At 55.0% G+C, this 214977-nt stretch overlaps 3 protein-coding genes and 2 long non-coding RNA genes across 25 annotated transcripts; 2 read left to right on the top strand and 3 right to left on the bottom strand.

The window, feature by feature from the left end:
• The first annotated feature begins 578 nt into the window (after positions 1 to 578).
• Positions 579 to 140979, top strand: COL27A1 (collagen type XXVII alpha 1 chain). 6 transcript variants are annotated; one of them, XM_047829183.1, is made up of 62 exons: positions 1867 to 2391; positions 8821 to 8891; positions 12199 to 13931; positions 21429 to 21482; positions 25535 to 25588; positions 35513 to 35566; positions 36995 to 37048; positions 45517 to 45561; positions 46192 to 46245; positions 46708 to 46752; positions 49614 to 49667; positions 50557 to 50593; positions 58857 to 58910; positions 61351 to 61395; positions 68814 to 68867; positions 69600 to 69636; positions 71906 to 71930; positions 72975 to 73028; positions 74287 to 74340; positions 74922 to 74975; positions 78178 to 78231; positions 78384 to 78437; positions 80082 to 80126; positions 81578 to 81631; positions 83306 to 83350; positions 87899 to 87952; positions 89773 to 89826; positions 90065 to 90118; positions 94193 to 94246; positions 99600 to 99653; positions 100168 to 100212; positions 100296 to 100340; positions 100602 to 100655; positions 101727 to 101780; positions 102680 to 102733; positions 104011 to 104064; positions 105970 to 106023; positions 110202 to 110309; positions 115343 to 115396; positions 115527 to 115634; positions 116399 to 116452; positions 116999 to 117052; positions 120468 to 120524; positions 120715 to 120768; positions 121283 to 121336; positions 121599 to 121652; positions 122302 to 122355; positions 122678 to 122785; positions 123254 to 123361; positions 124234 to 124341; positions 128070 to 128123; positions 128534 to 128596; positions 128984 to 129037; positions 129180 to 129215; positions 129335 to 129352; positions 129584 to 129619; positions 129907 to 129933; positions 132295 to 132357; positions 132706 to 132874; positions 133791 to 133900; positions 135562 to 135780; positions 138979 to 140979. In XM_047829183.1, the coding sequence occupies exons 1-62, from the start codon at positions 2321 to 2323 to the stop codon at positions 139123 to 139125; spliced, it is 5556 nt and encodes a 1851-aa protein (XP_047685139.1). In that variant the 5' UTR covers positions 1867 to 2320; the 3' UTR covers positions 139126 to 140979. The 6 variants fall into 6 exon arrangements, with proteins under 6 accessions (XP_047685141.1, XP_047685139.1, XP_047685138.1 ...); XM_047829182.1 differs by having other exon boundaries at positions 132292 to 132357; XM_047829185.1 differs by lacking the exons at positions 1867 to 2391; positions 71906 to 71930 and adding an exon at positions 579 to 634 and having other exon boundaries at positions 50557 to 50601; positions 69600 to 69644; positions 132292 to 132357.
• LOC125149965 (uncharacterized) lies at positions 122692 to 138515 on the bottom strand. 8 transcript variants are annotated; one of them, XR_007146120.1, is made up of 6 exons: positions 137419 to 137441; positions 136060 to 136167; positions 135538 to 135773; positions 134933 to 135060; positions 132585 to 132732; positions 130543 to 132393 (listed from the first exon to the last, which is right to left on the bottom strand). It is a non-coding gene; the product is annotated as an uncharacterized LOC125149965 (long non-coding RNA). The 8 variants fall into 8 exon arrangements; XR_007146119.1 differs by lacking the exon at positions 137419 to 137441 and adding an exon at positions 137128 to 137302; XR_007146118.1 differs by lacking the exons at positions 130543 to 132393; positions 132585 to 132732; positions 137419 to 137441 and adding exons at positions 122692 to 123212; positions 126574 to 126726 and having other exon boundaries at positions 136060 to 136621.
• LOC125149966 (uncharacterized) lies at positions 138748 to 153473 on the bottom strand. Of its 4 annotated transcripts, XR_007146128.1 has the most exons (6): positions 153175 to 153473; positions 147338 to 147417; positions 145944 to 146052; positions 142190 to 142403; positions 141348 to 141526; positions 139028 to 139151 (listed from the first exon to the last, which is right to left on the bottom strand). It is a non-coding gene; the product is annotated as an uncharacterized LOC125149966 (long non-coding RNA). The 4 variants fall into 4 exon arrangements; XR_007146126.1 differs by lacking the exons at positions 139028 to 139151; positions 153175 to 153473 and adding an exon at positions 138748 to 138787 and having other exon boundaries at positions 147338 to 149043; XR_007146127.1 differs by lacking the exon at positions 153175 to 153473 and having other exon boundaries at positions 142190 to 142408; positions 147338 to 149043.
• Positions 151201 to 154487, top strand: ORM1 (orosomucoid 1). The gene is made up of 6 exons (XM_047829188.1): positions 151201 to 151328; positions 151726 to 151868; positions 152092 to 152162; positions 152956 to 153063; positions 153202 to 153305; positions 154354 to 154487. The coding sequence occupies exons 1-6, from the start codon at positions 151215 to 151217 to the stop codon at positions 154417 to 154419; spliced, it is 606 nt and encodes a 201-aa protein (XP_047685144.1). The 5' UTR covers positions 151201 to 151214; the 3' UTR covers positions 154420 to 154487.
• A 2270-nt stretch (positions 154488 to 156757) lies between these two features.
• AKNA (AT-hook transcription factor) lies at positions 156758 to 211786 on the bottom strand. Of its 6 annotated transcripts, none has more exons than XM_047828990.1 (22): positions 211712 to 211786; positions 195945 to 196319; positions 191625 to 192685; positions 189543 to 189617; positions 184355 to 184511; positions 183449 to 183591; positions 180627 to 180686; positions 178509 to 178636; positions 177823 to 178030; positions 175893 to 176047; positions 175605 to 175799; positions 174522 to 174771; positions 173411 to 173517; positions 172517 to 172728; positions 170368 to 170530; positions 167170 to 167346; positions 166493 to 166608; positions 165712 to 165858; positions 164397 to 164492; positions 162942 to 163058; positions 162464 to 162662; positions 156758 to 157952 (listed from the first exon to the last, which is right to left on the bottom strand). In XM_047828990.1, exons 2-22 carry the CDS (start codon positions 196204 to 196206, stop codon positions 157688 to 157690), a joined length of 4293 nt encoding a protein of 1430 aa, XP_047684946.1. In that variant the 5' UTR covers positions 196207 to 196319; positions 211712 to 211786; the 3' UTR covers positions 156758 to 157687. The 6 variants fall into 6 exon arrangements, with proteins under 6 accessions (XP_047684946.1, XP_047684947.1, XP_047684945.1 ...); XM_047828991.1 differs by lacking the exon at positions 211712 to 211786 and adding an exon at positions 211159 to 211271; XM_047828989.1 differs by lacking the exon at positions 211712 to 211786 and adding an exon at positions 201893 to 202059 and having other exon boundaries at positions 195945 to 196383.
• Between the last annotated feature and the right edge of the window lie 3191 nt (positions 211787 to 214977).

Raw genomic sequence — 214977 nt, 5'->3', positions numbered from 1 at the left:
GTTAAGAACGCCGGGTCAACTTGGGGGTACAGGGGTGGGGGGGTGGTTCCACGCGCCGGCCAGCTGTCTGCGGGTTCCCCAGCACCCGGCTAGGCCGCCCTCCTGGCAGCCGTGGGTGCTCTGCCCCCTGCAGGAAGCAGCGCACAGCACGCCGCTTCTTTTTCTTTCTTGCTTGGCTCCCCCCCCTCCACCCTCCTCCCTTGCTTCGGCTTGGGACTTTTCCTAAAGTTTGCTGAAACCAGACACCTTGCTCCACCAAGCCCGCGTGCAGCCACGGTTTAAAAGGCCGCCTTCAGCGCCCCCTCCCCGCCCCCAGCGGAGACTTCAAAAGGCCCGGCGGGCGCCGCGGCCCCAGCACCTATGAGCCGCCCCCCGCGCCCGGAGCCCGCGCCGGAGTCCGAGGACGCAGAGCGGCCGAAGTTCGAGCGCAGGCGGACCGGGCCGGCGGCGCAGCCCCGCGCGCCCATGCCCCTCCCGGTGCCGCTGCGCTCCGAGCGCCCGCGCCCAGTTTAGGGAAGGGGAGCCCGCACCCCCGCCCCCGCGCCCGCGCCCGGGGCTGCGGGGACCCATGAATACAAATGCCGTTAGGCGCCCGAGGAAGGACCGACCGTCCAGCCTCGCAGCTAGGGACCCAGTAAGTGCCCCGGGGCTCCTGGAGCTCTGGGGGTAGCGGTGTGTGTTCGTAAAGGTGCGCGCGTACGGGGAGGGGGGGGGTGCACGTGTGGGGAGTGAGTGCGTTCGTGCACGCTTGCGGTGGGCACTAGCGGAGAGCAGTGTGCAAGCGGGGGTGCGCGCGCGCGCATGTGCACTTGGGGTGTGTATGTGGGATGTGTGCACGTGAAGTTGTGTGAATCGTGTGTGCGGGTGTGTACGTTGGGGGGGGGGGTGGATCCCGGGAGGCTAGCGTGCATTTGTGTGCGTGTAAGTACCAGTGTGCATTCGTCTGCGTGTGTGGAGTCCGGGTGGCGTTCGAGTGCAATAACCCCAGGGTGTGTTTGTGTGAGCCCGGGGGGAGTGTGACTGAGCTTGCGTGTGAATGAGTGTGAGTTTGTGTCTGAGTTTGGGGTGAGCGTGGATGTGTGTGGGAGTGTGTGTGCGCACTGGTGAACAAGTGGTGGAAGTGGAGGTGGAGGGGGAGGTGGAAGGGGCTTCTCACGCCTGGGTTCGGACGGGGGTGGTGGTTGTGCGAATTTGCTGGGCTTTTGCGGCGGGTTCAAGGTGTGCAGTTGTGCGCTCCAGTGTGGGATCTCAGGAGTCTTTGGTCGCCTCCTGGGGGGGGGGGGTGTCGGGGCAGGGGTTGTTAAGCTCCCTTTTCTTACCGAACGGACAGGGAGGGGAAGAGGGTGACCAACATTGAACAAGCCCACCCACCAAGTAAGTGTCCAGGGAAGTCAGTTCTCCAGGGCGCTCTGAATCTGAGAAGAGGGGTGTGTATGTGTGTGTGTGTCTGTGGTAGGACACTGGTTGTCGCTGTTGTGGCAGTCTGGACACTGAGTGGTGGTCCCAGCTCTGTCCCTGAAACACCAGGTTCCTTTCAGCAGTAGTGTCTGTCCCCTTTCTCCCTCTATCTCCACCCCCCCCCCCCAGCTCGGAGGGACCTTCCCCCCACCCCCACCCCCAGTCTCACAAGCCAGAAGTGCCACATCTCCGAACTGTGCCCGTCCTGCGGTGCAGCTTTGGCCATCTCTTTCCTCTTTGTGAATCTCAGTTTCCCCATTTTTCCTGGGGGAGGGGCGGAGGTGGGGGTGTCTCTGCGGGGCGGTCGTGGGCCGGCCGAGGCCGTGTACTCGGCTACGGCCGGCAGGGGGCAGCATGGGGCAGCAGAGGGCGGCTCGGCGCGGGGAGGAGAGAAGGTGGAGAGCCACCGCGGGCCGAGACTTTAAATCGCCTTCATTTCCCCCAAATCCTTCCTTTTCCTCTCCTCCCCCAGGCCGGCAGGGAGGCAGCTTCCACCGCCCTCCGCGCGCCCTCGCCCGGCCTCGCTCTGCCTCCGGGGACCGCCAGCAGCCCGCCTCCAAAAGTTTGATCATCTCTCTTTTCCCCCCTGCTTCTTCTTCCTTTTCGGTAGAAGCAGAAAAAGAGCGAGGCAGGGGCGAGCGCGGCGCCGGGACTCCTGGGACCATGGGCCTGGCGCGGGCGCCCGCGGGGCCCCGGCCGCGCTGCCTGCCTGCTCGGGCGCCCCTGGGCGCGGGGCTGCGCTGGGGGCGCGGGGGCCGCGCGCTCTGAGCCGGCCTGGCGCGGCGGGGCGGGGGGCTGGCGGCCCCATGGGGCGCGCCCACACTTGCCCCCCGGGCTCGGGAGCATGAAGTAGGGGCCCGCCATGGGAGCGGGATCGGCGCGGGGGGCCCGAGGCACAGCGGCGGCGGCGGCGGCGGCGGCGGCGCGCGGGGGGTGAGTATGAGCTCGGGGACGCCCCCTCCCCAGCTTCCTGCTGCCCCAGCCCCGGGGAGGGCTGGGGATCCCCGCCGCGCCGGACGCTTCCCCGGAACGTCGGCTTCCTGCCCCTTCCCGAGCCCTTATGAAGCGGGCCACCAAGGGTTAACGAGCGGGCTGCGCCCCCGGCCCGGCGAGGGTTGGCGAGCGCTGCCTGCCCTGCCCCGCTGGCCGGGCTCTGCGATCGCGTTGGGGCGGGGGCCGCGCTGGGGAGGGTCCGTGCAGAGCCAGCCCTGGGGTCGGGGTTCGGGGTGGGTGGTGGCGCCTGGAACGGCGAGTTGGGGGCGGAGGGGGGCTTTTTGGGTGCTCGGGGGAGGAAGGGTCTCCGTGTTGGGCTGTCTCCGTGTGTTCCGGTGGCGGTGTCCACAGGTCCCGGGCTTGTAAGTCAGTCTGTTCTTGTGAAACTACCCGCAAGCTTCTCGGTCTCCGGGTCTCCGCTTCTGCTCCCGTCTCAGCGTCTGTGTGGCTTTGCACGTCCCCTGCTTCTGGAAGTCTCCGCGTGTGTGTCACTATGTTTGGGTCTGTGCGCCTCAGTGTTTCCCTGCTTCTCTGGGGGTTGGGGGGAGGGTGTCTCGGTTCCTGTCACTTTGCGTGTGTGAGAGAGAAAAAGGGAGAGCCTGCATGTCAGAGTAGAAAGGGGCCCTGGAGATGAGCAAGTCATTTCACAGAGGCAGAGACTGGGGGGGCCAGGGAGGGGCAGGGAATCTCCTGTGGCAGAGCTGGGACCCGGGGGCTGGCGGAGTAGTTGTAAAGAGTGAGCGTGTGCAAGAGTGAATCCCTGAGTGTGGGTGTGTGTGGGAGTGAACGAGGATGGGAGCAGCCCTCAGGGCCCTAGGGACTGTGGCTCATGCTCACTGCCTAGAGAAGCACAGAACTTGCTCCCTTTCTGTCCTGCCCCCAGGATCAGAGGACATTCCCAAGAGGCTGGTCAGGGCTGTTGCCTCCAGACCCCACCATGCCCCGCCCCCTCTGAGCTGGAATCAGGGGGATGATCCCCCCCCTTCTTTCCCATGTCTTGGAAAAAGCTGGCTGGCTGAGATTCCACCACCCCCCACCCCACCCCACCACACACACACACACACACACACACACACACACACACAGCACCAGTAAGCACACTGCTGACTCATTTTCTCCAGAAGACCCTGTGCCAAAGCAGATGCCAGCGGTTGGGCAGAAAAGTGGTGCCAGGCGAGCACCCCATGGTGGGGCCCAAGCTTTGGGCAAATGGGCAGTCAAGTTGCTCAGAGGCCCAGCCTCTGCCTTGCCTCCCTCACCACAGGGTGCCCCAGATCCTGTGCCCTCTGGTTCTGGCATGCCCTCCAGCTTTGTTCTTCTTTGCCTCTCCCAGACCAGGCTCCATGACCCTATGGAGCACATCCCTGGCCCCGTCTCTCCTTCCCTTTCCTCCCTGTCCTTGGAACAGTCCCCTTCTTGGTGCTTGTGTGTCTTCTGCTGTCCCTCAAACCGTAGTTCAACAGCCATCAGCTCCCCTCGTAGTGCGCTGCATGGGGAGTGGGGGGGGGGGCTGCCCTCCCCATGTAACCCACTGTTCGTCTCTCTCGGAGCCCATTCTGCCTGCTACTTTGTTGGCATATTCTCCTTCCCCGTTTCTGGGTGCAGGGACCTGCTTGGTACCCTTACAACCCGGCCCGGTGCACTGACATGCCGTATCAGTGGTGCTGGAGGACTGACCGCCTCTGTGGGGGCAAAACACTCACAGACTCACACTAGTGGGTAGCAGGTTGCAGGGCAGAGGGAGCGCTGCAATCGGCCAGTGTGAGTCCTGACTGCCCCGTGAGCTCGGGCAAGCCCCTGGCCTCTGTGCTTCTCTTCTTTCTTACCCGCCCCACGGGCATCTTAATTCTCAGCTAGCAAGGTTTTGTGAGGATTGATGGGGGGCCATGCTTGTCAAGGGCTTAGAACAGCGCCTGGCATGTAATAAGTGCTCAATAAATGGCAGCTGTTATTTGTATCATTATTCACTTCACCTTGAATGGATGTGTGAGTCAACCGGAAAATTCTGGGCCGCCTCCTGTCCAGACAGATGACCTGTCTGTGTTCCCATGGAAGAGGTATCAGGTGTGAAGAGAGGGGCCTGGGTGCGGCTGTCTGGGCACGTGGGGCCTGGCTGGTCCACGGAGGCAGGTGGGACGGGTCCATCCCCCTTTGCTGTTCTGTGGTCCTCAGGCCAGCTTCCGGCCCAGCTGAGCCCACGAGAGCACAGCCGAGCCTGGAGTCCACAGGCTGCTTTCCTTGTGTGTCTTTTTAGTGCCCTCGGTCTCAGCTCTGAGCTCTTAGCGGATGTGCAAGTTGGTACGGGTCTGTAAGATTCTGTGTGTTCCCAGGTAACAAGGATGGAGACAACACCATGCAAACCAGCTGTAGGTTCTGGCAGCCTCGTGGTCCAGGAGTAGCCACATGTGGTGTGCTGGCAGAGGGCCTTTTCTGGGGGTAGGAGCACCTGGGTTCCCTTCTTGGAGGGCTGTGTGGCCAGGCTGTGCCTCCAAGGTCAGGTTCCCTAACCCCCGGCTGCTGTTTCAGTTGCCTCCTACCCACTCTGGCCCCTGGGCCCTGGTCTTCCCGACATTCTGGAGCCCTGGGTTCACCGAGCCAAGGACCACAAGTCAGTGGTGAAAACAGAAGTTGGGAAGAACAAAGCTCTGAGCCAGCACAGGCACGAAACATTATTAGCAGTAGCCTAAACAGCATTGGAACGGGAGCAAAAGGATCGGCAGGGCCTCCCTCCGGGAGCCAACTTTCCAAGCCTGGAGCTTACTTAGATGGCTTGTTGGCTTCCGAGGCTGCATCTCTGTTCCTGTTGGTAAAGTCTGGGACTCTGGTCTCTGGCAAGTAGGAAGTCCCTGTAAGTCTCCCATTTCTTCTCCATGAGAGACAAGTCAAGTGAGACGGACTGTCTGCTAAGCAGCGGGGTCGGATGATGTGGGTCACTGACATGCTGTGTGGTTTTAGACAAATCGCTTCCCCTCTCTGGGCCTCGGTTGCCCATCTTCACAATGAGGGGGAGGGACTAGAATCTGGCCTCTAGATGATCTCAGAGGACCTTCTCCCACTGTATTATTCCCACTCTTTGCTTTGGCAGTGTATGAGTCAAGTGTGCACAGAATCCAGCTCTGGGAGGTCAGCTGCATTTGTCAAGGTGACCGGATGGAGGGGCAAATACTTTCATAACAGGCCTTCAGGGTTGAACTTCTTGAATGGGAAACCATGGTGTTGGGAAGCTTAATTAAAGAACAGGTTCTGATCCCATCGCCCTTGTGAGTCTTCTCTCTCGTGACCTTCAGGGATTAAAAATATTTCCCCCACGTGTATTCTCAGTCTCTCCAAAGTGGTCACCTTGGCATAACCACAGCCATAAAAATTGACTAAGGGCATGTGTGGTTCTTGCACCTTGTCCCCTCCACCCAGCCTCTCCCTATCAGCTTGGGAAGCATCTTGAGCAGGGTGGATATGACACGATACGGCGAGGGACTCCGGGAGTGAGGGCTCGTGCCTGGAAAGCTCTGGGAAGAGAGGGTGGGAGAAAATGGGGGCAGAAGTGAGCTCGTCGGCACACTGGAAAACGAGGGGCAGTGTCCTCTGAGGAGTCATTCTCAGGAAAAATGAGTTCACTGGTCCCCTAAGTCTGGGAACTGCTGCTGGACAGAAAGCACGGTCAATGTCTTCATTGTGGGACGTCTCAGACCCTTTGGTATGCAGTTAGTTGTGCCCCGGGAGTCGGCAGGACTGGGATGCAGCTCTTCCCCAGGGAATCTGGCCCCGGTTTCCTCTAGTGTCTACCTGGCCAAGTGGGAAACAATACTGAAGAATTATGACCCCAGAGCCTTCCCAGGTGGCCTTGAAGAGGTACCTGCCCTCCCTGAGCCTCCGTTTGTGGCACGTCAAACAAAGCCTCCTGTCATTTCTTTTCAGGCCCGACGAGGCTGCCATTGGCTTCAAGCGGACAGGTCGTGTCGGCAGGGCCAGCCTCTGTCCTTCCTCCAGATGACGTCAGGGCAGCTAGGCACTCTGACCTTTAGTCATGGCTAGCGGTGAGCTGGAGGCGAGGTCCGCGGTGGACTGGCCCTGTGAGAAAGGCATTTTCACAGCAATGGCAGCAGATTGGAGAAGATGAGGGGGAACAGAAGCTTATCCAGGACCGACCCTGGAAGAAGGCAGAGGTGGGGAGGGCCTTTGGAGGGGATGCTTTTAAAGTCCAGAGTCCTGGAATGCCAGGTACTATGTATTCCTTCTACAAAGATACGCTGAACGTTTATGACGTGCTTACCAGGTGCTGGGAATACAAAAGTGAACAAGACAGATGTGGTTCCTACCCTTCGGGGGCTTTTTCTGGAAAGGGAAGCAGGAAAATAGGCAATTAGCACACGTGGGATACCTGCTGTGGTGAGGTGCGTGCACCGGGCTGTGGGAGGTGAGGCCCAAGCTGGAATCGAATGCCTGTGTGGGAACTGGCCAGGCTAAAGAGCGGCGTCGGGAGCGCTTGGTAGGGCATGCGAAAGGCCCGGAGGCTGGAGAAGGCTTTCAAGGGACCACCGTCAGCATCTGAGGGCTACCGCAGCCAGCTTGCTTTACGCTGCAACTCACTGAAGACCCAAGCCAGCCTGGCTTACGGAAAGGGAGTTATTACCTCTGGTATCGAGAGATCTGAAGCAAAAGCAGCGACAGGCTTGGCTACTTCAGCATCTCAAGTGTCATGAAACGTCTCCTATTTTTCCATTCTGTCATCCTCAAATGCTCACGGAGCTTGTTAAGCTCATGTGCCCAAAATGGCTGCAGCAGCACATCCCCACTCGATAACGTACAAAGGCTAGAAGGAACCCTCTCTGTCCCTTTGCAACACTTTTCCAGGGGCCCTAAGAGGCATCCCTCACATCTTACTGGCCACATTTGGGTCACGTATGCGTGCCTAAACCGGTCACTGGTATGGCAGAAGAAATTCCCAAGATTGGCTTAGACTTACCCGGATTCATCCAGTACCCTCTGAAGTCCGTGCCTCCCTGAACAAGAAGGGAAGGGTAGGTGACCGCCACTGTCCTTCACAGTGCCAGTCAGGATTACTATTGATCATAATTGCAATCAAATTGGAGCAATTGCTATTAAATCCGAGGGTGTAAACTTGTTTTCCAAGGAAGCCCGGGGAGCTGGGAAGAACGTGGGGCTCCAGACATCAGTTCCGGCAGATGGGTTTCCTGGATTACGTGGTTCCCCAGAAACACAGCATCCTAGCTTTCCTCTTGGAAACGGATCCCGGGCCTGTGCATCCCAGCCTTAGCCCTCAGCACCCGCCTGTCTCGGCTCTCTCTGCCTGCATCCCGGCCGGCCGTCTTTGGCCACGTGCTGCCTTCCCCTTGGCCTGTTCAGGGATCAGATGCCCCAGGTGGCTTCGGGTGTCGCCGGTGGCTGCTCCCACAGGAAGGTGAAATCGGATCACTGCCTCTGCCCATCTTGGCAGGAGCCACCGAGCAGAGCATTAACCCTTCCGGGCCCCAGACTTCAGGGGCAGCAATGACTGTCTAAGGAGCACTTCTGTGGCTGGCACCAGGCCGAGCCCTTGACATGCATGAGCTCACTTAATCCTCATGCCTGGCCTGCACCATCGGGAATGTCGGCCGTGTTGCAAAGCGGGAGGCGGGCTCAGGGAGGCTGAGTGACTCATCCAGGGTCACACAGCTGGTAAGCAACGGGGCCAGGTTTGCACCTGGGTCTGCCTGACTCCCCGCTGTGTCCTCTGTCCCTCTGTTTTCTCTCCCCGCCTTTTTCCGTCGGCATGAAGCCAGGTAGGCGGCTTCCTTAGCACGCGTTGTTCCTGGTTCAGGGGTCTTCTCCTCCTCCACCTTGAGTCTAGAGAGGAGTTCTCATCTCTTTTGTCCTTTGAGATGTCAGTCATCCAAGTGCATCAATTCGGTCTTCCCACTGAACTTTCAGTCCTGGTTCTGCTGCCCAGTGGGCCTCAAGATCCTGAGGCCACAGTACAGATGGGGAGACTGAGCCCCAGAGATGGGGAGGGGCGGGCCCCTGGCGGCCCGGTGAGTCAGTGGCAGATTTGAAGCCGGGCCCTGGGTCTCCTGACGCCCAGGGCAGGGCTTCCTGCCCACTCTTTCCTGCCCTGTGACCTTGGGTTATCGATCTGTAAAAAGCCAGGTTGTATTTGGGCTGCGTAGGCAGGTCTGGCCCGCAGGGGTTGCGCCTGGAAACCCGGGAGCGTGGGCTACACCGTGGGGTCCTAGAGCCTGTATCTTGCCTCCACCTTCCATGGGCGAGACTGGGGGACACTGGGCCTGGGTGGTTCCCTCCCATCTCTCCAGCCGGATCCGGGCCTGAGGGTGGAAGCTGATGCCGCATCTGCTTGTGTCTTCCGGTCTCTAGGGGGTTTCTCTTCACCTGGATCTTAGTGTCATTTGTCTGTCACCTGGCCTCCACCCAAGGAGCTCCTGAAGGTAATCTTCTCTTCTCTTTGTGCAGGGGGAGACAAGGGAGGGCAGAAGGGACCTGAGAACACAGGGCTAGGAGATGGCTAGGCCCCTCCCTGGAACTCACTGCCTCAGTTTTCCCATCAGTAAAATGGAGCCCATCGTTGGCAAATTCTCTCTGGGCTTGAAAGAATCACATTTAGGGTTTTGTAAGGGGCAGGAAGGACTCAGTGCAGAAATGTGGAAAGCTGACCCTTTCTTTCCTATCCAAGGGTCGGGGGGTCGGGGAACGGGCAGAATTGGAATAAATCACGTTGGTTCAGTCAGCCTCAGTCATCCTGATTTGTCCAGTGGTTGTACCAAGAACTGCTGAGAGGAGGCACGAAGGCCACAACTTCCTGCCCTTCCCGTGAGATCCTGCTCTTCCCTGCCATCCCTGAGGAGCCGGCCAGGGGGCCAGAGCGGCCGTGGGCAGGCTGCACAGCTGCCCGTGGAAACTGAAACCTCTCCCACATCTGTTTGTCAAACAGCCACGACGCCTCCTAAAATAGCGGCCCTTCCCCTCCTCCACGCCCGCCTGTGTGCCGGGACAGGCAGCCGGGCACTCTCAGAGCCCCTGTGGCCTGACCTGGCCGCCGGCAGGGATTGGGTCCCCGGGAGGGGAGGGCCGTGCCCGGAAGAGGCTTCTGCTGCCCGGCAACATTTTGTGCAAATGTCATATTTTCCGAGCTTGCTGTTTCCCCCACAAAGTAGGTGAACAGCTGTCCAGAGTCCTGAGTCAGGCGATGGGGGGCGGGGGGTGTTGGGGAGAGGCCGGAGCTATGTGGAGCCAGGTTTATGTAATAAAGGGATCTTGCTGCGGCCAGCTGGCTGGGTCCTTCCAGCATGGCGTTGGGCCGTATTCATTCTCCTGTCCCCTAGCGCCTCGCCCGTGGGTCCTGGATATGCCTCCACCCCACGTTCTCACTTGTCTGAGGGGCTCTAGCTCAGTATAGCACTGTGTTAAGAACAGAGACCCTGGAGCCAGGTGGCCTGGGTTCAGATTCCAGCTGTGCCTTTTATTATAGGCTGTGTGACCTTGGGCTAGTTATTATAGCAAACTTTTCTGAACTTTGTCTGTGAAGGGGGGATAATAAACAGTACCTTCATCATAGATGATTGAGAGGCTCAAGAGAGATAGTACATGTAAAGCACTTGGCTCATAGTAAGTGCTCAACAAATCCTGGCATTTATTATTGTTGTTGACTATATCATTTACCTGAAAACTTGGCTAAGAACAGTCCTTCTCTATTCCCTGTGGAGCCCGCAGTGGTCAGTCTTCCCTAAGATGACCACCTCTGCCAGCTCCAGGTGTCAGAGTTCGGGGCTTTGCCCTTGACCTACAGACAGTCTGTAGGGGTGGCCTGGAGACTAGCCAGTGTGGGTTTTGAAAGGACGCTAAGGGAAAGCTCATTGGTGTCTCCTGGCCTGGCCAACTGTCATTTCCCCTGGGTGAGCGCAAGCAGCCATAAGCTTCGGTGTTTGAGGACATGTTGTGCAGGCCTGGGGTCCTCCGGGGGCTGCCAAGATGGGACAAGGGGCGGGGGTGGGGGGTGGCTTCCTGCCCTCACCTCTTCCCTAGCAAGCACCTGCTCGCTTTTAAGCTGTTCGTAGTGAGTAATATTTTGTGATAATAAGAGCGTTTCAGTGATTAAAAGGTGTGAAATACACTACTACCAAGAGAATCTTTGAGCGGTGGTGTATTTCAGATTAGGGTCTGAGGGCAGACGGAGATGGGAGAGAGGGGGAATTTGCAGCGAAGTGAAGGCCCGCAGGCCCTACGGACGAATAAGGGTCTTCAAGTCAAGCCAACCCGAAGAAGCAGCCTACCCCTCTAGAGTTCTGAGAACACCGTTAGCACGTCGTGGCCGCTTCCAGGTCTGGTTTCCCTTGTCTTACAGGCAGGGAAACTGAGGCCCAGGGGTCAGGAAGAGACTTGCCCAGAGGTGCTGGTGCAGGCCGTGTGTGAGGATTGGCGAGGAAGACCAAGAACCCTGTGATGCAGGCGTTCTCCTCTGCCTCGTTTTACAGCGGAGGGAACTGAGGCCCAGAGTCCAGACTCACAGGTGGCTTTGTCTGGCTCCAAAGCCCGGCCTTCTGACCCCAGCCCATCTATTTGTCCCTCCGTCCATCCGTCCATCCACGTCACAGTTGTTAGCTCAGGACTAGGGGCCGAGCGCCGCATTCAGCCTGATGGGCACCCCCTGGACCACACTCGGGGTTTAGGTTGCTGAGCTCGGGGGGGGGGGGGGGGGGGGCGGGGGCGGGGGCGGGGGGAGGGGAGCTGAGCACCCGAGCCAGGCCCCAGCTCCAGAGGCAGCCTCTCCTTTCTGGGTCGGGGCTCCGGAGCCGGCTTCTGCAGACGCTCGCAGCACAGCCGGCTGAGGGAGGTCGAGTGACCCGGCAAGATGCAAGGTCAGGAAGCCTTTCCATAAACACCCTGGACGCCCTCCTTTTGCTCTGGCGAGCCCCACCGATGTAATTACTGGGCGGATGTGACCTGGCCAGGCCACAGTAGATGTCCAAACGCTTCGCCAGAGGACAGAGCTTGCAGGGACGCCTTGATTGCTTCCTCTGCTCTGTCCAAAGCCGCACAGGGAGGAGGGGAGTCATTGGAAATATCCTCTTCCCTCCGTGCAGATAGCGGCTCCCCCCACCCTGCTCTGGCCAGAGAGAGACCTAGGGGGTGGGCAGGGGGCCGGGGAGGTTCCTAAAGGTGGTGAGACCAGTCAGGCCCACTGGACATCCTTACCAAACTCCTGTGACACCTTCTGCGTTTGACTCTACTATCCCATTTAACAGGCGAGAAAACTGAGGCAGTGAGTCACAAGTGAATTCAGGAAGTTTGGCTCCAGGGTCTGTGTCTTTTTTTTTTAATGTTTTATTTATTTTTGAGAGAGAGAGAGAGATAGACAGAGAGACAGAGTATGAGTGGGGGAGGGGCAGAGAGAGACAGAGGCAGAATCCGAAGCGGGCTCCAGGCCCCGAGCTGTCAGCACAGAGCCCAACGCGGGGCTTGAACTTGGGAACCGCAAGATCGTGAGCTGAGCCGATGTCAGGCGCTTAACCAACCGAGCCGCCCCTGATGCCCGGGGTCTGTGTCTTAAACTAGTATATGCATCATCGTCCAGCCAGATAGGGAACGGGTTCCGGCTGTGTACTCCCAGCCACAGGCACGGGCCACAGTGTAGCAATGGGTGATCTGTCCTCACTGTGTCTGTGTGCCTGCAGGGGTCTGGGGCTGGAGCAGGCTCTGACTGTGCCCTCTCCTGCCTCTGCCCCCCCCCCTCTGCAGATGTGGATGTCCTCCAGCGGCTCGGCCTCAGCTGGACAAAGGCAGGGGGTGGCTGGAGCCCCCCGCCCCCGGGGGTCATTCCATTCCAATCAGGCTTCATCTTCACACAGCGGACCCGGCTCCAGACCCCCACAGCCGCCGTCATTCCCGCCTCCCTGGGCACAGAGCTGGCTCTGGTGCTGAGCCTCTGCTCCCACCGGGTGAACCATGCCTTCCTCTTCGCCGTCCGCAGCCGGAAACACAAGCTGCAGCTGGGCCTGCAGTTTCTCCCCGGCAAGACGGTCCTCCACCTGGGGCCCCGGCGCTCGGTGGCCTTTGACCTCGACGTGCATGATGGGCGCTGGCATCACCTAGCTCTGGAGCTCCGCGGCCGCACCGTCACCCTGGTGACGGCCTGCGGGCAGCACCGGGTGCCTGTCCCGCTGCCTTTCCACAAGGACCCAGCACTCGACCCCGAGGGCTCCTTCCTCTTTGGGAAGATGAACCCACACGCGGTCCAGTTTGAAGGTGCCCTGTGCCAGTTCAGTATCTACCCTGTGACGCAGGTCGCTCACAATTACTGTACCCACCTGAGAAAGCAGTGTGGACAGGCCGACACATACCGGCCCCAGCTGGGACCCCTCCTTCCCCGAGACCCTGGCACAACCTTCAGCTTCCAGACCGACCTTGCCCTGCGAGGCCTGGAGAACCTGACCACTGCCGCACCAGCCCTGGGGTCGAGGCCAGCAAGCAGGGATCCCAGGGGGACTGTGGTGCCTGCCACACCCACCAAGCCCCTAAGGACTAGCATCACAGACCCTCACCAGCATGCTGCAGCCAGGGGCCCAGCATGGACCCCGCTGCCACCTGCCAAGCTGTCAGCCGGTGAAGTGCTTCCTCCCGTGCCCCCAGCCCCTCGTGCCACCTCCGCCACACCTGTCCAGCCATTGCAGAAGAGCACGGCCACCGGGAGCCCCAGACGTCATCCGGCTAGGCTTTCAGCCACTCCTCCTTCCACAGGCCCTGTCAAAAACCCCCACCCCACGCAGAAGGCAGCTCGGCCTTCCTTCACAAAGTCAGCCCCCCCCACCAAGAAGCCTGTGCCATCCACTTCCCACCCACTTCCTGCCAAAGCCTCCCGACCCTCCGTGAGGCCGATCCAGAGGACCCCTGTAACGCCCAGACCTCCGCTACCCGACGCTCAGACCCTACTTCTGGCCACTGGATCCTCCAAAACGCCTTTCTCCCCAGTGGGCCAGAATGAGGCCAAGGTGAGCCGTCATGCCAGTGAGCCAGCCACTGCCCACACCAGCACCCTCAGACCGCCTCAACCCACTGTTCTGTCCCTGTCACCTGTCCCCCGTCCTGACTCTACCGGGACCACTCCACCACCAGCCACATCGTTGCCGCCCACCCTTGCTCCTGGCTCAGGCCCCACCAGAACCAAGAAACCCTCTGGATCAGAAGCCACAAGGAAAGCCAGACCCAAGAGCAACCCCCGGAAGCCGGTCCCCCTCAGACCTGGGAAGGCAGCCAGGGATGTCCCGTTGAATGATCCGACAACCCGGCCTAGCCCCAGACAGTCCCGGCCCAGCCGGCCGACCACCTCAGCCCCGGCATTTGCCCCAGCGCGATTCCTGTCCTCCAGTCCTTGGCCTACAAGTCACAGCTATTCGTTCTTCCACCTGGCGGGACCCACGCCTTTCCCGTTGCTGATGGGACCTCCAGGGCCCAAGGGAGACTGCGGTTTGCCGGTAAGACTGGGAAGGGTGTGCATGTTGTTCGGAGCTCAAGTGGGTGGCAGGGGGCGGTTAGGGCGAGTGGCTACTCCCGGCAAGGGCTGACCAGGAGAAGCAACGTCGAGCCGGGAGGTGGTCATCGGCAGACTCTCAACTCGAACGCGAGTCCCCTGCTCGTCTACCTCTGCTGTGCTCGTGATTACACATCCTGCTGTGATTCATGATCCACTGGGGCAGACTTGGGTTTGGTGGCCACCACCAGGTAAAGAGCCCCCCTGGGCTTTGCTTGGCTCAGGCCCCAGGTCATTCTTTGCTAACCCAGCTGTCAAGGTCAAGTGGCTTAAGGAAAACCACTAGCCGACTAGCCCCCAGGTCACACGCTCTCCGAAGTTCAGCTGTCCCGACTCCTAGAGCAGAGCTCCTCCAGCCCACCAGCTTGTCTGGGCGTTTTGGACAAAGGTCGCACATGGGTAGTCCTGAATGTGTTTTGTTTGGCACGTGCGGCATTGTTTAAAAATATTTAACGAGTTACTAACATTTTAAAAATGTGAGAGATTTCTTATAAAAGACCTGACGACTGGCTTCTCCTGGAAGGGGGAGAGACGCAGTGGCCCATGGGCTGTGGCTCCGTGAGAGCTGCCCCTTTCGACAGGACAGGCCTGCTCCTGTGTGCCCCCGTCCCCACGTCTCCCGATCAGGTCTTCCAATCCAGTCCTTTCCCCTGTTTCTTTCACCTGCCTGGATCCTATAGATGCTGGATTTGTGGCCCCTGTAGGCGAGTTTGGGGTGGGGAGGGGGAGGGTGGGCCTGAACAGTCAAGGAAAGGAGAAAGAACATTCCACGTGCAGGAGATGTTCTCAGGGCCGATGCCTGCAGCATGCCTGGGACTGTCTCCAGGGGCAACGACCTTTCTGCAGCTGGAGGCCAATTCCTCTGGGCGGGGAATGGTGGGATGGAGTTTCCAGAAGGCTCAGGCCTCAGCTCTGTTCTCCTGCCTTGGAGATGACCACTGTGTGGTTTCCTCCTTCCTAAGGCCGGGTTTCCCACCAGGCTCTAGTGTTTGAGGTTAGGCTCCCTACAATGTGGAGACAGTGGCAGATGCTGGGAATTCCCAGGCCTTACAAACACACTTAATGAGTTTTAATAATGATTAGGAATAATATTTATTCAGCCTGTCTCCAAGGGGACTGAGAGCGCGATTTTATTATAACCATATTGTAGAACTTATGGAAATTGTATGCATTGCTTTGCAATTATGTCAACGCTCTGCTTAAGTCCTATGCTCTGAAATTGTCAGGGCAGGAAGTTGGGAGCCAAGAAAAGAAGGGGGGACCCCTTTTCAGCCCTTCAGGCTGCTCAGCCTGACTCAGGCACCAGGTGCCTTTGAGGCCTGATAGTTCAGCTTCCCAAGCTGTGGGGGTGCTCGGTTCACCGGCCACGAGGTCAAATGGGGGTGAATTGTCCCCCTCTGAGAGAGGGTGTGAGGCTCAGGGTCTCCACTCCATCCAGTGGAGAAGGCCAACCCTGTCTCCAAGGCCACGTGTGGTGTAGAGAAAGGACAGCCGTGTCCAAGCCTACACTGGAGCAGGGAATAGTTTTTTAGGGTGCAGAATCTGCCTTTGGGCCTGCCAGATGCCCAGGCTGCATACATTCCCCCGGGGTTTGGTGATGTGGATCCGCAGGGGTGAAGCCTCACTCCAGATCTCCTGGAACTTCCCCGCGATCAAAGAATGTGTGTCCTGAGTGTCCACACTGAGACTCTAAGGCTTAGGGCCAGGAGGCTGGGGGGCTTCAAAGATATGTCAGGCCCTGTCCTTGGCCTCAAAGGAAGATCTCACTGTCTGAACAAATCTTCTGTTTCTATACCCACCAAATGTGTGAGTTACGTGAGTGGCATCTTCCTTTAGGACATCCTAGGAACTGGTTCAGGAGGGCGGGACGTGTATGCGAATCCCTGCTCGCCTCCTGCCGCGCCCTATCCCTGAATCCCACCCTTCCTCCGCTTGGAACCTAGCCTCACCCCAATAGGAGCCACGAAGCTTCGAGAAGCTTTGTCCAGCCCCCTGTGCGGCAGGTGGCAAACCGGTCATTTATATGTCACCGGATACCAGCATTATATGACTGAAGGGGCATCTTTGAGCAGCAGTGGTAACAACTTCTTTTCCTGTCCTCTCTTGTCTGCCTCCCACCCCCATATACATTCAGAAGCCGTGCTGCCCTGGGCAGGGGGCTTAATTGTCCCCATACTGGGGACATGCAGACCTGGGTTCAAATTCTGACTCCGCCCCTTACTAGCTCTGATCCACACTAAGTCTTGATTTCCGCAGAACGTAGGTTAAGAATAGCTCCCATCTCCTATGAGGAAGCAAGTTGGGTGATCTCCAAGGCCCCTTGGAGATCTGTTTTTGCTGGGTGACTTTGGGGGAACTTCTCTCCTCTCCCTAGGGCTGTCTCCCCTCCATGACAGCTTCGGAAGAGCTCCCTTCTTAGAAATAAGTGGCCGTGGGAACTTCAAGGGCCAGAGAGGGGTGGCCGGGTCTGCCTGGTTCTGCGTGGTTCTGGAGGGGCATGAGCCACACTGGTGGAGGCGGAGACTGCTCTGGGCCCCGGGCCTGCCAGCAGTTGTAGCCACTGAGTGAGGGAGCTCTGTGGGAGCCCCAGCAGCGGGGGGAGCATGGAAAAGCTGAGCTGGGCTCCGGGTGAGTAGGGGCGGGGAGGCTGCGGTTCACAGAGACTGCACAGAAGCTGCACAGAAGCCCCACGCCTGGGAGGAGGCGAGTCAAGGCCTTATTTATTCATGATCAGGCCGCTGGCATTTGCACTGGCTTGCACTTTTTTGCAAGCGTCACCTCAGGGAGACCCGGATGAGGGCCTGGCCCGCAGCAAATGCTCCATGACTATCTGTAAAATGAAGGGATGTGGTCTTTATGGGAAAAAAAAGGTTGTCCCAACTCCCAGGCCGGGCTCCTTGAAGTTACACAGATCTCTGCTGCTGGTGGGTCAGGAGGCCACATGGAGGAAGGCACAGAGCACAGACTTTGGATCTGGAGCGACCTGGGTTTCAACCACTGCCTTACCCAGCTATCCTTTGCTCCTTTCAACAAATGTTGATTGAGTGCCTCCTAGGTGCCAGCTGCTGTGTGACCTTCGGCAAGTCACTTAACCTCTCTGAGCCTCAGTTTCTGCCTCTGCAAAATGGGGACATGGTGCTACCTACCTTTCCAGAGTTGTTGTGTGGATGGAGATGAGGGATGTAAAGCCACCCAGTACCTAGCAACCCGGTCCCAGCGGGTTGTCGTGGCTGTTTACTGACGTGCTGATGGTTGAGATGGGGGCATCGCTGCACCAAGGGAACCAGGGACGTCTGGACCCAGGACGGCCTTCATACCGTTGGTGGTTAGAAATTGGGGCTAGATCTTGAGAAATTCACCCATTCCCCTAGTATCACGTAGAGCCCAGGAGAATGAGGGGTGTCTCGCTTTCTCTTTGGCATTTTGCTCTTGAGCTCCTACTCTGCGCCAGGCTCTGTGCTAAGCAGTGCGCATGCCGTGTCCTGCAGCTCCAGGTGGGGAGCAGGTAATTGAGGAGAGGTCAAGGAAGGGGCTACTGACAGAGGTGTGGGCGGCATCAGAGGAACCCACAGGGGCTGGCGAAGCACACAGGTCTAGCCTGAAGGTACCAGGGGAGGGGAAGGTGTAACCAGAACCCGGTGAAAGTTCAAGTGTGAACAGCGGTCTCCGGTCCCCACGGGAGCAGGGAGAGAAATAGCCGAGCCCACTCACTCTTCCTACTTCTCAGTCTCTTGCTGGGGCTTCCCGTTGGCCAGACCCGGCCAAAGGCACATAGCAAGAAAGCCTAAGGGTGCAGCCTGTGAAAGCCAGCTTCCTGGGGCACACAGTAGATCTGGGGAGCAAGTGGAGAGTAACCAGCACCCACATACGTTGTATGTTGGAAGATGGGTGTTATATCCCCATTTTACAGCTGGACAAACTGAGGCCCGGAGGCACGGCGCAGAACCACACTGAGAAGCCCCGGCCCGGAAGGCCCTTCCCTCGGACAGAGACTGGGGGAAAAGGCTCAGAGCCCTGAGCGCTATTCCTGGGAATAACGGTGCGCTCAGATGGCCAGAAATGGGAGGCCCCTTTGGGGTCCCCTGCCTCTCCCTGTCCGGCTACAGGCACTGAGTAGAGGCGCAGAGACTGAAGAGTCCTCACGCAGAGTCACCAGCAGTTAGCAGCACACGAGAGACCGGACTCGGGTCTCCCAGATCCTCGGCCTCTGGAACCTCTCTGCTCGCTGCCAGGGGCCCTGCCAGCCAGGGCGGACTTCTTTCTGCAAGGCTTGGCAGGAGGGCGGTTGCAGCTGGACATCAGAGTGGACTTGTTCTGTGGGATGGGGTTCCCCTAGGTCTGGCTGTTGGAGGCCACGACCCTCAGGGGAAGCCCAGAGCGGCTGCTTGTTTGTTTCCATGGCTCTGTTTGTGCGAGCCCCCAAGCCCAGGCCTCGCTCACCTCCCCCAGGCAGGCCTGTGGCCCCTGCTCCCCTCCCCCTCGGCTCTGGGCCCTCTCAGAGGCCCCGTTGTTTGCGGCGTGGAGTGGAAAATCCCACCCCGGCCCTCGTGAATCATCCCAGAGTCACCCGCTCAGGCTTCAGGCCCTGGAAAGAAATGGCAGCGTTTTTCCACTGCGTGGAGAACAGGCAGGGTCTCGGATCAGGCGAGAGGGGGCAGGGGGTGCCCACCCTCGCTTGCCCACTAACAAACTAACAAAGTAAGCACTGAGCGGGGAAGGGTTAGGCCTGTGGCCGCGGCTGGGCCCGGGTTGGTAGAGGAGAGCCAGGCCAGGCCCGTGGCCGGGGGCTGGGCTGCCATGACACGGAGCTGGGCTGTGGACTGACATCACCAGGCTGGGCTGTGGGTCCCAACTGGCACTTAGAGTCTGCTCTGCAGATGTGTGGGTGAGGTCAGACTCCCAGCCTGGATGCCCCTGTTTCTGGGGCAGAAGAAATGCCAAGAGGGAGTGTCCGGGCCTCCACAGCAGCGGCCCTACCAGGGTCCCTGAGGGAGAATCTCCCTCCCTGGAGCCCTGCAGGAGCCCTGCCTCGCTGGGCCTTGACCTTCTTCTCTGTGAGATGGGCATGGTCTCCTCCTTTCCTCTCCTGCCAGATAACTGGAGAAGGAAGTCACTACCACCCTGCAACTCAGGAAGTACCCCATGCTGGGAAGGTTCTGGGATGCTCATTCCACGGCTGCCCATAGAGGGGCAAGCCCTTACCCAAGTTTGCACACCTAGTCAGAATATACCCAGCCGAGATTCTCTGCGTGGAAGCTCCCAGGAGAGGAGAACAGAGCCAATGTCCTGGGCTGAGTCCCTGCTCCGCCTGTTAGCTGTGTGGCCTTGGGCAAGCATTTTGCCACCCTGAGGCTCTTTTTGGTGTCTCATCTATGAAGAGGGCTCTGCAGTGATAAGGATGCCTGGAGCAGTGCTTCACTGAGCCCCTGCATTTCCCTTTAATTCCGGGTCACCTGGAAGAACAGGGCCAAGCAGGGCCTTCTGGAAAGGGAAATCTTTGCTCTTCCTGAAAAACAGATGCCAAGGAGGGTGGTTTAAAATTCGGAGTTGGAGAGCATCCAGCAGCTCGCTTAACAGAAACAACAGCTAACTTTTTGGGCCTTAGCTGTGTGCCAGGCACCAGGATTAGCACTTTTTATAGATTATCTGTCAGCAAGGTGCCGTCATATCCTCAGGGGGCCCTGAAAGCCACACAGCTCGTAAGCAGGGGTGCCTGGTGTGAACCCAGGTCCCCAGTCTTACAACGTTCTCTACTGTTCCCCTGGCGCGGGTGGCCAGGGCGGGGAGGGGGGGAGCGGTGGGCGGGGTTGTGGAGCGGAGCCTGGCCCTGAAATCCCAAACCTGCAGAACTACATAGAAGGGCTCTGGATGGAAGGAAGACAAGGAAGACGGCTGCCAACTTGGTCAGAGGTCCCGGAGGCTCCGAGGTGTCCGGGACTTGCCTGAGGCCACGCAGCCACCCGCTCCTCCCTCCCCCCGGGGCTCTTTCCAGTGCCTCTGGGGCCTTGGTGCCCATATCTGCCCGTCTGGATCTCTCTTCTGATTTTTATTCATGGACGAGCAAGCACGTGGCGTTCACAGGCCAGAACTGTGAACCGAGCCTGCCCAGCGTGAGATCTGGATTAATTACCAGCCAAACCGTACTGGGTTTTCAACGCTGATTTTAACTCCGGGCAGGAAACCTGGAATCTCGTTGATGGTTATTTGAAACAAATGAATTCCCCAGGCCTCACACATCCTCGAAAGCCAGGCTTCCTTCGAAGGTTCTGTGTTCAGTTCTTCACATCAGGCACTCAGTTAATCCTCATTTATCCCTTCAGGGTAGACAGAGCCGTAGCTATTGAGCCCATGGTGGATGGGAGCAGGTGGAGACCTCAGGAGTCTCCAGCTAATAAGTAGCAAAACCAGGATTTGAACAAAGGTCAGCCCTCTGTTTAGTAAGTCTGCTCAGCTGCCTTCTTTCTGTGCTACAGAGTTAGGCCTTTCTCTTGTGGGAAATAGGGAGCCATTGAATGTTGTTGAGCCGCGGAGCGCCTTGGGAAGATGAACAAGGCTGTGTAGAGGAGGACAGGAGTAGAGAGAGGGTGGAGGTGGGGAGACAAATGAGGGCATGGTTGCAGGTTCTCGGGGAGCAGTGATGAAGGCTGGACCAGGCTGTGACCACTGGAATAGAGAGAACGTTTCAGTGATGATTATATGCCAGTCACCGTGTTAAATGTTCACCATCTCTCATTTCATCCCTGTGACGATCCTATGAAGAGGCTCTTATTGCCCCCTTTTATAGGCCATAGGCTGGTTAAAGAACTTGCCCAAACCCAGCTGGTGAGGGGCAGCATGAGGTTTGAACCCAGGCCTGTCTGATGCAAAAGCCTTTGCCTATACCATTTATGCTGCACTGCCGCTCCATGGTGCAAAGAGGCTTTGTGTGACCTTGGACAAGTCCCTTCTCTGCTCTGGCTCTGCAGAGAACTTGGCTGAGCTCTGAGGTCCCTTGCTGTTTTATCTTATCAAACATTTAGCTGAACCCTAGGGGGGGAGAGAGAGAGAAATAGTTCCTCTGAGGAGACCATGGTCTAACGGGAGTGATAGGCTTCTGGGCAGATAATTCCCCAAACAGTATGAAGCCTTTACAATAGAGGGAAAGAGGGGACGTGACTCAACCTGGGGGAGGGATCAGGGAAGGCTTCCTGGAAGAGGTGACAGCCTGGATAAGTTAGCTAGGCAATAAAAGACGAAAACTTCAAAGACCTAGAAACAGCAGCTGCAAAGGCCTGAAAGCCTCAAAGAGCATGAGTTCCTTAGGTAGGGACCTCAGAGGACCCCTCTTCTCAGCCGCTGGGTTTCCATGCCCAGAGCTCTGGACAGGCTTGTTGAATGACTGCTTGAACTCATTCTCCGCTGCCACTTTGCACTGATGCCATCTTCTTGCTTTTTTCCTCAGGGTCCCCCTGGGCTGCCTGGGCTCCCTGGACCCCCTGGTGCACGGGGGCCTCGGGTAAGTGATCACACACTGTCCTTGGGAGCTCTGGTTGGCTCTTTGGCCTGTATCCCACAACCCCCAAGTTCCAGCCTCGCTGTGTGTCCTCAGGCTGTTCCCCGTCCCACGTGAGGACCCATTTTCCATTTTGCCCATTGGAGTGTACTTAGGGCTCTTAGGGGGCACCGTGTGGACGGGCGTGGTGTGGGAGAGCAACGACCTCTTACAGGCTCTCAGTTGTTCATTGTGGGTATCACCCGTGGCAGCCTGGAGTGGAGAAGGGGTTTCTGCAGACCACACGTCCTGAGCTGATGGGTTTCAGCATCCGTCCAGGACAAAAGCTGGCTTGGGAGGACATGACCCTCACATCCATCTCTGCAGGCACCTCTGCAGGGCCTGGGGTGGGGATACCGACATAGGCAAGGTCGGGGGGGGGGGGAGCTCCCCATGCTGAGAGGTCTCATCAGAGGCTGGAGGATGGCTTGGCTGGGCTGCAGTGGCTGAGATGAGCTAGCCTGAGCCTTGGTGTGAAAAACCGCTCCTATGTGTCATACCTCCTATGTCACTTAATGCTGCCTTGTTTGAGCCCCTCTCCCCTAGGACCCCCATGGGCCAGTACAATCGTTCTCCTCTTAGGGACGAGGAAACTGAGCATGTAGGAAATGGAAGAGCCCAGGATGGGAGCCCAGGCTCTTAACCATATGCTGGGACCCTTCGGGGTTTCTCTTGTTGAAAAATCTGTCCTTTTCCCAAGAGGGCTCAGACCCATGACGCCTGGCACCTGTGCCTAGGCTGAATCAGCCTTTCCCACGCTGGGTGCCTGGCAAGGCTCTGGCAGAGACAGCTGCCTGGGGCATATTTTTAGCTCTGAACCCAGCGGATGGTTCTGGTTATGCAATTACTCGAGCCCTAGTTCCCTCCAGACCTGGCCCTGTGCTCTCTGGGCCCAGGGCTCTGGAATCTGCTGTCTAAAGCAGCATTTCCTCCTGGCTCCAGAGTCTCCATGGAGCATCTACCCAGAGCTGGGGACCACAGAGGTACCAGGGATACTGCTGGCCACAGGGCCTTGCAGCCTGGGACCAGGAGGAGGCCCTCTGACTTAGCAGGCACCTTACCTATCCAAACCGCTCCTCTGCACCTTCGCTCGGGCTGTTCTCTCCACCTGGCCCCGGCGACCTGGTGTGCCCTTCTTTGCAAGCTCCTCCTCCATCCCCTGCAGAGATCCAACGCCCCCACGTTTTCTGATGACTGTCCCCTTCTCGGAATTCCTGCAGCAATTTATCTGCCTTTCTGGATGGCACAGATCACTTCCGAAAAGCTCACAGAGACTGCTGAACTCTGTTGACCGAGCTACATGTGCATGACCTCACCCTCCTAGTCATCCCGAGAAATAGGTTCCAACAGTGTCCCCATTTTACACGTGAGGAAAACTGAGCCTCAGAAAAGTTGTCACTTTGGACAAAGTCAACCATAGGGTAAATGTCAGAGCTAGGACTGAAGCCGGGCAGTGTGACCCCAGAGCCTATGATGGTAACAATTTATTGCACTGATTTTTCTCTCTACTCAGTCGGGCCCTTGTGGGCCAGAGGCAGGCCCTGTTTTTCTCTTTCTTACACAATGCCTCTCAGAGTGCCCTGCATATAGCAGGTGCTGGCCAAATGTTTGCTGAAGAGTTCTAGGCCGAGAGTTAACACTTCACCCCAGAAGCTGTGTGATCTTAGGTAAATCTCTTCCCTTCTCTGGGCCTCAGTTTTCCCATCTCTAAAGCACGGGGTCCTTCCAGGATTTTCCAAGGCATTTCCTTAGAAAGGTATTTCCAAGGTTCCTCCCAGCTCTGAAATTCCATGAGTGAGTGAATGGCTCTCCTGACATCCTTCTTGGGCTCTCTGTGTGCTCCCCTCCCCATCATCCTGTTTCTAGACTGGAAATTCCATAGATCATAAAATTCCAGAGATAATAGAATGTGAAGATTAGACAACCCCAGCTCCTCTCTCCACAGATGGTGGCTCTGGGGCTCAGGGAGGGGCAAGGCCTTACCTGAGGTCATCCAAAGCTCAGTGGCATGCCCCTTCCCAGCTCCGCATACTCCCCCGGCCCGCGGAAGGATGTTGGGGAATCCCTGGGCCCTCCCCACACCCGGCTTTCTGGGCTGCGGCATTTATAGAATTGGTCTGCTTGGCTCCCAGTCAACTATGTGCTGCTTCGTTTCGCTGCAAGGCAGTGGCTGGAGAGGGGAGGAGAGGTGGGGGCGGGGAAACAGGAAGAAGCCCCCACCTTCATAAACTTCAGATGGGGTAGCCGAGTGTTCCAGGCCACCGTCTTTGGGGTAGCTGGGGGGCACAACTGGGGAGAAGTGGCCACTGTTGGCCTCCCACAGCCCATGCCTGGTTCTGGAGTGCTGGTCGGGGGCCCCTCCTGAAACGCCTTTATGCAACTTAGGCCCAATTCAGGCTGAGCCCTGAGGTTAGACCTCAGAAGCCTGGGCAGCGGTGAACATCTGAGGTCCTCCACGTCCCTTGGAGACCACTGGGCCCTAGTTACTCCTAGGACTTTTGGGGAGAGCAAGGCTGGGGAGGGGGAGGGCTGCTCACAGCTAGTTCCAGGTCCTGTCACTGCCAGGTCACATCCATATGCCAGGAGGCGGTGCTCGGGGGCATGCTTACGAGGGCTGGAGAGCTGCTTAGTTTAGAGAGAGGGTCGCCCGTGACACCCTTATCAATTCCTCAGGCTGAGTGAGCTTCTGAACACTGTTCCTTCTCAACGTGTTCAGAGAAGGGGAGGGTCCCCGTTCAGGCGTCGAGGAAGAGGGAGGTGCCGTGGTTGGAATGTGACAGGCTGCAGCTGGAAAGTTGGCCTCCGAGAGGGAGGAAGGAAGCAAGTTCATACACAGCTAGCCAGATGAGTCAAGAGGGGCCAGGGACAAGGGCAGTGTGTCTAGAAGCTGGTGTGGTGGGGCACCACTGGGCCTCTCGAGGCGCCTCTCCCCACCCCCTCTGCCCCCAGATTATTCCTGCTAGACAGAGACTCTCGGGAATTACCTGACTCTTAGGGCTCTGTTTCTATTACTGGCTGCAAGACTCTAACCCAGGGCCCTTGCTGGAGAAAGTAGACATAACAGGTTCCAGCTGTTATATGGGATTCAGATATGACCTGGGAAAATCCAGTGCCATGAATAAGCCTTAGACCTGAAGCCAACAGGCCTGGGTCCCAGTCCTGGCTCGGCCATCGCTCTGCTGTGTGACTTGGCCAAGACTCTTTGACTCTCTGGTCCCGGTCTTCCTAGCTGCTCCAAGGCCCCCAGAGGACCCGTAAGCTCAGAGCGTGTAGGAATCTAAGGGAGAGCTCTCTGGCTGGGCTGTGGCTCCGGAGGGATGCACCTTTGCTCGGGAAATGCCACATACTCCCTTCACTGAGTTCTCTACTCCAAAGGCTCACACAACAGCACGGTTGGAGCCGAAAGGGAGCAGCTCGTTTAGGCAGAAGTCCTAGACGATCCCCGGGAGGAAGTAGCATTTGAGCCAGGCCTTGAAGGATGGGGTAGGTGTCAGCTGGGGATGGATGGGAAACGCATGCCAGGTGATGGGAACAGCACAGGCAAACGTGATGAGGCATGGGGGAGGGAAGCAAATAGAGAAATGGGTTTTGAGCCCCGGAAGCCAGCCTGGGAAGGGCTGCGGGGCCAGGTGGAGAGAAGGGGGAGGCGGCAAAACTCCGAGGTTGAGGGCTTGAGCTCTGAAGCCGGACATCTGAGGTTGAGCTCTGGCCCTGCCTCTTAGCGGCTGAGTGACCTGAGAAAGTTCTACACCTCTCTGAGCGCCGTCTTCAAAATAGGAATAATGATAGCTTCTACCTCGCAGGTTAGTAGAGTAAAACGAGATGATGCATGGAAAGTGCTTAGTGCAGGGGCAGGCACTGAGGGGGCCCTCCCTAAGAGCAGACCGCCATGATAGTCCGCTGAGGCTTGGCTCAGTGAGAAGACCAAGAAGGGGAGGGGGAATGTGCCGGGCATTGCTGTGGGAGGTGCGTGACACCCATTTTCCTCTCACTTCTTTGTTTCTTTCCCCTTTCAGGGTCCTCCTGGGCCTTATGGAAACCCGGGCCTCCCCGGCCCTCCTGGAGCCAAAGTGAGTGTTTGCAGTGGGGTCTGCAGGTCGGGCCAGGGAGTGGGTGCTGGGGTTGGGGCCACGTTTGGGGTGCTTCTTAGGGGCTCCTGGTGGGAGGGCCTCAGTGCCACAGGCAGTCCCGGAGCGCCTCCCAAGTGCCGGGATGGTGACACAGTGGGGACTTGGGAGTAGAGCTTCTGGCTGGGGGCGGGGGGCTAGGGAGAAGAGGACAGCTGCCACCTACAGTCCTCAAAGGAGAGCAGGAAGAAGGGTCATTTGCTGCTTAATAGGGCGGACCCGGAATGTCGGACTAGGGATATAAGTTTTATGGGTCGTAAGACTTACCCTGTCCGTCTTTCAAGCTGGGGAGGGACATGGTCATGTTTGAGGACGATCAGTGTCGTATGGACGTTGACTGGAGGAGGGGACCAGAGCAGAGGCAGGGAGACCTGGGGTGGTACAGGGGAGGGATGAGGCTAGCCCAGCCAGCCTAGGGATGTGTGAGGAGGGGAAGCGGCTGCAGTCACGTTGTGGGGAGGAGGTAGAGACGACGCGGCCATAGGCGACAGAGAAGAGACCAGTGACTCCCAGGGGGTAACCCGGGGGACCAGACCCGGGAACCCAATGAGGATGTCATTTGGGACCCTGGAGCCCCGCCAGGTGGAGAGCATTTGTGGACAGACATTTTGAAACTCTGCAGAAGGCTGAGCCGGAGATAGAGCCTTGGTGGGGGGGGGGGGGGGGGGGTGCGGTGGCCACCTCCCCCAGGGAACCTTTCTGGAATGCTCCAGTCCACTTTAAGATGAGCCCTCAGAGACCAGAGTGACCGGTACTCTGATGCCGGCTGGGAACCGCAGCCCCGCAGCTCCTCGGTCTATTCCTGCAGCTGCAGCAGTGAACAGGGCTGTCCAGGGCTGTGCTTGGAGTGAGCAGCCTGAGCACCAGAAGGTGTGCCAGGCCAGCAACATTTAGGTCACGGGGAGAAGTCTCCAGGAGTGGCCGGAGACACAGGAGGAGGGGAAGGAAATTGCAAGGTCAGGGAAGCCAAGAACGCAGAGACCGTGTGAAAAGAGTGTGAAGCAGGCTGGAAAGGCAGAGGGGCTCCCGTTCAGGACAGAGCCCAGCCCAGCCTGCCCTCCTCGGGTCATGAGGATGGCCAGGCCCAAGGTGATACTTTGCTAAGCCTGTCGTGCAGGTCGGGTGGCTTAAAGAAAGTTGTTATTGTCGGCAATAATCACCATATATTGGACCTTACTGTGGGCGCTATGCATGCACTTTATGTAACTTGTCTTCATTGGATCCCCACAAAGACCTAAGGAGATGGGTGGAGATACCGTACCCATTTACAGATGGGGAAACCAAGGCTCAGGCACCTTAAACCAGTGTCTGGGAAATGGTAGCAGGTACCTGCTCCAGTGGGCCGGGCAGAACGAGGCAGCTCCCGTGGAGACTTCTGCTTTGCACAGGGCTCAGGTCTCCCAGGCCATGGGCTACATCGCGATGTCGAGGACCCACAGCTGTTCCAAATCACCAGGTCTGCTCAGGAACACGCTTTTCTTGGTCTGGCTGGGACCATCCGGTCCTCCCCACTCCCTCCAGCTTCCAGATTGATCCCTGGCTTCTATGGGAGCAGAGGCTCCTTCTCCGGCCCATGCTGACCCCACACTGCAGGGCCTCAGCCCCAGGCCCACGGCAGCCCTGGTCTGGCCTGCAGCCCACTCCCTGCTGAGGCAGGAGGGGGCCCCTCGGCTGCTTCTCCCTCCATTTTGAGAAGCAGCTCTGGGTGTGGTGAGTGAGGCTCGTATCTAGCAGGTGACTCTGCCTCCTGCCACATAGAGCTGGGATGAATGGACTCAGGGTCTCCTGGACAGGATTCCAGCCTGCTTCTGTACGTAACTAAGGGTGTGGGTTACAGAAAATACACTGGAGTAAGAGGCTGCTTCTTCCACGAGTGCTTGCGTAAAACTCCAAGGGGGAGTCATGCGCTTTGCCTGCTACCTGGCCTGGAGCCCAGGGGTGAGCAGAGGTGGCCCCAGGACAGGCCAGTTGGGTGGGAGCTCCCAGTTCGCTGGGCTTGGATCCTGGGCTGTGCTTGATCTGTGGTGTGGCCAGGACAAGGTTAGAGGCCCTCCCTGGATGGAATTCCCGACTCAGCTGAAGACAATGCTATGGATCTGCACCAAGGGTGTGATTCTGGGGAGAGGGTCCTCACTGTGTCCCAGATCCCCCTTGGGCCTAGGAGGTGACCTGATGGGATTGTAGGGCCGGCCTCCTGCAGGCCCTGGGCCGGCTCCTCCTCTTCCATATGATGTTGGCTTCTAGAGCTGCCCCTGGGGCCACCCATCCATTCGTCTTCCTTCGGTCAACAAACGTTTATTGAGCACCTACTATGTGCTCAATAATTGATAGAAAAATCAGGAAGGTCTGCCCAAGTGACAGGGAGCCTCCACTTTGTCTGGATGGGTCACTGTGCATACATTGTTTCAGTGGGTTGATGGGGCCCTCAGGAGTTTATGGTCTTGTAGGATGAAGACTGAGGGGTGGGAGAGTCAGGTGGATTGAGCGGAATCAAGAAAGGGAAGAAGAGCAAAGGAAGGACTTCATGTCTCTTGAGGTCACAAAGGGCCAAGGTGACTTTCCCGAGTTACTGGCAATGACCAGCAGGGACAGGACTATATTTTGGATCCTTGGGTTTGCCCGCTGGAAGACACTTGTCAGGGCCGCTGCAAGCCAGAGCCAAGGTTCAGCCCAACCCGCCTGCCCTAGGCCCCAAGGCTTACCCATGTGCCCATATACCCATATACCCCACGCTCAAATCTACCAAGAAGACGGAGGGTCAACCCCCACATGGAGTCGAGATCAAGGGCTTTGGGAATGAGGCAGAGAGGCCAGCACCCTGGGAGGATGGCATTGGCTGACGTTTAGAGGCCCAGTGTTGAGTCATGGGATTGATTCGTGGAGCCAACCAACCCACAGTTGTTGCTGCAGGGAAGGGCAGTGATTAAGAGCACAGACTCTGGAGCCAGATGATCGAAGTTCACATCCCAGCTCTGTCCTCTCCTAGTTCTGTGACTCTGGGTACATCATTTCTGCTTCCCGTGCCTCAGTTTCCTCCTCTAGCAAATGGATGATAAGAGTAGCTGCCCCCTTGAGTTGTCATGAGGAGTAACTGAGTCACTTAGAGCAGTGCTGGCCTGTGGCAATGCTATGGGAGGGTCAGCTGTCAGCACGTGCAAGGTGTGGGGCCAATGTTGGGGCAACAGCAAGTGCGGTCCCTGCCCTTGCGGAAACAAGCTAATCGCACTGGTAAATGCAGAATTATACCATGATCAGGGTTCCCCATGAGAAACACGGGCTGCTCCGATGCCTAGCCCAGTGGGGATTGGTCTGGTCTGGGAGGGGAGGTGTGCCTTTCCGGAGGGCAGACGGGCTGAACTAAGGTCTGAGGTGCAGCGGGTGACAAGACACAGAGGCAGGGGGTGGCTGGGGAGGGTAGCAGGCCTGGTAGGCGGTGGTAAGACTTTTGGACTTTAGCCAAGGAGCGATAGGAATCCGTGAGCAGGGTTTTGGCAGAGGTGACATGATCAGATGAGGTCTGTAAAGGCCACTCAGGCAGCCTGAGAAGCAGGGCTGAGAAGCCGGTGGGGAGGTCTGGAGCTGGGGATGCTGATGGGCCGTGGTGCAGTCAGGTGGGATGCAGGGCGGGGGGCAGGTGAGGGGCTCTGGGACAAAAGCAGGTGGGGCTCCAGCCATGAAGAAAACTAGAGCTGTCCATGCCAGAGGCTCAGGCCCCCGGCCCACTCTTCCGGGTATGTGGTGGCTTCATCCCTCTTGTGGATTACCTGGGATTATTATGGGCCCTCTGGCACTGGGGGAGGAGAGGCGGGCAGGAAGGAGCAGACCTGGTGACCCAGGCAGCTGCTGGTGGAGCTGGCGGGAACCGGGGTGGAAGCAACCCTACAGCGTTCTCAGGCCCCAGCTCCCGCCTTTCCCCCTTCCCCTGATGATGGAGTTGGGCATGCTCAGTAAGGAAAATGTGGAATAGTCTAGAAAGTGTCGAGAAGAAAGTAAGCTCCCTGCAATGGCCCTGCCCAGTGATAAGCGCTGAGTTCATTTTGAGGACTGGGCCAGGGACTGGCCGAGAGCTTCACATACTTTGTAGGGCACGTGTTATTACCCCCGTTTTCCAGATGAAAAAACTAAGGTCCAAGTGGCTAAGTAACTTGCCCAGAGTCACATTTCTGAAAAGTGGCAGAGACGGGATTTGGACCCTCTACTGCCTAAGTCCAAAGCCTGCATGTACTTTTAGCTACGAGGCAATTTTGCTCCACAGCTAGCTCTGTGTCCTTCCTTTGTGGATTAACGTATATTATGTATGTTAACATATACATATATAACACATACATTTTTTATTTACTTTATTTTTTAGTGTTTATTTATTTTTGAGAGAGAGAGGGAGACAGAGCGTGAGAGGGGTAGGAGCAGAGAGAGAGGGAGACACAGAATCTGAAGCAGGCTCCAGGCTCTGAGCTGTCAGCACAGAACCCGACGCAGGGCTCAAACTCATGAACTGTGAGATCGTGACCTGAGCTGAAGTCGGACGCTTAATTGACTAAGCCACCCAGGAGCCCCACATATATAACATATACTAATCGAACTGCATACATACACACACAAAGATATAGATGTACATACACATACATGCACACATACATATAGGTGAATAATTTAAAATATGCCCTGTACCCAAGAGCTTTATGTGTTCCCCTGTTATTTTGCTAGCAATTGCCTTCTAGAAAGATTGAACCAATTCATGCTGCTGCTAGCATCAGAGGAGGGTATTTTAAAAAGATAATTTATTCTTGTTTTCACTTCACTTCATTGATCGTTGAGAAGAATGTGTTTCTTACATCTGTTTTCTGTTTGTATTTTATCATTTACAAAGTGGTTTATCTGGAGGGTTGGGATGCTGTCCTTTGTTATGGATTTGTAAAATTATTTCTATTTACATACTAAGATTAGGAAGGCTTCATCTACCTTACAAATATTTTCCAGTTTGGCTGCTTGCCTCTTCAGAGTATTCATGATGATATTCACGAAGAAAAGTTTTATCTATTTTTTTTGGACCGACGATCACAGCTCACACTTACTAGGAACTTATGTCAGATAGTTGGAGAGGGTTCCACCCATATATAAAATTTATTGTTCTTTATTTAAAAAAAATTTTTTTAATGTTTATTTATTTCTGAGACAGAGAGAGAGAGCATGAGTCAGGGAGGGGCAGAGAGAGAGGGAGACACAGAATCAGAAGCAGGCTCCAGGCTCTGAGCTGTCAGCACAGAGCCTGACGCGGGGCTCGAACTCACAGACGGCGAGATCACGACCTGAGCCGAAGTCGGACGCTCAACCGACTGAGCCACCCAGGCACCCCATATTGTTCTTTACTTTTATACGCAGACATTTCTTTCCTACCACATGATCAGATAGGTATTCATTTATATTCCTAGTCATGTTATGGTATCATTTGTATCTTTAAAAAAATTTTAAACCATCTGGTATTAATCTTCATGGGGGCTGGTATGAGGTGGGGTTGTAACTTTATTTCCCCCCCAATATTAACCATTTATTAAGTAACCTTGACTCTACTGATTATTATATGACAGACCAGGGTCTATCCCTGGCCATTCAAGTATGTGTCATTGCTCTGCTTGTATATGTTTTGGTTAAATACTATTTTATGTGACATCTACAATCTTTACTCTATGTGCCTTCCTCCCTGTCTCCCCATTCTTTGAAAATATTTCTGGCTATTTATTCTGTCAGATGAACTTTATGCTCATCTTAATCATTTCCTTAAAAACACCCTGGGGGTTTTATTGGAATTGCCTTAAATGTGTCTATTAATTTGTGAGGAATTGACATCTTTAAAATATCATGTTTTCCTGTCTAAAACCATGACATGCCTTCTCATTTGGTTGCATTTTTTAACCATCTCTTAATAAACTATTATAGCTTTTATTGCATAAGACCTGCACAGCTCTGGTTTATGCATAGAAATTCTGTATTTTCGTTGCTGCTATGAATGAAATATTTTCCCCATTCTATTTTCTAGCTGGCTGTCAGCTTTGGAATAGGACTGTTGACTTTTGTATTTTTGTCCTTTTTGTGTTTATTTTATAACCATGCCCTGTACTGAATAATCTTATTGATTTTAATAGTATTTCTGTTAGTTCTCCTGGATTTTTTTAGACAGGCACTCATACCATTTGCAAAAAAGGGACATACTTTTGTCTCCTTTTCCTCAAAGGCGAGTTGTCTCATTTGTTTTTCTTGCCCTATTGCATTGGCCTGAACTTCTAAATGCATGATGCCCACGTTATTTTTAGAGGAAGCCAGCCTGAGCCAACCCTAGCCCTAGAGTTGTCTCTTGGGATTCTAATCACTCATGTGCTCATTTGTGAAATATTTTATGATGCCTCCTCTGGGCCAGGCCCTGTGCTGGGTACTTGGATTAGAGATGACTTACATGGGGCATTTCTGGCCCAGAATTTCCCAGTCCTTCGTGATGTGTCCCTTCTTTGTGTCAGCCCCTCTCTAGACCTCAGCCACTCAGAGCCCTCTGTTCTCTCTACTTCCCAACCCTACCTGCAGAAAAGGAGCTCAACATAGTTACCACCCCCACTATATTTGTAGCATTTATGGGTGAGGATATACCTTTCCATCTGTCTTCTAGTTCTCAGAGGTTCTGTTAACTAGTCCAGATGGAGTACTATTCCCCACACAGAGAGGGAAACGGGCTTGCCCAAGGTCACACAGGCTCGTTGGCTGGAGAGCTGGGTTGGCAACAAGGCTCTCATCCTCACTAATGGCTAAGCAATTGATTAGACTTTATAGATTCCTTCTATTTCTCACTGGGGAATCTGCATGAGTCTGGCTGGGAAGCCATAGTCTTCTCTATCCCAGAAGTCACACATGCACCTGACTAGGGACGCCTCGAGCATCCCTGCAGCTAAAACTTCATCTGTCTCCCTCCTTGTCTCCCTCCAGCCTGAGCTTAGCTGGAACTCCCTTTAGGAATTTCCTGTCAGTCTGGGTCAAGTTCTCCCTGACTTCCTCCTGTACTCCACTTAGCACTGGGTGGTAGTGTTTTCATCTGCAGTGAAGTGAAATGTAAAGAGCTTGGGCTCAAGAACCAGACTGCCCGAGTCTAAATCCCATCTACAAATTGTCTGACTTTGGACAAGTTCTTATCCTCTGCGCCTTAGTTTCCTCATCTGTGAAATGGGGATGGTGATTGTTGCTACCTCACAGATTTATGTGTCCGGGGCTCAGAAGAGCACCCAGAAAATGCTAGTGCCTGTTATCATTACTCGTCTCTGGTTTCTCCCTCGAGAGTCCCTCATGGACATGAACTGGGTCTTGTTCCCCACTGCGGTTTTCCCTGTCTTTACCCCAAGACTTGGCCCAGAGTAGGTGTTCAGTATGTATCTATATTTGTAGCTATTGTACTGGGGCAAGGATTATGTCCCAAGCGCTGCGCTAGCTGCTCATGATGCAGAGAGAAATCTATAAAATGGCCCAGGTGAGGAACCCGGACAAGGGAGCAGGTCTGTCACCTCGTGGGGTCTCAGTTCCACCTTTTATGAAGTGACAGAACAGGACACACGAAGACCCACCCCTGACTGCATTTCAAGCCCAGCTCCTCTCCCAGCTACAGACTGAGGTGGGCAAGGGCGGGGTGGGGGAAGCTGCTGTCCTTTTTTGGTCATTGGAATCCTTGGTAGCCCTGAGCCTGGCCTTGCACTTGCACCATGGACATAAAAGGCATCGGAGCAGGGCTCGTGAGGAGCCAAGGCTGGGAGACTGTGTGTGAGGGGTGGCCCGTGTGGGGTGGGGGATCCCGGAGGGTGGGATCTGTAGAAGTGACCTGCAGGGACCCAGGTGGGCAGAGAGCTGGCATTCCAACGGGAGGGGCCAGTCTCCCGCCTGGGGCAGCTGCCATTTGGTCAGAGGGAGTGCGGGAGAGTCATCCGGGCTTCTTATTCATAACCGAGTAAGTGAGTGCTTTGAAGTCAGACAGACCGGGCGCTAGCTGAACCTGGGAAGACCTTGCCTCTTACCTGTGTGTCACCGCAGGCTGTGACCCAGCCCCTCCGAACCTGTGTCTCGATCCTGAATTGCAGCAAGTGGGTGTTAAGAGGTCTAATGGACACAGTACCGGGCACGGAGTAGGTGTGCTGTGAATGACCTTCTCTTCCCTCTTTAAGGCTCTGTCCAGTTCAAATGTGGCAATGTCTTGTGGAGAGTGGCTGAGTCAGGATTTGGAAGGCCTGAGTTCTGATGAAGACAGGAGCCAAGTGGGAATTAATTAAAGTTGGCCAAACCACCCCTCCCATGTGTCACATCCATTATCTCACTGGCTCCTTGCCAGGAAACCTAGGACGCTGGTGGATATGTGTATGTGTGTGCGTGTGTGTGAGCACCTGTGCACGAGAGAGTGTGTATGCATATGCCTGTGCACGGAAGCGTGCACGTATGTGCGTGCACCCATGTGCATGTCTGAGTGCGGGTGCATGTGCCCTCCCGCACGTGTGTGTCTGTGTCTGTGTGTGCGTGTGTCCTGGGAAGCCCCCATTTTAAGGCTCAGAGCAGTGAAGTGACTTGCCCGAGGGGCCTCTGGGATTCCGTGCCTTCGTCCCAGGACTTCTGACTCAGGGCCCAGCCTGGGGAGGGAGCGTGGGAGTGAGCGTGAGGGACAGGGATCAGGGGTTCTTGGAAGGTGACATCAGGGTGGACTAACTCTCCAAAGGACTGTTTTCTGAGTAATTTAGCCATGTTGGGCCAAAGGAGCAGGCTGGCAGCCAGGAGCCCTGTAGGAGATGCAGCTGGAGAACTCCACGGGCCCTTTCCCTCAGCCCCAGGCTCTTGGGAGCCAGGATCCTCATGATGGGGACGCTTCCATATGCTAGACATAAAGGGTGCTTGTCTCTGACCGGGCACCCTCTGCTCACTGGCCTCTCCCCAGTTTACCGTCTTTTCTAACTCATCAGGTCCCAGGACATCCCAGAACACAGACCTGGGAATGACGACTTCAGGGGTCTTAGCTCCACCAGTGCCTCATCTTGGGGCCTCAGACAGTCCCTTTCCTTCTCCTAGTCTCAGTTTCCCCAAATGTATCGGGGGGTGATAGCGCTTCCCTCGCCCGCTTCCTCAGGCTATTGTGAGGATCTCATGAGATGAGGGCTTTGCAAACGGTAGAGGGTAATGCACAGATGTAAGTGGGTGTTACTGCACTGACCCTCGGTAATTGGAGAATAGCAAGGTGAGTGTACTGGAAATTCAAGGAGAATCGGTCATGTGTCTTAGATGTGTCTCTCAGAAGCGGTCTGAGAGCTCAGGGGAGCAAGCCCGGAGGCGGTCTTAGCAATACACACATGCAAGGACTCGGCACCCAGAGATCTACCGGTTGGTTGGGGAGGACGCGTTCAGGCTGCGTCTTGAAGAATGTCTATGGCTTGGTGAATGAGGGTCGAGGACTGGCCTTCTAGGTGGGGGTAACTGCCTGAGCAATGACCGGGCAGCGGGGAAGCACAGGGCATGGCTGAGGGTGGGCTGTGGTCTGGCGAGGAGAAGAGGGACCCTGTCTGTGGGTTTGGCTGCTGGAAAGAGCCAGGTCTGCAGAGGAGGGGTGGGACCAGATGACAGAAGATGTGGGACACACAAGGAGGAGTTTGGATGTGTCATCATGCAGTCAGTAGGGAGCTACGGAAGGTGTTAGCACAGGGAGGAATTGAACTGGAGAAGACCCCACTGGAGGTGTGTGAGCCGCGGTGGGGGGACGGATGGGAGGGCATTTTAGTAGGAGGCAAGGCTTTGAGCAGAGCTTGTGGGGAGCTGGCCTCTCTAGATGACTTCGTGGCCAAAGTGGAATTGTTTTTGTTTCAGGGACAGAAAGGGGACCCAGGGCTCTCACCAGGAAAGGCCCACGATGGGGCAAAGGTAGGTTTCCAGGGACCCCAGCATTGAGGGAAGCGGGGGAGAGGACAGTAGGGAAACTGCCACGCCCTGGCAGAGACCGCCGTGTGACAGAGGCAGGGGTGGGAAGTGGCGAGGGAAGAGTGTGGTTTGGTGTTTGCGTTGAAGTCCTTCAGCTGTCCCCATGCCAAACCCAAGGTCTTTCCCTGCACCTTCTTTGGGGCTGCAGCCAATAAAGCCAACAAAAGATTTGGCCTATGGACAAACCCTTGGTGAGTGACCTTTTGTGTAATGCCCTGCATTTCTGCGGGGCCCTCCAGGTGACCCTTGGCATCCAGAAGCTTCTTGGGAGCATACAGCCAGGAAGCTTCCAACAGACATTCAGAATCCCCTCTGAGGTTAATTCGGGTGGACAGGTCTGTGGATTTCTAGGAGGTGGGCCAGAAATTCAGGGCTCCCTAGCTCTGAGGGGCCATGAGACCAGAGTTTCTCGGGGAAGAGAGAACACTTAGGCCAGAGGACTTCATCTATCCCTGAAGCACTCCCCTCCATAAACTGATTAAGGAGCTTGAAGGAGCACAGGACAGGTAGGAACAGGGGAACCCAGACTTTAAGGACCCCCCGCACTCAGACATACGTATCTTGGAAGGAACACGCGAGTCTGTCTGGCTTCCTTCTGGACACAGCCCAGGAGCCCTCCTGATGCTTCTCAACCCAGCCTCCTGTGCTCGGCCACACAGAAGAGGCAACTCCCTTTGATTTCCCCAAGAGAACAGTGGCTCATTCCTTCACACCCTCCCTGATAATTGTTTTATTCAGCAAACATTTACTAGGTACAGACATCCACATCCATGCCCATTTGCTCCTCATTGAAACCTTGTCATACAGAATGGATGGGCCCAGCTTGCAGATGAGAAAACAGAGGCCTCAGAGGCCTTTGCTGGAGGTCACACAGCTGGTCAGGTGCAGAGCAGGATTTGTAGCCGGGTCTGACAAAGTCCAGGGGCCCAGGCTTCTCTCTTGCTCCTGGGTTGTCTGTTCTCTGGTCTCATGGCAGAAGTGTCCCCTACTGGGTGACTACCTTGCCCAGCATGGATGAGGAATGGGCAGAAGGGAAGGTGTCTCAGGAATGCAGAGAGGGCAGATCGGAACGGGACAGACAAGTTGTGTGTCCCCTGGGGCAGTGGTTTTCAAACACGGTTTTAGCAGCACGCCTTTCCCTAAATGCTAGCTTGTGCCAAAGTCCAGTGTATGAAGTAGGTCAAGTGGAGTGACTGGGTTGGTGGGGAGGGGCTGGGGATCTGCCCACTCGGCCGCCCTCACGCCCCTCAGAGGCCTCTGGGCCTCCAGGAATCCTGTTCACAGACAGCTGGCCATACGAGGGCACACCTACAATTTCACGAGGGTCTCTGCTCCCGTCCCCTGCCTCACCCCTTTGTCTGTGTTTTGCAGGGCGACGTGGGCTTGCCTGGGCTCTCTGGGAATCCAGGACCTCTTGGACGAAAGGTACACCTTGGTTTCAATGCTTTGCTTTGTCCAGTGGGTTTTCTCTCTAGCTTCCCAGCTTCTCTCATCTTCTGGGACTGACAATGCTAGTGCCTATTCCAGAAAGTCCTCCTGGAGCCCCAGCCTGTAGGCCAGGAGCCTCCACTCTGCTCCAGGACCCTTGGCCCATCTTAGTTATTTTCCGCCTCTCCAAGTCTAGCCTCACCGACCAGGGTGTACGAATCTGGTTTGTCACTCTCCCTGATGAGCCGAGCACAGGGCCTGCGCGTAGTAGGTGTTCAGGAAACTGGGGTGGTGGGGGTGGATGATGTAGGTCAAGGGTCCATTACTGTTTGCAAGATCGCTGATGGGGTTCCCAGTAGGCACATCGGCCTATAGCCGTGTCTTCAGCTTCCGCCCTGGCTCCCAGCTGTGGCTGCAGCCACCCTCTCTCTGGGCCATCTGGTTCTCACCTGGACAGACGTGGTATCTCCTGGCTCCGTCTTGTCCTTGCTCTGAGGGTCCCTGTGGCACAGGGGGACTTGGAGTATCACGTCCCCTGCATCCCCTTCACCCTCCGCGGCCAGAGCAGGCCACGCCATAAATCTGAAGAGGCCAGACCCAGACAGGAGTCCGTGGCTGTCTGTGAGCTGGGGAAACATGGTATTTTCTGGCTCAGAGAACACAGAGGGACTCCCTCTCCCCACTCGCTTCCCCTCCATGCTCCAGTACTTTCTGATGGATGAGGTGTGAGTGGAAAAGTCTCTTTCCAGCACCGGCTCATAAAGCAGCCAGTGGTGGTCTCGCTCTGCGTGGGGGTGGGAGTCCAGCAGAGGTGGCAGGAGATGGGAAAAGCAGACTAGACCAGCTCCTGCCTGGGTTCCAGGGCTCCCTGCTCTCGGCAGATGTCTGAGGGGGCCCAGAGCCCCCATCCGAGGGGGACCAGCTTACCCGAGAAGGGAGAGGCGTCTTTTCTAAGCTGAGGACGAGCCTCCGTGCGGTTGGAAAACTGGCAAAGCCATTTACGCCGAGCCCCTCAGGCCCCCGGCTGAGGCTGACACACAGGAGTTTGGTCTGTGGCTGACCAGGGTCACCTGCTTGTGGAGGGAGGTGGGCAGAGCATGGGGCAGCACGGGTCCCAAGGCAGGGACCCCTGACCAAGTGGTGGGAGCCGGAGAGGAGGACTGATGGGCTAGAATAGCACCTAGAAACATCACTGTTGGTGAGCACTCTCTCCTCCCAGGAGCGTCTTTGGTGACAACAGCAGCCACTTCGTCCTGATCCTCTTGCGTGGCTTTCCTGCATCATCTCGAGTGGGGAGCCTTGGGGAGAGGGGACATCAGTGGGTGAGGGGTGAAGTCAGCGTTCTGTTTGCTCACCAGCACATTAAATGTGGTTGTCACCTCAGTGTGACGCCAGTTATCCTATTTATTCATTTATTTAACAGCATTGGTAGAATGCTTATTCCGTGGCAGGCAGGATGCAAGGCATGGGGCGGCGGGGGGGGGGGGGGGGGGGCGCTGAACAAATAGACAAAAATCCCTGTCCTCCCCAGAGCTTGCGTCCCTGTGTGTGTGACAGGGAGACAGATAATAAAAAGAAAAACAGTAAAAATAGAAGGACAAATGACGAATGGGCAAAAATCGGCAGGAGAAAGGGAGTTTGGGTTGGGGGGTTCCCATATTCAATAGCGTGACAAATTAGAGGGTGTGCAAAGAGGGACTGTCCTTGGTCATATTGATGTCTCACAATAGCTTCCAAGAGTTAAAGCCGTATTATGCCTATTTACAGCTGAGAAAACTGAGGCTCAAATAGACATTCATTCATTCATTCATTCATTCATTCATTCATTCATTCTTCCAATTGGTTAGCAAATATAGACGTAGGTACCGGGCCCCATACTGACCCTGGGAATGAACTCATCGAGGGCCTCATGGAGAATGAAGTCTATAACGGTGCTTCTCAGCCCCACTGTGCCTTAGAACCAGTGGGGGGGCTGTGGACCCCACCGCACGGATTCTGGTTCATTTGGTGTGAATGCGACCCAGGTACAAGATTCCTAGCTGCAGCTGAGATCAAGGGCCACTGATTTAATGGAAATACCTTCTAGGGTCGCTAAGCGGCAGAACTGGGATTTGAACCCAGGTCTCTGACCTTCAAGCTCTTTCTGTCTGCACAACGCTGATTGAAATAGTTTCTCAAATAAGAGTGGGACCATCAAGTGACAAAGAACCTCCCCACCTGAGAAGGGTCATTTGCCTGCCGTCCAGCTTGCTGAAGGCCTTTGCTGGGCCAATTCCCACGGGCTGGGCAGGCCCGCAGACCAGGCCAGAGAGACCCGGACAGAACCCAGCTCTGTCCCCTCTCCTGCTGTGCGAGCTTGGGCAAGTAGCTTCACGTATCTGGGCCTCAGCTGCGTCAGGGAGTGGTCGGGATTCAGGAAGAGAGGCTGGATGAAACGAGATGTCACATCTGGCATGGGGCCAGTGCTCAGTAGGCACCACACACCAATTTGTTGAATGAACAAATGATCGTGATGACCACGAAGGATAAACACCGAGGGTCTTGCCCCTCTGGTCCCATCCATCATCTAGCCTGGTTACCAGGTAACCCCCCTCCGCTAGTCAAGAAGGCTACCAGACCCCCATTTGCACCTTGGGAGGGCGGAGTCCTGTGCCGTCCCTTGTCTGACCCTCCTGCTTTCTTCCCTTAGAGCAGCGCTTCCCAGCTGGGGTGATGTGGTCCCCCGCCCCGGAGAACAGGTAGCGATGTCTGGAGACAGTTTTGGTCATCAGAGCTGGGAGGGGGAGGCTACTAGCTTCTCACGGGTAGAAGCCAGGGAGGCTGTTGAATATCCTACGATGCACAGGACAGCCTCACAGCCTCCACGGCAGAGACTCACAGCCCACAGTGGCTGCGGAGCCGAGGCCGAGAGCAACTCTGCGGCGTAGAAGCCCTCTTCCTGATCTGATGTGCCCTGGACCTCCCTGCCTCCCTGCCCTTGGCACGCTCTCTCTTCCACACTCGTCTTTACGCCTCTGTCCCTCGACCCTGTTCTCAACCACTGACTTCTCCAAGAGCGCCTCCCCAGCACCCCCAGGCAGAAATCACGCCTCCGCCCTCTGACCATCCAGCCCATCTTCTCAGCCCCTTTGGGACTCCGGCAGGAGACTCACTGGTGTCCTTGGCACATTGTCAGCTGGAGCAAGTGCACAGAGGACCTGTTCACCCTTGTTTCCTTGTGTGGGGCTTAGCACAGTGCCGGACACACGCATCTGCAGGCCTCGGGATCTTTCTTAACACACGGCCCCACGTAGACGTGACTCATGCAAAATTGGTACTCAGTTGAAACTTCCTCCTGGCTCCCTCTTGCAGCCGTCACCCTGCCCACGGGCCTTCCTGATGCCCCCTGACTTGGCCACTTCCATGCAGAGCCCCTGCCAAGAACCTTCTCCAGGCTCCCCTGCTGCTGGGCTGCCCTGGGCTTCTGGGGCCCCTGCCCACTGCTCTACTCCTGTTCTGCTGTCCAATCCAGTGCCTCCTTCAAGCCCGTTTACAATGCCACTCCTTTCATTTGGCCGTCTACACTGTCCTAGCACGTGGTGCTTCTCCCTCATTCCACTTAATATCTGTTACCTTCTAGAAGGTAGGGAATGAGGTTGTTTTGCTCGCCAGTGTATTCTTAGTGTGTAACACAGGGTCATCCTTGGGGCTCAGCAAACCTTAGCTGAATGAATGAACCAGTGGATGAATGCGTGAGCCATACAGAAATTGTGTCTTCCTGCCCGACCTGTCTCAGGTACCCCCTGAGCAGACTTTGCTGTCAGATGCCTGGCTGTGTCATGAGGGACTGTGCTTTTAGGCAGACCACACATTTTTGAATCTTACAACTTCTGAGCCAACACAATGCTTTATGGTTTTTTTTTAATGTGTATTTATTTTTGAGGGACAGAGTGCGAGTGGGGGAGGGGCAGAGAGAGAAGGAGACGGAATCCGAAGCAGGCTCCGGGCTCCGAGCTGTCAGCACAGAGCCCGATGCGGGGCTTGAACCCACAGACCGTGAGATCATGACCTGAGCCGAAGTCAGATGCTAAACCGCCTGAGCCACCTAGGCACCCTAACGCAATGCTTTAAGAGGCCAGCTGGGGAAACTGAGGTTCAGAGAGGAGCAAGGACTTGGCCAGTACCGTGTAATGAGTCGCTCTGCCTCCTGGCATGTTTCTTCCTCGCTGATCCTTTCTGTTAAATGGGGCTGTGTCTGCTGAGGCGATAGAGAAGTTTCGTGAGGAGTTTGCCGGAGCGCTAAGCAAGTATGGTGAGTTCCATTTTACTGCAGGAGAAGTTGGGACCTTGCACACACTGAGGTGGAGCCCGGAGGAATGGCTGAGGTCTAGGCACGCGTTGCTCCCCAGGACCCCCAGGCAAAAGCAGGACCCCCCGCCTCCACCCTCCCTGCCCAAAGCCCAAATAGCATCCCGGCCGACGGGGAGACTGTCTGCAGCAACAGTGAGGTGATGTCTGGTTTCTCCTTGTGCGTTGTAAGCAATGATTAATCTGGCTCCCCAACCAAAATATAGACCGAGTTCTATTATAAACACGGGTCCTGTGGAGACCCGCCTGCTGGGCAGCCAGAGGCCCCTTACAGATTCCGTGGTCCCTGGAGCTCCCCCGAAGCATCTGCTCTCCCCTAGTACCAGCCACGCACCTATCGCACACGGGGAAATCACTGCCCGTGGGTCCACCTTGCGGTTACTGCCCACCCCGTAATTGCTGGGGCCCAGGAGAAGATAATGGCTTAGATTCTTCCAGGTCCTGGGGCCCTGTCATTTGAAGCTATTTGGCTGGCCCCAGCTTGGTAAACAGTGTCAAGGTACTTCCAGGGAGCATAGGAACCTCCCCCACCCTCACCCCATGCCTTGGCTGTGCTCAGTCTCTGCTGCTCTCAGCCAGACAGGAGAAATGGGTGTTCACGACAATGTTCAAGGCCCTTTAGGGTGCGATGATTGGGACAGACCTAGGAATTGTGGCCTTTTGGACAAAGCACAGCCCAGTGGGTCTCGAGTCCTAGGGAACAGTCTGGGCTTGGCCATAACTTGCTAAGTAACCTTGGCCAAGTCCCTTCCCTCTGGGAAGTTTCTCAGGCCTGTCCAATGACAAAGGTGGTCAAATTGATGGCTTAGGTCCCTTTCACCTCAGATATTCCAGGGTTCCACGACCATCTTCTGTCCTAGTAATGCTGCAATGATCCATATGCTCTATCCCGGGGATGAGGGTCTGTAAGGGGGTCTTTCCTTCTGTAGCCCTGTGGCTCTTCTAGGTGGGCCTTGGGCCTCGGTAAGTATGTCTTATCCCATGATTGGGTGGTTAGGATATAGAGATTGGAGTCACAGCCTGGCATTGCCCCTGGGAAGCTGTGTAGCCTCAGGAAAGTCTCTTCACCTCTCTGAGTCTGTTTATTCATCTGGCAAGTGTGCCTTGTAATTCTTACTTGCTAGGGGGTGATTGCAAGGAGTTGATGAACGGATGTATTTATTTAAGGCTTTAGTACCAGGCCAGGCAAAGGGCAGGTCACTGCCCACGTCCCTGAAGATCATTCATTTCCTTTTTTCTGTGTCCTGAGTAAAGGGTTTACTTGAAATCTTCTGAGATTTCACTAGTGGTCCTTCTCTGCCGAAGTGTTGCTTTCTGGCAATTTCTTTCTGGCTGCAGGGGAAGCCAAAAGAGCTGGTGATGCTCAGGGACTCCCTGGTTCCCTTTCATGGTTCTCTTGGGATCTTTGCCCTGTGATTGCATTGGCTCTTTGCAGCAACCCGAGGCCGGCTGAGAATGGCAGAGTGAGGCTCAGAGAAGGCAGTTGCCTGAGTGGAATCACACAGCCTGAGCTCAAGACTCGATTCCGCTCTTCGTGAGCAGGGCTTTGCTTGCTCTTCCTCATGTGCAAGTTCCAAGTGGAGAGAGGCTAATAAAGGCGACTACATGTGTCATATTATGACACGTCCCTGCTCCAAATCCCCCTGTGAGTTGCTGCCATCCTAATGCATTCTGCGCTCTGGCTTCTGGCCTCTTCTTAACCACCACCTTCCAGCCTCACCCCTCACCCGTTCTGCTCCAGTCACATAGATCTTGTTCTTCCTCAAACCCACTGGAGAGCATTCTTGCCTCAGGTCTTTAGCACCTGCTGTTCCCTCTGCTTGGAACACCTTTCCGCCCAGAGCTAGCTCAGCTCATTTACCTCTTCGAGCAGCCTGCCCTGCTGCCCACCTGCTGTCCCACTCTGTCCCCAACACAGCCTCTCTCTGTCGTCTGACTCTGCTCACTTTTCTTCATAGTGCTCGTCATGAGCATGGGTGCACCATTTTTAAAATTTTTATTTTTAATCATGGTAAAAACCATACCACATAAAATTTACCACCTTAACCATGTTTAATGGTGCAGTTCAGTAGTTCTAAGTACATTCACATCACGGTGGAACCCAACTCCAGACCTTTCCGTCTTGCAAAACTGAAACTCTCCGCCCACGGACACAACAACTCCTTATTTGCCCCTCCTGCAGACATTATCTTTTATATTTATTTGTTTTTATATCACCTTAATTAGACCATAAACTCCATTAAGGCAAAGGATGTTGTCTTCTCACTCACCCCATGCCTACAGTGGTACCAGTGCATGGAAGTTCAGTGTTCGTCGAATAAATGAATGAAATAGGAAGGTCATGATGGTAACAGCAGCTGGTCTTTACAGGGCCCTTGAATTCAACCCCAGACACGGTGCTGGGTACTTTCCACACGTGTCATGTGACCCATAGGCCAACCCTTATATTTCCATTTCCAAAAGAGGAAAGCAAAGCTCAGAGAGGTGACCTCAGTGGCTCCAGCTCGTAGGGCCATCCAGTAGCGAGGCAAGATGGTTCCAGATCAGCCCGAAACGAGAGATCTTAGCCACTCTGCATGCGAGCCACCGGCTGCAGCCTATGCTTCTGTTTGCTCAATGGGAGAAAGACCATGTGCCCAGGGTAGAAAACTCTCCCATGTTGCATCAACCTCATGGGCCCCAAATGAGATGTAATCATATCGCTGAGCAGTCCTGAGGTATGAGTAGGTGCAGGAGGAATGCTTGTAAACTCCCCAAACGTCTTGGATCAAACCAACTCTGCTGTTTGTAATTAAGAGTCCTGCTTCCCGGGGGCTTGCGGGTGGTGCTGAGTGTGTGTGTGTGTGTGTGTGCGTGTGTGTGTACATGCATGAACTGTACATGCCCGAGGTGGCCTCGGGTGTCAGAAGGAGCCCGCGGTGAGTGTGAACCCTCTGCTTCTTAGCAGTGGGACTCAGAGCAAGTTCTTGGGGCTTAGTTTTCTCCTCTGTAAAATGGAGATGGGAATCCCTGCCTTCCCCTGCCCCACACCTCGTCTGGCTGTCATAAGGGCCAGAGGAGGTCATGGAGGTGTAGTCTTGGGTGAACAGGAGTGCACAGAGGGGGTCCACAGGCTTCATCTCGTTTATCACCCTCTGGGGGAGCCGCAGAACGTTGGAGTTCTCAAACACCAGAGCTAACACCCTTGGCTAAGGTCCAGAGAAGGCTAGAAACCCACCAGGGTTGCACAGCAGATGAGGGCTAGTGTCTGCACCAAGCCCTGGGCTCTCTGTGTAAGGGGGCCTAATGGAGATCTGTGTGGCTGCCCTCTCTGAAATGGAAACCCTTGCTTCGTCTTATTTTACAGCTGCTCTAAGGCGATGGAAGCTTGAAGTCTGGGGTTTCCCTTCAGAGAGCCCCTAAGTCTTAGGACATGGCTCGAGTGGTTCATCCCTAGGGCCACGTGAAAGCACACACTTGTTTGATTCTCGATCTAGACACCTGGCCGTGGACCACGGGGACAGAGGGTCAGGGTTAGTACTCGCTCGTTGCCGGAGTCCTTCAGGCATTTGGGTGGCCTCTTCCTCCCCGGAATGAGAGCTGGGACCAGCGGGTTAATGTATTTTGGTTAATGTATTTGGTCGGTATGTGTGAGATCTTTTCTGATAGGGGGCTTGTGAGGAGGGGCAGGTCTTGACCCAGATCCCAGCATTACATGGTGGTTGAGCATATCCCAGACCTGAAGGTCCTAATTGGCCCACCCTTCCCTTGAGAAATCACTCCACCCTGGCTTTGGACGGGCTCACCCCTGTGCAGATTTGGAAAGGATGGTTGGGATACAGCATCACTCCACTACACGTGCCGTATCCCAGTTCTGCTCCCAAAGCCCGCCCAAAGGGTGAACAACTCTACTGATGGCTCCTGGTCTGAGAGCAATTGGTGGCAGAGGAAACCGCAGCAACCTACCAACCTTGATGGACATATGTCCATTCGCTGGTCGCTGAACCCACACTGCACCCCTGCTGACGTCCACGAGCAGGCAGTGCTGAAAAGGCAGGCAGGGAGGCTGGGCCTCTGCCATCCGGTCCACAGGCCCAGGGGTGCCTTCCCCAGGCTGATGTCATTTCTTCCCCCCACAGGGACACAAGGGCTATCCTGGACCGGCGGGGCACCCTGGAGAACAGGTGAGGGCCGCGGCCTCAGCTCTGCCCTGTTTGCTCTCCACCCGCTCCAGCCCCTGCCTGCCCCTGGCCTCCTCCCCGGCCCCGTTCCATGAGTGAGCCCCAGAGCCAGGCAGCTCTGCCTCCCATCCTGCTGGGGCCCCAACCCTACCCCACCTCTCCCCCAGCCACAGCTGCCTGAAGGGGCTGGAGTCCACGCCGGCCTGGCGTTGGCATGAGCCACTCGACTCCAGTTAGAGCCATGAATAGCTGGCCTGTTCCGGGCGATGTTAGGGGATATTATACATGTCGCCACGGGGTTTGCAGGAATTTCGGCTGTGCTGGCCCAAGTCAAACAGCAGCCCCTGCCAGCGTGGGAGAGCCAGCCAGGGCTCCTCAGAGCTTTCTCAGTCCTGGGCTGCTAGCACAGGGGGTTTTGTCCTTCTGAGCTGGTCTGACCGGTTTCACAGAGGGGTGGGCTGGGGGGGGGGTGCGGGTTGTGCAGCAGGCTGGTGGCTTCCCCTTCCTCCTGATTCATCTCACATTCCTGCCCTTCTCTTTGTCCATTGTAAGCCTCAGTCTCCCACAGCCCCCCAGACTCAGAGCTGGGCAAGGTCCTCTCCTTTCCTTATGTTTCTCTTCGTTCCTTTACAGGGGCAGCCAGGACCTGAGGGCAGCCCAGGGGCCAAAGGTTACCCTGGCAGGCAGGTGCAGTATATGGCTTCTGGAAGCTCGGTGGCCATGGTGGTGTGGAGATGGCCACGGGCGCCCCCCCCAGGCAGAGGGAGGCGGCAGGCTGGGGGCTGAGGAGCTGCGCCCGCCGGGTGGGCACTGAAGAAAGGGCTGTTCAGGGGGCTGGACCAAGGAACCCTCTCTTTGAAGGCAGTAGGGCACAGGTTGCTCAAAGAGAACAGAAGAAAGGCCTCTGGTGCTGTGGGGGTGGGGCTCCAGAGGCTCCTCCTACTCAGTCCCCCTCCCCCCCACCTCCGGCCACTCCCTGGGACTCTGGCGAAGAGGTGGGGGCCTCAGGGTGAAGACCGCAGGTCTAAGCCCACTCTCCTTCTACAGAGGGGGCAGCTGAGGCCCAGAGGAGACAGGATTTGCCCTGGGTTGTTGGCAGCAGGTAGGACGTTTCCATATGTCCTTGCCCCTCTGTGTTTTATGTTACAGGGGTTACCCGGACCGGTAGGAGACCCTGGCCCCAAAGGCAGCCGGGTAAGTGGGCTTTGGCAAGTGCCACTCAGGTGGGGCCCTGGGAGGTCAGTACCCGCCCCCCTAGCAGTCCTGATGGGAGGTCAGGGCTGTGGGGTCTCTACACAGTGTCTGCCAGGGGGGCTGGGGCTCTGTCCTCGCACCTGAGTGCTCTCTGGAGAGCAGAGGGCGGCAGGGCGGGCAGGTGATGGGGGATCCTTGAGCCAGGTAAGCCGCTTGGCTCTCGTGCCAGGCAGACTGGGCAGCAAAGGTTCTGCTGGGTGCTCGGCCAGGGCCCGGCTGCCACAACAAGGCCCGGGCTGGCCATGCCCCCCAGCATATCCCAAGTGCTAGGTGACCTAAGTTAGGGCTACTTCGTCGCCATTAGAATCCTCAGAGGCCTCTCTCCCGCTCCCCTCCTGACTGAGGTCTGGGGAGACCACCCTCTTTTAGAGAGCAGGGGTGGCTGATGGGTGATGCTGCTCAGGCCCGGAGGCTAATGGAACATCTGCTCTCCCTCTTCTGGAGCAAACCCGGAGTAGCCAGCAGCCTCACTTTGCCCATCTTTACAATGGGAGCGACATCCGTTCCTACCTCGAGCATAGTTATGGAGATACCAGGAATTTGGAAGCAAGTACTACTGAAGAGGGGCAGCGGGTGGGGGCTCCCAAGTGGGCTGTGGGCCATGGAGAGAAGGTTCTGGGTGCACTGAATGAGGGCAAATGGAGTTTGAAAGATGAAGAGATGATATGGTGGAATCCCATTGTCTACATACAAGGAAACTGGGTTCATGGTCAGGACGTGGCGCCCCCATTTACTCTGCATGCCTACAGCGGGGCTGGGATGGGGACCCGGTGTCCTGAGGGCTAGACTTGCTGCCTCTCAAAGAATGCTCAGCAGATGGGTCACACAACCCTCGGTCAGGCCGGGTCAGGTGTGATGTGGCCTCCACTCCTGAGCCAAAGCTGTTTATGGCCACAGTCTGGACCTTAATCCGCGGGGCTGACATGTGGCTGTTAGAGCATCTGGGAGGTGGGCAAGGTCCTCGTTGTGTGATGATATCGGTGACGATGTTGATGGTGCTGGTGACAGCGGGGGCCGCGGAGGCTCCTGTCCTGGGATGCTGGGCCTCCTTTCCTTCATCCAGCTGTTCCCATGCACCGTGGCCCCAGGGGCAAGCTGATGACATCTGGGGCTGCTTGCTGTTGGCCATGCTGATGGCATCTTGAGACCACATGTGGGGAGAGAGCTGATCTGGCCCCAGCACCCCGCTCTCTGGGTCACAGGGCGCTGGGCAGCCTGGATCAGCCGGGGCCACTCAAGCCACCCTCCCAACCCTGCCACCACCGGCCCCATATTTATAAAATAGAACGCAGGCTTTGGAATCCAGGCGGCTGGCTTTGAGACCTGCTGTGGCCCTCAGCAGCTGTGGGGTGCTGGGCAAGTTGCTGGACGTCTCTGAGCTCATTTTCTCATCTGTAAACCTGGGATATAGGCCCTGGTCGGCAGGATCAATAAGTGTCCCTCATTACAGTGATGGATATTTACCAGAATGCCAGGAAGGAGGCTCAGTGACCTCCTGACCTACTTGGGAAGAAGGGATGGGTGTGAGCCTGTGTGGGCTGCTCATTTGTGGGAGGCAGTGTAGCCGAGGGGTTAGGAGGCCTGCCCAGGAGGAGTCAGTTGACTCGAATTCAAATACTGGTTCTATCATAGTCCAGCCGTGTGACCCTGGGTGAGTCATTTCACTTCTGGGTCTAACTGTTCACACCTTTACAGGGGGCTGACTGGTAATGCCTGCTTCCGGGAAGCGGGCGTAGTGAGGACACGGTAGATGCTTCATTGCGTGCAAAGCCCCGAGAACTGGGCCTGGCACGTAGTTTGTGTTCAGCAAACGTTAGCTTTTGTTAGCGTTATCATTAAATCATTCCACAAACATCTAGAGAGTGCAGATAATGATAGGAGCTCTGGGCTGGGTCCCCTGCCCTTGAGAAGTTCCCAAGCTAATGAGGACATGAAACATGGACACAGATAATGAAGATACATCGGAGAAAGTGGTAAATCCTATTGACTGAGGAGCAAATGCGGTGTGTGGGTGGAGGGAAGAGATGGTTTCTGGCGTGGGGCAGCAGGGGTTGCTTGCTGGAGGAGAGAGAGCATTGGAGCTGGGCTTGGAAGGGATTGCTCTGCCGTCCCTGGGGTGGGCAGGGCAGGTGGAAGGTGCCTGGAATAGAGGCCGGAAGGTAGAAAATCAGGTGCATGCCAGGGCAGTGGGCTCCCGGCTCCACTGTGTGGCTACTTGTGTGGCTTCCTTGTCCGTCCACTGGGGGAGCAGACAGCCCGTGTGCGGTGTCCTTGGGTGCGTTGAATGCCGCGGCATACGTGTGCCGGGCGGGACATCGGCGTGCCGGAGTGGCAGCCGCTGGGACTGCTGGCGTTCAGGCAGCCATGGCTGGGTGTGAGCCCCGTGTCCAGGGCCTTTGAGGCCTGGGAGGAGGCATCGCAGGAGCCACCGGCAGACGGCAGGGTCCCTCAGAGCGGTGGAACCTGCTACCGCTCTAGCCTCTAACCCAGCCAAGAGCTTCCTTTCTGCAGGTCCGGGAGCCCCGGTGCGGGGCGGGCCTCCCCGCCGCGAGCGCCCGCGCCCTTCCCTGGCGTGAGGGTATGTGCCTTTGGACTACATCGTGGAAGCCAGCACCATGCAGTCCATGGGCATATACACTTGCCTCAAGGCCTGTGTCATCGAGGAGCCACGGGAGCCGCCGCTGCCACCAGCGAGGAAGAGGAGCCTGGGCGTGGGAGGGCAGTGAGGGGCTGCGGGGACGGGTCGGGCCAGCCACACCCCACCGCTCGGTCCCTCTGACCCCCTACCTGCTCTTTCCTAGGGCTACATTGGACTCCCAGGGCTCTTCGGCCTGCCGGGGTCTGATGGAGAGAGAGTGAGTATGCCTTCTCTGTTTACCTCCCACCCACCTACCGGCTCCCTCTTCCGGGAGAAGTCCTGGAGTCCCTCCTGGAGGAGATGCCCTTGAGTTGAATAGGAGTCTGCCAAGGGGTCAAGTCAGGGCAGACACCTTCCATACATAAAGGGATGGTGTGTGCAAAGTCCGGGGAGGTATGATAACTTGGCAAGTTTAACGGTCCACACAGTCGAAGCTCTGAGCGCGAGGCCGGAGTGGTAGGAGACAGGTTGGATGGAGCACCTGGGCAAAGTTGTACGGGCGGTCAGGGCCGAGGTCAGGAAGGAGGCTCGATTCTGAGAGCCTGGAGAGCTTCTGAAGGGCTTTCAGCAAACGAGAAATGGGCCCACTTTATATTTCAGACCAAGTGTCTGCAAACTGGGGCATGTGGGCCAGATCCTGCCAGCCGTCTGCTTTTATAAAGTGTTCTTGGACACGGCCATACTCCTATGGTTACCCGTCGTCTACAGTTACGTGTACTCGTGGTGCAATGGCAGAGACCCCATGGCCCGCAGGCCTCGGCACCTTCCTCCCCGTCCCTCCCAGCCTCAGCCCGTATTTGGGATCCCACTTGTAACCTCACCAGCCACCAAGACCTCGGGAGGGCAGCGGGAGCACCTGCTCAATACCAGGAACGCTGGGTGTTCTCCTAGGCATCTCCCCAGCCCGGGCCCATGCAGCCCCCAACCCCGTAGAGCGTAAGGACCATCCCTCTGACCTGCACGTAACTGGCACCTGCCGTGTGCGGCCTTGTGCACGAGGTCGTCCGCGACTTCCTCTCGTGGGTGGCTCTGGGGCCAGTTTGGGGCAACACTGGTTGTCCCCTGTGGAATTCTGCTCTGATCTCTTCCCTGTCTCTCCCCTACAGGGCCTGCCTGGCGTTCCTGGCAAGAGGGGCAAGATGGGTAGGCCGGTAAAGATTTTCCGTGTCTATTATGCAGACTCTATGGGTGAATCTGACTTCCCGTCCACCTGCAGCGTGGGCGCTCTCTGCTTCTGTCTGCCCCGCCACTGCTCTGCTTTGAGTGTGTGGGCCAGCATGTGGGGCTGTCTGGGCCTTGTGTCCCCACTGCCAGAACACTGGCCAGCTGCTGCCTGGCTGGAGCTGGGGGGTGCCATGGCTCTGGGCCCCTCCCGGATGGTGCATCTGTGTGTATGTGTGTAACCGTTGCTGTGCAGTGTGGTCCTGGGTCTGGGGGCTTCTTTTGTGTGGCTTACTAGTGTCCATGGGCCTGCTCAGACTGGGGGATCATGGCTAGACCAGCGTCTGCGCCCCTGTCAAGGAAAACCCTCAGTCTCCAAGCTGTCTTGGGGTGGCCAGTGTTACTCGTGTGCACACAAGGCCAGAGGGCGGTGGGGTGTGTGGGTAGGCTCGCAACAGGTGTGACCCCAAGAGGGGCTGGCAGTAACCTCCAGTTCACCGGCTTTGCCCAGGATTCTCCACTGTGGCAGGAAATTGTCTTCCCCTTCGTAGGGCATCTGCGGGGCAGGAAGAGAAAGCCAAGGCCCAGAGAGGTTAAGTAACTTGCCCACAGTTTCACAGTCAACAACAGAACCGGGATTCTAACAATTCCATTAGTCTCCAGGGCTTCTGATCTCAATGGTGGATCAAGACAGCTTCTCAGATTCACTGGCTGGTAGTAATGGTGTAAAAAGTGAATGCCCTAGAATCTTCACCAGATGGGCAAGACGTTAATTCCAATGATCCCCATTACTCACAAGGGTAAACTGAGGCTCCCCCGTGAGGTGGAGTGATATATCCGGTGTCCTTGCTGCCAACTAAGGGAGACCCTGGACTATAATTGAGGCATATTTCTTTCAGGCTAACCTCTGTTGGCGGCTTAAGGCCCTTTGTGGCCGCCTACAGTGTAATCCCTAGACTCGGAAGCATTGTCAGCTTGGGGTCTGGGCTTCCTTCTGCTGGTGGTTGATGGAGAAGGGACTGTGGAAGAGGTTAGAACTTGACAGGTGGCTGGAAGGGGGCCAGGAGCACTCAGTGGTGCCCAGAAAGGGCACATCTGTGATCCTGGGGTTGACGTGCATGTTCATGGGCAACTTACCTGTTGTAGTATATGGATCTGGACACTCTGGGGCCAAGTGAGGTATATAAAGGGAAGCAAGATCCAGGTCCTGTCTCTAGGACTAGAGGGAAATCTCACCCTCAGACCTAGACCTCCCTATGGCCAACAGCCCCTCCGTGCCCTGAGGTCTCACACCTGACACCTGGATCTGGGCAAAGGAGTAGCACATGATGCTTCTGGCTTCAGGACAAGGACCTGATGTCTGTGAGGGTTGGGCTGGCGTCTGGATCTGCTCCTCAAGCTAGGTGACCTTGGGCAAGGAGACCAATCCATCCATCCATTCATCCAGCCATCCATCCATCCATCCATCCATCCACCCAGTGAATATTAAGTATATACTGTGGGCCAGGCACTGTAGTTAGTGCTGAGCAGTGAGCAAGACAAAGTTCCCATTTTCATGGGCAGACAGACAGACAACGATTGAACAAGAGAATGAACAATGAAAGAATGAATGTCAGATGGTGCCTAGTGTTAAGACAAAGTAGGGTAGGGAGACGGGGGTACAGACTAGTAGATAATTTGATCTAGGAATCCTTACTTCCTGAGAAACCTGAATAAAGTGAGAATGGGAGCCCTGTGGCTACCTGGGGAAGAGCTTTCCAGGTTTACAGAACAGTAGGTGCAAAGGCCCTGGGGCATTGTTGGCTCAAAGCCTCTGCACTACAGTTTTCCCAGGTGAGAAATAGGGAAAATAGCTTTTAGCTCATGAGGTCTTTATGCTATGCTCCTCACATAGTAAATGCTCCGTCAGAGTGGCAGCCATTGTTCCTGTTTGGAGTTTCATGGGTGGCTGAGGCTCTCCGCGCCTTGTCCCTTTGAACCAATGGCTTTACCTCTCTGGGCCTGTTTTCCCAGAGTTTAAGTTGCAGGGTAGGGCCAGTTTACTTACTTCGATTATCTCAGCTGGGCCCTGTCCCATCACCCAGGCCTGCCTCCAGAGCCATCCATGAGGAGTTTGCTCAGATTCTCTCCCGGGAGCCTGACAGAGGACCAGGCATTGCCACTTCCTAGATACGGAGCTCGAAGCTCAGGGGGTGGATGATGTGGCCAAGGTCTGGGGCTTTGGAGAGTCATTGCTGGGCTGGGATGGGGCAACCAGAGCCTTCCCCTCTTGCCCCAAGTGTTGCTATCGAGTGAATGGATTCCGGAGTCCCCTGAGCATAGAGGAGGCAAGACCCTTGAAAACCCCGGGCATGCTGTGGCTTCTTCTCCACCCCGCCCACCCTACGACGACAGGGACTGCCAGCAGGGCCATGCCTCAGCTGCCCCTTCCACCTCCCCCTTTTTCCTCCTTCTAGTGGCCCCTTCTCCCTGCCACGTACCTGTTTGCTCCTTGGAGCTGAAAGCCGGGCAGCGCGTGGCCGAGAAGGCAGCACCGGGTCTGAGGTGCTCAGTGCCGTTTTCCTACGTGCGTGTGAGACAAGGCCGCTCATTCATTTCTCGGTCAACAAAACTTTATTGGACACCTACCATGCGCCAGGTGCTGGCGACAGAACATATAGTGAGAATGGTCCCCCCGAAAGCAACATTTTTTGAGGCCCTTTTACTTGCATGGTAGCTGAACTACATAGGATTCTCCCACCGATTCTTTGAGGTTAGATGGACTACACCCATTTTCCAGACTCGGAAACCAAGACTCAGTCAAAGCCGTTTGCTCAGAGACCCTCTGAGGCCTCGAGCTCCCGTAACAGACAATTCATTTCTTCTTCCTTGCTCCTCACCTTTCGCTTCCTAGGATTCTGCCCCGTCCTTCATGATGGGGGTGTTTCCTTGCACGGCAGTGTTGGGCATGGGTGGGAGGGACCCCCCCCTTCCTTCAGCAAAATAGTGCTATGGCCACACAGTCCCCCTGAGGGCCGTGAAAGGCCCCTTGGTCCTGGTCCAGCCACCATGACCGGCAAATCAGATCTGCATCAGATCTGACTTGATACGTATGCGATAGGACTTCATGTCACAGAGTCCCTTGGGCTTTGTCTCTGCTCGTGCCGGGCCTCTGAGTCTGCCATGCCCTCGGCCCATATGCTCCTTAAGTGGTCTTTAGGGACATCCCCCTGTGCTCCTGAGCCCTTGATCTGGCTGGTGGGCTGGGGGTCGGGGGAACTCCTTCTGCAAATTTCCTCCTGTCAAAGCTTTGGGCCGAGCGATTCCTCGGTATTTATTAGCAAGAGGAAATGTCAGGAGAATGAGCCGAAGTCCCTCATGCCAGATCGCAGCTGGCCTCATTTCTGGCAGGGCCGGTGATGATTTTGCTGCAGTTCATCTCTCTCCAGCAAGCAGAACAGCAGGCTTCATGCACACGGCCTCCTCGGCATCAGGTCAGGAAGGAGGGTGCGTGGCAATCTTTTGCTGATGGGGGCCGAGAAAGAGACAGTAGAGGTCAGAGCAGACCGGGGCCACAGGCACCTTAGTGATGAGCTGGCCCAACCTCTTTGTCAGACAGACATCGCTCAGAGAGGCCAGTGAGTTGCCCGAAGTCACACAGCAAGGTGAGTGGCAGAGTCAGGATTCAACCCCAGGACCCTTGCTTGCTCTTCACCTCATACTTCTCTCTGTGCTTGCATCTTTAACTCCAGAGGAAAGCTTAGTCTAAAGCTCTCGTCTCCTCACCTCTGCTAGAATGAAAAATGTGTTGTGGTTTTTCTGAGGAGGGGTCCGGATATTAAGATGTTACAAACTCGGCTGGAGCTGAAGGGGTTTCTCCTGGGCTGTCCCGTCTGGCACAGGGACCTTCACAGGTGGGACAAGGGTCTCTCACAGGAATTAGGAAGACACTGCAAGTGAGTCCTCTTGTCGGGCAGGCGCTCTGAATTCACCGTCAAGCCTGCTGGAGCGCCTGGCAAGGCCGGCCGCTGTTCATAGCGTGCCTCGTGGCCTCTGGCCGGGCCTGCAAGCCTGGTCGTATGTAGTGAGTCAGGCCGGCAGACCCCCAAGCTTACAGCTGGAAAGGCCCAAGCCTGGTTCCATCTCCTTGGCGTGTGGCTCAGGGACAACTGGGACTTGCCCAAGGCCACACGCCCATCTGGGGTGGGAAGGGCTTCTCCTGGGGTGAACTTTGGCTTCAGGGTCTTCTCAGTTCTCAGACTGTGGGGAGCAGGGAGCAAAGTGACTGAGGACTCATGTTTCCAGCTGGGGAAACTGAGGCCAAAACAGATGAAAGTTTTTAGCTGCGGTGGTGCTATGAGCTGGGGGGGTGTGGTCCCCAGGGTCCCATACTTGAGCTAGGGCCCCCTGGGGCTGTTGGTGACCCTGGAATCCTGGCGAGACCTTGACTCCCTTATCCCCTCCTTTGTTCCCTGGGGTGACCCTTCCTGGATGGGTTCCCTAGCGGATTCCAAAAGGGCAGGGTGAAAACATGCTCAGCATCGTGACCTCAAGGGGTCTAAGTCAGCACCCTTGAGGTGCACACGTGTTCTAGAAAAGACTACAGGCTGCTCAAAGTGTGGCAGGAAGGATGCAGGTTAGGCTCATACAGGAATTTCCCGACTGTGAAGAATCTCCACGTTGTAAAGAGGTCCCCGAGATCCTTCTGTGGGCTCTTCCGAGAGGTTATTCTGTATTCCCACTGTTGATGCAAACCCTAACTGCACGTGCTGGTGCAGTAGAGGTACGGGGACTGCATGACAGCATCTCAGCTCTTCAGGCCGGCTACGCCAGGTGAGTTGACAGAACTGACCATTTTGTAGGTCAGGGAGCTGAACCTTCGAGACATTAGCAGGACTTCAGATCCTGGAGGCTTCAGGCTTCCCTCTGCCCCTACAGCCCACCTCCTGGAGCAGACAGTTGGGCTAGACAGTGCCTGGAGACAGGGGAGTGGCTGAGGTGGCTCTCAGAGGCCTCCTGAGACCTTGGCATCCTGCCGCGGAGGTGGTGACAAGGACCACAGCCCCTTTGTTCACATCTATTCCTCCGAGTTGCTGTAGCTAAGACAGAATTTGGAGTCTCACCCCGGAGCCTGATTCTGTCTCCTCCTGGGCCTTGTTCTGCTCAAAGTACAAGGCGTCCAGTTCCCCGGGGGCCCCGACCTGGGGAAGTGGAGACACCACGTGGCTGGGGCCCCGGCAGGGCGCCGAGCTCATTCCTTGGGCCTCGGGCCAGGCTGCTGCAGCCAGCAGCTCAGGCCTGCGGAGGAAGGTCCCACTGCTGGCGGGCCGGGACTGCGTGCACTCCATGCACAAGGAGGCGCGGCCAGACAGAGGAAAGCAGAGGGGGAGGGAGGTGGGGCCACACGTCCAGCTTGGCGGCCGCCTCTCTGAGATCCAGAGGGGCCGGGCCCTGGGGCAAGTGCCAGAAATGGGGCATGTCTCCAGTAGTGGAGGGGTGAGGCAGGCTCGAGGGTGATGCGCCCTTGGGCACGCTCTGGGCCTTAGTTGCCCAGTGGTGCAGTGAGGTGTGAAAGTCAAGAACGGCTAGGCTCTTTCCATCTTGGATTTGTTGAAGCACCTCTAAAGCTCCCATCTTTCTTTTCTGACCATTATGCTCTTCGTTGCCTGTCTCAATGGGCGGCTGGAGTTTGCTCTTACTGCCACTGTTATGACCCTGCTGTCATCCCCCACTGGCTGTCCTCGGGCTGCTTTTTGTCTGCAGAAGTGCTTAACTTCGGGAGTTTGACCTTTCTGATGGTCTCTCCCTTGCTTATACTCCAGAGCTGTGCCACTGCCAGCAAGGGTCACCCTCCAGGAGACACCTCAGCTTCTCCTGTTTATCATCCCCATTGTACAGCAGAGAAAACTGAGGCTTGGGGAGACCTGTGGGTGGTGGAGCCAAGACTGGCATCCGATTGCTCTGCTTCCAAAGCCTCACGGGGGAGGCTACCCGGCAACTCGGTCCGAGGGGAGTTGTCGAGCCAGCCTCAAGTGGCCTCTAAATGCAGACCCGGGAGATTGACCCCTGCCTGGTGGCTGCTGGGTGTGACTATATTGGGCATTATAGCCACGATGTGTGCCCAGGGGATGCTGTCGATGTCCCCAGGCTGGGTGGCATTCCTGTGTATAGGGGGAGAGGCTCCTTCCTTTCGGGCTTCATCTAGGGGTTGGGACAAGTGTGCTTAGAGATCACATCCCCGCAGTCTAAGCAGGACAGTGGGTCAAGTGAGGGTCTGCCCAAGGTCACACAGCCAGCCTGGACGCAAGCCAGTGCTAGTCTCCAGACACTGGGCTTGGCAAGCAGAGCATGAACTTCCCGAGGCTGCCTGTCATGGGCCATGTGGAGTCGGCCAGGGACCTGGCTGGACAGCATTGCCCTTGTCCCTTGATGGACGGTCCTCCTCTCCTGCCAGGCCCCTAACCTCTGCCTCCAGAGGTGGAGGGAGAAACTCAATGCCTCCTGAAGGCTCCTCTTACCACAGCCCACTCAGCTGATGTCTCCTCTTCCAGGAGAGGAGAGGGATCTCCCTTACAGCATAACAAAGACGAGCTGGATTGAGGTGAGGGTAGAATTTGCCAGGGGGACCCCAAGGAGAGGAATCTTAGGTAGGATCAGATGTACCCCCACAAAGCCTTGACCTGGACGTGGGCCCGTAGACATGCACACAACCCCACCACTCTGTGAAACCAGATGAACACACATTCGAGCACCTTCTGTGCGTCGTGATCTGCCCGTGGCCAACTCCTACAAATGTAACATGACGGAGTTCAGAGAGGGGGGACCTGGGCTCCGTTGTGCCACAAACTTGCTTTCCTTTTCTGCTTTGCCTTCGCCACTTCCTCTCTGAGCCTGTTTCCCCATCTGTTAAATGGGACTGCTAACCTTTTCCTCAAGGGCAGATGTCAAAGGCAGAGGAAGTCTTGCATGTAAGGTGACTGGCTGGGCTGCAATCTCATGGTTATATCCCCGTGTCCTCCTTTGGGTGTCTGAAGGAAGCCGCACCTCCTGCAGGATGAATGCCAACTCTCTCTCACCCTTCTGATCCAAGAGGGCTCCCTGACAGAGGAGGGATCTGAGGGGGCATAGGACAGCTGGACAGGGCAAGGACAAAGACGTGGATACACACGCATTTCAAGGTCTCTTTGCTTGGCCAGGACAGACGTTGTCATTGGGTTTGGGGTTTGTCCTCAGGTTTAATCTACTCACTGGATTCCCTCAGTTGTGTTAGAAGCCAGACACAGATTACCCTCTGTGAGGAATCTTCACTGAACAGCTCAGGCATCCATTTGGTCAGAAAAAAAAAACAAAACAAAACATGTGCTGTGTTTTTTATTAAATTTCCCTGGAAAAACAATGATTTGAATTCAAGCAGGGGAGAAGAACAGGTTTCCCTAAATTCCAAGCTTGAGGACTTTCTTTTCCTTTTGAAGTAAAATGGAATTACGCACACCCCCCACCCCCGGGTCCCTAGAGGTGTCCCCACAGCTGATGTTTTTCCAGCTGCCTGTATCCCCAGAGAGTACGGAGTGGGGTCAGGGATGGGATGAGAGGGCCACTCATGCCTGGGCCAGGTGGCTTGGCCTCTCTCGGGGCTGCTGAAACTCACCTTTGGCAGGGGGGCTGACACTCACCAACAGTGTGACCTTGTGTGACTTTGCCACTTAGCCATCCGGAACCTCAGTTTCTTTATCTGTAAAATGGGGAAAGGCAACCACAGAAGGTCTGAGCTGGAAAATGCCGAGGAGGCCTTCCCTTCCTTCACTAGGGGGGAAACTGAGGCTCACAGGGGCAATGGATGTTCTTGAAACTCTCAGCAAGGCCTGTAGGTTCAGGCCTAGACTCAGCTTCCTGACCTCCGTTCTTGTCTCTCCTTCCTCATCGGTCCAGGTTTCAGATTTGGTCGGGGCCGGGGTGGGGATGGGGGGAGGGAGTGCATTTTCATGCTGCAGAAACACGTAGTAGCTTCTTCCCAGGCTCTAAGTAGATAAGAAAGTTCCCTAGCCCTGGGCCCCTCCCCATTAGCCAGTCTTTGAGTTCTTCACGTGGGGGTGTTCGTTGAAGGCACAGGGTGGCTGGAGACCCCACTGTCTGCCCAGATCCCAGAACCAATGGGCGAGAGGCTTCGTGGACGCATCCTCGTGTGCCCCCAGGGGTTTGGATGAAAGCCTCTCCCCACAGGTAGAAACGCTGATCTGCAGATGTTTGCTCTCTCTCCTGCCTTCAGGGGTTTCCTGGAGACTTTGGGGAAAGAGGCCCTCCTGGACTGGATGGAAACCCTGTAAGTATTTCAAGTCTTTGGGAACAGGAAAGAGATTCCAGAGCAAACACACAGCAGGTTTGAAGAATCCAAGCTTTAGGGTCAGACAGACTGGGTCGAATCCCAGCCCCGCCACCTCTGTACCCCAGGCTCCTGTGCACTGTGGGTGCCCTGTGCCCCGCCCCCAGGAAAGCCCTCCAGGTCACGGGAGCCCCTGGTCCCAGATCCCCGGACCGTGCCCATCCCCAAGGACTTAGGAAAGTTCATGGGTCACTCCCCACTGGGGAAGCCAGGGTTACTGCCATGTTAGAAAGCATCCAAAATGTTTATGGGACAGCAGCGGCCTAGGGGAGCAGATGGTTTGCAGGCCCTGTATGGAGAGAAGAGCCAAGCTCTAAAGAAATCTCCAACGTAGGCATGTTTATAGAGTTTGTAAATAATCGGAGGCCGTCGAGGAGCTAGGTCAGCCTGCCCTGAGTTGCTGAACCCGCCTTTCCCTTCCCATCCCAGGCGCAGGCTCAGGCGGGAGAGGAGGCTCGTTCTCTGCCTGGGGGAGCAGACCAAGTCCAAAGCTCTTTGGAACACCTGCCACGTTCCCCCATCTCTCTTTGGGGCTTCCCACCTAAACAGCTGTGCCCAGCTGTGCTTTCTGTAGAGGTGGCTGCTGGATCCACCATCCGTCCCTGATCACGTACTAATTTCAATTCCACAAATGCTCCCTGAGGCTGACCCAGCCGGGGCTAACCCCTGACTCCCCACCGGGTGCTAAAGCCCTGGTCTCAGAGGGACTCGTTTGAATCCTGCTTCACCACTTGCCAGCCACAGAAGCCTGGATGCATCGGTTCATCTCTCTGAATCTCAGTTTCCCTCCCTGTAAATCTGGGGATCAGATGCCAGCGTCCGAGGGCTGCTGTCAGATTGAAATGACAGAGCGCGGGAAGGTGGATGGCCCACAGTAAGAGTTCCCTGGATGGAGTGGTTGTAAGCAGTAGGTGACAGCGGGCACATGGCCTGCCCTGGCAGAGCTTACGGCTGTCTATCCGGTCCATCATACCAGGCAGAGCAAGATGGGCAGGGTCAAGAGTCCCAGGTGCTGTGGAGGAGGGAAGACTCCTGGGGAGGTGACATGGGATTGGGATGAGGAAAGAGGTGAGGAGACATTCCACATGGAGGAAAGCTCACCAGCAAAGGCACAGAGGTGAGATATCAGAGCCTCTGCTTCAGTATATAAGTTATTGGATCAGGTGTTATAATCCAGGATGCGATGCCATCCTGGAAGCCTCCCTGGGGAGGGACAGTGGTGTTTTTACACTCCTGGCCTGGGGGAGCAGAAAGAGGACCTGATGCGTGGTCCTGGCTTTGGCCATCCAGTTGTTGAGTGACCTTGGACAAGTCACTTCCCTTCCCTGGGCCTCCCTTCCCCCATTGTAAAGCCAAGGCTGCTTGTCCCCTCCCCTTCTTGGTGGCTGTAGTGATGACCTCCCGTCTGGGCACAGTTGAAGTGAGACAAACACTCTGGAGGATGCTGGCAATTCTCATTGATAATCAGCATCTCTAGAACCTCCCCCCACCCCGCCCTTTTTTTTAAAGCTTATTTCTTTTGAGAGAGAGAGTGGGGGAGGGGTGGAGACAGAGGATCCCAAGCAGTCTCTCTGCTGTTAGCACGGAGCCCGATGTGGGGCTTGAACTCACAAACCCTGAGATCATGACCTGAGCCCCAAACCAAGAATTGGACGCTTAGCCAACTGAGCCACCCAGGTGCCCTAGGACCTCTTATTTTTATTCATATCTCTGCATCTTGAACTTGAGCCTAACCCATCTACCTGTCTTTTCTGGGCAATTGAAGGTCCATTTTTAGAGATGAGGAAACAAACTCGCCCCTGCCACACACAGCCACATCCCCTGGCCCCTAAGTAAGAGCCCTCTGCAGCATCTCGGAGGCCCCGGGGAGCAGGCACTGGAGAGTCTCCTTCCGGTGGTGGTGGCCTTCTCTAAGGGCCCCGCACCCCCTGGTTGAGAGAGACAGAGAGGCCGGCCTGGTAGCTCTCAGCTTGGAGCCCTCACCACTTGACCTCGCACTTGACCTTGGGCACGTCCCATAGCTCTTGAGACTCAGTTTCGCCCGCTATAAAGGGCAGGTGGAATGAGATCTGGGCCAGGCACCCAGCACATCTTCATTGCCGCGATCAGGATTCCACCTCTTCTTTCGCACTTACAAGTGGAAAATACCGGATTTGGAAATCCGACCTCCTCACTTTACAGATGTGGAAAGCGGATGGCAGAAGGGGAAAGGGTCTTGTCCAAACTTCAGGCCAGGCTCCGAGAGTCACTAATTAGGCACAAGGAATGGTCAGCTCCAAGGGATCCATCCCACTAGGTGCCCACAGGGGGATGGTGTGGCGGGAGTGGCCCGGGGAGGGCGACAGGGCAACTAACCACTTTGGTCTCTTTCTATTTGCAGGGAGAGCTGGGCCTGCCAGGGCCCCGAGGAGTCCCCGGCCTCATTGTAAGTACACAGATGCCTGGTTGGTGGGGGCAAGAGGCAGGGTGTGGGGAGCAAGCGACAAGTCCCAATGAAAAGGTCCCTCTCTCATCAAACCCCAGGAGGAGCTGGGGGAGCAGGACATATCAGTCTGGCCAAGGGGGCTGAGGGAGGAGAGCCCTGCTGTGTGTCCTCAGGTGGATCACCTACCTTCTCTGAGCCCCTTTCTTCATTAGTTAAATGAAGATAGGTGCTTGGAGCATGAGAGTGCTGATGTACTTTCACACCCGCTGCCTGTCCCTCGCTCTGCAAGGAGGTCTAGGCAGGTGAGAGCATGCTCATTCGCAGGTGAGATGCTTCCGGTCTGGAGGAAGGAAGTGGCTGGCAGAGGGGCTGAGGCTCTGGGCCATGTTGGGCGGTCTTCCTCATCCTTTTCTTCACAGCACTGACTTTGGAGCCAGAGCACCTGAGCTCAAGTCACGGCTCTGCCACATCCTGATGGTGTGACCTGGGAGATATTACTTACCTCCTTTGAGCCTTAGTTCCTCATCTGTAAAATGGGGATGATGATCGAGTACTCTTGGGGTGGTCGTGAGGATGGAATGAGGCATTACATGTACAGTCCTTGGCACAGGGTCTAGCATTTCGTAAGTGTGCAACTAGAGAAAAATATTGTTCTATTAATCGTTGCTGTTACCTCCTGAAATGCCTGGGATGGAGAGAGGCCTGAGGACAGGGACATGGGAGGCAGCCTGACCTCTGACTCCATTCAGGTCGGGGTAAACCTTGTGGAGTGGTTCTATTAGCCCAAACCAGGGCCTCCTGCGGGGCCCTCGGAGGGTGACCTTGACCTTGGGTCTGGCTACAACGGCCAGTGAGAGATCCCAGAAATGACTCTAGGAGCTTTCCCCATGGTCTCTTGCCCCCTTTGCTCTGTCCTCTGGGTCATCCCTCATGGAATTTGAGTCTGGGGGGCCATGAAGGGACATAAGTCGGCTGCTCCCTGGTTTGGCAAATGGGCTGCCGGCTTTGGCTACTCCAGCAACTGTGCCAAGAAATTCTGTTCAGAGGGAGGCTGGAGGAGGCCGTGGGGGAGTTCAGGGGCCCCATTGTTCAGGGGAGGCCGGTCCTGGCAAGAAGGTCCGGAGGTCCCCCTCCCTGCCCCCCGCCCCCCGCCCCCGGTGGCAATGTGCTCCTGCTCAGGTGGCTGAGAGCAGAACCCAGGTAGGGTAGCGGTGGGGGCAGAGGGTCCAATTAACCGGTGTCGGCATCCTAGCCTCCCCTCACCCTGCTTCTTTGGTCTTCAGCTGCGGCCTCGCTCACCTGAGCCTCAGACACCCCCTTCATAAGATGAGCTCATGGTGCCCACTCTTGTTAGGACCACAGATCTGCACGGTCCGGTGCAGTCGGTGGCTAAGACAGCAGTTCCTGGAACCGGGTCGCCTGGGTTCGGATCCTAGCTTTACCACTTGTCTAGTTCGGATCCTGAGCAAGGTTCTTAAGCTCTTAACCTGTCTCAGTTTCTTCACTTAGAAATGGGGATAATATTAGCATCTAACTTCGAGTTTCTGTTGTGAAGATTTAAAGAAACGAGTACATATAAAGTGCTTAGCATGTAGTAAGTACTCAAGAAGTGCTAGCAATAATGATGATTATTATTATTTCACACACCCACATGCATTACAGGTGGTCACAGCCCTCTGGATTGCTGCATGGAACGATATTTTGATGTCACATTGGAGCTTAGTGGGAGAGGGGGGCTGTGATTGGTTGAGCGATCGATGAGTGACGTCTCCTTGGTCCGGATAGCAAAGTGTCCACACATGAGTCGTGCATTTGTCATCCCTGTCAAATGTCCATTCAGCAGGACTTGGCTGAGCGTCTTCTTTGGCACAAGGCACTGACCTAGATGTTTTGGGAAAGAAATCTCTGCAATGAGAGTTAGAGAGGACCCCCAAAGTCTTGTAGCCCAGTCTTCTCTAAGCTCACAGGAGCACCCTCTGGAGCATCCTGGTCCCGTAGTCATTAAACTCCCAATCTGAACAGCCTGGTGTTGGACACGCTTTCCTGTGGGAGCCCAGGCCAAATCTCCAGCGTTCTAGCAGTGTGTGGTGTTCCTGCGAATGGAGCCCCACTCATTCCCCTGCCCCTGGGAGAGGCTGTTTGAGACGAAAAGATGGTTGCAATCAGTTCTTGCCGAGGCTCCTTCTTGGGGCTAAATGCTCTCAGTTCCCAAAGCTCTTTGGAAGGGATGTTTACATATCCTGGCTTCCATCACTGGCACGCCCTCCTGTTTGTCATTGTCCTGGTGTCCACTAGTTGGGCCCCGAAAGGGGCAAGGATATCATTTGGCCAAATGAATGCGGACTCTGGAGACTCAGACCATGCCCGGACTTATTACAAAGCTCTTTCCCACCTATGCTCCCCTTTGCTTTCGACGGTCAGGGTTGCCAGACAAGATGCAACATGCCTGGTGAAATTTGAATTTCAGATGCAATATTTAGAACACATTTATACTAAAATGTCATTTGGTGTTTATCTGACATTTGAATTTAGCTGGGCAGTCTGTGTTTTCGTTTGCTCCATCTGGCAACCCTATTCACGGTATCTCTTTGGAGAACCCCATTTGGCAGATGGGAAAGCTGAGGCCTCTGGTCAAGCTCTTTCACAAGGCAAGGGAAGATGGAAGCATGCCCGAAAGGCAAAAGGCATGCTTTCCAAATCCTCCTCCAGGGCGTTCCTCCCCTGGGCTTGTTCCTGCATTCCTCAGGCCACGCCCCCACCGCAGGCCACGCCCCACCTCAGGACGTCCCTTTCCCAATTGCTCTTCAAGGTTCCCTCTTGCCCTGTGTCTTTCTCTGCCACTTTCAGCCTCGCTCCCTCTGTTTGAAAGCTCCCTCTGCTGCCAAGGTGATGATCCCTTCCTCCTTGCGGTGGGGGGAGGAGGGGGCATCCACAGGCATGGACCTGACCCTGCTGAGTCACCACTGCTCCCGAACTAGTGCCCTCTCTCACCCAAGGACCCCCTCCCACCCTGGATTTTTGGGAACAGCATCTTCTGTGCCCTGGGGGGGGGGGGGGGGGAGTAGTCGGGAGAGGGGGGAGGAATAATAGCCTCCCCAAAGAGTTGGAGAGGAAAGGAATTTTCTAACCAGGAGTTAGAAAGGGGAAGAGGGACCATGAGTCACCTATGGTTTTCCAGAGGATGTGGGTTTTTCGCTGAGCGAATGGGATTCCACATATTGATAATCATTTTAGTGGCGATTCAGGTTTATTCAATGTCTTCTGTCTGGTCAGCTAAAGCAATTCACATGCAGGCTGAAGCCAAAACTTCCCCCTGTCCTCCTCCCCTCCCCCCTGCCACCGGGTCCTTGCAGGAGGGAGGCAGGGTGTGAGGAGACAGGCTGACATTTATGGAGCATCTGTCTCTTCTGTGTGCTTGACACGCATCAGGCCGGGGAAGCCTTGAGGGACTTGAGCTGGGTGTCAGCAGCCTGGTCACCCAAACAGGGAGGCTGGGGCCTGAGGTCACCAGCTAGGACTTGCAACCCAGGTCTGTGTGACCCGGATCCCAATAGGTTGCCGGTTGCCCCACTGCAGTCTCTGAGGTGAGGCTGCCTCAGAACAGCCCCCTTTGAGTAACTGAAACCGTTTGGCCGGCCCTCAAGAAAAGTGTGCCTGATTCCAGAATCTGCCCAACAAAGAAGATTTCTGTCTTTTTTATTCTGAGCGACAGACAGGGAATTTTGGCTCCTCATTTAATGAGACCCAAAGAATATGCAGTCTGGCCAAAACCCAGCATGCGGGCTAGAGTGGACGGGCCCACCGTATCCTGTCACTAAATGAGCATCTAGCTTTGTTTCCTTGTTATAAAGCGAGATCGGGAGCCTCACTGGTGGACACGTACCAAACCCTTGTGTGCCAGGCCTTGTGCTAAGGATTTAACGATCACAGCAAGCCTCTGAAGGCAGGAAGTGGGGTTACCATTGTCCACTTCAGGGGACCGAGGCACAGAGAGGCTGAGACACCGGCTCAGGGTCACACAGCCGAAAGCTGGACGTGGGCCTGTGTCCTAGCTCGCTGAGCATTACACACTCAGTTCTGTGTGACTTCTGTGCTGAATGGAGACAGCAGGAGTGTAAGCGTGCGGACTGGGCAGTCCCGGGTGCTGCTCTGTGTGAGAGATGGTGCTTATTAAGACCACACAGGAGTCAGGATTGGCCACAGCCCCCAGATCCCTGTCCCCAAGCTACTGACCCCTATCAGAGTTTCTAAAAAGAGGCCTTGTTACCTTCCAAGGCAGTTCCAGGACCAGGGAGGCAAGCTTTTCCCCTAGAGGTTTGTCGGTGAGAGCGTGATTAGGGTTCTTTTTCACCTAGTCCTTAACCCACTTTGAGTGAGCACCTCCTCTGAGGCAGGGGGCAGGCGATGGCCAGAGAGGCGCACACATGAATGGTCACCAGTGTGGCAAGGGCTCTGAGACCTGACACCAGGGGCCTGACCTGGCCCGTGGGGTTGGGGAAGTGGTGCTTCAGCCGAAGGATGAATGCGCGTTAACAACGTGAGCTCAGGACAGAACATTCTGGGTACGGGAACCAGTGGCCAAGGGTGCTGGAAACACCCCACGTTTTCTTTCAGGCGACTCTGGCAACCCCCCACCTGGCCACCTGCGGGCATGTACTCATGCCTACTTTAAAAAAAATTTTTTTTTAGCGTTTATTTATTTTTGAGAGAGAGAGACAGAATGCAAGTGGGAGAGAGGCAGAGAAAGAGGGAGACACAGAATCCAAAGCAGGCTCCGGGCTCTGAGCTGTCAGCCCAGAGCCCGACGCAGGGCCCAGACCCATGAACCGTGAGATCATGACCTGAGCCAAAGTCGGATGCCTAACTGACTGAACCACCCAGGCACCCCTGCCTATTTTTGAATCAAGTGTGTCCTCATTCCTCGTCACTGAATGACATCAACGAGGAAAGGCATCCTAGGGTCTTTTATTGGAGTAAACAGAGTCAGTCCAGGGCTCATGAGCACTGAACGTGGGGCCAGACAGACAGACAGACAGACCTGGATTCTGGTCCTGCCTGTGTCCCCTGCTTGTTGCTTCGTTTCGGGTGAGTGATTCCACCTCTCTCTAAGCCTCGGCTTTCTCATTTGTAAAATGGAACGGGCCCAACGGGGTCACCGTGACCTGCCAGCCTGGGCCTGGCAGCGAGTCCCAGCCCGGGGCCCGGCACAGGCTCCCACCAACAGCATCTGACGGGACCTTGAAGTCTCGAGTGTGGCATCTGGGGCACAGGAGGAGTGCTGTGAATGGTTGCTGACGTGGATGGTTGTGTTTTGGTGGAAGCCAGCGAGATGAAGGGCGAACGTGTAGGGCGCCGTCTGGGAGCTCAGGCAAAAGTGGGAAGAGGACCCAAACTCAGGGCATTACCCATTGTTCTTTCTCATGAGGATACGACAGGGGTGTCTGGTGCAAACCAATGCTCTGTGGGCTGGCCTAGGGAGAAAGTGGCCTGGAACTTTCTTTGCTCCTCTCCCAAGGGCTTTTAGAGCCCAGCATTGGGGTCCGGCCAACATGGGAATGGCCTGCCCTAAGCAAGGCACCCCCTTCTCCCCGTATGCCCTGCAGCCAGAGTCCCTTTTCCACGGATCCCTTGCCCCTTCGGGTTGGGCGCCTGTGCAAGTCCCTGCCCCCCCCCCCCCCCCCACCACACACAGGCCTTTTTGCAGGGGCCTGCAGAGGCCCGGCGTGTGGTGCTGCTGTGGCTCCCCAGGGCCCCACGCAGGTGTCAGTCAGGCTCGTATTGCATTCAGTCCCCACACAAGCCACCTTCAGGCCTGCAGCGAGAAGAAGGGGCCTGTGTTCCTGGAGCTGCCGGCTGGTCCCCTGCCCACAGTCCGGGCCCCAGTTGGAGCCAACTACGCGAGCAGAGCCGATTCTGTTTATTTGTGCACCATGGGGAACTCTAGGCGGCCACCCCTGCTCCCTTCATCCAGGAAAAGACAGGGAGAGAAGCGGCTGCCAGCACGGCCTGGGGAAAGTGCTCTGCTCTGAAGGCCTGGCTTTTCCTCGGACCCCAGCCTCTCCCCTGAGCCAGCGATCCTGGCCTTTTAGCTCCCTGCTCTCCCTCCTCTCCCAAGATGACTTCAGAATTCTCTAGAAGCTCTGGAGACAGACTGCCGGGTGTGAATCCCAGCTTTACCCAGTCCTAACCTTGCAGAGGAAACCTTAGTTTCCCCATCTGTAAAATGGGGATGGTCGTAGGGTGGATCTTCAAGGGCTGGTGTGAGGAGTCCTTGGGTGGAGGCCTAGCAGTCGGGGTTGTTCGTATTAGTATCGTCACCCGTGAAACTGAGACCTCCCTTCCTTCACGAGACGATATCACTTGACCGAGCTGAAAGCACAATTTCTTGGCAGAGGCTCAGGTAGAAGGTTTGGTTTGACCTGCTCAGGTGGGGATCCTGAGGTCCAGAGAGGGCCAGTGTTTTGCTCAAGGTCACATAGCCAGCCCCTGGCAGGCCATGGCCAGACTCCAGCCTCTGCCTCAGTGGATCTAAACCGGTGCAAGGGGTGGGGGGGGGGGGGTGGGGGAGCTCAGCTGTGCCTCAGCGGACCACACCATTCTCTGTGAACTCTGCAGGTTCCCTTGTCTCTGTCCTCGGGGTGTTCCAACTGCCCAGCCCGCCGGCCCTTCTGCGGGAGTCAGGCAAGAATGTGACAGACACATCTCCGGGAAGTCCCCACAGGAAGCCTGGGGCAGCTTTTGTTCGCTCTGGTGCTTGAGAGCACTCATGAGGGGCCTTCAAGGAGCCTGATGTAGGGATGCGGGAAAGCAAGGCCCAGAGAGGTCAAGCACATTGTGTGAGCTTGCACAGCAGATGGAAAAGGGAGAGGAGAGCCGTTTCAGGGGCTCCCTTTTCTCTGGGTGTGGGCTGCATGTTATGGCCGTGGCTGGAGGTACTCACGACAGGGGTGGGCAGGTGACAACGTGTGAGGGAAAGAGGGTGGGCCTGTTCTGAGGAAATCCAGCCACGCCTTCACTGTAAACCATGGTTTCTCACCTCAACACTTACGGGCATTTGGGGCCAGAGCATTCTTTGCTGTGGGGCCTTCACCCACTGGATGCCAACAGAGCCTCTTCAATTGTGTCAACCCAAAACGCCTCCAGACTGTGCCAGGCACTTTGTACACGGAAGTCAGTTCTTCCTGAAACATTGTACTGACCCCTGTTTTTGATAGGGAAACTGAGGCACAGAGAGGCTAACCACCCAGAATCATGCAATGATGAGCCAGTGGCAGAGGAGAGAGGAGACCGGGTGGTCTGACTGAGCCAGTGGGGTTGTGTCCTCAGAAGCACAGCCCGAGGGACCTTGGGAATCATCTGTCCCAGGCCAGCCCCTGGGAGCCTCCTCTCACGATGCCCTCTTCTCTTTCTCTTGTCAGGGCGACATGGGAGCACTGGGTCCGACTGGCTATCCAGGACCCAAGGGCCTGAAGGTGAACAAGAGCCATCCGTCAATCCGGGTCTCGTCCCAGCCAGGCACCCCCTGACCCATTTCAGCCCAGAAGGGAGCGTGCCTGGGCACGGTGTCAGGGGAGGGGAGGAAGGGGGCCCCGACGGGGTGGAGGCTGCAGGTCAGGAGCTCAGTGCTTCCCAGACCTGAGAGCCAGTCAGCATGTGTATGTCGTTAATGGCTCACGCATTTCTCGGACACCAATCCTTGAGCTGAGCAGGAGTCTCATGTGGTTCCAGACCTCAGGGCACTGAAAGTCCAATGGGGGCATCACCAGGGGCAAAGACATTATACTGGCAGGCCAGCGAACTTAGTCCGTCCCTCAGTGGGATGGGCGTGCAGGAAAGAGATGGGCCAAAGTGGCTAGGGCCTCCTTCCGGGGACGATCCCGTTTGGCCCACATGCATGTGACAGTGCTCGAGGAACCCGTCTCCCCGCATTTAGCAGCCTTGTCCCCTGGATTTGTCCAGAGTGCCGTGGTTCACGAGTCACATGCCCCTTCTCGTGCTCCTTCCATCCACACCATTGGCCTTTGCGCTGAGGGTCATTGTCCCCTTTCACAGATGAGGAAACTGAGTGTTGGGTGGGGCATCTAGCACTGGGTAGAGGCAGCAAGGGGGGAGGCGGTGGGGGGATGTCCATCCGGGTCAAAGGCAGGGCTCTTCCTTGGCTTTGAGCCCCACCCCTCACAGCTGGACTGGTCTTTGTCTTCCAGGGACTGATGGGGAACATGGGGGAGCCTGGACTGAAAGGTGATAAGGTGATCTGAATACTCCCTTGTTGCACTGTGTTTTATCTGCATGCCAACTCCCCCCACCCCCTCGCTGCGGCTGGCTTCTTACCAGGTCCACCCCCCCCCCCCGCACTCCTGCCTCCCCTCTGGCTCCCCTAAATCTGTGCTCCCCAGCTTCTTCCTTGTAACTCAGGTGGAGCTCAGGCAGGTGGTTTGGGGCATGGAGACCCTGGAAGGGGGCGTGGGGGCTGTGAAGGCATAGGTTGGGGTCAGGTAAGGCGGGTCTCCGAATTAGGACAGCAAAGCTGAGGCCAGCATCTGGGCTTGGAGGCCAAAGCCAGGAAAGGCAGACGGTGGGGTGGAGGGTGGAGGGGGAGTATTATTGCTGAGATGACAGGCCCCAGGGCAGGTATGGTGTGAGGTCCAGAGGCCTCTCCCAGCCACAGGAGGAAATGAACCCACACAAACCACCCCAGTTAGAACCGGGCACCCGACCCCAGAGAGCACGGGGTTTCAAAGTACAGCAGAAAAGCGGGGACGGGCCTCTGAGCCCCTGACCCGCTTTCTTCCCAGTTGCCATGGGGAGGCCACTCCTGCCACATGTCCTCCCCGCACAGTCCTGCTGCCAAACTCACCCTGTGCCAGACCACGGTTGGAGGCCGGTAGGTGGGACCCCGGGGCCCAGGCACGCGGCATCTGAGGCACAGAGACAAGGAGCACTTGGGGCAGTGTCTCATGCACTCTGCCCTCTGGCCGTCCTCCTGCCCTGTCCTCTCAGCCTTTCAGCAAAACAGGCACCCCAAAGGGGGTGTGGGAGGGCTTTCGGGCCCTATCCAAGCTTCCACAAGTGTGAGTAGACGACAGCCGCTCCCGTGGCCGGGCTCCCTCTGCACCTGTCTTCAGATAACGCCACTCCCCGTACACCTGAGAGGCAGCAGCAGAAGTCCGTGCTGGGCCGTCTGCCTGCTCTGCGGGGATGGACCCCCGGCTTCCGAGCCTCGGTGAGTTAGGAAGCCTGCCTGAGCACACGCAGCTCGTAGTAACGTCAGGATTCGAATCCAGGCACGTGCCTCCAGAGACCTCTACCACGAAGCAGAACTGAGGGCAGAAGGGGAGAGCTGATGAGGCCCTTGGAGGTCACCTCCTCCAGCTCCTCCGAGTCTGTGCTGGGCAAACAGCCCCAGAGAATTAGAAGAGATGCAGTAAAGGAAACTCAGCCCTGGGACTTAGAAAATGCAAAGCTCTGGGCAGAAATGGACACACCCAGACTGTCCTACCCACCCCAACCCTAGGTAGCCAGGGGGTGCAGTGCTCACCCCAGGCCTCTCTCCATCTGTCTCCACCTCTTCCATCCCCTGCAGTCCCACCCAAGCCCCTGGCTGTAGTCCCGTCCCCCACCCGACCTCAGCTCCACCTCTGCCCTGCTGGCTGCTAAGCTCCCCCCTCTTCTGTGACCTTCCCCTTGAGATGGAGGGGCTTTCTGTTGGAGGCAGGGGCTTCCCCACGGCTACCTCTTTACTCTGGGGTTTGAGACACCAGTACTCTGGAAATGTTGAAGTCATGGATAAGGGAGAAAGGAGGCAGGGGGAGCGAGGGTGTAAGCACTGAGCTTTTTATAGGCCCTTCTGCAGACCTGGCCTCCAGCTCACTGTTCCTCCAGGAACATGGAAATAAACGTGTTACATGGAACTCGGCTGGCTTGCTGACTGCTGGTGCCTGGGACATTTCGGGATGTGAAAGCTCTGGAAAAAAAAAAAAGAAAGAAAGAAAGAAAAGAAGTGGAAGAAATTGTTTTCCTGCCCATAGTTTAAAAAAAAAAAATTAAATACGACTTTGGGGTTGACAAAAAGAAAAAAGAGCTCTCTTTGTTGCCCCTTTAGCTGGGGAGGGATTTTAATGTGGCTGAGAGAGAGGTTCCGATCAGCCCCCTGCCCCCACCCCCCAGGGATGACGGGGCCATCCCTTCATGCTCCCTGGTCATGCTGCCTAGAATCCCAGATTTTCCATGACCCGGTCTGGCCTCGGTCCCACTTACAACCACTTGGCTCTGTCTTCCTGCGTGGAGGCACGTTCTGGAACCAAGACTCCCGCTCCAGCCCCAGCTTTCTCCGAATCCATTGTCCTGGTTTCTTAGGTGTCTTTTTAAACTTTTTTTTTTTTTAAACCCCTCTGCTCCTCTTTTAGATATTAAAACAAAACAAAACAACAAAACAAAACAAAACAAAACAAAACAAAACAAACAAAAAAAAAAACTTCCTTGGCTTTCAAACCTCTGGGATATTTTACAGGGTTTTCCAAACTGGAAAAACCAAAGTAAGTGGTTTTTTTAAAGATTTTTTTTTTCTTTCTTTCTTTCTTTCTTTCTTTCTTTCTTTTCTTTCTTTCCTTCTTTCTTTCTTTTTTTTTTTTTTTTTTTTTTTAAATTTTGGCTTTTGTTTTACCGAGGAAGTTTTTCTGCCGGTTTGTGGCCTTAGCTGCATGATGTGGATTCTCCACATCCTCCTGGGTTTTCTCCCCATTCTCCCAACTGTTCCTGGGGCTGGGAATGTTCTCTGAGCCCTGGGGCCAGGGTATTGCTGGGAATGTCCCACATGGAAGGCTGGAAATGATAAGGACTGCGTGATGTGACTCCCGCGGTAAGAAGAAACATCTTCCGATGTGGTTCTCTGACCGTTCGTTTACCAGGATGTGGCTGCAAATAGGGAGGGACCAGAAGAGACCACTGTCACCGAGCCTGTGCCCTATGTCACCTTAGGAAAGAAATGCCAGAACTAACTCGAGACCCATTTACTCGCTGTTGGCACATAGTCTCAGCAAGACTATGTTTCTCGTGCTATAGCTAATTAAAAGCAACTAATCAGACGCGGGCCTAAGCTGATGGCTGGCATCGAGGCTCGCACAGAAGGGAGAGTGACGGCTCCCAGCCTGGTGGTGAAAAATATCAAGCCATAGATGCAGACACTTAGAAACCCCAGTGATGGGGGGTGGGGCACTATACAGGCTACACTTGCCCCTGTGTGACATCAGCTGAGGAAGGACTTGATGGATCAAGAAACCATTCCTCTGATCTGTAAGTGCTGCTTCTCCTGGAAAGGCCAGGCAGCTGAGCTTGTTAGCGGAGTTGTCAGCCACCTGAGCAACCCCAGGCAGACGTGCAGACAGGTCGACGTGGTGCCCCCCAGGCCCTGGCTCTCCCGGGGGGCCTCTGCCCTTTACTTTGACAAGGCTGCCGCTGGTGAGATCCACTTTGGGGACAGCCTCGGCAAAGCCGTACCTTGCCAGTGGGTCTGGAAGCGGGGAGGCGCCCGGAACCCCGCACGGTCTCCGTCGTAACGTTCTTTGCTGGTGTATATTTAGGGTGAACAAGGGGTTCCCGGTGTGTCAGGAGATACCGGATTCCAAGGAGACAAGGTAATTGCGGCACATTTTCCCCCTGCCTCCTGCCCCCTGCCCTGCTCTTCTCTGGTCCTGGCTTTCTTCTCGGGGTCCCTGATGGGCCAGGATCCCCCTGCAACATGGCTTCCTTTCACATAATCGTACCTTCTCCAGCCTCAGTACCCCCATCACCATCTCTTCTCTGGACTTTACAACAGCCTCCCGACTTATTTCCAGGCCCCCAGCTTCCTCCCTCCCAGTCTGTCTTCCTCACTGCCACAAAGCTCTGCTCGTTGCTCACAAACCACCCATGGCTCCCTACTGCTCCCCGAGTGCTGTCCTGACTCCCCAGCACCCGGGACCCTAGTGAGCAAGTTTCTCAGACCCATTCCTGCCCCTTGCTCTTAACATCCCTGTGCTCCACGGAAGTGCCCTCTGCACCCCCGCCCCCCACGGTTTTGCACACATGGCTGCCTTGCCTGGCACCCCTCCACTCAGCCTCTGCATGGCCCAACCTACCCATCATTTAGAACCCCGCTCAGATACCATTTATTCCACCTGCTCGGATGGTGGCCATTTCCCTCTCTGCATGCCCCGAGCAGCCTATCCGTTACCTGTGCAGCACTTGGTAGATGGAAACTTGTGCTCACCCCCCTGCCAGACAGCAGGCTCCCTCAGGACACTGCCCCAGACCGCTCTGGTGTAGCTGAGCTCAGAGTCCTGCACAGAACATTTAGGACACGTTTGAGTAAGTGAGTAACTGGCCTTACTGACTGATGGATGAACCGGGGCAGCCTGCCGAGGCCGGCTCCTCTTTGCCTGTGTCCGGCACCATGTGGCCACATCTGGCCCTCACCCAGCCAGTCAACGAGGCCCAGATGTTGGCCAGCTCTCCCTCTTCCTCTTCCCTCCCTCCTGGCCGGCCTGTCCTGACCCAGCCTCGGTGTCTCCGGATTTCGAGCCATCCGGGCCTCGCCGCTTCCCCTGCCGGGCCCCCGTCTGCAGAGTTCCTCACGCATAAGGGCACTGACAGTGCTTTTGCTTGGAGCCCTGGGGTCCCGGGTGCCAGGACAGTTTGGTGAGGAATAGGGGCTACTGTTTCTCCTTTGTGTCCCTGAGGCCCAGCCCCCAGGGGTGCCCAGCTGGAGCTTACAAGCAGGGAAAGTGAGGGGGGAGCTCGTCTCCCCCAAGGTTGGTGTTCTCTGGGCCTCAGCTGGGCAAGGATGACTGAGCAGCTGTTCACCTGGCCGTTTCTGTTCCTTACTAACCCCAGCTTGCTCTTGACCTTTTCCAGGGGAGCCAGGGGTTGCCAGGGTTCCCAGGCGCACGGGGGAAGCCAGGGCCTCTGGTAAGTACCTTTTGTTCTGACACCCCCAAACCTCACCCTCTCCAAACAGTCATGCAACATGGCCAGGGGTGGTCACATCCTGGACCTCGTTTCCTCCTGCAGCAGCTCTGGGAGACGAGCAGAGCAAGACAGCAATGAGATTCACCCATTTTACAGATGAGGACGCTGAAGCCCAGAGAGGCAGGAACTCACCCAGCGTCGTACATAGGCCGCAGTCAATGTCGAGTTCTGGGGAGAATCAGAATCTGGGGCTCCCAAGCCTTGAAAACAGTAGTAGCATGAATATCAGCAGTGGGTGTCATGTGTTTGTTGAATGTTACTATGTATCAGACCCTTCCCATACAATAGTTCTTTAAAGAGTGAAACTGAGGTTCTGCAAGATGAAGTGTCTTGCCCAGGGTCCCATGTCTGTAAGTGTAGGAGGCGGGGCTTCAACACTAGCTCCTATCAGTCTAGGCAGATTTCATTCATATGCTCCTGAGCTTTTCCAACTACCCACAGCCTGGGGGGTAACACAAGGGATGGTGGCAAGTGGGCCCTCACTTACCCCTGCGTCCCCCGCCATCTCTTCTCTTCCACAGGGCAAAGTTGGAGACAAGGGATCCCTTGGGTTTCCTGGGCCTCCTGGCCCCGAGGTATGTGATGCCATATTGCTGTGTCTGGCTACAGCTGGGACTGAGTGTTGTCCTTGGGAAACTGAGATACGGAAATCAGGGGGTGGGTGGAGCTAACCTGAGGACACACAGCAAACGGGAGATGGGGGCTGAGAATAGAAGTTCTGAGATCAGAGATCTTTCCTTTTCTGACTCTGTGCCCCTGGCAGCTCTCGCTGGCAGTGGGACGGAAGCTGGCCTCAGAGACTCTGCCTAGCTCTGTGGCCACCTTTAGAGTTTCCAGAAAAAACATCAGGAAAGCCCTCTGAACTCGGTCCTGCACCTTTAACAGGAGCTCCTGCATTCTCGAGCCTGAGCCCTGGAACCCTTCCAACCACCCACACTCCCCCTGGAAATGGTTCAAGGCTCAGCACTTCCAGGAATGGGGAGCAAGAAGCAATGATAAAATTCTGGGGTTTGAATGGAGAATGAGAAATCATGAAGGATCATCTAGCAATTAATATAACTTGCCTTAGGTAGGTAGAGCCCCGAGAGGTTCTGGCACATGTGAAAATCCACACGAGTCCGCTAACCGTCTATCAGCTAGCGCCCACATGTCACGTATGACAGGCTGAGGCATATAATGGCTGAGCTTTTCCACTGGCCCCTCCGACTGGGACCATCTCTGGAGAATGGGGTGCTCTGTGCCAGGGCTGCTGTCTGTCTGGGGTCCTCAGCACCCAGGTCCTTCAGGGAGTCTAGGGGGCAACCCCAGCCAGCCCCCACCCCCCCCCCCCGCCATGTATACACACACACACACACACACACACACACACACTCCCTGGCCTCTGACCTTGCTCGTTCACAAGATCTCAGAGGCAAAACTCTCTGTCTGCTGAGCTCCCCAGACCCTTCCAAAGATCACTCCTGGTATCGCCCAGATAGATGAGGGATGGTTTCCTGAAAGTTCTGACTTCCCACTGTGTTGACTTTGGCTGTGACACAGTCCCAGCTCTAGACGAATGGAGTTGGCCTGTCCTCCGTGGCCTCGATTCCTTACCCTGGCCACTGAGGAAGAAGACTGTGCTAGCGGTCTGGCTTTGCCAGCAGGCTGGCCGCTGGGGGTGGGGCGCATGTCGCCTCGTGTGCTTTGGGCACCTCCTCATGCCAGCAGGCTGCGTAGTGTCTTTGGGATAAGAACATGCTGAATTGCCACCACAACCATGTGAGGGAGGCATTACCTGCCACCATGTCCCAGATAAGGAAACTGAATCACTGGGTAGTGGAGTGACTTCCTCAGGGTCACTGCTACTTGTAGCCAATAAGGTCTGCTTTGGTTCTCTCCTGGGTCCCCGGGCAGATCCGGGGTCCGCCTCTCCCATCTTTGGGTCCTGTTTGGATTGGCTAACTCGGTGTCCAGAAGATGGCTCTGCACAGCTGGAGACAGAAGCTGATGAGCGTGTCAGCGCCTTCCTGGGTCTCTGCTCCTTCTGAGACCATGGGCAGGAGGGGGGGGCGGTGCCCTTTGACTCTGCAGCCCTCGCTGAATTCGCTTGTTCACTCATCAGTGTGTCTGATCTGTGTGAGTGCCAGAATTTGATCAGCATCCTGACATCCGGGTTCTCCCTAGAGATAGGCCCACTCCAGGCAGGACACGGGACCCCAAATCCTTTTAGATACGGATTTTTATTGAGTGCTCAGCGGGTGGCCAGGCACTGGAGTAAGTGCTTTGTGCTATCCACTTCAAGCCTCAGAATGGCCCTGTAAGGTGATGTAGTCACCACTTTACAGATGAGCAAGCCAAGGCCCAGAGGTGCTCAGGAACCAGCCTGGGATCACACAGTCAGTCGGTGGCAAAACAAGTTTTTGAGGCTCTCAGTTTATTTTTTTTTTTTTAATTTTTTTTAACGTTTGTTTACTTTTGAGACAGAGAGAGACAGAGCATGAACGGGGGAGGGTCAGAGAGAGAGAGGGAGATGCAGAATGTGAAGCAGGCTCCAGGCTCTGAGCTGTCAGCACAGAGCCCAACGCGGGGCTTGAACTCATGAGCCGTGAGATCATGACCTGAGCCGAAGTCGGACGCTTAACCGACTGAGCCACCCAGGTGCCCCGAGGCTCTCAGTTTAAAGAAAAAGATGTGGTGCTTTGACTTCCTGTGACCAAAAGTCAGAGAAGAAGAAGAAGAAGAAAAAAAAAAAACACTTATGAAGACAACATGGGAGGAGGCATTTTGATCCCAGGGATTTATACAAGAAGCTTTTGGTTTCTAGTTGTCAGGAAACTTAGGGGGTAGTTGGGGCTGCCCTAAAAGTGAATGCGGTGCTAGGATGAATTAGCAGAGGTATTACACTGAAAACAAGGAAGGGGATTTCCCATGCTGGCCTCTGCTGGTCTATTCATACCCAGAGAAGCATCGGCATCCTAGTGATTGCCAACAATGGAAGCTGACCACTTGGAGGTGGCAAGACTGAGGGGCCCAGGGCCCCTGACTAGAAACCATCGAGGGAGCAGCAAAGGGTAGGCCTGTGAGGAGGGAATAACTGGTCTCTGAATTGTGCGAAGACCACTGTGGGGAGAAGAACTCCCTTGTGCTTTGTGGGGTCCTAAGGGGCGGTATGACGTTGTCAAGGGGAAAAGGAGGGGGTTCTGCTCCATATCAGGAAGAAGCCTCCATTGCACGGTGATCCATTCATTGGGAACCGGCTTGGTCTGGGAGCAGTGAGCCCTCATTGGTGACAGGGAGCAGAGCCCAACACAGCTGGCCAGGACGGAGGGGGGATTTCAGCTCTGGATAGGAGGAGATGAGCTTATTTAGATCAGCATTTCCCAGTCCCTTCAAAGTCGCCGCAAACCCAGAACATAATCGTGTCTGCAGGATCACCGCGAAGGATGACGTTTGTCAAAGCTGAGGGTGGCTAGCTAAGGCACTCTGGCTGCCGCGGGCCCAGGACTTGGGAAATTCTGGCTCAGACAACCTTGTGGGCTCTGGGAGCTTTTTCCAGTGCTAAGTATTCTCTTGCATTGTCTTATTTAATTTTCTCAGCAACTACCTGAGATGTATGGGCTGTTCCCGAGATACCTGTGTGAGAAGAGAGGACCGCAGGGTCAAGGTGGTTAACTGAGCTGCCCAGGGTCACATCCCACGCAGGAAGGGATGGAGACCCGGGTCAGTGTCCCTCCAAGACCTATACTCTTAGCACTTCCCTTCACCTATGGGTGACCCCTGCTCTCTGTTTGCCCTCAGGGGTTCCCCGGAGACATCGGCCCCCCTGGGGACAACGGCCCAGAAGGCATGAAGGTGAGTCCCTGCCTAGGGCAGCCCCAGTCTCTGCGGAAACCCCAGGCCTCCAGGGCTGGCTCCCTGGCTTGGAATCGTTGGGGGGTCTCACCAGCCTCTGCTGGATGTGGGGGTGTCGCCTCTGAGACAGCTTTTTGTTCCCTTCTCACCAGGGTAAGCCTGGAGCTCGAGGCCTGCCGGGACCCCGTGGGCAGCTGGGGCCCGAGGTGAGACTGTCTGCCCCCTGCCCCCTGCCCGTCCCCTGCAGCCCTGCCTGCTCCATCCTGGGTCCTGGAGGCCTCAACCAGGGCAAAACCCTGGGCTGCCCCAGACTTGCCCTCCAGCTCATCCTTTCCAGTCCTGCCCCATGACCCTGCCAAGGTCGTTCTCTGACCTGGCCTGGCTGGCAGGTCACTCTCTCCCTCCATGGCATCCCCATTGCCCCGGGGTTTTCTCTCTGGAGGCCACCGCCTCTGCTCCCACCTGCAGCACAGCTTACCGGGGCGTTGCGGGGCGGGGGTGGGTAGAGTAGAAATTATCAGCTCCATTTTACAGGTGAGACCCTGACACTCAGGGTGGAGGCACTGTGTTGGGTCCCATGGTCAATGGTAGGCAGGGTCAGGATTCAAAGCCACGTCTGCTTGAGCCCAAAACCCATGACAGAGACCCTGTGCTATTAACTCCGTGTTCCTGGGAGCTGCCTGGGGGGCATCCCCAGAGAATTCTATGACTTGCAGCGCTGGTGAAGGACAGAGAGGAGATTGGCTTATTTCCTCATTCATGCTGAAGGGGTGAGACGTTCTCTGTGGGTGGGCCTGTTGGGCACCCCGTGGGCTGGCCCCAGGTTTTCTCTGCACACGAGGCCCCCCACCACCCACCTGGGCTCAGGCTCCAAGGCTCCCATGACACACAGCCCTGGGTGAGGGTACAGGAGGCCCCGACTTGCCACAACCACAGGCACGCATCCAGCTGACATGGATCCCTTCACAGGCTGGTTCTGGGTCTGGCGGGGTCCCAGCGCTGGCTCCGGGAGCTGCCACGTGGAGCTGTTTTCCTGGAAACCGGGTGTGGGGGGGGAAGCTCCGGAGGGGGCCTCTTGGTCAGGCCTGCCATGCCAGAGAGACCAGCTTGGAGGCTTCCCCTAGCCTGCGGGAGGGCCAGGAGTAGAAAGGGAGGGCAGGGGAGGGGCGCCAGCTACGTGCCTCTGTCTACACCCACGTGACCACTAAAGAGACTGCCACCTGCTCACATCTTCATGGATTCATTCATCCACTCCCGCATTCATTCACTTCTTCATCTCCTCCCTCTCTCATGCCCCTGTCCCCACCTTCACTCACCACACGTCCATGAGACGCTGCACACCTATCTTGAGTGGTGTTTGTGACGGTGTAGGGGATGGGGCCTCAGGAAGGAATAAGAGATCATCACTGTCCTCCAGCAACTCAACTTAGGCTAATCATCATACTTTAGGATGATCCTCTCCATTCTGCACCATTCTACAGGGGAAACTGAGGCATGGTGAGGCTAAGGTTTGCCTTATCAGAATCAATGGCAGAGCTCAGGATAGGGCTCATATCTTTGAGCTGCAGCCTGGGGCTCTGTATCCACAGCATATGAAAGGGTTTGACTTTCGGCCCAGCACTGTTGCGAACCTGGGCCTGTCACATTCAGATGACATGGGAGGTCCCATTCATGCAGATGTCCTTGTGTGGCCTGAGAGGGGGCCCAGCAGGGGGACCAGAGGTACCCTTTCTCTTGGTCCAGGAAGGCTCTCCTCTGTCCATCCCTTTCCCTCCTTACAGGTCAAGTTCTCTGAGAGTCTCACTGGATTAATTTCTCTTTTTTTCCTCTCTTGTGTCTCCCAACTCTAGGGAGATGAGGGACCCATGGGGCCACCCGGGGCCCCTGGCTTAGAGGTGAGTGTCGCTGGCCCCCAGGGGAGGTGGGATTTGTCAGCGCCGAGCGAGCTGTGTGCAGACAGATGACATCTGGGTGGTGCTGTGCAGAGAGGTCATCAGAGGGAGCCTTGGGCCAGCCAGAGAGGGGACTAGAACAGACACCAAAGAAGAGAGACAAGAGACAGGAAGCTGGCCGGCCGTGGTGGCCCGGCTGCCATGTGCTGGGCTTTGTCTCTACTCTCCTACATTTGATTCTCCATGAGAGTGGCATTGCTGGTCTGGGTATCATCCGAGGCCATCGGGCTCAGAGTGAGGGGTTGGCCCCGTGTCTCAGTCTAGAACCTAACCTTGCAAGCATCCCGCCCGACTGCTCAGCCCCAGGTGGCCTCTCACAGGGTCCACCCCAGCTGACTGTGTAAACCAGCAGTGTGTGCATGCTTTGGTCCTGGGGCCTGATTACCCTCTCAAACAAACAATCAGGGACCCTGAACGCTTTTCTTTGTGTGCGTTCCACCTATTGATATTAGTAATTAAAACTGAAAACTTTTCGGGCGCCTGGGTGGCGCAGACGGTTAAGCGTCCGACTTCAGCCAGGTCACGATCTCGCGGTCCGTGAGTTCGAGCCCCGCGTCAGGCTCTGGGCTGATGGCTCGGAGCCTGGAGCCTGTTTCCGATTCTGTGTCTCCCTCTCTCTCTGCCCCTCCCCCGTTCATGCTCTGTTCTCTCTCTGTCCCAAAAATTAAAAAAAAAAACAAACAAAAAAAAAAACTGAAAACTTTTCAATGTATTTATTCATTTGACGGAATAATAAACCCATTTCATGTTAACAAAAATAATAGTTCTATAAACAAGACAAAACAAAACAACCCAACCAGCTATATTTTCCAAAGCAAAATGATCTAATGAAAAGAGTGGCATTGTTTTACCATTTTTGCAAATCTCTTTAATGTCGGGTTTAATAGAAGTCGGCTGGGTTCTCCCATCTGCTTCTGCATTCAATCTGTTCCTGCTACCACATGTCATGTCGCCTCTGGAAAAGTCCGCTCACACTCAGGAGGAGAGAGACACAGTAAACAGTGTCTTGGCATTATTACGAACCATAGTTCTGAGGTCATCAGTCCCTTGAAAGGGCCCCAGGGACCACAGGGATCCCCAGACCACATTTTGAAAACCACTGGTATAAACTCTCCATTCCTCTGGGCCCTTTATCTTCTGTGCCCTCCTCCCTTTTCCTCATTCCCTGAAAGCGGGTTTCAACATCCCCATTTACAAACAGGACAGGCCTGGGAGGGGAGACTTCCTTGAGGTCACACAGGTGCAGACCCCTCCCTGCATCTCCAGTATAGATAGCCTGGTGCCCCCGGGGCTCCAATTCCCTCCGCCCCGCATTGTGACCCTCTCCTGCACCAGGGCTGGGACCCCAGCAAGGCTGCCTCTGCCCCCCACTCACTCACCTCTCTCTGTTGCAGGGCCAGCCTGGCAGAAAGGGGTTTCCTGGTAGGCCCGGCCCGGATGGCATGAAGGTGAGGAGTCCTGGAGGTGACTGGGCTTGGTGGGTTGAGGGGGACACCGGGGAACAGAAGAAAAGGCGAGCCAGCCAATGAGGGCCCCAGGAAGGACCCCAAATCCCACGGGCAGTTGTGGAAAGGAGGGCGATGGTCCCCATTATCACAACATATTGGTACCAGAGAGGAATAAATGACCATAACCTGAATGTCCAACAGCAGAGTAGTGTTCAAGTACCGGGATACGATGCGGCCACGAAAGGTGGTGTAGTGGAAAAGTTCACCGGATGGGAAATGCCCGTGCGCGTGGACGTGGTGGAGGCAGGAAGCAGGTTACGGATGGAAGGTTAGGTAGGCCCCGGTCTGTGGTGGGGGCTGATTGTACCGTGTTCCCGGGGGCCCGGAGCAGAGGCTGCAGTGTGGACGGGGGCTCTCTCTGGGTGGTGAGAGTATAGGACGTTTCCGTCTCCTTCTGTGGGCCTCTAGGTTTTCCCCATCCTGTGCAGTAAATATGTATTATATTCGTTAACAGGTTTTTGGGGTTTTTTTAATTGTCATAAAAGAACCGGCCTGCGTAGGAGGGTGATGACCCCGGCACACGGGCCCATGGGCAGCCTCCCTCACGGGCTTTCCCAGGACTCCCCTTGGGGGTCATGTTGGGCCACGTTTGCAGCTGGGCCGACTCACCAGGGTTAGGGCAGAGCCAGGGTAGCTCAGGTCATCCGTGTCCCCCTCCACTCGGGGAACATGGCCCGTGTGTCTGGCCCCTCTGGTCCTCGTGGGCGTGAGGCCTGGGGCAGGAGCTGGAGGGGAGGACGAGGCACAAACCCGATGGCGGTGAGCCGCGTTCATTTGTGAGCCAAACTCCTGGCTAGTCCGAGCCCTCGTCCTGCCCTCTGAGGTCTGGGTCTGTCTCCCTCAGATACCAGCTGGGTTTCTGTGGTGGGAGCAGTGACACAGTCTGGCTGGATTTATCCCACGGGTCTGCTCGCCTCTCTGCAGCTCGCGCCGTGGGGAGACCAGGGCAGCCGTGGCTGCCGCAGGAACGGGAGCCACCCCAGCATGGGATAAAGCTGGCAGACAAGGCTCCAAGAGGCCACCAAGCGTGAGAGCTGGAAATAGCCTACAAGAAAAATGAGTCTGATTTCCCTTATTTATAGTTAGGGACGCTGAGCCCAGGGCAGGGACAAAACTCACCAGTCATTTTGTGAGCCGGGAGCAGAGCTCTGGTGGGTTAGCGTCTAGGGTGCAGGTGCCCCGACTCCCTAATTCCCTGCTCGCCCTGTGGTGGGGCAGCTTGATACAGTAGGAATGGGGATTTCAATCCGTCAGGCCAAAGTTTCCAATTCTAGCCCTACATCTAGCTTGCTGTGTGGCATTGAGCAGATTGCTTCGCCTCTCTGAGCTTCATTTGCCACCTCCACAACGTGCGGCAGGTTGATGAAGGGCCCAAATTAGATTCAGACATCAGGGCGCAAGTAATGGGTGGCTAGGGCCGTGTCTGGGACCAGAGGTTCTGTCCAAGTGTCCCATGTCCCCGCCATTTGAGATCTGTAAGGCCAGACGCTGGAGTTGAGGTTCCTACACTTCCCTACCGGTGGGGGCTAGGGCCAGTCAGCTGGGGTGTCCCCCAGGGGGACCTGGACCTCCCATCACCCATCCCAAGCCATCTCTCTCTTTGCTTCCTTGCAGGGAGAGCCGGGTGACCCTGGACGGCCAGGGCCAGTGGGTGAGCAGGTAAGTCAATACTGGTCTCTGAACACAATGACTCTCTTTATCGAAAACTCACTCTGTGCCAAGCCCTTTGGTGAATGCTCCACATGCACCTGCCTTTCGTCCCCCTGCCTAGCTCCTGGGGTCAGTTAGCTAGTCTCCCCTTTCCACTGATAATGGCCACTGACTCTCCGTGGGGGTGAAGTCCCCAAACAAGAAAGCCGTGAATCACAGTCCCATGGCCTAGCTCTGTGGATGTTTTTGGAGCGTCGGTCCCAAAGGGGTTACATGACTTTGCTCCCAGAATGCTAAAACTGGAAGAGCCTCCACTAATCGCCCGCTGTGCCCCATTTACAGATAGGAAAGCTGACAACCAGAACCAGAACCACCTGCTAGGGGCTCTTGGCCCAGGCAACCCTCACTTAGAAGGAAAGTGAAATTCAAGCCAGGGGCTCTGGGAGGCGGGGAAGTCAGGCGAGGTTCTGAAGAGGAGAGGGGGTCGCGAGTCGTCGTTAAAAAGGACGCTTGAGAATCACGACCTTCATTATTGAGGCCCAGGGTCCTCGGTGCTACAGAGAAGCAGCTGTGAGTTCTGGGAGAAGAGACCGCAGGGCCCCTCCTCTGTAGCCCGACACAGCCTGAAAGCCTAACCTCTGGGCTTGGACGGCAGGTCGAAAGGTAGCGATCTCCTCCACTGCCTTAAAGAAGCACCTCACCCCCTCAACTCTGCAAGGCGCCGGTTCAGGCCAGAAGAAAGAATGGCGTTGGGGACCCTGAAGAATCTCTCTGCTGAGAAACGCCATCAGTGGCGTGAGAGTCGTGCACGACGGGTTTCCTCACCAGGCCTGCAACATCTGTTGGGGGGAAGAAAGGAATTAAAGCAGGGGGTGGACTGGATTTTTGAAACCTTTCCAGTGTCATTCGAGCGCATTCTGTGGGAAGCCCGGGAGTTTGGAAGGGCTGTCACGGCCTGGATATATTTCCTGATTGGAAAAAAAAGGCAATGCGATCAGCAAATTTAATTTCACAGTTATGCTGATGGTAAGGGCCCTCGGGAAATAGATACTCAGAATCCTAGGATGTCGGAACACGGAGGGTCCTTGCACAGCACTCTGTCCTGGGGTCCTAATCTTTTTTGTGCCTTGGGCCCTTTGGCAGGCTGGTGAAGCCCATGGACCCCTGGTCAAGAATTAGAGTTTTTAAATGCACAAAAATGCAAAATGGAGGATTGCAAAGGCAATCGATTATATTGAAATGCGATTTATGAAGGTATGTTAAGTGCCATCTACTCACAGCCGTCCTTCTTTATGAACGCGTTGAATAATGAGATCCAGTAGCATGTCTAATAGCAAAGCCTCAATTTTGAACAGTGACAAGCCTTAGTGACACATTTTGAAATCTCTGCGACGGTGACTGCACTGTGACATGTAAATATCTGTGACAGTTACAGGTATCGTGGGTTTGTCGGCTATACTCAGATTTGAGGGAGATGCCCAATTTCAGCTAGAGAGCGGTGAAAATAAAAGTTGTAATTTTTTTTCCTAGTCAAGCTCGGGGACCCCCTGAATTCCATCCCCAGAGCCTTCCAGGAACCCCGGTTTAGCCCACGTTGGCCATCTGATTGACAAAGATGACTAGGCAAAGAAGTAGCGAAAGCTGGGGCCAGGCGGAGAAGGCGTCTGGCCTGGGGCAGCAACACGAAGGTCCCCTTGGATGGCGCAGTCCCTCGCTAGCCGCCTGGCTCGCTGGGACCATAGCAAGAGAGAGGGGCCTGTCTGAATTGTGAGACAGAGCTGGAGCCCTGTGGTGGGGGTGCCATGCCAGCTGTGCCCTCGGCCCCTCCCCCGTGTGGAAAGGGGCAGGTGTCTCCTGTTCATGGCAGAAGCAGAGGGTCCCCGTGAAGGGTTATAAGGTCCTCCTTAGGATCACAGTATCGGCCACACCGATTGGGCTCCTGCACCAGGCTCCGTACCAAACACCGTCGCCCCCACTGCCTGCGATTCCCTCCCCAACCCCAGGGCGGTAGATGTTAGTCTCCCCATTTCACGGATGAGGAAACTAAGGCTCTGAGAAGCGAGGCAGCTTGACAAGATCTCCCCCGGGGAAGTAGCACAAGTGTCAGAGCCAAGGTTGACACTCGGGGCCGCTGGGTTCCCAAGATCCGCCTTGGAGGGACTGGAAAAACTTTAGACCTCCTGACCCCTTGCTGTTCTGTAACAGCTACTAAGAGTGCAGATGGCTCAAGCCCTGTCCTAGGTGCTGGGGACACAAAGATGATCACAGGCATGGGCCTTCCCTTTAAGAAGCTCTCTCTGTCGGGGGAGAAGCCAGGCATGTAAACACTCCCTCCCTGAGATGTCTGTTCCAGTAGAGAACCCACAGCTGTCCTGTTCCCGGTTGCACGTCCCAGTGCCTGGCGAGGGAAAGGAAGGAGGGAGGGAGAAAAACTCCCATAAGCAGACAACAGCCCTTTTATCTGTAGACAGCGTGAGGACCAGGGCAGGCTCCTTCCCCAAATCGGGGACTCAGATCCTGCCCGTGCAGTGCCCGCTGTGGGTGACCGTCCACCCCTATGTCCTCACGCCAGCTGGAGAGGAGCCCGCGGTGCCCGCAGCGGTCAAAGCTGCTTCTCCACCCTGCCGCCCTCCACCAGGTGGAAGCCCTGGGCCCCTAGGGCTGGTTTCCTGGCCAGCTTCATCTCAACCCACAGACTGGGCCTGCCAGGATCTTCTGGGACACTGCCCCATGGGTGTCCTGGGGGCCGGAATGGGGAAGTGGGGCACTTGCTGTATGGCCCTTATTCATTAGGATCCTGTTTGGCTTCTTGTTTGAGGTTTATGACCCGCGTGCCTTCCAGGACCCAACAACTCATAAATTTAAAGTAGCTATGAAATTTCTGTTTCTCTGGGCCAGTCGGGCAGGGGCCTCTTAACAGAGCCGTTTTTATTCCCTTCTCTCGGCATCCTCTAAATGTCTGAGTGCTCCCTTGTGGGGCGCGCGGGCCTCCGTCTTAACCCTGTGCCCTTTTAAAATAAATTAGAACAGGACGGGAGGGAACTAAGGTTTATGGAGTGCCTACATGTGCCGTGCATTATCTCCAATACTCAGAACAACCCCGGGGAGACCGGGAAAGACCTTTTCCTAAAGCGCCCCCCTCTGCAGGTGATGAGGCTCTGAGAGGCTCTGTGACTTACCCAGGGTCCACAGACCTAAAGACTGGGTGACAATGACAGGAGAAGTGTCAGGTGTAGGGCCTGGCACTCTGTAAGTGCCGCCTGTTGTTAGTAATATTGCCGTCACCTTGAAAATAGTCTGATTTTTTTTTTAAAGTTAAGTCGTTGCAAAAGTCAAATACTTGGTTACTGTCTGTGATTTATTAGCCATGACCTCATACCTGGTGCTCACTCCTCTCGCCTCATACCTCAGCCCGGAAGGGTCTCTGAGCCCAGAGGACCAGGACCTCCGTTGTGCAGCAATGGTGTTGGGGTATGGGGGGGGGGGGGGGGCGCTGTGCCTTGCTCATGGCCACACGCTTTGGAGGCCCTGGGGTGGAGGCACAGGTACATGGGCCTTGGAGCCACACGGACCAGAGCTGAGTCCCAGGCTGCAGCCGCAAAACGTACATGGTGCGTGGCCAGACCTGAAAACGGTCTCTGAGACACAGCTCACCCTTTGGAACTGGGCACCATGTTTTCACTCTAGTTGATTGACAGGCTGGCCAGCTGATTCTCCCAGAAACTCTTGGCTGCAAACCTGAGTTCTTCCCAAGCCATTGTCCTACCTCTGAACTGCACAAGACCCCCTCCCCCCTCCCCAGCTCCGCTCAAATCTTCCTTAGCAGGGAAGAGTAGGGGGTCTGGACAAGGAAGTGTCTGCTTTCCTGGGTGGCTTCTCCAGGCTGTCCAGCTTCGCTGAGCGGTGCTTGTGTGTCTACTCAGGGCCAGCGAGGCCGGCAGCCACCTAGAAGAGCCTCTGGAACACAGAGGCAAGTTATCACCCAGTGGAGTTAAAAAAAAAAGCAAAAGGAACCGCAGCGTGAGTGTGTGTGTGCCCTTCAGAAAGGAGAGGAAGCCTTTCACAAGACAGTATAAAGGCCTCTACTTCCTATGTTTCAATCAAGACTTTTGGCGGAGGCTCTGACACTGTTTCCATCCTGGCTAGCGGGTTTGTTTCTCTCTTTGAAACAGCCCCAGAGCCCGGAAAGATGGGGACAGATTTCCCAGCACCGCTTAAGGGCCATCCCTGCCCGCCCCCCCCCCCCAAACGTGACCGCCTCCCATCCTGCTTCTGGCACAGGAAGAATGTGTGGAGCTCCCAGGGATGCTGGCAGCGGCCCCACTGCTTGGCTCCCGAATCAGAACCATCTGGTGGAGTGAGGGAAGTCAGGACAGTGCCTGGAGAGAGGCAGCTCTCCTCGGTGCCAGCCCCCACGCCTGCCTGCCGCATTACCAGGCACCGGGGAGGAGCCCCAAAGAGACGGGGAGATGTGGGCCAGCTGCCTCTGAAACTCAACACATCCTTGCATTCACGTTGCTGCCTCTTTTCTCTTGCTTTCGTGACTGTTTCTTCTAGGGACTGCTGGGATTCATTGGTCTGGTCGGGGAGCCGGGGATCATGGGAGAAAAGGTGAGTTGTGTTGGTGGGGGCAGCGGGGTAGAATATAGAAACAGATAGAACTCGTGGTTAAAATCTTAAAAATGATGAAGGGGCCAGTTGCCCTGAGGATTTCAGACTTGTTTCCCCTGTGGCTTCCCCTGGCTTCCCTAGCGTTCCACACCCTCAAAGAGCCATTGTCCCCTTTCCCAGCACCCCCTGGGGGCTCCGCCTGTCCTCCCGCAGGAGCAGCTAATGCACTTGCTGCAGGCCTGCCCGCCTGCTCACTGGCACAGCATAGGAGCGGGCGACAGAAGGGAGGTAAAGAGCCATCTTTTTGAAAAAGGGCACAGTTCCTTAGGCTGCCTTGTTAGTCCCCCGGCAGCTCTGTTTTACAGACCAGACAACCGAGACTCAGAGGGGGGAGGGGGTGGGGGGGAGGCTGACTCAATCAAGGTCGCCCAGGTAGGAAGTGACAAAGCTGGGATGTGAACCAGGTTCAGTGCCCGGGGCCTCACGTTAGCTCCCAGCTCACCAGCACCCTGTGGTTTCCAGTTTCCCACCACGGGCCCTGGAGGGTACCTGCTTTCCTTTTATGGGTTTGTCTGATCCCCAAGCTGGCCTTGCGGGGTGCCCGTATTATTCCCACTGATTGGATAGAGAAACTGAGGTCCAGAGAGAGGAAGCCTCTGCCCTACCACGACCACCTTCTCCTCCTCCTCTGTTTTCTCTTCTTCCTCTTCTCTTTTTAATTGATCTTTTCGTTTTGAAGTAATTATAGAGTCACAAGATGTTGCAAAAAGCAGTACAGAAGGCACCCTGTGCCCTCCCGTGGTCACATCTTGCACGACCATAGTGTGATATCAAACCAACTCTGGCCTTCCCCTGTTGCTCTAATGTTCCGTGTCCCTCCTCACCTACAAACCGTTGCCCGTGCCCCTCCCTCCTACTCCCACCCCTCCACCCTCTCTGCCTAGATCATGGTCTGTTCTCCTTCAGCTCCCTCGGGTCAAGCAGGTCTTCCCGAGGGGGGCCTCGGGGGGCACCCCCGAGCCCAGGTGCCTCAGATCCCCTGCTGAAGGGCCTTAGCACCGAGACCCACGCCCCCACTGCACTGCCGCTGGTTTGCATCTGCGTTGGTGATTTGTGTCCGTCTCCCCACGACACTCAGGGTCTCGCGGCCCATGAGCAAGGTCTGTCTGTGCTCCTCACCATTGCATCTTCTGGGGCTGGCGTGTCGCGCCAGGCCCGTAGAAGGCGTTCGGTAAATGTTGGCCGTCTGAGTAGATGCAAAACACAGGGCCTCACAAAAACAGCCAGGATGCAAAGCCAGAGCCCCTTTCGCCAGCAGCCTCTGTCTCCTTCACCCACCATCTCTGCCCAGTCTGTCTGGATGGATCAGGAGGAAGAGAGTTGCATCTCAGATGCCCCAGCATCTCATCTCTGTCCGGGCGAGGGAATGGGGAGAGTGAGAGCGCCTTCCCTTACCATCTCCACCTCAGCAGGCCCAGCCCAGGGGACGCCGTGCCCAATGAGGACCACATGACATGGGCCAGCATCACAGGGGACAGTGTCATTAGCTCATCCTTGCTCAGGATCACCCTTGCCCGAGGAAAGCCCTCTGTGTGGCATGCCACAGTGGATGCCGAGGCCTCCCAGGGCTTGCCGGGTTCCTGGCTTCTGCTGAGCGAAATCCCAGCGCCCCTTCGCCTGTCACCACCCTGGGTGATGCGACTCTAGACTTCAGACAAGTCCCTACCCCCTCCTTTTTGGCCTCTGGAAGGCCTCTGCACCTGCTCCGCAGAGATCCACCCCACAGCCATCACCTCCCTGAATTGCTGTCTCCATCACAGGGTGACCGGGGCATGATGGGACCCCCAGGCGCACCTGGACCCAAGGGATCGATGGTAAGGAGCAAGTGTGCACGCCTTGCCCTCTCCTATCACTGTCGTGGTGACAGTTCTGCTCTCGTCTGCCTGCTTCCGCATACCTTGGGCATTCAGAAAGACCCACCCCTTCCCCTTCCAAGAGGCCACCCTCATGGCCCTGGGCTGGGGCTGGGGCTGGGGCTGGGCCGCCGGGGGCGGAAGGAGGAAGGGCCACCTGCTTCAGCTGATTCCTTCTCTCCCATCTCTTTCTTGGCAGGGTCATCCTGGAACTCCCGGTGCAGTTGGGACCCCTGGAGAGCCCGGACCCCGGGTAAGCAAAGCCCTCGTGTTCCCTGAGTTCAAACCCACTGCCGAGTAATGGTGAGGAGTCCAGACAAAACCAGAGTCGGACGAAACCCGGGTTTGATTCCCAGCTCCATATTACCAGGGAAGATCGTTGAACTTCTCAGAACCTAAATTTTGCTCATCTGAAACACAGAGAAAATAATCGTGGTCATGATAGTGTCATCACATGAGTTAAATGAAACTGGGCAGCTAATGTTCATTATGTAGTGATGTTCCTTGCACGGGGTATCTTGGTCATTAACGCCATCATCGCTTTGTTCATTCACTCCAGAAATACCCTGTCACGTGTGCCTGAAGCCGCTCCAGGAGCGGGGGACAGCAGCCGTGAACAAGGCAGAAAACTGCTGTTGCCCATTAGGAGATTATATTCTGGCATTTGAGAGAGAGAACCCCATAAATAAGGGACACCTGTTATGGAGAAAGTAGGGGAGAAGATGAGAAATGCTGGGGACACATTGGATGAGGGTTAGAGCATGGAGGTGAGGACACGGGGAGCCTGGGCTTGTGATGATTGAGGGCCAGGGGTATTCCTGAGGATCCCGAGGCAGGGAGGAGTGGGAGAGGCAGGGTAGTCAGAGTAGGGGACCCCATCTGCTCTCCTGAAGGTGATGTTGGGGGTGGGGAGGGGTGGCTCTCATTCCGAGCCCTCAGAGTGTCTGTTCCCACTGTCTCTGCTGACGGAGGCTGGAGGCTGGGAGGGGCTCTCACTTCAGCCAAGGCTCGGGCTCAGAGCTGGGAGCCCACTCTGGGGAGGTGGAGGGGTGGGCTCAGGCAGGTAGAAAGGGTATGGGGGATGACGGAGACCAGCGCAGGCAAGATCCTGGGACAGGGCCAGGGACGATGAGTTCAGGCTGCCCAGGTCCCTCCAAAGGCCAGGCTGAGGGACTCCCTGGAATCTGATGAGGGAGGAAATGGGAGCCTTTGATGGCCTGAATCCGAGGGAAGCATGCACACACCAGTTCTCTGTGCCAATTAGGGAGGCAAAGCCAGCTTGGTTCCCAGACCCTTCTGTGCACCTACTATGTGCTGGGCCTTTGCTCAGCCCTGAAGGTGCAGGACTGGTATGAAACACATCTGCTTCTAAGATCCTGTCTAGTGGGGGTGCCAAGTAGAAATAGCCTCCTGCTCATTAACAGACCTTTACTGAGCACCTACTGTGTGCCAGGCGTCAGGGGGGTGCTGAGGAGGGATATGGAGGCACTACCCCAGGAACGAGAAGCCGGCACACAAGTAACCATAATCCCAAGACTGAGGTGCCATGCAGCAGGTGGCTCTGTGTGCCCCCTACAATCCTTCTCATGAGGTGGAAAACTCATAGTGCAGAGGTGGGATGAGAGCCAGCACTCTGGGCTCCTGATGGCATATCTTTCCCTGTTAATGGGGAGGAGGCAAACCACTTCTGGCCTGGGGCTGGAGGGGCTGGTTGGTGGCTGAAGATCCCAACTTGCAGTCTGAGGGTCCTAGCCCACCCAGCCGGAAGGCTGCTGTCCCATCTCTCTCCCCAGTGTTCACGGGACCCAGGTACGAGGGTCTAGCAGATGCTCCTAGAGACACAGTGACTGGGGACCATCAGTGTGGGAGGTGCCCAGGCTAGGGTCCATCAGCAAGTTAGAGCTCCTCTGCCCTTAGACCTCAGCCTCTCTGGGCCTCAGGCTCCCTATCTGTCCAGTGGGAGGAGGAGCCTGGAACAGAGTTGCTGAGGCAACATGGAAGGCCAGTGGGAGGTGGGAAAACAGGGATGTCCCAGCCAGCATACAGAGGGAAGGTGCTGGCCTCTGAATCCTCTACCTCCGTGGCTCCGCAGACCTCCTCCCCACTCTGTGTCCTCAGTGCTTCTAACTGTACTGGGGGACGGGGGTGGCTCAGACTGAGTGAAATCAGTCACATGCTGCTTTCAGACCCCAAGGTTGCCATTGATTCGCCATTGCTGCATATGGGGCTGGGTCACCTGGATCTCTTGGGGTCCTTCCCGGCCAGCCAGCTGCCCTAGTGCTATTGGGAAGCGGCATAGCACCGAGGTCCAGAAATCTGACTTCAGAATCAGACACATGTGAGTCAAATCCTGGCCACTTTCTAGCTGTGTGATTGTTGGCAATAGTCACGTCTTCTCTGTGCCTCAGTTTCCCCGTCCGTAAGCCAACATCGTACTACCTTCATGATGAGGTTGTTATGAGAAAGAAGTGGTAACAGTGCATGCTGTAATGCTCAGCAAATGATCTGCATATACTAAGTGCATAATGACTGGTAGTAATAAGAATTACTATTTATTAGATACGGTGATTACCACGATTATTAGTAAGACTTACTGTTAAGGTGACATTTCTGATGATACCGTTCACATCTGATGAGTATTTTCCCACTTTTCCAATCACATTAATACCCATGTCCTCCTACAGCCCATCGAGGTCAGCCCAGATCAGGACCTTCATTATGTGGGGGACTGGGGACAGGTTCCAGAACCTCGAGTTACTGCCCCCGCCCCCCCGACCGAGAGAGCCGATAGCTACCCTTTGCTGGGACTTCCCATGTCGTTTTGTCTTCCCAGCAACTCCGGGAGCTAGGGATTCTTCTTATCCCCATTTATAGATGATGAAACAGAGGCCCAAAAGGTGGAAATCACTTGCCAAGGTCACAGGATTAGGAAGTGGCAGGGCTGGGATTTGAACCTGGCTCTCTGGTGGAGCAGTCTGCTCCTTTAAGTCCTCTATTCTACTGCTTCAGAGTCAAGACTTGGCTCCTGAAATTTCCCAGTGACGCATTGCATGCCTGCTGCGGTCCAAGATCCTGCTGTAAAATGGCTCGTCCTCACCCAATCTTCCCATCTCCAGCCATCCCGGAGTCAGATCTGCTTTCTTATTGGGCCAAGCCTGGGTCCTCACCCCGCTTGCTCTGCTGACAAGGGGCAAGTTGGGACCCAGCCCCTCACATCAGCCCTTCGGCAGCAGCTGATGGAGGGTCTGTACCCCTCAAGGCCATGCGGAGGGACGAACGGGAACAGCAACTTTTTCCTGAGGCCCCAAATGGAGCTGGGCCTCTCCCTGGTATTTGCAGGGGGCCGAAGCCGCCTCTTCCTTGTGGAAGGAGCACGCCCCATCTGAGGCTCGCTGCTGAGCTGGGAGGCTCGTGGAGGGGTCCGGCTGGCCTGCTGTGCGTGAAGGCGCTGCTTGGTGTGTGCGGCCCGGGCCGGAACCCGGGGGAGAAATGAGGCAATGAGGCAGCCTCCTCCTCCTCCTTCCTGCCTCCTTCCACCCTCTGTCCTCGCCTGTTGTTAGATTGTTGGTGGGTCCTTCAGCAGGTCCCCACGTTCCTGTCATGGGTCTGCGCTGTGCCAGGTGCTGGAGAACAAAGGCAACTCTGTGTTTTCCTTCCCTCCCTCCCTGTCTCTCCCTTGCATCTCTCGTCATTCCTGCATCAAACCAGATAACCGGCGGCGGCTTCCCTGGGCCAGGCCCTGTCCCCTTCTCCCTGCCTCCCCCTCCCTCACCCCAGGGCTACGGTCTGGTTCTTCCCCCGTCCTTACCCCAGGGCTCTTTCTGCCCTGGTCAAAGCTTGCAGCTGATAGTCGGGGTCAGGGCGGGGGACAGATCACGGGGCTGCCATAGTCTCCTTGCTGATGGAGAGAGAAAAGGGGGAATGGGCATTTGAGGAAAACTTTGGTCAGGCATGGCATGGTAGCTTCTGGTTGTCGATTTTGAGATACAGGAGAAAATGGCTCATCCATCCAGGGAGGCTTCTTCTTACTCCAGGACTCCCAGGAAAGGTTAAGCCCCCTCCCCTCCCCCCCCACCCAACCGCATCAAGCCTAGGGCATTGACTCATACTCAGGGTTACGGCTTGTGGGCCACTTCTCCCAGTGGGACAGCTTTTCCCACTGGGCTGCATCCTTCTGTGCAGAGGCACTGGGCCTGCCCAGGGGCCGCTCCCAAGCACTGCCTATCTGAAGGCTGCGGCCAGGCTTCACCCCCATGCTCCTAGCCTTCCCTCTCGCCCCCTTGCTACCAGAAAGGGGGCTTCTCCAAACTCTTTCTCCTCCCCACAGGGTCCTCCAGGATCTCGAGGTCCACCAGGCATGAGGGGAGCAAAGGGACGCCGGGTAAGTAGGGCCCAGTCCCCGGGGGGCTGATGCTGGCAGGGGCCACCTGACAGAGAGGCTCCCTCCTGGTCCTTGCCCCCTGCCCAGCCCTGAGATTGGTGGTTTCCAGGCATCACACGGGGTTCCAGGCTCATCCTGGGCCTGAGTGTTGGCCTGGGACCCCCTTTCCAGCCATCTCTTCCAGCCCATTTCTGAGCTCCAGGCCTCGCCATCCAGTGGGTACAGGCCAGCTCTGTGGTACCTGTGTTTGTCCATCCATTCATTTAGTTGGTCATTCAACCGCCATTTATTTAGCACCGACTATGTGCCGGCCACTGTTGAAGGGTCTGTAGACACTGCAAAGAATGGGACAGGCATGACCCCTGCCTGCTCTCGTGTGGCTCAATCCCGTAGGTCAAAGAGATTGTATAGGGTCATTGGCACATAGCGCAGGGTCATTGGCACATTGATGGTGATGATGCACAGGCAGCTTGGGAGCCTGGAAAGGGTTTCAGAGAAGGCTTCGGGAGAGGAAGACAGCTGAGCTGATGCCAGGTTCTGGGCAATGGACCGCCCTAAGGTGAGAGAAGGTGTGGCATGCTTCGGGGTCTCCAGTGGTTCAGCAGAGGGGCAGGCGAGAGGGATGAGACGAAGAATTAGCAGGTGCCAAGCCTGCGAACAGCACAGCGAAGGCTGCGGGCTTCTTTCCAAGGGCAGTGGGGAGCCACAGGGGATTTTAAGCAAGGGCTGGCCTGAGCACAGTGGCCCGAGGTAATAATCACTAGTACTTACTGTGTGTCAGGTACTGTCACATGTTTCACTCATTTACTCTTCAACACTACTCTATAAAGAAGGTGCTATTCTTATTTCTGTTTTATAGACGAGGAAACTGAGGCACAGAGGGGTTAAGTCCCTCGTCTCAGGTTGCACAGTTAGAAAGTGGCAGAGCTGGGATGGGGACCCAGGGAACCTGGCTCTTTGGCATACTGAACGTAGTCTCATTTTCAGTCATGCAGGGAGGGCTGATGCAGTGGTTTTCTGCCCCCAACTGGTGTCCGGGTGCTGGGCCAGGCAGCCTTGTAGGAGGGAAACGCCAAGGCACAGGTAGAGCCGGCAGCCGAGGCCTGATATCCAAGCTCCATACGGGGGATCTGTGATCAGTCTCCTCTTGGCTGAATTTCAAGTGGTTTTAAATTTTCCCCCAAACCAGATGGCCTGAACAGTCAGCCAGGGAGAGGGGGGATTAAGAGGCATTCCTCTGGCCCAGCAGGGCCCCTCCCAGTGCCATGTCCTGGGTCTCTGCAAGTGGACCCAGGCCTGCTGGCAGCCAGTTCCACCTTGACCCTGAGCATGTCACCCCCTGCCCCAGAAAGCCAGATTAGCTGGAGGGTTCAAGGTCCTCAACTCACAGCTTCCCCCCGCTGGCTTTACCTCCCCTTCCCAGCAGTGGCTTGAAGAATGTATCTCCTGCTTGAGGAAACCCAGGCTCCAAACCACATCAAAAGTCTCCAGGGCTGGGAGGGAAGCATCGGGAACATGAGCTCCTCCCCCCTGCTGGGTTTGGCAGGAATGCAAAACCTGTGGGAACAGCCCCTTGAGTCCCTGGCCTCATGGTCCACCTTTGGCCACTTCACAGAGGGGTAACTGAAGGATGGGGGGGGGGGGGAATCCTAGAGAGACGCATACTGTGCCTGCAGAAGAGCTCAATTCTGGACAGGCCTCCACAAAGCCACTGGCTTGCCGAGTGACCTTAGCAAGACCTGGCCACCCTCCGAGCCTCGGTTTCCCCATATGTGCCATGGGGAACGTAGAAGGCCCTGCCTGCGTCTCTGCCCATGTGCGGGAGGGGACGAGATGGGCCCTCAGGCCCTTGGCTCTTGGTAGAACTGCTGACAGGGTCTGGGTCCACAGGCCTCGGGGGCTCAGGGTCAGACAGGGGCAAGTCCCAGCCTTCCCAGTTATCAGTTCTGGAACCTCAGGCCTTGGTGGGTGACATGAGGAGGAAGTTGTAAGGACCCGGAGTATGAACGCACATCAGCTGGATGCCCATTTTTCCCACAGCCGCCAGTCACTCTTTATCAGTGTGGGAGTGAACTCCCCATCACAGGGGGATGTGGAGGTCGGGGTCTGCTCTGGGACAGGGTGCTGGAAAAGACGATGTCTAAAATCCCTGTTCGTTACCTGGGGGATTCCACAGTCTCCCTCCACCACCCACTTTGAGGGAGTCGTGAGGATTCTGAGGTTCAAGTGCCAGACATTAGACTCTGTTCCCATGAATGGGGCTTAGACTCCTTGAATCTTGGCTCTCCCTCTTTGACCCTGGGCAACTGACTCCTCTCTGGGCCTCTAGCTTTCCTCTGCAAAATGGGTGAACAAAACAGAACTAACCTCTCCAGAGGGCCCTGGGGTTAAATCCCTTTGCAGGCGCCTTGCGCGCGGTGAGCACCCGATAGGGCAGTGGTCGGGAGGCGCTGGGCGCCTGTTCGTTCCCTCCTGGCTGTCCATCCCTTTGTCACAAGAGCTGTAATTGGCCAGGTTTTCTGTCCCGGACTGCCCGAAGGGCAGCCTCGGCTCTGACTGCAAGCTTCCTCCTGGAGAGTGGCTACAAGAGGACAGACATGTGGTTCTGATGGAAAACCCAGGCCTGCCTCCAGCAGCGCTGGCTGGCCTGTGTTCACTTGGAGAAGGAGCGAGCAGGACTGGGGGGCCCTCGGGACACAGGATGAGCTACAGCGTGGCCCAGAGCAAGAGCTAGAGTGTGCGCCCATCCTGCTCTTCTCCCTGCCCTAGGGGGCCGGGGTGGGGGTGGGGGTGGCTGGGCCCCCTCCTCCCTCCAGGCAGCACCAGCTTCTCCCCGAGCTCCCTGGGGGCTCCCAAGGCATCGCCATCTCCCAGGTAACAGGGAATTTAGACATTGTCTTCTCCAGCATCCTGCTCGGGCCTTCACGGCTCCTGTAGGTCCTGACCTGCACACCCCCATGATGGGGAGCGCACTCCCACACAGAGAAGCAATGACAGGGAGTGGTGGAAAGAAATGGGCCTCTGGCGGAGTTAGGTTCAGAGTCTGGCTTCTCCGCTTACCAGCAGCGTGACCATAGGCCGTTTCCTCACTGCAAAACGAGGATGAGAGTTGTGAGTATCCTCGCCACCACCACTGTTTCACTACCATTATTGCAGATCTCAAAACCGTTCTCTCCGAAAGGCCTTGATTCCAAGGACAAATAGGGTGCTGTGTGATTCAGACCAAGCCATCAACACCTCTGGGCCTCCACTGCACTCCCAGAGCTGTCTCTTTCCAGGGAGGTCTGTGCCTCGGCTAGAGACAGAGGCCAGGGGCCAGAAGCCAGCCCTCAGGAGGGCCCTGATGCCCAGCCAGCAGCTGAGCCTCTGTCCCAGCTCCTGTGGCTCGGGATGTCCCCCCTTCAATGTGTCTCTATCTCCACCGGGCGAATCAGGGGCGGAAAGCCTGACACACGGCCTGATAGGGTCCATCTGAGACAGAGGCCCAGAGAGGGGAAGGGGCTTACCCAGGGCCACACAGCAGTCCAGCAACAGAACCAGAACCAGCAACCGCAGCCTCTAATCATGTGCAGTACTGGGTCTCCAAAAGCTCTCAGCTGGCTCTCGTAGCGTGCTCGAAGCTGCCTACTCTAAGAAAGGGATTGAGGCCAGATCTGCCAAGCCACTCCTCTGTGTCCCTGTCCTCGGGGAACCTGCCACCTCCTCTGGCAGATCCAGCTGTTCCTGAGCACTTATGAGAGGCCGGGGGGGGGGGGGGGGGAGTTATCTCCCACCTTAAAGGAGAGATTCTCAGCCTCATTTCCGAGACAAGATAACTGAGGCTCGGCGTCGTCCCCTGTCCTGGGTTTATTCAGTTTGTGAGGCACTATTTATGTTTTTTTAATGTTTAATTTTGAGAGAGAGGCAGAGTACGAACAGGGGAGGGGCAGAGTGAGAGAGGGAGGCGCCGAATCCGAAGCAGGCTCCAGGCGCTGAGCTGTCAGCACAGAGCCTGACGTGGGGCTCGAACCCACAAACTGTGAGATCATGACCTGAGCTGAAGTCGGACGCTTAACTGACTGAGCCCCCCAGGCACCCCCATGAGGCTCTATTTAAGGCCGTTGGTGTGGAGATGATGCATTGGAAGCCCCAGGTAGCTGATAAGAGGAATTGTTGCTTTCTTTGGCTCAATTGTTAATTGAACATTTCTGGGGTGCCTGACAGGCTCAGTCAGTAGAGCACACAACTCTTGATCTCGGGGTTGTGAGTTTGAGCCCCATGTCGGGCGTAGTTACTTAAAAATAAAATGTTTAAAAAAACAAAACCAAATTTCCTTGTTCAATTTTTAAATGCTTTCTTCCTGTCCTATTTTCAATCTCTCATCCCCCCCCTCCAGCCAGACACGTTCCCTCACCTCCTTTTGTGGCTGGCCCCCACACTCCCAGTCCGGGGTGGGCCAGCCTCCTGCACAGGACCCTCTTTGTCTCCCCAGCATGACCTCTCTGATCCTCTGCAGGACAAACACCGCACTGTTCTCTATTGGGGCCTTTTCTAGATCCCATCTGTGTCTCTGTGGGAGTTCCTGTAAGGGGGTCACATGGGCCAGTAGGTAGAACCCTGGAGGAGATACACTTGCTGATGGGCTAAGGGACCTGAGACAAATCACGGCCCTTGACTGGGCCTCAGTATTCACATCTGTGCAGTGGGGGCAGGGAGCACATTCCACCCGCCCCAGGCGGTTTCCTAGCTTTCGAAGGAATAAGATTCCTGTCTGGGGCTCCAGGGAACAGCGGCCTGAGTTCCTGCCCCCTCCTGCCCCCTCCACATGTCGGCTCTTCCTCCGTGAGCAGGGCTGGATTGACTTGCACGTCGGGCTGGAGGAGGCTGCTGCAGACACCCAGCCTCATGCAGACTCAGACCCTCCCTGAGGGTTCGGTTCGCCCCCACGGATTGCGGACCACACACCTGCTTCTGCCTCACATGTGCCCTGGGAAGTGCATGCAACAGCCGAACCTGAAGGCCCAACTGGAGGGACTGGGCCACGCGTGGCTAGGCTCTGCCCTTAGCCTCCACAACTATGAAATGCGTTGGCTGGCTGACCTCCGAGGTCTCTTTAAACAGGGTCATTTGTGCAGCACCGGCTCTATTCCAGAATGATAGGGCCTCTAGCGGAGTCCCTCCAGGTGGAGCCATCTCGGCACACCGCACCCGGATGGCCAGCCTCAGGCTCGGGATGTGCGGGCAGTGGGAGGAGAAGGGAGCCCCAGGCTGGTGCCGGGAAAGGCCCAAGGCTCTGGGCAGCCCTGCCCTCCTGGTTCCCGGCCCGAGGGAGACCCCTGCTGTCCACCATGCTAGTCCTTTTTTCCTATTCCAGGGCCCCCGAGGACCAGATGGACCAGCCGGGGAGCAGGGGTCCAGGGGCCTCAAGGTACCAACCCCGTGGCCTGCCCTTGCTCATGCCTCCCACGCTGGGTCAGGAATTCCAGAACCAAGGCTCACAGCTTCCTTGGCATGAGGCCGCTGTGGGCAGCAGGGAGTCCGAGAGAGGCTGAGAGCTCACGGCTGCTCCTCCTGGCCCTGGAGTCTGAGCAGGGGGGCGACGGAGAGAGAGCGGTGAATGAGAGGGAGCCGGGGGATTGAGGGAGTGAGGAGGAAAGGAGGGACCTTCTGGCGCCTTCCCCGGGGTTCCCTGGCCCCCTCTAGGGCCCCCAAGAGTCGAGATGCTTCTACTCCCAGCAGGAGCAAAGGCTCCCTGGTTCTCCAGAGCAGCTGGTGACTATGGCGAGCCACTCCCCTTACCGGGCCTCAGTTTCCCACCTGGATGGTGGAGAGAGGGGTGGATGATTACACCGGTTCCTTCCATCTGCCATGGGGTGTGGGTCCTGTGTCCGCGAAGAGTACTCCCCAGCACCCTGTCCCACCTTCACACTCTTTTTCGGCAGGGCCCTTCAGGACCTCAGGGCAGACCGGGCCAGCCTGGGCAACAGGTACGTCAGGCCAAGGCCGCCAGCCCCCTCCCCGCTCCCTGCTTTGTGATCTGTGCCTCTAATGACCCCAAATGCGTTTCCAGGGTGCGGCCGGTGAGCGAGGGCACTCGGGAGTGCGAGGCTTCCCGGTAAGTGACACCAGTTCTGGAAATTCCGTGGGGCTTTGCTGGGAGATTATAGCCACGTCAGCCAAATTCCCATCCTGCTGTGGAAACCCCACAGGCTCTAGCTGCCCACTGTCTCTACACGGACGACCCTCCAGCCTGCCTCTTTCCCCTGAGACTCAGTGTCCCCATCTGTCACTTGGTGGAGGGTAGGGGTCGGACCATCACACGTGGTGAAGCCTTACAGCCGCGAAGGGACTAAGTCACCTCTGTCCCTCTCTGCAGGGCATCCCGGGTCCCTCAGGCCCTCCGGGCACCAAGGGCCTCCCAGGAGAACCGGTAAGTGCCCTCTTGCCCCCCTCTTTTGCCTCTTTGCCTCCCGGCAGGCTGGTCTCAGATGGGCCACCTCTGGGAGTGTGGGATGTGGTCATATAAGAAGGAGGCTGGAGGGAGACAGTACCAGGGCCCTGCTACCCTGATGGGACAGGCCTCGGAGGGTAGAGAGAGTGAGCGCTGGCCAGGGAGCTCAGGAGCTCTGGGCTTGAGTCTAAGCACTCTTGTCCTCCAGCCTAGTTTTCTTGCAAGTGAAATGGGAATACATTGTCCTTACCTTGCCATGCTGTTGTGAAAATGAACCGGTAACGTGTACAGAGTGCTCAGCACAGACTAAAGCTGAGGGAACAGAGGACTTGAGGTCACCAAGTGGGGAAGGATAGAACTGTAGGGTCTGGATATCGGACATCGGGGAGACAGGGGTCACAGGGGCCGGTCGCTTCAAGCCCGTGGGGAGAGCTTGCTCTTGCTCCCAAGGGCCACAGGAGACAGTGGGTGATTTGAAACCGAGGTGACCCTTTAGGAGGTCTTCCTGGAAGGATGGGTTTGGAGAACAGCCCAAGTGTCAGGGTGCCCCACGAGGAGGCAGTGGAATTGTACTGCTGGGGAGGGACAGGAGAGGATGGTCTCGAGAGGCGCAGGAGGAGGGTTCCCTGCCTGGGGCAGGGGGAGCACGGGAGGCTTCTGCCCCCCAGAGCCATGCTACAGTCCCACATCTTGAGGCCCAAGAGACGCCATTTTGAACACTGAATTGAGCAGGAGCAGGGTGGGGGTTTCTAGAGGTGGGGCCCAGGTGGGAGGTGTCCAGGCAGAGGGAATGGAGTGAGCAATTCTGCTTGGAGAGCTGGAAGGTTTCTGAGTAGGGGAGGGCCCTCTGAATTTGAGGGGGAGGAACAGGAGAGAGTGCAGGTGATAGAGGGGTGGCAGGAGACCAATGGGGAGTGGGGAGCTGCAGACACAGGCTATGGGGGGCGTGGGCCGCAGAGTCCCAGATTCTATGGATCCTCTCCCTCATCCGCCCCTCCAGAGGGCCCAGGCTGCCGTCTCGAAACTGTTGTGTGTCTGTCTGTCTTCCAGGGCCCTCAGGGACCCCAGGGACCACTTGGCCCTCCTGGAGAGATGGGACCTCAGGTGAGTGCTCAGGGCCCCTTGTTTGTCCCAGGACGTTGCTGGGGAGACATTAGCCCCTCGAAGCCCTTCTCCTCAGGGGGTCCCCGGCCTGGCCTGGGAGGGAGATGGTCATGTCCTGTGTCCCACAGAAAGTGAAGGTTAGACACCCTGGCAGGAAGGGCAGATCCGCCTTAGGCATAAGGGGAGGGGCTGGGCTCCCTGTCCCAGGGACTGCTGTGTGCCTGGCCTGCAGGGGTCCCGGGGCCCTCACGGGGGTTGGCAGTGCCTCTTCTGTGGCACCGGGGAAAACAACAATGTCGCACCCCACCCCTGCTGGGACTTCACCTCGGCACTGAGGTTTGACTGCAGAGAGAGCCCTCTTGAGGCCATGCAGCAGGGGGCTCCCATGGGGCCTCAGACACCTCTGCCTTATCCAGAGAAAACTGAACCACGGCAATGGGTTATGCAGGGGCGGTGGCCATGCCCATGATGGTAACTCAGACCCCTCCCCACCTTAGTCATCCCGGCCCAGCTTTGGAGGGAAGGACTGGGATCAGTCAGCCCTGAACACAGCCTTTATTGGCTTCTTCCCCTGTTGTTATGTGAATCCTGAAATTTTCCTCCCTGTGCTTGCCAAGGGGCTCCTAATGTGGTAAACCACACTCGTGGGGAAGGAGAGGGCTCCAGCAGCCTCAGGGGAGCCCCGAGGCTCAGCACCCTGGGCCCAACCACCACCCTCGCTATGATCCCAGCTCCCAGCTCCGAGAAGGCTGCAGCCTGCTCCCAACTCTGTGTCCCAACTCATGCTGCGTGACCTCAGGCACGTTCCTTGCCCTCTCTGGGCCTGCTTAAGTTATCTCCTCCCTTACAATCAGAGGCCAGCCCTTGCTGTAGGAGGGACCAATGGCATTTTTTTGCAGGGGCCTCCCGGTGCAGTAGGAGAGCCGGGCCTTCCTGGGGAAGCCGGGATGAAGGTAAGGCAGGATGAAAGAGAAAAGTGACTTGTTGAAACCAGCGCCCAGCTGGCGGCCACGTCCTCCCCACGGAAGAGAAACGGGCCTTTCTTGTGCCGGGATAATGAGTTCTCTGTGCTCCTGGCCAGGGAGCGGGTCCTGGCTATGGCCACAGTGGAGGGCCCAGCTGGCCGGGAGCCCCTGCCCCTGCCCCCTGCCCCCTGCCCGGTGGTGTTTTCTCTGGCACCTGCCCCACGCTGGGGCAGCCGCACCTCCTGGCCTCCCACGATACTATCTGTATCTCAGCACCCGTGCCCCTCATTACCTGCCGGGAAACAGGCGCCCATTGATACCTGGGCTCTGGGGAGGGCCCTCTCCCCTCTCTGCTGTGGGAGAGGATGCAGCTCCCTACGCAGGCCCCGGGGCTGATGAGTGATGCTGACAGCCTGAGGGCCTTGTTAGGCAGGGCCTGGGGGAGCCCGCGAGGGTCTGTGGGACTAGAGGCGGACACCCCTTCCCTGTCCGTGCCTGAGCCTCCCTGCCATTCGGAGGGAGTTGGACCAGGGTTGGGACTTTGGTTGTTGACTTAGTTCTAGAATCCTTTGCGCGAACAATGCAGAAAACCACCCCATATATAAAACAGACAGAAATGGGATCCTTCTGGTGGGGGCAGGGCTGGGGGCTCAGAGCCCCTCCTCCTTGGGCCCTTCGGGCATCAGCACGGAGGGAGACTAGTGCGCACATCCCCACACGGTCATCTTCTGGGGGGCGGGGGACATTATTCTGGCTCATGTAGGGCCTCTTCCTCCTTTGGGTTTCTCTCCAAGGCTCTCAGGGGAGCAAAGAAGGTGGGCAGCCACAGAGTTACCGTCCCTGCATCCGATCCTCCCTGGAGCCTAACTACCCAGGTTTGGATCCTGAATCTGTCACTTATTAGCCTCATGGGCTCGGGCTAGTTCTGTCACCCCACGGTCTGCAGTGTCTTCCTCTAGAAAAGAAGACAGGGTCTTTTCCAGGCAGGGTCGCGGTGAGGGATCACATGGGAAATAAAAAGGCATTTAGAACAGTGCCGTGTCCACGTGAGCCCGATGGTGGTGGTGGCCGTGGCTGTCCTGACGTGGCCAGGGGGACCGTGGAGCGGAGGTTCTGGTTGGCATTTTACAATTTCGCTTTGGTCCTTGGAAGAAGGTGCTTCCCCAGCTCCCCACCCAAATCCGAGCTGGTGAGAACTGGAGGGTGAAGTCAGGGCTGGGACTGGCCCCACCCACCCCCATGGACTTGTGTTTGCCTTCTCCTAGGGTGACCTTGGGCCTCTGGGCACCCCTGGGGAACAGGGCCTCATTGGGCAGCGGGTAAGTCGAAGCAAATTCATTCTCCCTGGAAAGCCACCTGAGGGGCGCTTGGGTGGGGGGAAGGGCTTCACTCAACCTCCCCGAGCCTCAGGGAGAAGGAGACCCTGAATCCCTTCAGCCTCATCCCAGCTATCTCTCTTGGTGGGCCACCATTTCCACCCTGTAGAGGCACTCTTCGAAGAAAAGGGTTCTGTGGTCAAAGTGGTCAAAGCGGTCAAAGCATCTGAGACTCACTGCATGCTCCGTGTTCCCTCTTACGTATCAGCAGTAGCATTTTCAAGGCTCTGAGAAGGCCTGCAGCCAAGAAACTGGTTCCTTTTGGATTCATCCAGGGCCCCCAAACTTACTCACCTGCAAGCACTTTTACTGAAAAACACCTGTTTTTCATCCCTGAAAACTGTTCCATGGAAGGTGATCTTCCCCGTTTCTGGAAGAAACCCACAAAGCTTTTCTTTCTCTGTGAAGCATTGGGATGCCTCTCTGTCTACCTCTCTATGCTCTGTGCCCAGTTTACAAGGTCTCTGCCTGAATGTGGCCTGGGGTACCGGGAGGGGTACAAAGCAGGCATCCTCTAGCACCTGATGGCTGCAGAATGTGGAGTCTGGCAGGGAGGGGGAGTTAGTGTGGGCCTCAGTTCGTGGGGACACCAGGCCCAGCCCACGCCCCCCCTCATTTCTCACCTTTCCCGTTTTTCCATTGCCTCTTGCTCCCCCCTGCCCTGCGTTAACAGAGGCTCCACAAATTGAGTTAGGACATAGAAAGAGCGAGAAAGACCTCGGGGCGAGAGACGATGAGTGTGGAGCCTGAAGCCGTGAGATGGCAGCACTTGTGTGTCAATGAAGACTGATCAGTGCAGTTTTCTGGGAGTGCCATGTTGAGAAGGATCCCGAGGCTCCACGTAGGCGCAGTAGGGAAGAGAATGACGAGCACTTACTTGAGGCCCACTGCGTGCCAGGCACATCTCTCAGAGCACTGGGAACAGAGCAGTGAGTGACCGGAGGCCTTGTCCTCATGGGGCCACATCCTGGTGAATCCATTAGTCTGTGCTCCTGTCACGCCTTTGCCGTCCCTGCATCTGACGACTTCTGAGGCTCCTCAGAAGGTGCTGAACGGCTATGAGCTCTGAAAGCAAAGAGAGACCCTGTGACGGCCGTTTGGAGAACTGAAAAGTCCAGGGGCATCTCTGGAGCTGGGACTGCAAGCAGAGAATCTACCCGAGGGCCAGATGGGGATTCCGGGGCTTGGTATCCTTCCCAGACTTGCTGGCAAAAAGAAAAAAAGAAAAAAAGTCTTAAGTTTGGCCTCGCTGTCCTCATCTGAGAAATGGGATTCCACCGAGGAGTTCCATGAGAGCTCGCTCCAGTTCCAGAAATAACGTACCTAGTGGCTGCCGTCTGTGGGGTGCTTATACTGTGCCTTACAGGAGCCCTTAAAGGAAGGGGTATCAGCCCAATTTTCAGGGGAGAAGACAGGTGCCCATGGGGGGCTAGGTAGTTTGCTCGTGGTCACGCTGGCGGTGAATGGGAAGCCTAGTTGGGGGACTGAGGTCCGTGTGGCATCGAAGCCTTTCTCGAAGCCCTGGGCAAGCACCGCCTCCCAGTCCGGCCAGCCAACTTGGACACTGCAACTCAGGATCTCCTGTCGCCCCCACCTGACCAACCCTGCAGATAGAGCAGGCCGTGGCTTGGGGGCTGCTCCTCCTTTCTGAAGAGGGTGCCTCAACCCCCCTGCTCGCTCACTGATTCAGCCACCGTTTACCGGGCACCTGCTCTGTGCCAGGCATGCCAGGGCCCTACTGCCCGGAGACAGGGTTGGGGTCCTGCCCCAGGGAGGGAGAGGAAGTAAAAGCACATGGGGCCCCCTCCCCAGTAATGTCTCCTCATCTTTCCCCACCACCCTTTGCAGGGAGAGCCGGGCCTTGAGGGTGACGGTGGCCCTGCAGGGCCCGATGGGCTGAAGGTAAGTGTCCTTCTGCTGTAGGGTCTGGGGAGGGGGGAGGTGTTCTGGAAGTGCCTTCTACCTCTGCCCCCACTACCCTCCCATCCCAGACCTAAGTTTTCTCTCAGAAGCACTGTGTTCCCATAAAGCTCTGAGAGCAGACCTCTGGCTCCTATTGAAGGCAGCGCTGTCCAGCACCGCGGCAGCCTCCTGCCCCGCTTGGACGGGGGCCTAGGAACCCTCCCCACCTTCCGCTGCTCGCTGCTGCCCTTCTCCTCAAAACAACAGCTTCTCTTGGTTAAGGGTAGTACCTGAGCACCTGCTCCGTGCCCGGCCCAGGGCCAGCAGCTTTGATATCTGGGATCTTCCAAACATCCTAAAAGATCAGGAAAATCAGAATCGCCACCCATGACCTGTAAGCCACTATTTATGGCAGACTAGTCACATATGTATCAGGTACTATACTAAGCCCTTCGTGTCGTGTCACACCTCAGTTAATGGTCCGGGATCAGTTCTGTCTTTAGATGAGGAAACTGAGGGTCAGAGAGGTTAAGCAACTTGCCCAAGGACGCACAGCCAAGACCCAAGCCTCAGCTACCTCTTTGCACCATGCGCCCAATCTAAAGATGAAGAGACTGAGGCTCAGAAGGAGGCAGAGGCACACTCATCCAGAGTCTGTGGCTGAGTGGAGAATCCAAAACTCAAACCCAGGGTTCACTGGCACTAAAGCGTATAGGCCTAACTCTGCCCCGCTGCATCCCGGAGATTCCTCTGTCAGCCACAGAGGCTGGCACTTTCAGGAGGTGCCAGGGCTCCCCTGAACCCCGGGGGCAGGCTGGCACCACTCTCTGACTTACCAGCGCCACCTCTAGCCCAGGCCTGTCCCTGGCTGCCAGCCCTGGCCCTGCCCTGGCATAGGAGGTGGGCTTTTCCCAGGGCTGATCTGTCACACTGTGACTCAGCTCCCCAGCCCAGGGTCCCAAGTGCTACATCCCAGGCTGCCCTTTGTCAGCCATTTACTCTCATGTGACCTCGCATAAGCAGCCCATCTCCAGACCTCCACTCCCACTGCCCTGTCCCCGTAATTGCCCTGGGTCCCGGGCCTCCCCATCTACCAGGAAACCTCGATGACGATGATGTGGCCCCTGGCTGGCTCTGCTTCTGCCTCTGGTTTTTCTTGCAAGGCTGAGAGCGCCCCCTGTCTGCCATCCGGCAGCCTTCTCTCCTCTCCAACGAGGCTGCATCCTAGGATACAGCCAGGTCCTGGCCGGGGAGACCCGGAGCCACCTGAGAGCCCCTCCACACCCTTTGCCAAATGTCCGCTTGAACTGCGGGGACACTGAGGAACATTCTGGCTGAGATGCTCTGTGTACTCACCATGCGCTTGCACCAACTGCCTTGACGCCTTTACATGAGTGAACCCATTCAGTCCTCCCAGGTACCCTGGGGGCTAGATTCGTCACCCACCCAGTTGACAGATGAGGAAACTGAGGCACAATGCGAGGGCCTCTCCCACTTCTGGACAGCCACCTTTCTTCTCCTTGGGATCTTGCTGAGGTGGGAGGACAGTGGGGGCTTGGAGGGGTGGGTGCCTCACACAGTCTTTTCTGCTCTTATCTCGGCTCCTGGTCCTGGCTTCTTCCTCTTTCACTCCCTTTCAAAGCCAGTTCTACCGTAGACCTTGGGCCCGAGTAGTTGCTCAGATGCACAGTATCTTCCCTGGTCCTCACACGAATCCCAGGAGACCATCTGGTGTCTTTATGGTGTTTGTCTAAGAATCACCTTCGTGGTGAAACTAACCTCTCGGACACACACAGCACTCAATAGTTTATATAGAGCGCTTTTACGCTGATTATCTCTTTTGAGTTTGCTGACCAGCAGATGGTGGTGGTGATGCCTCCTAGTAGAGCTAACCTTTATCCAGCATGCACGCACCAGACACCTTGCTAAGCTACTCACGTGGATTAGCTCTTCCAATCCTCATAGTGACCCTTTGTTGCTTATTTTACAAGTGAGGAAACTTGGGGCGCCTGGGTGGCTCAGCCGGTTGAGCGTCCAAATTCAGACTGGGTCATGATCTCACGGTTCGTGGGTTCAAACCCCGCATGAGGCTCTGGGCCGACAGCTGGGAGCCTGGAGCCTGCTTCCGATTCTGTGTCTCCCTCTCTCTCTGGCCCTCCCCTGCTCGCACTATGTCTCTCTCTATCAAAAATGAATAAACGTTAAAAAAAAATTAACAAATGAGGAAACTTGCCCCTGCCACACCGCTGTTGAGAGGTAGCAGCAAGATTTGAACTTAAGCAACATAACCTCAGGGGGGAGGGAAGTATTGTCCACTGCGCAGAGAACCTTGGAATTGGAAAGAACCAGAACCCTAGGGTCTCACCCGTGCTCTGCCACTGACTCACATGTGCTAATGGGAAGTCTCCTCTCTCTGGGCCTCAGTTTCCCCATGTGTAAATCAAGAAGGTTGAGTTAGACATCTTGTAAGGCTCTTCTGAGCATTGGTGGATGTCCTAGGACTCTAGGATTCTCCAGGACCCCCCAGACCCATTCTGTAGGGGGTCCACCAGGACACCACCCCTGCTGTGTGGGAGCCTGGGATGTGGGGGTCTGGGTAGTCCCTGGAGCCAGAGCCCCTGTAGGACTCAGGTTGAGGCCCCTCTCTGTAAACAAGCCTGGCCACCTGGAACAGGCTGTCTGCCTCGGAGAGCTAGGAGAGCAGGTGGCCAGAGATGACAAGCCAGAAGGGGAGCCCTGGGGCTGGAGTCTGCAGGAGTCATCTGGGAAGCACCCCGTCTCTATGCCGGGCTTGCCTCGGAGCCTGAGAATCTCAGTGGGCAGGGATCTCAGAAACCAACCTGTCCAGCCCTCTCCTGGTGCCCAGATCTGCTCTGCACTGGCCCACACCTCAGCTTGGAGCCTCCCTCTCTTATCCATGCCATTCATCTCTGGACTCCTCCCCACTGGGAAGTACCCCCTGCCTCAGCTGGGCTAGAAATTTCCCCAACAGGCCCCTGTACCAGCCTCCTCTGCCCAGAGCCCAGGCCCCGGACCCCAGTAGGTCCAACCTGAAGGATACGCTCTCAGCAGACCTGTTCCCAGTCTCTGGCTTCATGCCCTCTGCACCCTGATCTTTCTCCCGGACCCACACCAGTTTATCAGTGTTCCCTGCGAAGTGTGGTGCTGGAGAGCAGAGCTGGCCAAGACATGCTCCCCTTCTCCCAGCCTGCTCCCCCACCCTCCTGTCCGTAACTTCATACCCTTTCCCACGGTCTCTCTGCACAGTCCCAGCTCAGCCCCTTGCAGACTGGCCACGAGCCCCCACCGGGCCTGCCAGCCGTGATGGGGGTGGCCTTCTGACAGGCACCACCCTGTTCCTCTGTGGCCACGGCCCGTGCTGCACCCCTCACACCTGCTCTGCCCACGGGGCCCTGGCCTGGCACAGATCCTGGGCAAGTGCCGTGCGAGTGCTAACTGTCGTCCCCTGGACGCAGGCCGTGCTCTGCAGCTGGCGAGAGTGAGGGCCGAGCAGTCAGCGATGGGAGATGGTGCTCACGGTAGAGTCAGACAGCAAAAACACAAAACAAAGGAGATGGAACCGTGCAGTGCAGTTGGGTTATGCCTTTAAAGCTGCATAGACTGGACTGCTAAGTAGCCTCATGGCTTTGCTACAGCTGTCCCAACAGTCCGAGCCCAGGACTAACAATGGAAACTGTGACCTGTTCCTTATTATTGTTACTGTAAACTGTTTTCGTGTAAGCAAGTGCTGAAAATGCAACTCAGAAAAATGGAGCTAGTTCTGAGGGTCAGGATTGGGTGAGCTGTTTTCCTTTTTAAAAATGTCCTTCAGCGTCTTAAGACTCTTGTCCTCCCAGTGTGTCCCTGTTGGGGAGACATAGTCGAGGCTCCCAAAGCCACCCCCTTCCTGTGAACTCCTTGGGGCGGGAGTGGTCAGGGTTCTGTGTTCCCTCTGGGCTGACTCCTCACTGGCCCAGGCACCATGGCAGGGGTATTCCCTGTGCCAGCCAGGCCATGCCACCTGACCCTTTTGGTGGCTCCAGGAACAATCAGGGGACTCCAAGGGCTTCTTGGCTGTGGACATCCAAACGGAGCCCTGAGGTTTAGCGCTTCTGTTGGGCTTAGTGACTAATATCTTCTGTCTCTCTCTCTCCCCTCCCCATTCCCCTTTAACCTAGGGGGACAGGGGTGACCCCGGGCCTGATGGTGAACGTGGTGACAAGGGTCAGGAGGGACTGAAGGGTGAGGATGGGCCCCCCGGGCCCCCTGGCATCACTGGCGTCCGGGTGAGTATGTGTGACTGCATGCCAGCACTTGGGGCATCTGGGGGGGACACGACTCGAGCCTGCTCAGGCAGTTGGACAGGAGGGGAGGCCTTTTGATAGCAGTCCCTTGAAGGCCTTCCCCTGTATCCTTCCTCCACCTGGGAGCTTCCCAGAGAACCAAGCTGACCATGTCCCTCCCTCGCCTAGCCCTCCCATGGCCAGCCCTCAGACTGGCACCTCACACTCTTCAGTCTGGCTTCCATACCCTCCACAAGTCCGGCCCTGCGGGCCTTGTCCCACATTCAGCCACACTGGATTTAGCAGGGAGGATTCAGCAGGAGGGGCATCAGCCAAGATTCTCCACTAGGAGCTTGCTGTGTGACTCTTCACTTGCCATCACCCTCTCTGGGTCACGTGCTTGGTATGGATTTGGAAGGAATGCGTGCTGAGATCACTTCAGGCTCCAACATTCCAGAGGCTCTTTCTTAGCAAACTTCTGAGTATCGTGGTTGTGGGATGGGCAGCGACATGTGGCAGAAATATCCCTGGGTCTAGAGTCCAAAGGTTAAGTTCTGGCTCGAGCACCTGCTATCTGGGTGACCTTAGGCAGATCACTGCTGCCTCTCTACGAGCCTTGGCCTTCTTATTTAAAGAGTCAATGAAACTTTGGAAAAGAAAGTGTTTTATATTATGTGCCCGAAAATAAATATCATCTTTAAGAATTTGGAAGAGGAAATGATTGGAAGCTGCTGGTTGTGGTCATGATAGTGGTAGTATATTGATGGTTGGGTGCAGGTGTTGATGATGGTCACAGTGGTGATGGTATTGGTGATGGTGGTGATGGTGATGATGGCGGAGATGGTGATGATGATGGCGGTGGTGATGGTGGTAGAGATTGTGGTGATGGTAGTGGACATGATGATGGTGGAGATGGTGACAGTGATGATGGTGGTGGTGGTGGTGTAGATGGTTAGGATGATGGTGATAGTGATGATGGTGGAGATGGTGATGATGAGGGAGATGGTGATGATGATGGCGGTGGTGATGGTGGTAGAGATTGGTGATGGTAGTGGAAATGATGATGATGGTGGAGATGATGGAGATGGTTAGGATGATGGTAGTGATGATGATGGTGGAGATGGTGATGATGGTGAAGATGGTGAGGATGGTGATGATGGTAAGGATGATGGTGGTGATGATGGTGATGGTGGAGGTGGTGATGGTGGTGATGGTGGTGATGGTGGTGATGATGGTGGAGATGGTGATGATGGTGAGGATGATGGTGGTGATGGTGATGATGATGGTGGAGATGGTGATGGTGATGATGGTGGTGGTGGTGGAGATGGTTAGGATAATGGTAATGATAATGGTGGAGATGGTGAGGATGGTGATGATGGTGAGGATGATGGTGACAATGATGGTGGTGATGGTGAGGATGATGGTGGAGGTGGTGATGATGGTGATGGTGGTGATGGTTATGATGGTGGTGGTGGTTATGATGGTGGTGATGGTGATGGTAGTAATGATGATGGTGATGGTGGAAGTGATAATGGTGGTGATGGTGGTGATGATGGTGGAGATGGTGATGATGGTGATGGTGGTGATGGTTATGATGGTGGTGATGGTGATGGTGGAGGTGGTGATGATGGTGGCGTTTGGTGATGGTGATGGCAGTGGCAGCAGTGGCAGTGGTGGTGACAGTGGCCACAGTGACGGGGACAGACAGTGGTGGTGCTGGTGGTGGTAGCAGCGTTCGTGTCCATATTTTGCTGTCTCTACCAATTTTCATATACGGGAGCTGGAGAGAGGTTCACTGGGGCCAGACTGAGTGCGTGCTGGGTGACGGAGGTGGTGAGAGGCTTGTATTTGAGTCTCTTTGGCATCAGGGCTGCGGGACAAGTATCTCCCACTCTGGCCAGGAAACAGTGGAGTATTTAAAAATAGAATTTTATGAGCCATCAGAGCCTTTCCAGAAATATATCTACATGGATGGGGGCCCAGCAAAAGTCTTCATTCTGGCCCCACAGCCTCACCCCACTGGCTGCTCCAGCCCTTACTCAGGATTTCCCACACCCTGAGGGATGCTCCCAGCTGGAGAGGGCCCGTCAGAACAAGTGGCCGGCCGCCCTGTCCTGGGGGAGACTCCTGGCATCCTGGCCCTGTGCTGAATTCTTCAGTGCTGACTCATTTCTCCTCCTGACAAGAGATCAGCCAAAGCAATCACCTCAGTGTGCTGACAAATTCCACCAGCCCCTGTACCATGATTTCACAATTTCCCAAATATGACCATCCTGGGACAGCGGTGCCCCAGACACTGAAGATCCGTGTTCCATTCCAACCTGGCTAGGTGGCCTGTGGAAAACACCTTCATGTCACTGAGCCCATTCCTTTGGCTCTCAAATGGAACAAAGAATCCCTTCCTCCCAACCCTGTGGCCAGAATTGGATGAGGTATGATGCGGAATATGGACACAGCGCCTGGCCTCTGGTTGAAGCCATGATGGTTGTTACTATTTTATTTTTGGAGGAGCAAAAGACCTTGACGTTGCTAACACAGTGCCGTCCGGCAGAAACAGAAGACAAGCTACATGTGTAATTTAAAATTTTTTAGAACTCACATTTTAAAAATGTAAAAAGAAGTGGGTGAAATAAATTTTAATAGTCTATTTTATTGAGCTCGATATATCTAAAATGGTAACATTTGCAACATATAATCAATATAAAAATCATTAGTAAGGCATTTTGCATTCTTTTTTTTTGTACTAAAGCTACGAAATCTGATGTGTAATTTACTCTTACAGCACATCTCAGTTAGGATGCTGGATTTTCATTAGAAATACTTGAGCTGTATTTAGATTCCATGAACTATACAGCTGAAAATGTAGATTCATATCCCCAAGTGATTCCAAACATACCTACAAGTTTTATAATAACTGAATGGTCAACTTTAATTTTAAATCAATTAAAATTAAATTGAATTAAGAATTTGGTTCCTCTGTCCTGGTAGCCACATTTCAAGTGTTCAGTAGCCCTGTGTGGCAAGGGGCCACCAGAGTAGACAGTGCAAAAGCTAGTTCAAGACCTTTATATTAGAAGTGGGGAAACTGAGGGACGTCTGGGCGGCCTAGTCAGTTAAGGGTCCGACTTCGGCTCAGGTCATGATCTCCGGGTCCGTGAGTTCGAGCCCCGCATCGGGCTCTGTGCTGACAGCTCAGAGCCTAGAACCTGCTTTGGATTCTGTGTCTCCCTCTCTCTCTCTGCCCATACCCCGCTCATGCTCTGTCTCTCTCTCAAAAATAAATAAACATTAGGGGGGCGCCTGGGTGGCGCAGTCGGTTAAGCGTCCGACTTCAGCCAGGTCACGATCTCGCGGTCTGTGAGTTTGAGCCCCGCGTCAGGCTCTGGGCTGATGGCTCAGAGCCTGGAGCCTGTTTCCGATTCTGTGTCTCCCTCTCTCTCTGCCCCTCCCCCGTTCATGCTCTGTCTCTCTCTGAAAAATAAACGTTGAAAAAAAATTTAAAAAAAAAAAATAAAAAAAATAAATAAAAAAAATAAATAAACATTAAAAAAAAAAGAAGTCGGGAAACTGAGGCACACAGAAGGAAAGGGAGTTGTCCAGGGTCGCATGAGGCTTTAAGCACCAGAATACAGGACAGTCTGTCCTTCCAGGATCACCATTCCCTCCTTCCTGAGGGCCCCAGAGTGGGCTGAACGGCACTTCCTTTAGGGACTGGACATCTTCTCCAGTACACTTTTGCCATGTTTTGTCTTTTGAGCAGACATCTCTCCCTTGTACTAAATCAAAGCCAGCCTCCTTGTAACTTCTGTCCACTGACCACCCCAGAGAACACAGTTGCTGCTGCCTCAGGGCAGCTGCAGAAATCTGCAGACAGAAATCCAGTCCCTCTGGGTTAGCCCATGTGTTTCCTGGTTCCTCTAAGATCCCGTCTTCCTGCCCTTCCTCCATCACAGTCAGTACCTACTCCTATTCCAAGGTGGGACCATCATCTCCCTCATCCTATAGCAAGCACCTCTGTTAATGCAGCCATAGAGATTGAATCAAACTAGCTCTTTAGTGTTTGCCAAGAACGTAGGTGTTTTTTTTCCCAGCCCCCCTTGAGGTTTGGGCCTTGAGAGAACTGTCTTCTGTGGGCCGTCAGGATGTCCTTTCCAAACCAGAAACACTGCCTGCCCCACCCCCTACATCCCAAACCAGTGTGGCTCAGGGTTGGGATTCTCTTCTCTCCCTCTCTTATATTCACACATGCACACTTACACGCACTCAATCACCCTGCTGAAATGTGTGGCCCTGACCAGGGCAGGGCGAGGCAGAGCTGCATTATGGGATGCCCTGTGGGGGAGGGGGCATAGCGGGCTGTTGGAGGGAGTGGCCTGGGTACCCCAGTGGGAGAGCAGGGGAAGGCAGCTGACCTTCCCCGCACAATGCCCCACTGTGACGATCCCCTCCAACTCCAGCCCCCAAGGGAGGGAGACCCTGTCAGTGGGACACGGCCCCAGGGATTGTCAGAAGTGAACCGCAGCATCTTAGAGATGAGATGCCTCGTGTCATCAATGGGTACCCTGAGCCCTGGATGTGAACTCAGACAGATCGACAGTTGAATCAGGGTTCTGGGCAAGTCCCTTCACCTCCTGGAAGCCCAGAGGTCACCATAGGTGGGAGGAGGCCTTGAGCGGGCCCAAGACTCAGCGTGGCTGGGAGGCTGGAACAGTGCGTGGCAAAGGGAGTGCAGAGAGCTGTTCCCGTTGGGACAGCATGGGCGCCTAGCAGCCGCCATGAAATGAGGATTTATCCCGCGCTTATATGGGCCACGCACCTGGTGAGTGAGAGCAGGTTGAATTCTCAGCTCTCTGAGGCACATAGGACCCCTGTCCCCACTTTGCAGACAAAGCCTCCCATCACGGGAAGTTAGGTCACACTCAAGGTCACAGGGGCATTGAGCACGGGTGAGTTTTGAACCCAGCAGGCTGCCCTCAGAGATAGTGCGCTAATCTTCCGTATTTCTCACCCTTTTCTTTCCCTCCTTCTCCCCTCAGGGTCCTGAAGGAAAACCAGGGAGGCAAGGCGAGAAGGGCCGGACAGGAGCCAAGGTGGCATGCCATGCTTCCTGGGGCCGTGACCTCCCCAGTCCCTCCTCCCCTCACCCTGCCCCACATCTCTCTCGTCTCTCTCCACCTCCCTATGGGGCCTGGTGACAGCCTGTCTCTCCTTCCACTGCAGGGTGCCAAGGGCTACCAAGGACAGCTGGGTGAGATGGGCGTCCCTGGAGACCCCGGACCCCCTGGCACCCCAGGCCCTAAAGGGTCCCGGGGCAGCCTGGGACCAACGGTGAGAACCCTCTGGGTGGGGTGGGGTGGGCTGAGGCACGGAGCAGAGGGGGGCCAAGGGCAGAAAGAGAGGTATCGCCAGCTCGACCCCTTGTCCTGGCCGCTTCTTTTGAATCATGGATCCCTTTGGGAACCTGCAGAACCCGCAGCCTCTCTCCCTGCAAAAGTACCCACAGCACCAAGTGTCTCTTTCAGTTTGAGGGGGTGGTGGGTCTTCTGAAGTCCTTCACAGACTCAGATTAACAAGCCCCATTTTAGGAGAGGGAGAGGGGACCAGCCCCTCGTGAGTGTTTTTTAGGAAGGAGTTTTCCCACTGGAAATAGTTCCATGAGGATCAGGGTGAAGGTGCTACGAATCCCTGGGGGACTATGAGGGTGTCCCGGTCTATCGCTGGCCTGCCCTGAAGGAGGGCCCCCGGGGCTCTGGCAGGTATAGAGGGGGAAAGCAGGGGGGAGGCAGACAGGTGACGGCATCTCGGAGCTGCCAGTGTGCACTGATCAACGGCTGAGCCGTTTTGTGACACTTAAAGTGTCCACGGTGCAAATGCTCCCACCCTGGCTGATTGCATGCTGCCACCATGATGTCACTGAATGGGCACGTGGGAGGAGCTATGCAGGACTGTGTGTTGTCCACTGCACAGACTCCGTGGGCGGAAATACGTGAGAGCGTAGGTAATAATGAAATGTAGTTATCAGGAAGGGCTGAGTTTGGAATATTTATCATCTTTGTCTTTAATATGATTGGTTTAACTGTAACCTCTCGTAGGGTGCTCCGGGACGGATGGGGGCCCAAGGAGAACCGGGACTGGCTGGTTATGATGTAAGAAAATCTCACCTACCCCCTTCTGGAATTCTGTCCTGCAGGCAGGGACCCAGGAGTGCCTCGGCCTCAGCCCCTACCACCTCCCTGCTGCGGGTGGCCCTCGGGCCACTGAAGGTCCCTGTGCCCACAGAGCAGCGTGGGGGTCAGAGGCCGCTGGTGGGCTGGGCAGGGGTGGGCAGCCAGAAGCACCGTCCCCCTCCGAGTGCCTTCACTGAGTCCTTCCTTCCCATGGCGGGTGCCACGTTTGCTCCCTGTCTGGGCGTCACACCTGCTGTCTGCGGAAGGGAAGGGTCTTAACCCAGATCTGCATCTGCGCTGGCACCCCTCTTAGAGGTGTGCCGGGGGCCGACATGGCTTCTCTGGGAGGCCAGGCCCCAGAGAGGCACAGGGCTTGCTCCGAATCACACAGCGAGGTGGGGCAGAGCCGGGACCCAAACTTACAGCCCAGATTCTTCACTTCCGAGTTCCTGTCCTTCATCACTGTGCCTCTCAAGTCCTCACTCGCCCATGCGCTCTCACCTCTTGTCATCTTGTTTCCTTCAGGGACACAAAGGCGTCATGGGCCCCCTCGGACCTCCTGGGCCAAAGGGCGAAAAGGTGGGTGCTCAGCCCTGGGAAGCAGGTGCTCCCTCTAGTAAGTCCCTGGGACACTGTGGTTGGGGTCACGCGGAGGTTCACGGTCGGCTCAGCCCTGCTCGTACCACGGCTGGCCGGGAGCCGTTAGACCTGCATTCAGCCCAGATGTACCGGGTATCAGGTCTGTGCCCAGCCCCAGAACAAAACCAGACACAGCTCCTGCCTTCCCCGGGGCTTCCGGTCAAGCAGGGGAAACGGACACCAGTCAGGTACCAACCAGAACTGCAATCCCATCATCTGTGCGAGCGTGAAGATTGAAGCCTTGCTTAGGAACGAGATCACCCGGTGAGAGCCAGCAGAGGGCTTAGGACGGAGAGCAAAGCCAGCCTTTCACAGCCAGGAAGGAGGCACTGAGGCAGAGGGAGGGCATGTCTGTTTCCCACTCCTTGGCTCCAGCCTCGGTAGAAGACAGGAATAGGTAGAAGAAAGCTTGCTGATGGCTCTGCCCTGCCACACCGTGCAGGTGGGGACATGGGGCCAGAGGGCCAAGGCCTTGGTCCCAGGTCACATTCCAAGGCAGCACCAAGATGGCCCCGGGCCCGGGCCTTTGAGCTCCGAGTCCCCCGCTCTTGCCTCCCTCCTCCCCTGATGGCTCAGCTGGAATGCCTCTTAGCAGGCGGCCTGCCGCTGTCTCCTTGCCCCCCTGTCTCTCCAGCCCTCCTTTCTTTCGCCGAGTCAGCTACCCACTAACTACATCCCGCTGCCTGGTGAATCACCCTGGCCTGGCTTGCTGTCCAGCTGGCCCCTTCCTCCTGCTTGGAGAAGAGATCTGCAATCAGTGGGCTCCAACATGCCACAGGAAGCCGCAGGAAGTGTCCCTCCTCGGCCCTCACGGTCTGCCACGGCTGGCACAGGAGGGGTTGAGACGGCCCCTGAAACAAGAGGCTCCCTCTGAGCCACCTTCAGCCCCAGACCCAGTTCCTGTGGCTGCCGAGAATGGGATCCTAACCCTCAATCCGCCCTGAGCCTGCCGGGGCCTTGGGTGGGGCCCCAGGGTTCCCTGAACCTTGACGGCCTCATCGGTTAAGCGGGTGGGTAGCTCGGGAATGCGAGGCGAAGCAGGACATCACATAGATGGCAGCCAGAGGCACTTTCTTATGTATAAGGTATTGTATGAGTTCTCTCATTCATTTGGCTATCTAACAGGGACTTAGGGATTTCAAATGATTATGTGGTGTGTTCTCGGCCCTGAGCTAGGGGCTGCAGAATGATGCCCTAAAGGGCTCAGGAGTAAAAATAGGCACTAGAGTGAAGAGCCACGCACAAGCTGGAGGGTGCTGGGAGGAGTGGGAACAGGTTCACAAGGGAGACCCCAAAACACAACGGCCGTGTGCAAAGCTCTTGCCCAGGATGTCTCCACGGTCCCCGCCACGACCCCCACCTGGAGGTGTCAGTGTCCCACGTGACAGATGGAGAAACTGAGTCTTCACGATGCTCAAGGACTAGGTCAGGACCGGTGGAAAGGTGGCAGGACTAGGACGCAGACTGTCTGACGCCAGGCTGTGCATCCCTGGCTTTCGGAAGCAGGCACTTAGATGAGCTGATATGTCGTTCAACTCTTGAATTCCCTGTGGGGCATGTGTCTACAGAGGTGGTGTCTGGAGGGATTAGGGATGAGACTCTGGGAACAAGGAGACGGGGGCTTCACCAGCTTCCTGGTGCTAAAAACGCATCCCCGATCTAGAGCCACAATGTAAGGCGGGGCGGGGGGCAGGTGGGGAGCGGAGGAGATCGGGACAGTTGGCTTTGGGGTCAGACCACTCCTTGATTTCTGTGTGGCTTTGACTAGGACCCTTCTTTCCCTGGGCCTCAGGCTCCCCCTCTATAAAATGGGCCTGTAGTCACAGCAGTGTAGGAGTGCTGAATGGAATCTATGAAGCACTTCACAAAGTGTCGGGCACACAGAATGTGCTAGGTAGACCCTGCGCCCCAGTCCGGCTGCTTCCCTCCACGGTGGGACTGAGACTAGGGACAAAAAGCCACAGAGAGAGGTCAGGGAAGAGAGGGAATCCCCACTCCCTGGGCCACCCCCTTGGGTACAGCTGGTTCTAAGCCTCGGGCCAAGTCCCTCCCGCCTTCAGTCTCTGCCCACAGGAGCCACAGAGGCCCTGGGCCAAAGGACTGCAGCTGCCAGCCCTCAGGACTGATTTGGGCCGGGGACAGGCTCCAGCTGCAGGGGCAGCTCCTTCTCCTGCCTCCCAGGCTTCCCCTTCAGTCCCGGCCAACATCAAGAGGGCCCGGGGTGCCCTGGCTGGAGCCTCCTGCCCAGCACGCACCCCCACGGGAGTGGCACCGGTTGTCTGGGGCTGGAACATTCTGAGCCCCGAGGTTCTGCCGCTCGCTGTTCTGCTTACACCTTCCCTGTAGCCAGCACATGGCATCCAGCCTCCTGTCTTGAGGGTGGACCAGGGCCCAGGGCGGCCTGCCAGGGCCCCACGGCCTCGAAACCCAATCTCTCCAATCCGACTGAATCCGTGCCACACATCGCCCCTGCTGTTATTGTCAGCAACACCCAGTTTCCCGGCCATCTGAGGCCCTACTGTGTGGGCAGTCCTGAGCTTCCCTCACGGGGTCCTCAGAGCAGCACTGCAAGGCTTCCCTGTGCTGTCTGCAGATAGGAATCTGTCTGATGGACAAGACCTCCAAATTGGCCCACGGCCGAGTGCAACGTGGGGCAGCCCCCGGCCTGCTCTGGGGTTTTCTGGCCACTTCATTCCTGCAAAGGCCGGAGAAAGGGATTCTTATTCGGGGCTGAACAGTGGAGCAGCCCACACCGCCTCTCTGTGCTTCAGTGTCCTCAGCTGTAAAGTGGGAAGAATGGTATATCACCTGCTGCATAGGGTTGTTGGAAGTATGCAGCCAGTGTCTGTGTCTGGCCGGTGGCAGTGCCCTTGGCTGCCAGCTGTTGGAACTATTGTCACTCCCTGAGGAGCACCACACGGGGCCTTCTCGTGTCATTTCCTGGAACTCCTCGGTATCACCATTGTCCCTTCACCCTACCTCGCCCCCATTCCCCAGCTGAGACGAAGAACTCCGAGATGGGAAGGGACCTGTTGAGGGTCTGAGCAGCTGGTCCTGTGCAAAGCTGGGCATGACCCAGGTCTCTGCTCCGAGCTACCTGGGTCTTACAGCCTGAGGGCTCCTGCTCGGGGTGCCCAGCGGGGCAGACAGTAAAGAGCACTATGCTGTGTTCCACGATCCTGGTTGCACGCCCAGGTCTGCCTTTCCCTCTCTGGCCTCAGTCTCCCCATCTGTAACCTTAAGTAGGCTGGACTTCATCTCTGACGAAGGCCCTTTCCACGCTGTGTCGAGTATCTAGAACTCCCCAAATTCACCAGGAGCGGGAAGTGTGTCTTAAAGCCCGTTGTGTCCACAGGGGGAGCAGGGCGAGGATGGCAAGGCCGAGGGGCCCCCTGGGCCACCTGGAGATCGGGTAAGTCCCCCTTCCGGTCCCCTGGACCCCCACCCAGGTGGAGCCCTAGCTTCTTGCTGTGGGGAGGGGGAGGGGAGGTTGGCAGGGGTGAGGCTGCTGCCAGCTTGAGAGCCGGTGGCCAGTGAGACCCAGATCCAGGTCTGCATCGCCTGCACCTGGTGGCCCATATTTTGTTGTCCTTGTCATTCAGGGCCCCGTAGGCGATCGAGGAGACCGCGGGGAGCCAGGGGACCCTGGATACCCTGTAAGTATCAGAACTCCTACCCGCTGGTGGCATCCAGCATGTTCTGCAGGGACATTCCTCAGCCCTCACAGGTGCCTGGCGGGAGAACAGCCTTCACCAAGAGACAAGCCCTCCCTCCCACCATCAGTGCCCAGCTTGAAGCACAGACCCCCTGAAAGAGGGCTCAGGCCAGAATTCATGCTGACAGGGGGACCGTCGGAGGGAGAGGATGAGATGGGAGACAGAGACCCCTTTCCTCGCCGGGCCTCAGTCTCCCCATCCATGGCCGGGAACAGCTCTCCCAACAGAAGCAGGAGACAAGCCACTGGGGGAGCACCCGGCCCCCCACCAGGCTCCTCCTCTCACGGGCAGGGTCATTATTCCACGGCTTTGCAGATTAGCGAGCCCAGAGAGGGGACGATGACACATGGCTATAGGAAGAGTAAGCGCTCGGGGGCTCCTCCAGGCCGGAAGTTGCCCCGGCCCCCAGCCCTGCCAGGATGGGCCCCCTCACTGGTCTCTCCTTGGCTTCCAGGGGCAGGAGGGTGTGCAAGGCCTCCGTGGAGACCCAGGCCAGCAGGGCCTACCAGTGAGTGGTGCTTCCTGTCCCCCACCCGGCCCCCGCCCCGGAGGTGGGTGGACAGCAGTGGGGGAAGTAATGGCCCCTTTAAAGCACAGAGGGATCCTCCCTGTGGGATAGCCTGGGGCAGTCCCCTCTGGTTTCTCCTGCCCTGATGCTTGGGGCACCCCCAAGCCCCTCCCACCCCTCCCCCTCCAGGCGGACACTGGCTACTGCCCTCCCCAGGGGGGAATCTTGGGGCTGCTTTGCATCATCTCACCTTGGTTTGCAGGGGCATCCGGGACCCCGGGGACGTCCAGGACCCAAAGGATCGAAAGGGGAAGAGGTGAGAGGGCTGACGTCCACAAGGGAGGCTGGGAGGGGCAGACACTGGCCCAGGCACAGAGCACGTGGGAGGCTGGGCTGGTTGGTGCCCTGCAGGGTGCTTCAGGTCAAGATCTCTTTGCTTCAAAGGGCCTGAGGGGTGGGGGTGGAGGGATTACCAGCCCAGTAGGCGGGGCCTCCAGGAGAGGGACTTTCCTGTCTTGTACCCAGAGCCCTTACGTCTGCCTCCACTGAGGCACTGAGGTTGTTGGGCCAGTGCTGTCTGAATGCCCTCAACCTCCCCTGCCCCCCCACCCCCCACCACTGTCCCAGGCCACAGGGATATAGCCACACTCTGAGGATCAAAGGAGCTCCCGGGCTCAGGTTCCCACTAGGAAATTGCCGTACCTAGAGCCTCTGTAGCAAGGGGAATCAGAGGGGGCCCAGGGCCCAGAGCAGGGGCAGTGACAGCACTGGCAGTTTCCAAGGCCAGCCTGCCCCTGGGCTTCCAGGCCGGGGCTCTTGGGCCCGTGTGCAGATTCAGATGCTGCCCAAGAGGTAGAGGGACGGGCCACACAGGGGCCCCATAATCCTCTCAGCACCTGTCCCAGAACTCCTAGGGGTCTGTCCTCTTCCAGGCAGCTTCCATCATGTGCCCCTTGATTTTTCAGGGACCAAAGGGAAAGCAAGGCAAGGCAGGGGCACCTGGACGAAGGGGGATTCAGGTGAGTGGCCCATGCACGGTCGGTTCTCTCCCGCCTGCCTCCCAGACCTCCCCAGAAGCCCTCCCCAGCTTTTTTTTTTAATGTTTATTTATTTTTGAGAGAGAGAGAGAGAGAGAGAGAGAAAGCGCATGAGCAGGGGAGGGGCGAAGAGAGAGAGGGAGCCACAGAATCCAAAGCAGGCCCCAGGCTCTGAGCTGTCAGCACAGAGCCCGATGCGGGGCCTGAACCCACAATCCACGAGATCATGACCTGAGGTGAAGTCAGACATTCAACCAACTGAGCCACCCAGGCACCCCATCACCAGCTTCTTTTATACCTCCAGGGCCTGCAGGGGCTGCCAGGGCCTCGGGGCGTGGTGGGGAGACAGGGCCCCGAGGGGATGGCTGGACCAGATGGGTTTCCTGGCCGGGATGGTCAAGCAGGACAGCAGGTGAGCAGGGGTTAACAGATGGTGTCTTGTGTGTGTTGGGGGCTGGGTGGGGTGGGGGGTGGGGTTCTCCCATAGGCCATGGGCCAGGAGAAGCAGGTTTGGAAACTTGCATGGGGCAGAACCAACATATCCAGAAGTTTCCTCCATGGGCAATGGCCTCAATCCTTGGGACCTGGGAATGTGGCCTTCTGACTGTCCATGTTTGCACGTAGAAGGTCCTGCCCCATCCAGTGCAGGGAACTTCTGCCTTTAAGGTCCCTCCTCCTCCCTACCTGCAAATGCGCAGCTCCTGGTGTTTCACTGGTCCAGCTGTCCTCACATACACAGGCGGGATGACCTCCCCCGTGGAGTCTGACCTCCCCCTTCCAGGTCCACCCAGAATTCACCGGGACTTTGGAGTCATTCTGCCTCCTTGGCTGCCTATTTCCTGAAACACAAGAGATCCTCTTTTGCCATCTTTCTTTACAGGGGGAGCAGGGAGATGATGGGGACCCTGGCCCCATGGGCCCTGCAGGGAAGAGAGGAAACCCAGGTGTGGCCGGCTTGCCTGGAGCACAGGGGCCCCCAGGATTCAAGGTCAGACTCTTGTTAATACACTTACCCACCCCTGGCACCCTTTCAGCCTTGTTGGTACTAACCATAATGACACTAAGCAGTGTCATTATGGGCACCCATGTTCCATGGCCCATGTGAAAATGGAGTTCATGTCGCTGACATTTCTCAGGGGTCCCTGCCCCAGGCTTGAACCTGACTTACAGGAAAGTGTATCCAGGTAGCTAATAATTATAGAAGGCACCCTCCAGGCCTTAATAAAACAGGCAAACTGGTTACTAAACTGTCCTTGGGCGCCCTCTTGTGGGCCTTTGTGGAACAAAGGCAAGGTGGTGCTCCCAGCCAGGACCCCCTTCTAACAGGCTTCTTTTTAGAAAGCTTCCCTGAGCGGTGGGGAGGCAGTCCTGAGTCGGTCTGAGCCCAGGACTAGACACAGAAGGGGAGACTGAGATGGATGAGTCAGACATGGCTCCTCCTGCCCTCCCCAAGCTCGAGGTTTAGTTGGGGAGAGGCTGGAACCCTCTGCGGGAACAGCAGGCAGAGGGAGAGGTGGCCTTGGCCCAGGGAGGGTTTAAATGAGGCTAGAAGGGGAGGAACAGCTGGAGCAGGGGTGCGGAGCTGGGAACTTCGTGGTCTGCTGGGAGGAAACAGTGTCGAGGAGAGGCAGGGTGGGGAGTGGAGGGGAAGTTGGAGCTTGAATGCCACAGTAAGGAAAAGAGGCTGTCCTCTCAAGGAGGCTGAAATTCTGAGCCCTCACCAGGCCTGTATCTGAGCCCAAGAATCCTGAGATGTCGGCTGACCCTGTGGAATCACTCTCTTGGATCTCCCTGCCCCTCCCCTAGAACCATGTCCCCCTTTGGTCATTTTGATATTTTGGGTTGTTTTTTTTTTTTAAGGGTGAAAGTGGATTGCCTGGGCAGCTGGGCCCGTCTGGCAAACGAGGGACAGCAGGTGGAACCGGGCTTCCTGGGAACCAGGGGGAGCCTGGATCCAAAGGCCAGCCGGTGAGTGAGCCCCCGGGAATACAGATGTTCTCACACACACATGCACACAAATACTCACGTTCACACATGCACGCACAGGCCCAGAAGCCTCCCTCCTGCTCTGTGACAAGGGCAGAGCAACAGCCTCTCTGGGCACCAGATACTTGTCTGCCTCCCCTGAGCAGGGTGGCAGGAGGGAGGAGGCTCAGAAATGAGATCTGAGGGGCACCTGGGTGGCTCAGTTGGTTGAGCATCTGACTTCGGCTCAGGTCATGATCTCACAGCTCGTGATTTTGAGCCCCGCGTCGGGCTCTGTGCTGACCGCTCAGAGCCTGGAGTCTGCTTTGGATTCTGTGCCTCCCTCTCTCTCTGCCCCTAACCCACTCACATTCTGTCTCTGTCTCTCTCAAAAATAAAAATAAACATTAAAAAAAAATTTTTTTTAAAAAAAGAAATGAGATCTCAGTGGTCCCTTCAGAATGAGGAGATGTGGATCGCCACCTGAACCTGAAGTAGCCTTGTATCTATCTAAGAAGCTCATTCTGTGATTTGAAAAGCATCTCACAAGGAAAACTCTGGGCTCAGATGACTACAGTAAAGAATTCTAGTAAAAGTTTATGGAAGAAGTACTACTGATTCTTCATAAACTTTTCCAGAAAATTGAAGAGGGGGGGGGGCCTAATTCCCAACATAGTCTATGAAACTGACATTACCCTGATGTCAAAGCCGGACAGAGACATTGCAAGAAAATTACAGACCAATATATCTCATAAATAGGAATACAAAAGTTTTCAATACAATTTTAGAAATACCAGTCTAAGAATATATAAAAAGGGTAGTACATCAACACCAAATGAGGGGCGCCTGGCTGGCTCAGTCAGTCAGTTGAGCGTCCGACCTCGGCCCAGGTCATGATCTCGTGGCTCGTGGTTTCGAGCCCCGCGTCGGGCTCTGTGCTGACAGGTCAGGGACTGGAGCCTGCTTCGGATTCTGTGTCTCCCTCTCTCTCTGCTCCTTCCCTGCTCACACTCTGTCTCTGTCTCTCAAAAATAAACAAACATTAAAAAATTAAAAAAAAAGAATGATTGACTGATTTTTTTCCCCAAGAAGCAGAAAAGAGTCAAAGATATTTGTTCTCACTGCTTCGAAGTTTATTTTATTTATTTATTTTGAGAGAGAGAGAGAGAGAGAGAGAGAGAGAGAACATGGGCGTGTGTGTGCTGGGGAGGGGCAGAGAGAGAAGGAGACAGAATCCCAAGCAGGCTCCACACTGTCAGCGCAGAGCCCGATGCAGGGCTCGAACTCACAAATCGTAAGATCATGACCTGAGCTGAGATCAAGAGTCAGACGCTTACCCAGCTGAGCCACCCGGGCACCCCTATTCTCACTACTTCTATTCAATATTGTACTGGCAGCTCTAGCCGATGCCATAAGGAATAAAAAAATACATAAAAAGCATTCATGTCAAAAAGGAAGAGGTGATCTTTTTATTTGTAGATAAAATGATTATCTATATAGAAAATCCGGTGGAGGGGCACCTGGGTGGCGCAGTCAGTTAGGCATCTGACTTCGGCTCAGGTCATGATCTTATGGTTTATGAGTTCGAGCCCCGCCTTGGGCTCTGTGCTGATAGCTCAGAGCTTGGAGCCTGCTTAGGGTTCTGAGTCCCACTCTCTCTCTCTCTCTGCCCCTCCCCTGCTTGTGCTTGTTCTCTCTCTCTCTCAAAAGTGAATAAACATTAAAAAAAATTAAAAATAAAAAAAAAATCCCATGGAATCTACAGGAAAGCTACTAGGACAAGTGAGTATAGCAAGATGGCTGGATGCCAGCTCAATATGTGCACATGAACTAAATCTCGGGGCGCCTGGGTGGCTCAGTGGGTTAAGCGTCCGACTTCGGCTCAGGTCATGATCTCATGGTCCATGAGTTCAAGCCCTGCATCAGGCTCTGTGCTGACAGCTGAGAGCCTGGAGCTTGCTTCGGATTCAGTGTCTCTGTTTCTTTCTGCCCCTCCCCCACTCAGGTTCTGTCTCTCAAAAATAAATAAACTGTTAAAAAAAATGAACTGAACCTCTATGCACTAGCCATGATCAGAACTTGAAATCTGAAAAGCAATACTGTTTATAATAACAGAAGAAATAGGAAATACTTAGAGACACATGTGACAAGAGGTGTACAAGACACGTGGGCTGAAAAACTGCAAAGCATTTCTGAAATAAATTGAGGAAGACCTAACTAAATGGAGGAACTTACTGTGTTCGCTGGTCAAAGGCGCAACATCGTTAAGATGTCAGTTTTCCTCCAGTTGGTATCTGGATTCAACGCAATCCCAATCGAAATCCCATCAAGGCTTCCTTGTGGAAAATAAGAAACTGAGTCTAACATTCGCTTGGAAATGTGAAGGATCTGGAAGAAACAAAGCAACTTGAAGAAATGGGCGAGTTGGAGGACTTGTAGTATTTGATTCCAAGCTACAGTAATCAAGAAAGTGTGGTATTGCCATAAACATACTAATAACAGATCAAAGGAACGGCATAGAGAATCCACACGTGTAGTCACACACGTGTCCGGATAACTGGTTGTTGACAAAGTTGCAAAAACGATTCAGTGGATACAGAGCAGTCTTTTCCAGCAAATGGTACCGGGACAATTGGATACCTTATACCCTGTACAGAAATTAACTCCACATCGATCATACACCTAAAACTGTACAACTTTTAGAAGAAAGGGTAGAAGAAAATCTTTGAGACCATGGGTTATACAAAGATTTCTTAGATATGGCAGCAAAATCATGACCCATTAAAAAAAATTGATAAAGTGGGCTTTATCAATATGGAAGGCTTTTGCTCTTCAAAGGTAAGAGAATAAAAAAGACAAGCCACAGACTAAGAGGAAGTACAAATCATATATCTAGTAAAGGGTTAGTATCTAAGATATGTAAAGAGCTCTCAAAGCTCATTAATAAGAAAAGGGGTAGCCCAATAAAGAAATGAGGCAAAAGGCTTAGACGCTTCAGAGAAGACGGACGGATGGCAGATAAGCACATAAAAAGATCAGCACCGCTAGTCTTCAGGCAAATGCTCATTAAAACCACAGTGAGGTGCCATTGCGCACCTGTTGGAATGGTAACAATTTTCAAAGGCTGAGCACACCAAGTGTGGGCAAGGGTGTGGGGCACCTGGAACTCTCCTACTCCGCTAACAGGAATGTAAAATGGTGCAACCACTTTGGAATACAGCTGGGCGCTTTCTTTAAAAGTTAAGCACGCACCTACGGTATAATCCCGGGCTCCAGAATCGCTCACACCCCGTCGCTCCCCACAATGGCATCTGGGTGAATATGAGCAAGTTCCTGCTCTCTCTGAGCCTCGGTTTTCTCATCTGTGAACAGGGCACACTGTGCCCCCCCTGGGCCGATGCAGGAATGCAAAGCACCTGGCACATTGCAGGCCCACAGCTAATGGTTATTCTGAGGGACGCAGTCCTTGGGAGAGCCTTTGGGATGGATGGGGAAGAGCCTGTGGGTCCTATCATCTTCTTCCTTGAAGACCTGGGACGGGATAACCTAAGCGTTCTAGCGCATTCTCACCCGACAGAGGGCATACAGTGTCCAGTGTGTGAGCTCTTCACCCTCACCAAGGTGGAGCCGCTGATGTCCCTGGGAGAAGGCAGGCCCAGAGGTCCTGGGTGGTTGGCTGGGCATCCTTGTCCTGGCCCCACTCACCCCATCTCATTCTGCTTCCCGCACAGGGCGACTCTGGCGAGATGGGCTTCCCAGGAATGGCCGGCCTCTTTGGACCCAAGGTACAGATTCCTACTCCATATCGTTCCTGTTGGGGTCCCATCCATCTACCTAGTCTGTCCATTTATCCATTTACTTTTGTAACAAGTTTTTCATAAGCACGTACAGTGGTGGGCCGGAAAAGAGTGAGAATCGAGCACGGATACCCTCGTTCCCCAGAACTCACATTCCAGCAGACCTGGGTTCTAAGCCCAGCTCCCCAGTTTATCTGCTCTGTGCCTTAGGCAAGTTACTTTGGATCTCCAATTCTCAGTTTTGCCATCTATAAAATGGGTGTGATAACCATAGAGGGTCGTTGAAATGGTTAAGAACAGAGGCTTACACTATATAAGCACAGAGCCAGCATACTGCTACCTGCTTAGTAATTGTCAAGCCACCCAGACACAGACAGCCCTTCTTCTGCCTCCCACAGGGCCCTCCTGGAGACATCGGCTTGAAAGGCATCCAGGGCCCTCGGGGGTCCCCCGGCTTGATGGTGAGTCCTCTCCTTGTCTGTCCTAGTGGCGACAGTCGCCCAGGCCAAAGGCTGGCCAGCCATCCGCTGGGCGGATACAGGCCTTATTCCTCCTGCTCCTTCAGACTCGAGCCCCCTCTGCCCGCAGGCTTCTATCCCCTTGCCTGTGCCCTTCCTGCCCAGCTGGGCTGCCACCTCCCCCTTTTACCTGCTCCCCTCCCCCCACTCTTCGTAGCCCACCCCAAGGCACACAGGAGGGGCCCCGGAGGTGCGTGGTCTGGCCCCTGTTTGAGGAAGTCTCCCTTCCATCCCAATGGGACACTCAGGCTGCCGTCCACTCTCCTGTCCCTGTGACTCAGTTCCCCAGGCCCTAGGAGGAGAATACACAAGCCTTTCTCTCTCCTTTAGGGAAAGGAAGGCATCATTGGCCCCCTCGGAATCCTGGGACCTTCAGGACGCCCGGTACGTGTAGGGGGCTGACCAGAAAGACTGCTGAGGCAAGCTTGTCTCTGTGACCCAGGGCCAGTCTGAGCCTCAGTTTCCCCATCTTGGAAATACAACTTCCCCTCTGAGTCCTCTCTTACTGGGCCATGATTTATTGCAGGGTCCAAAGGGCGACAAAGGCAGCCGAGGGGACTTGGTGAGTCGATGGCTGCAGGGGGCAGCACTCCAGTGGGTAGGGGTGGGGTGGGGTCAAGGGCAGGGGTACAGCTCAGCCCTATCCCCTAACTGTCTCTCTCTGCTTCTGTCCTCCTCCAGGGACTGCAAGGTCCGAGGGTGAGTGGGCTGGGGTATGAGGGCTGGTGGGATGGGGATGGGGTGTGGGGGGTGGTGATGACCACTGAAGTCCTCAGGCACCTTCTTTCCCTTTGGACCTCAGTCATCCCATCCGTACCCGTCTGTGCTGGAGGTACGACTGTCCTGGGTCTCAGGTCCACTTGAGGAGGCCTGGGGTGGGGAAGATGGAGGGCCTTTGACCCAGTCCTCACTGTTCTTCTTTCCCTCCAGGGTCCTCCTGGTCCCAGAGGCCGGCCTGGCCCACCGGTAGGTATCATGCTCGGTGCCCTTGAACTCCAGGGCAGGTGGCAGAGCTCCTTTGAATGAGGCCCAAGGCTTTGCTGGCAGGTGCTTGTCTTGGCCCTGACCCTGCAGGGCTCACAAGCTTCCACAGACTTCCAGGAGACTGTGGAGCACAAACTCTGCCTCCAGAAGAGCAGAGACCAGCTCTGCGTGTCCCCTGTGCCCGGGTGGCCCCTCCAGGCTCCTGACAGCCCCTGCGGACTCCAGCACCCAGACCCCACCAAATACTGACTGAGGCTCTTCCTTTTCAGGGTCCTCCAGGGAGCCCTATCCACTTTGTAAGTTGGAAAATGTTCTCTTTGGCCTCCTTGGGGTAAGGCCTGGGAGGGTGGGGGGATGGTTGGCAGCTGACCTCGTTCTGGTCACAATGGCTAGAACCCTAAGCTAGGCCCGGGGATGCCCACGTGGTTTTGACCCCCCACACTGGACCCTGGACCCTAAAGCAGCAGAAAGAGGCCAGAGGGTGGGGAGTTGATGTTTTAGCCAGGATGTGCCCCTGACTGGGAACCCAGGGGGACACTCCAGCGGCCGGGCCCCTGGTCCTGATCCTGTTAGTGTGCTCAGTACAGATCAGCTGACTGCCGAGAATCTAAACAGGTTCTGATATCAATTCAAGCTTGACCCAGGGTGGCCGTTTCCCATACCCAAGAGCAATTCTGGGACACCAGCCGAGTACCCTACAGTTCAACTCCATTCTGACACTGTGTCTCGGGAGAAAGCATTAGACCAAACTGGTTCTCGGTCCTACGGGACCCAACCACCATCCTGCCCACCTCAGATGCCTGGTTGTCACCTGCACTTCTACCAACTGGCTATAAAGCGGAGGTCCCCATGCCCCTCATTGGGGTCAGTTAATTTGCTACAGCAGCTCACAGAGCAGAGAAACGTTTCACTTACTAGATGACCGGTTTATTATAAAAGGAAATCTCTCGGGAATAGCCAGATAGAAGACAGGCACAGGGCAAGGCATGAGACAGAGGCTCAGACTCGCATGCCCTCTCCGGGTAGCCACTCTCCCCAGAAGTCAAGGTCTCTGTGTGCCATCCCTTTGGGGTTTTAGGGAGGCTTCGTTACATAAGCGTGATTGATGAAATCATTGGCCATTGGTGTTGATCCAAGGCCTCCGAGGAGTCCCTCCCCGTGTTACCACTGTGCTGGCTGACTGTGACAGTCAGGCCCTGACGGCGTCCCCAGGAATGGCTGAGGGGGAGGGCTGAACGGAACAGGAGCCCTCGTGCCCCTAGGCCCCTCGGAGCTCTGCTCTTCTCATCTCTCAGCATCTCACTGTCCGTCCCCCCAGCGTCATCCACCAAAATAAACTGATGGCTCTGACCTCTCGCTCTGCACCGACCCCAGCCCTTCTCTTCTCTAAGGAAGCCAGACAGCTAGGGGAAAGTGAAGAGATCTGGGGGGGTGGGGGTGGGGGTGGGGAGGGGGGAACCCTTTCCCTCTAAAAATGGAAAATTCAAGCAATTTGAATTTTTTTTTGCATAAGAGCTGATATATTGAGTGTTTGTGATAGGCAGACACCGTTAGATGTGCTTTTCATGGATTAGCTCACTGATTTCCTCTCAAGGTTCTGAGAGTTTTATAATCATGCCCATTCTCAGGGTCCTGATGTAGAGAGATGGTAAGCAACCTGCCCAGATCATGCAGTTAGCAAGCAGCAAGGCTGAGATGTGAACTTGAGAAATACTTGTAGAGTCCGGGCTCTGGACCTCTCGGGCTTTGCTCTCGGTCCTGCTCTCCCTGTCACTGTTCTCACGGCAAGACCGCTGCTGTGCTTCTGGAAAGTCCAATGCTAGGGTTGGAGGCACAGGTGTGTGGTTGGCAGCTACAGTGCAAGCCAGAGGAGAAACACAGGCACTGCCGACACACAGAGAAAGGAACCGCACCCTGCCTGGGGGCGGGAGCCCGATGAAGGATTTCCCAAGGAAGCTGACATGTAGGATGAGTCTAGGGCAGGGCTACTCAACTGCAGCCTTTACCAACAAATGATTCTTTGCTACGAGTGATTTTAGGGTGTTTAGCAGCGTGCCTGGCCTCTACCCACTAGATGCCAGAAGCAACCCCTCCTCCAGTTGTGACAGCCAAGAATGTCTCTAGATATAGCCAAATGTCCCCCAGGGGGCAACACTGCCCCTAGTTGAGAACCACTGGATTAGGAGATAGCCAGATGGAGCATTGGAGGGTAAGAAGAATGATCCAGGTGATGGGAACAGCATGCGCAAAAGCCCCGTGGCTAGATAGAGCATGGTGCTTAGCGATTTGGGAACACAAGAGTGCGTCTGGTGCACAGAGTTTGTGTGACCAAGAGAAGAGAGGCTGGGCCAGAGACCACAACACTCAGCCCAGGTCTTGTAACCACGTGCAGGAGTTTGTACTTAATCCTGAGGGTGATGGAGAGCTAGGGAAGGCCTGGAGAAAGGGAGTGGAAGGGTCAGCTCTGACTCCGTTTGCAAGTGGAGGAAAGACAGAGAGTTCCACAGAAGGCAGGCGACTTGGCCGTGATACCACCCGGGAAGGTGGCTGGGAGAGCTCGTGCTCAGACCCTGGGTCTCCCTCTTGGTGAGTCTGGGGAGGTCTTGGGGCCAGGAGCGGGGACAGGATGCACACCCCGTCTCCTCTTTGCACAGCAGCAAGATGACCTTGGAGCAGCTTTCCAGACGTGGATGGACACAAATGGCGCACTGAAAGCGGAGGTACCTCTGGGCCCCCTGCCTGCAAGAGATCCCCTCCTGGGGGAGACAGAAGGAATGGCTCGTGTGTGGTCAACAGCCTCCATGTGGCCTGCACCGAGCATCCCACAGCTTATTTGTTCCCTGAGCTGAAGCTGGTGGCTGGGGGAGTCGATGCTGGCCCTCCACTCCCTTACGCTTCCAGACTCTGGGGCAGCCCCCATGCCATCCCTGGCCCCCAGTTTCCCTACCTGTTAAGTGGGGGGAGCCGCATCATCTCCCAAGTACAAGAACTCGCGGCTGCAGAGGCTTAGGCCTTGGGCCGGGCCGGGACCTCAAGGAGCCGGTGACCACCTTCTCTCCTCGTGACAGGGTTACAGCCATCCAGACCGGCTGGTGCTGGACCAGGGAGGGGAGATCTTTAAAACCTTACACTACCTCAGCAACCTCATCCAGAGCATTAAGACGCCCCTGGGCACCAAAGAGAACCCTGCCCGGGTCTGCCGAGACCTCATGGACTGTGAGCAGAAGATGGTGGACGGTACGAGGGCCTGTGGGGACTGAAGACAAGGCTTCCGCCCCTCGGGGTGGAGCGGGCCGGGCAGGGGAGTTCCAGGAGGGGCTGGGGGAGATGGGGCATTGGAGTCTTGGCTCACTGGGACCAAGATTCTGTCCTCGGGGAGACAGGCACCTGGGGTGGTCGTTTATCCGCTCAACAAACAGTCACTGGGCCCCACAAGGCAGGCCTTGTGCTTCCCGGGTGTGGGGGAATGCTCGCACCCTTTCAGAGCCCACAGTTCTGCATGCTGGGGACAACCGTTGCAGTGCAAGGAGATAAGAGCCTTGTCGGGACAAGCCTCCAAGGGCGAGGACAGGGCAGGGGACTGGGGAGGGGGGTGGCTGTCATGGATTCTCCGAGAGCCAGGATCCCCCCCGCTTCCCGTCCACACTGCTTCTCTCCACTGACAACAAGGTAGATTAGTGGCCGGTTGTCCTGCTCTTTCAGCTGTGGGGCCTTCGGCTCCCTTGGAAGGCCTGTGGGGAAACCGGGGGCCGGCAGAGGTGTCTAGCCGGTGGGGTGGAGGCCTGATTCCCGCCCCTCCCCCCTGCAAGCCTTGGGGGAAGAGCCCCTTCACCCAGATGATCCCTAAATCCCTTGGGCGAGTGATTCCGCCTCTCTCAACCTCAGCTGTCCCCTCTGTAAAGTGGACGCTTCACAGGAGCACCAGAGGCAAGGGCTCAGCCTTGTGGCCCCTCCAGGGCCCCTGCCAGCTGTGAGCTCTGCCCAGAGGCCTTGTTCCCATCTCAAGGGCTCATGGGATCCTTTTCTGCTCCCTTCCCCGACGTCGTGCCCCGCTGGGGCTCCGCGGGTCACCAGGGGTGCGGTCCACCTGCAGAACCAAGCCCCGGGCTCCTCCCCACATACACATACCATCCCCCGTCCATGCTGCCTGCAGGTACCTACTGGGTGGATCCAAACCTTGGCTGCTCGTCCGACACCATCGAAGTTTCCTGCAACTTCACACATGGTGGACAAACGTGTCTCAAGCCCATCACGGCCTCCAAGGTCTGCTCCCCCCACCCCCCGACACTGACCGGTCCTCTCTGCCCCTACCCTGCCCAGGGCTCCAGCCCACCCAAGTTATGGTCTGAGCCTCGGCTGTCTTGCTGCCTGGCTGTTTGTGAGCCTGATTCCTCTTCTGTAAACTGGGGATGAATCCTTCTAAATCTGTGGTTGCCAAACCCTTTCGAGTTGTATGATGATGTTAGTGGTGTTTCCTTCAAGTAGAACTTTCTGCCTAATACCAAAAACAGCAATAGTGGGCCCAGCTGGCCTGGCTTGGAGAGCCGCGAACCATCAGTACAAAATAAGTCCGTGTGATGCTCACCAGGACGCGCTGCCTGAGCTGTGTGTGCACACGTTTCACGGATGCCTAGTGCCTGCTTCCCACGTGTCCGACTCTGGGCTGAGGATCTGAGGTGGCTCAGGGCAGCTCAACAAGAAACCAGGACAGGTGGTGGCACTGAGGCATCACCACCCCCCCTGCCCGGGGTTCCCTGCGGTGGATTGTGGGTCTGCGGGGTCAGCAAGTCCTCCATATGGGAGGACTCATGCTACAGTGGGAGGAGCCCATTGGCCTGCAGGGGAGGGATGGGGGCAGAGAACCCCTGCATCCCATCCCATCAGGCCTCCCGAGGAAGCTCCAGGAGCTGCCCCGTGCTGACCGACTCTGACCCCGAGTTTAAGAATCTGCACGTGGCCAGCTGGTCAGCGAGTCTTGTCGGGTGGCCACCATGTGCCAGACGCAGGAAACACAGTAGCCTCATCAGTGCCCACCCCCACCCCAGCCAGGCTCTTTCCCCTCTGACTCTGAGTCTGGGGTTTGGGAACCCCCACCTCAAACCTGCCCAGCAGAGGGGTGAGGCCAGAGATGGCCCCTGTACTGGCCATCCCACCAAGAACAGTGGCCACCGTTTTGTGCCGGTCTCAGCCTATAAAGAACCAGCGTTGCGGCTGGGCCAGCCCTTGTGGTTCTTATGATTGCAAGGTGCCCTTCGCTACTAAGAAACTTTGAAAAAGTACAGGTTTGTTACTTACCGGACCTGAAAATCCCACAGCACATCGGGGGCGCACAGCCAGGTCACTGGTGGAGAGAGGCGTGTGTGCAGGGGCCTGGGGTTCTGCTTTTATTGGGGTCCAGGGTGGGGGCTTAGGGCTCCTCAGCACTTGCGTTACAAAAAGACAAAACCAATGGTCAGGGCTTAAGCTGCATCCACCGAAGCCATAAAGCCTGTCCTTGTCGGTTGTTGGGACTGCCATTTCTGGGGTCTTGGGACTTAGAAAGGGTGGGGAGGGCACTTCTCATATTCCCCCTGTTCCAAGAGCCTCTTGATCTACTTCCTCTTCCTCTCTGGGCCTCAGGATCCCAGCTCAGCTCCAAAGACAAACCCCCTCCCACACCCATGCCGTGGGGGAGGGATCAGGTGACTCCGGAACCCTCATAGCTGTGGCCTCGGTTCTTTCCCGTCCTTGTTACTCCTTGGCTGTGGACTGGCTCACACTAGACCTCTATGTCCCTGTCTCCAGTGGGCACGCCTCTGGGGGCGAAGCCGGGAAAGGCTCACCAGGAAAGAGCTTCTCTCTGCGCCTTCCAGAGAGAGGTGAGGATATTTGAGAGCCTCGGGCAGCCGGCCTGACCCTACCTCACTGCCGTGTTTCTGCCACAGGTCGAGTTTGCTGTCAGCCGGGTCCAGATGAATTTTCTGCACCTGCTAAGCTCGGAAGTGACACAGCACATCACCATCCACTGCCTTAACATGACCGTGTGGCAGGAGGGCACGGGGCAGACCCCAGCCAAGCGGGCTGTGCGCTTCCGGGCGTGGAACGGGCAGATCTTTGAAGCAGGTGGTCAGTTCAGGCCAGAAGTGTCCATGGATGGCTGCAAGGTAGTTAATTATATTATAAAATTACTCGCAACAATTATTATAAAACTATACATAGCAATTAACGTCATACACGTTAGCACATTGCATTAGTATGTTAGTGTAATACAGTATGTTGTATTAGCATAATGAGCAAATACATACAACTTTTCATCTTTGCGTAATAGTTTTATTACAACAGTTTTTAAAGATTCCTTTGATTCACTATCATCTCTGGGAAACTTCTGAGAGAAGATCTGGCTGATAGAAATTTCCCGGGCTGCTATAGATGGCTGTACTTACTTGCAAGGCTGCTTGTAGGAGAATGTATTTCTGGTCTTCTCTTTGCCCCCATCCTGACCAGGCTAGTTGGTTCTCTTGACACTTTTGGTTATTTTTAAATCTCTAAAACTGGGTGGGTTGTTGGCAGAGAGGGAGTCAAAAAGTTGTCCAGAAAAACCAGTTGCCCGAAATGAAACAAAACTAATAATACACAGTGTTAGGGAGGACGTGGGGAAACCAACACTCTTGCACAAAGCTATTTGGGAAAAAATTGGTAGAGGCTTTTGGGACCCAGCTGGATATATATACAGGAATACCTCAGAGGTATTGTGGGTTCAGTTGTATTCACTACAATAAAGTGAATATTGCAATAAATTAAGTCTAATTAATTTTTTTGGTTTCCCAGCATGCACAGAAGTTATGTTTACATTATACTGCAGCCTATTAAGTATTTAACAGCATCGTGTCTTAAAAAACAATGTACATACCTTAATTAAAAAATACTTCACTGAGGGGCACCTGGGTGGCTCAGTTAAGCGTCAGAGCACATTGGGCTCTGTGCTGACAGCCTGGAGCCTCCTTCAGATTCTGTGTCTCCCTCTTTCTCTGCCCCTCCCCGCCCTCTCAAAAATAAATAAACATTAAAAAATACTTCACTGATCGGGGTGCCTGGATGGCTCAGTCGGTGAAGTGTCTGACTTTGGCTCAGGACATGATCTGACCTGATCATGGGTTCAAGCCTCACATGTGGGGCTCTGTGCTGACAGCTCGGAGCCCGGAGCCTGCTTCCGATTCTGTGTCTCCCTCTCTCTCTGCCCCTCTCCTCCTCGCACTCGCACTCTGTTTCTCTCCCTCAAAAAAATAAACATTAAAAAAAATACTTCACTGCTAAAAAACGCCAGCCATCACCTGAGCTTTCAGTGCATCATAATCGCTGCTCACAGATCACCAAAACAAATATGATAGTCATGAAAAAGTTTGAAATGTTGCGAGAATTATGAAAATGTGACCCAGAGATACAAAGTGAGCAAATGCTGTCGGGACAGTGACACTGACACATGTTGCTCGACACAGGGGGTTGCCACTAACCTCTGATTTATAAAACACACATCTGTGAAGATCAGCAAAGCGCAGTGCAATGAAACGATGTTTGCCTGTACAGTAAAACCTTGGTTTGCAAGCATAATTCGTTCCAGAAACATGCTTGTAATCCAAAGCACTTGTATATCAAAGTGAATTTCCCCATCATGGAAACTCAGATGATTCGTTCCACAACCCAAAAATATTCATATAAAAATGATTACAATAGTGCAATAGAATACAAAATAATAAAGAAAATACAAAATATAAAGAAAAATAAAGACATTAACCTGCACTTACCTTTGAAAACCTTGGTGGCTGGTGTGAGGGAGACGAGAGAGGAGGGTTATCGTGTAGGACGACTTTCACTCTAACGGAATCACTGCTGTCTATTGGCTCAGTGAAATCTTTCTCTTTTCCTGCAACTTTAACAAGGAACCTATCCAATGATTCTTGCTTTTGCCTCCTTTTGAGGATTTCGCAGAAATGTGACGTTGTATTGTTGTTAAACCGATTCATCGCTCGGGCTGCTACAGCCTTATTCGGGTGGCGCTTTTCTACAAAATTCTTCACTGTTTCCCACATTTTACACATCTCCCTAAGCTCATTTTAAGTGAGGGATTCCTCTGCCTTTCTCTCCTCCTCCTCTGCAGACGAGATGCACATGTAGACTTCTTATAAAATCTTGCAGTTTCGGCCACTCACATAACCTCGCTCGTATTTCTCGATGACTTATTTCCTTCTTAACTTCCACTGTGATCGTCTCCTTCTTACTGGCTTTCTTTTCAACCTATTTCTGCATGGGGGCCATTGTACACGCTCACACGGATGTTGACTACAGGGCAGTATTAATAAACTCTTGTCATGTACTGTATTTAATGTAACTGGCAATAAGGTAGCAGAGGGAAGGGTCTATATCTGCAGGCAGCCTGGCCTAGAATGAAGCAAAGCATTCCTAAGCTTACACTTGTATGGAAGAGCAAAGGACTGTCTGTAGGTGCTTTGAAGTGACAAAAAATACACTAATGCCAGTCGTGGGCACCCCCTTCAACGTTCTGAAAAATCACTGATTTCTGCCAAACACCCCAGCCTAAGACTCAGCATCCGAATATGGGAAACGATCACCCACCATCCCGCTGGGAGAGGGAGAGAGAGAGAAAGAGAGAACCATTGGCTCAGTTGTGCTCATGTGACATTTAGTGTCACATACTACTTGTATTGCAAGACATCACTCGTTTATCAAGCTAAAATGTATTAGAAATGTTTGCTCGTTCTTATGGAACACTCGCAGAACAAGTTACTCACAATCCAAGGTTTGATTGTATATCCAACATATTTCCAAAGCCTCAGAAACGTATGTATCCTTTGATCCAGCAAATCTACTTCTAGAATCTGTTCTAGGGAAACGAGAAGAACGTGCCCAGAAGTTGAGCTCCAATAACATTCCTTATGAGAATAGAAATAATAGATGCAATCTAAATGGACGAATGCAGGGGCACCTGGGTGGCTCAGCTGGTGAAGCGTCCGACTTCAGCTCGGGTCATGATCTCGCAGTTTGTGGGTTCGAGCCCCATGACGGGCTCTGTGCTGACAGCTCAGAGCTTGGACCCTCCTTCGGATTCTGTGTCTCCCTCTCTCTCTGCCCTTCTCCTGCTCATTCTCTCTCTCTCTAAAAATTAAAAATAAATATTAAAAAATTTTTTAATAAATAAAAAAAAATTTTTAATGGGCAAATACAGGTGGTCCCTACAGTGAAATACCGTGAATCCATTAAAGATGGTGGGAGGAGATGAGAAGTGCATGTGACAGATGGTGGGGATTGTGAGGGTCACATGTGTACCCTTTCCCTTCTCCTCTCAGGTCCAGGATGGCCGCTGGCATCAGACGCTTTTCACCTTCCGGACCCAGGACCCGCAGCAGCTGCCCATCGTCAGCGTGGACAACCTCCCTCCTGCCTCATCAGGGAAGCAGTACCGCCTCGAAGTTGGACCTGCGTGCTTCCTCTGACCTCTGACCTCCTGGCTCCTCTAGGCCTTGAGGGGGAGGGAGGAGGAGGAGGAGGCAAAGGGAGGGTCCTTAGGGGCAGGTGGGCCCAGGAGAGACAGCTCACCTGCCCAAGGATTCCTGGGTAGGGCCCCAGCTGTCGTCTGCCCAGTAAAAGTGGCTGGGGGGTGGCAGGGAACAGTGTATCCTTGGGACCAACTGATCCCAGCTCAGCCCCAGAGACCGACCAAAGAGCCAGCCAGAGCAAGCTGGGCCTGCAACCCGCCTGAGCCCTGCGGCCTGTCTCCCAGCTCTGCCCTCCCCAGCTTCCTGCCCAAAGAGCCCCACGTTCTAGCCAGCTTGAGGGGAGGGGGCATCTCGCCAGCTGGTCCCTGCCAGGGAGCTTTGATGTGCAATATTAGAGAGGAGACATGAAAAAAGGAGAAAAGGAAAGGAAGAAGTATATATATTTTATTTAAACAAACACAGAGAAGGTGCATTACTATTTTTTCACCTGGGAAAGAGGGGAGGGAAGAAGCAGCCAGAGGGTGGGAAGCAGTGGAGGCCGAGAGGGGGCAGCGCGACCCTCGGGGCCGGAGGTGCCCACGCTAGCTACCTCCCACTGTGAAATCGCTGGTGCTCGCTGTCTCATAGTGTATGTGATTTTTTTTTTAAGGAAAAAAAAAAGCCTATTTAAGATTCTGAAGGTGCTACCATTTTTTGCCACAGACTCTGAAGAACCGTTTTGATGTGGGGTGTCATGCACATGTGGTGCTCTCCTCCAAATGACAAAGTTTGGGGAATTTGAACATGTTCCGAGTATCACCCTTGTGCTCATCAGGTAATCGACTAAGCAGGGGGAAGGAAAAAGGAAAAAAAAAAAAAAAAAAAAAAAAAAGCAAAGCCGAAGAAAGAAAAAGAAAAAAAAAGAAAAAAAAAAAAAAAAAAACCAACCCTACCAGAAACAGAAGCAGAAAGATTCACCTTTTTAATTTATGGATTTTGAAATGTTTGTCCTTCTAAGGCAGGGGGAGGCCTGAGCATGAAGGAATTTGGGCTCGGCCTGGTCACGGTCCTGGAGGGAAGATAGGCTTATCTTGGAAGGTGCGATCTAAGCTGGAGAGTCAGGGGTTGAAGCCTTGACTTTGAAGAAACCAGTTTTAAGAGCAGTGTTGGGTCAGCGCTGGCCTAGAGGTGACATATCAACATGGAACCATCTCACCACACCACATCCTCCCTCCCAGAGCTTGTCCCTGCCAAGATGAGGCCATCACTCTTGCTTTTCCATTGTCATTAAGTCCTCTAGAAACCCCACGTCATTAGCTCCAAGGGTAAATGTGGGCTGAGGAGAAAGACTGACGGCAGGAATCTCGGGGTTCCACGTGACTGGGGGATAGTCAGTGTAATCTGGGCTGTCCTTTATCAGATAACCAGTCAGCCCAGGTTGGATTTTGAGGTTATTTTAAGTATGGAATTATTTTTATAGAAGGGGAAGTTTTATGTGAACGTCTGTTTGTGTCTTCTTTTTTATTTTCTCTAAAAGTCGTGTCTCTTTGGGAATTGGATTTGATTTTCATTATTTAATACCTCACTCTGGCCCACCTTCCCCACCAGACACTTCCTGTATATTCCTCGCCCTCCCGCCCCAACCCAGACGCTCCCCACGGAAGTGCGTTCTTGTAGCAGCTTGGGCCTCATCTCAGCCCTCGGTTTCCCCACACTGCCAGTCTCCACCTGGCCTCTGTCTCGTTCTTGGGATTTTCTGCTGTCCTTGTTTGTGTCTGTCCACAATGTCAGTGTGTTAAAACCCCAGTGGGTTCCGTTTCTCCATTTTCCCTTCTGGATTTTAAATAAATATTTAAAACTGAGGCAATGGAATGATGCATCTGTGGCTGTGTGCTTCTTTGAACAGCCCCCGGAGGGAGGTTTCCAGCCCAGCTGGGGGTGGGGGAGGGGGAGAAAAGATGCTCAGGGGATGCCCTGTTTATGCTGCTTTCCCCAAAGAAGGGAAGCAGAGAGAGAGAGAGAGAGAGATGGCATGGGGTCAACACGGGGGTGAGTACTGAAAGGGGGGTGGTCCGGGTCCCATGGCATATTCCTTCCCTAGGGTTGCTGTAACAGCATCGCAAACCTGGAGGCTTAGGACAGCAGAAATGCATTCTCTCCCAGCTCTGCAGCCTGGAAGTCTGAAATCCAAGTGGTGCCAGTGCCCCCCATCCCCCACGCTTCTAGGAGAGGTTCCTTACCCTGATCAGTTTCTGGTGGCCCCAGGCATTCCTCGGCTTCTGGCTGGAGCACCGTGGTCTCTGCCTCTTTAGTCACGTGGCATTCTTTCTCCCGTGTGTCTCCGCACATCTTTTTATAAGGACGCCAGTCATAGTGGATGAGGGCCCACATGAATGAGCTCATCTTCAGTTGATTACGTCTGCAAAAGACCCTATTCCAGGTAAGGCCACATTCACAGGTAATAAGGTGAGGACATCAGCATATCTTTTTGGGGGACACAATTCAACCCATGACACGGAGGGGATATATTGAGGTTACCATGAGCAATTCGTTTTTTTTTTTTTTTTTTTTTTACCATAGTAACATACACATAAGACTTAACCATTCGTGACATTTAGTACATTCACAGTGCTGTGCAACCATCACCACTATCTAGTTCCAGAACATTCTCATCACCCTGAAAGGAAACTCCATACTTATGAAGCAGTCATTCCCCATTCCCCTCTGCCCAACCCCCTGGGAAACCACCCATCTGCTTTTTGACTTTGCCTGCTGTGGATAATTCATACAAATGGAATCGTATTTCATATAAACAGAAAATGTTTGGAAGATGGGAAAGGTCAGTCTCATTAATGTCCCTTTCCTCCCATAGAAAGCTGGCTTTTTTTTTTTAATGTTTATTATTTGTTTTTTAAGAGAGAGAGACAGAGTGTGAGCAGGGGAGGGGCAGAGAGAGAGGGAGACACGAAATCCAAAGCAGGCTCCAGGCTCCGAGCTGTCGGCATAGAGCCTGACGTGGGGCTCAAATCCACGAAGTCGGACGCTTAACCGATTGAGCCACCCAGGTGCCCCAAAAGCTCACCTTCTGTGATTGACTTCTTTCATGTATCATGATTTCAAGGTTTCCCCTTGTGGTATATGTTTCCATACAGTACTTCATTCTTTTTTATGACTCACTCATATTCTACTGTATGGATATACCGCATTTTTGTTCTCTGCTCATCCTCTGATGGACATCTGGGTTGTTTCCGTCTTTTGGCCCTTGCGGACAGTGCTTCAATACGAGCATTTCTTACCTATACTTGAGAGAGGACACAATATCACCTGTCTTGGAGGAAGTGAGTGAGAATCTGAGAGATGGCTAGATTCAGCAAGTGAATAGACAGGACCACCGAGATAAATTTGAATGTCAGATAAACAGCAGTTTTTTTTTTTTAATGTTATTTAAGTTTATTTATTTATTTATTTTGAGGGAGATAGAGACAGTGTGAGCAGGGGAAGGGCAGACAGGAGGAGGAGGGAGAGAATTCCAGCCAGAATCCCAGAGAATCTCTGCCAGTGCAGAGAGCCAGACACGGGGCTCGAACTCACAAAACCAAGAGATCATGATCTGAGCTGAAACTAAGAGTTGGACATTCAAGCGACTGGGCCACCCAGGCTCCCCAACAATAGTTTTTGTTTGTTTGTTTTGTTTTTTAGCATAAGTATGCTCCCATTCGATATCTGAGACACATTAGGACATAGTTATACCCCGCCAGACCTGGAACCCGTAACTCCTGACCTCTGGTTCAGAGTTCTGCCTTTCTTGGCTTGCTCCTCCCACCCTGGGAGCTTGAATGAATCAAACCTTTTCTGCCCTTCTCACCCAGGAGAAAGAACAAATCACAAGCAGTTGGATTCATATTCGGAATTTTATGTTTTTTTTGTTTTTTTTTTTTTTTAATTTTTTTTTCAACGTTTATTTATTTTTGGGACAGAGAGAGACAGAGCATGAACGGGGGAGGGGCAGAGAGAGAGGGAGACACAGAATCGGAAACAGGCTCCAGGCTCCGAGCCATCAGCCCAGAGCCCGACTCGGGGCTCGAACTCACGGACCGCGAGATCGTGACCTGGCTGAAGTCGGACGCTTAACCGACTGCACCACCCAGGCGCCCCGGGAATTTTATGTTTTAAAACCTTGCTGTAAGTTTCCAGGTCATCAGGGTCTCTCCCCCCACCCATCCCCCACCCCCAGACAGGGAGCACCAGAGGCTGCTGCTTTGCCGTGGCTCCAAGAATCCCGTCCATAGAGCCCAGGATTCATTCACCCCGTTGTCTTTTTTTTTTTTTAATTTTTTTTTTCAACGTTTATTTATTTTTGGGACAGAGAGAGACAGAGCATGAATGGGGGAGGGGCAGAGAGAGAGGGAGACACAGAATCGGAAACAGGCTCCAGGCTCTGAGCCATCAGCCCAGAGCCCGAAGCGGGGCTCGAACTCACGGACCGCGAGATCGTGACCTGGCTGAAGTCGGACGCTTAACCGACTGCGCCACCCAGGCGCCCCACACCCCATCGTCTTAAATAGAAGGTAACTACAGCCAGTGAAGTGCCCGAGGTCACCTGCCAAGGCCAAGGCAAAGCTTTGATTCAAACCCAAGGCTACTGACAAGTGGGGGTAGGGGGGAGCTCAGCATGGCCCCCTGGGATTAGCAGAACCAGCAGCAGTTGGGAGTTGGTTACAAAGGCAGATTTTCAGCCCAGATCCCAAACTACTGAATCACAAACTCCCAGGGTGGGGCCCAGAAATCTGTTTTAAATAAGCCTCCCTGAAATACGAATCAATACCACATTGAGATTTCACCTCACACCAGAGTGGCTAAAATTAACAACTCGGGCAACAACAGGTGCTGGCGATGATGCAGAGAAAGGGGAACTCTCTTGCACTGTTGGGAATGCAAACTGGTGCAGCCACCCTGGAAAACGGTGTGGAGGTTCCTTAAAAAATTAAAAATAGAATTACCCTACGACCCAGCCACAGCACTACTGGGAATTCCTCCAAAGGATACAGGAGTGTTGATTTATAGGGGCACATGTACCCCAATATTTATAGCAGTACTATCAACAATAGCCAAACTATGGAAAGAGCCTAAATGTCCATAAACTGATGAATGGATAAAGAAGATGTGGTTTAGGGGAGCTCCTGGGTAGCTCAGTCGGTTAAGTGTCCGACTTCAGCTCAGGTCACAGCTCGTGGGTCTGAGCCCTGCATCGGGCTCTGTGCTGACAGCTCAGAGCCTGGAGCCTGCTTCAGATTTTGTGTCTCCCTCTCTCTCTCTCTCTGCCCCTCCCCTGCTCACGCTGTTTCTCTCTCTGTCTCAAAAGTAAATAAAATTTTTTTTAAAAAAGATGTGGTTTATATATACAATGGAATGCTACTTGGCGATGAAAAAGAATGAAATCTTGCCATTTGCAACAACGTGGATAATACGGGAGGGCATTATGCAAAGTGAAATAAGCCAGTCAGAGAAAGACAGGTATCATATGATTTCACTCATATGTGGAATTTGGGAAACTTAACAGATGATCACAGGAGAAGGGAAGGAAAAAAAAAGTTACAGAGAGGGAAGCAAACCATAAGAGACTCTTAAATACAGAGAACAAACTGAGGGTTGATGGGGGGTTGGTTGGGGGTGGGGAAAATGGGTGATGGGCATTGAGGAGGGCACCTGTTGGGATGGGCACTGGGTATTATATGTAAGTGATGAATCACAGGCATCTACTCCTGAAGCCAAGACTACACTGTGTACATTCTATGTTAGCTAATGTGACAATCAAATTATTAATAAATAAATAAAAACAAACAAACAAGTCTCCCTGGAGATTCTAGCGTGTGCTCAAGAATTGAGATCCCACACTATTTCCTGAATCTAGAAAACAGTTTTCCAAAACTAGGGAAAACCAAACAAACAAACTTGGAAATAAGGTAAGAATATTCTTTTCGTTTCTCTGACCGAAAATTAATCAAGGATGAAACAGAAGGGCCTTCTTCTTGAATCATTTCCTAAGGTCCACCATATATCGTCACCCCAGAGAGTTTGCCCAGCTGTTGAAGCAGACTTCCGGTTCTGCAGATGGGAAAGTTCAGTCACGCTACTGTGTGTCAACCCCACAGGAAGCTCTGCAAGGCCAGGGGCTGGGTCTGGTCCTCTGCCGTGGCCACAGAGTGCAGTGTGCAGGAGGTGCTCAAACTTGTTCAACAAGGCTCACTGGAACATTTCCTTGACATGTGTGTCTCAGCATGCGCCTTCCCTGGGTCAAGCCGTATGCGGGCACTGCAGTTACAGAGACAGTCCTGGCAGGGCGCCTGGTTGGGGGGGCTCTGGGTCTGGTGGAGGCAGCTGGAGGTGTCGGACCTTGGATGCAGGGAGCAAGAGGCCAGGCTGGGGTGGGTGGTGGTTGGGGAGGACATGGCTGATGCAATCCCAGCACAGGGAAGCTTGTCAGGAGGTCACACTCCGTATTAATCAGGGTTTCTAGAGAAACAGAACCAGTAGGATGTGTGTGTGTGTGTGTGTGTGTGTGTGAAGAGATGTTTTAAAATTTATTTAGAGAGAGAGAGTATGTGTGTGAGTGGGGAAGGGAAGGGAGGGGAGAGAGAGAGAGAGAGAGGTGGGGTGGGGGGGCGGTGGTGGGAGAGAACCTCAAGCAGGCTTCATGCTCAGCATGGAACCCGACTCGAGGCTTGATCCCATGACCTTGGGATCATGACCTGAGCCGAACTCAAGAGCCAGATGCTCAACCGACTCAGCCACCCAGACACCCCTGTAAAGAGATTTATCATAAGGAATTGGCTCACATGATTATGATCGTTGGCAAGTCCCAGGATCTGCAGAGTGAGTTGGCCAATTCAAGACCCAGGAGAGCTGATGGTGTCCTTCTAGTGTAAAGTCTGGCAGGCTGGAGAGCTGGGAAGAAACAATGTTTCAGTTCACGTCCAAAGGCTGCAAAAGACTGACGTCCATCTCCACCAGTCAGGCTCTTATGCAGACTCTTAATTCTATTGAGACCTTCAACAGATTAGATGAGGCCCACCCACACTTGGGGGGAGGTGGCAATCTGCTTTACTCAGACCACACATTCAAATGTTAATCTCATCTAAAAACACCCTCACAGATACACCCAGAATATTTGACTAAATATCTAGGTACTGCATGGCCCAGTTAACTTGACACATAAAACTAACCATCTGAGCTGATGCTGATAGAGGTTGAACAAAGGTTTGCCAGGTGACAAAAGGCACTGGGAGGAGAGGGTACAGCACCTGCCAAGGCTTGGAAGTAAAGGCCACACTGCGTATCTGGGGATGCTATAGCATAGGCTGTGGGAGCCCCAGGGAGTAGGACAAGCCACAGGTTGCACAGGAGAGCAGGGTTTGGGCTGGTGGCCGAGGTGGGTTTGAGCTGCACTGGGGCACTGTGGAGCGTCCAGGAGGCAGCCAGCTGAGCCAGGGGACAGGAAAGTGCTCCGTGCCACGGTCAGAGCTCCAGAGGCGTCAGCAGGATCTGCATGGTTTTGGAGACGCGGAGGGGATGAGAGAGTCAGGAGGAAGGGCCAGAGGGAAGAGAAGGGCTATGTTAAAGCTGTGACATTCACGACTCCCAGCCTGTACTCCCAGGAGGGCCTCTGTGACCTGGCCAGCGAGGCCTCTGAAGCTGGGCCAGCTCCTTCCTGGCAGGGGCAGGTAGGAGATTGTTGGGGACCACAAGGCAGCTCTTCCGGGGCTGGCAGCATCTACCGTTCCCAGTCTCCCATTACACAACTGAGTGTCAGGAAACAGCCAGAGTGGACTTCCCAAGCGGGGCCAATCCCGTGTTTGCTCTGTCCACAATGAATCAAGCCCCAGCCGTGGACAGTCACATGCCATCAATGCCCAGCTGCCCTGTGCTGGGAAAAAGAGGAAAAGACGAGCAAGAAGGGGAGAGGCGGGAAGGTGGATTCCAGTCCCAGCTTCCTGACTGGGCCATGGCCTTGGACTGGTCATGCCTTCTCTCTGGGCCTCAGTTTCTCCCTCTGCAAAATGGGGGTGATATGCCCTTCCCTGCTTGCTAGCCACACACAGAGCTATCATTCTGCAATAAGTAGGGCAGATCATATGAAACTGAATGATATTCAACTCAATAAAAGCATATAGTTCAACCCAATAAAAGCACCTTTCAAAATAAGAGCGGCTGCGTTTTCTGGCACACTGACCGTGAGAGGGAGCCCTGTTGAGAGTGATACGTTTTCATCTCATGCACAGCTCTCCTGAGACACGTGTTACTCTGCTGGTTCTTCAGATGAGGGAAGCCAAGTCCAAAGAGGTTACATAAATTGTCCACGACGACAGAACAGGATCTGAACTTGAGCAAATCTTTTTGAGTGTTTCCTCAGCCCAAACACAAAGTTCCTAATTAGGATCATTTGCTCTGCCAGTGTATTCTTCGTGGCCGTTCACGTAGAAGCTCACAGATTAGTCATCAGGCACAGAGCTCAGCCCTGGCCTCAAGGGAGAGACAATTATAAAGTGGCTTTCTTGGAACCGAATCATTTACAGTGGGTGCGTTTCCCCAATCATCTAAACCTCACCGTTCACCTGACCTCTCTGAGCCATTTGCTTCCTTATCCATCCAAATGGGGAAAGTATCTATTTTCTTGAACCTACTATCTACATATTTCTGCATTTTGATGTCTTTAGAAGTGGGATGTATCCTAAAATCCCAGAAGTATTTCTTTTTTCTTTTCTTTTTTAAATTTTATTTTAGAGAGGGAAAGAGAGAGCAAATGGGGGAAAGGAGCAGGGGGAGAGGGAGAGAGAATGTTAACCAGGCTCTACGCCCAGCACGGAGACCGACAAGGGGCTCAATCCCATGACCCTCTATCATGACCTGAGTCAAAATCCAGTCGGACTCTTAACCAACGGAGCCACCCAGGCGCCCCCTGGAGGTACTTCTGTAATGCAAGAATCTGTCTTTTCTCCCTACCCCAGCTTGTCAATACACTGATGGTAGTGGTGTTACGACTGGCCGACTCTTAGAAGCAAGTTTGTTTCTTATAACAAGCATTTCACAACTGCACGCTGATTTAATCCTCTTAACAACCTGATAAAGTAGCAATCATCAGTATCCGCATTTTACAGATGGGGAAATTGAGGCACAGAGAAGTTAAGTAACTGGCCCGAGGTCACACAGCTAGCAAGCGGTCAAGCCAGGACAAATATTTCCCCATCATCCTGTGTGGCCCTGATTGCTTTTCTATTTCCTGCCAAACTTCTCCTTACAAGATACCCGGGCCAGATGGAGGGGCAGGATAGGGAGGGCTGTCCAGACCCTCCATCCAGAGAGGTACTAACCCATCCTTGACATGGAAGAAGATGGAGAAAAGTGTACTGTGTCAGAGGGAGTGCTGGGTGTGCTCGAAGGAACCATTTGGAGAGTAGCGCCTCCTGGGAGAGAGTGAGATGGACCTCCAAAGGGCACCTGGGCGACAGTGAAGACCACTCACTCCCGAGGAGCAGCACCCCATTTGCTCACCGTTAGAGAAGCATCTCTCCCTATGCTACTCACAAAACATCTGGCCACCCAACGCGATCCAAGGATAGGGCACAAGAGGGAAGAACTGTTCCCCTGGGGTCTGAACAGCGTTGGTCGTTCAGGGATGTTTAGGGCTGTGGGTCATTCTGTGCCAGAACCAGGCACCAGATCCCACTGGACAGAGGTGCTTCTGTGTTATTTAATGAACCGTATGTGTGTGCACGTGCCTGTGTGAATGTGTGTGATATGGGAGATCCTCCAAAGCTCTGGGGTGTGGGCAGAAGCCCCAAGGGTCCGGGGTAATGGTAGTGCTGTCCCCATAGAACACCCAGCTTCTCTTTGACATAGCAGTGTGTCAAATCTGTCCCCAGTCCCACTGCAGCAGCCTCTGACTGCTCTCCCAAGGTGGTCCCCTTCCCTCCCCCTCCCCACCTTCCCCACTGCAGACAGAGGGCTCTTTCTAAAGAGCAAATCTGACTATTCGTCTCCCACCCTACTTAAAATCTTTCTATTTCTTCCAACACCTGCAGACCCCATTGCGAACTCCCCAGCCTGGCTTCTGTGCCCTGCACACTCGGTTCCCGCCGACCCTCTCCAGCATCGGCCCCGTCACTCCCGTGCTGTCTCATAGGGGCCCTCCAGGTCCTTTATGCGCCCCGCGTCCTGTCACCTCCACTCTTCCTTGCCAACAAGCTCCAATCCTTTTCTCAAGGCTCAGATTAGAGCAATGCAAATTCAGAACACTAAGTGAGCTGGCAAGCAAAGAAAGAAAAGAGGGATTTTCACTTCTGACGAGGATGTGGAGAAAGGGACTCATCTGGGCATCGCCAAATTGGCACCGTATTAAACAGCGTTAGTGTTTTTTGTCTTCTCTGTTTGGGAAGAGAGTTGTTTTTTTTTTTTTTAAATCAACTTAATGGAGGTATAATTGGCGTACAATAAAATGCACACATTTTAGGCTTACAGTTCAATGAGTTTTCACAAACGTACATTATGTGTGCAACCACCCCTGCAGTGGAAAGTTGGAACAATGCCACCTACTTCAGAAAGTGCTCTTACAACCTTTGGCAGTCAGACTCCCCTCCTTGCCCTAGGCAACCGCTGATCCGATTTCTACCATTATAGATTAGTTTTGGCTATTCTAGAACTTTCTACAAATGGAAACTATACAGTGTGTGCTTTCTTAAGTCTGGCTCCTTTTGCTCAGCGTACTGTTTTTGAGATTCATTCACGTTGTCTTACAAATCGGAAGTTCATTTGTTTTTATCGCGAAGTAATGTTCCATTTACGAAAATGCCACGATGTGTTTCTCCATTTTCCCGATGACGGGTATTTGAACTGTTTCTAGTTTTTGGCTGTTTTGAATTACACTGTGAGTTTGTACGTGACACATTTTTCTTTCTCTTGAACGGTATGGTAATTTTAGAAAGCGATTTGGCCGTTTCTGACACTTAGGAGAGGAAACATCACAATGTGAAATGCTATGGGCAATTATGTCTCAATAAAGCTGGAAAAATAAAACAAAATGCCATAGATATAAAGGGAGGACATCATTAGGTATGTTGGAATCTAGGAAGCGAACGAAAGGGGATGCGTCCACTAAAATTACGACCGCGGACTGCCCCAAAACATGAAAAATGACTCAAAATACATGAAATGGACAAGAACATAGAATTGTAAGCACGACATAATAAAACTTTTTGAACGCGTTTATTCTTAGGGATACCAATCTGACCTTGTCAGGTAAAAATGCATGCAGGCAATGGAAGCTCTCATTCTGCAACGGTGACCACTGGCCAGGGTTGGGGACCAACTGGTGAAAAGAGAGGCCCATCCCCCTGCTCACATAGCCGGGGGTGGGGACCACATGGACATAATTTCTCGTTCCAGATTTTGGGAGAGAGTTCAGGTAATACCACATTTACTGGAAATAGGCAATATAACTTAGACGCCTCCTTCTTTTGGAAACATCCCTTCTTTCCTCCAAGATTCGGCTGCCCCCCACCCCCCGGACTTGTGCTGGTCCACAGCTGTTACCACAATCAGTTGGAATAGAATCCATGTTTTGCCCTCTCCCCAACCCTTGACCCTCCCCCATCCCATTCCCCACCCCCACCCCACCTAGCCTGGGAACTCTCTAAGCTGCCACCTGCGTTTGATTTACGGTTGGGTCTTGCTCAAGTCTGAATGCTCAGTGGGACACGAATTGGGTAAAAACATAAGAGCTTTTAAAACAAAACAAAACAAAACAAAACACCCAAAAACATAAGCGCTTGCTTAAAGGCCCCTCTATTGAAATCTACCCATGTTTGACAATACCCCTCCAGCCCACACCCCCCTTGGCTTTGAACAGCCGGTCTAAGTTAGACCCAGGCTTGCAGGCTTTAGCCACAGCCGGCTTTGGGGGAAGGAGGGAAAGGTTTGTGCCAGGCATTTCGCAAGCACTCACCTGATGTGTCACCAGGGGGCTCCAGGACTCCACCCACAGCTCGTTATAAAGGTCACTGTACCCTACAGCCACCAGTTCTGCTCGACTCCAGGTGCCTCTCCCTCCAGGCATGGCGCTGTCCTGGGCCCTTGCTGTCCTGAGCCTCCTTCCTCTGCTGGAAGCCCAGAGCCCGGAGTGTGCCAACCTCACAGCGGCACCTATCACCAACGCCACCCTGGACCAGGTGCATGCCCGGGGCCCCTGAGTGCTGTGGGCAGCTGCCTCCTTTCTGGGCTTCCCTTTCTCCTGCTGGCTTGCGGTCAGCCCCCTTCCCCACCTCTGCCTTTTTCTCCTCCCGGGTCCTGGGGTGACATTCTGACCAGCCTCTGGGGGCATTCTGCTTCCAAGCTCAGAAGTCTCATTGCAAGGCCCCTCAGAGGGAGCCTCCTGTACTGCACGAGGGGCCACCCAGAGGCTGGGGGAGGCGCCTGACCCTCAGAGTGACCTCCTGCATGTCCGCTCCTCGCCTGGGGCCCCAGGCTCCCCGTGTGCAAAATGGAGGGAGAAATCTGCCCGGCTGACTGGCAGGGATTCTGCCCTCGGCCTCCATCATCAGCTCCTGGCTTCTCTCTCCAACCCAGCTCTCCGGCAAGTGGTTTTACATCGCCTCGGCCTTCCGCTACCCGGAGTTCAACGAGTCGTCTAGAACGATCCAAGCGGCCTTCTTTTACTTTGACATCAACTACACAGAGGACAAAATACTGCTCAGAGAGTACCTAACCATGTGAGACCCCCCCTCCCCACATGCTAGCCCCAGGCTTCTGCTCCTAGCTGCTGGGTAACCTTGATCAAGTCCCTCCCTCTTCCTGACCTCAGCCTTCTCATCCATGGAATGGGGAGGGTGGACTCTAATCACCACCGACTCTTGCCCCTCGATGATGGTGGCCAGTGATTGTCCACTTCTCCTTGACGGTCTTCCTGTTTTTCTCCCCCCTTCTGTCTGTTAGAGGGAACCAGTGCGTCTATAACTCCAGCTATCTGAATGTCCAGCGGGAGAATGGGAGTCTGTCTAAACACGGTGAGGTCCAGCCCACACGTGGGAGCCTGGGGACAGGTGAATGGGCCAGCCAAAAAAGGAGGTGCTGGGGCTAAGGCCCTGGAGGCTGGAGGCACAGAGAACACAGGACAAGCCCATTTCTTCCATCTCCGAGGTCCTGGTGTCTGCACGCTGCAATACTCGGGAATAACTGCCAACATATGTGAGCTCTTACTTATGTGCCAGGCACTGCTAGAAGTGCTTTACATGAATTGACCCACTGAATACTCACGAACAACCTTAGGAGGACATTACAGCAATCAGATGAGGAAACAGAGAAACAGAGATGTCAAGCAGTTTCCCTGGAGTCACACAGCCTGTAATTAGAACTAGGACTCAAACCCAAGTCTGGCTGTGGTCCTGCCTCTCTCCAACCACCTTTTCTCCTCTAGGATCTGAGGGTGGCAGTCTTTGTCTGGCACGCAGTGACTTCACTCATATCCCTGCTGTCACCCCAGAGAGAGCACATAGTAGGAATCTACAAATGCCAATGGAATTAAACCAACAGCACTCAGCAGCCCTGAGGCTCCTGTCTGGGCCTTATTTTCCTCATCTGGAAAATGGGGAGAAAGGCCCTGACAGCCACAGCCCGTGTGAGGCTGTGATTCCACATAGTAGCACAGGGCCCGGCACACAATGGGACTAGGGATGTGTGACCCAGGTGAACCCCTGGCCTTCACTCATCGCTGTGTGGCCATGGGCACGCCCAGGGCTCCTTGCCTACCATTGGGGACCACTGTGCTATGTGGTCTCACCCAGGGGTTTTCCCCTCCAGAGTTCGGCAAAGAACAAGTTGGCTACCTCCTGCTCACCAAAGATCCCACGACCTTCATGCTTGCCTTCTCCCCGAAAGACGAGCAGAACATGGGGCTGTCCTTCTACGGTAGGCATCCCTCAAACTTCTTCTACCTCGCCCAGGACCCCTTCCCCTGCGGCCGGGCCCCCAGCTCCCCCACCCTCCCTGGCTTCCCAGCTAGGACCCCAGCATGCTCACCCAACGTCTCCTCGCTCCCTCCTGCAGCTGACAAGCCGCAAGCGACCCAGGAGCAAATGAGAGAGTTCCACGAAGCCATCGTGTGCATGGGCATGCAGAAGTCAGAAATCGTGTACTCCGATGAGAAACAGGTGAAGGCAGGGAGGACTGGGCCGAGCCCACCCTCAGGGTGACTCTGCCTTGGGGAGCCCTAGAGGCCCAGGGGGGCGAGCTGCCGGCCCAGGCTGTGCAGTGAGATAGGACATCCTACTTTTAAGCACCTGCCTCACTGCAGGGACAGCTGAGTTTCCTGCAAGCCCACAGGATGAGGAACCAGGAAGGAAAAGTCACTGTGAAACAGGAAGGGCATCCAGAGCAGGTGGGGGGGGGGGGGGGGGCGGGGCTTGGAAAGGAGGGGAACAGCAGACACAAGTGTGGCCATGGGAACGTGACAAAGAAACACACAAGGGTAACGATCGTTGACAACTACCGGCCACACCCCAGACTTCAAATACCTGTGGCTGGGGAGTGGGTATTGTGGTTTTCAGCACCACCCAAATGGCCCCAAGCCCAGGACTACCATCCTGACTTTTGCTGTAACTAAGTACGTATAAAATCATCTCCTTAATGCTTTCCATTCGACCTGTGCCCAATGAGAGGCTTTACATGGTCTTGGCCTGGGCAGCAACATCTGAAATCACAGAGCTGATGAGCTGGTGACACTTTTTGGGGGGATATACATGAAATACTTTCAGGACTATTGAAATAAAAATGTCTCTGCCGCCTGAGGTCATCCCTCGTGACCACCCCTAGACCACCTCCCCTCCCGGCTCCTGGGAGCTGCGGGAAAGGACTGGGCTCGCAGCCCTGCTCCCCGCTTGCCCCCCGCCCCATCTGCTGGCTGGGGACCTTGGACAGGCCACACGGCCACCCTGAACCTCGCTTACATCACCTACCCAATGGTTGTGAGGAATCCAGATCAACATAAAGGCTCGGCAAGTCCTCAGTAAATGGCAGTTGTTCTAAGGGCTCGAGCCCCCCTTCTGAGGTGAAGCTGAGCCTCAGAGAGGAAAAATGCCTTGCCCAAGGTCACCCAGGTAGGAGGCGGCAGGGCCTAAGCTGGAGCTCATTGCACCCTTCCCCACCCCCACCGCAAGAGCCCTGCCCTGCCCCCATCACTGCGCTCCCCCTGTCTTCCAGGATGTGTGTGGGCCATTGGAGAAAGAGCACCAGGAAGAAAAGCAGAAGGAAAACAAGGGGTCCTAGGAGGACACAGCTGGGGTTAGGAGCTTGGGGACCCTGGGACCCATCCTCAGCCCTACGCCCACCCTTTGTACCTCCGGTCTTTGTCTCAGTGGCATCAATAAAGCTTCTGCATTGGAAGCAGGCAGGGTGTCATTCGCTCATTCATTCACTCGGTCACTCATTCACACACGTTGAAGCCTGCCCTGGGCTGAGCCCCGGCTGATCACCGGGTAAGCCCCTGTCCCTCTACTCAGAAGAGCTCCTGCTGTAATACCCGGCACAGGTGGGACGATGACAGGCACCAAATGCTGTGGGAGCCCAGCATGGGGGGAGGTGCCTCCTGCGGTGGCAATCTGGGAAGGCTTCCTGGAAGGGGCATCCGAACCAGTCTAGAAAGATTTACGAACAGCAGCTTGTAACACCTGCTGTTCCAGCTATAAGCCAAGGATCTGAGAGGACGAGTTTGAGAAACATCGAAGCGGGAGGCCCTGGTAGCTCAGGTGAATGGGGGCAGTGAGGACTCCGGCGTGTGGTACCGAGCACAAAGGACCTCACCTTAGATGTTACCCTGGCCATCTAGGGAGGCGAGTTGGGAGGGGCCCGACTGGAGGCAGAAAGACTCTGGCAGAGGCTGCTGTGAGCATCCTGGCAAGAGGAGGTACCTGGGCGGGGGACAGGACGGGGAGACGCAGGGGCCTTGGGGCCTAGGCCAGAGCAGCTGTCTCCACGAAGTGCCCTCACAGTGCCCACCTGACGCCCACAGGACATAACGAGGGGGGAGGTTGGCCCCTGGAAAGCAGCCAACTTGCAAACATGTTCGGAGCCCTCGAGATGGGGCCACGTCCGAGGCAGGCCCTCTCCATGGCACAGAAATACTGAGCACCTAAAGTGAGGAGTCCAGCAAGGAAGGCCAGCTCCTTCCAGACCTGATAGCTTGTGATTTATGGTCATGAGAGGGAAGCAGCACCATTTGGTGGCGGAAGACTTGGGGCCACATCGTTCAAGCAATTCCAGGAGCGGGCAGCCAAAGCCATCCAGAGCAACAGAGTCATAGCCCCGGCACCTGACGTCCGGCCCTGTGGCACCTGTGACACCACCCTCCCAAGAGCCACGCTGCACCCCGGGCACTGAGGCTGGGGACACCGCCCTGCGCCCCCACCTGCGCCCTTGGCTCCACGTTCCCGTCCTCGTATCCCAGAGCAGCCTCCTGGCATCCAGGACAGGGTAGGCTCAGAGGCTCAGAACCTACAGGAAATCTTCCCTTCTCGGCTGCCATTTTCAAGTGCACTGAGCAGGGTCAGCTGAAAAATGAAGTAGAAACGGGGCCTGGTGGGCAGGGAGGAGCGTGTGGAAAGTGAGGGGGGCTGACGAGAAAGCCACGGGAAGACGTAGCAGGCGTTGGGGAGAAAATCTCATGGAGGTTAGGAAGAAAAGAACAGTAAAGAAAACGGATATTAGAATCAGACATTGCGAGGCCGGGCAGATAGCCCGCCGGGACCTCAGTCTCTCATCAACGGAGGAGGCACGTAGTGGGGGTGGTGTGTGAACCGTGAGTGCCCCGTGCTGAATATTTAGCTCAAGCATCGGTATCTTGGGGTGCCTGGGCGGCTCAATCGGTCAAGCTTCTGGCTTCGGCTCAGGTCGTGATCTCATAGTTCGTGGGTTCAAGCCCCACGTCAGGCTCTGTGCTGACAGCTCAGAGCCTGGAGCCTGCTTCACATTCTGTGTCTTCCTTGCTCCCTGCCCCTCCCCCACTCGTACTCTGTCTCTCAAAAATAAACGTTAAAAAAAAAAAAATCGGCATGTTAGCGCGCGCTCAGTATATGGCGGCTGATGTTGCTGTTTGCTATTAAAAGGAGCACTGGAGGGGCGCCTGGGTGGCGCAGTCGGTTAAGCGTCCGACTTCAGCCAGGTCACGATCTCGCGGTCCGTGAGTTCGAGCCCCGCGTCGGGCTCTGGGCTGATGGCTCAGAGCCTGGAGCCTGTTTCCGATTCTGTGTCTCCCCCTCTCTCTGCCCCTCCCCCGTTCATGCTCTGTCTCTCCCTGTCCCAAAAATAAATAAACGTTGAAAAAAAAAAAAAAAGGAGCACTGGAAGGAGAGTCTAGCCTTGTGCTTTTGGCACCAGCTGTGTGTCTCTGAAGGGGCTTGGCCAGACAGCCTCTCCAGTCAGAAGGGTGAGTCCAGAGACAGGCACAGGGAGAAGGTATGGAGAAACAGCAGCCACCGGAGGAAGGTGGGCAGAGTCTGGAAAACTGCACCCAACAAGCCCCCTGGGGAAGGGCTCCGCTTGTCATCAAATCCCCCACCCACAGAGTTGGAGTTAAGAAACCACAAGTTGACGACACACACCACGGATGTGGGCAGCTTCGGGAACGTTTTTTTTTTCTTTCTTTTTTTTTTTTTTTCAAAGATCAATATTCATTCTTCTCCATTTGCCCTCATAACGAAAATAGATTTTTAAATGCCTCAAATATACAAATATCACTGATGCATACACATTCCAGAAAAGCTGAGGTACGCACTCTGCTACAAGGTAGGGAGCCAGAGACGGGCTGGCCTCCCGGCCGCAGACCAGGGCCTGGCAGGCAGCTTGGCCACTAGCCCAGTTCCACAGGGATCCCAGGGACAGAGCTGGGGCTCAGGGGATGAGGTACAGAGAGGGACCAAGGTGGACAGCTTCCTGGGCCCTCCCTGGGGGTGTCCCCTTCCCAGCAGGCCCACGGGAAAGTCCTCTCCGGAGAAGCTGGGTGCATGTTATCCTGGGGGCCTGCCGTCTTGACGTTTCGATGGTGTCAAAGTGCCCTACTGATCCCCAGTCACCAGGAGGAAAGTGCACAGCCTGTGTCCTTCCCAGAAACGCCTACGCTGGAGGGGCTGGTCACCGGTGAGGAGACAGGTTTGCACCAGAGACTCTGGCCCTATCCCTTCTCATCTGGCCTGGTAGGTTGGATCTAAGACCAGGAAAACACAGTAAAAAAAAAAAAAAAAATTGTCCATCTGTATATAAAGTACATATTATTAGCCAGAGGTGGGCAGTGCAGGACCAGGAGACTCCCCGAGGCTGCCCCTGGGCAGAAGGTGGCCTCGGTCTCAGCACTTCCTTCAGGGGCCGGTCCCCCCAGAGTTCCTTCTCTTCATGCCCAGGCCAACACCCCAGGGCCAGGAGGCCTCTGGGGAGGGGTCGCCGGGGCCCGCGGGAGTGGCTCCAGCCGACTCCCGCCCTGGGGGACAGCAGCAGGCCGCTGGCCCACCTGCCCCCCATCTGTGTCTGAGTCTCCAGGGTGAACTCAGAAGAGGCAGGAGCCCCTGAGGCTGCGGGCCTGGCGCAGGTCGGCTGACAGGGAGCGGCTCATGTGCTTGGTGGTGCAGCGGATGCTCTCAGCAGCCTGGACGGCTCGATTCAGGGCCTTGTTGAGCTCCTCCAGGTCCTCCAGGTCCAGCTGGATGGAGTGCCGGTGCCCCCGCGCCGGCCGGGAGGAGGCAGAGGGGGGCCACTCAGTGGCGGCTGGCTGGGGCGAGGAAGCTGAGGTAGGTCCCGGAGGCGCGTAGTACCTGAGGAGAGAGGGCCCGGCGTTCGTTAACCACGGACAGGGCCGGGCAGAGCACCGGGTTCGGAGTCAACCCCATGCCAGGCCCTCCAGCTGAGTCCACGGCCCCTGCTCTCTGGGTCTCAGTCTTCACCTCTCAAATGGGAATAATAAACACCTACTTTGAGGGATGAAGGATGATAAACAGGAGTGCCCGACCTGGAACAGCGTCTCGAAAATGGTTGGTTCAGGGGGCGCCCGGGTGGCTCAGCCGGTTCAGCGTCCCGACTTCGGCTGAAGTCATGACCTCACGGTTTGTGAGTTCGAGCCACGCATCGGGCTCACTGCTGTCAGCACAGAGCTCGCTTCAGATCCTGTCTCCCTCTCTCTCTGTCCCTCCCCCACTCAATCTCTCTCTCTCTCTCTCTCAGAAAGAAATGAATACTTAAGAAAAATGGTGCAGGGGTGCCTGGGCGGCTCAGTCAGTTAAGCAACCAACCGACTCTCGATCTCAGCTCAGATCTCGATCTCCCGGTCATGGGATGGAGCCCGACGTTGGGCTCTGTGCTGACAGCGTGGAGCCTGCTTGGGATTCTCTCTCCCTCTCTCTCTACCCCTCCCCCACTCACACTCGCTCTTTCTCTCTCTTGCTCTCTCTCAAAATAAACTTAAAAAAAAATGGTTAGTTCGATCTACCTATTCACTTCGTATTTATTGATCTTACAGTATGTGCCAGCCCTGCGGTTACACTGGTGAATGAGTAACATGGACCCCACTGCCTTCTTGGGGCTTCTCATCTCAGAGCCAGATCCCAGGGAGACTAGGATCACCCCCAGGCTCTGTAGCAACCCCCCTTCATCAGACAGGTAACGTGTGGTCCCATTTGCCAAGCGTGGAGCAGCAGAGACACGTGATAATAATTAGGGTTCTGTAGGAGGCAGAGGGTCTTGTTCCACTCATCCAGGGAGCAGGTGGAAACGTGTCCTTCCCAGCCTGGCCCTGCAGGAACGTGGGGCTTCCTGTAAAGTGCTGGGAGCCATGTGATGGAGCACGGACTTCTCCAGGTAGTGAGCGCAGCACACAGCCAGGCTCCCCAGTCCGGCGACGGGCGGGAAGAGGGGGTGGCCCCTGTGTTGTGGAATCAAGCGTGTGGAGGAGACAGGGAGACAGAGAAAGGTTTTGCCCAAATGCAGCAGGGACAAGTAGAGGAGGAGTTGGCCAGAGTCTGTCACTGGCGTCTTGCTTGACACACTGTAAACTCTGGCCTCCTTCCTGACCTTCCACTTCTTCGGACCCACGTTATCGTACAGCGTGCAGGAGAAAAGGGCTCTGCTAGGACTGGAACACATATCTCTCCGAAGAAGACACACAGACGCACAATAAGCACACGAAAAGATGCTCAGCGTCATTAGCCACCAGGGAAACGCAAATAAAAACCATGTGAGATGCCACGTCAGGCGTTTGGCCAGCGCTGGATGACTCAAGTCAAAAGGATGCTGGCCAGGAGGCGGAGAAATCAGAAGCCTCATAAGCTGCTGGTGGGGACGTAAAATGGCACCACCACTTTGGAAAACGGTCTGGTGGCACCTAGCCCCGAGCTGGCATTGCATGCTGGGTACCGTGTGCCGGGCTTGGAGATACACGTTTTCTTGACCAGCACATATCTTACTTGTTCGGTGGGTACCACTATGCTTATGTTACGGACGAGCAAAGAGAAGTTCAGAGAAGCTAGGTGAGGCAGGAAGCCTGCCCCCAAATCCCAGCCATTCCGTGCGGATTCCCCTTTCAGGGGCTCTGTTCCCCCACCTAAAAGAGCCACCTTTAGCTACCTCCCGGGAGAGATCTGATAGGAAAATTCAGGTCGAAAGCTCTGGACGCTGCCTGGCCACTCTAAGTGCTTGTGTACACGTCCGCTCAGAGTCAGAGCGCTGGAAGGGGCGGTGCTGGACTCACACCCAGAGCTAATTAGCACCCAGTAGATGCCAGTACATATCATCTGAACCGAACCAATAGGCTTCTTGAATCCAATTCCTTCCCCCGGGGACTATCAGGTGTAATTACTGGGTTTACACACACCCCTACCGTTTAATAATTTGATGACCAGCTAGCTTGGCCCGAAAGTCACATCCCAAACACCCTCTAAGGCAGAAGCTGCAACTGTCCCTCACCTTTGTTTTGGCCCAAAACAAAACCAAAAAACCTTCTTGGCTAGAAAGACTTTGGCGCAGGGCTATAAGGCACTTGGCCAGCAGGTGGCAGCACAGCCCCATAAACTTTCTAAAGGGCACCCTGTCATTGAGCATGCTCAGTCTTGCTGATGGCAGATGGAGAAACTTGAGGGCATCATCAGCCCAAACTCTAGCAGCATTTGAAATGCTATGCTTCCTGGCCAACTTCTATGTATTGTGGGCTTTCTGTGCATTAGTTCATGTAATCCTTACCACAACCCATTTCACAGAGGAAAGAACTGAGGCACAGAGGAGCAAAGTGACCCAGCTAAGGTTGTAGGCTACCGCCGGCCAGGTCTGTCGGGCACTACAGCTCAGAACCCTTCCCCTTCCCTATGACCTGTCCAGGCCTGGACACAGCCACCTGGTTAGGTCTGCCCACAGGTCTGAGTCTGGAAGGATATGGGACAGCCTCCGAAGCGGAGAGGCACCCAGAGTTTCATCCTGGGCCAGCCGATTCCAGGCGAAACCTCTCCTGCCCAGGGAGTCGGGGCATAGGCAGGCATCTCCTGCCGCAGGCCTGAGCATGCAGCACGGCCTCGCATAGCCGACGGAGCAGAATACTCCTGGAGTCGGCTGAGGGCGGCAAGAAAGCATCGCGTAGGCCAGAGTCCTTATGGGGACGGGGGCTGGGCGGCACCCTACACCTGTGCTCCCGCCGAGCGCCAGCCCCCACAGCGACCCTGGCCTCTTGCTGCGCACGACACAGGATGCTGATGGCGTGCCACTGAAGGAGGCTCCCGCCCAACTCGTTTTATACGGAGGGGCACTGAGGCACGGAACTAGCCTGTGACAGTCAGGACAAGAAGACAAGTCTCCTAATTTCAGGGTCCAGGGTTTTTCTCCCCCTGCACAATCCTGTCCTGTGGCAGCCACCTTTATGCATCTTTCTTCTTTGCCGATGACCATGCTGCACAGTGGCACTCCCCATGGTGACGACAACGCTGCCCCCCACGACAAATTCCACAAACGTCTCACGTGCGTCTGGCCACGTGCCTCACTTCACCCTCACACAACTAACTGTACATGGTCGAGACTACTACCCCATTTAACAGATGGGAAAATGGAGGCTCAGAGAGGAAGTAGCTTTACCAAGGCCACGGCGCCAGTAGGTGGCTGACGGAGATCTAGCAGAGCTTGGACTCTAAACGCAGAACCACTTCTGCCTCAACTGCCGTGTATTTTCTCTCTTGGCAGAGGCCATATCCAAACAGAAACAAGGCAAGTCTGAGAAACGAGCACAGCCAAGAGCCAAGAGGGGCCTAAGGACACATGACGACTGAGTGTATGTGGCATTCTGGACAGGATCCCAGACCAGAAAAAGACCTTCAGGTAAACACTGAAGAAACCCATGGGGCACTTGGGTGGCTCAGTCAACTGAGTGACTGACTTTGGCCCAGGTCATGGTCTCATGGTTCATGAGTTTGAGCCTTACATCGGGCTTGTTGCTGTCAGCATGGAACCCGCTTTAGATCCTCTGTCCCCCTCTGCCCCTTCCCCACCTGTGCTCCCTCTCAAACATAAAAATAAGCCTATAAAAAAACTGAAGACACCTAAATAATCTATGGGCTTCAGTTAATAATAATGTATTCATATTGGTTCACTAACTGTGCAAAAGTATCACGTTCAAGTAAGATGTTAGTGACAGGGGAAACTGTGTGTGTGTGTGTGTGCGTGTGCATGTGTGTGGGGCGGTTATATGAGAACTCTCTTTACTGTCTGCTCTATTTCTCTCTGCATCTAAAACTGTTCTGAAAAGTAAAGCATGGGGCACCTGGGTGGCTCAGGCAATTGAACATCCAACTCTGAATTTTGGCTCGGGTCCTGATCTCCCAATTTGCAAGTTTGAGCCCCGTAATTCTCTCTCTCTCCTTCTCTCTCTGCTCCTCCCTGTAGCCCCCTCAAAATGAGTAAATAAACCTAAAAAAAAATAAAGGCTATTGACAAGCAGTGGGTGTGCATTACTTACTTGCTGGAAAGACCCACAGGAAATGGGGACGGGTTAGGGTTCTAGAGCTAGACTCCCATGAGCTTTCCCTGTGAGCTCCTCGGGGGCAGGGCCCTCTGTCAGGCTCCACTGCGGGGCACCCCGTCCCCGCCCAGGCCAAGCACTCTCCCTGGTGTGCAGGGAGCATTCAGGGTTTGTTGAGTGACTGCACGAGTGTTCTGCTTGTTCTGCACGTTATACACTGGGGCGAAACACAGGAGTGAGTGACGCCCGGGTTCTCAGCAGCCGGACACAGATGTGAACGCGAATTGGGAAGTGAGTCAAACAGAGGCTGGGAAGGTGGGAAAGGGAGGTTCTTACACAGCGGCCGACGGGTAAGGCACGATGGGCACTGAGGAGACGTAGGCAAAGGCGGGAGGGGCCGGTGCTGGGGGCACAGCAGGCAGATACCACAGTCCGGGGGGCGGCCGGGCCGGCGACCCTGCCTGCTTGCTCCGTCGTGGGGGGCTGGAGGCTGAGCGTGAGTGTGCATTCCTCCTTGGGGTGGCACTTTCTGTCCCTGCAAGGGGGGGGGGGCGCCAGAGAGGTCAGTCTGATTGCCTGGGAAGCTCTAGAACAGGCAGAACAGGGGGCCACCCACCTCTGCCCTGTTAGAGCTGGACACTGGGCTGGCCATGCTGGCAGTGCCTCGCTTCGGGAAACAAATCCTGTGCCTGGTTTGCTCTGCCCCAGACTGGGAGAGCAGCCGCCCGAGCTAAACACCCCCTGGGGCCCCCGAACTCCCAAAAAGGAGAGCTGGGTGTCTGGCTGGGAGAAGAGAGTGAGCGTCTGTCCCTACCAGAGGTGGCTGAGTCTGGGCCATCCGTCTTTGGGGGCGTCCCGACTTGACCACACAGGGGACATCGCAGGGTATCAGTGGGAACCGGTCCCAGTGGGTCCCTGGTGACAGTACCACCTACAAGAGGAGGAAGAGGGGTCAGGAGAGGATTACGTCAGGATCAACAGGCCTGGAGCCCCCAAGCAGACCTCCGCCAACAAGACATCACTCCCCCATTTTACAGACTGGAAAACTGAGGCTCCAAAAGGTTGAATGATATGCCAAAGTGTCAGAGTAAGAAATCGGCGGTGCTCTGTCTGAGCCCAAGCCTGGGCTCTCCCAAATGCAGCCCCTGAGCCTATATTCATTCCTCCACACTGAGGCCCATTCTCCATGTGGGAGTGGCCCACGATGGCCCCTCAGGCACCAGGGGTTCAGTAGAGGCCTAAGGGAGCAGGAAGAGAGTGGACAACCTGGTCCTCTTCCCACGCACATCCTCAACACCTCACCTGGAAGTCCTCTCACCCCCCTGGCTGAGTTATAGGCTCCCCAGCCCCACCCTGTGCTCAGATCACTGTTTCGTCATTGCTTAGCTGCGAGGTCCTTGGGGACAGGGCCCAGGGCCCAGTATGGGCAGGTGCTGAATGAATGAATGAATGAATGAACAAATAGAGATGGTTGTTGAGACTTGAGCAAAGGCAAAGAAACATAATGGTGAAGAGCCAGGGTTCTGGAGCCACAAAGTCCTGGGTTCAAATCCTGGCTCTACCACTAGTGAGCTGTGTGCTCTTGGGCAAGTTATTTAACCTCTATGAGCCTCAGTTTCCTCACCTGTAAAATAGGCGTAATAATAAAATGGGCAAAACCCGTTTCATAGGGTTGTGAAGATTCATGTTTGTAAAACCCTTAGCATGATGGGCTGTTTATAGTGGGGGCTTAATCAATGACAGCTCCATTGTTATCATCATCATTGCTTGAAAGGGCTTTAGGGACCATCTCCAATCCTTTCATTACAGTTGTGAAGTCTGAGGCTCAGAGAAGTCAAGGAACTTGCCTAAGATCACACAGCAAGTCAGTAGCAAAACTGGGACTAGAACCCAGTATCCATATTCTCTGGCCACTGCTGTCCCCACGACTCTTCCCTGTTGGGTGTGGTGGAAGGAGGCAGAGGGGAAGGCAGATTGAGGGGAGATGGGACATAATCATCACCACCTGGCCCCACCCCTCTTATCAGGAACTTAAGCCATGCCCAATGTTAACCCATGTCATAGTCAAGGATGGCTTCAGGCAGCAGTACCTGGCGCAACAGGTGTGAAAGCACGACCCCCTGGGAGGGCTGAGAAGTCCCCCCAAACCCTCCCTTGTCGTACCTTGACCCGCCACCGAGCTCGGGCAGGCCCACGTCCTGCACCCTCTCCTACAGGGACAAGCCACAGCCTCTGTGCACTGACCACCTCTCCAGGTACCACCCCTCACCTGAGTCCTGGGTCCTAGCAGGTCGGCAGTGGGGACAGGAGATTGTGCCACCGCCTCTTGGGACAGTCTTGGGGGTGGGAACGTGGTACTCCTGGCCTAGGGAAGAAACCAGACAGTCAGCTCTTTGCATGTTTGGAGAACTGGGGAGGATTGGGGACTACCTGTCTCCTCTTGCTGACATCCAGAAGCAATCAACAAACCCAAGCTCATTTAGACCGGCAGGCAGCCCACCAGGAAGCATGATGAGCAGTGACAAAGACACTACTCCCCCAGATCCCCGCTTGCTGGGTGGGACTGGAATGGCCTGGGCATAGGGCCGGCTGTGTTCTCCCCGTGCTCCGAGAGGCTGTGAGATGGGGACAGTCACACACGGACTTCATAGGCTTACTGGAAGGACTGAGTGGGGCCGTGTCCATGAGGTGCCCTGCCGGCACCTGGCAGGTGTAACGTGTTCAAGGTTATCAGAAAGGTGGACAGATGCTCGGGTCTTCACCTAGACCTGTCCTCTCCTGCTTTGTCCTTCCCGGAGTCTCAAATGGGACGTTCAGAATGTTGCCTGACTGCTTATCTTTTTTCTCCCCTGTGCCACGCAGGGGTTCCACTTCCTATTCTGTATGTGTTGCCTTGGGCCACGCCCCCACCCCTCCACGGACTGGCAGCCGCTCCCAAGTCTAACTGCTCGGCTCTGTCTGCTCTATCGGGGTAGACACGCATCTCTCATTTCCTGCCTTGTCTCCTGCACTCAGCCATATGGATCCGAGGTTAACTGCCCTCCCTCCCAGGGTGGTAGGGATGAGAGCCATGTGTATAATTTACTTAGTATAATTTACACGCTTACTATAACTGCTTGTTACTGTCTGCTAAGCGGGCGGATTCATGAAAGCTGGAGCCATATCCGCATCTGTTTTAATGCGAAGCACCCTGAAATCCTACTATGTGTCATCTGAAGGCCTACTGTGTGCTGGGCACCTAGTTCATGGGACCCTGTGGCACCCTGGAGGATCAGAGCTGAGGGTAGGCCAAGGGTAACGGATTTGGCACCCACTCTGCAAACAGCAGGGGTGTTTCATAAACCTCTTTATGACTGACCGGCTAACAGGCCTTCCCCAGAACCAAGCGTGGGCTCTCACGCAGGGGAGGCATCAGAAACTGCTGGATGAACGAACGAACACGCCAAGGTTCAGAGAGGCGGTATGCCCTGGTGCCTCCCATATCACGGAATTCGCCGAAAATGACGTCAACAGCCCGTGGTGAAATGGGGAAGGCATCATGACAGAGCAGTCCTCCCTGGGGGCTGGGCCACCCCCCGGCCCACCTGTGTACTGGCCCCGGAAGGTGACCCTGTCTGGCCTCTTGGTGCCGCCCGCTCTTTTCATTCCATCCCGAGCTGCCTGCGCACTGTTCTCAGAGGTCCGGCTCTTCTCAGAGAACAGCTGGGGGGAGGTGGGCTCGGATCCGGAACCTGAGGTGGAAAAAGAGGAGCGTCAAAGGGGGTGGGGGGCCCACACGGCTCAGGGAGTGGGCGGATGAGAAGTTCAGGCTCTGGGGCAGAGCGTGGGTTTTAATCCTTGGTAGTATCAGCCGACACACGTGGAAACCTGACCTCGTGCTAAGCGCTGGTCTAGACTGGCCGCGTCCGCGGTACACGCACCCTCGCAGCCATCCCAGGAGGCCGGTCCTATTATTGCTGCACAATTAGCTGTCCCTCTAACCACACAGAGCAGGTAAACAACCTGGCCAAGGTCACCTGGCTGGGAAGGGGTGAGGTGGGCTGAACCCTTCTCCTCCTCCTCCAGGCGATTCTCCTGCACTTTGGTGTTTATACCTGCAGAGTGTGGGTAAATGTGACCCACCTTGCAGTGAAGACTGACGTCAGATACACACAATGCCCTGACAGAAACCCTGGCACGTCGTAGGCGCGTGACATACAGTGGCCGACACTGGAAGCAGTCTTCAGGGCCCTGCCGCGCCAAAACGGACGCACAAAACCTCCTCCAAGTTTCTTCCCAGGCTGTGGCGCTGGTCCCTGGCCACTGAGCTAACCCGCCCAGAAATCTGCAGGCTCCAGCAGTCAGGGCTGGCAGGTGGTCACTTACTCAGGGACAGCTGGGGCACCTCCCGAGGCACCGAGGAAGACCTGGCTCGCCGCCTTCCTGCGGGGTCAGCTTGCTCTGCACCTGCAGGCTCACCAGACAGTCTCTCTGTGGATTTGCTAGCAAAGAGGAGACACAGATGATGTCGCTGGAGGAGGTTTGATGTGGCCCTTAAAGATGGTCGGCAAGAAAGCCAACCCAGGGAAAGGCTTATAGCAGAGGAGGAAAGCAGGAAAGTCAAAACCAAAGACTCTGGGAGTCAGACCCCCAGAAAGCGGCTCTGAGTCTCTCTGACCCTCAGTTTCCCCATCCGTCAAGTGGGGACAATGACAGCAATTACCTCAGAGAGTTATGGGAAGAATTAGTGAGATGATGTCCGTAAAAACCTGAACCTCGGTGCCCTCCCATAGAAACACTTGGAAACACCCAGCTGATTTTAGAAGTTATCCTCAGTGAATTGCTAAGGGGTGAGCGGGCGGACATCCTGGAAATATTTAGCTCTTCACTTGGGTGATGAGTTCAGGTTACGCAGTAGATATTATTTTATGCATCAAATGTTACACAGGAAAAAGGTGTAAGAGTCGGAGAGGGGTGTGAGTTCACATGTCTGGAGAGACCCAGGGGCAGCCAAGTCTGCCACGCCACTGGAGCACAAGGGCAGGCGTTTTGGGGTCACCCACCTGCCATAGTGGGAGCCCCAGGCGGCTGAGGAATCCGTTGGCCGGGCCCGGGCCCGGGCGGGGCGGTTGAAGGTGGAGGCCGGGCACACCAGGCTGCCCTGGGGTGGCTGATGCAGGCTGTCCTCCAGCCGCAGGCGGAGCAGAGACACCTCCTCTTGTAGCTCTCGGATGGCCTGGCTGGGGTGGGGGGAGGGGACAGAAACAAAGAGCGGATGTGCAAGGTGCGGAGCCCCAGCCACCCGCACGCACAGCGCCGCCTGGATGCCCAGGTCTCGTCCCTTTGCGCCAGGCACGGGCCCAACTCTGCTGTCCACGGATTCTGGAACTTCCTTGTGTGTCCACTTTTCTTGCTGCCCATCTCGACACCTCTGAGCTCGTGCCCCTGCACGTTGGGTGCGCAAAGCACAACTTCGAGGGTTATCTCGCCTAACAGGCAGGGTCTCTGAGTAGCTGTTCTGAACACCGGGGACTCACTGTCAAGGTGGAGTGGAAGACGCAGAATAAAAAGGGCACGAGCTGAAGGTCCACTTTAGAATCGGAATTCTGACCCCCTTGGGCTGCCCCCCCATCTTCTACCTCTGTCTCTAGAAATGGTAAACTGACAGTCCAGGTCTGGTTTCTTCCCCTCCCTTATTATTCAGCCCATCCTTCCTGGCTCCCCCTAAACATTTTCTACGTGGTCCAAGCCCTGTCTGTCTGCAGTAGCGGAAGATGCTTGTCTGTCTGTCTCCCCAACCAGACAGTGGGCAGGCCTCCCCCCCTCACAATCCCTGAGAACCTCACACCTCATAGATGCTCACGGAATGTTCCTGAACTGGACTCAAGGCCCCAAGAGGGGGCAGAGTGAAGGTGTGCGCGAGCAGAGAGGACAAGGGGACATCACAGTGCTTCCTATCACCGCCTATGAGCAGGCTCCAAGGGCAGGGCCCTATCTGCAAGGCTGCTTGTCATCCCTGGGGAGCCCCCAAATACAGCCCAGCCTCTTACAGGCGAGGTATCTCAGTGAGCCCCCAGCTTCTATGGAGTAAGTCCTGTCTGCATTGCTCTCCAACCAGCCCCTGAATGTCCAGAGTCTCATTCTGAAGCATCACGGCATCGTGTCGCTGGCATTACAGCAACGATCCTTCCCCACAACCCCGACAACCCCATACACGAACCCCCTACACACGGGGCGTCAGAGTCTGGGCTCGGCATGGCCCAGGCTGGTGCAGGCTCTTCATCTACTCCTGGGCGGGGCTCCCCTCAGGGTGACTTCTCGCTTGGTGGCCCGGACTTGTGGGTGAGTGTCTCCAGATGCCACATCCAGCTCTCAGAGTATGCCAGAGGGAGCGGAGACCTCTCTGGTTACGCCCCGGCACCGTGTGCGTCCAGGGCAGCCGGGTCTCCTGGCAACCCCCCCAGGAGACGTTTGTTAGGGTCTCCAAGGCAAAGCGTGAGCATGCTGTTGGCAGGACGGCGGGAGCTCGCGTCACGAGTTAACCCCCGCGTGCACAACTGGGAGGCAACACCGCCTCCGTGTCCCAGGCTGAAGGCGGTCGAGTGAGGGCCTGAGACTTGGAAAACCCACTGGGTGTCTCTTGTCCTCTCTGCTTCCATCAGGATCTCAGTCTTCCTCACTTAAGTTTTTAGTGGCTGAGGGCCAGCTGGCACTCAAAAAGCCCATCTTTTCCCGCAAACGTTTCCCCTCCCGAGTTCCCCATCTCTGTATCAGCGTCCAACTGGCTGGCCGGCCAGAAGTCTGAGTCATTCGAGACCCTTCTCCCTCCCTGAACACCCCCCAAAAGTTAACCAGCTCCCGGGTCCTGTGGGCCCAATGCCCAGACCCAGGTCCTCTGAGTCTCTTCTCCAATGTACCCCCCTTCCCTCCGACTGGCCCCATCCTGTCTGTCCTGGGTGAGGCAGCCCTCCTGGCAATCTTCCCGCCTCGCCTTGTTCTCACCCTGCTAGTGGCCAGAGAGCTCTTTCTAAAATGTGAACCCAACCTCAGCACTCCCGTTTAAACTCCCCTTCATCCGCCCTCAGCTGTGTCTGTATGCATTTGCGAATCTTCAGTGAATCATTTCTCTGAGCAGAGCCAGCATCCAGATGTCTAACTATGGTGTTCGAGGCCCTCCAAGACCTCGAACCCTGTGTCTCCTGGTCTACCTCTCCACTGCTCAACCCCCACCGCCACATTCACACCTCGGGATCCAGCTGAAATGAACCTTTGGCCCTGCAAAGGTGACAGGAGCTCTCTCACCTCCAGGCCTTTGCACCTGCTGTTTTCCCTGCTGGGAACACTGTTCCGTCTCTCTTCCTTCAGGTCTCAGCTGAGATACCACTTCCTCCCAGAAGCCCTCCCTGAAGCTTCTCACTGGGCCAGATGTCCCTTCTCTGTGTTCCCACAGTCCTTGGAGCCTCTGCCACCACTGTACTCCTACTGGGGAGTGTGACCATCGGCTTCTTCATTCATCCTACAAGACGGTGAGCCTAACCAGGCCAAGGACGGTCTTGTCCACTATTGTGTTACCAGGACCTCGCATATCACTGACAAGTAAGCCTGGAATTCCTATGCTGGTGTCACCGGAGACAGCAGGAGTACACACACTAAGTCAGGCCTGGAAGCTGAGTACCAGCCCCGGACCCGCCTTTGCACATAGCGACAGTCCCATGATGGCACAGGCCAGGAGGCCCCTGATGCATTCCTGCAAAGCAGCCTTCCCTGTGCACGTGGGGACAGATACCCCAACCCGACAAAGGCATGTGATTGATTACTGGCCAAAAGCAACTCAAAGGAGAGGGAAGAGGGCTCATGGGCTACTTTCCCATTTCTGTTCAACCAAGCAAGGAACAACTTTCTTAGCAGAGCAACGGTTCATTGAACAATTGTATGAGCAGAGCAACTGTTCATACAATGAAAGCGTCCACTGCTGAAAATATACCCCTGGGAAGCGCAGACCTGTCTTGGGAGAGAAACGCTGGGGGGTGGGGAGTGAGGTCTCAGCACCAAAAAGGTGAGCCTCCCTGTCGTTGCCCACTGGCTGGACAGGTGTCCTCAAAGTCCACATCCGTGAGGCCTCACGGAGTGGCCCTGAGCCCAGAAACAGGCCACCGGGGTCCATCGGGCCCCAGCGCAGCCACCACTGGATGCGATGGCTGAGCTATCCCCCCCACCTCCCTCGGGCATCGCTCTCCCGTCTCTGTGATGGCCCGACTTACTCTCGCCCTGTCCTGGTGAGGAGGAGGGTGCGGGTGCTCTCTGCCGGTCCATGGGACAGAGTGGCAGCTGCAGAAGCCGAGGTCGGGGGTGGGCGGATTGTCGTGCTGCGGGCGAGCTGCTCAGAAATCGGCTGTCGCCCCTCCGACTCTGAGCCGGGCACCGCTAAGGAGGCAGAGAGAGACCAAGGTGAGTTCGCCTGGAGAGGATCCCTGCAGTGTGCATGACCGGGAGCAGAAGCATATGGGCACAGAGGCAGTGCCAGCTGAGGCCATAATTGAAGTTCTCAAAGAGGTCACTGGCCCACTGACCTCAAAACCAGAAGATGTGGTTCTTGCTGGGAGCTTGGCCGTGCAAAGCTGGGCCTACAGAGCTGTTCCTACCTAGATTCCACCCCCCCCCCCCGCCCCCCATCCACCATTTCAGCACCGTGTCTGAGTCTGCAGGTACCTCCCCCTGTGAAGAGCTCATTGCTCCTTCACATGGACACCCCCACCCCCCCCACCCCGCCCAGCCTCGGCCGTGCATCACCACGTTCTGGGACTGGCTCCAGAGCCCCCCACCTCCCGCTAAGATTATCGTCACGGCTTTGCCTCTGTGCATTTTTCTGGGGAGAGTGTTCAAAACTTTAGCCTTTCAAAGGGATGGGTGGCCACGGGTTAAAAACCACTGACCTGGCCCACACGTTAAAAACAAGGTGCCCCCGAGGGGCGCCTGGGTGGCTCAGTCGGTTAAGCGGCCGACTTCGGCTCAGGTCATGATCTCACGGTCCGTGAGTTCGAGCCCCGCGTCGGGCTCTGTGCCAACAGCTCAGAGCCTGGAGCCCATTTCAGATTCTGTGTCTCCCTCTCTCTCTGCCCCTCCCCTGTTCATGCTCTGTCTCTCTCTGTCTCAAAAATAAATAAACGTTAAAAAAAATAAAAAAATAAAACAAGGTGCCCTCGGAATCCTACTCAATAACACAGAAAGGAACAGACTGTCAATACAGGGAACAACCCAGACGAATTTCCAGAGACACAGGGAGTGAAGAAGCCAATTCCAAGTGCATACATATGATCCCATTTATAGAATGTTCTTGGAATGACAAAATCAGGGCAATGGCGGCCACCTGAGAGACCATCAGGAGTTCAGAAGGCAGAGGACGTGAGGTGTCCATTAAGGGGCGATATGCCATTAATCTGTACCATGGCTTTGCAGGATGTTCTCATTGGGGGAAACTGGCTGAAGGGTACATAGGATCTCCCTGGATTATATATCACTACAACATGTGAATCCATAACTAACTGGACTTTTAATTAAGGTTTAACTTCTTCCCAAGTTTTAAATGATAAGCCTTGGAAAGAGGCAAAGCCAATCTGAGGTGTAGAAGCCAGTGCAGGGGTCACTTTGAGAGGGTGGGAATGACTGGAAGGAGCTTAGGGGAGCGTCTGAGGTCCTGATCGTGCTGAGTTTCTTGGTCTGTGTTCATTTTGTGAAAAATCCATCAATTTATGTTCTTTCCTGTATGTTTATTTCACTGAAAAGTTCACATGCATTTTTTTTAAAGGTAAAAAACTGAAATCACAGAATGCATAGACGTGGAAAGTGTTCATGACAGCGCTTAGCGGGGGAAAAAGAGTTATGAAGCGCTCACATATAATATGATCCCATTTTTGCTTTAAGTGCACCTGAATAAACACGTACACATTGGTATAGAAAACAATTCACAGGTTTGACGCCAAAATGTAGCAGTGATGGTTCGGGGCATATTTTTTTCTCTCTTCCGTTCTGTCTACCCTATCTGTAGTTGCAAATTTTCCCACAGTGAACCCGCATGATATTTTGTATCCTAAAAGGTAATGTAGGGGCACCTGGGTGGCTCAGTCGGTTGGGCGGCCAACTTCGGCTCAGGTCATGACCTCACGGTCCGTGAGTTCGAGCCCCGCGTTGGGCTCTATGCTGACAGCTCAGAGCCTGGAGCCTGTTTCTGATTCTGTGTCTCCCTCTCTCTCTGACCCTCCCCCATTCATGCTCTGTCTCTCTCTGTCTCAAAAATAAATAAACGAAAAAAAAAAAAGGGTAATGTAACACAAGGTTTTTGTTGCTTTGATTTTTCAATAGATGCCATCCGGCTACTCCCAGGTTCTGGCCAACAGAGATACACCCACTCACCCATCTCGGCCACCAGTGCCCGCTCCTGGCGGAAACTGGGTGCCCTCTGCTGCAGAGGACTGTCCCGGCCGGAGGGTCGCCTCTGGGCTCGGCTCCTGGGTGTGCTGGGCTCCAGGGATCTTCTGGGGACTGGAGGACCCCTGGTCTGGGGATGGGAAACTGCGTCCCGGGGCTCAGATGCAGTGAAGGGCTGGGCCAATGTTCCTGCAGTGCTGAGGGACCGTGGCGGGAGAGACATGTTGAGATCGCCCGGGCCTCCGAGCCCCTCCACGTTCTAAGCCAATGAGCTCCTGACCTCTGGGACTTGGCACCCGGGGCAGTACGGTGTTTCTGAGGATGTGCCCCCGTTACACGTGCATTTGTGTATCGAGCCATCCACCTGCCTACCCGCAGGGGCAAAATTATAAAGCTCAATTTAATTTTTAGAAAATATACAGAGAAACGGAATTTCTAATCCTTTCTTCCCATGTAGCCACAGGGAGCCAGGCAGGCCTCCTGGAGGTGGCAGGCGGGGGGGGGGGGGACTGCACCCAGCTTTGGAGGCTGTTGCTCTACATGGTGGCTCATCACTGCACCCCTCACCGAGTGCCCTCCTCCACCCTTGCTTTGGGGTTCTAGCCCAGTCTCTTCTCAGGGAGTCGCCCTGATTGCCCTTTACCCTTGTCTTCTGTTCCCCTCCCGCTACCCACTGTGTAGATCTTCATTTACCATTCAGTCATTGATTTGCTCAACAGATACTTATTCCCCAGTCTGTCGCTGGTTGGTCGAGTGGGGGATGAGGGGAGGGCTCTGAGAATGCCCAGGTCATCAGCCCCTGTTCTAGGCTCACGGCACTTATTCCCAGGTTACCCCTCTGCACACAAAGCCGATGGGGAAGGCGGGGTCCCGGAGTACCTGATGTGGGAGAACCGGTGCTCTGGCGTTTGGGTGAGGGGCGACACTCTACTGGTTTCTGAGCCCACGAAACCACTGTCTGTCTCGGGGGATGCCATCCAGGGCTCCTGAAAGAGGCAGTGTCCCTTTAAGTCTGAGGAGTGTGCCTAAGGCACACTGGGAAGGTCTTCCCGATCCTGGCCTGGACCTCACATTCCAGAAGCTCACAGGCCTGGAGGCTGGCCCAGCTCCTGGCGGCCAGGCCTGCGGTGTGAGAGTCCTCAGGCACTCGGGACCAGCACCAGGCCAACAGCAGGGACTCTCCATGTCCCGGGAGGACCCTGAACAAGTCCTGCTTCCCTGAGGAGTTGGGGAGGCCCTGGAGACAGACACTGTAGCAGATTTCCGGAGCTGAGGAAGGAGGGGAGGAGAGGGAAAAAGCCGTCTCACTGTGGGGATGGGATTCACATTTTCCACATGTCTTCCAGCTTGGGCCTGGAATGCCATGGTCCTGTCTGACGGCAGAAAAGCCCGGGCCCAATGAATCGGGAAGATAAAATTCATCAAATGTGCACACCTCCTCAACACTGGGTCTAATGAAAGGTGCAAAGAACACGAACAGGCGACCCAGGTGCCTGCCCTCAATGAGTTCGTGGTCTAGTGCAGATTGCTTACTACAGGCTCATCAGGACTACAGGTGTGTGTGTGTGTGTGTGTGTGTGTGTGTGTGTGTGTGTGTGTCCACATGCATATATATGCATTATTCTAGGGGAGGCTCCATTGCATAAGTCACATTTCCATAGTGATCTGTGACTCCTGCAATAGTTTAAAAATTGCTACTCTAATGTCACAAACAGGCCATGGAATCAAGGACTATCCCCCCATCTGTGCTAAGCAGGCTCAAAGAAATACAGACAATGGGCCATAAGCTTTCAGAGGACAAGAGGTCCTGGCAGGGGGGCAGGGGTACAGGGAGCTACAGCAGAGAGGCAGCACCAGGCATAAGCCCTGAATGTTGGGGCAGAATTGTGCCTGGTAGCAATTGGGAACAGCAGGCATTCTGGAAGGGTGTGAGCAAAGGCCCGGGGGCAGAAATCCCCAGGAGATCCACGCCCCATGCACAGATGCTTACCTCTAGGTGGGGCCCACCAGCTTGGTGCAGAGACTTCTGTGGAAGGTGCTCAGAGAGGCCGCTTCCCTCTAAGCTGGTCAGACTGCTCTGGTGGGATGCCAAAGGCTTGGTGCCCCGAGGGTGAGGTGGCCTGCTGGGGCCCGGAGGAGGAGCTGCCTCAACTTTGTCCAGGTCCTGGAGGTAGCCATCTCTGGCCACGGATGCATGGAAGCCTGCTGGCTTTACAGACACCATCTGCTCCACAGTCTCCCTGGCAGCGGGGAGGGGCAAAGCACGTCTGAGCCCTGGCATGGGCTGGGCAGCCCTGTCCTGGGAGCCAAGCAGTCTGGGCGCAAGCTCTGGGGTCAGATACCCCTGGCTGCCCACCCAGTGTTTTGTCACCGTTGAGCTGTGTGGCCTTGGGCAAGATTCCTCCCCTCTCTGAACTTCACTTTTCTCCTATATAAAATGGGGAGGGCCCGCATAAACCTACCCAATGCACTACAGCGGAAATAGTGTGGAAACAAACGAGCTATCATTTCCCAGGCGTCAGGAATCTGCACACTATCTTCCCCATTTCAGCCATTTCATTAACTTCAATCTACTCAAAAGGCTCATGTCATCATTATAAATGGAAGAGCAGTCAGTATTCTGTGTTACAAATAGAAACTAACTTTGGAAATAGACACAAGACCCAAGAACACATTATTGTTACATTCTAGGCAGATCCTCTTGTCTGCTAAAGGCTCTGGGCCTGAGGTCTGCTCGTTTGTTCTTGTTCTTTTTAAAGGACGATCAGGAGAGGCAGTGAAGACATAATGGCCCGGGAACTTTCTCCTGGAGGGACTTGGAAGGTCTGAGGCTGAAGAGGACAGTGACGTTATCTCACGCTGTATCTGGCCTGCCAAAAACCATGTCCCGCCCCACCCCAAATCCCTTCCGGTGCTATCCATGGTGTATAGTCCACACTGGGGAGAGACCTGGGTCACAGGCCAGGAAAGCCACTTCTAAGCTGTAACGAGCCGTCGAGCTCAGTAGGATAATCACCACCCCTGTGGTTTCAGAGCTGGTCTGGGGACAGGTAGGGGAGGCTCAGTGACATACTTGAGGGGGGTCCTGTGACTTCTTTCAGCCGGTGCTGGGAGCTGCCTTATGGGCATCCCGGTGGCCTCTGATTTTCTTGGAGGTGGAGCTGGCCCGTCAACTTCTACCGAATGGCCTCGCCCGTCCTCGTCCTCATCCTCGTCCTCGCCCTCCTCCGGCTTCCTGGCTTCTGGGACGGTCTTCACGCTGAGGTACCTGAGGAACACAGAGGAGCATGACTCTGCCCGGCAGGGCCAGCCAAGATCCAGTCACTGGGCCGGACACCCCGGCCTCACCCCTGCTACCCACCGCTCCAGGAGGCCGTGGAAATCCTGCTCCGCCGGCAGCTCCTTATTCCTGGGTGGGGCCGGGAGGCCCAGCGGCCCATCCTCCGTCTCACTGCTGGCGGTGCTCAGCTCCACGTTCACATGCGATGGGCAGGGGCCGATGCTGGTGGCGTGAGGCTGGGCCAGAAAGGTGGAGGGGAAGAGATAGCCAAACACCGCTTCCTCAGGACCTACCTTTCACCAGGCTCATGCAGGGCACTGAAGAGTTACAGGATAGACTCGCTGACTCTATCACCCTTTCCTGCGCGTGCAGAATGCAGGGACTGGATCGCGCGACCTTCAATACTGGCGGCCGTGAACGGAACACCTGCCGTATGCCAGACACTGAACAGGCACGACTGCACAATAGTCCCTCCAGTACCTACGGCTTTTACAACCCATTTTACAGACGGGAAACCGAGGCTCAGATGACTTGCCCAGACTTACAACGGAAGCGAGGGGCAGAGCAGAGACTTGAAGCCAGATTTCCTGCCAGAGGCACCTCTCCTGACCTGCTCCTGCTGGGTATGGACACCCAGCCCCCAAAACACCTTCATTGGGGGAGCACGGGAGCCCCTCAAGATGACGCACTTGGGTTTGCACCCGTGAGCGCGTGAGGTAGCACCTGGGGGGGCTTTCCACAGTGTGAGAGTTTCCCCTACATCACTGGGCCACCAAGACCTCCGTCGTCATGGATACCTTACCAGCGCCCAGCCCTCCGTCGGCCCCCGCCTCACCTACCATGCTGGCCCTTTCTCCTGCTCCAGTCCCTAATAGACATGCCTTCTCGGCACAGGGAGCAAGGCACAGAAGACCCCACTACTGTCACCTGTGGGGCTGCTATGTGACCGTTATCCACTCACTCTGCTCAATTATGCAGAGCAAACCATGATCATCTCTCTTGGGGCTGTGATTTGGGCTAGAGAGACTTCTACAAAGTCCTTTCTGTGCAAGGCCCTTGTCTAGGGTCTCCTGACCTGTGCACAGTCCCCAACTCCATCTAGTGCTACAAGCAGGATGCTGGAGGCCACCCCCATTCCCCTTCCTCTCACCACCACTGCAAGGCCAGGCAAATGTGCCTTCTACACCTGTCTCAGGTCCACGCACATCTCTCTATCTGCCCTTCCCTTCTCCCACCTACCTGCCGATCCTCTTTTAATGCCCCCTGCTAAAAACCCAGAAGAGTTTAAGGCCAAACCCTTGATGTGACCCACAAGCCCCTACATCATGGAGCCCCCGCCTTCCCCTCCAGCCACAGCTCTGACAATCGCCCCCTCACCTTCCATACTCTAACCACAGGGCCTTTGCACCGGCTGTTTCCCCTGGTGCATGGCTTCTGCTCTTCTGCGTGTAGTAATTCCCACTCATCCTCAGATCTCATTAAAACATTTCTTACTCAAGGAAAGTTTCTCAGGGCCTCTAAACTCAGTCATGTTGCCCTGTTACTCTCCTAGAGCCCCGTAATTCTCCTTCAGAGCCCTGAGCAAAACAGGATGAGTTCAACAAGACAAGCAACTCCATGAGTATTAAAACCACCTACTTTTTTTTAAGTTTATTTATTTATTTGGGGAGAGAGAGAGAGAGAGAGAGAGAGAGAGAGAGAAATTCCAAGCAAGTTCCACACTGGCAGTGCAGAGCCTGACATAGGGCTTGATCTCATGAACCCAACATGGGGCCCGGTTTCACGAACCATGAGATCATGACCTGAGCCGAAATCAAGAGTCGGATGCTTAACCAGCTGAGCCACCCAGGCACCCCCCCCACCTATTTTTGTTGGTCGGTTTCCCACTGAATTCCCACCACGTGTCTCGGGTGCTGGCACATGGTGCATACTTCACAAGTATGCAGTGAAGAAGTCGATTAATGAAGAAGAGAAGGAAGGAAAGGTGCGGTATGGCTGGGCAAAGAGGTACCTGAGGGCAGAGGGTCTGGGTGGCGGGTGTGGGGGCTTGTCCTGAAGGAGAAGGCAGGTGCACTGGCTGGCGTGGAGAAGGCGTGGCTGGGGGGCTGTCTGGGGTGGAGTCTGACCCGGCTCGCTCAGGTTCAGGCTGGGTGTGGTCCATGTGGTCCTTCAGCTCTTCCAGGCGAATACCCAGCTGGAATATCTCCTCCTCCAGCACCCTGGGGAGACATCAGCACCCAGACCTGTTATAGCAACCACAGCAGGCAGGTCTGGGAGGCCGTGGTTCTGAGCGAAACTTCCAGAGAATGCCCATGGACGGTCCAGTTAATGTTCCAGTTTGGATTATGTGGAGAACTCGAAAAAACAAGGTGAAAGGGGACTCCACTGGGAACAGGTGGCCTCTGCCTGAGCCCCCCTCTGCGACCAACAGGCTGTGGGGCCTTGAGTAAATCCCTTCCCCTCTGGCCTCACTTCTCTGCTCTCTGATGAGCAGTTTCAGGTCTCATCTCCAAGGTCACGTCTCATGGCAATGAGTCCAAAAGGACACACACTTCAGCCTTCAGGTGTACCCGCATCTGGATATGCTGCTAATTGGGGTAGGATTTCTCCCTGTTCCTGTAGCACATGAATTATGAGGACAAAGTGTGCCCCTCCCGGTGACTGAGGGAACCAGAGGCCTCCCTCCCCAGCACGTACCTGCCAGGATCAAATTTGCTGGGTGTCCCCTGGGGGCCGGCCAGCTGCTGGGCCAGCTGTTGCTCCCTGCAGGCCTTCAGGTACTCCTCCTCCAGGGCCGCGTGGGCGGCCTTTAGCCGCTGGAAGCCCTGAAACCAGACCAGGCCAGGAGGACCTGAGTGTGCAGCCCCCGTGGGCTCTGTCCCTGCAGATACAGTGGATGAGGTAGCTCACGGTGGGGGTGGGGCAGGAGACCCATCCTCTGGGCCCCTAAGTCCCTAGAAGGCTGGGGTTAGGACTCCCTAAAACCTGCCTGCCCCCGTCTAGCTCTCTGCCATCAGACTGGCAAGGCCAAGGCACGGCTTAGAGCCTCGGCACGGGCTCCAGGGAGCACTAGTGTTTCCTGGATAGACCAACACGTACCCCAATGTTCCATGACGGTTGCAGGCCAAATACGCCATCACTACGTCCCCCTGTGGGCCCAGTACTTGAGTGACCACGGATCCTCATTCTTATTTTCCAAACTGTGGGTCTGGGAACAGTAGTCACTCTTTTCCCAAGTGCTTATGGACTGTCACGATAGATGACCATCACTACCACACTGCTGCTAACAACAGCTAAAATTTACTGAGCACTGAGGTTCTACGCTAAGTCAGTTGGCATTAGTCACTGAATTTCCAACATAGTCCTAAAGACAGGGGTAGTTTATCACCTTCATTTAAAGAGGAGAAACTGAGGCACAGAGGGTTATTTAAGTTGGTGAAGGTCACACAGTGAGGGAGCAAGTTGTAGGCAGGATTTGAACCCGGGTCCTCCAGCTCCAGGGCTCGTGGGCCTAACAGTGATGTTAAGCGTCCACAGCAAAGGTGGTGACAGCTAACAGATGGTTAAAACTCAGGAAGAAGGGTCATTTCCCCTGGCTTGTGATCATCCCCATCCCATTCATTCTATGCTGACAGCAGACTGAGTTCAAGGACAACCTAGAATCTAGTCCCCGGGCAGGCTTGATCTTCCAACAGCTCTTGACCTCCTAGATGTGGGGGAAGTACGACAGAGGGGAAGAAAAAGAAGCGTTTTGTTTTTCAAGGTCCTTGCTCATGCACTCAGTGAGATAATACAACACACATCACATATGTTGCAGTTGGAAAATGGATGATGTCTATACGGCAACATAGTAATTAGTAACACAGTAATGACGTAGTAAAAATATAGCATTTTTTACAAACCAGGTGTGTTGTATTTGCCCCTCTCCACCCCTCTTCAGCCCCCCTCCCCACCCTGCTCTGTGCCTCCAGCATCAGCTGGGCTCCACACCTGCTGGCTTCCCAGGGGGGTCTTGCCTAGTGGCAGGCATCTGTAAGAGGTCATAGGGCGGGAGGAGAGAGACCTGGCAGAGAAGAGCTGCGGGCAGCTGCCGGTCCCCAGGCTGCCCTGTTCCTTGTCGCATCCCCTGACGCTGCCCACGGCCCCGCTAACAGCCCCTTCATTGACCCCACGCTCCCAGCTTTCAGAGCTCTACCTGCTCCTTTCCCGGGGTCCTGCTTATGCAGCAGAAATCTCGATTTTATATACGACTACAGTTGTCCAGAAATACCAAAATCCAAGAGGAAATAAGCCCATAATGGTTAGATTAGGGCTCCCCTCCCCTTTTCCCCTTGGTTTTCAGATACTGGGCAATCACTTTTACAAGACAAGAAAATTTTTGAAAGGGCAAGTCTCTTCTGGTGGCTGAGAGGGAGCCAGATGGGTGGGAGGCGGTTCAGGCCAGGGATTACCACCGCGGACTCGGGAATCAGACAGACCTGGGTCTGGGCTCCGCTGCCTATCAGCCGCGTGGCCTTCAAGTCGCCTGTCTCGGCTTCCCCCGCTCCATTCCAGTTAAATGCGGGCGATGACTGTAACCACCTTACTGGCGTTCTATGATAAAACGCACCACCACCACTGCTTAATCAGTGGTAATACTGTGATATACTGATCCTTGTCACGGCAAGCTAAGCAGGGGCTGTCTGCTGTGAAAGGAGACGGTGTGTCTGAGATTCTCTGGCCTGTGTTGCGGTGGACGGGGCTTCAGAGACTCCACTTTGGGGGCCAGAGCAGGTGTCTGGAAGCTCCAAGGGCATCTCCCGAAGTAGACGGTACCTTGAGTTGGTCCTGGGGCGTCAGCCGTCCTGCCTGCATCAGCCCTGCGAAGGATTCCACCTGGACATCGGGAGGGGAAGGAAACCCGCTCTAGTTAATCGGGACCCTGGAAGGTGAGGCCTGCAGCCCCCACGCTTAGCCACATTCGCGCTTTGGCACCAGAAACTGGGTCCCGCCTCAGGATGTGGGTTTCCTGCCAAGCACGGAAAGGCGGATGCCAGAAACTGTCTCCACCACTGGCTCTGGTCACGGCTGCCTTTGGAAAAATCAAAGCGGAGACTCCCAGAATTATCAATAGCAAAGCACACTCACTCATGGGCATGAAGGTCTATGACACAGGATGTTTACTGCAGCATAATGGCAGGGGCAACAGAAACGATCAAAAAGCCTGTCTGTGGAGTAGTACGCAGCCATCAAGAAGAGGAAAGGGTATGTGTCTGTGCTCACGTATAAACTAAGACCTACTTTTCCGTGTCAAATTGAGGTATAGCCCAGTCTTTATAATAAGCTAGCATCTGTATAAAATAGGGAGAGAGAGAAAAAAAGGAAAAATATAAATACATTTGCTTATATATTATAAACTACTTCTAAAAGGATGCAAGAAACTGAAATATTAATTGCTTCTGGGGCAGAGACCTGGGTGGTGGTGGGGACAGGGATGGGAGGAAGCATTTCTACTCTATGAACCTTCTGAACTCTGAACAGAGTGAATTCATCGCCTTCCCAGAAATAAACACTCAACTTCAGGATATTAAAAAAGTCAAGGTACAGCATAGCATACATACTTGTGTGACCATTTCTAAGAACACATGTGTGTGTGTTGAACACTTTTGCATGAAACAGAAGGACAACTATGGGAAAAAAGACTTTTCACTGAATATGCCCTTTATGCTATGTGAGGTTATTGCCATGTGCATCTAATTACCTTTACAAAAAACTTTTTTTAACAAGGAAAAAAAGACAAAGGATGATTTGGGGCTTTCTAGGATTTCTAGAAAAGCTCTAGATTAGTGCCAAAATGTAATATAGAAATTTATATAAATTATACATAATTTATATAACATAGAAAACAGAAACCTAATGCAAGCTACATATGCAATTTAAGATTTTCTTTTTTTTAATTAAAATTTTTTTTTATCTTAGAGAGTGAGAGAATCTCAAGCAGGCTCCACGCTCCGCACGGACCCCAACGCAGGGCTCGATCCCACAACCCTGGGATCACGACCCAAGCCAAGATCAAGAATCAGACGTTCAACCAACTGAGCCACCCCGGCATCCCTGCAATTTAAAATTTTCTAAAACATAGAACAAAATTCTAAAAAAATTATGTCAAATGTAAAAATGTAAAAAAGAAACAGGTGAATTAATTTTAATAATGCATTTTATGAACCTAAAATATCATTTTGACATGGAATCCATGTAAACAATTATTGAGATTTTTTATATTCTTTTGTCACATTAAGTCTTTGAAACCCACTGTGTGTTTTACCCTCACGGAACACCTCAGTTTGGACTGGTCACATGTCAAGTACTGACCAGCCACATGGTCTGTGGCTCCTGGATCAAACAGCACAGCCCTAGGTCATCAGGGGTCAGCTGGTGCCCCAGCTCCTGCTCGGTGTGATGACCTTGCCTTTGCTTTACAGCACACAGGACACGAAGAAACATCTCTCCAGGTATGGAACGAGGGTGGTGGTGATAAAACAGGATAAAGTACTTGTTCAGGTTACTATGATGGATGAGCTTGAGGAAGCCAGACACAAAAGGACGAAGATTCTTTACATCTATTTATAGAAAATGTCCAGAAAAGGCAAACCTAAGGAGACAGAAAGTAAATGAGCAGCCTCCAGGGGCTGGGGGGAAGGGGAATGGGGGAACTGCTTAATGGATAGGAGCTTCTCACTGGGTGATGAAAAAGATTGATCGTGGTGATAGCTGCATGACTGTGAATATAGTAAAACCCACTGAAGCATTAACTTTAAAGGAGTAAATTGTATGACATGTGAATTATATCTCAACAAAACTGTTACCAAAAAAAAAAAAAGAAAGAAAAGAAAAAAGAGGATGCTTGGTATTTCTCCGAAGGAATGTGTTTTATGGCCATGATAATATATGTAACTACTGCATTTCCCTTTTCACACTGACAACTAGGAAGCTCAAAACCAAACATGAACCTGGTAAAGCGTTCAGGGTCCAACAGGACATTTTGTTTATTCACTTTACACTAAGTTCTGTCTATTTTTTTCTACCCTTACTTCCCCTTTGCCCCATTTTCCTCACTTCTGTTTTCAGAATGTGGTTGTCATGCATGTATTTTCTAAGCTGCTTTAAAGCACGTCTGGCATAAGGCCGAGTGTGCAGTTAAAAATAGAGCTACAAACAATTCACAGTTATTTGGACTGTTTGGTGAAAGCATAAAGGCCCTTTGAGAAGGGACTGAGAATTTATTTCTGTAATGAAACGCACTAAGAAAGTGGGGTGGTTTATCCCAAACCGGAAGAGGTAGAGTTGAGATTCTCTTATCTTTCCAGAATCCTGGAGGAGCGGTGAGTCTCCCCTAGGGGTGAACCAGGAGACACTTTCAAGCCCAACTTGAGGGAGTTTGATGGGACACAGTGCCAAAAAAGGGAGTTAAAGCCAGTACTGAGTGACAAGGAGGAGGCTGTATACCACGTGGCCTCTAAACCAGGAGGGAGAGGCCCACGTTTTCGAGATGGCCGAGTTACCTCCAGCAGGGGAATGACAAGGAGCCTTGCAGAGAGGTTCTTACTCAAGCAGACACTGCTTTCTCAGGTGAGTTATGTCTCCCTCGTTCCCCTCACCTTGGCCAGGAACAGGCTGGCCTGAGAAGCCAACTCCTGGGTCCGCTCTGCTGACAGTTGGTCCTGGGCGATGCCCGGGTTCTCCGGAAGCCACTCTGGGGCAGACGAGGAGGGGCTCAGGTCTCTTTGAGCTGGTGGCCACCCTGGAACACACAACCACTGAACGCTGGGGCCAAGAACCGTCCTTCCTGGAGCTGAGGGACCAACGCTGAACCTCAAAACCACACCCTCACCCTCCATCATCAAGCTACAACTGTCATATCGAGATCACACGGTCTTTACATGGGCCCCAGGAAGTGGGCTGGGCAGTGTAGCCCAGGTGCAGGAGAGAATGAGGTCTGGATCCGCCCCAGATCACACAGCTGGGGCCAAGTCAGGCCTCTGGTTTCCCAGTCAGTAGCTCAGGCTCTAACTCAGAAAGACTCAAGAAAGACTCAAGAAGAAAGACTCAGAAAGACTCAAGAAAGTTCAAATCCCTACCCCACCCCCTTCTGCTTGTAGCGGCGTGGCCTTCAGCAAGTCCTCGGCCCTCCGTGCCTCGGTTGCCCTAACTGTCAGCGGGGTTGATGTGGGGATTAGGTGGGATTCTGCACGGCAAGGCTTGGCACAGAGCCGGGCCCCCACACGGGCTCCACAGTGACATCAGTGCTCTTTGTTACTCACTGGGCCCAAGATCCCCCAGCTGCTAGATGCAGAGCTAGGGCCCCTCCCGGCTGCTCTGGCTCTAGGAAAGATACATGGTTTCCACATCTCCATTCGACCTCTTCAAGTCAGACGTCCCAGACAAGGGTCTCACCTCCCTCCCTCCCCTGACCTGAAGCCAGTGCCACCCTAAGGCCAACCAAGCCCCCCCAGAGCAGAATCACAGGCAGAAGGCCCTCCAGTCACATTTCCTCTCTGACTCACCGGAGGCCCCAGAGGCCTGTGGGGCTTCAGCAGGGCCCGACCACCGCTCCACAGACTGGGGCTGTGGGATGGTGAAGGACAAGACCTTGGTCCCCTGGGGCACCGTCCCTGTGTGGATGCTGTGGCTGGGCTGGGGCGGGTCCGAGTACAGGTTCACCTGTTAGGGAGGGGAAGGCATGAGCACAGCCAAGTCAGGGTTGGGGCAAAGCCCCTGTAAGGCCTCACCTTCATTCACACCATCGCTCAGGCACTCAACAAACATGCCTTGTAGTCATAAATACTATATTTGAGTGGAGCCCTTGGGTGGGGGCCAAACAATGGGCCAAGGATGTGCGTGCCCTTTCACGCCCTCTTTAGGCAGTCCTGATGGGGAGGCAGGACAGGGACTATCATCCCCATTTTACAGAAGAGGAAACTGAGGCTCCGGTTAAGTCATTCACTCAAAATCTCCAGCTATAAATCCTTGGACTGAGACTAGGATCCTACTTTGACCCTAAAGTCTATGGTTTTCCATATTAATAATTTTAGATACTACTTGTTATAATAATTTACAATGTGACCACAATTATAACTAATACAGTACTTCCAGCAAGTATAACTATAATCATATAATCACATTTATTAGTAATAAAACATTTTCAGTAGTGATTATCACATTGATAATAACAGCGATTAATGCTGGTCTGAATGAAGGCGTAAGCCAACGAGTGAACAAACGAACCTCTCAGCAGTAGCAGGCCCCCCTCATCCGAGGATGGATTTCCAACGGTAAACAGCCTCACGCGTGAGAGAGAAGTCTGGAATCAGACCGACGGCCGGGAAAGGCCACGTGAAGCACGAAATTAGAGGAGACCCGTGTATGGTGGTCAGTGCAGAGGCGGGCAAGCCGTGGTCTGTTTCTTTCAATAATGTCTCAGTGGGCACAGCTATGCTTGTTTATGTGTTCCTACGGTTGCTTTCACGCTGCAAGGGCAGGCTTGAGTCACTACCGCCGAGGCTCTACGGCCCCCAAAGCCGAAAACATTCACTAGCGGGCTTCACTGCTGCTCCCTTTTGAGTCCCAGAACGGGTGATTTCTCGGTGCACAAAATGCGTCCTCGGTACACCGTCACCGTCCTCCTACTCATCACCACCATCTCTGTTGCTCCGACCATCGGCCATCGTTACACGCTACCATCACCACCATCATCATCACCTCCGTCGTCATCACATTTATCACCATCATCATCACCACTGTCATTTTGACTGCCATCATGGAGGCAGGTCCCTGGAAAAGCTACTCCCCTGTGGTGCCTCAGTGCCCCCAGCTGGTCAGGCAGCCTTATCTTACTGCCCCCTGCTGCCTCAAGGTCAGGAGTGCAGAGTTTAGGGTATGCCTGATAGAGGGAGCGCCCTAGCCCCCAAGCAGGCAGCCTCTCCCTGCTTAAGCTGCTCTTCACGTCCTGGCTGTGGCAGAAAAATCTACTCCAAAGTGAGGGACAATGGCCCAGCATGGCCTGGCCCCCCCTTGCCTCCCCCTCCTTCAGACCCAGCCTCTGATGAGAACAAAGCTGGATTTTAATAATCCTCTGGGCCATCTGCTCAGGACCGCCTGTGGGGGCTTGCCCACCAGCACCCCTTTCCTCCCATGGTGACCCAAATCTGGGGAAGACCCAGCCCTCCCGCATGCTCCCTGTGCCCCACCCTCCCCCTCCCCCAGCCACAGGCCCGGCACACCAAGGCCCAACCTGGGGAACTACAGGAACATGTCTGCTGTTCCAGCAGAGGGGCCAAAAGCCCTTGTAGAGGCCTCGGAAGGGGGAGCTGGACATGAGTGTGGGTAACTTGAAGCTGTTCAGGCCCCTCCCTCTTGGGATCTGTCTCTGGACAGGCCAGCACCCACCCCAGCCCTCCAGGGTGCCCCTTTTAAGCCAGGGTATCCCATGGAGCTCCCTGAGGCTAGATTAGCTCCCTCAGGGGGGTTAATCAGTGAACAGAAGACCAGGGAGTTTGGGAAATGCGGGGTTAAATAACTGACTAGTCTTTGCACAGATGGGTTTCTCACAGCCTTTAAAATGCTAATGGGCTTTATGAATGGGGTGAGGAGGGGGGGAGTAGAGAGAATAGGCAATGTTTCCCCCAACTCCTCTGAAGACTGACCCCGATGCCCCGCACCCCCACCTCCACCAGGGGCTTCTGGACCAACTGGTGGTCATCAGAAACACACATTTTAGGAAAGGCAGTTTTATGTCACCCCCCCCCCCCCCCCCCCCCCGCCTTCCCCTGATTCTGTCTGGGGTGGTTTCTGGTCTCCTCAGCCCCTCCAGATCCCCCTGCAGCTGAGCCCAGGGACAGCAGCTGGGGGGAGGTGACTGCAGGGCAGCAAATCGGTGACATCACCATCAACTCTGGCCCTAAGCTGGGGGAGAGAACAGAGTCTGGCAGTGATTCCCGAGCAGCCCCGGCTCCCTGCCCCCACCCCCGAGTCCAGATCCCGGGGTGCCCTCGGCCCAGGCCTTGAGACTCCCTGTCAGCCCTCCCCAGCTGCAGAACCCACCGTTACCTAGTCTGGTTCTGCTACAGAAGGTGGGGTTAATAGTGGGCTTTGAAGACAGACTGCTGGGCTCAAGCCCCAGCTCTGGCACCTACTTGCTAAGGGACAGGCACATTTCTTACCTTCTCTGTGCCTCAGTCTCCCCAGTAAACAGTATTTACCCAGTTTCCTAAGTAAACACCCAGGACAGTGGCCAGCAGACATCAGCATCACTATTGCTCTTATCACTGTGACACCATCATTCTGCCTTGCCCATGTGCCTTTGCCACACACCCGGTGCCACAGCCCAGGTCCCGCTCACCCAGGCGTGGGGAAAAGAGCGCCCGCTCTGGAGTCAGGCACACATAGGTTTAACCCCCAGCTGTTAATCCCTTACCAGCTGCAGGGCGCTGAGCGAACCACTTGGCCTGGCTGTGCCTCGGTTTTCTCTCGTGAAGGATTTCAAATGAGGTGACCCTGGCAGTGTACGTAGCCTGGGGCCTGGCACCTTTAACAGCTCAGTAAATGCCAGCCCCCTTCCCTGGGGGCCCACCCATTGCTGCCCACACGCTGTTGGGCTGGCCTGGGTGTCCTCAGGGCAATGTCCCCAGCCTGGCTCCCTCCCACGTGGGCCCACCCCCTCCCCCTTGGGCTCTGAGCAGACAGAGTAGGGGCTCAGCAGGTCCCCGGGGAGTCCACTCCCACCAGCTCAGTCTGAGGGAACAGTGTTACTGCCTCCATGAACTGGCCTCCCTGGCAAGGGCTCTGAGCAGGAAGCCGCTCTGGGGTCTCCTGAGTCTTCAGGGTAGAGTCCTCAGAGCTGGGGACAGGGTGAAAGGGCCAGCTGGGAGCTCTGCTCCCCCAGGCCCTGTGGGACCGTGGCGTCCCCTCCCCATCGGGCTCCGGGATGGGGAGCCCTGCCTGTGCTGCTCCTCCAGGGCAGCTGTGAGATTGGGGGACCAGGAGAGAATCATCCTGTTTCCGGCATCCAGCTGACCTGCGCTCGCCCTTCTCTTGCAGAGAACCCCCAAACTAAGGAGTCATTTTTCCAGAAAGCCAAGTGAGAGTGGGTGGGCAGGTACCGAACACCATCCCCAGCCTCTCCCACCTCCCCTCCTATGCTCCTCTCACACACGAGACAGGTCTGGGTCATCAGCCAGGACGAGGCGACTGCCCGTGGGGAGACCTTGGGTCCCCACTGTGTCGGGGGAGTACCCAGGGCAGGAACTTCACCACAGCTGTGCTCCCACAGTGTCCACCCCTGCCCGTGCCTGCACCGGGCATGGCTCACCTGGGCACCTCATAAACACCTTCAGATTAATATTAGTCCAAACAAGGATAGTCTCCATCTCTTAGAAGTGTTTGCCAGGCCCTGGTACGTGCTTTCCAGATACTGACTCATTCTCCTAAGTGAGTAAAGGACGAAGCAAGAAGAGGAGGGAGGGGATGCTCCAAGGCTCTGCCCTGACCTTGAACTTTGGCCACCTCTGCCCCTCCTAGGGACCCAACTCCCAATTCGTTAGATGGCCGAGCTGAGGGTCTGGACCTAATGGCCAGTTCCTTTCTCCTTGGAGCTTCTAGGAGTCTGCAGTCATGCGGGTAGGGCTCCCCTGGGAAGGATGCCTCCCCAAACCCACCTGCAGCCTCCCCAAGGCCCCCGCCCTTCCACCGGACTCTGGCTCCGTAGTTCAGAGGGCTAGAAGGAGCCTTAAGACATCGGGGGGAAGCCACTGACTCCCACGAGGAAGGTCTATGTGACCCCTTTCACAGATGTGCCCAAGAAGGCCAGGGTGGGAGGGACCTGCCTGTGTCCTGAGGTGGGGTGGGGACACAGAACTGCTCCCACGGCAGGACTTCTTCCATTTTCTCATCACGGCTGTCTCAGGGACACCTCACAGCAGTGTCTCAAGAGGCCTGAGAGCAGCCTGTAGCAGGGGAGGGGTGCTGGAGCATGACAGGGACAGGCCAGGTGGGGGCCCTGAGAGAGGGGGCCAGCGAGAGGGCAGGTCTGCCTCTCTGCACCTCAGCTCCCACCCCCTTCTCCACTGAGGCCTCATGGGGCAAGAGGGGGGCAGGAGAAACAGGAAGCCGTGAAGGGCTGCAACAGGTCCCGCTTCCTGCCTCACCCCCACAAAGGGGAAGGTCCCAAGTGTAGAATTCTCAGCCTCCTCCCAAGTCGTGTGGGGGCTGGGCAGGACAGGGGTGGATGGATTTCCCCCTTTTCACTCCCCCTGCCACACACCGGACATTCGGTCAGGGGGGGTGAGGGGTGAGGCTGCGCGCAAGACATTCAGGAAGGATCAGGCCCAGGAAATAAGCACCAGGAGCTGAGCAGAAACTCTGTGCTGCAACCTTGAGGCTCAGAGAGCCCAAGAAACTTCCTTGGGGTCACACAGCTGGTCAGTAATGGAGCCAGGAGTGGAGCCCAAGTGCTGCTCTGGTGAAAACACTGGGGACCCCAGATTCTAGGATTCAAGAACATAAAAGTTCATCAACAATAAAGGAGATAGAGCCCAAAGAGGGCAAGGTCGCTGCCCAAGGTCACAGAGGGACTTCTTTGTAGACTGAGGGCTGGGTTCTTCTATCCCCAGGGTCTCAGAAGGCAGGAACAAAGACCATGGGAGAGTGACATCTCTGGGGGCTGGGGCCCCACCTCCACCCTACCCAAGCCAGTACCTTGGCCCCAAGGCGCAGCTGGTCGATGGTGTTTTCCGCCTCTGCGTACTTGGTGAGTAGCTTGTGGTAGTCCTCCTGCGAGAGACGGAGAAGAACACGGTCACGCCCCTCACCGTGAGACCCCCCTCGTGGGAGCCCGCCCCCCAAAGGGCTCCTCAGAGCGCTAAGAGCTCAGTGGTGGGAGCGGAGCAGACCCCTTCAGGCTCTCATGCAACACACACCCCGGGGCCATATTGTGAGTGGGATAGAAGGCAGGATGGTCTGCTGACATCACTAACAGTGAATCAGGGATGAGGGCCTCTGGGCTGCTTCACCTTGATATACAACCCCTGTCACTGCAAGCTACAACTACTTGCTCATCTGTCCACATTCTGGGGACAGCTCTGTCAGCTTGTGTCTGTCAGCTCTGTCACCTATATCCTCCCCACTGCTTTATTCCCAGGGCTTCAGGGGCATGTGCTTAATAAGTGTTTTTTAATTTTTAATTTTTTAAAGAGTCTATTTATTTATTTTGAGAGAGAGAGGAGTGCAAGCAGGGGAGGGGCAGAGAGAGAAGAAGGGAGAGAGAGAATCCCAAGCGGGCTCAGCACTGTCAGCACGGAGCCTCACGCAGGGCTCGAACTCATGAACCGCGAGATCATGACCTGACCCCACACCAAGAGTCAGACGCTCAGCCGACTGAGCCACCCAGGTGCCCCCTTAATAAGTGTTTTCTTAAATGGTGGATGGAGTGAACCATCCAGGGGTCCCACAGAAGACTTGAAAATCACAACTGCATGTATGTACTGGGGGGTTACTATCTGCCCTAAATAAAACTGAACAGCTTCATCAAACAAGTCACGACAGAGAAAAAACAAAAGTAAACGGCACCGATCGCCTTTGAAGGATGTTGGGGAACAGATGCATGATTCTGAAAGCTGGTAATTAGAGGGACAGAATCCAGCATTTCACCTGAGTTTCCCATGTGAACGAGACCTTGGTAACCAAATAGTTGGTGTGGGAAAATTTGACTTTAGAGAAGATTTCCAGCAAAAAAAATGCAGAAGGAACAATGGCATTAGAAGACTACCACTTTGTCACCCCAAACGGAGGACAGGATCAAGGCCATGACTGTCGGTGACCACTGGCCTCACAAATCAGAGAGGAGCAAGCATCCCATGCCTCCTGAATGAACCGACTGTGACATGCTCTTGCCAAACACATCACTACCCACATGGAGCTCATGGTCTGGAGGGGAAATAAACAGAAAACTGCATCCTGGAAAAGCTTCTAGCTCTAGACGGACGATATACAGGATAAGGAGAAGACAGTAGAACACGTGAAGAGATATGAGAGGGTGTATTGGCAAATTCCAGAATATGGGAGACTCTACAGGACACAACAGGTGTCCTCAAAAAATCAATTACAACTAAGAAAGAGGTTTGAAAAAAACCGGGGGTCAGAGCAGGGGAGACTTGAAAGGCACACTGATCACATGCGATAGATGAGCTGTGTTTGGACCACGATTTGAACCAACTGCAATAAACAAGCCATTTGTGAGAGACAGGGAAGACCTGAACACTGACGCTGGATAATATTAAGGAACTGGTGTTGACTTTTAGGTATGCTAACGGTGTCATGACGTTTAAGATAGAGTCCTTATCTTTAGACATACACGGTAAAATACTTCTGGGTAAAATGATCTGACACCTGAAATTTGCTTCCAAATATTCCAGTACAGTGAGTGGGGGGGAAGAGGTGGGGCCTTAGATGAAAAATGTTGCTGGGGGCTGTATGGCAGGTATGTGGGCGGAAGCAGGGTGGTGGGTACGTGGGGGTTCGTTATACCATTTTCTCTCTTGCGTATGTTCTGAATTTCTCATAGAAGTTAAAAACAAGCACATACGGACTACCCTTGTGGCTGCAATGCAAGCACTGCCCTTTTGAGCAAAGGGCTTGGGACTATCTTCACGGCCCGGGCACAACCCTCCCTCTATCAACTGGGGATTCCTGGCCCAGTCCTGAGTCCTCCCACCCGCATCGCCTCGAACCCAAGCCAACAGGTGCCTTGGTGACATGCCTGTAGAAATGAGTCCAGCTTACCTGGAGCTGGTGGACCAGTTTGGTGGCTTGTTCAGGAGTCTGAAATTCTTGGGGTACCCTGGTGATGGGGTGGGGAGAAGGTGGGTCCTTTTCTGGGCAGGCTTCGCCGCTGCTCAACAGTACCTCTCGCACAATCTCAGCAGGTGATTTGAAGATCAGCGGCCTGGCAGGGCCCTGAGACTGCCTGCTGTGGCTCCTGGCCTTGGGGGGGTGGTAGCTCTCATCTTTAGGGAACCTCACCCGGGGTCTCACCTTGGAGAAATCGGGGAGTGGGTAGTTCAACTGCCCCCGCCCATACTTGGAGGCATCAGATGATGAGTGGCCAGCCAGAGTGGCTCCCTGCCTGGTTGGCACCCTGTCTTGCCGAGCTGGCCTAGGCAGATTCGGAGGGCTGATGGAGCCAGTGAATCGAGAAGGGAGTGGCTTAGGTGATGTCCGCGTCCGTTTCCAGGCTTTGTCCCTCAACTGAGGGCAGGAGAGGCCGGTAGTTTCTTTCCACTTATCTGCTGGACACTGGAGGCTCTGGCTCTGGGGTACCGAGGAGTCCTGGAATTCTGTGGGGGTTGCCACAGCAACGCCTCCCCCAGTTCTGGGGTTTGGGTTTAGGAGGTGGTGGCTGGAGCTCTGTGGTAAAGTTTCTTCCAGGGCAGTGGGCTGGGGGACATCGGTTTCTCCTTCCCAGGTAGAATCAAGGCTGTCATTGGGGTGGTCAAGGCTCACAGTCCCACTGCTCCAGGACCTTGCAGAGCTGAAGTCAACAGTTGGGTGGACCTCAGAATGTTCTGGAAGTTTGTCTCCACTGACTTGTGTGCCAGGGGCCACCCAGCCTGTGTCCTGACCCCACCCCACAGCCATGGGGCTGGTGTTTCCATCGCCCCCTGAGCTGAGACCAGTCTCATACTCCAATCTTGGGGAGCCCTCCTCAGCTTCCTCCACCTCAGGACCTCCGAGGGCCTCATCCGGCTCCTCTTCAGTCATGGCAGATTGAGGATCCTGTTCGGGAAGCCAGTTGAGAGGCAAGTTGGAACTTTCTGGGCTGTCCACATCCTCTACCTCAAACTCTGGAAAGACAGGTGATTGTTCAGTATATACCAGGTCTGGACTCACTGTGTAACATTACTTGAGTCAGTTCACCCTTCTGGCCTTTCATTTCCTCATCATGTCGGGAGACAAGGATCCCAGGGATCCCCCTCTATGGCCAAGTGCTTACCTAACACCCCCTCTAGTTGTCCCCGGTCTTCCAAACCTGATCCTCACACCTGGCTGTCCCCTCAGTATTTCCTGTCTCAGCCTCCCATCTAGTTGCACCAGCCAGAAACTTGGGAAGCACCTTGGCCATCTCTCTCCCCCAACCCCCATAATCCATTCTGTCACTGGGTCCTGTCATAATTACTTCCCACAGAGCTCTCAAACTCACCTACTGCTCTTAAGTCCCATGCCACTTTTGCTCTAGCCAACATCTTTTCGTGCCTGGACCACTGCAGTAGCCACTTAATCATCCCCTTAAATCTCACCCTCATCCTCCATCAGTACATTTCTGTTCCCAAGACAGAGTAAGGTCCCAAGATCCCCACCTCCCTCCCCATTAGCTCTCCTGGTCCATCTGTTTTCTACAGCCCCCCTTCAGTCGCACTCTGCTCCAGCCATGCCACAATGCTCCCACGACAGGGCCTTTGCAAATGCTGATCCTCTCTGCCAGGGTTGTCTCTCCCTCCCTTTGCCTAGTTAACTCCTATCTGTCCTTCAGGCATTAGCTCAACCTTGACCTCACCAGGGAATTCTTCTCAGACCTCCTTAACTAGGTCGGATTCTTCCTTTTCTAGGTTTTCACAGGACTAAATACCTCTACTTTGAAACACTTATCGTAGCTCCAGTTTTTCATTTACTTACACGATTGGTTCATTAATAGTTTTCTCCCCCACTATACTATAACCTCTACAGGGGCAAGGATAGCCTCTGTTTCTGTTTACTATTGTATTTGCAGAGTAGATGCTCAATATTTATTGACTGAATGGAAAGAAGAAGAGAGGGAGGGAGGACAATAAGGTATGCAAAGCCCCCTGAAAATGGATAATTGTTGTAATTATTACATAGTAGTAATATGTATAAAATATGAATAAAAATATCCATCTACCCATCCATTCACTATCCTTCCAACCACTTACCCATCCATCACCTACTCACCCATTGATCCAACCATCCATCCTTTCAATCATGTATCCATCCACCTATCCATCCAGCCACCCACTCACCTATCCATCACCCATTCACCCATCTGTCAATCTATCTGTCCATCCAGCCATCCCTTCCTCCATCTGTCCACCACTCCACCCACCCACTTACCCACCTAGCCATCCATCTATCCATTCACCTATCCAACCATCCATCACCCATCCACCCGTCCATCCACTTATCCATCTAGCTACTTACCCACCCATCCACTCACCCATCCATTGCCCACCCACCCATTCATCCATCCATCTGTGCATCATCCATTCAGTCAATGTTTATTGAGCACCTACTCTGTCCTATAACCTATGTCAGCCTCAGGAATAGACCCAAAGTTTCATGAGGCACAGTCTGGGTCATCAAGCACAGACCCTCTGCCCTGGGCTGATGCACCTTTGTCATAACCCTTGTATCACTCTTTGCTCCCCTCTGGCCTTTCCCCCTGGCACCTCTACATCCTTCAACTCCTTAAAATTTCCTTCAGCAAGTCTCTCTTGTTTACAGCAGCACATGTGAAGCCCAAAGAGGTTGAGTAATTGTCAAAGATCGTGCAGTGGCTCAGAGTAGTCCTGAACTGAGGACCAAAGTCCCAGTCATGCTAGTGAGTTAGTCTCTGCTGCTGGGGGTCACACAGTGAGGTGAGGAAAGCAGTCTTTGGGGCCAGGCAGCCCTGGGTTCAATCTTGGCTCCTCTGATCCCTTACTGGGGGCCATGGGCAAGTTGCTGACCTCTCTGGCAACCCTGACTTGGGACTGGAGGCTAGTCCTTCCTATCTGGCAGAAGGTGGTGAGGAGGGAAGCAGACACGACTTGAGCCCTGCCCAGCCCTGTGGCTGGCACACTGTAAGGGCAAGGGACGTGGCAGCAGCTATTACATCATAGCAAGGGGTTACCATGTGACCTCAGGAAGAGATGCCTCTGCCCTTGCCCTTTCATCCCAGTGTATGCCAGTCACCTCTCCCTGAGGGGCTAATGGCTCTCCAGTGAATAGCTGTGGGCAAACCTCACTTTAAGCAGACCTGGCATAAAGAACTTTGGGTCATGGCACAATTTCTACTATCCACAGGGGCCTGCCTGATTCACAGAATCCTAAGTCTGGACATTTCAATCCTATTTTAAGTGCAACAGACATCTCATATCAAGCTCTCGCTATTCTCAATGCTATCACTACTCCCACTTCGCAGATGGGAAAACCAAGACTCAGAGAGAAGGCACCTCTCAGTGGAACTAGGAATTTAGTGTAAGCTGTCTCGATGCAAGGGAAACACTTATTTTAGAAAATGAGGGATGCCAACATTCTCATCACTAATTGGGATTTTAAAAAAAATCTTAAAAATGGGGGTAACCCCTGGACCAAGCAACTTAAATTACCAAGGTCATTATCAAATCAAATATACAAAGATGTACTAATGACATTCATCTCTGCATTATTTTTAATAGCAAAAACGAGAAACCACCTATATGCCCAGCACGAGATTGGCCCCCAGATTACGGAAGAGCCACACCAGAAAACTCCTTTGCAGGCATTAGGAATGATTTGTGGAGGGGCACCCGGGTGGCTCATTCGGTTGAGCATCTGATTTCGGCCCAGGTCATGATCTTGCGGTTCCTGAGCTCAAGCCCTGTGTCGGGCTCACAGCTGTCAGTGTGGAACCTGCTTGGGATTCTCTCTCCCTCTCTCTCTCTGCCCCTCCTGTGCTCACTCTCTCTCTCTCTAAAATAAAATAAACATTTAAAAAAAAAAAAAAATAATGGTTTGTGGAGAGATATATGACGAGCTGGGGAAATGTCCTGTCTATTAAAGTTACACGAAAGCAGGTTACCCTGTCGGTCATAGAATGCACACTACATTTGCATATAAACATATGGAAAGGAGCATTTTTGCGGATAATAAGTAATTTTTTTAGTTTTTTCTCTTTTTGCTCGTATTTTCTGATATTCCTGCAAGGAGCACTACCGCTTATGTAACTCAGACCTTTGACATTTTTAAATGATAGGCTTCATGGATTGTCATTTTTAAAAAGTCACTAAAACGCCCTCCACTCCCCACCCCCCACCAGGAGATGGGCTACTCAGGGGGCACCGGTCTCACCCTCTCCCGCGGACTCTCCGCACTCGGAAGCCGGACGCTCAGCTGGCTGCGGGGCCGGGCCCCACCCTGGTGGCTGCAGGTGCGGCTGCCCCAGCCGGAAGTCCTCCAGGAGCTCAGGGCTGGTGGCACTGGGAAAGGGCCCCTCTTTTCCCCGTATCCCATCGGCATCCTTTTTCTCTTCGGCCCAGGCCCAGCGTCGCCGCCGGGGCCCCTTCCCCAGGCCCGGCTCGGCCCAGCACACCTCCGTCCTGGAGCTGGCCATCGGGCCTAGCCAGCACTCCACCTGGGCCACTTCATCTTCAGGATGCGGAGCCGCCACCGTGGGCGCCTGAGTCACCGCCGGCTCGTCTCAGTACCAGCCATGCTGCCTGCAGCCTGTCGGGGACACAATCCGGGGACAGCATCACTCCTCCCGTCTCCTCCCTGCGTCAGAGGAGCTCTGGAACCAGAAAGCCCTGGGTCAGCTCCTGGCTCCCACCCCTTGAGGCCGTGTGACCTTGAGCAAGTCACGCCGCCTCCATTTTCCTCAATAAATCTGGGGGGATAATTCCTCTCCCTCCAGACTTTTGTAAGATTACCCGAGATACAGGGTCGGGAGCCAGAGTCCCGCACACTGGCAAGAGGTCCACGTATTCCAGTGATACCACCGTGTGCCAGGCTGCGTGCATGGCGCTGGGCGCAGCCCCTGCCCACATGAGAGCCGAGAGCCCCAGGAGGAAGCAGACAAAGAGGCAGCAGCTACAAATCGAGGCGAGCACAACCTGAGAAGCACGGGGTGGGGCAGGACGGGACGGGGGCGGGGGGGTGTTTAGTCCACAAGCCACTTCCTCTGGGAACCTTTCCTGACCCCCCTCGGGTAAGAATTCACACTGGGACGTTCCAGTACTCCAAATAATTGAACACAAGTACTCAAACCAATACACATACGTTCAGAGCAGCACCACGCGTAACAGCCAAAAGGCGGACGTGACCCAAATGTCGACCAGAGGATGAGCGGATGCACAGTGTGCGTGTGCATGTGCAGTGTCCTAGCACCGAGCTGTTAAACGGACAGAAGAACTGACTCACATCACCACAAGGACGAACCTGAAGAACCTGAGGCTGAGTGAAAGGAGCCAGGCACGGATCACACACAGCAGGACTCCATTTCTACGAAATTTCCAGAATAGGTAAACCCACAGAGACGGAAAGCAGCCTGCAGTTCCCAGGCGCTGGGGGAGGGCGGAATGGGGGGCGACTGCTTCGTGGGTATGAGGTTTCCTTTCGGGGTGATGAAAATGTTTTGGAAATAGATACAGGTGGCAGTGGCACAACCTTATAAATATAGTCAATGAATTGCTCCTTTTAAAGGTTAATTTTGGGGGCACCTGGGAGGTTCAGTCGGTTGAGCGTCCGACTCTAGACGTCAGCTCAGGTCATGATCTCAAGGTGCGTGAGACAGAGCCCCAGGTCGGGCTCCACTTTGACGGCACAGAGCCTGACTGGGATTCTCTCTCTCTCCCTCTCCCTCTCTCTCTGCCCCTCCTTGGCTCACACACACTCTCTGTCAAAATAAATAAATAAACATTAAAAAAAAAAAAATAGGGCGCCTGGGTGGATCAGTCGGTTAAGCAGCCGACTCTTGATTTAGGCTCAGGTCATGATCTCACAGTTCGGTTCGTGAGTTTGAGCCCTGTGTCAGGCTCTGTGCTCACAGCATGGAGCCTGCTTTGGAGTCTCTGTCTCCCTGTCTTTGTTCCTTTCCCACTTGCTCTCTCTCTCTCTCTCTCTCTCTCAAAAATAAATAAATGTTTAAAAAATAATAAAAAAGTTAATTTTATGTGACGTGAATTTCACCTAAATTTAAAAAAGAGAGAGAGAGCATGTCCATGGAGTGCAGGGGCAGGAGGGGCGACAGGAAGTGGTTCCCCCTATGGCTGTGGTATTGGGGCAGGGTCTGGGAGCTCTGACAACAGAGTGTGGGCAAGGGGACATGGTGGCCAGGTCCAGGAGGGCCTCTCGGGTCCATTCAGGGCATCCCAGGCACAGGACAGCACACTTACAAGTTTCCCCTCCGACTGCCTGGGGAGAGGGGGCCAGAAGAGGGAGCCTGGCTGCGGAGGGACCAGAGGCAGGGAAAGACAGCTGGAGAAGGGCTCCCCCTTCCTTCTGTCCTCTCCCCCTCATCTCCTCTCCCGTCCTTTCCCACTACCGCAGATACTCCCCAAGCACCCAGCCACAGAGCAGCGGTCTCGTTAGCTCATACAAAATCCTCACTCCGAAGCCACCCACCTGCCGAGACAAGGCTGGGGTGAAAGGTCGCCACACAGCCCAGGCCCGGGCTCTTCCCTCCGTGCTGTGGAGACCATGGTGTATAATTCTAGGCCTCCCGGGAGGACTGACAGGTCTGTGTCCCTGCAGCCTTATGAGCACTTGGGTCTCGGTCAGAGCCTTGATTTATACGGTTGAGAAAAGTCAGCCGGCAACTATTTCTGGATAGAATGTTCCCCGGGGAACGGTGCATCACAAGAAAGGTGGCAGCCTCCTCAAAGGGCTGGGGTGAGGACAGGGAGGGAACCCCATTCTACGGCCTCTGGCTGCAACCCCTGATCCTGTCCTAGGGCTTGGGGGGCCTCATTCTCTCCCCCACCCCCAGTCTTCCTCTCTCCCCACCAGAACTTCCTCCAGATCACCCAGCAGGCCTCCCCGTGACCCCCAACACATATGCGGGGCTCACCCTGTGCCGGCCTGGGCTAGAAGCTTCCTTGCACATTCTCCACCTGCCCTCGTCCCAAACAGGGAGGCAGGTCACAGGAAAAGTATTTTTCAGAAGAGAAAACTGAAGGTCGGCATGGAACAGTGGCTTGACTTGAAACTATTCATCTGAGCCGGTAATCTCCAATTTTCTATCACAAAACTCGTCAGAAAAATAGACTTGCTCTCGTGCTCTCTCTCTCTCTCTATTAATATCTTTAGATACACGCATCCTCATGCTGGTGTATAGGAAAAGAAATACATGCATTAGAAAAAATATATCCAAAAATAAATTTTTAAAAAGCTGCACTAGAAGGGCACGTGGGTGGCCCAGTCAGTCAGATGTCTGACTCTTGGTTTCAGCTCAGGTCATGGTCTCATGGTTCGTGAGTTCAAGCCCCATGTTGGGCTCTGCATGGACAGCACAGAGACTGCTTGGGATTCTCTCTCTCCTCTCTCTGCTCCTTTCTCTCTTTCTCCAAAGAAATAAATAAACTTAAAAAAACAAACAAACATGAGGTAGAAAAGTCTTTTAAAGAGAAGCTCTAATCCTTGCTTCCCATACCCTCTGGGGGGCCTGCACCCCTCTCGGGAATCTCAGTGGGCCTCTAGCTTGAGGATTCTTAGGAGTCCTCTAAGAATGCAGATTCCTAGGTCCACGCAAAGACTCAGTCAGCGGCCTTGGGATAGGGCCCAGGAATCTGCATTTAAGTGAATGTCCCTGGCAAGGCTCACCCTTTAGGGCCGACTGGGCCTTCTGGCCCCTGCCACTTGGAGAGGCGTGGGAGGTGCTAAGGGCCACCGCTCTTCTCTTCCTGAAATCTCCACTGAGGAAGGGGCCAGGGAGGCATGTGGTTTTGTGACTTTTTAAAGGGCTTTTTTCTAGCCATGCCGCAAAGCCGGCTGCCCAATCACAGAGGCCTCCGGGCGCACGGAGAGGAACATCCTGTCTCCCGGGATGACTCAGTCTTCGCAGAAACTCACTGCGACCAGGGGCAGCCGCACGTCAGAGGCAGCTGCGGTCATTAGCTGGAGTGGTGCGCGTGCTCCCCCGGCCGTGAAACCCGGGAGCCTCTCCTGAGCAAGGCCTCTGTCTTCCACGCAAGCCACGGCCCTCGGTGCCTTGGAGCCCAGGGCCCAGCCAGCCACTCAGCGGTCAGTCAACAAACACACTTGGACGCCAACCACATGCCAACCTCAGGCAGGGATGAGGACCCGCCCTCACCGCTGGTGCAAGAAAGAGAAGTCGCTGGGCACCTGGAGACCAGGTTCCAGGTCTGATGCTGTTGCTTCCCGGTCAACGGCTGTGCTTAACCTTCCCTCCCTGAAAAATGGGGAGAACGTCACCTGCCTTGCTACTCTAAGGAGTGACTGCCCCATTAAGGTGGGCTGGGTGGTAGCTAAATGAACCTTGAGGTTCCCGGTTGACTTTGGCTCCTGAGGGCAACAGCTTCAGAACTGCTAACTCCCTCCTCCATCCTGAGGACCCACTACAAAGTAACAAAGATGTATATTGAACACCCAGTGGGTGCAAATTAACTTAAAAAAACCTATGACCTTCTACTGTGTGCCAACCACTATGGAAGTCACAAGGAACATTGAAATGAGTCAAAGTGTTCCAAAGTTTCAACGGCGGTGGGGGGAGGGGGGGAGTAGGTGACAATACAGAGGGTTATTGATGAAGGAAGCATGAAGCTGGGCAAGGAGGATCTGGGGGGAAGAATCTGTGGGGAGAGGCATTCCAGGCAGAGGGAACAGCATAGTCAAAGGCACAGAGGTCTGAAAGTATGAACAGACCCTGACTGAGAGCTATGAGCAGGGGTCCTTGAATGACAGTCAAAGGCTGGGTTGTTCCAGTCAGCCTGCACGAGGGCCACAGGATGGCTCCTGAAAGGCAGGGGGGTTGGGTAAAGGCCCCAGCCATGCGAACTAGGGGTTGAGCCCAAAACAGCCCTCAATCCCCTCAGGTGCTGGGCTGTCAGGTTCAAGGTCCCTGCTTGCCTTGGAGAAACTACCTCACCGGGAAGCACCGACCTTTTGTATGGCTCCCCCCTCCTTTTGTATGGCTCCTCTCTCCCTGCCACTGGCCCTGCCCCGGCTCTCTCAGGGGTCTGTGAGCCCCTTCTGGTCTCTTCTCCAGTTCCCGAGTGGGTCGGCCACCCCCACAGGGTTCCTCTGCCCACTTCAGCCACTCCAAAACTGAGGACCCTTGTCTTTATGTCTCCTATGCCAACTGCAGCCATGCAGCCCACCTTTGCCTCCCCACGCCTTCTGAGGCCCCTTCTAATCCAGCCAGGGCTGTGCAGGGTGACCCCTCCCTGCTCCTACGTCCACCCTGACATCTCCCACATGAGAAAACGGAGTCGTAGAGAGGTGGCTGGCTCTCCCAAGACCTCGCACACAGGAAACGCGGCCAGGGATTCAGACCCAGGGACCATGACTGGGAAACCAAGTCCATCAGACTCGGGGTGAGGACAGGAGGAAGGGGGAAGGACAGGACTCGGGGTGAGGACAGGCCCATATCAAGTGCCTGGGCCCCTCCAAAAAGGCTGAGCTCAGAGCCCCAAACTCAGCTGCCCTCCCTGAGCAGCTGGCAGGGCACAGACCTACCGTACTCAAGAGGTTCCCACCAAAAAACTAATCCCTTGAGGAAGCACCAGCTAGATGTACCCCCTCCTGCCCCCAGCTCTTTCCACATCAGAGGCCGAGGAGAAAGAGGAAGGGTACCCTGGCCGCTGCAGACTCTAGCCCCGCCTGCCTGAAGAGCCAGGCTGTGTCTGCTCCTCTCTTGGCCCTTACACACCACGGAAGGGGCCGCTCTTTAGTGGGGACCCCGCTGCTGCCTCCTGGCCTGCCCCTCATCCGAGCATCACCTTTGAGGCCCCTTAGCAGCCCAGGGACTAACTCTGCATGTGCTGATTAGGACACCCCAGGCACAGAGAGGGACCAGCGCTTGTCCAAGTTCACAGAGATCAGAATCAGAGCTCGGACTAGAGCTCAGACTGGGATCCAGCACCCGGAAGCTTGAAGAAATCCCCCTGAAATCCACCCATGCCCTGGGGGCCAGTCTCCCTGAGCTGGGAGAGAAGTAGTAACAGCTGCCACAGCTGTAACTTCCTGGCTGGGCTGGTCCAGCTGCCCTGACTGTCCCAGAGAGTCTGTGACTGGCCAGCCCAGAGGGAAGGCGGCCTCCCCTGCCCTCCTCACTCCCTTACCTCTCTCGGGCTCCACCACCATCCTGCTGGCCCAGGCTCAGGGGACCTGCCTGTGAGGTCTTTGTTCCAAACCTGGGGAGCCCCCCGCCTCCATGGCGCCCTGGCCCGCCTCCAGGCCGCTCTGCCAGCCCGAGCTGCTGCTCACAGACAAGCATCGCTCCCCACCTCTCCCCGCCCCTGCTGCGGCTGAGGCCGCCTCGCCTGGGCAGGAAGCGCCCAGCCTGATTTCCTACAAGTGTTTGTCAGAAGGAGGGGGTTTGTCTGCGTGCGGAGTGAGAGTCAGCAGGAGGAGCTTAACCCCTTGCGAGCTCTCTGCGGGTCGGATCTCGAAGCCCAGGAAAGGACGGCAGAGTCTCCCGACATCAGGGATTGGGGCCGTCTCAGCCAAAGTACAGACCTATGACACTGAGGTTCCAGGGAAGGTCAGAGGCTTGGCCAAGGTCACACAGCATGCTGAGCCTGGGAGGAGGCCTCAACAGCTGCAACCCTCTGGGAGCTTTTTCTGTAGCCCTTACCCTCTAGGGCATGACCTTGGCTGAGGCTCCCTCCCTCCCCAGGCCCTGGTGCTCACCTGCACAATGCGAGCTCACACTGGATGCTTGCTTGGCACCCTTGCAGCTCTGATTTCCTGTCCTGCCTTCCATCCTGCAACCCAATACCTTAGGGAGGCTGCAGCAATGCCTGCCATCCCCCCTCCCCATGCCCCCAACCCCGTCCTCACCCTAAGCTGGGCCTGTAGCTACAGTGGGATTTTGTAGGCAGCACTGGAGGTGGGGAAGTGACTGATCGGGTGAATGTCCCCTGTTGTCCCCAGAGCTAATCAGAGGGCAAGCTACCTTTCCCCACATTTCCCTCATCCCATTCATTTATTTGACAGGTACTTGCGGAGCTCCTCCTGTCCGCTGGGTGCTTTTCATGGTACTGGGAACATGGCAAGGTGCAAGACAGGCCAAGTCCTTGCTCCACTCCAATAAACACAGCCGGTAAACAAACGTGGAGAGGGATGGATAAGACCGACAAGGGTGGGATGGAGCCCTGATCCATATCCCAGGCTGTTTTTGGTAAGCCTGATGCCTGCGGCTGACTCAGACCAACAGAATCAGTCTCTGGACATCCGCCACATTAAAGTGTCCCAGGTGACCAGGATATGTGGCCTGGGTCAAGAATCTGTGGCTCAGAGAGTAAGGGGTTGGAGAGGAGGGTTTGGGGATGGCCAGGAAGGTCTCCTTGAGAAGGTGACATTCGAACAAGGGACTGAAGACAGAGGCAGGAGTAAGTCACAGAAAAGGCCGGCAGCAGAGTATTCTGGAAGGGCAAGTGCAGAGGGCAAGGTGGGAACCAGCTGGGCTTTCCCTGAGAACAGCAGAGCTGCGTCCCCAGAGGAGAGCGAGCCAAGAGGGAGAGGCAGGAGTGGGGGCATGGCCCCATGGAGGATCCAGGGGCTCTGATTCAGGAAACAAAAAGAAAAAGGAAAAAATCTGGCATCTATTGTCCAAAAAGCGATTCTCCAGGCAATTCTGATGAGCAGCCAGATTTGAGAACCAGAAGGAAAGGAAAATGGATCCTGAGTCAGTGTAGACCTGGATTCCAATCCCAGCCCCACCTCTCGCTAGCTCTGTGACCTTGGAGACTTCACCGCCCTCAGCCTGTTTCTTCATCTGTAAAACAGGGATAAGAAGTGTGGCCCCCCCACAGGGCGACTGCCAGGATTCAATGAGGTAAGACCTGCGAAGCGTACAGCTGGGGGCCTGGGACACGAATGAATGAACGAATGAACGAATGAACGAACAAATGAAGGAATAAGGAATGGACTTTCCTAAGGTTAGTTTGTGAGTATCTGGCAAAGCCAGAGCTAGAACCAGATGCCCTCATCGCAGCAATCACCCCACCCCTCCACCCTCTTCCCTGCCTTCTGCACACATCTGGGTGGTAAGGCTCTCCCCGCAGCCCCCAGCCCGATGTGGAGCAGGGCCAGACCCTAATGAGGCCCCGCCTGCCAGTTCTGGTGACCATGTGGGCCATTGTGCGAGGGGCGGGCTTCCCTGACGGCCCGTCACTCATTCACCCTCCCTCCCTGGTCATTAACCCAGGCAGCCCTGCCATCAAGGCCAGGTGGCTGCCTCAGCTAGACACGCCCCACGGCCCCCAGATAACCCCAAATCCATCTTAGGGGCAGCCGCCTAACACCAAGGAAAGCAGCACACTGGTCCACCTCCCTGCCCCCCCCTGCCCCCCAAGTCTCACCAGTGCTCCTCCCTGCCTTTGCTTGTGCCGCGCCCCGTCCTGGCACACCATCTCCCCCACGGGCCAAATTCTGCTTAAAGCAACACATCCCACAGTGACCTCATGACACCGCCACCCTCCAAAGCTGCCCCATCTCTTGCCCAGGTGCTCAAACACAAGTGACCGTCGTTCTGGACATCTCCCTCTCCCTTACAGCCCGTGAACGGTCCATCATCGACTCCTATCAGTTTCATTGCCTCAGTCTCACCAGAACCTGCCCCATCACCGCATCCACACGTGGCCTCTCCTGGAAAGCTCTGGGGCCCCTCCAATCCATTCCTCGCCACCCTGCACCACTGCAATCGTTCCAAAACAAAAGCGTGCAAACATGGTCCATCTGTGCTGGAAACACTCCTGTCCTGCCCGCTGCTCTGAGAAAGAAGTGAAGAAGGTGCTGGTCCAGCCTCTCCCTGCTCCCCCCTCTTCACCCTCCTCAGGGTGCTCCCCACTGTTCCTAGGACAAACTCAACCCCACTTCTCCCTGGGAACTTCTAGGCAACCTGCAGATCTTAACCCCCACGTGCCCTCCTCGGGGATCCATTTGGAATTAGACCTCAGGTCTGTCTTCCTGGTCACTGGGAACTCTGAAGTGCTCACCATTATATCCCCAGTGCCCAGCACGGGGCTTGACACACAGTAGAAGCACAGTAAATACACGCTGGATGATCTACTGAATCTAGCCAGTTGCCCATGCGGTGGCTGTGGCCCTCACAGCAAGCCAGTCGGGCTGGTGTGACATGCCCATTTTACAGGTGGGTAAACAGAGGCCCAGAGAGCCCAAGGAACCTGCCTGCAGTCACAAAGCTGGTGAGTGCCAGTAGAGATTGACGCCCATAGTCATCCACCTCTTAACAACAATGCTCGGTGTTCACACCACTGCAGCCTGCAGAGATCGTTAATATCTGTGCACGATAAAATTGGGCGGACAGCTTATTACCAACTAACTGCAATTCACTAAGCCAACGTTCTCAATCGACAATGAAGCTCTCATTCCACACAGAGACTGTCAGGGGCTTTTTCTTTTTCTTCTAAGTTTATTTATTATTTTGAGAGAGACGGGGAAAGGGGCGAGAGAGAAGGGGAGAGAGGATCCCAAGCAGGCTCCACGCTATCAGCTCAGAACCTGATGCCGAGCTCGAACTCACGGACTGGGTGTGAGATCAAGACCTGAGCCGAAATCAAGAGTCGGATGCTTAACTGACTGAGGCACCCAGACGCCCTCGGGGGCTTTTCTAAACTGCTTTCTTGTCCTTTATTGCACAAGATGCTTCAAGAATAGCCTTGGGAAATGGGCAGGACAGGAGTGCGATCTCGTTTACAGGTAAGGAAACGGAGACCCAGAGATGGGGAAGGGATTAGGTTCTGGTCACCCAACAAAAACAAAGCAACAGCAAAATCTTTTGGTCCCCAGCCTTGAGTACTTTTACCAGAAGCGTGCCCACGTCCTGCTGAATCTGCACAAGCCTGCCTCCTGGCCGCCGGGGCCCAGCAAGCCTTTGGCCATTTATCCCCTCAAGCCCCTGGGTCGTGAGGCTCCAGCACCTCGAAGGCCATCCTCAACCACCCTCCTACTGCCCATCACTCAGCCATCGGCTCCCCGCCCTCCGTCCACATTCCCTCTTGAGCCCCATCTAAGTGCCCAGCGTGGTAACCAGAATGGAAGGTAGGTCTGCCTTTCTCTAAGCCTTCTGGTGCGGCCCAGGACATGGCTCGGGACTGGGATGGGCCTTGCTCGTTGGGGTGACCTACCTTGAACACAACGTCCCGAGCCCCGGAGGTACAGCGAGGCCACAGGGCTTTCCAGCCACTGGGGGGGGAAATTGGGGACTGGCATCTTCAGAATTCATGGGGACTCCCTTCCTTGGGAAAGAAATGAACCCCCCCCCCCCAAGGTCATCCACTCCTTCTGGCCCAGGCTGCTGAATTTACCCTGTAGTTAAAGCCCGCAGGGAATTTGGGCGGTAGGTGAGCTGGCCAAGAAGAACTGGGGAAGCAGAGACCCATGTGACAGCCTGAGTGTCACTGAACAAGTGCCTTCCCCTCCCTTAGCCTGGAAATCTTGAGGCTTGATGAGATTACTTCTGAGGTTGTCAGAAATAACCTTCTAGCACTAAATCTCCTGGGTTCTTTGATTCCACTTGCCAACACCGGTAGAAACGCCATGGTGATGGGAGGCTGCAAGGCACAGGGGCTTCTGGAACATGTGCTTTATGGGCAGAGATCTCCAGCTTCTCTTTGAAACCTCTGTGGCCTTGGGCAAGTGGCTTAACCTCTCTGAACCCCAGATTTCTTTTCTGTAAAATGGGGGTAATACGGACTTCACAGAATTATTGGGATGATAAATGAGGCTATGGGCCTAAAGTCCTGGCCCACAGCCCAGCTGGCACAGAGCTCATGAATAAATGACTTTGGCCATACCCGTGAAACGCCCATATGGCCTGCTCCCTGCAGGACTGAGTTTAATTTTCCTGGCTCTGGAGCTCCCCTAAGATCAGCCACAGACCTCTTCTGGGTCTTCTACAGAAAAAGGGATGGCCAGCTCTTCCAAGTGCAGAGAAATGCTGTCATTTCCCTGTGGCCCTCTTCCCTGTGGCCTCCAAACGATCCCAGGGCTCGCCAATCCAGATAGAAACCGTGTCTTCGCCCTGAAGAGTTAAGGAGGGGAGGATGAGGGCCTTCGTCAGCCAACCACCGCATGGGCGATGAGGAGGGTGTGGCCATACGAGCAAAACACACACGCATAAGCATTTGCACACACACACACACACACACACACACACACACCCTTAAATTCACACTCCATGAAAAGCGTCCACCAAAAACAGGTGAATGCATTGCTAACAGCAAGACGTTATTCCACACCTATCACGTAAAGGCCTTTCTGTGGATTAGGATGTCATCATTTAATCCTTACGCCAATCCAAGGAGGCAAGAAGTATTCTCCCCATGTCACAGGAGAGGAAGCTGGCTTTGAACCACGCCGTGCGAATCTAGACAGTACAGTCTTCTGTATCTGTGACCGAACCTTGCAGTACGTGAAAAGATTGAAAGCAACCTCGGTGTCCAACCTTAGGGGACCACTGAAATAAATTATGATGTTTCTGCTCAAAGGAGCATCATGCAGCTGTCACCGGTCCTATTGTGGAAGGAGATACAGTGGCGTAGACGTGAGACACGCTGAGGGAGCCGGTTATAAAATCATCTGTATCTAGTTTGAGCCCATTACATACAAAGAACAACAGTTAACATACGGAGGAAGAGAAGGAAACGAGGGAGGGAAACAGAGAGAGAGAGAGAGAGGGGTGAGCCACAATGTTTATAGTAATTAGTACTAGGTAATACAATTATAGCCAAGTTTACTCTTTCTCCTTATGTGTGTTTTCCAAAAATAACAGCTGCTTTAAAAATAAGAGTAAAATGAAGATTCGCTGTTCTTATACCCCCTCCCCTCCCCCCCCCCACCCCACATGCCACCACGGCAGACCTGTGTACTGGCTTCATTCTGACGAGACCTTGGGCGTGCCCTGCCTCAGGTTCCCCGCCAGTGCAAGTCAGGAAGAGCGGTTAGGCGCTTTGGGGCCCTTTGGAGCGCTGACGCCCTGTGATATTCTGTAATTCCCATCCCGCACTTTCTGTCTTCCTCTTTTTTATTTTTATTTTTTTTACTTAAAAAAAAATTTTTTTTAACGTTTTTATTTATTTTTGAGACAGAGAGAGACAGAGCATGAATGGGGGAGGGGCAGAGAGAGGGAGACACAGAATCGGAAGCAGGCTCCAGGCTCCGAGCTGTTAGCACAGAGCCCAACGCGGGGCTCGAACCCACGGACCATGAGATCGTGACCTGAGCTGAAGTCGGCCGCCCAACCGACTGAGCCACCCAGGCGCCCCATTCCTCTTTTTTATTTAACAGTTCTGATTTATTTATTTTGAGAGAGAGGGAGCACAAGTGGGGGAGGAGCGGAGAGGGAGAATCCCCAGCAGGCCCCGCACTGTCAGCACAGAGCCAGACGCGGGGCTTGAACCCACAAACCATGAGATCATGACCTGAGCCAACACCAAGAGTCAGACACCCAACCGACGGAGCGACGCAGGTGCCCCGCCCCCCTTCCTCTTTTTAAGCTCTGATACGACAGGCTCTTTTCTGCACATGTAGCCATTTATGCAACATGTGGCGACATATGAAAATCATAAAAGGGAAGGGAAGTGATCCTAGCCTTACCCACTCAACATTTTGGGGCATGGCATGTGTTGATCAGATTCTCATAACCAGGCATTTAACAGATGAGGAAAGGCCCGGAGAGGTTGTAAGACTCGCCCATAGTCCCACAGCACATGACAGGCAGAGCTGGGTCTGTACACAGCCACAAGCACAGCATTACCCTCCAAATGACCCCTTGACCTAGTGGGGCTCTGAGTGCAGCCTCCTGGCACCTGAGGCCCCTCCCGGTCCTTGGCCTTTGGCTGTGGACTCCAGACTCCAAGAAGACTGCCAGCTGGGCAACCCACTCTGGCCCTGATCCCCAGCCTCTTCCTTAGAACAGGGGATTCTGGCAAGGATCTAGGGGCTCATGGGGGATCAGGCCTGGGAGCAAAGGGTCGCTCTTGCCAAACACACCAGAGTGTGGCCGGCACTTGGCAAGGAGATGGGATTGTATGCTGGAATGAAGGAGGGACCCAGGAATTAAAAATGTAAGAGGCTGGGGACAGAAAGGCCTGGATCCAGATCTGGTGGCTCTTCCAGACCCCTCTGATGCCCTCAACCACAGACTGGAGGTAACACTTTCCTCAGGCGTGTGCATGCAAAGTAACGGGACAATGTATACACTGTATACACAGCGGGGGTGGGGAAGGGGAGGGCGGGGGGGGGGGGGGGGGGCGGGGCGCTCTGAGCCTCCTCCTGGCTCCCAGGTCTGTTAGTGCCTCTTGCCACTGGCCCGGCCCCAGGCTCAGCCTCTAATCCCCTGGGCACACGCTGCGGGCTAAATCTTCCCACAGCATCATTCTGGTCAAGGCTTTCCCTGCTGAAAGACCAACTGATGGCTGTTGTCACTTGGGGTTAAAGGCCAGACACCTTGGCCCCGAATTCAGGCTCAAACTGACCTGTTCCTAAGTCAGATGGCGGCTGCCCTGCACAACTCACACGCCAGACGAGGCTCCCCGTCTCAGAAAGGTTTTCCTTCTCAAATACCACACTTTAGGGGAGCATTCGGCCTGGCACCCCTCGGGCCTCCTGCCCTGCCAGGAACCCTCCACCTCCTAGCAGTGCTGGCCTTCTATCCCACACTACCCTTCACATGTGGCTTTCTTAAAAAAAAGAAAAAAGAAAAGAAAAAGCCTGATTTGTGGCCTGATCTGCTGATTGCCATAGTGTAAATGCCCACCTTATGGCCAATTTCAAGCTACCAATGTGGTATCACCAGCACAGCACCAGAGAGAGAGGCACACGGTCAGCTCCCACAAGACGACACGCCCCTGCACATCCCAAAGTAAGGGCCGACCAACCCCAAAGAAAAGCTGTGTGACCTCAGGTGAGTGACTTAAACTCTCTGAACCTCAGGCTTCTCATTTGTAAAAGGAGAACAGCAATAACACCCACTTCATGGCAACAATGTGAACACTAAGTGATACAATCCAGGCGATCCACAACAATGCACTGAACACCTGCTATGTGTAGGGCTCTGTACTGGGTACCAAGAAGGTGACACAAGTTCCTGCCCTCCCAGACCTCAGTCATTGCAGTAAAACCCGTGGCGCAGTGGCGAGAATATAGCATTCAGTAATCAGTAACCGTTATCAATATTATTGTTACTTCCTTTCTCTGGGCCTCAGTTTCCTCTTCTCCAGTAGGCACTGGAGTGCCTACTACCATTCCCATTTAACAGAGAGGAAAACTGAGGCTTTCAGAATGGAAGTCAGGCTGGGGATTGAAACCCAGGTCTTCTAACTCTCCATCTCCAGATCCGTCCCATCTCCCAGGACTGAGGAAACACAAAAAAGACCTGGCGTTTGCCTGGTGATTCAGCTGGATGCTTTAAAAATACTTTCTTCCCCCCTCCTGGGGATAAACTGAAATGTCCTTGGCAGGCACCAGTTTCCAAAATACTGTCTCAGCATGACAGCGGCAGTGCGGGGACCATCCCCAGCATCTCTGGTAACCCCAGCCCTGGTGCTTCTGGCAGAGTGTTCAGGCTGGTGGGAGCTGATGAAATCCCCTCGCAAGAAACAGCCTACATCACATGTTTCAGATGCAAACCACTGGGCTTCGGGGAGGCAGAGGCCCCACGCGGGCACCTTCTCCTTCCTGCAGAAGAACTGGGAATAAAACTTGAATAGTCCCCAAAACACCAAGGGGTCTATCACCCTAAGCTAGACTTAAGCCCCCTCAGGTTCTGTTTTCTTGACAAAACAAAACCAACAGTCAAACCCACCAAAGCCAGAGGAGGCGCCTGGTAAATTCTCTTGGGAAGTCCCTGGAGGTATCTAACCTCAGTCCTCTGTGCTTCGGTTTCAACAATTTCTTCTTCCGTTTTGGAGGACAGAAACAATGTCTCTTTTCTCTACAACCTGTCTCAGGCTCAAAGCTTCAAAATAGCCCGGGCTTGTTATCAGCAACTTTCCCTTCCAACTTTATCACTGAGAAGCAGAAGCTTTTGAAAGGTAGGTAATGATCCTCTCCAACCTGTCATTTCTTTCAACAATAGCGGGGGGAAAGGATGAGGGAAGACTCTCCTCCAAGGTCGCACGCCGCCGCGGGTGCCAGCGGCATCGCCCTGGGGAGAGGCCAGCACTGCGCCTGCCCTGCTGTGCGCTTCGGGCAACAGGCGCCCCTTCTCTCGGCCTCAGTCTCCCCATCTGTGTACTGAGAAAGGCTGGTCTCATTTCTCAGTCCATTCCAGTCCCTACCACTGTCGAGCTGCCCATCCTCACTGCTGGCCCTTGCTCTGCCTCCCTCACCCTTGCCAAAAAGAGGAAAAGAAACTTGCGTTAGGCGTCCGGGGAGGGTGCGCGGCTCCGAGTTGTCAGGCTGCGCGGGTTGTTGCCTGGTGAACAAGAATCTCACACAAATCCCAGGACAGAGAAGTCCCACCTCCCCCGTAACCACAGCTACCCGGGCCACACCTCCAACCCAAACACGGCCCGAGGCCCCGCCAAGGACCACCCCCGATCCCCTCGGGACCTCTCCCCGCCCTGCGACCAGCCCCAGCTGGAGTGAGAGCAAAGGCCAACGCCCCCATTGTGCGGAGGTGGAGACTGAGGCCGGAGGTGGCGCCTGCGGAACCCGGCGGCCAGCCGGGTTAGGACTGGACGCTGAACGCCGGTCCAGGACTCCCTCCCAGTCCCGGAGCGGCGATCGGTCTCCTTCCCGGGCGCGTGGGGTTTCCACGTGGGAGAGACAGAAAGCAGCGGCAGTCCCCGTGGATCGGAGCCCATCGGCGCGGTCCGCTCTCCTCCCCATTCCCCAGATCGAGAAACTGAGACCCAGCGAAGGACCGGCCCTAGCCCGGGACCCACCGCGAGCCCCACCCCGCGCCTCACCTGCCGGCGGTCGCAGCGCGCCCGTGGTTTCCTGGAGTTGAGCGGCAAACAAAGGCCTCCAATCCCGGTGCGGGGCGGGGCGGCGATTTTTTGCTTAATCCCCGAGGCGGGCCTGTGACGGGCGGGGAGGGCCCAGGGAGGCGGGGCCTCGAGAAGCTCCACCAATCGCAGAGAGGCGGCCGCCTGCGGCCCGCCCCCAGGCATTCGGCCTGGGCTCCAGCACTGAAAAGTTCACATCTGGCAGGTTCGTGTCCCTCCTGGAACCCGCCCGAGTGCCGACCGGAGTCTGAGGCCCAGAGCTGAGACATTTGTGCAAGCTCGCACAGAGCCACAATGAGAAAGAAACCACAAACTTTCATAGCTGAAGCGGACTGCTTCATGACAGTATAATATTAGTAATAACGAACTTTTCTTGAGCACTTATCTGTCAAGAACTGTTGGGAGCTCTTCCTGTGCTCCGTCCTCTCCTGTGAGGTAGGTACGTATTGTCACTACTCTCTAAGCATATGCTTAGTGCAAACCAACAATGATTAGCAGGTGGGAGAACCCAGGTCTCCAGAGGGACATGAGCTTGCCCGAAGTCCAGCAGTGAGTACAGGACAGAAATGATCCGTCGTCCACTGAGAGGTCACCTTGAAGGATGGTCGTGTAAAGTGTCAAACTGGCCTAGGCTTCCGCCCCAGTTCTGCCGCTGGCTGCCACTAAAGGGATCCCTGACGCCAGCCTCACAGAGGTGCTGAGGGGAGGAAGTAAAGAAAGCAGCAAACCCGGAAGAAAGAAATCAATGGCACTCATTTAAAGAGCCCCTCCACCAACGCTATTTCACGAGGCCTTGACTGCCCCCAAGGCAGGAAGACTCTTGCTGAGGACCTGCATCCATCTCTGTTGCAGTCAGTTCTCTGTCCTCCCTGCAGAAAGTTCTTCCCGGTTCTCCAGGGTGCCTGAGGCTCCCTACACGCACCCAATAATAATCACAGCAACAGTTTCTATTTTACTGAAAGTGTACTATGTGCCAGTGGCTAACATTTTAGCGAATCCTTCGAATAACCTACACGCTAGGTTAATACTAGGCTCCTCATTTAAAGATGGCGAAACTGAGGCTCCGAGAGGTTAAATGACTTGCCCCAGATCACAGGGCCAGGAAATAGTAGAGGTGGAATTTGATCCCAGATGTCAGACTCTGAAGTGTGGACCCTTTGAGCGATGTCTTGTTCTCCATCCTTGTAGTCCTCACGTTGGGCTGTTCTATCCCTCACCCTCCTTTCTCCCAAGCAGAGGGAGCTCCAGGTAATTTGAAGGGCAACTTGGCAGTTGCTTGGGCAGGCCCTGGCTCAGGCCCCAAACTCACCCTCTTCCTGCCTTCTTCATCTAGCAGTGAATTCTGAGACTCTCCAGCAGTACTGTCCCCACACCACCCCACCACCCCAATTCTGGCATCATGAATAAAGATGTGAGGGCCACAGGTACCTGTGGCCAGGGTGGACCTCTGACCCCTCCCTCCTCCATTATTCAAAGCCACCCTCACCCATGGTTTGGGGTCCCTTCAGAAGACAGCAGGACACATGCTTGTCTTTGCTTTTTTTTTTTTTTTAATTTTTTTTTCAACGTTTATTTATTTTTGGGACAGAGAGAGACAGAGCATGAGCGGGGGAGGGGCAGAGAGAGGGGGAGACACAGAATCGGAAACAGGCTCCAGGCTCTGAGCCATCAGCCCAGAGCCCGATGCGGGGCTCGAACTCACGGACCGCGAGATCGTGACCTGAGCTGAAGTCGGATGCTTAACCGACTGCGCCACCCAGGCGCCCCTTGTCTTTGCTTTATGATGTGGACTTCAGGCAGCCATGGATCCGAATTTGGCCTCTACCACTCACTAGCTATATAACTTTGGGCAAGAAACTTGACCTTTCTAAGCCCACTGGCAAAGGAGTTTAAGTTTGTTTAAAATTCCATTGGGAGGGGGACCCTAAGGCCCAATGGGCCACAGCCCTGGAGTTGGGCCGAAAAATTCTAGAAACAACAGTCCCAGAAATTTATTCTTGTCCTACTTTTTCAGAGTACAAACTTGGGGCGGTGGGCAGCAGCTGCCAGGCGCCTTCTTGTCTCCTGGAGTTGGACCGAGCGGAGAGATGGCTGGTTGGAGGCACCGGAGGTGGTCAGTGACTGGCCTGAAATTCACCATAGGCTGGTGATAGACGGATGCACAAGGTTCAGAACAAGATGCACGAGGACTAGAGACTGCAAAAGGTGTGCCGTTCCTAAGGCCGGAGGACCCTTCGTTTGCCGTGAGCATCATCCAGATTGCAGTCATCACCCTGGGGCTGACCCTGAGCCTGGTTCAAGGGCCCACACACAGCATCCCAACCTCCATCAGGGGCAAGTCGCAGTATCCCCACTGCATTTGTTTCCTGTGGTTGTTGTAACGAATTGTCACCAGTTCATGGCTTAAGGCAGCCCTAATTTGTTCTCTTACAAATAGAGGTCAGAAGTCCATGGTCAGTCTCAAGGGGCTGATGTCAAGGAGTTGGTTTCCTTCTGCCTGCTCTGAGGGGGAGAATCTCTTTCCCTGATTTTTCCAGTGTTTAGTGGCCACCTGTATTCCTGGCTGGTGGTCCCTCCCTCCATCTCCAGAGCACATCACAACCTCTGCTGCCCTCAGCACAGCACTGTTCCCCCCTCTGTGTCACATCCCCCTCTGCCTCCCTCTTTCAAGGACCTTTGGGATTAGACTGGGCCCCGCCCAGAAAATCCAGCATAACCTCCCCATCTAAATGCCTTAACCCCATATGCCGAGTCCCTTTGCCATGTAAGGTAATGTTCACACGTTCCAGGAACCTGGATATCTTTGGGGCCATTATTCAGCCTGCCACACCCATTTTCCAGATGGGGAATTTGGGCCTAGAAAGGTGAGATCACTTACCTATGACCAGGCAGGATTTGGCATCTGATGCCTGGAGAGCTGGGGCCTGACAGCCAGGTGGGAGTTATTCCCTGCAGGGTTATTAGGACTGGGGAGGGGCCTATAGAGTCCCCCAGGAGGGGCTGGGGCTTCAGGGATACTGGCTGCCTCAGAGGTCAAGTGGAATCCAGGCCTCTGGCCTCGGGTGGTCTCCTTGAGCTGGGGAGGTGATGGCAGCAGATTAAAGCAAGATCTGGTGCAGGTCTGTGGACTCAACTGCCCCTAACCCTAGCTGACCTCTGGACACAGGGCTGGGCAAAGCAGGATTTCTCAAACTCTTCTTATCCCAGAGAAACCCTGGGGTTGAAGG

The sequence above is a fragment of the Prionailurus viverrinus genome, chromosome D4 (genome assembly GCF_022837055.1).
Source record: "Prionailurus viverrinus isolate Anna chromosome D4, UM_Priviv_1.0, whole genome shotgun sequence".
Classification (NCBI taxonomy): Eukaryota; Metazoa; Chordata; class Mammalia; order Carnivora; family Felidae; genus Prionailurus; species Prionailurus viverrinus.
Note: the sequence above shows the minus strand (reverse complement) of the source record. Positions and strands in the feature narration are given on the sequence as shown.

Excerpts from the sequence above, each read along its gene's own strand:
- COL27A1 (XM_047829182.1), top strand. The coding sequence starts at position 2,321 with ATGGGAGCGGGATCGGCGCGGGGGGCCCGAGGCACAGCGGCGGCGGCG. Across the intron at positions 74,976-78,177 it reads CTGGGCCTCCTGGCCCCGAG|GGGTTCCCCGGAGACATCGG; the intron begins GTATGTGATGCC and ends GTTTGCCCTCAG. Across the intron at positions 116,453-116,998 it reads CGGGACTGGCTGGTTATGAT|GGACACAAAGGCGTCATGGG; the intron begins GTAAGAAAATCT and ends TGTTTCCTTCAG.
- ORM1 (XM_047829188.1), top strand. The coding sequence starts at position 151,215 with ATGGCGCTGTCCTGGGCCCTTGCTGTCCTGAGCCTCCTTCCTCTGCTG. Across the intron at positions 151,329-151,725 it reads CCAACGCCACCCTGGACCAG|CTCTCCGGCAAGTGGTTTTA; the intron begins GTGCATGCCCGG and ends TCTCCAACCCAG. Across the intron at positions 152,163-152,955 it reads TGGGAGTCTGTCTAAACACG|AGTTCGGCAAAGAACAAGTT; the intron begins GTGAGGTCCAGC and ends TTTCCCCTCCAG.
- AKNA (XM_047828990.1), bottom strand. The coding sequence starts at position 196,206 with ATGGCCAGCTCCAGGACGGAGGTGTGCTGGGCCGAGCCGGGCCTGGGG. Across the intron at positions 180,687-183,448 it reads CCAGCCTGTTCCTGGCCAAG|GTGGAATCCTTCGCAGGGCT; the intron begins GTGAGGGGAACG and ends CCCGATGTCCAG. Across the intron at positions 178,637-180,626 it reads CGCCCCAGGACCAACTCAAG|GGCTTCCAGCGGCTAAAGGC; the intron begins GTACCGTCTACT and ends GTCTGGTTTCAG.